The sequence below is a fragment of the Condylostylus longicornis genome, unplaced genomic scaffold, assembly GCF_029603195.1.
Source record: "Condylostylus longicornis isolate FDR11 unplaced genomic scaffold, ASM2960319v2 ptg000039l, whole genome shotgun sequence".
Lineage (NCBI taxonomy): Eukaryota > Metazoa > Arthropoda > Insecta > Diptera > Dolichopodidae > Condylostylus > Condylostylus longicornis.
Genome location: NW_026578008.1, coordinates 1,201,321 through 1,409,079, shown reverse-complemented (window position 1 = coordinate 1,409,079; position 207,759 = coordinate 1,201,321). Strand labels below are relative to the sequence as shown.

General features: G+C 24.1%; 4 protein-coding genes and 1 non-coding gene across 5 annotated transcripts; 3 read left to right on the top strand and 2 right to left on the bottom strand.

Moving 5' to 3' along the window:
* The first annotated feature begins 3,593 nt into the window (after positions 1-3,593).
* On the top strand, positions 3,594-7,266 carry LOC129609457 (glycoprotein-N-acetylgalactosamine 3-beta-galactosyltransferase 1-like). Its single transcript, XM_055521370.1, has 6 exons — positions 3,594-3,677; positions 4,265-4,430; positions 5,623-6,103; positions 6,172-6,265; positions 6,693-6,975; positions 7,118-7,266. Exons 1-6 carry the CDS (start codon positions 3,594-3,596, stop codon positions 7,264-7,266), a joined length of 1,257 nt encoding a protein of 418 aa, XP_055377345.1.
* A 7,938-nt stretch (positions 7,267-15,204) lies between these two features.
* Positions 15,205-16,953, top strand: LOC129609456 (glycoprotein-N-acetylgalactosamine 3-beta-galactosyltransferase 1-like). The gene is made up of 4 exons (XM_055521369.1): positions 15,205-15,536; positions 15,851-15,944; positions 16,388-16,669; positions 16,753-16,953. Exons 1-4 carry the CDS (start codon positions 15,205-15,207, stop codon positions 16,951-16,953), a joined length of 909 nt encoding a protein of 302 aa, XP_055377344.1.
* A 31,098-nt stretch (positions 16,954-48,051) lies between these two features.
* Positions 48,052-127,959, top strand: LOC129609482 (dual oxidase). Its single transcript, XM_055521401.1, has 12 exons — positions 48,052-48,298; positions 117,515-117,595; positions 119,227-119,781; positions 123,070-123,473; positions 123,565-123,842; positions 123,906-125,557; positions 125,623-125,746; positions 125,811-126,061; positions 126,143-126,360; positions 126,428-127,042; positions 127,112-127,240; positions 127,651-127,959. The coding sequence occupies exons 1-12, from the start codon at positions 48,190-48,192 to the stop codon at positions 127,777-127,779; spliced, it is 4,545 nt and encodes a 1,514-aa protein (XP_055377376.1). The 5' UTR covers positions 48,052-48,189; the 3' UTR covers positions 127,780-127,959.
* Positions 121,088-121,159, bottom strand: Trnaq-uug (transfer RNA glutamine (anticodon UUG)). Its single transcript has one exon. It is a non-coding gene; the product is annotated as a tRNA-Gln (tRNA).
* Positions 127,960-133,069: 5,110 nt separating the features above from the next.
* Positions 133,070-205,201, bottom strand: LOC129609429 (dual oxidase maturation factor 1). The gene is made up of 8 exons (XM_055521333.1): positions 205,051-205,201; positions 192,482-193,360; positions 149,112-149,290; positions 147,920-147,977; positions 144,515-144,649; positions 134,260-134,691; positions 133,656-134,193; positions 133,070-133,486 (listed from the first exon to the last, which is right to left on the bottom strand). The coding sequence occupies exons 3-8, from the start codon at positions 149,274-149,276 to the stop codon at positions 133,444-133,446; spliced, it is 1,371 nt and encodes a 456-aa protein (XP_055377308.1). The 5' UTR covers positions 149,277-149,290; positions 192,482-193,360; positions 205,051-205,201; the 3' UTR covers positions 133,070-133,443.
* Between the last annotated feature and the right edge of the window lie 2,558 nt (positions 205,202-207,759).

Sequence of the window (207,759 nt, the reverse complement as noted above, 5' to 3'; positions counted from 1 at the left end):
GAATTTTTTCAAATTTTGTAAATTTAAAAAAGAAAATATTTAATTATAATAATAAAAGAAAAAAATGAAAATTATAACGTGTTATTTTTTATTTATTTTATCCCAGGCTTTTGTTTATTGAACACTATTCTGTAAAACAAAAATATATGAAACGAAAGAAAAGAGCAAATTCTTTAATATAAAATTAAGGTAAAAATAAAAAATTAAAGTAACTTTAATATATCTTACTTTGCTTCAATAAGTGCTTCTAATTATTAAATTAATTTTGCAGTTTTCCCTATTTTATATAAGCAAAATTGGGTAAAATATTAAATTTTTAGGATTTATATTATTGATAGTATGAACAAATGCTAATAAATTTTGCTCGGCATTTAATTTCAATTTAAAATAATAATTATTGGTATTGAAAAAATATTATTTAAAATATAAGAAAGCTTGTTTTGTTTCAATATTTCGCAAATTATTATTAAAGATTTTTTTCTTCTTAAATTTTATTTTAGATCTTAGGATTTTATATTAAATGTATTATTTTTCACTTCAAAATTCAGTTCTAATACAGATCTTAATATGAGATATGTGCGATATATCGAAGCTACAAAAGGTAATTTTCAAAGGTAATTTGTTCAATAAATCTTTCCTACAAAAGTAACATGTTTGAAAATCTTAGCAAGTTGTAAAATACATTTAAAGATTTTTTTTAAAATAAAACAATACTGAACAATACCAATTAATTCCCAGTAGATCTATAATGATGAAAAAATGATATTTTTAAGATTTAAGTTGGAGTCTTATTTTGTAAATAGTAAATACCTACAGTCCTATACACTATACATTATACAATTTTGTTTGTTTAATATCTAGGTATGTGTTGTTTGTTACAATTAATAATTAATTTCTTCGTATTCGCCCAAATTTATGCAATTTTTTTTCCGAAATTTTTGTAATTTATAGAAAATGCATGCATTTTTAGAAAATATTTTTCTTAATTTGAACAAATTTAGCGATAAATAAAATAATTTCGATTTTAATTCGGAAAAAGGACAATAGCTAGTCAGATTAAAATATTTAGCAATTATCTTCATCTATTAATATTGTAATATTTAATTGTATTTTAAAATTTTATTATTGCAGTACACGAAATTCTTAAAAGAAAATAAATTCATTTTTTCTATTATATTTTTACATAAATTTCTTGTTTAATGCTTTTATAATGATATAATCAATTGTCACAAAGTTAAACTACATTAATTTTAAAATATAAATAACTTTTTTTATTTTAATTTTTTTACTTGCTTTGAAATTTTAACTTTAATGAGTCGAATTAAGTAAAAATTTTAAACGTTGCCATTTAATTGAAATGCCATGAATTTAATTACTTTATCATAGGTAATATTGGAACATTAAGTTTTACTTTGAATTGATAATTATTTTTAATTTTTAAAATAAATGAAATATTTTTTGAATTACGAGTTTAGAATTATAAATTAAATATTTAATAATGGGAATATAAATATATAAATATGTTCAAAACTATTTTGCTATTTCAACAAGCAAAAAAATTATTCTTTCTCTAAAAAAAGTAAATATCGTAAACGGTTTCATTTATTTTACAAGTCCTAAATCGTTTTATATAAAGATTTTTTCATAGTAAGGGTTTTTTTTGTTAAAAGGCTTATTTTAGTTATTAATTTTGTGTTTCATAAATCTTCGTGTAAATCAAATTTTGGACCCAAAAAGGAAGATTTATTATTATCGTAAGAATTCATTCACTTTGTGCATTATAATTGCCTTTGATATTACAACAAAAGCTCCTAGAATTGAGCATTTTCTCACTTTGAAAGAGATTTGTTATTATATCGAAAATATCTAAAAGCGTGATGACATTCTCAATTACTTATGCTTAAACTTATGTCATTTTACTGATGTTTTAAATGTATAGATGATTTTTATACCCTGCACCTTTCTTGAAGGGTATATTAACTTTGGTATGGAGTTTGTAACCACTTGCCTCATCTGCGGCATGGACATGTATATATATTCTTGCTTATCAATGAGTAAAATTCTGCATTGATTTAGACATATGTCCATCCATCCGTCCGTCCAATCAACTCAAAAACAAATAATGTAATCGACACCAAACTTTCACAAGTTTACATAAATTTAGAAACATTAAGAAGTAGCAAGTTTGTACAATGGTAGCAGCGAGCCATCTTTCATAATAATGTGTGAAAATTTTAATCACAAACATTTTCTTGTTCTGATTTTTAGCAATTCTTTCTTGCGTTTACTTGTATTCAATAAAGTTTTTTTTCTATGAAATTTGTAATCGAACAGATATTTGTTTCTATACAGTTTGTAAACATTGTTTTTACCTGTATAACAGAACATAACGAACACAAGGTACTTAATTTTAATTGTAATTTTTTTTTTTGGTTTTAATGGGTTAATATCGTTTTTTAATTATTTAATCAATTATTTGAAAATTATTAACACAAAATTATAAATTGAATTATTAAAATTATGATTTTATTTGTGTTTTTTATAAACACAATATACGCGGAAATTTTAATAACACTCTACATTTATGTATATACAATATATGAATGTATGTTAATTTAAATAAATATTAAATTTCGTAAATAATAATGCCAATATACGTTGCTTATAAAAAAATTTTCGAAATTCTCTTCTGTAAATATAAATGATTAATTTATGTACGTAATATGTTTTATTATTTGTTTCAAAATACTGAACAAACAAAGAACATGAATTTAAAAAAAAATTAATGAAAATTTTTTTACTTTTAACATTTTAGTAAATTTTTTCCAAGTTCAAGAAAAGTCGATTTTTAAAAATTTTTTCTTAAATTTTCGTCAACAATAAAATGATTTTAGATGAAGATAAAATTTTTAGAACAATAACTGGTATATATTTATTAATTAATTTAATAATTTTGAAATTTAATTAAATAAATTCTATTTGTATATATACATGTATAGAAAATCGTCATATAAATGTTCAACGATTATTTTTTACATTAATAATTGGATTTATAGCCGGTTTAGCAATTGGTTATTTATTAGTTACAACATCTGATTCAAAATATCAATATATACAATATCGTAAATCATTATTAATTGAAAATGATTTGACATTTGCTGAAAGAAATTATATTGAACATCAACATGAAGAAGAGAATACAACAATGGCTGATTTATTATATAATAAAATTAAAGTATTATGTTGGATAACAATAAAATATGAAAATTATAAAAATCTAGGACAATATATTAAACAAACCTGGGGTAAAAGATGTAATAAATTATTATTTTTTAGTAATGAAAATGATAATGATTTATTAAATGATGACGATAATGATTTTATTAATATAAAATTTGATTTTAATAAAGAAAATGAAAATTGGTCTAAAATAATATTAATATTAAAATATATTTATGAAAATTATATTAATGAATATGATTGGTTTTTAAGAGCAAACGATGATACGTAAGAATTAAAAATTTTTGGAATTTTTTTAAATTAATTTTTATAATTGATTAATATTTTTTGTTTTGTTTTTTAGATATGTTATTATGGAAAATCTTAGATTTATGTTAAATCCACATGATAGTTTAACACCAATTTATTTTGGTAGCAAACAACAATATTTAAATGTGGTAAGTTGAAAAATTTCTATATAATTTTAATTAAATTGACAATGCATGGCAATGCAAAGAAATCGACTAGGAAGCTTATTAGGCTTGAAATAATTTGAAAATGTAAGACAGAAATTCAATTACGTGTGATGGTGCTCATGAAATCACATTCGTTCACTTTAATTTTGTATTATTTTTCAGTAATATTTAATAAATACATTTTTAGAGTAAATTTTAAATAAATAATTTTGAAATTATATAAATGGAATGTCAAATAAATTTTTTGGTACAAATTTTGACATTCAAAATCAATTCTTAATTAATACAAGTATGTGTGCGCGTACATGTAAAAACTCGGTTCGACAAATTTTCTAATTTCTCTATAATGAATTTAATCACTTCTATAATTTTAATATTACGGTTTAACAATGATTAATTTAAAAAATTTTAATAAAATCACGTGGTTTTTAAAAATTTTAATTTGATTTTCCCAAAATTGCTCATTTCAAATATTTTCTTGTTCAATAATTTTTTTTTAAATATAGGCACATAATGACAATTCAATCAAAAATTATTATAAATTATTAAAATTATAAAATTAATTTCAGACTTTTATGGCAAATGATCCCGGTTATGTTTTAAGTAAAGAAGCAATTCAACGTTTTTATGAATTATTATCATCTATATCACCACCAGAAAATTGTAATTTAGATGGTTATGGTAATGAAGATATTGAACTTGGTAAATGTTTACAAACAATTGGTGTTTTACCGGGTGATTCAAGAGATTCAGAATTTAGAACAACATTTCATTCATTAGATCTTGAAAATCATTTATTTTCATTAGATAATGAATTAAAAGAGGAATTTTTTAATAAATCATATTATAGAACTGGTGTAGTAAGTATATAAAATTTGGGTTATAACATACATATGTACATGTATATTAATTTTGTAGGGAATTGATTATAGCTCCGATTATGCAGTATCATTTAGTAGTGTTACACCAGGATCTATGTTCGTTTTAGAATATTTAATTTATCATTTAAGAGCTTATGGTATATGGTCATTTCCAATGGATTTATCAGATATAAAATATACAATAGATGATGAATTAAGAATATTACAAGAAAATGAAAAAGATAGAGTGAATATAATTTGATTTTCAGTTTTACTTGCGTATATTTATTTTGAATAAAATAAAAAAAGATGTAAAAGTGTTAATTTTTTTTTTAAAGAACTTTTTATAAAATTTTTTGAAATATTGAGAAAATTGTAATGGAATCCAAAGTGAATTTAAGGCAATTAATCAAAGTGTTGCAAGCTTATTATGTACTTGAGTCTTGAAGGTAGTCGACCAGGATTTCATAATAAATAAATTAATTGTTGTTGTCCTTAGAATAATCTCTTTATTATAATGAGTAACAGAACAAAATACTAGAAAAATTTAAGACTTCTTTCAAGAAAAATTTCATTTTATTTTTAAACACTAACCAAATGGAGTTTACTTGAACTTAATCGATTTAATGAAATATGTACATATATAGAAAATATTGAAAGCGCGTAATAAATTCGATTTTTTTTTTGGCAAATGTCAAGAACATATTAGAGTAATTCTAAAAATATTGAATTAAATAACAGACTTTTTTTTAAGTAAACAAATTTTTCTCTTTAGCAAATTTGTACACAAAACATTTGTTTTTCCTCAAGAATAACAATCAAATTTCAGCAAACAGCTATGTTGAAAAATTTCAAAATATTGAGATTACAAATTTAGTTTTGGCTCATCATTTAATTGGAAAACATCTGCCACGAAAATTTTATTTTATAAGAAAATTTCAACTACGAGTATAACAGTTTGTCAGAAAAAAAATTCAATATGTCGGATAAAGAGAGTTTAGTAACTGTAGTAACATGTAAGTCAAATACTTCAATCTTCTATAAATTCTAATCAATATTTTCTATAGATAATCGTGTACTATATAGTCAAAGACTGTTTATATCATTAATTATTGGATTTATAGCTGGTTTATCAATTGGTTATTTCCTTGTTATCACATCAGATCCAAATTATCAATATTATTTGTATCATAAATCAATGCAAATTGAAGATTATATTGAAGTTTCATCAAATAATATAATTGAACATGTTCATGAATCAGAAAATACAACAATTGCTGAAACATTATATGACAGGGTGAAAATATTATGTTGGGTTATAACAGAACCACAAAATCATGCAACACGTGCTAAATATGTTAAACAGACATGGGGTAAAAGATGCAATAAATTAATATTTATTAGTACAGAAGATGATGAAGAATTGGGTGCAATTGGTGTAACACCAAAAATCCCACAATATTGGGGAATAACAATTTCAACTTTACAGTACATTTATGAAAATCATTTGAATGAATATGATTGGTTTTTAAAGGCGGATGAAGCAACGTAAGAGCTTCAATTCTCTTTTAGTCAATATGGTGTTGATATTAAATTGAATGATTTTACTTTTTCAGTTATGTTATTGTAGAAAATCTCAGATATATGTTAAATTCACATAATAGTGACGTACCAATATGGTTCGGTAGTAAGCATCAATCACCTGAAGCGGTTGGTATACAAATTTAATATTTATTTAAGAAACAATTTCGTACTAAATCTCTTAACATTGCTATAGCCATTCACAAATTGTGCAATTGTAACTTACAGTATGTAGAATTGTGCAACAATATACCACATTAGAGCAATTTTTAAGTCATTGCCTGTAATATTTTTAATTTTTGGATTTTAATGTGTAATATGCGTTAATTTTTTTAAAATTAAAATTTGAAAAGATTTAGACTCATAGTCTACGATTTGTTAAGACTCTTACCAATATAGTTACTTCAAAAGACCTTACTGATTTGAAAAGTCAATAGATCTTCTTTGAAAATAATAAATTCCTCTTCAGTCTCATATTTTTTTATACCCCATATATTCTTAAATGTTTATAAAAATTCTGTTAACTAAAAATCATGTTTATACAATGTTATTTAAGGATTATAATTCACGTGGTGCCGGTTATGTTTTAAGTAGAGAAGCAGTTCGACAATTTATTGAAAATGTATTGCCATCACCTAAACCCGGTTGTAATATAGAAGGTTATGGTTATGATGATTTTGAATTGGGATTATGTTTTAAAACTATTAATGTTATAAATGGTGATTCACGAGACTCTGAAGGTAGAACAAGATTTTTTCCTTTAGCTCTTGCAGATCATTTGTTATCACAACGTGATGGACCAAAAGATTGGTTTTATGATAGAATTTATTATAAAACTGGTATTGTAAGTAAATATAAATTGAAAATGTCCTAAAAATTTTTAATTATACCCCCAAAATATTTAAAATAATTTTATATTGCAATTTTAGGGAATGGATTTTAATTCTGATTATGCTGTGGCATTTGATTATGTATCACCAGGTTTTATGTTTACAATAGAATTTGTGATTTATCATTTGAGACCATATGGAATATGGTCGATGCCGTTCGATATACCAACAGAAAAATATACATTGGAAGATGAATTAAGATTAGTTAAGGAAGCTGAAAAAGATAGAATCATTGTATAAAAATGAAGGGCTACTTATATTAGGAAAGTGTTTTTGAACAGCTTTATTAAAAATGATTTTCATTCATAAAACTGTAATTATTTGAATAAAATTTTGTAATGATGATTTTCCAATTCCATACTGCGATGCAATTGTTTGGTGTTAAAAACTGCAATAGGGAAGCTTATTTACTTTTATATTTGACAACAGCAATCATAGTTGTTCTGTAAAAAATTTGAAAATATTTATAAGCTATTTGTCATTCTGCTACTATAGGTTCACAAATATATCAAATAGTACATCAATTGCTGATTAGGTACACTAAAATGAGTAAATAATAGGTTGGACTAGTTTGGCAGTATTGGGGTTCATTTGTTTTAAAGTCCACATCTCAAATTCTATTAAGATATTGAAAAAAATGAGACGGTCATTTGTAGTACGAAATTAATTTAACATTAGTATAGTTCTGAATTAAAAAACTTCAAAATTTTGTTTAAATTTCATTAAAATTTATTTTGTCGATAAAATAGGCGTTTTGACATGTTTTTATCAACATTTTAATGTTGATTATCACTTATCAACATTTTTTTAGTAAATTGTATTCCGTTATATGTCTTACATGTCATATGTTATTGTGCCCTTGGTCCGATCCATGTAGCTTTGAGTTCAAAGAAGTTGCAACAAAAAACCGTTTCCATTATTTAACAAAATTAACCCACCTGGCAGTGTGCGTTATTTGTTGGCCACTCTATATATAAATGGGCTTGGCTGTGGCTCTAAGTAAGGCATTCCGATTTTACATGAGACAAATACCAGAGAGATAAAAGAATAAATATTGTAAAACTATTCCGTGAAATTTCATTTAGAGAAATGTGCGAATTTTCTCCAGAGTTGTTGATGTAGTCATTAAAAATTTCGTGGTATATGGCAATTATATTTCATTTGCTGCTTGTGACGAGACAACTCATTTTTATGTAGAAATCGAAAACTTGGCAGGTGAACATTCTGGCAACTTTTGCTATTTGAGCACAGTTTTTTCGATTTTTGAGAATAATTTTATACTTTGCAATTTAAATTCGATTTTTTTTAATTTAAAAAAAAGCATAACAAAAACATCACTATAGATTGACTTTCGAAAATATTTAATCAAGTAACAGACTTTTTTAAATAAACAAATTTTTCTCTTTAACAAATTTTTATAAAATATTTGTTTTTCCTCGCAAATAACAATCAAATTTCAGCAAACAGCCCTGGCAAGAGTAGTGAAACAACAATGTTGAAAAATTTCGAAATATTGAGATTACAAATTTAGTTTTTGCTCATCATTTTATCGGAAAACATCTGCGAGGAAAATTTTATAAGAAAACTTCAGCTATAACAGTTTGTCAGAAAAAAATTCAATATGTCGGATAAAGAGAGTTTAGTAACTGTAGTAACATGTAAGTACCTTAATCTTCTATAAATTCTAATCAATATTTTCTATAGATAATCGTGTACTATATAGTCAAAGACTGTTTATATCATTAAATATTGGATTTATAGCTGGTCTATCAATTGGTTATTTCTTTGTTATCACATCAGATCCAAATTATCAATATTATTTGTATCATAAATCAATGCAAATTGAAGATTATATAGAAGTTTCATCAAATAATATAATTGAACATGTTCATGAATCAGAAAATACAACAATTGCTGAAACATTATATGACAGGGTGAAAATATTATGTTGGGTTAGAACAGAACCACAGAATCATGCAACACGTGCTAAATATGTTAAACAAACATGGGGTAAAAGATGCAATAAATTAATATTTATTAGTACAGAAGATGTCATCATCTTGGGTGCAATTGATGTAACACCAAAAATCCCACAATATTGGGGAATAACAATTTCAACTTACATTTATGAAAATCACTTGAGTACAGTACATTTATGAAAATCACTTGAATGAATATGATTTTTTTTTAAAGGCGGATGAAGTCACGTAAGAATTGCAATTCTCTTTTAGTCAATATGGTATTGAAATTAAATGAGTCTTCTTTTTCAGTTATGTTATTGTAGAAAATCTCAGATATATGTTAAGTCCACATAACAGTGACACACCAATATGGTTCGGTAGTAAACATCAGACAGTGGAAGTGGTTCGTACTCTTCTAGAAGTAAATTGAATAAGTTTTGTAGGAAAGATTTTTCTCGTGTGTTTTTCGAATTTAACTTTTCGAAATTCCATTTGTCGTAGGCCGTACCTGAAATCTATATCTGAATACATCAGAAATGTTTATATTTAAAAATAATCAAAGTAGGTCGACTTTAGAGCTCTACACGTATTTCATCTCTCTACTCTCTTTCATCTTTTTATCGGAATCTAAGTTTTGTTCATATATTGTCGTCACCCATTAAAATGTCGTATAAGCAAAGATTTCTTTCCATAAGACTCGAAGATTTTCAATTAAATTAAAATATTTTTGGCCTTTGTAATTAGCATTGGCTTTCTATAAATCTACGTTAACAGAAAAAATTTAAGCTGGTGATTAAAAGTATATATTTTTTTAGGATTATAATTCAGTAAGTGCTGGTTATGTTGTTAGCAGAGAAGCAATCCGATAGTTTATTGAAATTGTTTTACCATCACCAAAGGGCAATTTGACGAACATGAATTAGCAAAATGTTTTAAAACTATTAATGTTATAAATGGGGATTCACGTGATTCTGAAGGTAGAACAAGATTTTTTCCATTAATTCTTGAAGATCATCTGTTCTCTGAGGAAGGTGACAATACAAAGAATTGGTTTTATGATAGAATTTATTATAAAACCGGCATTGTAAATTAATATTAAAGATAATTATTAACCGCCATATATATAATCCGCCATATTGTAATTTTAGGGAATGGATTACAATTCTGATTATCCTGTGTCATTTAGCCATTTATCTCCAGCATCTATGTTTACTTTAGAGTATTTGGTTTACCATTTGAGACCATATAGTATATGGTCAATTCCATTTTATATATCATCCGAGCAATATACAATTGAAGATGAATTACGAATAGTTAAGGAAGCTGAAAAGGATAGAGTTATTAAATGTAATCGTAATTGACTTAAGGTAATTTTGCAATACAAAGCTGGTTTTCAATATTTTTAGTAAATAAACGGACAAATTCATATTTTACATAAAAGTGTTACAAATTAATATTTTTGTATATGTTTAATGTCAATACAAGTTTCTTACCTTCGTAGTTCTTTTCGATATTCCAATGTTGTACAAAGCTAAATAATTAATAAGTTCTTTTCATATAGGATTTATTAAATTTTTAAACTGCGAAAAATAAGCAATAAACCCTTAGTTCAACAATTAAGACCTTTGCCAGTATACAAAATTATTTCTAGCATTTCTAGCTATTTAAATTAGTCAATTAATTTTACGAATTTCAATCTCAAATAAATATTCGAAAATTCTTCCATTCTATATGAGTTTAATATTAATAAATCAAAAACTTTTTAGAAAAAAATCACCTTAGATTAGAAGAATAATTAGAATATTTACTGCCAAAATCTGTTTGTCTAACAGACTGAGAAGAATTTTTTTGTACAACAAAATTTTTTTTCTATTACTAGTGGAAATTTTTGAAAAGCCAATAAATCTAAATAAAACGCCACCTGTCTTAAAGTTTATATAATGCAATTTTTCGTACTCCTACTTTTTCGACACAATATAAGCTCCATCGAACATCTGAAGAAAGACTGAAAAAATTAATTAGCAACCAAATTTAATTTAAATGCTAAAGTATAAATTTCTCGCAAAATATCATTTTAAGATTCCTCCCAAAATTAAGACTACAATTATTTGCTAATAAGAAAATTATTTCTTATAAAACATTGTAATTATTTAGAACTAAAGTTCCAACTTTCAATTTTTTTTGTTTTATGTATATATAAAAACGGGAAATGTTTTATATATAAAATCGTCTTTATTTTTTAATATTACAATTTATTTTATATTTTAAATGTCCGTGTTCGGTAATTTCTGAGCGCTCTATTAAACTTCTTAAAGCCCATCTTTTAATCGTAAATAACTGTGTTTTATTCTATGGGAACAAAAGAACAATTTCAACATATTGAGCAAAATATATTTCGAAATTTCTCATATCATTCTCTCTTCATTGTGATTGAGAATAAAATTTTTTATCTCATATTCTCATTTATTCACACGCATATATAGGTATACGTAATTAATATATTTATGTACATAAAATATCAGCAATCAGCATGACATATCTATTCTATTTGTCTGCAAAACATGTGTTTTCTCCGGATTTTTCTTCTCTTTTGTTTTTTTGTTTTTTTTTTGTTAATTTTTTTGAATATTAATTTATTAGGAATTTTTTCGATAATAATTTTTTTTTTATTTTAAATAACTTCATTATGAATAAAATTCATAATATAAAAAAAAATTTTTAATTTTATAGATTTTTTTTTTTAATTTTCAAGGACTTGAAATTGGAATATTTTTGCTTGATTTCATATACAAGTGAATTAAATAAACCTCCTACATACATAGCTCGTATAGCAAAATGCTTAAATATTATTTACCAATTTTAATCAATTATAATATTGACAAAAAATTTTGTATAACATGTGAATGTAAGAATGAGATTTGAAAGAGAAAGAAGAAAATAAACAATAATTTGAGTATTTTATCACAAGCTAAAATATGTTTTTCGTTTATCTTCTTTATTATAATGTAGATCTATACGTAAAAGGCACGCTCATATTTTTTTTGCGAAAAATGAAATTTTTGCTTTTTAAATGGATAAGGTGTTATGTTTTACCGTTTATAATATAATTCTAAAAAAATAATGAAATGGACATAAAATTTCTCTTTTATTCCCTAAAGTCATCTCATACGGTAATTTTGGTCGGCCTGGTATATTTGAGATTTTATTAAAAACGAAATAATTTAAAATTTTTCTATTCTTATGAATAACTTATAATTTATCCTACCATGTAGAATGAATAATAGGATCGTAAACTTATGGGCAGACCTAAATTTAAGTACTAGGAATTGTTCCCATCATGCTTCATAATGATTAAGAGGTAGAGAGTATAGGCAAGATTTCGCAATTTCTTCACGAATTGGCGTATATTCAATATGATGAAGGCTTTTATCAAAAACACATAGTTAATAATACCCTTTTCCGACCAATACTTTTTACTGCCTTGAAATATACGACATTTTGTTTGAAACAAAAAATGGAATTTATCTAAAAAAATTGCCTATTTCGTGGCGAAATAATTCAAACGTCATACATTCTGTATGTTATCGTAGAACTTGAAGACGGTAGGGAAGGTATTGTTACGCCATTAAATTTCACATCTCGAATTTTTAACAGTAATACAATTATATGCGTCACATAGAAACAAATAAAAAAAAATATTTTTAGCGAGATATCAGTCTGTTAATCTGTCTCTGCGTGTATCTTAACTACGACGGAACTGATTTTGACTATGTCTGTGGAAACTATAATTAATAAATTACTTGAGATTGGTGATTGCAGGATTTAAGAAACTAACAAAACTCCGAATTTATTAAAATTTATAATAGTCAGAAAATGCACGATGCAATCGATTATGTACAAATCACATAAAATATTTTTTTTCTTTAAACTTTTTAACGGAATATATTTTTATAATAATATAAAAAGCTGTACTCATATATGGCTATAATAAAATTATTTAAAATCCAAAATAATAATTATTATTTTACTATATAATAATAATAATAATAAAACAGAAGATGTCATCGTGCATTATAATTGCGTAAGGTATTCAATATTTCGTTAAAATAAATTTTATATATTTACAATATCGTATTTATGGTTGGTGTTTGTACATTGTATATATATATATATCTTTAGTACATATAGCTAAATGTGTAGCTGCTCCCTACTTTATTAAGTGCTTACAATGAATGCTAAATATATCCTCTCTTATATATTTGTGCTATCTCTTGAATAAATATCAATAAATTTTAAAAATAAAAAAAAAAAATATATAAGAATAAAAAGAGAAAAAAATTAGCATTTCTAGTATGCTGTTAAACCAAGGAAATTTTTCTGTCAGTAAAGTATTCGTTTTTTGTTTTATTTTTTTCTTTTCTTATTTCTTAAATTAAAAATATTAAAAGGTTTTTTGTTCTTTCATTTTTTTTTTAGTTAATAACTAAATGTTTAACTATTAACATCAAAAATTTTTGGTACCATATATTTAACTGTTCTTTATTAATTCAAAAAATTAACGATAAAATCATAGAAAATGTTATACAACGGTAGTGGCAGTATACCATCGGATGAAGAGAATTTAACACCTTCTAGAAATAATGGTAAATATTTGAATTGTATAAGATAAGTTGCTTTACTGGTTTTTTTTTTTGTTTTTTCTTGTGATTTTTTTAAGTTTATGTAAAAAATTATTAGAGTTATGCTTTATGATTAATTATTGAAATGAAAAGTGTTATACTGCTACTATATATTATTTTGATAATTTATAAATAAGAAAATTTCAATTAAATACAAGGACAAATTTTAATAATTTTCAAGGTCAAATCTATTTAATGATGTCCTTAATTAAAAATTAATTTATTAATATATTTTAATACGTCAGCATTTTTATAATTTCGATATAAAAATTACAAAATACAATTGTATAAAAAATTAATGATGCTTTTTGAAATTAAAAATAATCGATAAAAAAAGCAAGAGTATTAAAATGCCAACATTTTTTTATTTATATTTTTTTTTTGTTAAAGTTCAAAAAAATATTTAAATTGTGAATAATAATTGTGAAAAACACATGCCTTTTGTTGAACATTTATTAAAATATAAATTTGTGTGTAAATATACAAAATAAATTGTAGTGTTGCCTCATTTCGATAATATTATAAGTGTAGTAGGCAGGTTGGCAATACTATGATTTTAAATTACGTCAAATTTAAGTACAGTTAGTGCGATCATTGATCCGAAATTAATTTCTGCAAAATTAAAATATTAATTTTATTTGAGCTTATTTGCATTTGAATTTATAGAAAATTATAAAGAGAAAATTGTTAAAAGATTAAATAATTACAATAAGAAGGGGTTAGTAATAAAATTGCTTATAAGTTATTGCAAATGTATGTGTGAGGTTGTTGATTCAATTTAATATGCGACTGTGTAAAAATATTAAAAATAACTCTTAAAACTCAGTGATTTAAACAGAGTATCAGTGGTACATGAAAATATTCTATTTTGCTTCGATTTGCTTGATTGGTTGGTTGACGTTACCAATGCAGCAGATCCATTCTACTCAAATTACTAAAAAGTGCTGCCACTGTGATAATCAGGCCGTTATTTAGCGCGCTATTACCTATATAAACCGGTTTTCTTAAGGAATGTATCAAAGTCCCCGATTCGAATTATTGCTTTAATAAAAAAGGACAAATTAATTTTTTGCAAAAAGTACATACTTACTAATTTTTTACTTCGAAATTTACTTGAGAATTCAAAAAATGTTGTGAAATAAAAAATGAGTCAATTAGCAAAAATTTTATGATAAGATCAAATACAAAGTTATTTAATTCTAATAATAGGACTAAATTCTACTAGAAGTGGTTGTGTGCGGTACAGGGTTAAATATTTAGATTGTATTAAAATTAAAAATTAATTCAAGTTTTAAATAATATTTTTTTTTCTTACTATTTAATAATTAAGATTTTTTTTTCTATTTTTAGGCACAAAAGTATTATCAAGTCAACGTTTATTTTTATCATTAGTTGTTGGATTTTTAATTGGATTTTCATTAGGATATTTTTTAATGATGTTACCAAATTCAAATAATTCATATATAATTTATACACCAATTAGTAGAGCATATCATACACAAAATAAATTACAAAATGAAAATGATTTATTAAATAATATGGATTATTTGAATATAACAGAACATGAGCATATTGGTGAAAATACAACATTAGCTGATAAATTATATGATGAAATAAAGGTTTTATGTTGGGTGATGACAGCACCAGATAATCATAAAACAAAAGCACAACATGTTAAATTAACATGGGGTAAAAGATGTAATAAATTATTATTTATGAGTACAGAATATGATGATGAATTAGGATCAATTGGTTTAAATGTAACTGAAGGACGTGATGGTTTATGGAATAAAACAAGAGAAGCATTCACTTATATATATGAAAATCATTTAGATGAATATGATTGGTTTGTTAAAGCTGATGATGATACGTAAGTATAATTGAAGATACGAGTGAATAAAGGTGTTATATACAATTTTTACGAAAATGGGTTCATTACATAAATAGAAGTTTTATATGTTTATATTTCATATGCAAAAACCGGTTTTTCACAAAACGACTCAGTTTAAGAGATAGCTTCTTTTTAAAAGATGTTGTGTCACAGTTTTGAATTATTTTGCTTTGAAAGAAGGTTAATTAACTCGAAACTTCAAAAACTGTAGTTGACACCTTCATTCACTCGTGTCTTCGGTTGGGATTAAAATTTAATTTGTTATCCTTATTCTCATAATTTTTAAATTCTAGGTATTTTATTATGGAAAATTTAAGATTTATGTTAAGCGAACATAGAACTGATACACCAATTTATTTTGGTAGTAAATTTCAAATGCCAAGTGTGGTAAGGATATTTGGTTTATTACAATTTATATAACAATGGTTGAAGTAAGATCCGGTTTAATAGTTGGAATGTTTTAGCGATTAAATCTGAGAATTTGTATAAAAATTTCCGCTCTTTAGTGAGCCAATTTAGTAGTCTTCACGGTTTTGGTTTTTATGTAGAACCTCTCTAAGATCATTAGTTGAAAGCTGCTAATATTTCATAATTCTTTAAGTGCTTTTGCGATTAGCTAATTGCTTAAACATTTATTTTGATTATTCCTTGATTTTACAACAATTTAAAATTCGTTGTATGAAACACAGTGCCAATCACACCAATATATAATGAACTTCAATGAATTTTTATATGATATTCCTACAACTTTAATTATAAGATTATTGAAGCAGCGAACTTTGATAATTCTATTCTTTTACTTATTTTATATATACCTACAATAATTTCAGGTTTATATGTCTGGTGGAGCTGGTTATGTTTTAAGTAGAGAAGCAGTTAAACGTCTTGTTGAAATTGCATTTAAAAATTCAAGAATTTGTCGTGTTGGAGCATCAGTTGAAGATGTTGAAATTGGTGTATGTTTAAATGCCGTTGGTGTAATTGCTGGTGATACAAGAGATGAAGAAGGAAAATCAAGATTTCATCCATTAAGTTTAGATAATCATTTAGAACCAGATATTATTGGACATGATTTTTGGTTATGGGATTATAGTTATTATAAATTTGGTTCGGTAATACATAAAATATAAATAAAAATTTTATCACCTATTTATCCATTTGTTATATAAATTAATTGTTCTTAATTTTATTTTAGGGATTACGATATGTTTCAGATAAAGCAGTTTCATTTCATTATTTAACAGCCGCTGAAATGTATATATGTGAATATTTAATTTATCATGTTAAACCATATGGTATATGGTCATTACCAGAAAATTTACCAGAGAAACAACTTACATTTGAAGAAGAACTAGAATATATAAGAAATGCTGATAATGATCGTAATTTAGAATAAAAACTAGTTATTTAATTATACTTGTATATATATATATAAATAATTGTGTGTACATTGTAGTGTTATTGTAATAAGGGAGTTATGCTTATAAAATTAATTGAGATTTTTAATATTCTCACATATTTATATATAAAGTGCAGCCCATTATTTATAAAGACCAGTTTGTACAAGGATTTTATTAATTAAATACCGTAGTTGTTGTAAATTATTTAAAATACAAAACAAAACAGAAAAATTCATTTAAATTAACATTTTTTTCTTCATATTAATTGAAAAATTCAGACTCATTTTTTTTAGTATAATTATTTCTTTAAAATGATTTTTATAAAGATGCTGTAAACATAAAGATTATTTAAGGGAATGATAAAGAATAAATGATTTTAAATATCTTTTAATACTATAACCATATTTTAAAACAATTAATATTTTAATTTAAGACGATCACTCCTTAAAAATCGAGAGGCTGTCAACATTAAATTAAATATTGTAGAATTAATTATGAATCTCAATTATGTTCTGATATTTTTGTGCTATAAAATTATAAAAATCTCAAAAATTTGTCTTATAGGTTAGGCTAATATAGTTAGTAAATAATAAAACTAATATTCTAAACCTGGCTAAAACTTAAATACCCGAATGCAGGTTAACCCATTTAATCTTATTTTTAATTAATTGTTCGTAATAAATAAGAATTTACTTTGATCAATTTAATCCCCGTTTGACCATGCAAAATTTTAAATTAAATTAAAAAATCTTATATTTCTGTATTATGAAACCCAAGAAAAACTCAAGTACATACTTTAATTTCTCATTCCCTCTTTATTCAAGTAGTATAGCGGGAATCAGTATTTAATGTCAAAATTCATACTATTAATCGAATTCACATGGATGTAAATTTAATTGTCAATAAGTGTTATGTCAAATTTTTTAATCTTTTGATAATTTTATAACGATGTAATTGTAATTTATTGTAATTTAATAAAATTTACAGCACTGCGCTATAAACTAACGTTATATATGAATAGCTATAAAATTATGTTTAAAAAATAAAATTTGTAACAACCCATTTTCTTAAAACACACATTTAATGAGAAGAACCAATAGAATTTAATTTGTAGTCCAAGTATTCTTAATAAGGCAGTACAGGCTAAACTATTTCTGAAAATTTCTTATGAAAAATAAAGTATATACAAGCACACCAAAATTGTTTATATATTTAATTTAGGCATTCGATTGCATTTCAATTAAATTGGCATTGAATTAAAAATTCTATTCGATTTGTAAATTAATTTAATGCATTGCAGTAATATTTTATAAAATTGAGTACATACACACGTGATTATTTTAATTAGGAATAGATTTTATTCTGAACATTCTGCCAAATTTTTTATTTACACTTCTCTCAAAAATAAATTCTTTATTCAATTTTTTATTTTTCAAATTTCTAATTGTAGGTTTAAACTAGTGGGGTGTAAATATTATTATTCTTTTATTACATAATATTTCCAAAACTTTTAAATATAGGCTGATATTAATATTATTATAATATAATAATATTATGTTGACAGATTTTCATGTCTCAAGTGCTGCTATATACGATTATGACATATGCAACACAATAATAGAAAAATTGTATACAAGTTACCATATTTGGAACCGACACCATATCTCTTTATGGGTGCGTACTCATACACATCATTATCTGTACCTTTCAAATCGACACACAATTGATTGTCATTTACTTTCGTGTACATTATATTATTAAAAATTTTTATTTTATTTTTATTATTAATTTTATTTTAAATAAAAATTGAATAATAATAATAATAAAAATTAATTAATTTGCAAAAAAACGAAACCCCATGAAGTTATAATTTATCAATTGTAAATGTGGTCTATTAAAATTAATTATTTGAGAGTAGGTATAAGAATATTTTACAAGTATTTAATTAACTTGCTTATGGCCAAATATAAAAGCTTAAAAATCACTCAGATCTACATTAATTTTGTAAAGATTAAAATTAATAAAATAATGTAGATGACAGTAAATATCGAGGAATAATGTAAATATCATATTCAAATGTAATTTTTGTCAAACAATCAAATATCGAAAAATTTGACATTTGGAATTTTTAAAAGCTAAAATGTTTTCGGAATTGTAGCTTAAATAAATATTTAAATCTTTTGACATCACAATTAAAAACGATCATAAAAGTTTTAAAATATTAAAATTTGTTTTCAATACCATTGTTAACAAAGTTTGACTGAAGATGTCAGCAGTTCTCTGGAAATACAAAACGAAATCAATCTTCTGTCATATTAAACTCATTATAAATAAAGAAGATGATAAAATTTTCTTAAATTTGGCAAGCAGAGGGAGATTTCTTTATAGTTCTATACTTGATTAAATGTATTTGCTGGTTTTAACTGAAAATAGTATGATTTTAAAGGGTTCGCAATACTTAAACACAGTTATTCTAAACGAAATCTGTGAATTTAAGTGAAAAATATGTCAAAATGTATGTGTGTTCCGTACACAATTGTTTGATGTGTAATGATTTCACTTGTTCAAATTTATTTTTAAATGTAAATATTGGAAAACACATGGTTTCTCTTTCGTAATTTTATGTATTGTATTTGTAATTGTTATACGCATAACGTGTCTAGATTTAAATTAAACATTTGTAAATAAAATTAATATAATACATATTTTATTCTAATAAATATATACATATATATAGAAACATTAAGCTAAAATTTTTAATAAAATATGATGAAATAAAATTTCTTTGATGTTCAAATTCTATTGTTCCCCTAAAAAGCTGTTGGTTCAATACACTATCATCGTTTAATCACTTGTGTTTTACTGAATTAAACAAGACAACAATGACTAATTTTAAGGTTTTTTAAATTCGGTATTGCCATATTTTAATTTTTGACTATGTTCGTGTCAAAAATTTTCGGATAATTGGTTAAAATTCCAGCCTACAATTAATTTAATATCAAATATACCAATTCTTCTATTGCTTGCTATATCAATTTTATTTGATATTTTATAAATAAATTGTTAACTAAAACTACCATTAACAAGAATATATGTATGAGAAAATTTTAATCATAGAGACAAAAAAAAAGTGAAAGCCACTCAAAGCATTAACCTTAATATTTGAGGTTTTCATTGCATACCACACTTTAAAATCATGATTTTTATTGAAATTACTTTATAATAAAGCTTAAAATTCAATTCATTTCAGCTGTAATATAAATCCAGTTAAATGTTTTAATTATAAATTATAAATTTTTAATTAGAAAGACATCAACAAAAAATTTAATTGCAAAAATCTTAAAATTTAAAATGACAAAAAACACAGAAAAAAAAAAATAAAACGAAAAATTCTTTAAAATTTTGTTAATTATTTTAGAATGAATTTTTATTTTCATTGAAAACTGCATTTTTTTAGTGTGGGTTAGGGTTTTTAACGCTATACAAAATATAAACTTTGCTTAATATACGTGAACGTGTATTTTGAAAACATGAGAAGTGACCCTGTATTTTAAATAAATACTAATGATTTCAAATTAATATTTGGTGAATATTGGAAATTCTTTTAGAATTGGTAGAGTTCATACCCAGCTTGTAACTGGGAAAAATTTCCCTAGCAAATTTTTTCAAACATTAATTTGTTCATTATACTCACTTATTAAAGACACAAACCGTACGAAAGATGAAATTTTTATTACTTCTCTCTAGTCTAGGTAGAAAAATTATGATTTTCTCCCACAATGTCATTTATTTTACAACTTTCATACAGATTTTTTTTAATTTTTGAATTTAGTTAGAGCAATAGCATTGGGGAAACTTATGGATTTTATAATTTCAAATGTAATATTATGGATCAATTCAGATATTGAAGAGATTGGAAATTTTTAATAGAGAATGAGGAAAGATTTTCCAAAAACAATTACGAAAACTATAACAAGTTGGGTAATTTAATTCATTAATGAACGTTATTATGCTTTAATAGTTCATATTGTCTCAAATTGTTTACGTAATTGAAATACATGCTGCATTGGTTATTGAAAAGTTCAATACCAAAATAGTTTATTTCCAATCGAAGTACTACGTTTTAGAATATTTGAAAAATGGTAGTTTTTAAAGCAACAAATCTCTCTATCGAGTCATAATAATCACAAGTTCCCCGAACTCTCATATTAGTATTAATGATAGAATGACGAAAATTGACTATGTGTACCAGTCATTCCCACAAATGAAAATGCTTGTGTTTTCATTATATGTAAATATCAATAATTAATTTTGGTAATTATTTTAAAATAAAATTCTATTTATTTCTTGTTTAAATCATATGAAGTTCCAACAGTACCACAACTGATTTAAAAATTGTTTTTTGACTAAAGAAGAGCGTTACGAACCTATTTCTTACGAAGCTTTTTTACGTGAAATAATAACATAATTTTTTAAACTAATTTGTAATCCTTTCCTTGAACTAAATATAATGAAAAATAACCCTAAGTACACATTAAATGTTCATCACATTCATACATATTATTTTTATCTTTTACAATGCTTGTATTTTCCAAAACATAATTTTAAAATTATTTTCATAAGAAAAACATAAGCCTTTATTGAATTAAAGATTAGTACGAATATAGAATAGGAAATATTAAGAATATGGAAATTTATAATAAATTACTTACATAAATGTATTATTTTGTAACAAAATAATTAATTAGAGCGGAACATCAACAATAATACCACAATTTTCATTTAAAAATAAATTACAACAAATAAAATCAAAAATAAATGACGTATAAACATAGACAAACTAAATGTCACATAAGTCAAATGAAGAAAGAGAATAATTATTTAAAAGTAAAGTAAATAAAAAAAAATTTTTTTTTAAATTGAAAGATTTTGAATAGTTAATCAATTTATAAACAAAATTCACCTTCAAAATCTCCCATTAAATTAAAAATTAAATATTAAATAAGCGAAAATGTCATTATGATTATTTGACAGGTATTTAGTGCAAACATGTCACATTATACAGAAATTGATAATTTTTTTTTTTTAATTAAAATGCATATTTAGTTTTTCTCATATATTTTTTTAATAGTTATAGTCCAATATAAAATTAAAGTACCCGCAATAAAATTTGATAACAAAGTGTTAGAATTGATTAAAATCTATTGTCAATCATTTCTTCCCAATATATTCGACACCATCGGGGTTTGAAAGTAAACTAATCGGATGCTGTATAGACATTTTAATTGTTATCAAATTACATTACAAATAAATTACAGGTAAAAGTTTATTTTTATTAACATTTGAAATTGGACAGCAGTTGTAATTAAATCTGAGTAATTTAAGAGAGGATTTTCAACTGGTTTGAGAGTTAATTTGAAGGTACATAAATTTGATTTCTGAGCGAATAAATCATTTCATGTCTCTTTCACATTAAATATAAAGTATTCAAATTTTTTGACATTTAACTGTTAATTTGTCATTTTAACATTATTTGAGTCATTTATTAATACATCGAAGAGCAATTATAACTAACGATTGTCCACATACGATACTTAATTAAAGTTTTGTGTAAAAATTTTGTTAAATTTAAACGATCTATTAAAAATTCAAATTGACCCCAATTTACAGAAAAAAAAATAATAAAAATAAAAATTAAATAAGCAAAATATGATTTAATGATCGAGATTCATGATTTAATATGATTATTAAAATTGAAATATGTTAATAATTTTTTACGATATTATTATTGATTGTATAATATGAAATATTTTTATTGAAGGTTTCCATAATTCAGATTCTGCTTTTTAATAACTATAGAATAAACAAGTTTTTTTAGAAATATGAAAATAGTTGCAAAATATAACTGAGGTTATTTTGAGATTTGATGAGAGAAAAAAAGTAATAAATAAAAATTCCAAAAATTTTTGAGTAAATCAAAATGTTGCAGTTGGCATCAACTATTTTGCAGAATTTACATAACCTGTATACTAATACTGCAAAATAATTTGAGTATATTAATGCTACTATAATTTAAAAAAGTAAAATTGCTCTAATATAGCTATGCAATGTAAGTAATTATATGGCAGCTAAAATGATTAGGAGAAAGTCCTCATTCAGATTTATTATAATATTTGTATTTGAAAGACCTTTGGCATTGCTTTATATTTGGTAAATTAAATTTGCATTTTAGATTTAATTTTTTTTTAAATAGTTGGATGTTTTATTTTGAAAGTAACATCAGATCATTTCCATTTCAATTTAAAAATGAAAAATTGACCTGTTTTGGTAACCAAAATTTGGTTAATTGGTTTGTAGAATATTTATTTTCCTATCTGACAAAATAATTTTCATTTCCAATTATTGACATTATCATTACTTTGGAAATATAAGAATTTTGTAATTGCAAATGGACTAATATGGCTACTTTCAAAAAAGTATCAAGCTAAAATTTTTATTTATAATTTCTGAATTAATTGTTATTAAAACAAAATTTAACAGAAACATTAACAAAATTTTGACAGAATAAGATTTATATAAAATTTACGAATTACATTGCCGACATGCTAATATAATAAGTGGACACGTTCATTGAAGAAATTGAAATACGTTACAGTCAGGAATAAAAAAAATGGATACGACGGCCATATAGTTAATTTCTTAAGCAATTACTTACAAAACAGAGGAAGAGTACAAAAATGTACGACAACAAAGAAATATTTTGACAAGCCACCTTGTAGGTAAAATTTATATATTTTGTATTTTTTGACCATGAACAACTTTCAATAAATTTTATTGTTACTAAGCCAAGTAAATGAACATTCATATAAACATTTGTTTAACAGTGAAACAAAAAAAAAATTTCTACTTAATTAAGTTTCAATTTTTTCATAAAAAGAAAAATTTAATCCTTTTCACAGCTCCTTCGTTTCAATCATTATTCTTTAATCTCACTTACGTAATTAATATACTTATTAGAAAATTTAATTTCGAATTAAATGTCAGTCATGTCACAGTACATTAAAGGTTTAATTTTTTTTTTCCTAAAAAATTTCTTTATATAAATTTTGTTTTTTTCAAATCCCCAACATCCGGTCCTTTTCTCTAATGATTCTATATGAATTATATTGAAATGAATCAAATAATCATTGAGCGTAACAAAATATTATTTGCCTTATAGCTACTTAGTTAGTCACTTGACTAGAAAAGTATTATTGTAATTTTATTTCACTTTCATTTAATATTAAAAAAAAAAAAAACTACAAATCAACACTGAAAAAAAACTCTATTTTTTTTTCTCCTATTAAAATTAATTCTGGTCACTCATTCTTAATACTTACATATGTATGTTAGTAATATTTTGAAAATAAAATTTTTAGATAATGTAAGTTGCGGGGGTTGATTGTACAATTTTGTTCATATGTAATGCTTAAATGGAATTAGAGTACTTAAAAATAAGTAGCAAAACTAACAAAAAATCAACAATTTTTTTTTTTTGTTAAAATGTAAAAATAATCTTCACATGAATTATGAACAAAAAAAAAAAATCGAAATTTAAAGTGGATTACTAAATAAATAAATCGGAATAAATCGGAATATGTAAAATAAATTCCCGTATTGTGAATTGTCAACGAATAACGACGAAATTCGAAATGCTGAAATTTTATAAAAAAAATTGATTTTTGTTAAGAAATTTTTTCTATAGAAGAAAATTTTTATCTGTACTAACCATGACATCTTAAAGCTAAAGAAATATCATTTTTGAAATTTAATAATTATAAGTTAAGTAATAAATAATTTGTTTTTTCCCATTTCAATTCCCCATTTCAATTCCAAGTTATCGTCTCTCTTAAATTAGAAAAAATTGTAATTTTCGGTTTCCTATTTTTCCGAAAATGTTAGCTTTTCCAAATTTCTATTAAAGAAGATTAACAGCAAAATTACTTGCAATTAGAAGATATTATTATTCTATGTTCTAACCCCCATAGCCAGTATCGGTTAGTGAGAACAGATTAATCTGTTTATTATTATTTATGACTATTCTGATTTGACGAATTTTTTTCGGAACAAAAATTCGGAATTATTTTCGGAATATTGTTATTAAAAATAGAATTCGGAATTGATCTTTGAAGGGAGTCTTTTCTTTGAAAGAATATTTTAAAAAATAATTTCTGAATTTTTTTTTGAATTACTTAAATTTGTTCAAAAATTTCTCAGGAAAAAAATTTTTTTCGGAGTTTTTTCTCTTCAGAATAAAAAATTTCAAAAAGTACTTTGTGTTCGGAATCACTTACTACAAAAAAAACTTACTAGCTTTGAATTCGGAGAAAATAAATATTTTTCGAAATTCAGAAAAAATTTAATTTTTCATTCCCAGATACCATCAAAGTTTCTTTACATAAGAAGTTCCTCCTCACATAAGAAGTATTTTTATAGCAAATTGTTTTTTTTTTTGAATAATTGTATGAATTCAAAATACCATATGAATAACCAAGTTTGAAGAAGAAACTTCAATTAATCAAATCAAAAAAGTAATAATTTTGCAAAAAATTTCAACAATTTTAAATTATTGAAAATTAACAGACGTACAGTGCTTTCAAAATTTATTTTATAATTTTATTTTCTTGTTTACATTAAAATCACTTAAAATAAACATGATTTCAATTTGGTTAAAACAAGCTCAATTACCCTTCAAAAATTAACTAACATTTTTGCGTAAGTATTCATGTACTATGCTTACACAAATGTACACTTGTATTTTTATAACATTTATTTTTAGATATTTTAATAAGAAAAAAAAAAGTCATCAAAACTTTAAATGGCATGTAGTTCCGTACATTAAGCATTGTACATCACAAAAGAAAAAAATAAAAGTAAATAACAAAATCTGAGAAATTCTCAATTAGGGGGCAAAAAAACAAAAAAAAAAAAACTATAACAGGCTCATTACGAATTGAAACGTGCTAAAACTAGTTACCCAATTATATTTTAGAATTAAATTGTATGTGATTATTCTTTTCTATCAACACTTCTTAACTTTATATACTCTTACTAAAAATGGAAGAGTTGGTGTTTTATATGAAGTGGTTTGTTATTCACACAAATTACAAGAAATCAAAAGTGTAATTGTTATCGTAATTTTATTATACAAGTGATGGCAATAAATTAAAGACAAAAGCAAATAAAAATAACCTTAAATTACTTAATTTTAATGACGACAATCAAATTAGTTTTAATGACTTGCTTACAAAAGAAAATTTTTCCTCTCTAAAGAAGATTTTTTTTGTGTGTTTTAATGAAAGAATTTTACGATATGTCATAGTCAGCGTATTTCCCCAAATTTTTCAACAACATGATGGGCTAAATCTTGATTGAAGGGATTGAATTTTAAAATTCATAATTTTATAATAAAGTCAAACGAAATATGGCAAAAACTTGCTTTTTATAATATTCATTAAAAAACTACTGAATCAAATATTAAAATAATTTTATGTTTAACATATTCGGTTCAAAATAAATTTTGAAAGTTGATAGAAAAAGAAATTTTCCCAGTAAACAACTCATATTCTCTCTAAAATCAAATCACATCTAAAATTATACAAAAATATTTGTAATATTTGTAAGACTAAATTATAAAGTTTCTCACTTAATTCTTTCATATTTAGAAATTTTTCCATTTTAACCTACCATAAAATTCACATAAATAATTGATTATTAATGTGGATTAGTAAATTATTAAGAATAATAAATGTTGCGTGTCTTTAATTAATTTATTGGTAATAATAAAAGTAATAAGACTCAATAATTGTAACAATAGAAAAAACAAGTAAACCAACAAAGAAGCCAAGCTAAAACCAAATAAGAAGCAAAAGAAAAAAAAACATAAGATTTGTTGTTATAATTTTTCCACCTTCTCAATAAATAATATTATGCTAATTCAATTTAACTGAATTGAAATAATACAATTAATTCCAGGAAGTAATTAGAAATATCCACTTTAATATTATATTTGTATATTTGTTGTATGTAAACATAGTCCAATTAAGGAACTCCTTGATTAGACTATGAGCATATTAAGCATATGATTAAACATATTAGGGCGATGGAAATGGTCATTTCAGCAATGTGTGTAGGTATTATTGACTGATTAATGATTGATTAATGATTGTTCTAATTGTAGCTTAGAAAATATGCAAATACTATATTTGAAAATTTTTTTAAATTAAAATTTTGATTTTAAATAATTAAACAATGTTTTTTGTCTATAAGAACATAATTTTTGCTTTAGTTAATATAGTGCAATCTGTGGACAAAACAAGAGAAATATTTGGCTAATAATGAAATTCCTGTGTGATTTAAATAACACAAAATCAATTTCCTTTTCTTGGACCTGCAATTTCGAAATAATTTGTAATTAATTGAAATAAGTTTGAAAATTTAAAAGAAAATGTATGAAATGCTGAAATAAATCTGGGAAGAAATGGAATCCATTTACCTGCTGCAAAACAAATCTCTTACCCAGTCTTAAATATAAATGATTATTTAAATAAAATTATAGATTTTCACAAGAATCTAAAATTCTAAATATTTTTGGATTACAATTGTATCTAGGCAACACTTAAAAGTAAACAATTCAACATTTTATAAATGTTGTTTTCTAAAGAACCTTACTCAAAATATTATTCTTAAGAAATTTTATTTGATATTAAAACAAGCTTTAAAGAATTTCTTTTTAAACCGACCCATTTCGACTACTCTATCAAAAATAAACGGCGTGATTTATACGCAATGTACTCTCGAAATAAGTCGCAATAAATTACCAGGTCCTTCCTTAAAAGTACCAAGTTACTTAAAAATTAATCCAAATTTTAGATCTCTTTCTCCTGTAGATTGGAGCTTAAAATTTTACTTTTGTTGAATCCTTTTTATTTAATATCTAAACACAATTCTTTTTAACCCACAATATACAAATCATTTGGTCTTAAATAATAAAAACATTACTTCTATTTGACACCAACTTGTGTTCTATATGAAATTTTTTTCAATATTTCTTCTATATTTCTAAAATTTTTATTGAACCATAATTGGAGTTCTTCAAAATTGTAAAGTAATAAATTATTTTTTTTTGTTTTTTTTTTTTATTGTTTAATATTCAAAAATTATTAATTGCATTTGTGAGTTCTTTTGTTTGTTTATGCATAAATATTGCAAAATTTTTTTCTTATTTCATCAGTCCATATAGTGCATAATTTTAATTCACAAAGAAACTTCAATCAAATAATTTTAATAAAAAATAAGAATGTGTTAAAATAATAATCAAAATTATGCGGTTATGGTGATTAAACACAAACACCATTGAAGAGATTTTCAGGAACCATATATGATTACAAGATATAGTGAGACACAATTGCAAATTTTATGCTTCAGAGAATATTTGTTTGCATATACGCATAATGTGTATGTAACGTTTTATTAGAGATTCATTTCAATAGTTCATAGATCAGTTTCTTTATTCGATAATTCATATTTTTAAATGAAAATTTTTTTTTATAAATTCCAAATGAAATTAAAATTAGATCTTCTTGATATAATGACAAAATTAAGTTGAAGCGCACGTATTTGACACAACATTCAGTAGAAACACAAAGCAACACTTATATAACTGAGAAGACGAAGGAGAAAGAGAGGAAATAATTATTGTAAATGATGTAAAATTATCACACACCTTCACTTGTATTTTAGGAGAAGCGAAATATATGAAGTGATCTACTTTAAATAATCACTTATGTTTTAAGTGATTTTCATGAAATTTATTTAATAATAGCTATAATGGACGTTGGTTTACTGAAATAACTTACAGCCTATAGAGATAATCTATGCTTATGTTACGAGCTTGTGCAATAAACAGATATTATTATTTGGAGCGGTTTCTATTAAATTTTTAAATTATTTTAGTTTTTGAATTCCGACTTAATTTTTATATTATTTCTCTTACTTGTAAATAATTCCTTTCATTATGTCCCACATAACCAAAAACTTAATATTTCACAGCAATATCCAAAAAATTACCATTCATATGTAGTAATCTAAATTTATAATACAATTAAATACAATTATATTATTCCAAAAAACAACAACATTATAACATAACAATGCCAATAATAAATGAAATCATGATAATTAAGAAGTTTGATTACTATTAGATTACTAATATTGAGTATAGCAATAAATTAACAAAGCCGGATTTTCTATTCATAAGCTCGTATATGGTGAATTTTAATCATTGTTGTAGTACAAAGTATAAATATTTACAGTATATTGGAAGTTATTCCTATTATGATAATAACTTTTACTTATTGTAGTTAGGTACAATAAGAAAATATTTTCTCAATTTTTCAATTCAAAATATTTGTATTATGCACACACTCATTTACTGTTTCTTATATGTATGTTAATTTAAAACGTGCATAAATTATACAAACATATTTTATTAAACATAAGTACCTGTAATATGTATTGCATTTACGAATGTACAATACAATTGAAATTCATTAAATATTTTGCAATAATTATTTTAAAATACAAGAGAATAATTGTACATATTTAACTTTGTTTGTTAAATTATCTTACCTTAGTATTAGAAGCTTGACAATCAACATAATAACTAAGTTAAGTTTTAAATAAAATTTTCGTATCTACTTATTAGAAGAATAAAATAAAAGAAAAATAAGAAAGCTCTAGTAAAAGAAAATCTACCACTCATACACAACATAATTACAATCATATAAAAAATACAAAAAAAATATATACAATAACAAAAAAAGAAAAGAATAAACTCGTTTGATCAGCTGATGTTTCTTGTACTCTTACTCTTAAATTTTAATAATAAAATTAAAAGAACTCTTAAGTCGGGTAAGAGAGTAAGACACAAAGTATTTCTTTTCCAGAGAGTCTTCACTTTTACTTATTCAAATTTTCAAATGGAAAATTTTAAATCTTTCCGCATCATACAAATCAAGTATTAAATGCGTGAATTGTACTATTAGTAGTTATAGAAGAAAACTGCAATAAAAAAATAATAAAATTTTATTATTACGATATGAGAGAGAAAAATTTTCGGGCTTAAACCATATGTTTTACGTATTAAGAGAATTATGATCAATTATTAAGTCAGGACAAAATCGTGGTGGTGTATTAATTTTCTTAAAAGTGGTGAATTCGATATTAAAATAATTTTAAGCTAACCATTTGCTATATTAAATTCCAAACTCCTATAGTTAAGTGTTTCCAAATAAAGTGTAGATGAGTAGATTTTTACTTTTGCTAAAGTCTAAAAAATTTAACTAAACAAAAATTAGATCAAGCTAAAATTTCAAATTTAAATTATTTAATTAAATTTAATCAACCCTAAAATTTGCTAATCTCCAACATATACAGTTGTTTTCATTAGCCTTATTGTAGACAATATTAATAATTTTAATATACCACTAAAAATAAATAAGTAGACACTTTTTTTATTATTTGTACTGTTAAAAATATTGGTTTAAGAATTTTTAAAATACTAGTGTGGTGAATTTATTATTCTCTGCACAAGATTTTTTTTTGTGCTCTTTATTTTATACATATTTAAAAAATAAATGTGTATGTATAGTTATGTACAACAACAAAACATAATCGTAACAGTAAATAAAATATTCAAATTTTTCTATGGTTTTTTTTTTTTCTTTAAATTCCACATCATCCAAGTTGCAAAAAATGTATTAATTAAATTAATTTAAAACCGAATAAAAGCACAAAAACAATTTTAAAGCAAAAGTTTTGATATTTTGAAAATTGGAAAAAATGTGCTTATTAGTATCACTTTGTCCTATTGTTTATTCTTCCAAACGAAATATGTAATTTTAATATATACACATCATACTGCTTCTGTATAATTCTTCTTTTGTGAAAGTTTTCCAAAATAATTGGTATCGGAACGATAAGAACTTTTCAAAATTCGCAAAAGAAAATTTAATTTTGTCAGAACAAAATATTATTCTTCCTTCTTTCACTACTAGGTTATTGTTTCTCAAAACTAGGAAAATATAAATTTTCGGCAATTTATTTTTCCGAAAATTCTCACATTTTCATATTTCTACAAAAGCCAAGAGTATAACCAAACATTTGTTAAAGCTTCTTTTGATTTTTGTCCAAATCTTAAAACTATGCAATGTTGTTAATTGTATAATTTGCGTATGCAATTTAAATGTAACTTACAAAAATAGATTCACACATACATTCATATTATATTAACAAGAATAATATTAATATAGAAAATCTTTTAAAAAAGAATATTTTCATTGTTTTTCAAAAATGTGCTGCTTATACTTAATTAGATACGAATTTACTTAAATTTGATTTTTTAACAAAGAGTTTATTATAAATTTCATAATAGTTTTATAATTTCAATCTTGTACGCAAAAAACCCGAAATTATATCCAAGTATGTGTAGAAGTAGAATTTGTTAAGAAATTACGAGATTAACTGAGAAACGTACTCATAAGGGTGTGACATTCAAGAGTGAGATAAAAAAAATTTATATTTCATTACTTTCCAACAGCCACAATTTTATGTATTTGATGTACAATATGCGTGCCCGTATTGTTTTTACCGCTAATATTCAGAAATATAAAATGAATTATCCGGTTATGCGGGATTGCAAATTCTTAGTGACACTCGCAATTAGGAAATATTGTGGAATTTGAAACAACTTTAAATTAACAAAAACAAATATTATAAAAGCAATTACATAGCATTACTAACGGTGTATCTTATTGTTGACTTTACAGCTCCCATAAGGTTTATAATATTTTGTACAACATGTTTCTTGTGGTTCTTCTTTATAGCATTAAAAACACAAAAATTTTTCTTATTTTTTTATTTTTTGTTTTTGTATTAGTGTTAAACCAGAATTGCAAGCATACTCAATTCGTTTCGAAACAAAGGCAAAATATTGTGTTATAAAAAATATAGGACGACATTTAGAGAAAAAAGCAAAATAATGGTTTAAAAATTAAAAAAAAAAACCTGTGGTATTTCTCTTCTCTTGAAAAATAGTTAATATTCCATACTTCAACTTCATATAATAATAAAATTTCAAAAATAATATTTAATGGTATAAAAATAATTTTATTTTAAGAATTTTTTACGTACTCGATATTTTTGTAACACAACGCATTTATTAAACTACTGAGATTTAACTAAAGAGAAATTCATAATTAATTTTGGTAATGGTAAGTAAATAATAAGTATAGAAAAATAAGCTAAAAATTACTGTTGTGTTGTGTTAACTGAAAAATGAGAGAATACAATCAATGTCGTATACTGGTATGGTAGCTTAAATTTTTTTTTATGTCGCTTTGTCGTAGCATACGCATAAAATGCTAACAAATAGCATAATTACTATCTCTTCTTCTACTGCCACTCGCAAAAATTATTACTCGTATTCACAAAATATTTTATGCGCTCATTTTCAGTTAAAGAACTATGTAGTAAAGGCAAAGAGAAATTTTAATAGACATTTGAGAGGTACCTCAATTCAATACCTAGCTGTAATTTTTTTTTATTAAATTTATTTGCTTTAAAAGTTTTATGTATTTGATATACGGGTATTATGAAAATTATAAATTTAGTGATCGATAGCCACTCATTGTGAAAGGTTTTGGTGGTACGGTTATTCCGATAAATATTTTTTTTGGAAATAGAAATATTTTTTTTTTGTTTAAATTAGAAAAAAAAGTGAATAAAAAAATTTGTAATTAAAATTAAGTTTTTTTTTCTGTTTTTTTTTTTTTTTTAATACAAGAAAAAAGTTGTGATTGTTAATAGTGTTGCTTTTTTCTTTCTTATAATTGTGTTGGTCATTTCTGTTTTAATTTCATTTTATTTTTTAAGTTTAAATAGCAAAATGTAATTTTTTCTCCAAAATGTTGAAATAAAAAAAGTATTTTATTAAAAAATAATACAAGAGAAAAATTTTAAAATAAAAATTCCAAAAGTGTTTTATTTTCTTACTCTTAAAAGTTGTGTGTTTGGAATAGGAAAAAAAAATTAAAATTAAATTATTGAATAAATTTTCATAAAATTAAAATTATTTTTGCGATACGAAATAAAAAAAAAATTCAAGAGATCACAATGTAGGAAAAAAAAGAATAAAAATTTTTTTATTTTTAACCAAAAAAAAAGTGATTTTTTTATTGTTTTAAGATCAAATTTTTATTAATATGAATAAAAATATGAAAATAATTGAATAAAATTAAAATTTTTAATAAAAATTTAAGGAATTATCGGTCAAAATATTTAAGCAAAAAATTTTGAAAAAAGTTGGCGCTTTTTATTGAATGCATGTACCTGTAGAGTGTTTCACGTCTCCAAACTTATTTTTCTATCTTTAGCTTACAAAATTTCTAATTAAAATCCAAATAATTTTAGCATTTTTTTTTTTCTATCTTACATCAAGTTAAGCGGGATTCTACAATTTCTATTCTTTCATTTATTTTTACAACAAAATAAAAATAAAATTTTTAATTTATTTAAAACAGAAAGAAATTCAAAGTAAATTTAAAAAAAAAAAAACTTTTCTTCAATATGCAGACAATTGGTGATTTTTGAATTTCGATGTGACCGAACATAGCAGATCCGTTCAACAATGCTATCTTTATACATACAAACATAACATAGAAAACATGGCAAATAAAATAAGAAAAAAAATTTAGCAATACAACAATATTTTACTGTTAATCAACATGTGAAAGTTTTTTTTTTATTTTTTCTCTCTTTCTCTGCCCCTCTTACTTTTTCCCCCTCATTTTTTCTTCTTCATTTTTCATATTTATTTCTTTTATAATTTTCAAATAAATCGTGTTATACAGTTAGTTTTTTTTCTCTATTTACATAATATTTTTAAAGTAAAAAATTTTTGGTATGATTTGATTATTTTTAAATTATATTTGAATGCCTTAAAATTTTGCTGTTCATGCATACATGCATAACATAATAAATTATTAAAATTATGTCTGTAAATTAGGTGCATATGTTTAATAATAATGATAATTAAAAATTAAATAATTTTACTTTCATTTTGATAAAATCAAAGGCCGTTTTTGTAAAATACTTAATTGTGCCTGAATTCAAGTGAATTTTGTTAAAGAAGATTTTATTTTTTAATAATAATTTTTTATACCTATAATAAGAAATAATCAATTACGATCAAATATTTGTGGAAATTTTAAAATAAATAAATTTATATAATTTTAAATTTCTAATACATACAAAGTAATTTTAAATTATTTTAAAATTTTCGGTTTCTTATAATAATTGTGTTTCGTATGTTCATAATTAAGTGAATATTTTAATAAATTAAAATTGAAATTAAAATATAATTTTTATCTATTTAATATAAAAAGATTAGCGCCAGAATAAGAATATTGTTTCCAAAAAAAATTTAGATTAAAAACTTTCTTACACAATTTGAAAAAATTGAAATAAATTTGAAAGTTTTCCTTTTTTTTGCAAATGAGGTATGGTATTTGGTAAATGAAACCTATGTAAATGTGCCGTTAAAGGTAAAGTTAATAAGTATGTACGGTAAATTAGAATATTTTCAACTCTTGCTCTTAAAAAATCTTTTAAAAGTGCAAATAATTAAAATTTTTTAAGATTTTTAACTTTGATTTTAAGTTTAAATTAAATGCTTTTTTTAAAGAAAGATTTGCTGAAGTAAATTTGCATAATGAGACCATTGTGTCTGATTTTTGTTTCGTAAGCCATATTAGAGATTATCGAATTTCTAGGCTTTTATATCCAAGTAATGAAAAAGAAAAATTCAGGTTAATTTTATATAGCCACGCATTTTATGAAATTTAAAGCTAATTTTATATAAAACAGCTGAAATATCCGCATTCACACCAATATTCATAACATTAAAGAGCTACATACATACATGTACGTACAAATAATGAAATTGAAAATCTTATCTCCAAAAGAATTCATTTGTGAGTTGGAAGGAGCTGTTAAGTTCTTTTGATTTGAAATTTTAAATAATTAAAAGAATATTTTAAGCCAGAACATGAGTTTGTGATTGATTAAACTAAAATATTTGATTAAAATTTTAAGAATTTACTTTAATTTTTACAACTTAAAAGGTACTTTCCTAATAAAAAAATATATTTTTGATAATTGAACTTTTGACTAAATAACTCCAGACTGCAAGTTGTGATCATAGTTGTTTTAATGAAAGACTGCCTTTTTTTATAAAAACTAAAATTGAATTTTATTAGACGTGTGTTCAAAATTAAAACTGGATATGGGTAATATGAAATGTTTTTATAGTACCTATACATATTTATTGATTTTATAGAAACCGGATATTTCTCTTTAGTGTTTAATTTATAAAGAAAATTTCCTACATACAAAACTAATTTTATTATTCTAATTAAGTAATTGTTAATTGATTTAAGAAATAAAAATTTCAATTCTAAAATAAATTTTTAACTGCAATTTTTTATTTTTTCTATTACTTATTTGAATAGTTACGCATATATTTATACAATTATTTAATACCAATATTGCAGGTCAATAAAACCATAATTATTGTTATTCGTTATTGTTATTAAAAAATCGATTTTATTTGTTTTTCTTTAATAAACTTTTTTATTGTAATTACGTAACTCAATTTTAATATTTAAATATTTTGTTGTTGATGTGGAGGATCGAAGCCTCAATTGGCTCCTCTTATATTAATTTGTTAGAGTTTTGTTGTGATTTTGAAGTGGTAATTTTATTATTGAAATTATATGGATTATACAAAATGAAATTATAGGATTGAATAAAGTTTATGTAAACTACTTAAAATTAAATAAAAATTCAAAAAAAATTAGTTTAAGTTTTTAGTAGAGAATGTGATTGAAACTGCAATTAATCTGGAAAAAAAATTGAATTCTAGCAATAACTATAACAAATATATGTGACATCTGGAATTTGAACTTACAATAGCTTCAATATTTTGTATTAATCAAACAAATTGTTTACTTTATCCTTGCATAAAAGAGGATATGAACTTATGAATTCCTAAGGGATTTTTTTACCTATATGAAATTTTCATATCAAGCATTTCTTAAAACGAAATCTTTGAGTAAATGAACTAATTTTTGAAATTATGTTCTCTAAAAGCTACATATATGTATGTACTTAAATCTCAAAACATACAATATTTAAAATACGTACATAAGTATATCAAATAATTTTTATGCACTCAGAATTTTTATTTTCCACATAAAATTTATATGAAAATATTTAAAATTACAATAATTTGTCTATAAAAATAATTGATGTAATTAAAAAAAATAGTAATAAGTAAATTTTAATTTGAAAAATTTTAAAATTTTGATTGATTTGTAGCCTTAGGAAACACTTATGTTTTATTATCTTGGATATTAAATTTGTCTGTTTAACAAAAACTCCTAAAGTAATTTTATTACTCACAATTATTTAGTATAGAGCCTGCACAATTAACACAGAATATTTAAGCATTTTAAAGGCATTTTTTATTTTGACATGATTACTTCAACTTACACATAGCTTATAAAATTGCAATAAACATGACAATGAAAACACAGCCTATGTGCTATTTCGACCATTAGTGTCAATTTTAACAAGTTCAACAATTCGTACAATCATACAAGCACAATTTGATATTTTCACAATTTAATCAAACTTTCACATGAACAAAATATTTTAAAAATTACAAGATTGATTCTAATATTTTTTTTAATCACTTAAGAATGAAAAATTTCTGATTTATGAAGACAACTTTGTATTTTTCTTTAACATTTAGTTAATTAAATGATCTAGATTTTAAATAAAACTTTTTGTATTTTTGTAAAAAAATTTAATGATTATTAATATGTTTTTTATTGCTAAAACACCCACCTGAAATTTAATAAATAAAAATAAATTTGAAATTTCGTTTTTTAAAACAACCTCTTTTCGTTCTTATATTTGCCTTAAGTGAGCAATAATGGATAACTTTTTTTTAACTATATTGTTATTTGTCTTATTATTTTTGATGTTTTATTCGTGGTTGATTCTTACAGTTAAAATATCAAATCGCTTTCAAATCATCTCAGCTTCATTTGCATTTTGATTATGCGAAGTTGACATTCGAATAACGGCAGCACTTCCTAATTAGTTGAGCTATTTAATTAATATAGGAACGTTTCTAGAGCAAATAATTTTAAATATTGGATCTGCTTATTTGTGGCCGTAATCATGTGATTTGAAGTCTCCAGATTATTTGTTTTGAAGGTAGCTAAAATCTCTTTTCTTTCATTAACTGCTTCGAATAATTCACGGTTTTGGTAAACAATATTGAACGTCTAAATGGTGATAGCCCGACTAAAAAGAAATTTTAATAAAAAGAAATTGGCTTTTGAAATTCATCACTTAAAATTTAATAGTTGCATAACATTATTTTGAAATTATACCTAAAAAATAAATGGCAACGATTGAGTCAATTGAAATTTTGCAATTTTCTTTAAATTTAAAAACCAAATGCTTAAAAAGCCACCCATTAACAATAAAAAAATTAAATATAATAATATAAGCACAAATTTAATAGAATGATTTAATCGTTCGAAACAACAAATAAGTTGGCAATAATAATAACAATAATTTAATATAGCTTATCTATAGAATTGATTTTATTAAAGCTATTTCGAAACAGAGATTAACCAAATTTGATTAAATTTTGTATATATGGATAAATTAAGAAATATTATGAGGGTTATTTTTTTTTATATTTAATTCGCCTTTAGTTGTATGTCAAAAGAATTAAAACTGTATTTGATCTACAAGCTATAGAGATATTTAAATTTTTTATTTAAAAAAAACATTATCCTGTTTCCATTAAAAAAAATATGAAAGAAAAAATTAAACAAATAAATAAATTGAAATTCTTTTACCATTTTTATGGTAAATTATAATTTAATTTAGTCAGTAATAAAAAAAAATCAATTAGTCACATGAGTTAAAAATTCTTTAAAATAAATTTTGCTAAATTTTCAGTAATTAGGGTGGATTTTCTATATTTTTATAATCATTAGAGCAGTAAACTTTAATTAATTAAGAAAAACCTCTTTATATTTTATGATTTAATTGTAATGAAATTAAGATTATAAGAAAGTAATTAATTTTTTTTTTTTTTGGAAAATTAATTTTTAAAATAAATTAAAATTTATTTCTTTTGGACAATAGAAGCTCATTAGTTTAAAAATTTGTTCAAATTCAATAATTAATGAATCTGTGGTCGATATTTTGGTTTCACTATAAAGTTTTGATGAGATTTAAAGAGAAACGACAATTTCTTTTCGAAAATCAATTGAATTTTAATTTTCAAAAGATTTGGGTGATGAATTTTTGTTTAGTTTTGCTTTACATTATTTGATTTAAGATTGCTTTCCACAAATTTACAGTTACAACTGAAAATTATGTATAGGAATTTTAATTAAACCCTGCTTATTTAATTAAACCCTTTAATAAGCACATTGTTAACAATACCTAAATAATTATGCATGATTTTTAAAAAAATTATGCATCATACAGTCATCTGATTAACAATAAATTAAGTTCCCAATAGGAGTAAATAAAAATTAATTTGAAATTCTGTTCTTAAAAAAAAAAATTTAAAAACAAGACGGTAGCTGTGGGAGGGACGACATGCAAAATTCAAAATTTATATATTTAATTCTCACTTACGGTTGTTTAAGAATAAAATTTCAAGTTTTTAATAAATCATTCTTTTTTTGCTTAAGTATATATTACAATTTTTTTCTTATAAATTTTTTCAATTAAAATTTTTAAAGTCCATTTAACAATAATAGATTTTTTTTGTGTATAAAATCGGAGTTCAATTTCTTGTACAAGCATTCTACTAATTTTTATTGATTTTATCAAATATTGTTTAATTTTAATAAAAAAATAATTTTCATTTAACCCAATAATTCTCAGTGTTACCGATATTAATAAATATAATTAAATTGCATCGTATAATTTAGATATGTACTTGTAAATTGTTGAACTAAGTATGAAATGTAATGCAAAGATTCAACACTTTGAATAATGTAAATCGAAATAATTTTAAATTGAGTTCGGTAAATATTAACCCTTTCTTGCCAGTGGGAAAATATTTTAAATTTATGAATGTTGTAATGTGAAAACCGTGTTCGGATGTGTATCTTACTCAAACAACATATTTTCATGCAACATACTGTATGATGTAGAATGTACAACTAAAAACTTGTAAATATTCAATACGGTGATAGTATTCGTTTATATCACTTGGTGTTATGTCATGACTCGTGTCAATTGATTACTTATTGATTAAGTTTTTTTTTTTTAATTTTACAATTAAAATATTAAATATATTTTTTTTTTGTTTTACTTCTTATTCTCATTTTTGCAGCATCTGAAGAGTTAATTGTTTTTAAATTTAGGTGGATCTGATAGGTGGTATTCGAAGACACTCATAAAAATCAAATTAAAAAAAAAAACTTATCACTTAATCATATACAGAATTATTTGGTAGCTTTGATCATGTACTAATTTTTTTTTGTTGTAAGAAGAGAAACGAAGAATAAATTGAGTTTTTTTTTGCGCGAAATTGTAATAAAAAACTCTTAATCAAGGTTACCAGCTTTAAGACATGCTAAAATTATACTTTAATAGTTTTTTGAATATACTTTTTCATTTTCTATATTTTGTTATTTCCTAAATTTTATACTCTTTTTATTTGTAATTTTCTATAATAATATTCAGTAGAGTTCACAAATGTAAAAAAAAAGTAGCAAAATAAAAATTCTGTATTACTTATTTTCTTTAAGTTTAATTTTAAAGCTGCAGAAATTCCCGACATAATTCGAATATTACATTAAATGGTTTTGTGTTCTTATAACCTAGTCAAGTTACTGGTTAATTCTCATGAGTGTTTGAAAATAATTAATTATGGCTTCAAACATTCGTGATGAACATGTTCGATTTCATTGAATAAATACTCGCGCCCTTAATAAACGTGTTTGAATTTAAATCTTTTTTAAAAATTAATATTTTTGAAATAATTAAACACGATAATTTTCTATGAATTTTTTTAATTGTGAAAATTATTACCATCTCTATTCTCTAATTCAATAAAGTTTTTGCAAAAATCATTTCATACATAGTTTGCAGTTTTTCATACTCAACAAAACCAAAAGCATTTAGACAATATTTTGAAAAAGAAAAATTGAATAACAAAGACAAAAAAAGCTAAATAACAAAAGAAAACTAAAAATTCTTGCTCAATACTTCCGAGTGACTAAACTTTTTTATTTTTGTGTTTGCATTATTACTAAAAGTTAAAGTTAAAAGAGAAAAAAAGATATAAGAAATACCAGTCAAGCACATCAAACATTCACATATACTGGTACAATAAAATAAATAAATTTACATTAAAAACACAATATTCGCAATTGTATATTTAAATTTTTGTATGTACATATTTAGCTCTAGTAAATTGCTCAACATGTATATATACATAGCATACGAGTATAAAATACAAAATTTATGTAGATTTTAGTAGTATACTTTTGGAATACAACAAAAGTAGGCATACATGTGTATGTATGTATGTAAATCCGACTTGTTATTTGAATAAAAACGTGATGTTGCATCTCTACAATAACTAGTTTTTTTTCCTGTTTTGTTTTTTCTTTTCTTTTGATTTTTTTTTATATATCAAAAATCAAAGATAATAATAATGAGCTTTATCTGCGCTAGACGATGAAAAAATAAATGAAAAATTAATTTTTTCTGTTTGTATTTGAGTATTTACAATGTCTAGTTTTTGAAAATTTCTAATACACTTAGGGTGTAAAAATGAAAATATTGCTTATAATACTTATAATCAAAATTTAATGTAATAACTATAATAATTAATTACTATTTAATGAACCATGCGCCATTTTAAGAATAGGATCATCTCATTTGATATTTTGAAATCAAAAACAGAGGCTCGTTTTGTGAGTATAGATCTTTTCTTGAGTGTCGTTTTAATTCTTACTTTTCCAAATCTATATTCAACACTAAAAATTGATGAAGTTGAGTGAAATCAATTATCGTTACCTTTTCGATTTTATAGAAACTATGGAAAGGTTTGTACTTAGTTTCGGAAAGATAAGGTGTCGAAAATTAAAATTTTATGAATCGACTGAGTGAAGGTGCAAATAAATTTTTTCCTAATGAAATAAATTACTCATTAGTGTCTAAAAGTTGTTAAAACAATAGACTCCTACTTAAAAATGTTAAAGTAAGCACTTTTTTACCAATTTTTATTGTAAAGATGCTAAAAATGTGTTGTATTGTAGTACGCAATTCGTCTGATACTTATTGGTCTAGTTTACTTCTACTGTGATAAATGCAACACCAACAGTTAGCGTTAAATTCTTGAGAAGCATGAAAGAATTACAAATAACCATGATTAAATAAAATATTGTACAAATAATCAAATATAAAATAGAATAAGAGTGTTTAATAAAATAATACGTAAAATGATGAAGAAGTAACTTTATTGAATGACTATGAGCTTCCAATACGAATTTTTAATAAAGAAAATAATTGTTTTCCAAACCACCAAAAAAAAAATATTAAATTTATATTGATGGTATTCAAAAAATAGTAAAAAATATTCGAAAATAAATACATAAGTATGTGCAATCAGAAATTACAAAATCAATTAATAATAAAAACCGAAAATGTGTTTGAACTTTAGTACAAATGGTGGCACACATACTATTATGTATTATTATATGAGTATATGTATACGTATATGAGTACGTTATGAATAAGCTTATAAAATTATAAACTTACATTAAAAATTACAAATTATTTGGGATGAGGCAATAATTTGAGCAGTTACTTCTTTATTTTTATGTTTCTTTATAGCAATAAGTAGGTACTCGTATGTGGTATACAATTATTTTGATATAAGAAAAGTAGTAAATTTTTGAATGAGTGTTGCTTAGTTTTGAAGCAAAAAACCGATTTTTTTGTATGTAGGTACTATTATTAAATTATAAATAAAATTGTGGACATTTATGGTTTTTCGATATGAAAATTCCTATTGAAATTAAAGGTAATTTTTGAGAATCTTATATGACAATTTTAAATTATTTAATTTAAGAAAAGAATAAATTCGAATTTTGCAATGAAATTCAGTAAAGAACGGTGGTACAGGAATTTTTATCTAGTTTCTTATATCGTAATTGACTTAAGAATAGTGGAAAAATTTGTACTAATTTGGTTTCTTAGCCACCTATACTTTGTATAAATGTCATATTTTACTAATTACGAATGTGAGGAGTATTAAAGAGTTCCGTTTTCTCTCGAAATTGTAAAAATATTTTCCAAAATTTATTATCAACTTCCCAATTTATTATCAAATTCATCACAACAATATTTGAACTTGATATCAAAAACATTTTATTAATTTCAAAAAAATAAAAACATTTCTGAATTTTAAAATCAAATCAATAAACTTGGTTAAAGATGTTTGCTAATAAAAAATAATTAATATTAAGCTCTTTAATTATAAAACAAGAAATTTCGGGGAAAAAAAATTTGACATTTTATTAAAATTTTGAATTTGGTATTTCTCGCAGTATTGAGAGAAAATTTGATATTAATTTTTATATTTGACGGCTTTACTTCTTACTCTTTAAAATTTGATGCTTTTTGGTTTATGAATTCTCGAAAAATCGAAGACATTGTCTCTATTCGAATAAAAATTGTTAAATGACTGCTATACTTCTGTTATTAAGAGTATTAGGGCACCAACTATTTTTCTAACACTCCCATTGTACTGTAAAATTTCAGTAAATTTACTAATATTCAATTGAAATGTTGCAGCAACCATTCATTTTCAATATTAAAATCTAAATCTGAATTGAATTGGATCACATTTTTTATTTGATTTATTAGGGAAAGCAAAAAAAAAACTCAATAAATTTTTTTTTTTTCATAAATTTTTTTTCGCAATTATTAATTATTTATAAAAGCGGAATAAAGTCTATTTTTAATAAAACTGCGTGTCGCCCGATTTCTTTTACCCAAATATATAAAATTATATTTGTAGTGTGGATGTGATCTCCGGATTTATGAAACATATGGTGATGTAGGAATTTACAATACAAAAAATACAAAATATTTTCAAGTTTTGTTTGGCTTGCATTGAAAATATGTACATACATTTAAACATTTTATTTATGTGATCGATTGCGATTTATGAATAAATTTAAATATTCCATTTAAATCAAACGAATCTATGTACATACTTATTGGTTAATTATAAAAAAATTCCATTTCCGTTTATAATATTGTTGGTAGTTAATCATTCAACGTGAGTTAATTTAATAATTTTTAAATATATTTAATGTAACGAATTTAATTATTCATACATGTCTAGAAGATGCTAAAACTTCAAACTTCTAAAGGCTAGGGAAAGAATTATAAGATCACGGTTATTTTATTATTGTACGTTTATCAATATTGTTTCGCATTAAAATAAGTAAGCTGGTATTTTTTCGCTTTTATAGAATTTATATTTCCTATAGGAAGGTTGTGGTTTCGTCAACGTGAAAATAATTCTCGAAAATAGCATTTACAACTTCTAGGAGCACAACTTTCAGAGAAAGGAGATTAGTAAAAATTTTCTTTTCGTGAAATAAATTTCTCAGGTCAAGATCAATTTGTGAGAAAATTTTAGCTTTTTATAATAAAGACAGGAAATTTAATGAACACACGCATGGATAGAACGGACAAAGTGAAAGTAACAAGCAAAATTATTTGCAATTCAGTTGGAAATATGATTAAAATCAGAAAAATATTTTTGATACGCTCTTAAATAAAATCTTCTTTTCTATTCGTAGTACCCATGTGCTGCAACTAATTTATACTATTAAAATAGTATTCTCCGAATTATAAGTAACTAATACTAGAGTTTCCCAGACCAACTATATAGAAAATACATATTTGTTTAATACTAGTTATTGTTTATTTTTTTGTTAGTAAATTTATGGAACAACAAAAATGTAAAGAAAAACTGAACCCTCTCTTGTATCAAAAATAAAGTAGTGGATTCCGTTTTTATACGTCATTTTATTGTAGGAATAAATAAACTTGGAAACTACTTTAACCAAAAATTAAGAAAAAACAAGTAAAAACGGTTCAGTCGGTCTAAACCGATTGAATTATACCCTGCACCTTTCGTTTTTGTGTAGCAATTACTCGAAGCTCTGAAATCATTCTATAGAAACTTCTCAGACATGTCTGACCTATAATTGGACATCCGACTGCCAAGTTTCATGAATCTGACCTTATAATTTTTCCAAATATTTAAAATTAGCTTTTGGAGTTGTATGGTAAGTACCTGAACCTGCCAAGCAATTCCATCAAAACTTCACAAATATATCTGATCTATAATCGGACACACAACTGCCAAGTTTCATGTATCTGACTTTATTATTTTTCCAAATATGTAAAATAAGCTTTTGGAGTTGTATGGCAAGTACCTGAACCTGTCAAGCAATTCCACCAAAACTTCAGAAATATATTTGAGCCATAATTGGACACATGACTGCCAAGTTTCATGAATCTGACTTTATTATTTTTCCAAATATTTAAAATTAGCTTCTGGAGTTGTATGGCAGGCACCCGAACCTGCCAAGCAATTCCACTAAAACTTCACAAATATATCTGATCTATAACCGGACACACAACTGCCAAGTTTTATGAATCTGACTTTATTATTTTGCCGAATATAAAAAATTTGCTATTGGAGTTGTATGGCAGCCACCCGAACCGGTGCAGCTATCCCATTATAATTTTTAGAGCATGTGTAGAATATAATTGGACACATGTATACAAAATTTTATATTTATAGCTTTATTAGTTTTTGAAATATTTAAAATAAACTCTTGGAGTTGTATGGCAGCTACCCGAACCCGTTGTCCGACTTAGTTCAATAACAATAGGGTTCGTCCTTGGCACAAAAGAAAAAACTTGTGAAAGTTTGGTGTCGATTGCATTATTCGTTTTTGAGTTATCGTGCGATCGGACGGACGGACGGACGGACGGACGGACATGTCTAAATCGACGCAGAATTTTACGCTGAGCAAGAATATATATATATGTCCATACCGCAGATGACTCCTTCAAGTAGTTACAAACTCCATACCAAAGTTAATATACCCTTCACGAAGTGCAGGGTATAAAAAAACGAAAAATATACAATCATAAAAAATTTGCTAGTTCAGTTCGGAAAAAAAAATTTTTTTTTTTGCTCATTTCAAATTCTCATTATTTATGGAAATCCGAATTTATGAATGCATATACGTACGTACATATATATTTGATATCAATATTATAATTTATAAATAACATTGGAATTCTGAATTTTAAATATATTTAATATTAAAATATTTCCAATAAATTAGTATATATAATGTACATATACAATTAAATTCACACAATACACAAATACTTTAAATTGGTAAATATGGAAATAATTTAAAGCATTTTGAACACATGTACATATATATTATGTATGTATACACCTAGTATAATAATATCAAAAATTTGACAAATTTGTTTTGAATATAAAACGTGGGTGACTTTAAGTAGAGAAAATAACTTTTTTTATTACCGGGATTACTATAAATAAATAAAAAATATTGAAAATTATATTTTGAGAGAAAATTGGATATTAAGTTAAATGAAAAAATTGATTTTTCTTATTCTTGAAAGTTTAATTTATTTTACAAATTTTATTATTATTGAAGTATCATTAAGGAAATTTATGACTTAGAAATAATAATTTAAAATAACTAATTAACAAAGAATATATGGAGAGAAATAACACATTAAAACAAAAGATATGGTTATTTTCATAAAATTTTACATAATATATAGGAACATTTAATCAGATGGGCCACCAAGAAGGTTCTTTCGAATTAAGTAGAAAGCGAGTACTGAATTTATGAAGTACTTATGCGAATTACGCTTCTTAATTTTTAATCAACTGTTAATGCTAATGTACATACTCTTGAAATATGACCTGTTCTGCTAAATATTGCAAACTAAATTTCTAAATTAATATGTATGTATATATTGCACACCTGTGTACATACGTTACTAGTTACTGAAAACGTGATAGTTTCTATACTTACTCTCAAAAAGCTTCTTTCAGCATAATTTTGTATTGATGCCATTTTATATTGATTCAGTTATAATTCAGTCTTAATTTTGTACTTGCCGAATTAATAATTTTCAAGTTTCTGTTCTTAATTGCTTGATTTTTATACCGGATATTAAATTATATATGGTCATCAGTCTATTTTACTATTTTAATTAAATATTTATTGGGTTGTATTTGATTTGTCTGTTGTCACTTTTTAATACAATTGATATTTTGCGATTCAATCATCTTAAAACTTCATGACGAATAAGTTTATTACCTAAAAGTATAAAATATAATTTATTTCTAATTCATAATATCAAAGCTATTTAATAAAAAATTCAATGGATCCTACAATTTAAAAATTTGAATTTGATATTTATTTATATAGGGAATTTAAAATATTTATGTATTACTTATATAAATTTAAATAAAAAATAAATCCTCCACCTATTCTTACAATGTATTTAAAAAAAAATTGAATTTTAGGGTTTTAAAACACACCCAAAACTTGTTCAATATTAAATAAGTTTATATAGAATTACAAAATCGTGATTTTGTCCCGCCATAAATTTGATTTACTTATAAAATTCTTAGAATTGAAGAATTTAATTAATTACTATGTATAAAGTTTATGTATTCGACTCTAAGATGATCTTAATTTAAAATTTTAATTTAGAATTTAATAAATTCATATTACACGGAAATAAACTAATTAATTAAATTGAAAATTTTTATTGAAAAATTTATGTACGCGTGTCAGAAAAAGTCATATTATGTTCTTCTCAACAATTTGATTGTTAAGTATATATACTTACGAGTATACATATACATACCTTTATTGGTAGAGCAATAAGATCCGACTATCGGTCATACTCGTATAACAAAAACTGCAATAGACAATTCATAGTCATCGATTTTATATAATTATGAAGTATATTAGAATTCAATCACGAATGAAATTATAGTAGAATTATTTGAAATTTTTTAGAAATAATTATTTGGTTCCGTTTTAAATTACAAAGTTGTTTTTATGAAGTGTCCAATTATTTTGATACTTATTTTTGTTAATTTAAAAAAATAATAATTACGAATTTTTGAAATTCGTCTCATGACGTCATTTTTTATTACTCGTTCGACAAATTCTAAAATATTGATACTTATTAATTAAAGGCAAAGTAAACAATAATAATAATTGTTTTCAATTACATAAGCCAGACCAACAATTCTTAAGATAACTCCAATTTAGACCAGAAAAAATTCGTTTTCATTTCAAAAAGCAGTCAGTAAAAAGGCTTTTATCACTTCCGACTCAAACAATTGAATTGAAATTAAGCTGTGTTTAGAACCAAATTGTCAGTTATATTTAAATAAACAAGCATAGCTCATATATTCCGGCCAAAATGTAACATAACCTTAAAATTCTTGCTCAATTGTATTTATTTCAACATTTGAAAATGTCAACGATTACAAGAGTACAAGTTATTACGCTAACTGGGAAGAATATTTTTTTTTACTATAAATAAATAAAGTTTACAAAATAAAGTTTTGGAGTACTAGATCAAATAAAATAATTTAATTTTATATTTGATAAGAAAAACTTTCAAATTCATTTCAATTTTTAAATTTGACGTGATTTTAATAAAAATTTTTTTAATTTCTCTTCAATTTTTTTTTGAATTTCTTTTAAAAATTACTAGTGTGAAAATGAAAATTTTTTAAGAAAAAGTTTATGTAAATTAAAATTAAATTTAAATTATATTGAAAAATAAAATTATAATAATTATTCAAAAGAAAATTTGCTTGTAGTTTTACCGTTTCACAAAATTAAAATTAAATATAATCAAAATTAAGATACATAGAAATATTTAAAAAAAATTTTTTAATATTGAATATGAGTGTCTTAAGTTCACCCCTTAAGGGGTTAAATTGGATTAACCTACTGAAAGCTGGATTCATTTTTTTTGGATTAATTATATTAATATCGAGTGTAAATTCATATGGTAAGTAATGTATATTTTTATTTTAAATACATAAGTAGTAAATAAGTTTAATAAAATATGTTTTTTAGAGAATTATTTAAAATGAAATGCGATTGGGGTATGAAATTTTATTCGAAACTTACACATTACTCTCAAAATCATATATTTATTCTAAATTTAATGTACTTATCTAATAGTATTTGGAGTATAATATTGCATTTCGTTCTAAGAATCGAATCACTGCGAGTATTGTGACGAGTATCGTGAGAATTTTTAACATTTTGTAATAGAAACAAATTATTTGTATTAATTGCTTTATGTTGAATTGACTTTAGGCCAATCGTAATTTGCACGCTTTAAAATTTGAACAACTTTAGAAATTCAAATCGTTAGAATCGTCAAAAGAAGGCGTTTATAATAAGTTCAAAATTATTTATAACTATTTTAGATACTTGCCATACCAATGTAAACCCAAATTTGAATGATGTATTCAGAAACAAAAATTTATGCAAGTTTTTTCCAAGTTTTCCTGTAGGCAAATGTTTCAAATGAGGGAAACCGAATGGGGGCAGTTTTTTTAGAGAAGCTGTCTCAAGTATCTTAGAGTTCCTGTAACTGGAAAAAGCTCAAGAGTAAAAAAAATTTCTAACAATTTTTTGCCTACTCACATCAATCCCATCACTTTCGTTCAAGAATATTAATGAGTTTCCCACACCTTACTTTTTTCGAAAAAAAAAATTAATGGATGTTTTGAATTTCAAATAATAAATTTATTCAAATTCTTCATAACAATTTGAAAGAAATTTTACCCGTAAATATTTTAATTTCTAGAAACATCAGTGTTCTCGTGCGGTCATAAAATCATATTTTTTGTTCCGAATCGCAGTTATCATTTCCTAAAACTGTAAATTTTTTTTATTTTGATTCTTTCAATTTTAATTGGTTTTTAATTTCTTTCTTAATTTTAATGAAGTTGTTGGACTTGTTTTTTGTAAAGTTTTTTTTCATCTCTATTCCCCCATTATTTTGTTACTGGCCATAAAAATCTATAATAATCTATACTTCTTGAAAAATTTACAGTAATTAAAATAATTAATAAGGGCATTTTAATGTCAAAGTTGCCCAAAACAGTGGGAGAAATTTTAAAATTAATAATTCTAGTTTCCCCAGAAATCAAGGAAAACCTGGTTTTTATTCGAATTATTAAATGATCACCATAATAGAGTCTCAATTTTTAATATTTTAGTTAAAAAATTCACAAATCAATGGCAAATATTACTTTTATCCCAAAAATTAAGTTTATAATTAAGAAGGAAATTGGGCGAATTTCTTAAAATTATTAAAAATTTTTAAAAACACAACAGAATTTCCTGCATTACTTACTCATTATTTAGAACTCAATTAATCAAACGCAAATTAATTAATTCTTCAGAAATTAGTGCTTGAAAATTGTTTAGCGGTCTTCCAATAACATACACTCAGTTACACGCTATCCTCCACTCCGTTATCAGATAAAATTATTTTTAACAATTTGATTTTGAATTAAAAAAAAATTTGCTTTTATTTTAACAGTTAAGTTACTTTGACCTTTACTTCAACCAAATATGTTAATCTAAAATTATATGGTTTCATTTAATGCAAAATAATAAAAAAAAACTTATGTATTTGAAATAACATTGAAATGGAAAATATTTTTTTAACAGACCAACTACGGTAATAGTATAATTGTATAAAATGAACTAAATATTCATATTTTTCTAAGTGTGTCATACTTACCACTACAAATGATATTGTATTTAAAAATTTTGTTGTCATTCACGGAAAATATCCTTGAATTATTGCTAAGCCTAAAATTATTTTCAAAATATAATTATCTACATAAGTATTTCATAAATATTTTTTTTATTATTTGCTTACCTTAGCTAAGTTATGATTGTTAAAATCATCGTTATATAAATGTATATAATTAAGTTTAGTGAATATTCAAGTACCTTACAATTACACAAATAATAATTATAAAAAATTAAGTATATGGAACGCGCGGTAACTTTATAAGATGTACGTTTATGGATTACTGAATAAGTAGGTTAAATGCATACAAAATTAAAAATGATAATGAATACGAATTTGATAAAGAAAAGAGCTAATGGCATTTCTTTTTATTATGATTAGATAATTTGCGTATTAGTTTTACTTTGTTCGTCTGTACGGCCATTAACCAAACCCTTAACGCTCTAAGACTAGAAATTTAAATTTTGTGCGCAGATAAATCTGAGCGAAGATATTATTTTTCTTGAGAAAAATTTTTGATATCTCGTTTTAAAAGTCTCGGAATACTTATCTTCCCCAAAGGGGTTTAAGTTTTCAAATTTGTGAAAATTAAAAATTTGCCAATAGAAGCGTGTAAGTTCTTTTACCGTAAATGTGTGAGAAGTTATTTTTTCTGTCACAAAAAAAATTTAGTCATTAATTTGAATTGGTTTTCTGCTTTTCCCATCCGAGTTAATATTATTCTCCTCTCAATTTTCAAAACCTCATTTACTGTTGATTCTATTGAATTGGCTACATAATTGACTACATTTCTCATTATAATCGACGGGAACTTTATTATCGGCGTCTATCAAATTATTTCTTCTCATTTTGCTATAAAAATCAGAATATGAAACACTATTCATGATTCAATCTTCAACACGATATTCCAGTGAAAATAAACTTAAGAATACAAAAGTAGCGAAATAACTATACTAATAAGATGATTTTTTCATTTCATATGTTAAGGATCATTAAACTGTTCTTATGGTCTTTTGAACTAATTTCCATTCAAGGTCATTCTTTTTATTCTTTGTTCATTTTTCAAAAAAAAAAAGCCGCACGTTTTTTCGATCATCTTCCATTTTCTTATATTTTTTTTTCGTTCTGTTTTTAATTTTAAGTTGAAAACGGAATTGAATTCCAAATGCCGAAGAAGAATAAAATTGTAAAGCAAAATGCATATACATAATTGTGTATACGAATGCATTTTTTTTGTAGGTACCATTAATTACACACTTCATTTCGATATGAAAATTTATGTAAACACAGTACAGTGTCTCTAATGTTGGTATTACAATATCGCTGTATGATTAATTTGGTGATTAGTATAATTAGTATAATTTGTTATATTTGTGTATCCATAATAGTGCGTCGCAATCATTCAAATTTCAGGCACCACATTCTGTAAATTCGCTTTTCGCCATGGAAATGCTATACGACGAAACGTCGTCAGATGTTCTTTAAGAATGATGTGAGTTGCTATATGAAGCTGTTAAAAAGGTTTTTATTGGTTTTTTTACAATACTACAAGAGTCCCAATAATAATGTGGCTTATTTTAATGAAACTCTTTTAACACTTCTTAATTTCGCAGTTCTAAACCTTGCCTTAGTCAATGAATTTTACAACTTTTTAATGCTAACTCAAATGAAGTGAAGCCTTTTTTACAACATGACGTACGAGTACATTTGAGAATATCTTTTCTTTTGGTGCTATAATTCTTCCTCGGAACATTTTTTGGAACTTAAGACCTGGAATGGAATGCCCTGTTTTTAAAAAAAACTTTTTTTGTTCAATAGCTTAAATGTGTTTTTAAAACAACTGCAATACAGTACTCGTAGGAAAGCTTGAAGACATTAACTCTTTTTAAAACATTAAGATATTTTGTGTTTCTGCTTTGCTTCCATAACGCAAGATCTTCATATCGCAATATCTTATCATTTAGTAACTTAATACTTATCTAAGAATTGAAACACACTGTGCACAAATGAATACAACCGTTAGTCGTTCATACAATCGCATCTCATATTTTTTTTCTCAATATTCCTACATTTGGAAGAAAAAAAAGCCACACCATCATTCCTACAAGGTAATTAACCACAATATGTAGGTTTCAACTCTTTTCTTCTTGTATTATATGCAAAACCGTACATATTTATTTATTTATAACCAATTGTAAAAATTTTTTTTTTGTATTTTGGAATCATTATTGTGTAAGGTTTTTTTTTCTTGCGTAAATTATTTAAAATATAGGTACGTGTATATAGTTATAAAAGTTTGTTATAAAAATGTAATTATGTTTTTAAATGCTGTAATATTTCGCGGCTTATTAAATTCAAATGCGGATCTCTTCTTTTTAAAATGATTAACATCATCATCATCTCCATCATCACCTTCATCAACATCATCACATTCGATACAAAAGTATTTTTGTTTTTAATTATTCTTAACCATAACTTAATACAGATGTATATAATGTGGTTTTTGAAAGAATTTTATTTAAAACAAAAACTTTGTTTTTTGAATAATTAATTTTAAATGAAAATGATATTTTCTATTCTAATAGACGGTATGGCAGTAACAAAAATTCTAAAATTAGATTTAGTTTTACATAAATTTTGGCAACAAAACAATATTTAGAAGCAAAAAGCAATGTGCTAAATTTTAACATTATAATACACTTAAGTTATCGCGCACAATATAGAATACAAATTGGTAATTTAAAGATTATGAATCATCTTATATACTTATATATGGTAAAAGTACAAAAGATTTAAAGATAACACAAAAAGTTGTTTCGGCAAGCTTTAAGAACCCTATGAATTAAATGCTATTAAAGCAGTGAATTGTTTTAAAACTTTTTTTAAAAAATTTTATTAATTTCTTCGGAATTGTTTAACATAAGAGTATTGTATAAACTATAACAATAAGTACTATCAAAACATATAAAAATAATTGTGGGGTGCAAGAAACTTTCATCAGATCTGCATTAGCTCAATGAAATATCTTTATAACGAGAACGTCGAACTTGTCTCAACTTACTTATTCATTCTTATTTTTACTTGTTATACTCTTATTTTTGTACAATTTAATTTTTAAAGTAAGTCGTACGAGTTGTTTTTCGAAATTTTAAGTTAGTCCAATAAATATTAGGACAAAGTTATAATTTTTGTTCCAATATTTATTTATTTTACGTCCAATGTGATGTGTGCGAATTTTAAGCTGCAAGTTGCTTCGAATTTGGTTTTTTAAAGAAACTTTTAATAAAAATTTTCCAGAAACATTGTTTGGTACACCGTGGATATTTTATAGGTACACCGTTGACTGATACTAAGCTAATTGAATTGGAGTCAAATATTCTTCTTCAACTTAGACCTTTGTTTCAACGTAAATTGCTCAAAATTGCGATTGAAAATTTGTAAGAAATTAATATTCAAGATAAAATGGTTGGAAAACTTAACTTAAATTATAAGTAATACGCATTTCTGATGTTACGTACGTGTGTTATTGCGAATAGAAATTTTTAGAATTTGTTTTTCAGAACAGAATTTCCAGTGTATGATTAATTTTATTAAGTAGCTGAGTTTATAATACCCCTTAACAAAATAATAAACCAAATTATAAAAAAAATCTTTAGAAAAAGCTCATGGGGGTTATGGAAAATAAATCTTCTAGCTGAATAAAACTAAAAGAATTCGCAAGCTATTAAATTTATTTTAATAAATTTTTATTATAAATTGAATATTTATAGTATATACATACGAACATTATACGAACACATATATACTCACAAGCGTAAATTTTTGTTAAATTAAAAAAAGACAATAATAAGAAATTTAAAAACTATTTGTATTTAACTATTAAAGATTTCTATAACTTTAAAAATTTTTTCTAATCGTAGCAATAACATTCGAATTTTAATGGGTACTATAAGATATTATATGAAGAAATGAAAAACAATAACGATCAAAAATGGTAATTTAATAAAAAATCAAAAAATTTTTACTACATTAAGTGAATACTAGAGGAATGAAACGTGCTTTTAGGTTAGCCAAAATATAAGGTTGAGTTTCTAAGGATTAAAAATTGAGTTGCACAAGCTTGCAACTAGTTTGTTTACTTATTATTTCGTTGACGGCAATAATTTTCGAAAACGTTTTCACAAATTGCTACAAATATTTTATTTGCTTTTTTGGGCCTTCTTCTTCTGTCGTATTTAGGACATTCAGAGATGTTGACGCGAATTTTTGAACAGGAAAATATTATAAATTTTTATTCTGCAGGCCAATGTTATTTTGTTTACTTACGACATTTTATGACTTTAGTTGAACTTATATTAATCGTATGTATTGGGTTTGAAAGTGACTTACATAATTGAACCAATTATATTTTTAATATCTTTGAACACATATTGTTATTTACTGTGATTTGGTCTCTTATTTAAAAATGAACACTTTAAACAACATGTAGAACAATTTATTTGTCAATATGAACAGTTTTAAAGACAATTTTATCTGTTTTAATTACAAAATCATTATGAATGTAAATTTAAATATTGAACACGTTTTGTTATTATTTCGACTGCGTTGTAATAAAAAATTTATTTCGAAATTTATTTTTTTATATCCGATTTTACAGATAATTTATTGGAATATTTTTTTGCAATCTTTTTATTACTGATGCTGCTGGTGTTATTGTTTTTGCTTAAAGCAATAATATGGCAAGGAAATTTATCGCTACAATTCTTTTAAAAAAAATTTGATTCACGATTTAAGTTGAATGGTTTGAATATTATTTTTAAAACCAATTTTTATTAAAAAAAGAAATATTTTAGTATTTGCAAAATATAAGTAGAAAATTGTAAATAATTTTCTCTTTGTTTGATTAATATTTTCTAATATATTTGTACACGATTTCTACTTATGTCTAGATATTTCCGAGGTTTTTATACAGAACATGATAACTGCATTTCGGCTAATTTTTTTCTGATCGTAAAATAAAATTGATTTTATTTTTCATGAAACTGTTGATTACAACATAACAGCTAACTTTACTAGCCCATTGTCAATTGTTCAATGCATTAACAACTTTGGACTCCATTTTATAACTCTCTCTACATCAAATCTAAGAGATCTAAAATAAGTATTTCATTCAGTTTCACATTTGTAATAGAATTTGGAGGCGCTTTTATATCAAATTATAGATTTTATTTATAAATTTTTTTATAAAATTTTTGTCTAAGGCCGTTCCATTTTTAAAAAGTCAAATGAATTTTCTCCTATTGTGGAAGGAAAAACACAAATGAAACGAACATTTATGGGGTAACAAGACATTATTCCTGCTTTTCAGTTGTGACAATTAAATCAAACTAAATTGAGAGACGTTTGCTGCCATTTTAAAGTCATGAACTGGGTCAAATTTTTTATAAGAAAAATTAGACCAAAAACAGTTATCAAAATTTATAAAAACACCACAAAAATACCTGTCTTATGAGTTACTCGCTTTTAATTTTTCTCATATGTCTTAAATTTTTGTAGGTTTTCGAAAGCTATAATAAATGATATTTTTGAAATGACACACAAAATTATGTTGTTATACTTATACGAGTATTAAAATATAAAGATATATAATATAGATAAGTAGATTGGTTTTTTTCGGCACATTTAGTGAACACTGAACTTACACAAAACAAAACAAGAAAAAAAAAGAAAAAAAAATTAATGGTAATGGTTATCGTCCCTGGAATTTTTGCACAAAGAAAATTTCAATAGTTGAATCAGATGTGTTAAAATTTGATTTTTATTTCAATATGACCTTTATTTCTCATTTCAAAAACTTCAATATTTATTCTTTTAATTTTGCATACTTTGTTTTGTGAGAATTGTGTGAAAATAATTAATATGTAAATTTAATATTTAAACAATGATTTTAATTAAAATTCTAATTAAAAATATAAAAATCATTTTCATTTTATTTGTTCATAAACTTTAAAATTATTATATTTACATAGTTACAGAAAAATGGGATTGAGGAGCCATTAACCTTATTCGCTCCATCACTAATTATTTCTTTTGGTGAGAATTATAAAAAAAAACTCACTTGTTTGAGCATTTTTCTCTATTTATTACAGTGTGTCAAATTTTCTCTATTTTCTATAGCTTTTGTTGAAAATTTTTCTAAAATAAATAAAATAAAATATTTAATAACGTAAAAATGAAATATAAATAAATAAATCAAGAGTTTTGTAGTTATTGCATTAATTAAGTAGTTTTCTTATTAATCCAAACACAATATGATCGTCAATAGCTATAGATTTGTTGCAATTTGTTTTATGATTCTGATTCATTACCAGGAAATTTTAGATATCTTAGAAGGAAACAAGAAATACAAACATATGTATATATATTAGTTATTGTGGAATATTAAAGTTCCGGCAAATTTTCATTTTTCAACAAAATGAAAGAAAAAACAAAAATATTCTTATTATGATTCAAAACTTAAATATTAGATTCAATTTACAGAGTATTCTAAAAAATTAATAGTTAGATTCTTATGTTGGGAATATTGTTTTAAAAATTATTTAATATTATTTTAAATTATTAATAAAATTAATTTTAAGTATAGACACAATTAGTTCATAGGAAAAATTTAAAAAAAGAGAAGATTCGTAACGTCATCTTTCGTTCTTTTTAATTCATTAATTTAAATTAAAAAAAAAAAACGAAAGATGACGTTACGAGTTTGCAACAAAAAGTTAAACAGAAAACTAAGTTATGACAGTTTACGAGTTCTAACCAAGATTACTCAAGACTCTGAGTCTGGAGACTTTCTGTTATAACACAAAAGAATAAGATAGAAATTGAGGTAAAGTTTTTTTTCGAAAAAAGTTTTGGATATTTGAAGAGTTTATTGGATTTTTTTAACATTATATACTTAGAATACATGAATGTCATGTAGAGAGAAGTTTTTATATACAATCCACTTACATACGATATATTCACATACAGTACACGAGAAAAATAGTTATTGATTTTATCAATAATGAAAGGAGAGGAGCCGTATGGAAATTTATGGATGATTTTTTAACCAATTAGAAGAATATTTTCGAGTTTTACTCAATTTAACTTTAATTTCAGTTACTCATATTATGATGTACTTTCCTGCTTAATATGCTATTAAAAAAAATTTTTTCAGATTTTCTCAATAGTTCTCTAGAAAATGAATAATTTTTTTTTTGAATTTTTAAGAAATATGCCAAAAATTTGTTTTGTTTTCATTTGATTTCAATGGAATTAAAACGTAAACGGAGTATATTAGAACGTCATAATTGTATTTATGGTTACTAGAAAATATTAAAAATTCTTATCTCTTAAATTTTTGTTTGCTTTATTATAGAAAACTGGCTATTAAATTATAATAATAATAAAAATAATAATAATATTATTATTGTTGTTGTTGTTGTTGTTGCTTATTATTTTACTTTGAATATTTGAAAACCTTTTAAACTTTTTAGCTAAAATTTCTGGTTTAAGAATTTTAATATTGTTTGTTTCTGTTTATTTTTTTTTTTGTTCAAATGTTGTGTTGTTTGTTTTTTATTTATTTATTATTTAGATTAATCACTGACTGACTGACTTGCCATGCGTCTGCCCATAATAGCAAGCAATCCAAGAAGAAGTAGAAGAAGAAAAAAATTTTTATTTTTTTAAATTTTTTTAGTTTTTCGGTACTGATCACCCTATCGCACCTCACTTCATCTTACTGATAGATATCGACCGATTCAAATTATTATTGGTCTGGTCTGACTGTTTTAAGATCAACAAGTTTAATGCCCATAAAATTTTTAATGTATGATTTTTGTTGCTATTTTTTTTTTATTGTTGCTGATACTGGTTTTTTTTTGTTTTTTGCTTGTTGAGTTACCCATTTATTATGCTGGAATAAGAGAAAAAATAATTTTTTTAAATGAGATGAAGAGAGTTAGAGAAAAGTTGAGAAAATCTTTTTGTTATTTTGTTTTTTTTTTTTTTGGGAAATATTAAAGTAAAGAAGGTCTTCTTATTTTTATGTTTGTTTTAAGGTCAATGATTTTTTTTGTATTTCTCATTTTTAATTTTTCCAATTCGATTGTGTTTTTTTTTTAACATCTGAAACAGAGAAAAACGAGAAAAAAAAAATTTTTGCAATTTAGCGAAAAATTTAGGTAGGTTGAATAGAAAAAGATTCATTCATTTAATTGGAAATAAAATTCGATAAATAAAAAATCTTCGTAAATGCTGCGTTAAAAATGAATTTATGCCGGATTAATCGAAGTAAACAGTATAAAAACTTATTCTACTGGTATTTGGTTATTCTACATTCTATTTTGTACAAAATGTTTTGTATATATGTATTTGTAACATAATCTAGGAAATGACCTTTATTTTTAGCGAGAAAATTTTCTATTTTCTGTATTTGATGCAAAAATAAAAAAAAAAGTTTATATACATGTTTGACCTACCAAATGATTTGAAATTATAATCGAAAATTTTTGGAAATTAGTCATTTTCCATTAAAGTCCATGTTATGATTTATGGCTTATATCTTTCGACATATTAAAATATTTTATTGTGTTCCTATTAATGAATATCTATATAGTGGGATTGGGCAAATTCCATTTTGATGCTTCTGGAAAAACATGATTTGGCAATCAAAAATAAATAAAAATTTTCTAAAAATAGAAGTTATAAAAATAGAATTTTTAATTGAGAAAAAGTATTTTTTCTATAATATGTGATTTCCCCGTTTGATTTTTATTTATTATTAATAAAACTGTATTAGCTTTGAAAAGCCATTAAAGTAACACGATTTAACGATAATAGATAAATTTGAAGTTTAATAATCTAGGATTTTAGATTAACCTATCTTATAGAATCTATGTACATTTTTGGTCTGCAGATATAAGAAGAGTATTTGAGAATATTCTTAAAAATTATAAAGAAGCAAAAAAATTAGTTTTTTAAAGAAATTTTTCGAAAAAAATGGTAATGTTCTAAAAATTTAAAGACTTAAATGTGTATGGATGTTTTAAAAAAAACAAGTTAAAATCATGTGTTTAATTTAGCAGCTTAATCGTCAAATTAGAATTCGCCTAAAAACGAATTTTTATTGAAAATTCAAAATTAAATTTAGAAATTTAGTTTATTCATTTTGTTGGGATGACTAGAGTAAGACTTAATAAAGTTAAAGCATTATAAAATTTAGAAACTGTAATCTTACAGTAAAACATGAAGGATGAAGTATAATGGTCTAAAAATATTTTTGTCCCAAGATGTTGGGCCTTAACATAAAATTGACGGTATATAGTCAAGACTTTTATAATGTATGCTTTTATTAGAAACACAAAGGATTTGTCATGTCAAGCTTTATATGTCCTAATGTTTGTTACAACATAACGATAAAAAGCACGAAGCTAAATAAAGGCGTGTCTCTGATACAATGAAATCTAAGTTTTTAATTGAGAATTTTTCCCATTGAGAGTCTTTTTTGGGTGGCTAAAATGAAATATTAGATAAAGACAGCCTTTTATAGTGTTTGAAGCAAGACTGGGAAAAATTCTTATAATCAGACAGACAATATTAATGGTGACGTTTTTTGTTTTAAATTTTACAATATCCGCATTCTAACATTCAAGGTACATAAATTTTCTTTAAACGTCTTTTATTTGACACAAATATTTTTTGCGATAACAAAATTTTTTAACTGTGTTACGTATTTTTTTCTTCTTTTTTCTAACTTTATGTATTTGAAAAAACTGTTATATTATGTATGCAAAAATTAAAACCAATAACAAATAATTTATTGGTAATTTTATGTCTTAAAAATGACATCCGTCATAACTGTTAATCTATCTGACATTTAATTTTTATACTTTTCAAATGATAATTTGATTAAGAATCGATTCTTTTAACTTCTATTCTACAAAAAATTGGCTGGCAGTCATATAAAAATTAATTGGCTGGCAGTCATATAAATTACAATTTGGCTGAAAACTAGGTCAAGCCATAAATCTAAATGTGTACACAATACAAGACTCTTTTTATATGTAAAAAATTAAAGAATTAATAGGAATTTGTTTTTAAATTAATTTGAAATTGGTGATTTTAAAATGTAACAATTAATAATATCTTTTATTTATTTTATTTTAGTATAAAAAATTATTCTATTGTTGTTTTGAAATATCATTTTTATCTTTGCTCTTTTGTTAAAATACCATCAAAATTATCTTGTACGTGGTACGAATTAAATATCGCACAGATAAGTAATGTTAAAAGTCAAGGTATTGCCAAATCATTATTTTTTTTTGGGAATAATTGTAGAATTATCTAATTTTTGACTTTGAAATTACCTCCAGGTTTTAAAATACCTTGAAACCTTCAGATTATCTGACTCGAACTTGGTTGGTTCCTTGGTTGGAGTTCAAATCAAACTAGGAGAGCTGAACTCCTCTAGTTTGATTTGAACTCCAAAACCCTCAGTTCAGCTACTCTGATTCTGACCCCTTAGGTTAGATTCCGGCTTCTTACATCGAACTCCGAATATTTAACTCTGACTAAATTTAAAAGTTTGACACCGATAGCTCTAATTCTGATTCCTTGATATCTAAAACTTGTTCTTTTAATTCTAATTCCGATTCCTCAAACCTAGCTTTAATTTCTTGACTCTTACTTTTATTCCGGCTTGTCAACTCTGATTCCTACTCCTCAAGTCTGATCCCAATTTTTGACCAAACACTAGCGGTGACTTCCCGAGTCCAACTGTGAATTATATTCTTGAACTCCGATTCAACTGTTACTCCGCTTTCTCTTTATATGTATATCATTTAATTAAAGATCGAACCCCATATGAATTTTCCTGCTACATACGCCTGCTATGTTCTTGAAAGCTCTTTCCATTCGTTTATGCGGAAATCAAGTCTTGAACCATTAAAATTTATTTTAGGACATTCAGTTTTGAGAAACTTTAACTTATTGGCAAATTTTTTTTCTTGTAACAATTTTAAAATATGCTAAAAAATTTAAAATATTCTTGTACCATTTAATGGTTGTCAAAATTTCTGCCACGATTAAACCACATTTTTTGTGTCATAAATTTTATACCTTCTTTTTCTTATAGATCACAATTTCTAATGAAACAAAAAAAGAAAACTTTATTTTTCTTCTTTTGTTTCTCTTTTTCGTTTTTATTAATAATTAATAATTATCGTACCAGCATGCTGCTTGTTAACTATAATGTCTACAACAGTAACGACTACTATGGTAACGATAAAAGTTACAAGTATTAAAGATTTTTTAATAAAACAACCTAGGTTAACCATAAATGACTGTTTTAAGAATTTTCTTAACTTCTTTTGTTTTCTGTTTGTTTTTTTTTTATAATATTTGTTTAGAAAATAAATTATGATGGTCAGTTATACAAGTCAGTTATAAAATGAGAAAGAAATAATAAAACATTTGATTGTTATGTCAGATTGAAAGATACTTAAGAATATTAATGTAAAAAAATTTTAAAATATTCTAAAAATTCTAATAAAAATTTCTTATAAAAGTTGGTGGTACGGGGTATCACGGTTTTTTTCTCTTGTTGTCTCGCGTTAATGCTTAATTTTTTTTTTTTTTTGTTTTTTTGCGTTTTCTTGTATTCTTTGAGATATTTCGGTTTTTTTTTTGAGAACAAGATTTTTTTTTAGTTTTTACGTTTTAGCTTTTGTTTTAAATTTTAATTTGAGAACGTTGTTAATTGGTAGCTACGTATAACATGAATTGAATTTAAATTTAAGAATGATAGTGATTAACTTTGCAGAACATTTAAAAATTATGTTATGCCGGCAATGTAAGAATTAGTTTTAAAAAATTAATTATATTTCTATGAAAAGTTCTTTACTTAATTAATTATTTAAGATTTTTAAAAATTTCATTCAAAAAATTTTTGATATTAAAGCAGAAAATTTGTGATATTTGTCAATGATTTTAAAATGTTATACAAAGTTTAATGTTCTTCTGGAAAATTTGATTGATTCTTTTTTGAAATTCTTTGAAAAATTCAAGTACAAAAGCTACTCGTTTGTAAGAAATACTCGTACATTGAATTATTAATGAAAGGAATTTAGATAGCACTAATTATTATAAAAATTAAGATATATTCGAGTACTTTGCTGTAAGTAAATACTTACTTATTCAATTTATAATAATATTAATTTGTATTTTATGCTTTATAAAATTTATAACGTCTCATAATTCCGAATAGTTTTAGAATTATCTTTTAAAAAATTATGTGTATTCCAAAATTTATTTATAAATATAACATTTTGTAACTTTTTTATTTAAACAATCCTGAAAATATGCAATTTCTACTGCAAAATTACTTATTGGTCATAGGTACCGGTACAAAGTCACTGAAATAAACCAAATAAACGGCGAATAATGGTTGAACTAAATGAGTAATGAACTCATAAATTTTCATACTTGTTATTTTAAAAGTCTTCATTCCATAAAAATTTCTATATATAGGTAAACGCAGTGTGTTGTTTTTAAAATATTCGATTTGTAGAAAAGAAGGATGCCTCATAACTTTTACGAATTGTTAGTTTCGAACTGTATGAAATTTTAAACTAAATAGTTCTAGGTATTCCGGTTAACCCATAGCAATTTATTCTGTTCTGAATGCGCCTTTAAATCGGTATAAATTAAATTGCAATCATACAAATTTTGTAACACAAATTTAAATATTTTATATATTTTATTTCATAGTATTATAAATAAGTAATTAAGTTAAAAATTTTACATAATATTAATTTATACAATATTAAATCGGTGATTCATTAAAATTTATGATATTGTGTGAAAGTATTGCACTAAGGTATCTAAAATAAATTACTATAGATGCTTAAATGTAAAAAAAGTAATGTAAAAATATAAGAACATTAGATTTATTGTCTTGTTAAGTTTAATTAAATATTCTAAGAAACATAATTTATAAAGTAAAAAGTGCAGTTAACATGCATAATTAAAAATTTTAATCGCTTTATCAGAATTTTAATTTACATTTTATTTTCCTTTAAGCATTAAAATATTTTAAATATTTAATTATTATTTTTATAATAATAAAGATACAAAGTATTTTGTATAGATTCTTTATTTATTTCTTTATTCAAGTGTTTTTGTTTTTTAATTATTCATTATTTTTATATATGTATGTATGAAATTTATATCTGAAATTAAAAGAAATTTTTACAATAAAACACTGTAATTAAAAACATTAATATGCAGCCATTTGTAAATTCAGTGTTTACGTTCTTTGTCTCTTAACTTTAGTGTTAACGTTTTATCTGTCAATAATTCAACAGGAATTTAGAAGAATTTTAAAGGGAAGATTCTTCTCGAAAAATTTACAATACTTCCCGAAAATTTTATATTTACTATGAATCTACTGTTCGAAAAAACTCAAAATCCTTCGTTCGAATAACATTTTGAATGAAAATCTTGAAAAGTGTTACCGTTTTTAATGCAAAGTTGTAGTGAAGATGCGAGCGTGGGATAGCTTGAATTCGTGCGACGTACAATTATTTTATTATCACAATAACTAAATGTTAAAACGATTAAAGTTTTAACAATTTCATTGTTTAAATTTTTTATAAGAGATATACGAGTATGTACAGAATACACATCTGCTTTTGAGGCATTTACAATTTACATTCCAAGCTTCGTATCATTCATATTCATTCAAGATGCCTTCGGTTCAATAAAATTCGTGAGAATTAACGCTTCTGAGAAAACAGTCTGAGAAGTAAAAATTGCTACAATTTCTCTGCAAAGAACTTTAAATTATGTAAGCAACATTGATGTGTTGCACATAATAGAAGTCTAAGCACTTTAACATGGCTTTTGCTTAACAAAAATTTAGAGTCTACGAATTTTAGTGTCGTGAGACTAGTATTAATGTGAGAATGAGATATTTAAAATTCCACATATTTGTTTAATTTTATTTTCAAAATTTTTGGTTCCCATTCAAATAATGCTTGCCTATCCCTGTTTTATTATGTTTTCTTTCGTAATAGAGACATATATAATTACTATATATCTATATGCATAGTACATTTGCACATTATATAACTATTTAAGAAATATTAGGTATTTGAAATATCTTTATGCTTAAAGGAAAATAAAATGTAAATTAAAATTCTGGCGCAATGATTAACATATGTTCAATTATGCATTTTACAACTAAGCACTTGTATATGTATATGTATTATTTTATATTATACATATATGAACGTATACGTCATTGCATTTAGGTGTTTCAAAGAATGTTTGCATATTTTAAATCACCCATTTAAGTGGGCATATACATAGATATCGTAAAAAGAAAATAAATATCGCTTATAAAATCATGTTTTCTTTTCTCTTGTTTTCGCTAAACAACTCATCTTACCGAACGTGGAACGTGACTAAATGATCAGCTTTTATAAAAATATTTTATGTTCAGAGTTAAAACTATTTATGCAGAAATTATACAATAAATTTTTAATATAAAGTTGATAGTGATATTGTTGAAACCCATTAATCAGATGAACTGAAGTCTATGAATATGAATAGAAGAACAAAAAAAAATTAAAGAAAATGTTAATTTCTTTTTGCTTGTGAATAATAAAATTCTCACAATTCTTAAAATAAATTCTCTATGAATCGCGTACATTTTATATTATAATGAAAAGTAAAGTTTTAAAGCAAGAAAATAATTCCCTTACAGTGCTTATATTTTCAATGCATTCAAATCATTTGGTGATTATATTTCCACTTTTCACATTTTCTTCTTCACAAAAGAAGAATTTCAGCGGATTAAAATAAAATTATGATTTTGTTAGTTAAATTGCAATCATAACTTTTAAATTAATTAAAATTGGTTGATCTCTTAACTGTTCTTAATATATTGAAGAAAGCAAGAACTATAAAATTTTTATTGAATATTAAAACAGATTATAAGGAATAAATGGCACTTAATTTCTTTTAATGACTTGAATGACTTGTTTGTCCATGCTGCTTGTCATGTAGAAGAGTGAATAACTCTAGATGAAATATGATTCTATTTATAATTCTTATTAAAAATATTTTAATTCCTATTGAAAAGTTAGGTTTTGCACGAAGGGATTATTATTAAGAAATTACAATTAATAATTTTTTGATTAATCTTTGCAATTAGGCGTAAGACTGGCAAATCAGAAGTAATAGTTGCGAAAATCTTAAATCAGAATGTTCCAAATTATTCCAGATTTGAACACGAAGAATTCAAAAATTTAGTGATTTTAGTGGTAATGCGATTTAAGTAGTTTAATAAGGTTTGTATTTAAACATGTCGAATTTAAACATTTAAAAAGTGAGTAAAATAATCATTACTAAGAAAAAGAGTGGTCAAATTAAAAAAAAATGCGTATATTTTGTCTTGGCCGTTAAAGTGTTAAATTAAGTAAAAACACTAAGGATAGTATAATTAATGAAATATTTAAGAAAATCATTTAACATTTTTTTTCATATTTTTCAACAAAATTTAATGTGAATTTCTTCTTTAAGTGTTCATTGTTTTTAATTTATTGTTCTTTGATAACAATATTAAATTCATTTTAATAAATTACACATAAATAACACCATAATTTTTTTATATTATCATTTTGTTTCAATTTAAATTATTTTATTTGTGAATAATTAATTTTGCATTGTAATTAAATTAAGTTTTAGATTTAATATTCGAAATGAATTCAAGGTTTTATTACTAATGTTTTCAGTTCACAGATAATAATTTTTTAAATTAAATATAAAATTTCTTGACCCAGTGTTTTGTTAATTTAAAATAAAATCTTTAAAATAATTTGTAATTTATAAAATTTCAATAAATTAATGGGTAATTGCATTTGAAATGAGGAGCGATAATGATTTATTACAAAAGTACTAAATCCACACTATATAGCAAATTTGTTTGAATTTTTCTACAATAAAATAAGCAGTTCGCACTAGATTTTTTGTAGAGAAAAATTTTATTAATTTTAATTGGAATTTTGCGGCGTATTTAAGATAAATTAGTGACAACCACAGATTTTATAAAATTTTTCAAGAAAATTTTTAACAGTGTAAGCATAAAATTAATTTTTTTCTTGAATGTACAAAATATTTTCATGACACTCAACTTTTGAATGAATGAATTGAAGGCAAAATATTTTTAATAATTGCATATTTTTCATTCTGATCCATCTGTAGGCGTTTATACTTTAAGAAGAGATTCGGTATGGGCATGTTAAATTCCTTTAATTTTATTGTTCTTTACTCACTTTATGCATAAAAATTAATAAATTAGATCGGACAGTGGTGATAACGGTGATATGACACGAAAAATTTTAATAAAACTAATTTAATTTAAAGTAAAAAAATATTACACCCGAAATTTTCTTTTTTTCATCTTATTGCTCATATGAAATGAATTGAAGAGAAACTCCGGCCTCCAAAAAAATAAAAAATATATTGAGCGAATAAAAAAAAATTACCAACACAAAAATATTGAAAATCAATTTTCAAGAAAAAAAAAAGTAGAAAAAAAAAGCAAAGTATTTTTAGTTCAAAATTAACTATTGGATGGAAGATCTGGTTATTTTTAATAATCGTTATCACAGACTTGAATTTCTGGTTCCCGAGAAGCAATTTAACATATTTTTCGCTGGTTTTTGTTTTTTTTTTATTTTCTTGTATATATTTTTTTTTTGTTTTAATTTTTAGTTTGCGATTCTCTTAAATTATTGTTTTTTTTCATTAATATTTAAAATTTTTGGGTATTTTATTCTCTTAAATTTTTGCTATGGAGAGCAAGTAAAACAATATACAAAGTCTTATTAAAATTTTAGGATTACAATAAAAATTATAATAAAAGTTGTTATATATAGGCATTATGATGATGATTTTTAATAAAGCAGTTATATCAACTTTTTATGGAAAGAAAAATGATGCTAAGCAGTTTGGAAATCTGAGTTTTTTAGATATTTAGAAATCTTAGATTTGCAGAAACGGGGAAATGTAAATGTGAATGGGCAAAGTATAAAATTGTCCAATAAGACGAATTACAAATGTTTTCGCATGTGCAACACTATCGTTCTGAACTAAATTTTGTTACCACACATCTAATGCTTATAGCAGATCATAGGAATACACAATTGAACTGAAATTAGAGGCTAAAATTAATAAAGTTCAAATTTTAATTACAATTAATTTAATTTCGTTTTACTCATGATTCAATTTACTCATGAGCCTGTCTAACTGAAATGGTGAAACCACATTGTAGTTAATTAATTTAGATAATTATTTAATATATTTAAGTTAATATATTTAAGTAATATTATTTAAATATATTACTATATTTCATTCCAACAATTTCATTAAAAAAATATAATAAAATTTAATTCTAAATAAAAATTTGAAATTACTTGCCAATATACCCATCTACGCATGTGTAAACAAAAAAGTACATTGCACCAAAACCAAAAATTCCCTAAAAGTACATAATTTCGTGTCCAGTCTTAATATCAATTTAATAATTAAGTGTCTCTTCAATTAATTGAAGATGCACGAACTTTGTTTACCAATTTTTTTTTTTTATTTGTAATTGCATTCTTTAAGGGTCACTTAAAATATACAGTAAACTGGAATTATTGGTCAACATATTGGATCGCAAATATATTTATTTTACTTAATTCAAAAATTTTAATACACTATAGAGTTTATATTATTATAAAAGCTCTTACAAGTTGATTACTAAATAAATAAAGTACATATTTAGTAGTCATAAAGTACATGAGTATCTATAGATAATACTGGCAATAAAAAAAAAACTTAATATTCATTCATTTAAAAATAAAAATGAAAATCTTGTGAAAAAGTTTACAAGTAATGTGAGATTCATTGGTGATCGCTTAACAATATTCATTAATAAAATTTTTGAAAATTACAATATTTTTCATTTCAAAAAAAAAAACTGATCAGATCAGATCAGATTTAGCTTGATCTGGTTTTTTATAAATTTAAATGAATTTTATTATGATGAAAATTACAAATTTTATTAAGTACTTATAACAATATGGGCTTGTATACATATGTATGAGGAAAAATATTTAAACAAGATTAAAAGAATTCGCAAAATGCAATTTATAAGAACTGCTGCAGATTCTTCAAGGTCATTTTTATGTATATTATGATAATGACTGTATTTAAATATATTAATATAATTTAAATAATAAGTAAGTACTTACATTTTTTTTACCGAATTTTTTTAAATTATCACAATTTAATATGGGCTCATATCAAGCAGGTGAATGCAATGTATTAAAAGATTTTAAAGTATGCTATAATAATTAGTAGAATATTAATAATTTTAATAAATTCAATACGAGAAATATAAATTACTTACTTATACTAAATTATATTGTTATACTTGCACTTACAAACATTTACAAAGCCCAAGAAACTCATTTTTAATAATGGACGACTCAGTACACTTGTATTGTTTATTGTTTATTAAATGATTTAAAAAGTGAGTAGTTTTACTCACTTATTGCTAATTTCGGCATTGAATTTCATTCATTTCTGGCACTGCTATGGAAGTTATACACATACCATACAATCATACACAAACTATAATAATTTTTCGTATGTTGGCAATTAAAAAACTTTCAAGAACGTATAGAATTAAAATTTATGCTCACACTGTTCGTACTTATTCACATCATTTTATTTAATGAATATTTTGGAGACCATGTCAGTAAGTTTATTATAGGAGTTTATTTGTATATGTATGCTATATACAATATATCAATTTAATTAAGGCATTTAAAATGTTAATGAGGTGTAATTTATAAAACAAAAGATTTTCATTGTTGTATTTTTAATTATTTTTTTCTTTAATTTTTGAAAGTTATATAGCTTTAAAGATTACTAGGTCGTTGGGAGTTGTTTTCACTTTATTATACTTACTTATTTTTCTTTGTTAAGTTGATGAATGTGGTCAATAGTGCCGTAATTTTGTATTATGAAAGTGGTATTTATTTTAAATTATTATGATAATGTTTTTAAATTTACATACACTAGGTAAAATGTAAAGGTTATAAAAATAATTTTAAAGTCTTTGAAAATATTATGGTTTAGGCTTACAGCTGGTGATTGCAATATTGCTAAAAATGTGAATTTTTGAAAAAGAAGGCGCATAATTTGAAATATAAAGTGCATAAATGAGTCATACTACATATTTGCAGTCATTTTAAAAAAAAAATTGAATATTTCCTTCGATTTTTGGTATTGTTAAGTCTAAAATAAAATTGTTTAATTTTTTAATATGTATGTTAGTATTATTTTATTATTATGTTACTTTTACCATTAACCCAATAGTGGGCCACACGAGTTTTACTGTAAGAAAGTTAATTCAATAAAAATTTGTGTTTCTAGAGAGACTTGACATGTATTTTAATTAAGCATGCAATATAGTACAACAGTTACGTATTCAATTTACTTCATTATCAACAAAATTATTCTTTACCCTATGATTGCCTCATATCTGCTACAATTTTCATTTATGGTTTAAAAACGATAGCTTTAATTTCTAAAAAGAATTCTTTGTCAGTTTAAATTAATTAAGTCTGCACTTGTAGTTTTGGTAAGTTAAAATAATTAAGAATTAGTTTTTTTTAAAATAATAGAGTTTTCTATTAATCTAAAAATAGTACTAAATTTTGAGCTCTGGAATGTCACAACGTAATTTCTTTATATATACAACAGTGTTACTGCATAGGTGCAATATCCACTGCAAACCACATGCATATAAGTAATTAAAAATTGTGTCAACACCTTAGAACAATAGCGAATTAAAAAGAAAGAAAGAAAAAGAAAAACTAAAACAAAAATTACTTTTTAATAAACAAACAAACAAAAAAAAAATTAAAATAATTTAAAATTTAATTTTAATATAATTATTGTATGGCATACCAATTTATGTGATTTTATTTTTCTGTTTTTAACTATAACAAAGTAATTTTAATTTAACTATTAGTTTCCATATAGTAAAAAAAAAAAGAAACCTTGATCCAATAATTCAATAAAAATGCGAAGAATAAAAAAATCACACACACATATACGAATACATACTATGTTTAATAAGAAAAGTTATGCAATTAAAGTTGAAAATGAAAAAAAAAAATTAAAATCAAAACAAAAAAGATAAAAAATTTTATTGGATTCAATGCAGAAAAAAAAAAAATTTTTAAAAGTATAACAGAAGATTTGAAACAACACGACATTCGAATTTTTAATAAATTTTATCAATCCAGTGACACACTGTATGGGAGGTATTGTTTTCTTATTTAATTTGACACGTAGAAATTTTTACGATTTTGACCCAAAAAAATTGGTTATCTTCTCGGTCTGTCCTAAATTTCAGCTTCACGTGAATTTCTGTGTGCTGCCAATAAAATCTGAAATTAAATTCAGCAGATCCTCATTTGGTTTTATTGTTGGTTGTCGTTTACGACAATATTTCTTAAGTTCGGATTGCTTTTATTATTAAAAATTTTCGACTCAATTTTTCACAATTTTCAGACCAACTTTAATTATTTCGATTCATCTCTTTACTTTTTTTTTGTTAGAATAAGTTGCCTGAGTAAATTAATTAGTCTTTATTGGAAAATATTAATTTGAAAATTTATTAGATGATCGATCGGTCATATGCTGTGTCACATCATTTTTAGTTTTTTTTTTTATTAATTTTGATACATGAGTTTTTTGAATGATTGCATTTTTACTTTTTTTTCAACTATCTTTTAAATCGTGTAACTATTTTAATTTTGATTTTTCATTTCGCACCCCTGGACAAAATGTACGGTAAAATGTGCGATTTAATTTGAGTCTGATGAAAATCATATATGTAAAACCTGTTTGACATAAAACTTTGTCTGACGGCAAATATTAGAAATTACTCTATTCTCATCAGATTTTTTAATATAAAATGGTGGCAATTAAGTTTTGATCAGCTGATAAGCTGATTTTTATTTTGGTTACAATTTTTGAACCCTTTTTTATTAAATTTTAACTTAAAGTCTAACATAATGTAGAATTAATTTTAAATTTCGTCGTACTTATACGAGTATATCTAAACAGTACCTTAGAGTTAAATAAAATATATTGATTGATGTATTGAGCGAAATCTCCTAAGATAATACACTCTTGTAACCGAGGTGCGATTTGTATTTTTTTTCTGATCAATATTAATTTTTTTTTTGTATTAACCATTAAGTAATTTTTTTTTAATTGTATTTTGTGTAACACTATTTGTCTGCCACTCTGTATGGGGTTATTGAAAGAACATACATATTTACTTAAATTAGGTTAATTGGACGATTTGAAGATCTTTTGAAGTTATTTTGTATCAATTATAATAATTATATAACACAAATACTATGTATAAGAGAGTGTGCATAGTATTGCTAGCGACATCAAATCAAATTGCAGTCATATTTAAAATTACAACATTTTTGCAAAATTTTAATAACAGTTTTTTATTAGATGAATGTTTCATCCTTCTTGTAAATGTTTTGGAAAATATTTTAATTGCCTACATATGATAATAAATTCTTGTTCTCATAAAATGATGAGCTGTTGATCATCAGCAATATTTCGATGACATGAAATTTATTTGCTTCTTTCGATGACATGAAATATCGCTTCTTAATAGATAGATACGGAAAAAACTCATATGCTTGGTACATTTTAGACTCCTTTAGTTTCTATTAAAATTAATGTTAATTATGAATAAATTCTAAAGCTCCCACATATAATGCTGAAATACTTATATATTTTTGTTCATATTCAAGTACGTCACAGTTTATGGTTTACTTAAATTTACAAGAAAACCGCACATGAAAGTTATGTAGAAACGAGAAAAAATAGAGTTGACCGAGTCATCTCTGTGATACCCGTACGAATTTGTTATCCCATGTGCGAATAATTCGAACATACGTTCGTACTGGTATAAAAATTCATTTATAAAACGAAATGATTATGAAACGGTTATGAAACGAAATGATGACGTAGTCAGGCTACGTTCAGAATACCAAAAAGGATTGCAAATTCTTCAAAGAAGTTAAGTATTTCTGAAAATTCTACACACTGCCAACATAAAGAAGAAGTACTCTATATTGAAGGACATTTTTTTGACTCTAGAAAATCAACATTGCCTGTATATTATTATGTGAGCGGTTGTCACTAACTAACATTTATAAAGTGCGAATGAATAGTGTGTTGAATGTTTTAGATTTAAATGTTTCATCTTCACCTTATTGTAATGATTGTGAAAATTTTAAATCTTTAATTTTGTAATTATTGCTGTTGTATACATAGAAAAAAATTAATATTACACTTAAATTTATTACTATACAACTATAACTTTTAATTAACTTCCAAAAAGCTTCCCATTTTAATGAAAATATCAATTGAATCGGAATTGATCAAAAGAATATTTTAGATTTCATAAAAAATTTTTTTAATAAGCATCCTTAAAAAATTTTCTGTACTTACTTAAAAAGGAATTCATAAATTTACTGTACGAATTTAAATAACATTTTTGTGTTAACTTGTGAGCGTGATCAACAACTTTTATAAATTATAGCAGATTTTCTTTAAAAATTTTGAGATACTAATACAATAATCGCATTTAAAATAATGATTTATAAAATTTTAAAAACTTGAAGAATTCATAGCGTTCATTTTTTAAGTTTTGAACATTTTTTTTATTCGATATTGTCAATTTATAAAATTCGATATGTTTAGATATTTTATCTGATTATCTCATACAACGATTTATGAAATGGTTGTAACTGTAGCACTATCTATGTATGGAGTTTTTAGCAATAATATGAAATGGATTTGAACTAAATTCCATAATGAGTTTATTTTGTAATAATTTTTTTTTTAATTAAGTAATATTTTGATATTTTGTTAATATTATACGAGTACAGAGTGTTGTGCAAACTATTGTCATATTCAAATATCAGTGTGCAGATCTGTTTCTTAGAAAAACAATTATATTATTAATCGCCTCTACAGTTTCAGAAGTAAGAACTCTTAAACACAAAACTTTTTTGATTGTCTTTATAGAAAGTAGGCTTTATCGTTAATGACCTTAGCTTGACCGTATATGGGACACCTTGCGAAAAATAATTTATTTTAAATTTTAATTCAAGTCTTATTAAAATCATATTATTGAGAAACATATTATACATAGATGGATGATCTATAATACATATAATGGACAAAAATTTTTGATTTGAGACTAATTTTAGTGAACATTTGTCATTAAAACAAATGAATATTCTTTTGTAACCATTAAAAATTTGCAACATTAATTTAGAATTTGTAATAATATTGCTTTAAGTTTACAAAAATTCAATAATTTAATATAAAGTCAGGGAGAATCTAGAATAAAGCTTGTGGTGGGAATTTTCATTCCCATGGAAAAAGAAAAATATGAGTAAAAAGCACAATAACAGCGACAGAGAAGATTTGTTAGAGTGATGGCCATGGGACGGGGATTTAAGGGCTATTCCTCACAATTAGTCTAAAAGAGAGATCGAAAGGGAGATCATTATCATGAGATGCGATGTGGTAATCAAATAGTTGCTTAATTTACAACCTATACAAGGCTAAAATATGTTTAAACAGTTTGTTTATGGTATACATTGAGCTCTTTCGGTATTTCAGTTAATTCTTCATGTACAAATAAAAGTACTTGGAGCTTTTAATTTAATTAAGTAATTTTAGCTGTTTTGAATATCCTTTACAGTTTTTTAAACTAGTTTCTTTATCATGTTGTTCTTATACTCATGTTATTCTTTTTCATGTTGTTCTTCTTATAGTTGATATTCATTCACAATTTCTTATACTACGTGACACTCTGATCGTGTACCAAAATCTTATGCATTTTCAATAAAATAAGTAATTAAAAATTTTTTGAATATTTTTTAATTTAAAAATAAAAAACAAGAAAGAATTCTGTTTTCTTAGAAAGAGATAGCAACCTTAACAACATTAAAATATTTGACAATTTTTTTTTTCTTTTCAATAAGTCAAATTTTGACGTTCTTTTTTTTTTTGGTTTTTCTTTTAATATTCTTGTTGTATAGCGAAATGACATGCAATATTTTTATAACCCCAAAAAAATAAATAAAAAATTTTTGTGATAATTTAAAATTTATATCAAGGTTTTTGAAAGTTGAAAATTTTTGCCAATACACTCAGCAAGATTATCGATAAACATGTTTGTAAACCTAATGTACATTATACCATATATGACTTAAATTAGGCGCGAGATTATAAAAAATTAAAATTTCAAATCTAATTTATATTTTATTTGATTAAAATTCAGAATTTTATTTTTTTTTAAATTTTTTTTTTTTTTTGGAACATATTTGAATAACCCTAACACCATTTTTATGGTGTTTTTTATGGTGTGTACAATTTAAAGTACCTACTACTACATTAAATATAATGACATGTAATGCAAAAGTGTGGAGGACTTATTTATCACGAAAATTATTTTTTTTTTCTGATGTTTTTTAATTTGAATTTAATGCAAATATGGAATTGAATTAAATTTTATTTCATAATAATTTTTATTTTAGAGTTTTAGAGTGAATAATTTTCATTTTAGATATTTTTTTTTTGTAAATAATATATTTGTATAAGTATAATAATATTAAATTCATGTTTATTCTAGAGAAATTGACATTAATTGCTTGTTCGAGATCTTTTTATTCAATTTTATTTAAAAAGAATATTTTATTTTATATTCAAAATTTAAAAAACGTGCAATAAAATTTAAACTGAAATTGTAATTTAAGAGTACTAAGTATTCAGAAATTTTATATATGCAAATAGGCACTTGTAGTAATTCCAAATGAGCATTATACATAATATGCATAATGTTTTTAAAAATTGAAATGTATTAAATTTAATATTTTGTAAAATGCTTTTAATATTTGTCAAGTATCAATAAAATGCACTTCAAGTAAAACAAAATATTCATGAATAATTGTATGTTAACTCTTAAATTATATTGAACTAAAATTGGAATAAATTATTATAGAATAGGCTTTTCTATATACATACATAGATAGTTTGTGTTGGAGAATGCATATAATGTAAGGAGGCACAAAGAAATAATTTTGTTTTATTAAACAGTAGAAGTTTTATTAAACATAACAATCCTAATAATATCATTGTTCCTGAAAAATTTTAATATTATAGCTTTTATGGTTTTTGAGACATAATATAGTTAATTAGCTTTCAAAGTTCTATGGTAGCTATTTGATCCACTGCTTTGATCACATCTCATCTCTTTTATGAGTAATGAATGGAACGAACAGCCAGACATGGCTAAATAAATTCCGAATTTGATGTTGATTAATAAAATATACTTGAACTCTGTATCTTAGACAGTTATTTCTAAATGTTACAAACGGAGTGTCAAATTTATAATACCCTTCGAACATATTTCAGTACGGGTATGAAGAAACTCCGAAATATTTCACTTATATTGAGTACTCTAAATGGAATCGTACGCATACAAATTACGTATTTCTTAAAAAGTATTTCAAATATGCTAAAATAGGATTAAACTGTTAGGATTTTTTCAGGAAATAAAAGTCAATAAAGGGACGTTGAATTTTAAGTACTAATCCACGAATAAATTAACGCAGACACGATAGACAGAAGTTTCTAGAAGTTTGAGATATTTAAAATTTGTTTCTAAAATTAGAATAATATTCGGAGAGTACGAACAATTTTCGTAAATTTTATAATTGCAAATTTTGTAAAAATGTAAAAATATTTTGATCTACTATTAACTCGATCTTCTATAAATCGAACATAATCTTAAGTAAATAATTATATATACTTAGGCGTATTTGTTACGAATATTTCCTTGTTTATCATCAAAATAGTTTATCGATACTATTTTGAAAATAGTTAATCGATTTTATTTTAATAATACACAAACAAAACTTCCTACTTTATCATTGAAAATTTAATTAAATTTTGCTAAATGTACCCGCATATTTAAGCTCATATCATCAAAATTTAACTAAAATTAATTAAGTGCTGCTTTCAAAACTATTCTTATATATGTCAGCATCAATAATTTGCAACAAAACCATGCATGGCTCATCAATAATTTTTGAATGAATCATTTTGATTGTTATTCATTAATAAGTTTTCGTTAAATAGTTTTTTTTTATTATTACAAAAAACAACAACCGAGTAATAAATATAGGCGGATCTAAAGCTATTAGAAAGCTATTATACTATGTTCATATATAAATATAACAGATAATAATCAGTTCTTTTATGAATACTATGAAAATAAAGTATGAACTAAAGGTGAATACAAATAGAAGGGTAGAAATTAAAAAGTTCTTACCTTAGGGTCCTAATTAAATTCAATTAAGTTTATAGCTGCTTATGTTGTAGAACAATATAAGGATAAAGAACTTTCTGACTGTATTTCAACTGTAAAGGTAATAATTTTTTAAAAAAATAAACAAAAAAAAAATATTTTGTTTAATATTACAAAATCCGGGTAATAATTTTAGAGAGAAAATTATGAATATGTATAATTATAGCGTATATATGTCTATAATTATATTATAGTTTATAATTATTATACATACATGTGCGTCTGTAAATAAGAAGAAAATTAATTTTTGGTGTAGGTCAATAATAATGTTAGAAAAAGCATATAGAAAACTAACTGTCTTTGTTAAAGTTCAATAGACATTTATAAATTAGTCATATTCAAAATATTTTAATTAATATTTCAAAAGTTATGTTTTACAAAATATTTTTATTTACTTAAGATATTTAAGCATTCTATAGACTTGTGGAATATTTAGGTTAATTAGTATTATTAATAATTTTTTTTTAATTAAGGCTGTTATTGTTTTACTCGTATTGTTAAAGGCAAATTATAAAAGGTTTCGCACCTGTAGAGTAATACCGATATGTACGCTAAACAAGACGAAAATGTTATACCAAGTATGTGTTTTAATAAAGGTAGTGCGGATGATTTACTGACAATATTTGTAGATTTTGGTAGGTAAATCATTTAATTTCAATTTCAGTTCATAAAAATTTACTCTATTTAAATAATGAATTTTTAAAATGTCATTTAAAACAACGCATGCACATAGCATTTGAATAATTACTTCAAAATACATTATTAATTGGGAGTGGTTGTTATGCTCGTTTTTTTCGTTGTCATTAGGCTTTTTTTGTTTTTTCTTGTCAACTTTATAAGTGGTCTGCTACTTTTTTTTTCGTTATTATTTCTACTACGTTTAACAACAAAGTATATTAGACTATAATAGTCGTATTAGACACCTATTATACTGCTACATTGTGGTTGTGCTCTATAATCAATCCAAAACAAGTTGAATTTTTATCTATAAGATGCAATTGTATTGAGTTTTTTTTTAATAAATCAGAGCCATTTATCTTATTATATAAATTGCGTTTGTTATACTTTTATTTTCATGGTAAAAAAAAAAATTATAGTATTTTGAGTGTTTTTTTTTCTTTCTTTATCTAGATTATCGAAAACTAGAAAATGCTTTCAAGCCTATACACGAAACAAAAAACTATTAAAGAAATTTTTTTTTGTTTTTGAAATTAGAAGTTATTCAAGTCAATTGTGGGGTACTTTTTATGATTGTTGCCTTAAAACTTTTAATATTTTTGAAAATTTTTATAAAAACTTGCGGAGAAGTATTATTCTTTCTTTTCATTTAATTAGCAAATGACAGATTTGCCAGAATAAGAAAATGACAGCATTGTTTTTACCAAATAATGAGATAGGGTAAACTTTTTTCATCCCAATATTATTGTTTTTCTATTTGTGATTTAGAGAAATGTTATTTTCGAATATTTATTAAATTAAGAAATAATTTTAAAATGTCACAGATAATGTATTGCAGCGTAATTCAGCAATTACAGCTTATTACTTATTACTGCAATTTTGAAGTAAGAGAAGATTCTATATCAGACTGTATAGGTGATACAGTCTGATGATTGGTGCAACTCAACGTAAGAATTTGGTAAAATATATATTCAGTGACATGAACAAGTGTGAAATTATGTTAGTAGATACCATAATATGGATCTTCTATAAATTAGACTACAATGTTTGTTTAAAAGCTGTTTTCAAAATGACAATTCTATGAAGGGGGGATCGGAGCTCTCTTGGCCCTTCCCACTTCAACCCATATAACTTTTTTGATTTGCTGCATGAGTATGAGTATTTTGTGATCCAGATTGATAGGTCCCTGAAAAATATCAGTATTACGCCCACCTCCGAAGGGATCAAAAAGTCCGAAGTTATAGTTCCCCCCGAAGAAGGAGTCAACTTTCCAAAGCACTTGAGGCTTAGCCGTATCACAGCATCACAGCTCACTCTCCACGACGACTGTGATAACATCGAGAGGAGCCTCGACGCATTCCTTCATTATATTTAATATACAACAGAACTACTGTCTAACAGAATATAGATCCTGCTTCTTTTGAATCCTTTTAATTCACTCACGAGCACATTGTTCAATTAAATTATATTAGCTTAATATGTGTTAGGAAAAATGTCAAAGTTTTGATATAGTATTCACAGAAAATATAAAATTACTTGAACAAAATTTAAGTGTAATTATTATACTCAACTCTTTTGTATGTATGTAATGGCGTTTTGAAGTGTTATACGCTTGCTATACGTATCACGAACGGAATATTAAATTTCGAATGTTTTTATAATTTTTCTTAAGTTTCATAATTAGATTTTTAAATTACTTTTAAATTACTTTTAATTTTCATAAGTGTGTGTGTGTGTGTGTGTAAATTTTTTAAACTGTTGTTGATCTAAATTTCGATTTTAATACTTTTAAATTGCTTTTATACTGTCAATAGATAAATTTATCAACTTTTGATTTATTTTTAATAAATCAAAATCTATGTCTTGTATACTTACATATACTCGTATTTAAGTATCATATGAATAAAATCATACACAATATTTACTTATAAAAATATATATATTAATATGCGTAAATTCTTTAGGAAGGTTACCAGACGTAATATTTTAAAAGTTATTAGTAAATTAACGCTTAATAACATGTAATTGAATAAGTGACATTTGTTCATTTTCACGCAAAACTATCATTAATTATAAATAAGTATATGAACGTTAATAGAGATTAAACTAATAAGCGGATAAAAATTCTTTACTTTAATACAAAATGTATTAATGGGTAATTAACACTCACTATTATATATAGAAAGGTTAAGGATGAAATTAATAAATCAATTTTTTTAAATTGAACTATATTTGTAATTTTGTGAACAATTAGTTATTCGGAATTTGTTTTAGCTCATGTGAATAACTATAAATAAAGGCTAAAACCTATAAACGCATTCGAGATACATAGCATGCCGTTGCCAAAAAAAAATTATTTGTATTTATATTTTGCATCTCGAATTAATTTTTCAAGATTTTATTGCATTAATAAGCAATTTTTAATTAAATTTGTAAACTAAATTAAATTTTTTCACTAATTAAAATACAAAATTATTTAGGACCTATAATATTTATGAAAAAATTCCTATATTTTGGAGTAATGTTCAAATGATAAATAATCAATTGAAGTACTGAGATTAAAAATTATTATAGTGGTTATTGTGGTCAACAAAACATGTATAAATCAGCTAGGATACGCAATTTTGAACAATTTTTATCTGAAATGTGATAATATCATAAGTATTATGATATTAAAGGCAATATCATAACTCTCGTGTACTCTAAATATATTTGATATATTTTATAACACTTTCAGGAATTTGTATGGAACAAATACGTGAACTAGTATGAATTTTCAAAAATTTAATAGCGTAATTGGTCATGTGAAAAATTCATTACTTATTTAACTACTTAATTTTCAAATACAAATCTCAAGTCTTAATGAATTTAAAAGTTAAAAATTAAAATTGAAAAATATTTAATAAAATGAAACTTAAAAAATGCCCTCTATTAATTCAAAAGAACAACAAAAAATTGAAAAAAAAAAATCATTAATGTGTCACTTTATTCTCAATCATATAAAAAAACAAAACAAACATAACAACTCTTTAATGCTACTATACTGGACTGGAAGTATGTCATAAAAATGAAATATAGTTGCTCATACCCAATATCGCAGTCAATCTAAGTCGAGACTATTAATTCATTTCATTTTTGTTTTTTTATAAGAACATAAGAGACCTGCGTTAAATTATGCGTTATCAAATATTTTTTTCCACATTTATTTTGTAAAAATTATTTGATTTTTTTTTTCTGTTGTTGTTTTTTAGCAATAATCATCTAAATTCGATTTGATTTATAACCCAATTAATTTAAAATTAATTCAAAAACATAAATTTTTATAAAAATCAATAAAAATAATAAGAAAAGTAAATAGAAATCATAAAAGTTGGTTTTGTTACTAGATTTTTCTTGAATTTTAGCACTTTTTCAAAAAAAAATTTGAAAAAAAAAAAATGTTTATTACCGTCCGTCCGTCTGTCTGTCTCTGTTAAATTCGTCCGTCTGTTTTTACCTGTCTTTAATAAATGTTAGATACTAATAAGTAATTTATTGCATTAGAAGAATAATTTTTCCATCTCCATCTCCTCTCAAGTTACGGCCTCTGCTTCCGAAACTGCAAGATTTTCCAAATTTTTATAAAATCGAAAATGTAACGGTAAATGCCATGCAATCAAAAATATAATTATTTGTCTTAACTCAAGCAATTAACACATGGTTTCGATCATTATGTTGTTATCACCTCTTTCGATTTTTTTTTAATTTCGTCCTAAATGTATGCAATCATTTTTTGACATATGATTGAAAGTAATCCGAGCAATATTGTAGATTACAAAAAAGTAAAATTAAAAATATTAAAATTGTAAACTAACGTAATATTAAGTTAATAACATAAGTATTAAGATAAATTAATTTTCTAAGCCCATAATGGCCCTGGCAGCCGAGGGTGTTGATAATATTATTATAATTTATTATATAATGTTATAAGTATAAAATAAATAAATAAATAAATAAAATATTGTAGATTGTTTTTAAAAGCGATATTTTCACTTTTCTAAGGGGAAACGCAGCGTCCTTATCATTAGTTTGACCCCACGTTATTTTTTGTTAAATACTCAACTACAATTACTTATATTTTAAAATTTGTTGTAACTAGGTGTACTTTAACTTAATAAATTCAAATACTAATAGCAAAAAAAGTAATAAGTAGTCAATATTAAGATTTTCAATGGTAAAATAAAAATACATTTATGATTTTTATAATTACATTGGTTTAAAATTTATAAAATGCATAATTCAAAAGAATATTAATATGTAATCAATAAAATTTAATTAGGTTTATAAGTAGTATTAAATATATTTGTCTCCGGTATTATTCGTCTATGTTATACTTGATAGAATATACTTTCACATAGAATTCAAATATTTTCAATAGAGTTTTCGAATATTTTGCCTTAGCCTGGATTAATTCGTAGCTTTAACAGTTTGATTTTGGATAAGTCATTAAAATTCTGGAAAAGTCAAATTAATCAATATTTTCTCATACACAATTACGCTCTCATACACAATTTAAGTGCTTTTTTTTTATTAAGTGTAGCCCAAGCTAATAATTAATAATTATTTTGATTACATGATTATAAAGTGCAAGAGTTTAGAGATTTCGTAATGCAATTCATTTTCATATTAATAGCATTCCTATACCAATATTTTTTTAGATATTGTGCTCGAATATTTGACAAAACGTAATTTGGACAATTAACAACATAAAATTTACGCTCTCTTTGATTTTTATGTATATTTTTTCCGTTTTCTTAGGCTTAGGGTTTTGATTTACCTACCTTCTTACCAAAAGTATGCCATAATATACTTATAAATGTTATAAAAATTCTTCAAAAGAAAACACTGGAAATTATTAAACCGGGCGTTATAGTTAACCGACTTTCCTTCTTTTTTGTTTTCATTAATTAAATAAAATAATTATTTAAAAATAAATAAAATGTAAAGAATTTGTGGAAAATTTGCTACTTTTAATTGAGATTCCACCACGTCTATGTAAAATTAAAGTTGAAAATATTCACGATAGCCAAATTTAAAACAACGTGCGATTTATTTTATAAATAAAATATTACAATGCCTAAAATAATAACATTTTTAGTTTTACATTTTGCATCCTATTAAGAGTACTTATGTGATTAAAACATAGATGTCACATTTCTTAATAATTTACAAATATTGAATAATTATAATTACAAATTTAACTTCTATTTTAAATAAGTAAATGTTAAAAATTTTGACAAAATTCGTTAACGCAAATTAATTGTCAATTTATTACCGACCGTATTGTGTAAACAATAGGTAGGTTATGTGATGGCAACAAATTTTGCATATCGAGTTTTCGGTGGGAATGCACTTCTCCATAGTAGGGAAGTGTAAATAAACTATTTTTAGCAACCTGTCGGTCTGTCGGTCTGTCGGTCTGTCGGTCTGTCCGTCTGTCGGTCTGTGTGTGCACGCGTGTATCTCAAGTTCGGCTGAACCGATTTTGATGAAATTTTATATGTAAGTTTGTTTCTACCATGGCACGGATCGATCAACTTTTGGTATATATCAGGCCTCGGGAACTGCACTTTTTAGCGGGCCTGTTTTACATTTTTGAACATTTTGAAGAAAGTATTCAACCGATTTACTTGAAATTTTATATATAAGCTTAGCTCGACCGTCCGCAAAAATTCGTATGTTTTGGAAGAAATCAGGCAGCAGCAACTGGACGTTTACTACGGGCCCAATATACATTTTTGTGTATATAAAGAGAAATAATCAACCGATTTAATTGAAATTTAATATATGAACTCCTCGTATTAAAACAATGAACATATAAATTTTTTGGAAAGATCAGGGCTCGAAAACGGATTTGCGGGCCGATTTTACATTTTTCACCATTTTGAAGAAAGTATTCAACCGATTTACTTGAAATTTCATATATAAGCTTTTCTCGATCATACGCAAAAATTCCTAACTTTTGGAAGAAATCAGGCACCAGCAACTGGGCGTTTACTACGGGCCAAATATACATTTTTGTGTATATAAAGAGAAATAATTAACCGATTTCATTGAAATTTAATATATAAATTCCTCATATTAAAGCAATGAACATATAACTTTTTTGGAAAGATCAGGTCTCGAGAACAGATTTGCGGGCCGATTTTACATTTTTCACCATATCCACAGAACAAATTGATGGAATTTCTTGAAATTTGATATTTGAGTTCTGGTTGTTAGCCAAACTAACTGGCGAGCATTTCAGGGAATTCGGGTGGCACAAAGCGAAACTCTACTAAGAGCCAAATTTACATTTTTCTAAGTATGTTAACTATAAGCTTACTAATGTCCTAAAAATTGAAAAGAAGTATTTGACAGACATTTTTATAATATTCTGTAACACTTTCATTTAACTAGACAATACACAATGCGGTCGGTTATGTGCTGACCACATCAGATTTTTTTTATTTAACAATCATAACTAATCAATTATTTAGTTAATTGAATATAAAGTTCAAATGATTGTGAATTCATGCATATTCAAATTTTTGCCTTTGTTTGTCTCATAATATGAAATGGATGTGCTTAATAAAATATATGCTTGCAAATCTAAATAAATGTTGCATATACGTACGTATGTGTATTTGAATAAAATCTTAAAATTACAAAATTAAATTAAATTTCAATTTAAATTAAATAAATTGTCAATTTTTACGGTGTATTTAATACGTTTATATTAGAGTCATTTAATAAATTGATTTTACTAATTGAATTCATTTTATGCTCTTCACATATTCTCGCATTTAGCGTGCGATTTTTACATTACTCTTAGCTTCGCATATTAATCAATATCGAATATAATTTAAAGTATTAATAAAAATCGATGATTCTTTGCATACTTGAACTGACTATCAATAAAAATAATAATAATAAATTCTAAATAATTAAATTATTATTGATTTAGTGTAAAAATTTAATTAAACTTTTTGTTTTAAAAAACGACATCTGTTGTTTTTAATTAAAACTATAATGATTAATAATATGGAATAAACGATGTTTTTTCACTGTTAATTTCGCATTGTGATTAAATTTGATTTGTTGATTTTTTTTTTTTTTTTTGCTTTGAATAATTTTCATATTTATCTTCATTATTAAGATTCATTTTTAAATTTATTTATTATAGCAGTAATTTTTAAGAAATATTTTAGAATAAAATTTTAAAATTTATTTGACACATCTAATGATATATGTATAATATTTAATGTATGCTGCTATGTAATGAACTGGAATCTTAAAATTATTTACATTTTTATTGGTTTCGGAAAATAATAATAAAAAACCGAAGATTTATATAGTTATAAATTTGTTGCATAACTCTTTTTTTTTTTTTTTTGATGTTGTGTGTTAATGGTGTCGAAATTTTAAAATCCTTTAAATATAAACTGATTAAATTAATATTAAATGATCTATAAAAGTTTTATAATAAATTATCTGTTTTAGAAAATTTTGAAACATTAAATTGTATAAGTCAAAAATCCTCATTTTATGAAAAAACAAATACTAAATTTGAATTCGAAGCTTGGAAAAATTTGTAATTTCCTGAAAAATTCATTTGTATGCTAATGAACAAACTTCTAGTGGTTTGTGTAACTTCGAGTAATTTCCAATAAGATTTTTCAATAATTAAGTAAAATTATTTTTCGTTTTAACCATGTACTTTTCTACAATATTGAGAATTGGAATCAAAATTCAGTGTTTTCAATGCAATAAGTGGTTCTCTGTACATACATGCAAATCTGAATTTTGCATAAATAAATTCAAACAACTTTCAATTAATTTTGTTAGATTTTTCATTCATCTGATTTATTGCCTAATTGTGTGCCTAAATGTAAAATTAAAAAATGTTATCCCACCATGACTCTGGTGTCTTTAACAGAAATTAGTAATTCCATTACGCTTTTGGCAGATTTCATTGTTATTATTATGTACAAGTTTGGATAAATTATGAAATTTCAAATTGAAAAAAAAAGAAACATCTGGCCGGAAAACATTGCTAGGCCTGCGTTCGTCAACTAATAGCAATATAAGCTTTAAGGTTGTATGGTGATTTGGTTTGTTCGTTGAATCTCATCCCGATAATTAAATCTATATATTTAGCTTACGTATAATTCAAATAGTTCTAATGACTTCTAGAACTATTTAATTTCCAAATAATTTCAGTGTTTTTGATTCTATTTTTAATTTAAAAATTTATAGAACCGGATCTTCAAATCACAAAGGCTGAGGAGGTGGTTAGGATATGTTATTAGAATGCCTGATTCTAGAGTGACTAAAAGAGTTTTTCTCTATAGAATGAAAGAAAAAAAAAGAAGAGGAAGACCGAAAAGAAAGTAGATAGATTCTGTAGAGAATGACTTAAGATCGATGAATATTACTAACTATAGAAGAGCGCGGCGATTATTCGAAATGTGTGGAAGAGAATTATAGCGGAAGCTCAAATTCATCAAGGACTGTAAAGCAGTAAAAGAATAAGGATCTTGTAATTTCTTAAAAATATTATAATTAAATATGGCTACAATTTTTATTAGCCAGTCAACATTCATTTTCTATTTGAAAATTTCCGATTAAAAATACATAAGCAATATTTCTTATATTTTATTCAATTTTTTTAAAAAAAATCTTATACTACTATGTAAAAATTATAATAAAATTTTAATTACAAACAGTCACCTTATAATTATTAATTAAAACTTGTATAAGAAGTAAGCCATATTCATATATAAACCTTATTTTAATTTTTCAAACATAAATTTCTGTATGTCCATAATTAAAATAAGGAAAATTTTCATTAACCAATCAAAATATAACCATTACTTCTAAAACAATTCATTATGAGCAGCTGTTGTGCATGACAAATGTCAGTTAAATTCAATCAAAGTTGTTTTTTTATAGCCAACACATAATTTTTTGATTTTAATTATTTTTAAGTCTCCTGAAAATTAAATTAAAATATTAGTTAGTCGCTTGTCCTATTAATTTAATTATACTGCCGCGGTCAGTATCTTATTTTTGTAAAATATAACTTACATTTTTTTATAGTGAAATTTCTACTTTTGCACACATACTTTTGTACATATATACATTCGCAAAAGCGTGCATAAATCGAATTCTAGTTTTTAAATACTCGAATATTTTAATAAAGTGATAACAATATTTTATGTAAAATTATATATTTTTTTTATTATTATTATTTTTATTATATAATTATGGTAATTTTAAATAATAAATTAAGAAATTTATAACATTTTATTGATTTTAAATAATTTCAACATGTTGTGAAATTAAAAAGTTACTTAAGTAAATTTAGTTTTTCTATTTTATTTAAGAGTTATTAGAGTAATCAACGTTATCAACAATATGTCGATATTTAAACAGGATTAAAATTGTAATAAATATTTAATTCCGTTTTACTATAGGAATTCAAAATTGAAAATATAAATTATATACTTAAATGATTTAGTAAATTTGTTGATACAATTTTAATTCATTGTTAATTTTAATTGCATATTGTGCCAAGCAGTTGGCTAATGGATTTCATTTTTATTTATGTGAAATATATCTTGATACGAGCTGCATAATTTAATAAAATTTTTAATGAATGTGTGCAGAGGGAAATTGATTTCTTACATCAAGTCTATGTTATTTAAATGTAGGCTAAATGATAAAAATATAAATTAGATTGGATTTAAATTGAAATATTAATGAAAAAAGTATGTAAAACAGCGCATTTCCTTTCAACAGTTAAAAATATTTTTGTTTTTTCGTGTTTTGTTTAAGAAAATAAGGGAAAAGATTGTAATGTTTTATAGTGAACTAAATTATTAATTATTGTTTGCATAAACTGTTAAAATTTAAAATTTTTGTATGTATAAAATGCCGCTTAAGAGTATGTATAAAATGCAAAGCGTTAAAAAAATAAATTCTTATAATGACATTGTTTGGGCTATTTTATAATGTAAAAAGTATACTGATCTCTTCCTGTCGTAGCTCTAGAGCGGTAGAGAATTTGGATAAACTTGAGGCAGACAGAATAAAACTAATATACTAATTATTTTATAGTTTCTTGGAAGAGACGTACAATTTTTTTAAATCTGTGTTAAAAAATAAAATGTTAATACAAAAATTACTTGTAAGTACTGATTTTTACTATACTTAAGGGATAGCAGGTTGAATTTGTAAAACGTTAATGAAACACTTAAATTGAAAACATTACAAATGAAAAAGCACTTATAGCTTAAATCGAAAAGAACATAATTTTGTAGAAATTTATCTTGTTATTCAAAACTGCGTAACTCAAATTTAATTGTTTTCTAGTTTATTAGAAATTCAATATTTTTTTAAATGGATTTGTTCCAAAGTTGTGTGTAAAATTCTAAAATGTCACTCTTTTTCCAATTAGAAGCATAATTTCCTAATTAGAGACTTCATGTCTAATTTGGAATTCTTTTTGAAAAATCTATTTACTTAAGTTAAAGTTTCTAACAATTTTTTATTTTTATATTGTGTCAACATTTTAATAAATGTACCTCTCTTAATTCTGAAGTTATGAATATAGTATGATAAATAAGATGCAATTTTGTTTTGAAATTTACTTTGAACTTTGAATTTAAGTTACCCGAAACAGATTTTGTTTTACTTTCATCATATTTCTCTTAAAACAGATACATTACGATTAAGTAAACATTACAGTTTTATTCAACATCTTCCGAATAACAAAAATACTGAAGTATTTTAAGGTCAAATATGTTTTTATAATTATTTATACGAAAATATTTAGTTTAGGGTTTCTTTCTTATTTATTTATCAAAATCCTATTATCGGATTATTTATTAGAAATAACATACATACATAAAACAGGAACATACCGATATTTTACGATCAAAATTCATTTATTATTGTCAATTCGTACCTTATAATTTATAAGAGGATATTATAGATATTATGATATTGAATTCGAACTAAAATATTCTGTTTCAAATTTCATATTTGCCATTAAAAGAATTTATTTACCTACAATACTTTATAAGAGACGTAAAACTATTAATTTCCGTAACATCTTATATAATACACTTAACTTAATATCTAGTGTCATTATAAAACACATACAGTAGAAAAATTAATAAATTCATACCTTACATATAATTTATTGTAGTGAACGGATCAAATTTCGTCACACAATTACGACGGTGCTGCAATAAATCTGTCAAAGCATTTTAAATTTTTATTTTATTTTTATTTTTCAATGATAAAATTATGTACTTAAATTTTAAGTATATATGTTTATTATGTGGTATATATATACCGGTATAATAAATTTATTTATTTAAACTTTTTCGATACCAAAATCAGAAGTGACAAAGTATAACATATATAGATCTAGAATTATGCTAGATTATTTGAACAATGAAATTTTTCAAATATTTTTAAGAATTTAAGCCTTAAAATTCTGTTCACATACAACATTCGTATATATATATAGATTATTTCTTCTAAGTTTGTATTCATTAATTAATTAAATATTGTTAATGATAAGTAGAACTTGTTAAAAAAAAAAAGTTTTTTAATATTTGAAATTTACACACTGAAAGTGTATAGAATTAAAATGAAAGAGCTTTTTACAAAATAATTTATTATAGATCCTAGAATGATTGAATAGAATTTAATTAAAAGAAATGTTACCGAGAAGTAATGTAATTTTTTGAAATTAAAAGTTGAAAAAAAAAACTCAACGTCCTTGTTGCACAGCAGGGGAGCTTGTTATTTTGCACACAAATAAAAAGCAAAAATAGAGAAAAAAAATTAAAGTAAATTAAAAAATAAATAAAATCTAAAATTATATTGACATTTTGAGTAGTCAAAATATGTTTGATATTTTTTACTACAATTTTTACAAACATGTTAAAAACAAATTTTAAGTCTCCAGGGTTTTGTTTGTTGTACTCAATATTTAGCTTATTATCTGCGGCACTTATAAGATCATTAATATTAAAAACACAAAATTATAAAAAACGAATTGTTCTATTTAAAATTAAGGTTATTTTATGAGTGAGAATTTTTTGAATAGCATTAAATTTTTTCTAAAAAAATGTGAACTTAATTGATGTGTGCAGAGTGCCCAAGACTCGCCATTATTCCCGGAATAAGATCACAAAATAGAACGCAAAATTCCGTATTTCTTCTCGAGTAATGCCGAATGAATGTCCTAACTAAGTAAATTTTTGAAATTGGGCAAAACAAATTCATTCCTTTCATCATTCTTAATCGTGTTGCATTAAAATATATTATATCGTGGCCACTCGCGAATCGTTCAATTTTTGCCATAATTTTGCAAATTAAATTTATATACTGAAATTTTGAGATTTATTAAAGTATACTCTATAACTATCCCATTTTAAATTCAAAATGAAATTAACACTTATTATCGAAACTCCATACAAACAGTACAATTTTTTCTCTTTCAAATAAAATTGCTAGAAAATTTTCAAATTTTCATGCGGTGTCTTTGTCTAATTTTATTTAATTGCAAAATTCGAAATACATATATATAAATAACTACATACCATTAATAATATTAATGATAAATTTCAATTAAATTTAATTTAATAATAAAAATTTTTAATTCAATTTTTTTTTCTGCATTTTACTCTTATCAGTCACATACTTACACACTATAATGACGTTCCAAAATTCATAAATCGTATGTGATTTATTAATTTTTTGAGACAACGTCATTGAAACCGATTTCGTAAATTCGCATTATTTGAATATTTTATTCAGGTAGGTATATGTATGTACTATACGGTCATATAATTTATAAAATTTATTTAACCGTTATTTCTTTAAAAAATCTTAACGTTTAAGGTTAAAAATATAAGTGAATGGTGAACAAAAAGAAAAACAAAAACAATTCGCGCATATTTGACTTTTCGCACTCTTGAAGTAAAAAGAAAATACCGTTTTTTCTTAGACGTTCATATACATGACATACGGTCTCATATACGTACGTCTAAGTCTAAAATAATTGTGCAATTTGTATTTTTAATCTTCTATTTTGGTAGTTTACAGAGTGTAACATTTTCAATTTTGTTGGTATTTTTAGCACTTTTCCAAAAAATTTTTGAAAAAAAGTGTTTATTAGTTTCACTCTGTCCGTCCTTCCGTTCGTGGACACTTTTTTGTTTATAAAACTTTTACACCCTTGAAGATAGAAAGCTGGAATTTTATATGTACATAGATCTTTACTAGAAACTTATTTCCGTAGAACAAAATTTTTACCTAACTCTCCCATATTTCCGAAACCGCAAGCTTTTTCAAATTTCTATAAACGCAAAAAGTTAACGGTAAATTCCATGACATTAAAAAATATAATTATTTTTCTTAACTGACACAATTAAACCTTAAAATCGAGCATTATGTTAACCCCACTTTATATTAATTTTTGCTTTATTTCAAAGACTGCATGAATGCATCATCCTAAATATATGCAATCCTAGAAATAGTTTTGTATATGAATGAAAGTAATTTTAATAGTGTGATAGGTATACATAGACTGTATTTAAAAGCAGAACTTTCACTTGTTGAAGGGAAAAGTGCTACAATACAAACCAATGGTTTGACCCAACTTTATTTAAAATTATTTTGACAACCAAATCTATTTAATTATTACTACTACCTACTTCCTTTTCGATTTCTGAATTTTTACCAAGTAGGTTTAATTCTCTCCTTCATTTTCTCCAAATTTGCATAATACTAAGATGCAAAAAAAAATCTACGTTGTTTTCGTCTACTTGGTTTCACCATTTTTTGAATAGTTCAAAATCTTGAAGATTCTATATAGGGGTATTTTTCAGAAACAATAGTTAAAAAATCAAAGCGGACAAAATCTAAAACAGTAATTCTCAACGATAGCGGCATCAGAAAGTTTTTGTTTTTAAATATTGCATCAGTATATATACACATTGCATGCCGAACTGCCAAATAATTTAAATATTTCTCGTATCAACTTTATACTTGAATTCATTTGGTCTTTTTCATATTCTATTGTCATACTTATAATTAAAATTGAGGTTAAAGTTGTTCAGTGTTTTGCTACACCTTGTATCTACTACATTATGCATCTTTATAAAATTATTTATTCAATAAAACTATTCATGTATAATTGAAGCAGCAAAATATTAAGAAACTTAGCATGTGATCTTTGAAAATTTTGGACATATTCATAGATGATGCCGTTATCAATACAATACAAGTATATTTTTCTAATTATTGGAAATGAATTTCAAATCTATTGAAAATTTATATACCTACTTATTTGTTTATATATGTACATATGTACAAAAAAGGTAATTCAATACGGTGTACACACATTTAAATTTTTTTTTTTTTTTGGAACCGGATTGAATTTAAGCAATTTTTTTTTCTCTACCATAATTTCAAATTCTTAAGCGTGTATGTTATTTATTTTAATTTTTTTTTTTTCGATTTTTATAACTAGATTTTTAAAATTTAATTGGATATCTGTATATGTATATATATAATTGTTATACAATTTAATATAAAAGTTAAAAAAAATATAGGTACAAGATCAAATTAGTTTAACCATTCCTGGTGAGTTATAAAAATAACAAAAGAATAAAAAAAAAATCTATTATATTTTATAAGTTAAGTGTTATAATAACCTGTCATAGAATTAACATGCGTTCAGGACACTGAACTTAGATGATATTAGATTTTTTTAGCATATTTATATGAGAATTGTAAATCAAACGTCCTTCCGTGCAACTAGTTTACAAAACTTCTTGACCACTTGATATAGAATGCCGCCATTTTATATAAAATCTGAAGCTTCCATAAAACTTATTTTTGTAAAAGAAAAGTTTTTATTTACCAAGTTCGTTGTAAAAGAAATTTTTAAAATTCAGCAAACATAAAGAAATAGAATCATAATTTTTTACGAAATGGCCTTTCTGAAATACTTTCCGTCTTAGACAATGAGTTGAAGAAGTTTAAGATTTCAAAGATTTTGTGTTAACAAAATGTTGTTCCTCCTAATTTTTCTTGCAGCCATGTTATCATCTCACAATGTAAAGAAAATTTCGATTTGTAATTCCGAAACTGTAAACTTTCGCAAATTTGAAAGTGTACCGGATATATTTTCTAATAACATAAAAGATCTAATGTATTTCTCTTTTCTCACCGAATTAACCGAATTAATGTTTGTTCTTATCCCAAAAGTATACAATAATTTTGTTTACTGGATGGTATAATTTTCGGACAAAAATGAGGTTAACTAATAATAGAAGAAATTGTCTTTTAAAAATTGTATACGCACTTGTGTTAAGGAAAATGTGCTGGTTTTACAAATACTTATTTGAGCTGAATTTATTTATTTTAGTATAGAAAAATTAATTTGCTATGTAACGATTTAATCATTGTTCTTAAGTCTATACAAAATTTACAATAGAATAATGATTGACACCTAAATTGCTATCAAAAATGTTAAAAATTTTTTCGACTAATTTTTCAAATAACTACCATCAAATATTGTAAAATAATAACAGGTCATTTAATAATAAGTTGTCAATACCTCAGAAATAATTGAACCCAAAAATTCTCCAAATTTTATTCAACTAAGTTCATGGCTTCTATTTGCTCGAGTTCTTAATTTTCTTCCGTATAATTATTCTATTGCATATCGTATAATTTTAAAAGCCTCAAGCTAATAACCAACACCACAATTTATAAATCAAATTATAGCCTAAAGATATATACAGTTATAATGAAACAGGTGTGAACTGTAACACAATTAAGCTTCGTAAACTAGTTATTTAATCAAAAGTTAATTATAATTTAAAAAACAAATTATTCTGATTTTTTTTTTACTTTTGAATTGATATGAAAGAAAATCCGATTTAGTTCCAAACAAAAATTCAAACTCAATCAAAAAAGTTATTCATCTCAGTTACTTTGTTTCTTTTTATTTAAAGTGAAAAATCTAAAATATTTTTATTTCTTATTTTGCCTCAAATTTTTAAATAAAAGCAATTTGATGTGGTCAACATGTAACTGATCCCGTTGACCAATATTTTTAGAAAAATTTTTACAAATTTTCAGAAATAGTTTTCCAAGCAGAATGAGGATTGTGTTGGTTTAGCTAAAAGAAAAAGAGATCAGCTGGAGACATCTGTTAAAGTTCTAACTTTTCCTATATTGAATATTCAATTTCAAGTTCCCGGACTTTCAAGTTCCCCAAGAATCTTATGACTTTATTTTATTCAAAAGGAAAATCCTGAAATTCCTGAATGCATGACTATTTCAAAATGTTCACAGAAATGGGCATTTTGGTACGATTACAATACGTCCCCTATTGAAATTTAATGCAATGCACTAGTAAAATTTTAAGAAGCTGAATTTCATTCTTCTACTGTACACAATTTTGTTGCTTTTTTTGTTAACATAATATTCTGTTGTTGTAAGAATACAAAAATAATATGCTACCTGTATTTAACACTTATATTTGGCATTAAATTCAATAAAAACAATTATTTGAATATTATTCCATTACTCCTTAGTGATCAATAAAGTTTTTAATTATAGCGTAACATAACAAGTTTCTAATATTCGGCAATTTTTTAATTATCTGCATATGCGTTTTGCTTTAAATTACATTTGTCTAGAACTCTCGAATATATCCCGAGAATATATCTGGGATGTATTTGAGAATATATTGTTACAAGGCTTAATAATTTCGCTCTGTGAAGCTTTAAAAAATATTGAATACAATTAATATTAACTGTTCTTTCAAAATTATAATTGCATATTTCTAGGGATATAGCAAAAATATCGCATTTCGAATAAATTTTCTGCCATACCTTTGTATATCTTTTAAATAATTCATTTTCATAATATATGTATGTGCAATTTGACCTCACCTGCAATAAATATTAAATTTTTAAAATATTAAATATTATTTGAAATAATATTCGCCCAGCTTGATTATTTGATTACAAAAGCTTAACAGAGTCACAGCAACATAATAAATTTAATTCAAAACTGGATAGTATCGCTTAAATTATCACTATATGCGTTTGAAATTAATGATATCCAATAAATTAGAAATTTAAATGATTTTTTTTTAAAAAGTTATTCTTATAAGAATATGAGGAGCATTTAAAGAACCAACTTTATCTTATATATAGAAATTAAATGTGAAAAATACATTTATGTTAACATTACATTAAACTTAATGTACCAAAGAGGAAATATTCATTAGCATTTATGTAATTACTTTAAAGATAATTATGAAAATTATAATAATAAGCGTTTGCACATAATTTATATTTTTATGCTGATTTTCATGCTTCTTAATGCTCATTAATTTCATAGACTATAAGGCTGATGTTGATTATTTAATTCATAAATCACTTATAATATTTAATTTTCAATGATCACATACGACTCTTATTCATATGGGTGATGTAGAGTACATAATTATTTACGTATTATGAGTTAAGAATGTTAAAAGGTTCTCATGGATATTTTAATTTTCACCTTTTGTAAATTGTACTTCAGATTGTCGTGAAAGACCCCCCTTGAAGATTTATTATTTATCATGTATAAGATTGGTAAAACTTCATATGCAATTTAAAAAAAAATTATTATATATTTAATCTTCTTCATAATGAGTCAAAGAGCTAAAAATTTTTATTATAAATAAATTTTGTATAATCAGAAGTAAATTTAATTTTTTTTTTGAAAAAGATCTGAGAACAATCAAATGCGTTTAATGCCCTTCATGTTGCACTTGTTCAATATTTTTTTTCGTAATTGAAATTATTAATAAGTTGTTATTCAGACAAAATGAATTATAAATATTATAGGTCTTATCATATTCGGGGAAGCGAATGACATTTTTGAATTTTTGATGCTATACAAATAGCGAATTCACCTAAATTTCAAGGGAATGACTGTCGAATGAAAATTAAGACGATTTACAAAATGAAAGCTAAATCATCAAGAGGTAAAAATCAAAACCTAGTGAATTAAATCATTGTCCGATCATTATTTGATATTTTTCTGAATTCGACGAGGTCGGCTGCACTCATTGCCTCAAAATACTTTGCTCTTTTCGAAAACTAATTCATTTTTATCATATTATGGAGGATTTTCGTATAATTCTCAATATCACACATAATTTTCGTTAATGTGTTTACATTTTTTAAATCTCGAATATGAAAAATCTCGAATTCTTAAATGTTTCATAATGCAATATCAAAATAATACCTAATGTTTAATTTTAAACGGCAACAATATTTTTATTTGTCACATAAAATCACCATGTATAGAGAATTCCAGCATTTATAACAATGTTGATTTGCAATTCAAATAAGATTTTAAATAAAAAATGTGCAATAATTTCTTAACCAAATGAAATCTTGATATTTCAGCATGTTCTGTTTTTGTTTTTTCTAACATAAAGTGGATGAAATGATTAAACATCTTGTCAATCTAAGAATAATAATACTCGTATATTACAATAGTGAACTTTTTATTGAAAAATCATGAAATTAAAATTAAATTCATTCACATGTTTCATCAATGTGTGGACATTTTTTGTATGACAAGAATTTTTTTCCTACAAAACTTACATATAGAAAAATAATATAAAAGAAATCAATTAGGGTAGTAGACGTCTGCGATATTTGACATACATAAATAACAAATAAATTTTCAACACGAGTAATTTTTTTCATTTGTTTTATTTTCTATGCAAATAAAGAATATTCGACATTTTAGCAAATTACATGCTTAACAACTTGGAACTCTTCCTTTAAGAGTGTTTCTATGGAGATTACTGTTTGATAAAGAAGATGTTTAAATGCTATAGTTCACACATGTCAATTACTGTTACGGGCAATAATCAATGTTACTGTTATGGCAATAATCAATGTGTTTTAAAGAATCAATTTGAATAGTGCCATACAAATTGATTAATTGAATGGTAGTACCATACAATTGCACCTTACAATTTTTTCTAATACAAAAATCGTTTCACGAGAATTGAATTACATAGTAAGGGTCCAGGTTTAATGCACATACATATACCGGCTGAAAATAATAAAGCGAATTACAAAAAATGTTATTAAAAGGAATTCAAACTAAGTAAAGAATTTAAAGTGAAAATTAAAGATTATCGTTGTATTGAAAATAAAAATGACACAAGATTCAAAATCCTTCTCTCTAATATTATTAAAGTGTTAATATGGAAAACAAATTATATAATTTTTATTTTAATATTTCAACTTGAACTCAATGAACCGAATGCCAATTTTATGACATTCTGTCATTTCAATTGTATTCGTACACAAATATTTGAATATTGTCCGTGTTTATTAATTTTTACTTTTTTGTTTTTTTTTTCTGAATTATGATTAATGATATTTAATAATTAAGAATCATGTACATGATTATAATAGCATTAAAGAATTGTTAAAATTCTTAACATAGAAATAATTGTTACCAGGTGATGAAAACTACCATAATACATTTATGAAAGCTTAAGCACACAATTGAAAAAATAATAATGAAAATCCTAATAAAAAACAGCATGACTGAAAAAAAAATTTAATTATTTTATAAGTAACGTTTTATTCTCTATATGTATGATGAAATCATGTATATATATGTGATTATACAGTGAAGTTCCGGTAATTATACTCTAATATTATTTTAAATTAACATTTAAAATCCTGTGGCTATATGGCCGGTAAATAGAAATTAGTCGTCATAGTTAAAAGAATTTTTCCTATTTGATTAAAACTCAACTGTAAAATTTAATGAAGATTGACCCGCCATCTCTAGTTCAGCTACATAAAATACTAAATTCAAGTTACTTACGATGTTGCACACATTACTCGTATAGATCAAATTAACTTAACGTGCTAGATTATGGACACGACAAATATCATTTTTTCCTCATCAGTAAGAGAGGCGAACTGGCAGTTGGCCAATCGTATGCTGTTCCACACCTACAATGTCAATTTTCTGATTGCAAATATATTTTTGTAAATAAGAACAATTGAAGAATTGAAAAATGTAAATAAATTTTTGACACATCTACAACTTTTATCATTTAATCATATTTTATTGAATTAAATTTTCATGTTAAATTTGACTCAACTGTATATCCATTGTATACCAGTATCATGAGTATCAAATGATACTGGTATACAATATATACATAGATTATCAAATCTTCAATATAGATTTTATGACTTTGTATCGTGGGAATTATTTATTGTTAAATAAAAATAAATATTATAATAAATATGATGAAATGATAAATCAATTTATATGATTTTGAATACCAATAAAATTGACATCTATTCTTTTATTATCATTTCTAGATAATCTAAATTGTAATGTTTATATAAGTCTAGGAGATGTAGAAATGCCAAGCGTATTTAAATGAATTTATAAGCATGTTGTGAATTAAGATAGATTTAAAAGATAAATGCACACGTATAGGTCAATACATTTTTAAATATCATACAAAATATTAAGAATCTATTTAAGATCGTGTGACTGAAATTTATATACGCTTTTGTACTCATATTGTATAGGTGTAGACGTGAATATAAAAGTATAACCTATAAGCAAATATTTTGAGTAAGTTTGAATGTAAGATTAAAATAATAAAGATCAATTCCCTATCTATTTCTATATACTTAACTTTTATATTATATTTTAGTCTGTTTCGAAATTCTATTGTAATCGAATAATATATAGGATTGGCTGCAGTTAGATAATATCAAGATATTTGAATGTAACAAAAACATATAAATTATCAGATTTTCAGCCATATTTTCAATAATTTTGCATAAAAATACTCTTATTGTTAGATTCACTATTTCCGTCCGTCCATCTGTTTTGTATCTTTAAATAAACTTCGACACTCTTAAAGATAAAAAAATGAAATTTTATATATAAGCCATCAATGGAATTTTGTAAGAAACGTATTCTTTTAAATCTTAAAATTTAGAAGATAAGGTTTGCCTACCTACTCCTATGGCCGGTCTTTAAAAACTATTGACCATAAAAACGCGAAAATTGATAATTATTGCCGGGTTTTATTGAATTATTGAATTGTGCATATGGCAATTACAAAGAATTTCCAAACGAATATTGAATGACAAAGTAACGAAGGTTTACCATTTATTTGAGCCCGTTACCGTTTGAAATTTTAGTACCTTGCAGTCGTTGATAAATTTCGAACTTTGTACAGTTTATATTTCGGCTATATACTTCTTTGAAACTATTGGTTTGAACATTGAAACTTTAAATTTTTACACATACAAGTTGTTTAGAGACTAAGGAAACAGATCATTAATAGCCGTTTCTCAGTTATTGAAGTATGATTGCCTTTAATATTTCTAAATTGTGAGAACTTTCAAGTGTTAAATGTTAGAAAACGTATTTGTTTTTCAAAAATTCTTATAGTTTTAAAGTTAATAAATTTAATTGTAGAATTTTTTGTCTCCTTTTAAAGATTTTTTTAAAATTAGTTAATAATTATTAATTATTATTGTGGAAAATAGGCGCCATTCTCTTGAGTGTCTAACTGTATTTGAACAAATAGAAGAGAGAGTCATTTTAATAAAACAGAATATTTAATTATTCAATTGAGTGTTACTTTCATTATTAAATGGCTTTTGACATAATAAAAAATTTAGTATACTTGCACTTTTTAAACACCCTGTAAACTACTCTCTCCAATAATGTATGGTATTTTCATAAGCTCAAACATACATTTAAGCACTCTTTTACTTTAAAGAAGTAAAAGAGAAAAAATTAAGGTAGGTTGGTTTGTTTGATTTGCTAATTTAATGCTACTAGTTAAAGTTTTAAATCTATACGGTTGATTTTATTGTCATTATTACATGGTTAAGTGAATTTTATCAATAATATCGAAAAAGAAAAACAAAAAAAAAATTATTTTATTGTATTGTTGCTTTTTTTTTTATAATACGCTTGAGTTTTTGATGCTTTCGTGCTCTTTTTTTTTTGCAATTTTGTTAAAAAAATTTATGCTGGGCACGCATGTAATTTTTTGACATGAATGATGTTACAAATACATATATTAAATGCATGTGTACATTCTACAAATGCACATACACACTACTTAACATGAATTATTAACAGAAATTATCAAAATATTAAAAAATTATGTTGAAATTTTTAAAACCCCGATAGGAGTTTAAAATATGAATTAAAAGACTACATTGGTAGATTCCAATGGAATCGAATTAGGACATAATCTCCGGGCCACCACCTCCATTAGAGGCTAGAACTAGAAGCTAATGCCGAATATTGAATTATTATTCAAAAATTTTCTCACATCCTCTCTCCACTGTCTGTCCGTTTGTCTCTCGGTCGGTCTCTATTACTTATTTTCTGTTAATTGGAAATTATTCTGTGAAGTATTCGGAAATCGGTTTTTAAACTGCAACAAATTTGGAAAAATCTGCAAAAATAATCTTGTTTTAGGGGTGCGATATATAAAAAATAAATAATGCGCGCAAATACTTAAATATATTATTAAATTGTGAATGGGAATACATTATGCGAGTATATGAAACCACCAATGCACAAAGACCTACATAATTTAACTTTTCAACTAATGTTTGTACGTATAAGTATGCGATTATACTTCTTGCAATAATCACTTATTGTTTCATTATACAAACTTATTACATATGTGAAGATAATTTTAAAATTTTGAATTGAATAAGTAAAAAAAAAAAATGAGTAGCAAAATGGACAAGCCATTATGAATACAGGTAGCAAATAGCCGTATCAAAGCATAAAATAAGCGCGCCACAGACATGAACGTCTATATGTGCTCACATAGCTGCATATTATGTAGGTACGCATTAAATTACGTGGTGACATTAAAAAAAAAAATAATTATATAATTTTCCAATTTTACTTTATTTTTCGTTCTTTTCTCTTTACTGTTTGATTCATTGAATTTCTCATATGAAATATTTTTAGTGTACATGGAGATGAATGAATAAATTTTTCAATTGAATTTAAAAAAAAAAAGTTAAAATTCATTCAACAGTAAATTCCAATCACTTGTATATGATTACAAAATTTATTTATTTGACGATTCTCATTCACTTGTGCTCTCTTTTTGTGTGGCAGTTATGTCTCATATGAAAAAGAATGACATGTCACTAAACAATCACTTTCAAACATGAAGATTTGTTCAATAGCAAATCAATAGCAATAGGAAAATGAAGAAAGTGGTTATAAGATCGAGAATATTAGAAAACTTGAAAATATTTTTGATTGGAAACTTTGATTTTTCAAATATTACCAAAAAATTTTAATTTGCAATCGATCACAAAATCGTCTGTTGAATCAACTTAATTATTGCAAAACCACAAAATATTCTGTAATACTACTATTTATTCGTAACTATGCCGTAATAAATTAACTTAAAACTTTTTGCCATATGGAATGAAGTAAATTATCTAATGTGCTCATATGTGTATATATGTAAAAATACCTGTATAGCATAGTGCACAAGTATATCTACATATAGATTTCTTTAAGGTCAAAATTAAAATTTGGATGGACAATATAATAATAAAATTTATTGTACATTCTATATGCATACAAGTATAAAAATAGATATGAAAGCATAATAATGTTCCATTATGTCATATAAGATAGTAAAATGTGTGACTAATCGGATTTCACAGGGTATAATTTGAAATTTTTTTACTAATATTATGATATTAATTACAATAAATAATAGGATATTTTTCAGAAATTGTTAAAATTTTTCAATATAAATTATAGCTATAGTTCTTTTTTTCAATTCTAGTGAATGTAAGATGAAATTTAGTTTAATGATCTTTAGGTTTACATTTCTCACAATTCAAATTTTTTAATTAAATTTCTGACGGTGGGTAAAGAATTTTTTGAAGAGTCATCTTTTGTTTTTTTTTTTTTCAAAATTCTTCCGATTTCTTCGAAACAAAGAAAATGTATTGGATAGTTTTTAATTTAAAAGAAATATTTTATGACATCTTGAAATTTTTTAATCTATTCTCATCTTCCGTTTTCAGTTCCGTTTCAGTTTAATAATTCGATTGAGTAGAATGACTAATTTTTATGGAATAAAATCATCAAAAATGATATTTAGAAATTCTAAAGAAACGTTTTCAAAAAGAATAAAAATTGCATAAAATTTGGCGTTTCTATTGTTCAAATGTTTAAAAGAAACAATTTACGTGTTATTTTTGTGATTTTGAACATTTTATATTAAAAATGATTATTTAGATCTTAAATTAAACTCTTAACATACTATAACTTTGAACTTTTACCTGAACCTTATATTTTTTAATAGGTGACCTTGCATCTTAAAAGTTACTGAATTCTACTTAATAAAATCTTGATTGAAGAAATAATTCAAAAATTTTTCCATATTTTATTCAAAAAATTTACATTACCCCTGAGTGTTTGAAGAATTTTTATAATTTCTAATTTTAAAAAAAAATTCTTTAAAAATTTTTTAACACTTTATTATTCAGGATGCTCATCCGGAATACCTTACAAATATACACAAACTTATGTTGTATATGCTTGTTTTTTATAAACTTCTAAATTCCTTTAGTTTCCAAATTTATAGAGAGCAAAAAAAAATTGATACAGTAGGGAAAAAAATTTAGATTTTATCCAAAACATGACATGAAAATTTTTTCAATTATTCAATTTTTTTTTTTTATTTTTTTTCATGTAGAATTTAAAATTGAAAACTCATTAATCCTATTTAAAAATTAGTTAATTGTCAACACTTTAATTTATTAAGAATATTTTTTTTTTTCGTCTTAAGCATATATGATGTGGGGTCACATTGTCTGGTTTTAATGTTATGTACCTTTATAGTTGCTTACAATGCTTTATAATCTTTAAGTACAATTATCATGTTGTGTACCTTTATTAAATTTATTTAATTTATTAAAATTTTTTTAAATAATAATCGATTATTAATGGTTCAATAATGTATATAATAATAAGAGTAAAATAATTAAAATTCCCAATAAGTCTTTAACATATTGTTCCAATACATATAGGTACCATATTTGAAATTATGTTTGTAGAAGAATTTCTCCAATGATTACCTTATTTAGCTAAAATTTAATAAAAGTAAGAGTATTCCTTAATGGAAATGATGACAATTATGTACCATCACTATGACTATATGATATAGCCGCTGTTTGGTTTATTCTTAAATGAAATTTTGATCAAAATTTCTATATTTTGTATATTACGTACTAATTCGATTGTCCCGAACTTTATTAATGTGTTACGTTCATTTTTGACATGATAAAAATAATTCAAAAAAACCTATCATTGTGAAGACTATAGTCCGAAATTTTTTTTAAAAACTTGACAAATATTGTCATATGGTGTTTTCATTAGAAATAGCAATCATTAAAATGTGCTAATTAAAACTGTCATGTCAAACCCTTAACTCAATCTCAACGACATACCTCAACATTTATATAGTGTCCGGTGCTTCATGGCATAGTTCCTTATTTCCCCACTTACTTTAGTTGAGACCCAGATATCTATAAATGTCACAATTGCGTACATAACAGGGAGTATTCATCATATTACGAAGGACCTTGTTCTGGAAAGTTTGTATTTGTTTGATGTGTGTTTGGTTGTCACAGCCCCATAGCTGCAAGCCATATAGGCTTTATCATTTGATTATAATATCAACGCTTTGTTGTATCTTGTCAATCTAGACCTATGTGCTAGGAGGTAATAGTTTTTTCTATAATTTTCTAATAGATTTTTCTAATTCTATCCTTTTCTTCTTTACATTTTCTTTCCATTTGAGTTTGAAATCCAAAGTCATAACTAGGTATTTCATAGTGTTTTGAATCTATGCTCTAACACCATTCAAATTCAATTCGGAGGGGTTTACTAAATTTTTGTTTATTTCATTTAGCTTTATTCTTCATTTATTTTTCCATTTACTTATATTGTTCGTATTCTTTTTTGTCGATTTTTTTATATTAGATCCTACCGTCAATATTGCTGTATCGTCGACAAATTTAGCCACAATTACATTCCCTAAATGTGGAAAATCATTTGAATTTAAAGCACGTAAATCATTAATATTTATAAAATATAAGCATTAGATTATGAATAGGTTGCAGGCGAAATGTTATGAAATTTATATACCAAGTCATCAGAAACACTATGGGAGGCCATTTACAGTACGTTTATAGTATAGAAACATAAAACATGGAGCAATTCTAACTCGTATTATTCAATTTTTTTTTTGTTTTACATATAAAGCTAAAATAAAATTTTAATAAAATAAAAGTGTTCAATTATTTTAATTATTTTTAAATTAAAATTTATTGATTTTGGGTACCAAGGTACCAAGCTTAGGTACCAAGCACATTTAAAATTAAATTTTAATTTATGAATTAAAAAAACCAATTCTTTATTCTGTAAATGCCATAAGAACTTTTTAATAAATTAATAAAAAAAATTTTCAATTTATACTGGTATTAGCCCGTACTGTTTTGTTGCTTCAACTAAATTTGGTAATATGACCATTGTAGTAATGAAATTTAATACCTCTATATATAAGTAGTTACATAATATAGATTTTAAAACATATACTAAATTTAATTATATATACGAGTATATATAAATTAAATAGTTATGATACGATCATAATTAACTTGATGTAAGTGAAACTATTTAAACTCTTTAAATAGTTTAAATTGCCATTTTTTTCGCTTTTAATACACAACATTTTTAAAACAAAATCAAAAATTGTTCAAATATAACATTAAAGTTTTAGATATTTTATTAAAATATTCTAAATACGCGTTTAGTTACAAAAAAAAAAATTAAATTGAAAATATGACGAAACTATAAACAGCATTTTACTTTTGAATCAAATTAAACTTTGATATTAAATATAGTAAGTGTCGTCATTAAAAACTAAATATTTAGTATAAGACTTATGAGATATTGTCAATTTAAAAAAAAACTTTATTTAAGAAACAAAATTAGTAATGTGATCTTTATCAAAAAGAACAAAAATAGTAAATCAAGCCGAAAGAAAAAAAAAACTAAAAAATCTGTCTATAAAAAATGTCAAACTTAGCCATTTACAGATTATAGGAGTGTATAAGACGAGCAAAAAAAAAAAAAAATACTTACATAAATGACTAAAATTTAGTCACTATAGATGTTTGTTTTATGTCAGGAGAATTTCAATTTTTTTTTTTTTTTTTGCTAAAATAACATTTATGGGATTATGAACTTTTTTTTTTAAAAATTTAAATTTAAATTATCATAAAACATGTTGTACGCGTGTTTCTAAATATACAGGGTTATTAAAGTCTTGAACTTTGAATTTCATATATTAAACATTCAAAATTGATGGTTATATTTTGGATGAATGTTTTAAAACAGTTTAGCATGATTTATTTAATTGACTTCATAAAAATTAAAGAAAAGCTTGAAATAAAAGGTTAGCTCACTATATATTAAAGAGCATAGGTTTTCTTGATTCTTAATTGTGCGATAACATTCAATAACCCTTAAAATTATTAAGTATGAGCTATAAATGTAATTATATGTATATATAAACTATAATTGATATTAAAATTATTTTTGATAATTAAGTATATTCAAATTTTAATAATATTGAAGTTTTCTTAGTAAGCTTTCTTACTACTTAATTCATTATCTTCTTTGCTAGTTGATTTGACGCCAAACTTTTGAAGGCATTCAATCATTTTTAATTTTTTTATTTTATTCTTGGGCAACTTGTTGAAAATCTACACGAATCTTTTAAACTTTGATTTTTATCTTGTAATCCTTTTATATAATGGTTGCTGCCAGGAAGTCCCCAATTATTTCTACAGTAATATAGGTAATACTCAGCAACATATTTAATATTTCTTATCACATAACTCTCGGCTATTTACCCTTCTTAAGCTTGAAAATTAAAACCAATGTATTAAAATTTGACTAAACGTTTTTGACATTAATTAAATCTAAATCTCCCATTATATACTTATCTTCTATAGGTGTCTTGTTAATATTTACTTTTAAAATAACTCACATAGTTGTAACACTTGCAGTCACTCCAATTTTTGTCTGATTCAGTAAATATGAAGATTTTTTTCAGTTCTACCACCAAAAATGGAATGATTTTTACAGCAAACTATAAAAACGTGCTGCCATCGCAGATTTTTGTTAAAACTGCAAACGCAAATTCAATTTAGAGCCTCATATACATAGTTGGAATGTACACATTGTTAAAATTTTTATGAAGAAAATAATTCAGACCATAATAAAAATATTCAAAAAAAAGCGATGAGATTTTGTAGACTTCCTAAAAAACAAAAGAAAAAAAAGAATAATTTCAATTTTTTGGTTCTCATTAACCAGTTTTTTCCATACTAGAACACATTTCTTAAAAATCCATGAAAAAAAAAGGGTTTGTTGTCGAACTTAATATTTCGTTGTTATTAATTTATTGAAAATAATTATTTCAATAGAAAATTATTGGATCACCCTGTATAAAATAATTATGTAAGCATAATACAGTCATACAATGATTGCAAATATGAAATCATATGCGATCTTATGCACGTATACAATATATATGTATAATATCTTTCATTCTCTTATACTGACATGCCTACATACACACATATTCACAAATTTATAACATCAATCAGTTTTGCACTATAAAAATTTCTGCTTAAACTTTGATTTTGAATTTTTTTTTTAAGAGCTTGTCAATTTAATCATATAAGGTTTTACATACTACATGCTACTTGTTAAATACATTTATTTTACTAACATATATACAAAATACATATTTAACAGTATATAATTATTCACAATATGGACACAACCATTTAGTCATTCAAAAATATTTAGTTTGTGATTTCTTGTCAAAAATATTAGTTTAATTTTAGTTGATGTTTTAATTAACCAAAAAACAAAAAATTGAATAATTAAACGTTTAGATTTAATTACATTAGTTTAAAAGCAAGATTTTATCTTAATATAAGGAAAAAAATTTAAAAATAAATTTGAAAAAAAAAAAATTATTGTTAATTTTTTAAAATGGTGTTATTATATTGACACTTTCTTTCCAAAATTGGATCCGGTCCAAAAAGACAACAAGGTACATGATAAGTTTATAAAAATGAATTCAGTAGAGAATTTTTTTTCTATTTATTGAAAATTAAAATGCCCCATAAGTTTAATGTCGCAAATGAATTAAAAATTCTGATTAGTAAGGTGTGATTGGTAACTCCCAAAATATTTGTAAGATTAAAGTGTAACTTGTTTTTTATGTAAAAGAAAATCAAATGGAATAATTAACTAGTTTTAAGTTCTCATATTATGAGCTAGTTTTGTACTATGAGCAAGCGGTAATAGTAATACAAGTAGATTTAGTAGAGAAATAGCATTTAATAATATGCCAAGATGCTGAAACGATGTTCGACGGAAAAATATTCTCAAGAAAATCCTCAAAAGCTTAAAAATGTCTGCAATTTCATAATTTTCACAAAAATTTATAGAACATTAAATTTTTATGTAAACAGATATGTTAGACATAATCAGAATATCAAATTAGATACGTATAAACTCTGCCGCTTTTGGAATGATGCGAAACAATAGAAGAGTCTGTCTCTATATAGTTGTCTCGTCCTCAACATGACAAAATCTATACAAATGGCTTGAAGCTGTATATGAAAATGTCGTAACACAGTTCGTAGTGTCAAATGTGAAGCATAATAACAATCCTATGGTATCTTTCCTAGTGCTCTACTTCTCTTCAATAGGTCAATAAATAATGATACTTATTAAATTATGTATGTTTTGATCCTGCTTGCTATATAACAATCACTTATCTTAAAAGAACATTAAGTATAACAGAAAAGGTTAAGAACACTTTATGACATTATTATGACTTTCTAAAAGATATGCACGAACATTGAATTCATATCCGCTTTATTGATCATTTATTACTTTTTTTTTTTCTTTTTCCAAAACAAATTTAGTAAATTTTAAAAAGTTTTAAAATAACATTTTTTCATAATAGCTATATTTATAATAAAATTATAAAAATAAAAATAATAATAATAAAAATTAAATTAGAAAATTTAAGGAAAAATACTCGTATAAGAGGTTTGACGTTCATACTATAGGATCTTTGTTAAATTTAAAGTATTTTTGAAAACGGGTATGAAATTTTAAACAATGTTTGCATTTATTTAAAATTTACTGGCATATGATTGTCTGTATAAGGTTAAAAAGGCCCTGCCTCTCCAACTTTTTAAATTATATTTTATAAACTGCTTACAGAATATTTAGATTTTATTTGTCTTTCAATATTATATTAGGTTAGGTTATGTTGTCGCGGCCCCCGGAATGGTACACTAGCCGAATTTCTCTCTTTCCGTAGTTTATTATATTACTTAATTCAAATATTGATTATAGCTTCATTATGAACTGTTAAAATATTAAAATACAAAGATTTCGAAAAATATTTTCAAAATAAATTTAAAATTACCAAAGGAGTTCAAAATTTAACGTTATAAAATAACAATCGATTATTCAAATTTTATCGATTTTAACAATCGATTTTATAATATTCAAAACCAATTGAATTATAAAAATTTGCTATAAATCTTATATACAAAACCCGCTATAAATTAGTAATTATGCGCATGTATATTGTATATACTTAATGAATTCATGCTTTCAAAAATTAATTATTAGAATGTGTAAGAATGCATTTGAAAACTTCTTCAACTAAAATACTCTGAAATATATTAACTGTTATATTAAACTGTTATATTAAATTTTAATATGTACTTGAAAATTGTTTAATTCTTTTAAATAAAAGCCGTAATATCTGACTGAAAGCCGACTGAATTTTTTGCCATCACATTCTAACATTATGCAAATTAAATTCTAAACTTTAACAAAAATTTATGATACCATTTAAATAATAATTTTTGTATTAAGTATAAAAATTTAGTCACATTTTGTATAACAATTACTAAAATCAAAAAAATAAAACTCATATAAAAATTTTCTTCTATTATTTAAAAAACAAAATTTCAATTAACACTTAAATATTATTATTCAGAAATCTTAACACAATATTCAGAAAAATCACTCATCCATCATGAGCAGAACGACAGAGAGAGGAACAGAGAGAATGACTTATGGTTGACACGTTCGCTAAACAATTCAACACATAATTCTAAAGCTGTCAGATTAGAATAATAATTTTTTGTTATTTAATTTTTTTATAATATTTTCCATTTAATTTTTATGATTATTACACGGATGATTTGATTTAACTGAAAAGAAACAACAATAATAACAACAATTGCGGGGGCGAATTTGTTTGACGAATTTTTTTTTTTTTTTAGCACAATTAATCGAATCGTATTTTTCATTTTATTGTTGTTGTTTTTTGAATGTGTCAAAAATTTATAAAAAATAATGATTTTTAATATTTTTGCTGTCTTATTTTTTGTTTTCATGCTTAAATTATTGTAAATTGCTATTTTGGTTATGAAAACAAAATTAACAGCAGGAATCAACGATTTATTTTAGAAAAATTGGTAGACCGCCCGCGTTTTATTTGACAAAATAAATTTAAAAACATAAAAGATTTTGTTTTTATTGTTTTAGAATCTTTTGTTCTAAAATTTTTTTTATTAAAGTCGGATTTTGCCGTAACAATAAAGAGGGAATAACAAATTTAAACTAAATCGGATGTAATATTTAATTTTATAAAAATTAATTGTTTTAATTTTTATAAATCATCATTCAATTATTCTTTTGTATATAGAAATGCCCATTTATGTATGTTGAAATCATTATGTATGTATGTATGTAAATGTTGATGGTAATAAATTTAATTCTTATTAAAAATATTGGAATTAATTTATAGAATTTTAAATAATTCCAATAAAAATTTATTAAATTTTGCTTTTGTTCCCTAAATTTGGGTATAAAGGCGAGATTATAGTGTTGAGTTGTTAAAAGTAATTTTCATTTTTACACACATTACAGATTTTTTATTTATAAAATTAATTTTTAAACTTGTTAAAATAAATAAATAAAATTCAGAGTTCTTTGAACTCACTATATTGTTTGTAATATCAATTTGGTTTGTGTTATTTCTTAAGCACGATTAATATAAAAATTATGAGCAAATAAAAAAAAAAATTTAAAATAAATATTTAAAATTAAAGTAATTGCAAAGACAGTGAAATCATTCTAAATGGAACCAGTTGTAATAAATAATTTGATTTGAATATATTCAAAATTTGGTAATTAAAAGAAATTTAAATATTTTGACAAAAACGTTGAAGGTCTATTGCTGGCATGGTGTCACTTTTGCTATAATCATCTCCACGAAAATTCGACTGGCATTTTTTCAACCTTAAGCCATTCTTTTGTAATTGTTTCCCATGAATTGGTTTTGCTGGCTTTTATGTTAAGAATGCACAAAAAATAACATAAAGGCCCACAAATATATGGGTCATGCCTGTACATTCACATAATATTCTTTAAATTTCAGGGACTGGAGTTTATACTAATATTTCTAATGTACGTGAAGATATTATATAGTTTGTACTTAATTTGTTCAAAAATAATAAAGCATTACAAACCTATTCCAGGTGACATAATAATTTTTTAAAAACAAAATATAATATATAACAAATTTAAATTTTGATTTTATATATTAATACATACATAAATAATTAAAAAACGATAAAATAGATATATAAATTTTATTGTTTTTATCTTTTAATTATTATTCACAATGAGTAAATATTTAAGTTGTTCACAATAAGTTTTATTATTATGTAGAAATATTTAAAATATTTAAATGTCATTATGAATGTTAAAATTTTTTAATTATTAAATTTTAAATGGTTAGTAAAATAACTAGATTATAATATATGAATTGTATTAGAATAACACTGACGCAATACTTAATATCGTAAAATTGAATTAAAAACACAAATGATGAGTCGTAACCCAAAAATCATGCATTTTCATCTGTTTTTTGTTGAGTTGTTTGGGTACATTTTACGATAATATTTGTAAATTTTACGATATCGCTTTAATTGAACACTCTAATTCAAATTGAGCAAAAGTAAAAAAAAAAAAAATTAAGATCCTTTAAGACATTGCAAGTGATTCAAATTTTTTGAGAAGTTTAGATTCATTTCGGCGTTGTCGTATAAGATCCCATTATTATTATACATTTTAAAATATAACTGTTTCCCCTTTTCTATGCGCAATAATGTAAAATTTTAATATATAGAAAGGCAGGCAGTTTATTTTCCTATAGAACGATCATATTACAAATATTGTTTTTCAACTACTGAGATTTTTAGGAAGTTGAATTGCCAAAAGGGTTGCAAATAGGGCAATTGGAGCAAAATCGTAATTTTTTAAAAATGTTATTACAAGAATTGTAATTTATTAAAAATGTATTGGCATGTATTTTAATATCGTAAAAATTTTGGTTAAGTAATATCGTAAAAATTTTGGTTAATATTTTTAACATGTGACAGTCTTATTCTACAGGTGTGATATAAATATAGATTTTGTTATACGAATAATTTGTTGTTATCATAAAATTATATATACAAGTTTATTTGTATATCATTCCTGTCTGTCTATTCTTATTAGAATAGTTAATTTGATGATTAAGAATAAAAATTAAATTTTCATTTTTTTTTTATTATTAAAGAATTTTAATTAATAAAATCTTTTAATTTTTGAATGCTTGTTCGGTGTCATTTGTTTTATGTGTAAATTTTTTTTTTTTCGTCTTGCAATCCGTATATATCCGTATAATAGTTATGTTATATTGTATAGGTATTTAAATTTGTTATGAGAAATTTATTTAAATCATATGATTGAATATTCTATAAAGCTAAAAATTTGTATAACATGATTGAGAATAGAATATAGGAGATAGAAAATGTGAGGGTGTATGAAATTAAATTTAAAACAAGAAAATAAAAAGGAGAAAACAGTTTTTATGTATTAATTTTTTTTTTAAATAAAAAGTCGAACCAGCGGATTTAAATTTGATTATGTGCGCATAATTATAGGTAAAATATTTTTGTATATATATAAAATAATTATTTTGTATAAGTAGTTGTTAATTATAGTAATAAATTAAGTATTTATAGAATTATTTAAGTTTTACGATTGTTAATGAAAGTTAAAACCTTATCATAATTTGATAATCGGGCATGTTATACTCGAAACGAGAAATATTTAACACGTCATAAATTAAAATTGTTGAATTTTTAATAATTTTTTATTTAAAACAGAAGTCAATCAAGTAATTTAAAAAAAAAAAAAAATAATTTGTGTAAATTAAAAAATTTTATTTTTGTTGTTAGTGAGTTTACTCTATAATGATTAATAAAATCAATTCTAAGCGTCTGTTAAATATTAGAAAAAAACAAAAATTTTTGAACTATTCGATAAGTACTTGTGTATTACTTGTACACAATAAATTTCCCCCTTCCAAAAAACCCAAGGAGCATGAAAATTTAAATGACTATATCACAGTAGCTAATAATTTACAACAAACGTTAATTGATAATTCATGGACCAGGAGCTAGAGTCTATTAAAATAAATTTATGTATAAATTACATTTTAAATATTTTTGATCTACAGGCACAGAAATAACATTTTCATAAAATAGTGTTGCAAATCTCAATAAAAGAAAGCAAAATAAAAGCAAATAATACAGACTTAGGCGGCTGTTCTCCAATCCAAATGTCATTTCGAGTGATATTGAAATAGCAGTCGTCTTATTCTAACATACTTATAGTCACAAATAATGTCATATTGTTAAAACATTTCATATATTTCGGCTTGAATTCACTTTTGAGAATAGAAAAATTTTTACTTTACATAAAAATTCACCATACGTAATATGACAATCAAATCATCTAACTGTGTATAGGAATAAAATGATATAAATCATAAGGCATCCAAAAGAGCATTTTTGTCTAATTTTAAGTGATTGCCTAAATAAACCCAAGAATTTTAATTAGGGCTATATAAATTCAAATAAATACAGAAAAGCGATTCATATGAAGCCAATTTTAAAATTAAAAATAGGTTTAATTGGGGCCATTCATTACTGTATATACAATACGAAATTTATTCAAGGAGACATGTACATAAAAGGGAACATATAAATATCTAAGTCAGAAGAATGCTTTTTATATTAAGTATCTCAATTTTATGCCAAAATATGCAAGTTTAACTTCTTAGTTTTTTAGATTTTCAAATCATATTTAAAAAAAAAAAAAAATTTAAATGATTCATGATTTAGTTACGAGTATTTCGATACTATGATAAAATGAAAAATCTATACAATTCAAGAAAGAGCATTTTACTAAGAAATAGAGAGAAACTCTAATTTGGAAGGTGACTAAATATGTGACATATAACACAATGTTCTATTCTTTTTATTTTAGTAAATAATTTTAAGTCATTCAAAATTTCATTGGAAAATACCAACATCCGGTTAATTTATTTTTACGATATAAATATTAGTATATAAATGAAATTCGAATTTATTTTCCTTCATTAATATATATACAAGGTTTGAGTACGCGTTTACATGCTAAATTTTACCATAATATTATAAAAAAAAAATTTTTTACATGTTAAACATTTAATTTTTGAAATTCCAAATAATTGAACTTGACACAATGGTTCAATATCACTGCAATTAATATCACTACATTTCATACTACAAAAATTATTATGAAAAATCTGCGCTATTTTGGCAGTGTTGTTGAAATTTTACACCATTTTGGAAACAAAATGTAACTTTAATCTAATTATTATTTTAAAATAAAAATCCCAATTCCAATTAGTTTTTAACTAAAATGGATAAAAATTTTGTATTTCATATATATACGAGTACTTATTTATTGTGTTCTAATTTTTATATTTTATCCAATATAGTTGCGATCATTAAGCAAGAATATAAAAAAAAAAAATAAAATATTTTTTATAATGTTTACTATTAATTATTTTTTACAAATTTGTTCTTAATTAAATAAAATGAACATATATGGGATTTTATAGATTTAATTTCGATTACTTATACATAAAAAAAAAACACATATTATTATTAAATCCTTTCAAAAAATTTAAATTATATACAGAAAATACAAATTAAATTGATTAAATATAATTAGAATGAACTTCAATAAATAAGAAAAAAATTTTCGTTTCTCAATAATAATTATTATAAATGCAAGTATAAAGAGTATATTGTTATATTATACTTGTGTATACTAATTTAGTATAACAATAATAATTGATATTCCTATTATTTAACAAACATAATTAATACAATATGAAAACCATAATTGAAAATTTTAATTTATTTTTATATATTTTAATAATTAATTTATTAATTAGTAATTTAGATTACATAAAAGTGCATAATATGTTGCATGTAGTAAAGTGACTGCTATTTTAATTGGGTTTTAACCTAAAACAAAAAACATATGTTTGTTTTCCAAAAATTTGACATATTTGAAATGAATTTTTTAACATGTTCCAAAAGAAAATATTAATTAGGGTGTGTATTGCTCATTCTCACATTTTTTTATTAAAATATTTATTTAAGAAAATTATAAAATTTCGAAATAAATTTTGTGAGAAAACGTGTAATATGTGATTTTTTTTTTTTTTGTGGTGATTTCGAAGAGTTTGTAAATCGAACGCTAGGTTTTGCAATGAAAATTTTGGTAAGACAAACTAACCTATGAATGCAAATATTAATGATACTCTCTTATTTTTCATATGGAAATGTTAAAATCGTCATCTGCCGGAATAAATGTGCGTAACTATAATCTTAGAGAGAATAACTTAAATTGTGTTATTATACAAAGGGCTCTCACGGCACATTATTGTTATTTTTATATTATTATTGAGCCTAGAGTTTTCAATAGTTCAACTAATTTTATTAGATCTAACAGATGTTTTACTTCTTTTTTTCGTAATTCTAAATCTTGGTTATTTGGATTTGATTACTCACAAATTGTGTCTTTAACTAATGTCATTCAGTAATGCGTTTGACTCTTTATATATTGTGATGTTTTTAATTTTTTATTCTTTATTTTATTTCTGATTTTATGAATTTTTTGTGATTTCACAAAACATTACATAGAATTTTTAAATCCTTTGTTAAAACTTACGGAAATAAATGAAATTACAAATCTAAATCTATTTCTCTCAGTCATAATATAGGGAACTTTACCCTCTACATATAGGCAGGAGTGTATGTAGTCAGAAGTTGTCAATACATAAATTGTTGTATGTTTTGTGTCTTATAAATTCAAATAGATAAATGCTTATTAATGGAGCGCTCTAAATATTTTTATATAATTTTTATCTTGAATTTAGTGCAGTTTAAATGTACAATATAAAATTATAGAAAAATGTTTGTATTACACTTAATTATTTAGGCAGTGTTTTGCTGGTATAGTGGGTAAATATTAATTTTGTATGAAAATTGAATATTTGAGGGAATTTTGAATGCAAAAATGGAAATTCCTCCCTCATAAAATTTCGTTTTTTTAAGAAAATCTTAAATATTCAGTTCAGTTACATAATAGTGTAGTGTAAGAAAACTATACATATAAGAGAGCGACAAATTAATCAAATAATTCGATGTTCTACTCGAATTTTCGAACACTCGAACTAAACACACAAACTAAATATCTTTGAAAAATATTTCCATTGATTTATGGTTTGATTTTTTTTTTTCATTAATTTTCATTGTTTCATTTTAATTCTAGTTCTTCGGATTAATTAAAATTTAAAAAAAAAAAAAACAAACACACACAAAAAATTTAAAATAAAAGCACCGGAATAAAAACAAATTTTGAAATTCCATAAGAACTTTTAAGAATTTGACTCTCAGCTAAGATTAACTAGAACACTTAAAAATATCACTAGCTGCTATCAACATTAAAGCTGTTATTTGGGTTGGCTTTTATTAGCTTATAAGGTGTTTTAACTATTTTTTTGTTGTTGATTGTTGAAAAATTTTTATTGATGAAAAATTATTCAATAGTGATAACGTGACAGAAACTATATGTGGATATTTATAAATGATTGATTAATGTACAGGGTGTTAAGAAATTATATATGCAAAATAGAAAATAATAACAGTTGATATAATAACTCCCAGATTGCTAAAGAATCAAAGTTAAATGTGACCTTGTTAAATATGTGTTCGCGCTAAATGAACTGCAATTTGAATTTTTGCACACAGGTTCGCATCATTAACAATTCATAATTCTCTTCATTAACAAAATATATTGTTCGAATAGGTTAAAAAAATGGGTATATAAATTATTAAAATTGGCCTGAATTCCTTACATCGAATGTAGAACAATTATTATAATTATGTATCTGTCACTTCGAATTCCTTTCATCTAGGTTCAACCGGATGTGAATGGTTATGAAAAAGAATATTAATTGTAAGTCAGTTTTTACATTTTTTTATGCTAGTTTGCGGTTTTAGTTGTTAATCATTACGAAGAAGATTTGTGCTTTTTGTTTTTCAACATCTTATACCACAATTCTTTGGTTGTACTGACCTAACGCAAAAAAAAAACTTAGTAATGAACAAAAATAAATTCTTGTTATATAGAAAATATTTTGTTTTGTGGTTAGTTTTGTGAGTTAATTAAGATGTGTTTGACACTGTAACGGAAAAATCAAAACAAAAACGACAAATTGCATCTGTAAAGTTCCTAAAGATAAAAATTATTTAATATGTTTTTTTTAAATATTATTTGATGTAATAATTTTTAATGTGATTTTATGCTATACTCATCTTCTGTTCTTTACATAATTTACAATAAACCTAACCATAACTACGAATATATTTTTACTTACCACATTGCGTACAATAAGAAAGGTATTGTGGTGGTACCAAGTTTCGCATATCAAATATAAGGAAACGATTTTGGCGAGATTTTGATTCTGTTCGTCTGCTTTATATTAATATTTGTTGAACAGATTTAAAAATGTACAAGTAAAAATGTTTGAGTCAATCTTAAACAGCTGAATTAAACCTTGACAATCTGAACATAAAAACTGTAACAGCTACCCGAACCCATTGTTCAAATTGATCAAATTTCATTTCCAGTCTTAATTCCGACAGAAAAGCAACAGTTTGTAAGGCTTTGGTGATATTTGTTTTATGTTCAATAGTTCCATCAGACAGATAAATTAACGCAGAATTTTACACTCAGCCGATTTTATTATTGGGCGTTAGTAATTAGACCATCATTCAAAGGGCCTCTTTTGCATACGGCAAAAAATATTGCCTCTTTTGCATATTTTTACCCTATATCTTTCGCAATAATAATAAATTTTCTTGAGTTCTTATACCTCAGATGTATTCGTTTGAAGACTCATATTGTGAAAGAGTTATAAGAAAAATTAACTATCATCTTGGAGATTCAAATGATTAGAGTCGATCATGAGCTGTGCACATCAAAAATTTTATTGCCTGTGTTACAAAAAATGTTATAGCCTTGAAAATGGCTTAAAATTTAGGTTTAAAAAAAAAATATTGTTGGTTTTTTCATTATTATTCTCGATTCTACTCTCATAAACCGCATATTTTAACTTAAGGTGTTTAATGGTTTGCGGTATGGTGCCGTATGAAAAACGACTGATGAGAGAAAAAATTCTTATTATGTTTTTCAACATTTTTATTTTAATTAATTCACTTGAAAAAAATTTTTTGTTTACGTTTAGTAATTTTTTTTCGCGTATAAAATGTAAAATTATATTTTAAATATTTTAAATCTAAATTCACATATATATATATATATATATACGTATATATGTATGTACGCGTATATTTTAATAAATTACTAAATAAATAATTTTATATCTTTAAATCTTCTTTTTTTTTCAGAAAAAATCTTAAGTCATATAGAAAAACAAAGATATGATGGATGGTATAATAATCTGGCACATCCCGATTGGGGATCAGTTGGTAAGTTTTACATTTATACATATGTATACTTAAATATATTGACGTCTTTAGTATGATATTCAACATTAAGACTAGTATTGTAGTAAATTACTACAATCAGAAAAAACAAAATATGATTTTCAAATAAATTTCAATTTAATTACTTTTAATAGATAAAAATAATATAAGTGAACTAGTAGGTGTATTTTAAGGTATACCTACTTTGTAGGTGTAACTTATGTTGGTAATTAATAAGTAATTTAATTTTTTTTTGGTGAATAAAATAAAGAAGAGATTAGTAGTTAAAATGTTAATAATTATGTAAGCTAGTTATTTATCGCCTATAAGCAATAAGCATATCCTATATAAGTAAGTTATTAAAAGAAACTAGTGCGTGTCGTTTTCGCATTATTACAGATATGTGCTACAATAAAAACACAATCACATTTATTGTAAATTACACTTGTAGCACTCAAATTCGGAAATATTACGAATTTCATATTATGAATTTAAAAGTAGTACAATTGTATTCCGAAATTCGTAATAGAATAATTATGAATCGTACTCGTAATGAAAACCAAATGTCAAAATTCTACCAATGAAATTTTCAAACGTATAGAAAGCCAGTAATCAAGAGTGGTCGGTTAGTTTTTTTAAGTTTTTGCTTATTTGTTAATTTTTTTTTATGTAAAATAGGAAAATGCAAGTATTCAAATCAAAATTTCTTTAAAGGGCTTTTCTTGAAGGTTTTCTTGAAGGAAAACGAACTCAATTTAATTAAACTTTTTTTTTGATTATCTATTGTTTTTGAAATATGTATTATTTTTTTTTAAATATCTACTATGAAATTTGAAAAATTTAAATGTTGACACTAGTTGACAGCTGTAATAAAATAGCGATTTTGACATTCCGAAAAATAATGTTGTCATTGCGGATTCATAATATTTACGAGTGAGATTTATAATTACTCAAAAGTCTACGTGTGTAGAATTCTACGAGTGAAATTCACAATAACCTTCCTTAATCAAATAACAAGCAAGTTAAGAAGCTTCGTAATTTATTTTAAATAATAGATACGAAATTTTTTAAATTATATTTACAATGGAACTTCCATAACTTGAAATAATTTTAACGGTTTCATCTGGTATATTCATTTGTTTAGGAATGTTTGCTGTTACCTAATTTGTAAATTAGAATTCAGTTGTAATTAGACAATATTAATTCATTTCCTAATTAAATTTCTCTTTAAATTTTTAAATTTTTCAAAGTAGTTGAATTTTACAAGTAATTTCTCACTTTTTCAAACGCTCTTATCACTTAAAAACTACGTGAGAACAAAAATGTGAAACACAGAATAAGAATGACACCGCAAAATGTCAAAAATAAATTTGAAACTGAGAAAATTCGTGTATAAAAGACGCCGTTTAAGGTAATTTTCGAGAACGTCATTAATCAGATAATCGTGCCAGTATCTTTTTTTAACAAATGACAGTCATATGCTTTTAAAGCTATCATTTTTCAAAATTCTTCTTACAAGACAAGATTTAACTACCACAATATTTATTGACTACTTTCACATATAGATTTTTTTTTCAAATAACTTAAAATTTTTACACTCTTATTTATTGTCGTTTCTTTTTTTTATTTTTTAGATAGTCATCTAGTTCGTAAAGCACCACCAGCCTATTCAGATGGAGTATATGCAATTGCTGGTTTAAATCGGCCATCAACAAGACGTTTAAGTCGTTTATTTATGCGTGGTGTTGATGGTTTAGGTTCAAAATATAATCGTACAGCAATGTTAGCATTTTTTGGACAAGTTGTTGCTAATGAAATTGTAATGGCATCAGAATCTGGTTGTCCAATTGAAATGCATCGTATTGAAATTGAAAAATGTGATGAAATGTATGATAAAGAATGCCGGGGTGATCGTTATATACCATTTCATAGAGCAGCATATGATCAAAATACTGGTAAAAGTCCAAATGCACCAAGAGAACAAATAAATCAAATGACAGCATGGATTGATGGTAGTTTTATATATAGTACATCAGAGGCATGGTTAAATGCAATGAGATCATTTCAAAATGGTAGTTTATTAACAGATAAAGATGGTAGAATGCCAGTTAGAAATACAATGCGTGTACCATTATTTAATAATCCAGTACCGCATGTTATGAGAATGTTAAGTCCAGAAAGATTATTTTGTAAGTTTTCAAATTTGTATTTTTTTTTTACATTACTTTAAAGTTTAAACGATATTTTAAGTTTTGAGAGGGTAATTTTAAATATTCCAACATTTAGAATTCCCAAAATTCTTAATTTTCAATATATGTATGTGTTATACGATAGAATTTTTCAAGCTAACCTCATCGGATTTTTCCAAAATAAAATTTTTATATCATGCACTATTTACTTACATTATAGCTAGTTATTCAAATTGAGAAGAAATAAAGTTATTAGGTTGCAGTCAATCTCAAATTGTTCAGTTATCCTATTATATCAACAAGATATGCGAAAGGTTTCCACCTATTCTTCTAGGGATATTTTTGAGTAACTCAATTTATATACATTAATATTATTTTTAACACAATTAGAAATATTTTAAGAGTCCTACCTGACTTTTCTATACTCTATGCCTTTTTCTTCAGTAAGTAGTCTTTTATCTTCCCTTTAATTTGTTACAGCATATTATAACACTAATTTCTAACTCCCTGGTGCATTCAATTAATATGAGTAATTGAAATTTATGTTTATTAATAGCTTTTCTGTTACATATGTGTTTTTCTTAAATAATTCCTGCTTGCATTAACATACATACATACATGCATATGTACATACATACGAAAATGTATGACAACAAGAAAAAGTTCATTCAATAGTCGACGTACAATGTACATACATGCTTATATTATGATATTGTGCATATATTCACAAGAACATTTATATTATACCATAAAATAATGTCAACAACACGTTTACTCAGTTCCGCTATTTTAAATTACATTCAATAATAATAATAATAATAAAAATAATAATAATAATAATAAAAATAATAAATAATAATAATAATTATAGTAAACAAAATTAAATCAATTCACGCTTATTTATTTATTGTATCGCTGCATTCACAATATTACACACTTAGTATATGATTACAATATTCTCAGTCACCGCATATTAATAATTAATAATCATGTATAACAGTATAACGTTATTCTTATTAAATATTCAACTGGCATATTATTGTCATTCTGTCTGATTTTTTTACATAACTATGTACCATTTCTATATACATACATAGATTTCTACGGTATTTACATTGTACTTACCCATGCAAATCAAAAGTTTAATACGGTAGTAAGCTTTTTTAATTAACAACTAAATAATATTAGTAAACAAGAACTATGTATATAAGTAAGTAAATATTAAAATAATGTCTATACAAATTTTATTAAGTAAGAAGAAGACAAAAAAAAAACATAAAGAACAGTTTTTATTTTCTTTATTTGAAGGTTCTACCGAGATTTGAACTCGGATCGCTGGATTCAAAGTCCAGAGTGCTAACCATTACACCATAGAACCATATAACGGTCAAATAGTCAATTATGACCAAAGCTTTTTTCTCTATATGTTTTCTATTTTTTATTTTTTTTATTTTTTTCCCCCGAAATACACGATTTACCAAAAAGTAAAAACTAAAAATATTCATGTAATATGAGTGTTGGTTTGTACAAATGTTTACAAACATATTTATGTATGTGTGTTTGTTTTATGCTCATCATTTTTATAATAGAATAGAATTCAAAATTTACTATAGAAACTAACGGAAATCAAAATATTTACAAAAAAAAAAAAGAATAGAGAAAAAAAAAAACAAAATTTTAAAAAAGCTTTTCTATTAATAATTTTTTACTATCGCGATATTGCCGCTATCACACTGTACTGTTTTTGCTGATCAATACATACAAAGTTTACCGTATATTTACATATTAGTGTTGTATCGTGTACGGGATGAAATAAAAGCTTTTTTTTTTTAATTTTTGTTTATTTTTTAGCTTAACGGTTTATTTTTAATAATAAAATAATCTCGAAATTAGAATAGAAAAATCTTTTTCACTATATTTTAATGAGTAGAGTAGATAAGGTAAATAAAATAAAATATTGTATGTACTAGTATGTATGTATAATTAGTGTATGTATACATGTGTGTTGTAAATAAATAAAATTTGTTATTTAAATTATGACGTAGGTATTCCAATATTGTTCTACTTGTTGATTTTTTTGATTTTTCTATTTTATTTTTGTGTTTATCTAGTGCTTTTTGAGTTGTTTACAATATTTTTCGTTAGACAACAAAGGGAATTCCTAATACTATTAAAAATTTTTTATAAATGAAGATTATTAACTATGTTTGTATGTACATATTTAACAGATGCTTTACGTTCTAGTCTAGTCTATTTTAATAGAAAATGTGGAAAATATTTGAATAAAATTATCATTTCCTATATTGTTACTAATTTAATTGTAATAAAATTCTAGAAAAAATTTGGTGATTATTTTACATTATAAACGAAGTTTCCTTTTTGTACATTATAGAGCAAATTCAGGTCAGTCAAATAATAGGTTTGTGCTAGTTATTTTACTTCAACTTATTCAGAGCTTACAATTCGTGCTCTTTTTTACGATTATTCTCAGATTGCGTTCTACGTGCGCGAAATTTTTTTTTTTGAAATTTCAGAGAGCTATTCTTTAACTATTTTGAGACTTCAAATTTAAGAAATTGTTAAATGACTGCATAAGTATGCAGTAATAGCTGTAGATCTGATCAGATTCGACCTCTGAGCTAAGAAAACGAAAACTCTCTATTTAGAAATGTGAACTGTAGCTAATATATAAGGCATCACCGCATGTTAATCAAAGAAAGTCTTACAGAATTAAAGTAATTTACTTTAAATGTAATGTAAATTTGCAATCTTCTCTATTAAATAATTAGATTTTTTGTTGTTAATGAATCAAGAAGAAGTTTAACTCACATTTTAAAATGAAATCTGAATTATGCTTATTGTGATGTGTGTGTTTACATTTTAAACACTAAGGTATAAATCAATATTTTTTCTTCTAAATGCGAATATTTCTACTTTTGGCACAAAGTCCAATTAGAATTTGCTCATTTACGAGCCTACATAACACAATTTTCTGATTTTTTTAATTGATGTAATTTAAACCACGATATTTTAAAATATGCCAATTAATTTTCCTTTTAAATATATGAAATAATAAAAAAAAAAATATTAAGATTTGAAATCAGTGATTTCATCCAAAATGTATGCAAAATTTTAGAGTAATTCTTTGAATATAAAAATTTTCACCATAGTGGATCCTAAATATATGCAATATATTCTTTTAAATAATTTTATTTAAATTTTTTTTTTGTTATGACAGAATGAAATTAGAAAATTCTATTTAATTAATAAAACTTATTTTAATTTTAGTACTTGGAGATCCAAGAACAAATCAAAATCCGGCTGTACTTTCATTTGCAATATTATTTTTAAGATGGCATAATGAAATAGCAAGACGTGTTAAAATAAAGCATCCAGCTTGGAGTGATGAAGATATTTTTCAAAGAACACGACGTTTTGTTATTGCAAGCTTACAAAATGTTATTTTATATGAATATTTACCAGCTTTTCTTGGTTCTGAAATTCCACCATATGAAGGTTATAAACAAGATGTTCATCCTGGTGTAGGACATATATTTCAAGCAGCTGCATTTAGATTCGGTCATACTTTAATACCACCTGGTATTTATAGACGAGATGCAAAATGTAATTATAGAACTACACCTATGGGTTATCCTGCCGTACGATTATGTTCAACATGGTGGGATTCAAATGTAAGATTTGGTTTTTTCTTTTTTTTTGTTTTCTTGTAATTGGTTAATAATATAAAAATAATTTAATAAACACAATGTATATATTTTTTAGGACTTTTTTGAAGTTTCATCTGTTGAAGAGGTGCTAATGGGTATGGCTTCACAAATTTCTGAACGTGAAGATCCAGTTCTTTGTTCAGATGTTCGAGATAAATTATTTGGGCCTATGGAATTTACTCGTCGTGATTTAGGTGCTTTAAATATTATGCGAGGTCGTGATAATGGTTTACCAGATTATAATACAGCAAGAGAAGCTTTTGGTTTACCCAGACGAAAAGAATGGAAAGAAATAAATCCTGAATTATTTGCTGCACAACCTGATCTCCTAAAGTAATAATTTGTTATAGTTATACAATCTAGAAATTTTTTAATAATTAATTTTTTTATTTTTAGGCAACTTGTCTCTGCTTACAATAATCGTTTGGATAATGTTGATGTTTATATTGGCGGTATGCTTGAATCATTTGGAAAACCAGGAGAACTTTTTACAGCTGTAATTAAGGAACAATTTACAAGAGTTCGTGATGCAGATCGTTTCTGGTTTGAAAATGAAAAAAATGGTGTCTTTACCAAGGAGGAAATCGAAGAAATACAAAAAATTACACTATGGGACATTATTATAAATAGTACGGACATAAATCCGGGTGATATTCAAAAAGATGTTTTTATGTGGCACGAAGGAGATCCTTGCCCACAACCAATGCAATTAAATGCTACTAAATTAGAACCATGCAGCTATTTGCAAGGATACGATTATTTTTCTGGATCTGAATTTATGTTTATTTATGCTTGTGTTTTCCTAGGATTTATTCCGATTTTGTGTGCAGCTGCTGGTTATTGTGTTGTAAAATTGCAAAACAGTAAAAGAAGAAAATTGAAAATCAAACAAGAAGCCTTAAGAACTGCTCCAAATCATAAAGGTTCTGTTGATAAAATGTTGGCACGAGAATGGTTACACGCAAATCATAAACGTTTAGTTACTGTTAAATTTGGACCAGAAGCTGCAATTTACACAGTAGATAGAAAAGGTGAAAAATTAAGAACATTCAATTTGAAAAATGTTGATATGGTAACAGTCGAAGAATCACAAGCAAATCATATTAAAAAGAAACCATATATACTATTAAGACATCCAACAGATCATGATTTAGTTCTTGAATTAGAGTCATATGGTGCTAGAAGAAAATTTGTAAAAAAACTAGAAGATTTCTTGGAATTGCATAAAAAAGAAATGTCATTAGTTGAAATTAATCGTGATATGATGTTAGCTAGAGCTGAAACCAGAGAACGTCGTCAAAAACGTCTTGAATATTTCTTCCGTGAAGCGTATGCGCTAACATTTGGTTTAAAACCAGGAGAACGACGTCGAAGATCAGATGCTTCAACCGATGGTGAAGTTATGACCGTAATGAGAACAAGTTTATCAAAATCAGAATTTGCTGCTGCTTTAGGAATGAAACCAGATGATATGTTTGTAAGAAAAATGTTTAATATTGTAGATAAAGATCAGGATGGTAGAATTTCATTTCAAGAATTCCTTGAAACTGTTGTATTATTTTCACGTGGTAAAACTGAAGATAAATTACGTATTATATTTGATATGTGTGATAATGATCGTAATGGTGTGATCGATAAAGGTGAATTAAGTGAAATGATGAGATCATTAGTTGAAATTGCTAGAACAACAAGTTTAGGTGATGATCAAGTAACTGAATTAATTGATGGTATGTTCCAAGATGTTGGTTTAGAACATAAAAATCATCTGACATATCAAGATTTCAAATTAATGATGAAAGAATATAAAGGAGATTTTGTTGCAATCGGTTTAGATTGTAAAGGTGCTAAACAAAATTTCTTGGACACATCGACAAATGTTGCTCGTATGACATCATTTCATATTGAACCAATGATGGATTCACCGAAACGTTGGTATCAAGAGAAATGGGATTGCTATACAACATTTTTAGAAGAGAATCGACAAAATATTTTTTATTTATTTCTGTTTTATGTTATAACAATTGTATTGTTTGTTGAAAGATTCATACGTAAGTAAAATTTTAATATTAGTAATAGATTACACATTTACTTACATACTTATGTAATTTTTTAGATTACTCTTTTATGGCTGAACATACAGATTTAAGGCATATAATGGGTGTTGGAATTGCGATAACAAGAGGATCAGCTGCTTCATTATCATTTTGTTATTCGTTACTCCTTTTAACGATGTCAAGGTAAATAATATCAATTAGAGTCGAAATACTCTATTAAAATGCGATATAATTATTTTCATTGTAGAAATCTTTTAACAAAATTAAAAGAATTCCCGATACAGCAATATATTCCTCTTGATTCACATATTCAATTTCATAAAATTGTGGCTTGCACTGCGCTATTTTTTTCACTTCTACATACAGTCGGTCATATTGTAAATTTCTATCATGTTTCGACTCAATCGCATGAGAATTTAGGATGTCTTACAAGAGAAGTTCATTTTGCTTCTGATTATAAACCAGATATAACGTTTTGGTTATTCCAAACTGTAACAGGTATGACATTTGAACATATTTTATAATTTTGAAGCTAACAAATGTATTTCATATAAACTAAAAATTTTCTAATAATTTTAGGAACAACTGGTGTAATGCTGTTTACAGTCATGTGCATTATTTTTGTATTCGCTCATCCAACAATTAGAAAGAAAGCTTATAATTATTTCTGGAATATGCACTCATTATATATTTTACTATATTTGTTATCGTTAATACATGGTTTAGCAAGATTAACTGGCCCACCTAGATTTTGGATGTTCTTTATAATTCCTGGAATTATTTATACATTGGACAAGGTATGATAACTCGACTAAATCAAAACTCAATTTTATTACTTAATATTTCTTCTTTCATATTTTGTAGATTGTATCATTACGTACAAAATATATGGCACTTGATGTTATTGAAACAGAACTTTTACCATCGGATGTTATTAAAATAAAATTCTATCGTCCACCAAATTTAAAATATTTATCTGGGCAATGGGTACGTTTATCATGTACAGCATTTCGTCCATCTGAAATGCATAGTTTTACATTAACATCAGCACCACATGAAAATTTCTTAAGTTGTCATATTAAAGCACAAGGTCCATGGACATGGAAATTAAGAAATTATTTTGATCCATGTAATTATAATCCAGAAGATCAACCAAAAATTCGTATTGAAGGACCATTCGGTGGTGGTAATCAAGATTGGTATAAATTTGAGGTTGCTGTTATGGTTGGAGGTGGTATCGGTGTAACACCATATGCATCAATATTAAATGATTTAGTTTTTGGTACAAGTACAAATCGTTATTCTGGTGTTGCTTGTAAAAAAGTTTACTTTTTATGGATCTGCCCATCACATAAACATTTTGAATGGTTTATTGATGTATTAAGGGATGTAGAAAAGAAAGATGTTACAAATGTATTAGAAATTCATATTTTTATAACACAATTTTTCCATAAATTTGATTTAAGAACAACAATGTTGGTAAGTTTTCGAAATATTTTTTTAAAATTTTAATGCAACATACTTTAATACATTATGTTTTTTTTTTAGTATATATGTGAAAATCATTTTCAACGATTATCAAAAACATCAATATTTACTGGTCTCAAAGCTGTTAATCATTTTGGTCGTCCAGATATGTCAAGCTTTTTAAAGTTTGTTCAAAAGAAACACTCATATGTAAGTGAAATATTGAATCGTTGCAACCATTTTTTGTTTTCAATTAATTTGAATGCAAGCCTAATTTTCTTAATTTATAGAAAAAGGAAGTAAATACCCCCTTTGCTTTTCACATTTTATAATAAATGTACATAAAAACGCTTTTAAAAATTTACTCTATATTAATATTTAAATTGAAATTTATTTTTCGTAATATCATTGCCTAAAAACCAAAGATTTTAATTTTTAACATCTTTGCTAAAACACAATTAGGCTTTACTTTCCTAAAACGCGTTCTTAAATAGCAATTTGTGTTAATATTATCTGGCCGGATACCTCGCAGTATTCGGAAACTTCTACTAAATTTTTACTATGTTTATTTCTGAATTTTATTTACTTTTTTTATTTTTTTTTTTATAATTTCATTTTAGGTATCAAAAATAGGAGTGTTTTCATGTGGTCCAAGACCATTAACAAAAAGTGTTATGTCTGCATGTGATGAAGTTAATAAAACCCGAAAGTTACCATATTTTATTCATCATTTCGAAAATTTTGGTTAATTAAATTGTCACTTAGTAATTTTTTTTTTTTTTTTTTCATTTTAGTAATTTTCATTAAATTAAATATTATTATTATATAATTTTATACCATATTATTATGTAAAATAAAAGATTAAAATAAAAAATGTGTTATTATTATTTTTTAAATTTGTAAGAAAAATTCAACAAAACATGTAAAAACACAAAAAACAAAAAAAAAAACAAAGATATCATGTAAAAAATTAAAATTATTATATTTTAAAAATAATTTATTTATTATTTTCTTTTTAAATTAATTTTAAAAACTATTTTTGTTGTAAAATTTCTTATTTAAAAATGTTTTATTATTTCTTTAATATAATTTTTAATTCTCTTTTAAAATTTTTAAATTTATTGTAAAAATTATTGTTTAAAAGTTATGATTATTTGCTGGATATGTCGACAATATCACCACTGTTGTTTGGTGAAAAAGAGTATTTCTTTTAGAAAAAAAAATTGTATAATTTTAATTTAATTATTTGTAATTTCTCAATAATTTCGTCTTTTCATTATTAATTTTCAAACTATTTTAAATGTTTATTAAAAATAATATTTAAAGTGTAAACACTTAATTAATGTTTCTTGTCCCTTTCGAAGTATTTACTCTTAATGTCACAACAGCTACCGATAACCTTCCTTTCTAATAATTGTAATAGCTACCGAAAACCTTCCTTTACAATTATTTTTTAATTAAATTTATTTCTTAAATTTTTTTTATTTTTGTTTATTTTAATGCCGAATTTTTAAAATTTACTTCTCAGCATCTTTTGAAATTTATTGTAAAATTAAATACGACATAAACATTAAATTAAATAAAAAATTTAAAGCAAATAATCATAATTTAAAATAAATAAAAAAATTTTAATTTTAATTTAAAAAAAAAAACATAAAACTATTGTTAACTTTAGTAATTAAATTTTCTATTATAAAAACAATATTCTATAATTGTATATTTATAAAAAATTTAGATTTTATAATTTAATTATTAGCAAATTCAGTAATTGAATCACAAAAAAAAAAAAAGTGATTCAATTAATATTGAATCACTTTTAAAACAAAATCTAATGTGACTTTTTATGAAAAAAAAAAACAAATATTATAAATTTATTACTTCATCTAAATTACATGCTATACCAAAATATTCATCTTTCATTTTCATATAATAAGAGACCGTACATAAAATCAATTTTTTCCAATTTTAAAATTTTATATTTAGTTTTGTTTAATATGTTGAATTCACTGTTGTTATGTCTATAAATTCTGTATATTTTGACAAAATGATTTTAAAAAATATTCAATGGAAATCAGAAAAAATTTTGTGTAAAATATAAAAATTAATAATTAATTTTTAAAAATTGTAATTAAATATTAAAAAAATTCCAGAAATTATAAAAAAAAATTGTATGAAATGTTATTTTAATAAAAAAAAAAACGATTTTAGAGATCATACATCTCTCAATTTAATATTAATTTTTGAAATAGAATTTTCGGTGCAATCATAAAATAATTAAAAATAAAGTCGAATGAAATATTTATCACTAAAATTATGTTTGTAATTTGTCAAGCTAGCAAAACTGAACTCCTCTTCTTTTTTTTATTTAAATTAAATATTTTGCGTAATAACTATTATTTAAAATTGTCCGATATAATAAAAAATTTTTATTAAACTGCTTCAAATTTTAATTACACCTTTAAAATTGTAGTAATTAGGGAAACTACTAAAATGCGGAACTAAGAATACTTTTTTAATTACTGAAATAGTCAATTTGCATTTTGGAAGAAGCAATTAATTTTAATTAATTGATTCATTTGTATGGTTATATAATTATTATTGAATTAATTCAAAAGTAAAAAATTCAATTCTTAAAACTCAAAGACATTCAAAATGAAACTCGAGCAGAAAACTCATTTAAATTACTTACATGTTCTCATTGCATATAAACTTTATAATTATATTATAATAAAATAAAAGTGATAGGTAAATTATAAAATAAAATAAATAAAATTAATTTTTTTTTTTTTTTCATTATTTTGTTAATAAATTTTTAAACAAATTGTAATTATTAGCTAAAAAAAAAAATATGTTTTTTTTTTTTTGATTATGCATACATTAAGTTTAGTCAAATCTATATAAAATTAGTGTTTATGAAACAAAAGAAAAAATTAAATTATGATAATAAATTAAACTCAAAGATTTATACATTAAAATATATTAATGAAATTTATTATAAAAATAAAACAAAAAAAAAAAACATGTGTAGAATAATTTTAATAAATAATTATTTTTTAAGAAAATATAAATTTAATTTTTTTTTTCCTATCTGCCAATTGTAGTATTTATCACTTTTATTCATACTTATATAAAACAAAATACAATTTTAAGTTGAAAGTAAAATTTTTTAAAAGAAGTGAAAAAAAAGGAATGAAAACAAGATAAGATAAAAAAAAAACAATATCCATGATAGAAATAAAATTTTAATTTTAATTTTAAAAATATAAAATATGCGTTTTTTTTTAAATTTATATCTGATTTGAACGTAATTTATACAGAAAATTGGTCAAATTCAAATTATAGAAAACAATTAGGAAGATGTATGAAAAACAGACTTCAATCAAAATAGGTGGGTGTCTACAAAAATTCAGATCTAATATCAATTTGCATTATTTAGTAAAAATGAAATTGTATTGCTAAATAAATCAAATTGACGTTATTTCTACAATTTGGTAAATGTGTTGTGTCGATCTTGAAAACTTACTGCTTGAATAACATGTAACAAATAATGAAAGCTACACAAATTTAGCATTGACCTATTTTGAATACAATTTCATCATACATGGCCAACAACAAATCATACATGGCCTGCAAATTCATTGGCAATTTGTATTATTTACTTGGAATTCAATTCATATAAAAAAAAATTTAAAAATTAACCTCTAAATAGCTGATTTTATGATATTAAATAAATGTCTATCTACAACTCAAATTATATACTGAAAGAAGTCACAAATTTTTCTGTTTATAAATAAAAAGTACATTACAAAATGTTGGAAGCAAATGAAATATATACAAACTGGAGTTGATGGAATATTATTTAAAAAGTATTCAGTGTTTTAGAGTAGAATTTCAAATTTCATATTAGTTATTCATCTGAAAGAATATGGTTGAAAAAATTGCTGTGCATACTTACATTCTTTATCGCATCCTTATTATATATAAGTATTTAAAATTTTTATTTTATTAACTTAACAAAAATTAAATTTCATTATATTTACAAGTTTTATTTTATAATTTATTTTTTTGTTTTCTATTCGTTGCCTATATTTATACATAATTTATATTACAATTCACTTATAATTAATATCCGTTTCTTTTGTTTTAATTAATTTATTACAAATTTCGTTGCTTTTTTATTGTTATTTTTAATAAAATTGCTTTAATATTGAATTAATGGAAAAAATATTTTTTAAATTTTAATTTTTCGATATTTTACTACCTTTATTTTATATTTTTAAAATTATAATTTTATAATTTACAGAGAGAAATTTCACAATTAAAAAAAAAAACAAATCTCCTTAATTAAAAATTAAGAAAATTATTTGAAAACATTTTGATAACTAGTTTTTTTTTTTTTCTTTTCATCTTTAAAATCTTAACGAACGACTACATGCAAAGTAAAACTAAAATCTATATTAAAACACAATATTATTAAATAAAATTAATTAATTAAAATTAAAAATTAAAATATTCTTAAAATTTTCGTTTCAAAATCAATAAATAGTTGTTTTTTTTTTTCTTTTTCTTACAATTAAATTTAAAAATCAAAAAAAAAAAAATTTACACATGTACGACTAAAATTTAAATAATTATGTTTAGTCTTAGGCAGTTGTCAGATGACTGAATAAAACAAAAAAAAACTTTTTATAAAACCAAAAAAAAATTAATCGATTTAGTGTGTAGTTTGCGTATCGAATTAAATCGAAATTTTTTAAGATTATTATTAATTTAAAATTGATATTGACTTTTTTTAAAAAAAATTTCGATTAAAAATCGATACATGTCGATATTTCTCAATTGATTTAAAATTCATTTAATTATGTATTTGGCAACATCCATATACACTAAACATAATTTTTTTTTATACTTGAAAAATTTTGTTATAAAATTACTAAAATTAATTAAATCGCTTATTTTAAAAGTGTATTTAATCATGTAAATGAATTTCTCGAAATTCTAATAATACAAAATAGCTTTCTGGTTTAAAATTGAATAGTAATCGTAATAATTTTTGAAAATATGGTAAACAGGGGACTGTTCTAAGGCTCTCCTATTATTTTAAAGAAATTAATGTAATAGGGAAATTAATATAATAAATATAATAAGAAATTTTGAAGTATATACTTAAATTTCTATGCTTAAATCTAAAAACACTATCTTGTAATTAATATAAAAGAAAATATTCGGAACAATAGTAAGAAAAAAATTAATTAAAAATTTAAGAACGGGAACTTTAATTTTAAATGACAATTTGATATCAAAATATTTTATTTACTGGGTTATTGTAGTTTTAGTTTTCTGTACAATATTAATCACAGATTTGTTAATACACTCAGAACAAAAGCTAATTGTCAAAATAAACGATTCAATAATTAATATACATACATATAAGTGTTATAATATTCTATTTTATGACATTTGTGAAATAGTGAGTTTATTGTCACCAATTTTAAAAATTTACCATTTTTCGGAAAATATTTTCATTTTTACATTTATCTTATATTAAAACTTAACCTAAATCGCAAAAATTACTTTTATATTATTTTTTAAGTATTTAAATTTTTTTTTTTTAAGATTTCAAGTGACAAAATATATATCATTAATTTTTTATATTATTGTTTAAAAAAAATCTATTAAATATGGCGGTATATGATTAAATTTATGTGATTTTAAGTAATTTTATTATTTCTTTTCGTCTTTACAGATTATTCTTTTCTTTATAAATAAGTCAATTTAATTACAAGAAAAAACTATAGTATCACTACAAATTCATTGTCAAAAATTATTTGAAAATCTATTAAATTGAAATTTAATTTTTTTTTAATTTTATATTAAATAAAAAAAAATTAATTTTAAAGTATTAAAATAATAATTACAATTTCTTTTAACATAACCTCATTGTTTTTAATAAAGAGGTGTTTATTTTTTTAGGATGTTCTCTAACATCGGAATTGCAAAAATACTATATTGATGTACAATTCAGCAATAAGTTTTTATAAGCTGAATTGTGTATTAATAAAGTATTTCTATAATTTCGATATTATGGTTTGTTAGTAAATTTATTACAATGTTTTTTTTTTATTTCTTTAATTTTATAATTTTCATAGTATTTTATATCTTATATAATTATCACAATTGCTTTTAATCACTCGTTAAGATATTCATATTACATTTATAATATTTAAAAAAAAAAAAAAACAAAATAAAAAAAAAATATACATCAAAGGTATTTTAATTTAATTCCTAAACTTATATTTGCTTGTGTGTGTGTGCGCATTTCATAAATAATTTTGATTTCTATCATGATATATATAAAACTCTATCGGTTGGGGATTATAATAATTATAGTAATAATAATAATAAGGTATATGTCACCAATGTACCATATCTCTTGTACGTTCAAGTGGAGGTTTTCTAAAAAGTATAAAAGAAACATTTTTTATTATTAATGTTACTTAAAGAAATTTTCTTATTTAATTGTCCTTGCATTTCAAATTTGCAGTAATATGGTATTAATAAAAGCTGGTAAATGTATTAATACTTGTTTCACTTCAATTTTGAAATTATAGTAGGGTATACTTACGGTAATACTCTTGATAAAGCTTGTTTATGCATTGGTGATATTTGTACATTAGCTGAATGTATACTAGATGCACTATCTTGTGATATTGTTCTTTTTAAATTTCTATTTGATGGCGGTAAAATTTGTTGTGCTCTTCTAAATGGATATCTCCATGGAGATTTAGGAACATCACCTTGAAATGCTTTATTTTCAAAGCCTGTACTACTTGAACGAACACCACCACCACCATGACCAGTATTATTACTACTTCCGCTACTTGATGCTGTATTACGATTATCTAAACTAGTACTTGGGCCAGCCATATTATTATCTTTATTTTTTGATGATAATCTACGTAATATACGTGAACCAAGACCACCATGTGGATCTTCTAAACTTTTGCTATTACGTTTACGATAACGAACATCACGTGATTCTTCTAAAATAACATGACGATCATATGGTGTATCATAATAGACTTCTAATACTGTTGAAAATGTATGCGGCCATACTAAATCAACAACTGATATTATAATACCAACAGAAAAGCATAGAATGCCTAAAATATAAAATATTTTAGAATTAAAAATTATTAATAATTTAAATAATATAAATGTGTACTGACCTGCAACTAATAGTAACCAATAACACCAACCCAAACGAAATTCCAATTTACCACCTTCTAGATAAATGGTTAATGGACGTTTTGGTAATAACAAATAATAACCGATATTTGTGCATACAATTAAAAAACCAGTTAATGCTTTCATATATGCACCATAACGTGGTACAGCTACTAATAATAAATTCATTAGTAACCATGATGCAACCGATGCCCATAATAATATACTAGCAAAATAACCAGCAGCTCTATATTGTCCACCCCATGAGAAACCTTCACGTCCTAAACTAAAATATTCAGCTACCGTTAATATTGGATATGGTAAACCACGTTTTAATGCTTCATGATAATTTGCTTTCATATCGGTAGCACCTTCCCAACCAAAACGTTCATTATAATCGATATCAGGTACAGTCCAATTACCAATTTGTAAAGCTAAAAAGAGAATTTATGAAAAAGAAAAATCATTAGTAAATTTTATATTTTTATTTATGAAAAGGTTATTATTTTGTTAAAAAATTTTAGACCATAAATAGTAACACAAGTTTAATGATGGAATAATATTGATTCTCAATCATATTCAGCTTAGGTATAAGTCCCTAAATTCAGTTTCTAAGTAAATTTCTGAATTTATTTAAAAACTAGCAAAGTTCAAATTTACATGAATGTATAGAACAAATTGATTTGTGTCATAAGAATAGGAATATTTTTCCAAAAAAAAATTTGACCTTAAAATTGTAGTAATACGATATTAATACACAATTCAGCAATTATAACTCATAAGCCGAATTGCATTTTAATACAATATTATTACAATACCTAAATCAGGCATAAACAATCCTCTTTTCCTAAATTTCATTTTAATTGGAATTTTAAATTTGCCATACATACGAGCTGATGCTGTTTTTAAAAATGGCTACTCTTTTAAAATAATAATTCATGAGTTTTTCCCTTTTAATATTAATTAGTGTTATAAAGGGAGAAACTCATATTACATAAGTATTTCACTAATTTATATGTATAAGTTATATAGATACCGTAGTAAAGCAGACGAATCTTGTACTATTCTTTTAGATTAACGAGCTTGAACTTAATATAAATAGAAATTTAAAATTTGAGAATGGAAACTGATCTTAAGAATTTTTCGTAATATCATACATTGTAACCTCGAACCAAAAAGAGAATTATATGCTGGCCATGGTTAGTTATTTAAGAGTTTAATCAAAGAAAAACAAATAAAAATATTAGAACTAAACACTTTAAAAAAAATATTATAAATCAATTAATTTTTCTTTTTTTTTTTTATTATCGCACCAATTGTAATTAAATCAATAATTTTAGTTCTATAGAAAAAAATTATTTAAGAAAAAACCACCCTTCAAGGTTTTTTCTTTATTCTAATCATTTAATCGCATACACATTTGACCTTAACACAAAATTTAGTAAGACACTAGCTACGTTATAAGAAGTTTCTCTTTCTATGATAATATTAATTTGTTCTGTACAAGTACAAGTAATTATTGTGGTAGTATAATGTTAGTATAGTCAATAGTGGCATGATACTTTATTAATGCTGTTATTAAATACACAATCATACAAATGAAACCAAAATATTTCCTTGAACTGTTTATCAAATCACAAAATATAATTTTATTTAAATATACTTAAGTATAATTATCTTATTTTTATATTTTAATAAAACATGAAATTTAAGATTCTTAAATATTCTATTTTGAATTGAATTTCCGACATAATCAAGTTTATTTTAATTGTTAAATAAATTTCTAAGCATAGCAATATACAAAAATGTAAAGAAATACAAAATTAACCAAGAACAACAACTATTCTTTTAAATTTTTATAATATAACCTCAACATAAATTTTAAATTGAAAATAACAAGAAAAAAAAAATGGCAAAAAAAAAATAAATTCAATTATAAATAATTAAACCGACATTATCACACCAAATTAAATATTTATCGTAATTTGATAATTAAATAAGTTTTAAGTAGCTACGATATGTAGCTTAAAATCCAAGCGATATGTAGCTTAAAATATCTCTAGAAAAGAATTTAAACTGCAAATGTCAAAAATTTTTTCAGTTCAGTTTAATCATGTTTGACAATTTATTTTTGTAGAATTTTAACGACTCTTGTCAAGCCATTTCTCATGAAGACTGTTTTATTTCCTCTCTGCGTTTCCCTATTCTGCGCTTTCTTTATTTCATATTTAATTAGTGGTTTTAATTTTTAATTTTGTAATTATTAATGATTGTTCAATTTGCCCTGCTTGCTGATTTATTGTTATCAACTAAGCTATTCCGTCAATACAAATTGTTGCATCAGCTAAAAGTTGCAATCAACTTGTAAAAAAATTGTTTGGTTGTTTGATTACAGATGCAATTATGTGCAATTTCATGTGTGCGCACGTTACTAATATAAACTAAATGGGACAAATATGAGCTATTAAACAACATGAAAAAATGAAAACTGCAACTATCCGTCAAATTTAATATGGAAGCTTGTCACATTCTATGACGTAAATGTTTAATTAAATCAATCACTTGCATGCAAATAAACTTTTACTTTTCTTGTAAATGAAAAACTGAAATTTATTCATACACTTTATTGAAATTTGTAACAATATATTAAAACCAGAAAGGCATTTATTGTGCACGCACCTTAAGCGGAAAAAACGCAAAATTGAAAAATTAATAAAATCAAAACGTAAAAATAATTGCAAAAGTATGCCATAATTGATAAAATTCTAAAAAAAAAAAACCTAAAATAAAAAATTTTTCTAGGTTATATAACGGTACTTTACACCAAAAATAATAATAATGAAATAATCAGAAAAAAAAACACAAAGAGGAAAAAATAAAAAGCGCACATATGATTTTAACCTTCAACAGGAGACAAGGTTACAATATTTTTATTTATGTATGTTATGCGAAACAAAATCACAAGTATTTCAAAAGTGTTACCAGAATGTCATTAAAAGGGGGGTGATAAAAAAAATTGCAAAAAAATAAAATATTTTGCAGGTTAGAAAAAAATTTAATTTTTTCTTTTTTTTATTTCGCTATAAAAGCGCGTAATACTAGATAAGCTTATATAAAACTGCAAAAATTTACAAAAATAAAAAAATATGAGAAACACTCAGAAAAAAAAAAAATCAGAACAATATGAAGGACAACTAGTACAGTGCAATTTTATGTTTTTTTTTCTTCTGTTTCGATCATTGCAATTTAAGTGGTATGCAACATTATGCGCTTTTATACAAACAAACATTGTATGAGGTATGAGCTGTCAAAAGCTATGCAACATTGTCTATGTACATATACAATAAATCTAGCTATAATCCATAAACTTTTTATAAAAAAATATTGCAAATAGAAAAAAAAAAATCATTTTAAGAATTTGATATTCGCGGTAAGAGAAAAATAAAATAGAAACGAAAAAAAAATGAAGTCATTCAAAAAAATTGTTTTTTATTTTTTGCAAAATTTTTCAATGTGAACGTCAAGTCGCTATAAAATTTTTTTTTTTTTATGAAATCAAATCCATATTTTGATTGTTTTTGTGCTAAGTAATAAAAAAAAATGGCAATGCGATGACAATTTAAGTGAGCTTATAGTTTATACACAGCACTTTATATCTTTCTATACATACACATAATTTATGTATGTATGTAAAATTATTTAGTATGTTTCTCTATATATATGAGAATGCGGCGGTAATTATGCGTGAATAAAATTCATTTTAATTTTCATATTTTTTTGTTTTAAGCTTAATGATTTCAAAAAATTTTTAAAATATTTTTTTATTTTTTTTATTTTTAAAATTTAAAATTCATGTAATATGTTACAAATTATTACCGTTGTCAAAATAAATTAACGCTCTTTTTTTTTTTTTGAAGTATAAAAAAAAAATATATTAATGCAATATGTTTTTTTTTTTTGTTTTTGATTTAGGTTACGATTTATAATTTCTAGTTTTTAATTATAAAATTAAGAAAATAATATTTTAATAAAAATATTAAGAAATAATTAGAGCGACACAATGATAATATTGTGTTAAGGTGTAGGTTTTTTAAGAAAATGTTAATGAAAATTAAAATGAACGCTAAAATTGGATTAGTAAACGTTTACACATTAAACATTATTCGTGCATTTATTTGATGAGAATTAGATAGTCTTGTATCTTTCCCATCAAACTAAATTCGCGAACGTTTATATATCGAACTTTTATCAATATTTCATCAGATCAAACCGAATCCGTGGACAATGTTTTTTGTGTAAACGCTCCCCTATGTATAAAGGACATAGAGTAAAAGATTGAGATTAAATTAAATTTCTTGTGTTGCATTGTCAAAACAAATTAAAGTCTCTGCGTGTAACCAACCAATCTAATGAAAATTATTGGATATATTCTATTCAACTTAAAGTCTCTATATTGTCAACTTTGTCGTAAATTAGATTTCAAGAAAATTTCTCTAGGGCCCCGAGAATGAATAATTTTGCATTTTCGACAATATCTTAAAGAATTTACTAAATTTGACCCGAACTTTCACAAATGGCATATTTTACACTTTTGCAGTTATTTTGAGCTAGTGAGAAGTACCTTGTAAGCTTTCTAGGAAAAATAGATTTAATGCATTATGCTAATTTTGAAATAGGTGAGAGTATATCGTAAATCCTGGAATATCGTAATAAGAATTTGCAAATGAATTTATTAATTATTGAGAATTTGACGTTTATTTTCCATATAAAAAGGTTAAGCCACCTATCGGAAAAAATGTGTCTAATAGTCTAGTCTTACATATATATTTATTGTGGTGTAATTAAGAAAGAAACTGATCCATGACTCTATTCTTTAATACGCTACACATCTACTTATATTTATTAAAATTCAAATAACTCAATCAATAAAATATTAATTAGTATAAAATGAACCGTTATTAAAATATGTAATTTTCAAAATTATGCAATTATTTACTTGTCATTTTTATTTTTACATGCGATTTATGTATATACGTGGATTGCGGATATTCCAATAAAAATATGCAAAAGTTTAGTAAATTTTTTTTTCGTTTATAATTCTATGGGATCGGGTTAACTACACATAATTCAAATTTGTGAAAAAAAAAACAAAAAAAAAAATAATAATAAAAATTTGACATGTTTAGGTGCGCATATTGCAACCGGCACATTATTTAAATATGAAAAATCGTGTTAAAAATGTATGAATAAAAAAATAAAAATTTGTTTTTAATTTTTTTTTATGTAAATTAGGTGCGGTCCCCATGTTAAAAAGTTTAATTGAAATTTGCGCGCCTGATTTATATTAAAATTTAAAAACAATGTTTTTATGGAAAAGTGAAACAAAAAAAAAAACACAGAACACACCAACAAAAGTTGGTGTACAAAAGCGTTAGCAAACAATTATGCATTTTTTTTTTCTCTTGTTTGAATGCGTTAAAATCACCTCTCAATAGCACTTAAAATAAAAATATTTTTTGTTTTTATGTTTTAATAAAACAGGGGTTCGTTTGAGGAAACATGTATAACAATTTGAAGAAAAAATCAAAATTGAAAGTGGGTTTGACTTTTTCCACATAATAAAAAATTTTAGATGAGAAAAAGATTATTTACGAGTAGAAGAAATTTATCACTTCTTTATTCCGTGTGTAACATTGGTGTAATTAAAATTTCAACAATTTTAAATATTTATTGTTAGATTTTGGTTTGTGCAGAAATTTTCATTTGTAATATCAAGGTGGCGTGGTATATAAGGAAATCATGCAAAAATTTGACATGTCGCTAAAAATTTTAATTGAAGTTGCTCTTATTAAAAGTAAATTCAGGAATACAAATTTTTCTTAGTTAAGTTACAAACAGTCCGGCAGGGTTGTAAGAGACACAACTGACGAGCTATAAATCCAAGGAGAAATTAATATATTTATAATTAGAAGGAAAAAATCCGATTAAATTAGAGTGAAAAAAAGTTGCGCTCTGAAGAGTTAATTAAAATGAATACCATAAGTGCAGGATATTTTTCATGAGTTAAGAACTAAATATTTCAAAAAATATTATTAAAGTAAGTTTAATAAAAATTTAAAATATTGCCATGTTATCAACGACATTAATCAATTATGCTTGACAAAGTATTGGTTTATTCACAGTTAACAACAGTAACACTATTACATTAAATAATAACTCTATAGCACTATTAATTCAACACTGAACTGATAGTTCTAGAATTTTAATATTGCAAAAATTTAATAAAAACAAAATAAAAAAAAAAAAATAATTTTTTCAAGGACTTTTTGTTAACAAGTTGATTTTATTTTTTTTTTGGTTAAAAATTTTTGTTAAAGAATTAGAATTTTTTGTTTCCTTAATGAATTCAATAAAATGTTGCATGTACTAATATAAATAATTTACAACAATAACAGTAAAAGATCTTATTAGCACAAAAAATAATTGTGAGAGCAACGACTCCATATTAATCTTATTTTTCTAATTTATTTTCCCTTAAGAACAGGGATAGTTTCATGTTTATAGTGATTATCTCTTTCTGTAAATAACTCGAACGAAATGCAATAAGAGAGGGAGACAGAGAGAGCACTTTTTTATGATATTGAATGTTTTTGTATAAAATATTGAAGAGAAGTTTAGCAATTTTTTAAGTGTACAGTTGCTATTAAATGATTTGACATTTCGGCACCGCATTAATTAATTGGACATAGTGATTCAAGATTAATGACAAACATTGTGTATAGCGCCTTTATTTCTAATATATGAAGTCTACGAATTTGCTTTTCAACCTAGTGTTATTGATTGAGGTTTTAAGGAAAATTTAGAAGAAATATAAATTTAAAACATATTTTCAATGTGTCCCTTACAGTTAATCATTTAATACATTACGAACGATAGAGCTGGGCAGAATTTTACTAATATATTTTAGTAGATTTATTAGAGTTCGCTCTCAGTATAAATAATTTTGTAATGCAGAATTAAAAGTTTTGCACTTTAAACTTAAATATTTAGATTTTAATCAAAATTACAGAAATAATAGTTAAAAATTTTTACAAAAAATACGAATTTAATTGATTATAGTTAAACAATATAAGGGGATTCTAGACCAATTATTTCGTTTCTTGAATTCAACAACTACGGATAATTACAAGAACATAACACAAAAGTAAATTATTAGTTTTTAATGATCTTGTATAATGTTATGACAAAATTACAGTATATTAAGAGAACACTGCACCATTGTAGATTATACAATACATGTACTTCGTTACAGAAACTCCTTATTTATTACTTTCATATTCTGAATTACAATTTTGAATTTTTATACTGAAATGAATATTGTACTTATATAAATTGAAAATTCATTCATGTACCCATTAAGTTGGGCACATGTAAGTAAAAACAGAAAATAAATGCTATTAATATTCTTAAAATGTTGGCAACATTTAGTTTAAATTGAACATAAATTTGTTTGTAATTTATAGAATGCGGAACGACTATATTTTTATACCCTGTGTATTTTCTTTTAGGAAATTAAACAATGTTCAAGAAAATTTATAATATATGGTTTAAATGTGTTGTCTACAAAATGTGTTCTTTAGTTTAAAATCAGAAAAAAAAATTACTTTGAAAAAATGAAAGCTTTACGCTCTACCGCACGATTTGAGTACAATTGAAGAAGTAATTGGACAAAGGATCTAAATAATATTTTGACGAAAATCGAGCTTTTCGGATAGGACATCATTAAATGTCATATATTTTCAATTGTAATTACTCTTGTAGCTAGAAACTTAATAGAAGACGAGATTGACAGTGCACATAGGAGTTAGGTAACTATTAGTTTTACAATTTGTTAATAAAAAAATGTGTTGAGACGCAAATGTAAATTAACCCCTTTTGTCCACTTAATGCTTCATTTGAAAAGTATAGCAAATTACGAAGAATATAATTTAGAACCTTTCATTTAAAACAAAAGCAGAATGGCAAGGCGGTAAGAAGAAGCCGTCATTCTAATGTAAGAACAAATACACCGTGGCATGATGGATATTTGAGATAAATTCACCAAAAAATTAATTTCCAGTTTTACAATATTAAAAATTTTCAGTTCCGTAAAATATTATGCTGACCTACCGGGACACAAAAATAAAATTTTACACTAAAATATGCAAAAAACAAAAGATAATTTCTCTTTTTAGTGTGAGCACAAAAGGGGAATTTTAGTACTTTGAAGAATAATATTTAAGTCAAAGGAAATGTGAACACATTATGGAATTTTTCAATAGAATCTTTCACTTTTCCTCCCTAATATCAACCCCATCCAATGTTTAAAGTAAATATTTTAGTGTATAATTAAAAAAAAAACCCATACACTTAATCTATGTATGTAATTAAATACAAAATTTTTTATAACACGATCAAATTTTATTGTTCTACCGGCAAAAGGCAAAAAGTACACAAATATGGTGTAGCTTATTTTCCTTTCCTTTTTAAGTTTGCCGCTCATTTATTAGTGATTCAGAAGCGTTTTATAAATAAAAAAATTGAAAAAAAAAATAATATCAGATTATAAAACAAGTGTTACCACCCAAAAATTTCAAAAAAAAAAATTAAAGTCGGTTTTCTTTGTCAAACATTATTTTTTTTTGTAGTGTGGTATGTTTTACAGGCAAAAAATAACAATAGATTTTTATTATAAAAGCAAAAAGAGAAGGCAATAAAGAAACGCTTACATTTCAATTTTAATCAAAGTTTGCAGTTGCAACAGTTGAGACAAAAAAAAACTGCTTTTTTTTTACACAGAGAAAAAAAAATCTCAAACATTTTTAATTTATTAATTTTTTTTTTTATGTTTTTCTTTGTTTTAATTTCAATTGTGTAGGTTTTTTGTGTTTTTCATTATCCTGATTGGCATCGCAAAAATTTACAACAAATTTTAAGAAAAAAAACAAAAAAACTTTTAATCTTTTTTTTTCATTTATTTTAGTAATTACTTTTTAGAGATAAGCAGGCACGTTGTAATCGAGCATTACAAAATATTAATAAAAAAATTTATTTTGTTTGCCTGGTTAATATTTTGAAATATGAAATTGTGTTTAGAAACACACATTAACCCCTCGTTGCCGGAGAATAGAAATAGACGAAATCTGTTACTAAATTGTTTTCTTTTTTGTTTCTCTATTTTTCTTATAAATGGAAGCTATAGTTTCTTAGAAAACAAAATTTTTTGAATTCGGGTGCTAGATCTGAGTTTAGGGACCCGAAGTATCGTCAGTTCCCTACGAATATAATAGAAATCAATGAAAGAATAATTGCGAAAAAGTGAAGTTAGAATATATCGTGAGGTTAATTCTACAACTAAATAACAGATCGGTTAGACTTAAACTCACAGTAAGACTGTCAAAATTGAATGACATCACAATATGACACAAAAAATCGCCATCAAATGTGCGAGATAATGAAATACTTTAAAGTATCAACTTAAAACTTAAATTTGATGTGTATTAACGATTTTGAAGCGATTTAAAGTTGGGGATGCCTGAGAATAGTATACAAAGGGTTAAAATTGAAATTAAGGAAACAAAAAATTTTTTTATACAATACTGAAATTAAAACATATGTAACTTGAAATTTGGCAGACTAGAACGTTATTCTTCCCATATTAAACAAGGTGGTTATATTTTCAATATAAAATGGAGAACAAAACTAGCAATTAATTTGCGATTTCTTATCAATTTTAGCAAAATTTAATATAAAAAACTTCATGTTTGATCAAAATAAATTAAACTTTACTAAACTTTATGGTATAAACAAATTCTCTTCAAATTTCCTAATATTATTACAGAAATCTGCATTTCTTTGACATTATGTATATGGCATTCTCTATAGCTTCTACTCCCTCGTACAAATAAAGGAATAAAATGTTATTGGGAATATTTATTTCAATAACTATAAATGACTTTAATATTTTCACAATGTTTTTATTAACAATATACAAAATCATCATCATTAAAAAAAAAGAGTGGCCCCCTGATTTTTCTCTTAAATTTCACTTGTAATTTATAACGTCGGTTAGCCTTTTTTACTCTTTTTATTTCGTTTTATTACGATAATTTCCAAAATCATATTTTCAAACTAAATTATAAATAAGAAGTTGTAATTTAATTTAAATATTTTAAATTACTTAAAATTTCTAAATCTCTTCAAAAATTATAAATTTACCTGATAATGTTACATTGACATGCATTAATCCTATATGTGTACCGATTCGTGCTGCAATTTTTTCTCTTGAAAATGCTTTATATGGTGCAACAATTGTTGTAGATGCCACATGCCATGAAGATCCTAATCTTGTTACTATTTATATATATATTAATGTATATAAAATAGAAAACAAAAAAAAAAATATCAATTAATTAACATCAATATGTTAAAAAATATTTAATATTTAAAAATTCATAAATTAAAGATAATAATCTCATAATATGATTAACAAATTTTATTTATATTTGTGTATACAATAATATATGAACATAATGATGCTGTGATGTAAATTTGTCACAATGAATAAAGATTAGTTATAAAAATATTAATAATATTTAATATGAACGAAAATTTTTTCAAAAAGGAAGATGAAAAATTATGAAGAAACATAAATTATACCAAATATTTTGTTATGATTACAAAATGATAATCCCATATGTTAAACTGATTAAACCTACATATATGTAAAACAAACACTGAACTCTGCACAGGATTTAAATATACAACATGTGTTTGATAATTATGGCATATTTGGAAACCGATATTAAATAAAGAAGTTAATTTTGCCCTACTTGTAATAGTAACGCTATTGAAATTGAAAATTTGCGCTCATAAAACGGCGTATTAATTTTCAGAATTTATCAGTATATAGGACAGAAACTAAAACGAATAATCTTCTCAATAGAAATATTTTTTGTTAGTTATAAAGCAATTGATAATTTTATAGGAGACATCAAATGAAAACTCATTATTTTTAAACTCATTTCACAAATAAAATGCTATTTAGTAATTCAATTCTAAAACTTACTTATAAGACTCTTCATATTTTCTTCACATAAATTGTTTAAGAATTGGTTAATTTAAAAATTATGATATAAACACTTTCTAATAATTCTTTGTTGTTAAATTATTCAAAATATTTCTAGTTTTAGATAACCTAAGGCAATATTCTACATGATATTCTAAAATACGGGAAAGTATGCTTCACAGTTATAACTACCTTTTAAGGGGGGGGGGGTCCTTTTTTTTTTACTTCACTCAAATTTACCACTATAATCACTAAAGAACTCAGCTACCTAACTAAGGGAACATTTTCGTGAAAAATTTTCTCACAGTAAGCAAAAAATAATTTGTCTGATTCGAGTAAGAACTCGAATACCCTTTCAAATTCTATGAACGGAAAATTTAATTTTTATTTTTCAGTTTCTTCAATTTCAACATTTTATTATAGCTTTTTTAAGAAATCGCAGCATATAACAATAGATTATAGATCTCAAGAATCTTGAGATCGGAAATAAATCTTAAGAAATTCGAATATAAGTATGTGTGCTTGTTAAAACTTGTGATGCATAAACCGTCTAATGTAATATTTTATAAAAAATCATTCAATTGAAACGTTTAACGAAAATTATACGAGTATTATTCTTGAACAACGCAAAAAAAAAAAAAAAAAAACTTCAATTGGACCTTTAATTATTAGGTGTAAAATAGGCCCTATTTATTTTTTTTTATATACATACGAGTATATAAGAAAAATAAAATCAAATCCAACTTAATATTTTGACATTGACTTTGATCTCTATTTAAAATTCAAACCTATTATCGTTCGTTCATTCATTCGTTCATTCATAATAATTGTACATTATTGTACGTATAAGATCCGTCTATGCACATTCCTTAATCGGTTCACTGATTCATTCATCCGTTTATTTTAATATTTTTATGGATGAGTGATTTTTTCCAATGTAATTAAATGATTGTTGTTGTTTATTAAATAGTTTTGCTTTAATTTTAATTTTAAGTTAAAAGTAATTTTTTGTTTTTATTTTTTAAATAAAATTTAAAATTATGGGAAATTGTCGGTAATCATATCATTATCGTCGATTCGATACCCTTATTAAAAAAAAAAAAAAATCAAAATTAGTTTAGTAAAATTTTTTTTTGATCGTTTGTTTTTTTTTTCCCTATTATTCAGTGACCTTGATATATTTTTCATTTTTATTATATTTTTAGTCGTAAATCATTTGAACTTGAATTAAGAACTTGTACTTTAATTTTAAAATTTGAGAAATGAAGTCTTTGTATAAGTAAATTGGGTTCTTTTATTAAATTTAAAAATTTATGAGAAAATTTTAATTTAGTTTTTAAAAATTGTGTGGACGAATTATAAGAATATTGAAAAGTTTTTCTTTTATATTTGAATTTTACTTAAATAATTTTAAAAAATTTCAATTAAAATTTATGAATGAAATTCTATACTATTTGAATTTTTATTTATTAGAAAATTAAAATTTCGAAATGTACCATCCGGAGTACATCAGTTTTTTTAATTTGTTTTTGCAGTCGTAATAGACCCTAGAGTTCTAATTATTGTTCCTTTTCATTTGTTTTAATTTTATTATTTTATGACATTAAACTCATGACTGACCTTATTATTTAAAAATATACTGTCAGGCCATTACTTGTACGTAATTAATTTGCCCAAAAATTTATTAAAAAAAAAAAAAAGAAAATTTTGTAAGAATTCGTAAGAATTTTTAATAAATTCTGTATGAAAAATGTTCTATAAGAAATTAACAAAATAAAAAGAAAGCTTCGGTTGTGTTATCCAGACAACGTTATTATTTTTTTTACTAAAATTATTAATTATTGTGAATATGTTTTAAAATCACAGACTTAATTGATTAATTATGATTTTGAAAATGGAATGTAAATGACTTGCGTTCATCCTGTTTTTATCTTTTGTTCTATGATTAATAAATTATGATAGTTTTTAAGAGAGAATTTAAACTAAGTAAGAAAAATATTTTTTAAAAATCAAAATTGTATACCGAATTTAGTTCTATATTGGTAAAAATATTTGACATAATTAGTTTTCAATTCCGATTTATTAAATAATAAGTGGTTTTCATACAATTTCTCATGTTAGTCGCATTTATTCAAAAATTGAAAATTTTATGCCTCATTATATTCAATATTTAAAATATTATTTAAAGTAGATTTATTTCCGTAAAATAAATCACAACAGAATATTAAAATTAGAAACTGTCATATTTTAATTATAATCAAAAATTATCCAAATTAAATTAATAATGTTGTTTTTATAAACGTTTAAGAGTTGAAATTCAACAATAATAATCATCCAATAAATCAAAATCAATAAATATAATCCAAAAAAAAAAAATCAGATTTGATAATACGAAAAAAAATTCACAAGGTTAAATTTTGCTCTGTTTTTCTTTAATCATCCGACTGCAATATTGCTATCAATAGATGAAATTAAAAAAAACAAAAACAGAAACATATCAAAATTATAATAATAAAAACACAAAAAAACAAATAATTAAATTTTTATATACTCACTAAATATGACTAGCCCAACAAAAAGACTCAAAGTCACGGTCGAAAATGTTGTGAATCTCTGCAAAATAAAGTAAGTTGTGATACATATAAGTATGTACATAAGTATGTGTTTGTAAACATTAAAATGTTCACATTCACATTTTATAAATATAATAAAAATATACTCGTCATTAAATTAAAAATTTTAAATATTTAAAAATATGGCATAACAGTATAATGCATAACAGTAAAATATTCATATTATTATGATTGCATATGGTCCAAATCACTGTTGCAGAAAAATTCTTTTTCAATATTATATATAGTGAGTAATGTTTCTCGTAAAACACTGAAGAAAGAAATCAATTTTATCGAAAGCATTTTTAATTGTTATTATTAGAAAAAGATCTAAGCGTTTTATAAAATAATTAGGCTTCAGCAAGAACATTACAATGGAATATTTTTCAAGAATCTAAGAATTTTTACATTCGACCTCATGAGAAATATACTAACATAGATTATTTGATTATGGTCTAACTATGTGAATATATCAGTGTATATATTTATTATTTTTGCTATACACGCTTAGCTCAGAATGCCTTGATATACAGATCGGCTTAGAAATTAGCCCATTCACCGATTAGCACTGTTTTTACAAAGTAGTGGATGCGTTATACTTCCCATTTCGCAGCCCACAATTCGAAATAAATTTAGAGCTATAAATTTTAAAAGAGAGAAAGAGAAGCAGGAAGGTTTTAAGTAAAGTTTAAAATATATTGATTTAATTGAAAAATTCAAATTCCAAAATTTTTATCGTAAAGTAACAATATTATAATAAAAGTTAGGTACTTCCAAAAGTTATAATAAGTTCACCTATTATTAAAGTACACCATATAACACACAACCATTTGTAATATAAAATTATCTAAACCGATATACTTAGTATATAGATTCCGGTTTTGACATATATGGTAATTGTGTGTTAAGTACACGACATTTACATTCTGTTTTACACTTATATATTTTAAAATAAAATTAAAGAAATCCGGTATATTACTTGAGTACAATTGAAATAGGCAAAATTTGTAAAAAAAAAAAAACAAGAATAAAATTCATATAAAAATTAATTTTAAAAAATAATTTTATATCCGCATTAATATACATTTACATACATACTGTATGTAAACATGATTTCATACAAAATTTAAATTACCTGTTTTCTTACACCTGGAAATATTACTAAAAATGCTAAATAAATAGTTGCAAATAGGACAGACACAGCTACAATTGATACATCACCAGTTACTGGCGTTCGATTTGAAAATGAATATAGTGTAGGTCCACCATCGTCTCGAAAAGCGTCGAACCAACCCTTCATTTTTAAGTTAAGCTCTGCAAAAAAAAAAAAATTAAAATATTGTTTTAGTCGTTTGTTTTTGTTTAAATTTTTATAAATTTTTATTTAAAATTTCAAAATTGGTTCTATAAAAATAATGAATTTCAAAAAGATTCAGAATAATAAATTGTTATACTTAGAGAAATATTTTTTGTGTATAATTTTAAGGATTTTTAAACTGTGGTGCCTAAAATTGCAACTATAAATTTATTATACACATAAAAATTAAATTAGTTTTGTTAATAAAATAAAGGTTTTTTTTCATACCCATATATGAAAGATACTAAAATAATAAATCAGAAAACTTGCTTAACTTGAAAACCTTGCATTTATATTCTAAGTAGTTGAAATCAAGAAGTATAAAGGTAAAAACAAAACTTATAATTTTTTTTTCTTTATATAGGAACTATTTTGAAAATAAGTATATATAATTATTTAGTCATGGAATACAGAGGGTTCCAGTTGTTCAATTCAATTACGAAAGCCGCATGAGCAAAGCAGCCAAATCTCACTTGTAAATGCAATTTTTGCTCCAACATTGTACTTATTAATATTATCCTGCCTATTTATCAGAGAGTTGCTTCATGTGTAGACACAAGCTTCAGATAAGTATAGTTAAAATTTTGAAATTTCATAAGCAATGAGATTTTTTGCTTAGATTTTCTCTAGAATAAGATTAATTTCTAGTTATTTAATCTAATTATTTCTCTAGAATAAAATTTTTATCCATCCACATTTTAAAGTCTATAACCTAAAGTCAAAATCGTAAAAAATGTCAATTTTTAATAGTTAATTTTCTAGAATTCATAGAGAATTTATAAGCTCGATGCTATACTTTAGACATTTTTGGTTCTCACCTATTTTTTTAACGTCTAAACTCCGAGTAAATAATTATATGTCAACATAACGTCAATTTGATTTTTCTAGAACTTGACATTTAATTTGCACTTGCGTAAATGTCTATTAAAATCTTGCAATTTGAATTAGACCTTTAATACAATTTCAATTATTTCAATTAAGAATATCAACGATTCTCGTACACTTTGTGCGTTCATAAAATAAAAATGCTTGTTGCATTAAAAATGCTTTATAATCTTACATTAAATTCTGTTATTGTTGGTGCTGCACCCTACAAAATAAAAATTGTTACTATGCGGCTATTATTACAATTTAAATTTTAATAATAGTAATAATTTTTCTTTTTAGATTTTTAATAGTTAATAACTTAAAAAAAAAAACAGTTAAAAACTAAATGAAAGGTAAATAAATTTTAAGTGTATTGTTGGGCAAAAATTCTTTTCGAATGGTTCGAAGTAAAATTGTTTTTTTTTTTTTTTAAGATTTGTTGTAGCAATAGATCGAGATTAATGGTCAATATGTTTTCCTCTTACATAAAGAAAAAAATATTTTTATGCACTTCACTTAACAATTTTTTTTTCTTGTTTTAATTTGAAAATTTTTTTAATGTTTTGTAAATATCTTAAAATAAATCTTTAAGACAAAACAAAATTTTTTTGGTTTAAATTTCATCGGGTAGGTGGTATAAATTTAATTATAAATTATTACACGAACAATGAATTTTAAAATTATTACATGTAATGTTATAGGCGCATATATATACACAGTCGGTGTATAATAAATGAATAAAATAATTAAATATTGCGAAAAACTAATTTGTGATTTAAAAATAGAAAATTAATTAAAAAAAAAAATAACAATAAATATACACGTGTAACTGACATATAATTACACAGTGGAATGCCTTGTTGAAAGAGTTCTCAATAAGGTGTATAACAGTTAGTGAATAAAAATTATATATATTAATTAAAATTAATTAAAATTAATAGAAAAATTAGTTTGGATATAAAAAAAAACCCCCGGTTTGGCGCTGTCATCGCATTGAGTCATTTAAAATTCCTTTCAGATTTGCTCATAAGGTTCAAATGGAGGAATTTTGCAAAGTCCTTTTATAGCTGAAGTGACTTGGTTCAATAGTTTATTTCTGCCAAAATGAAATTTTTAATTTATTTACGCCGCTCATACAATATTGTCAGTTGTTGGTAAAAACAGATAATTCGAGAAAGCAAAATATTAGAAATTGCAAGTCAACAAAAAACTGGGATGCAAATTTCAAATAATTAAAAAGAATTTAGTTATTTTGGAAATTGGTGTACTTCGGTTAAACGTGATTTAAATAATATTCTCCTGGAGCAAATAAATTATAAATTTCGGAATTCTCTTCAAGAATAGGTAAGTTATATATCTCTAAGTTTTCATACAAGTCTTTGGTGCTCCTCTTCAATTAAATTTAATAAAATTTTCAATACTGTTGAAATAGAATCAAATTTTGAATTACTTGTTTATCGAAAATTTCGGATGGAAATTTCCATTTAAAATATTTAAAAATAATTGAAAATTATGAAGAAATATTCCATTATGAAATTCATTGTAAATTAGAATGAAAAAATTTATTTTTTTTAAATTTAAATTAAATATGGAAATATGGGGGAATGTGAGGAGTTTTAGAAAACAAACATTAAATTCTTCAGGAACGATAAAATTCAAGGAAATTTTTTATAATAAAAAATTACAATTCAAAAATTTGGAATAACCAACTAAAGAAACTAAATTTAATGTTCAATGCAATGTTGATGTTTCCTACATTTGTATAACACTTTTTACTATAATAATAAACATAATAAATTTCATATAAAACCTTAAAATCATGCTACTTAAATATTCTACAGACATTCTCCCATAAATCTCATTACAACAACACAAAAAATTCTATCAAAAATTATCACGTTTCCATAATAAAATCATGTTTAAAATTAAAAATATTTTTATTTATTTTGAAATCCGAATTTTGAATATAAAAAGGGAAGATTCTTGAAGAATACGAGGGTCACTATTTATATTTCGGGTCCTGGCAATACTAGTGCTGCCAGGTGCAATCTGACACTTCCATTGGAAAGTTTGACATTTTTTAGCACAACTTCACTCAGAACGTTTTGTCATTCGAGCGCGAATTGCTTTGTTTACAGTGACTTGAAAAATTCATCTCGGTCAAAAAATGGAATTGTCGCATGAAAATTTTCGTGCGATGATTTTTTACGATTTTCGGCGCGGATTATCGAGACAAGAGTGTCTCGATCAACTTGTTTCGACTTTTGGTGATGAAGCACCATCAAAAACCACTGTAAATCGCTGGTACCAAGAGTTTGGTTTCGGACGCCGTTCGCTCCAGGATGAATTTCGTGAAGGTCGGCCAATTTCGGTCGTTTTGCCGGAAACCATCGATGCTGTGCGCGAAATGATAATGATGGACCGGCATGTGACATACTGTGAGATTGAGGCATCCTTGGGCATTAGTTCCACCAGCGTACATAAGATATTGCATGAACATCTTGCCGTGAAAAAGGTGTGTTGTCGATGGATCCCAAAAAATTTGACGATTGCACAAAAGAAGGCTCGTGTCGATTGGAGCAAAGAAATGTTGAAAAAATTCAATCGCGGTACGTCAAAAGACGTTTATAAGATAGTCACAGGTGATGAATCATGGATCTATGCATATGAGCCCGAAACGAAACAGCAATCGACCGTATGGGTGTTCCAAGACGAGCCAAATCCAACAAAAGTTGTTCGTGGAAGAAGCACATCGAAGCAAATGATCGCGTTTTTTTTTTGGTATAACCGGTCATGTGGCCACAGTACCTTTAGTGGAACGTAGGACGGTCAATTCTGAATGGTACACCACCATCTGTTTGCCGAAAGTTTTCGAAGAAATAAGGAAAACAAACAAGCGCCGGCGAATCATTCTTCATCATGACAATGCAAGCTCTCACAAATCAGCTGAAACAATGGACTATTTGAGCACTAAAAATGTCGAATTGATGGGTCATCCGCCGTACAGTCCTGATTTAGCACCCAATGACTTCTTCTTATTCCCTCACATCAAAAAAAAAAATGCGTGGACAACGATTTTCAACACCTGAAGAAGCAGTCGATGCGTTCAAAAACCATGTTTTGGAGGTGTCTCAATCGGAGTGGAAAAAGTGCTACGAAAATTGGTTTCAGCGCATGCAAAAGTGTATTGATCTTCATGGGGAATATTTTGAAAAACAATAAAACCATTTCCAATGATAAATGTTTGTTTTTTATTGCTAGACCCGAAATATAAATAGTGACCCTCGTATTTGAATAAAAACTATTTTGTTCAAGTTTCGTCAATTATCACAAAAAGAAAAACCACTATTTCACGTTTACATTTACTGATTTTTTGGTTTCCCACCTTCACACGCCTACTTCTATATAATTTTCTGCATTGTTGTGCATATTATACAATGTTTTTACAAACTACTTATATTTTATATTACATATAAAATATAAGTAGTTTGTAGTTGGTGTTAACGTCTGAGAATCTGTGTAGAACAATTAAATTTTTAATTTTTCATTAAAACATTCTAATCGTTGAATGAGTTTAGTAATAAAAATTAAAAATATTTAAATCTAATTTAATTACATTTAAATTAGATTTAAATATTTTAAATTAATTAAAAAAAATTTAAATCCATAAAAATTGTATAATGAATTATAAATATATAAAAAAACAACAAGTTTCTCGCTAAAGTCTTTTGTTTTTGTTCGGGAAAAATTCGATGTTTCGCCTAATTAAAAACGATGAATACTTAAGTATATGAATTGAAAAAAAAAGCGTTTTAACAAGATTTTAATTGTTCGGAAGGAATTGTTATCCGGTATTAATTATAAGATATCACGAACTGTACCACCCTATTCACCATCCAGGATTTCTTACGAACTCAAGGGGTAAACAAAAAACGACTTAAACAAATTCACAAAGTCAAAATGTCAAATTTACATTTTGTTGCTTTCATTTTAAGAACTCATCAAAATATTTTCCCATTTCGTATTCTTCTGTAATCAACGACAACAAAAACAAAAAAAAAATATTGACAAAGAATTAAAATGTCAATTTTCTTCTGTCATGAATTTTAATCGATTTTTTTTTCAACTACTCAATTTAAAATTAAAAAAAAAAAGAACCGAAAATTCTGGTTTTCGACAATTTTTGTTTTTTTTTTTCTTAATTTGGAAGTCTTTTTCTTTTATTTTTTTTTAATAAAAAAAATGCATGAATATTTGACCGGTCAAATTCAGGGCCGGCAACTCTATAATAATTACAACCAAAATATTAAAAAAAATGATTTAATAATAATTTTATTAAGTATAAGGCAAATTAAAACAAAAATGATAATCAGTTTCGGCAAAACAGCAACTCAAGAATCAAAATATCATCTGATTGTTTTATTCTTTTCAAGAGAATTTAATTTAGTTTTTTCATCTTTTTTGTTTCTCATATGAAAAAAAATTTTTAATTAAGACAAAATAATTACAATACCAAAATAAATAAACAAAAAATATTTTGTTCCTTATACTAATTATTCATTTCACATAGATAAGATGGTCAAACATACAGAGTGTTATAAAAATAAAAATTTTCGAAATTAAATCCATTTAAAGACAAATTTCCAACAAATATTACTGACACCTACAGCTTATTGGTATTACACTCATACAAGAAATTTAGCTATGTTGAAACAATAATTTACATATCAAACATTGCGTATATATTTTGTATGGTTTGATCATACAAAATATGATTTGTTTGATAGAACAAATACAGCTCGTTAGAGCATCAAACAAAATCGATATGAGCAATTTGATGATCAAATAAAATTTCACTTACATATAAAGTAGTCTTTCAAATATTGTTCAACCACTCAATTATTACTTATGAATTAAATAAGTTTCAAACTTTAAAATCTTCAATTATTCACTTATTAAACAAAAAATATGTGTTCCTATTTTAGACAACATATTGACTGAAATATTTCTTAAAATCATTTTCAAATTTATAGTCAAAAAATGCAGGTAATCATAATAAAGGGCTAATAAAATTCTAATTTTTCATTACATTAGATTTCATACGAAATTTAATTTTCTAATAAAGTAATAATATATTGAAATATTTGAACGCGGGATAAAGTAATAATATTGAAATGTGCTCTTTTACCTGCTTAAAAATTTGTTTGTTCCAACAAAAATTGATTTCAGTTTACGTGTTTACCTTAATTATCGCGCGTTCAAAGATCTTAAACTTAATTGTGACTTATGTAGGTACATACTCATGTGTTCTATTCGTATATATTAGCATAATTAATATAACATCATTTTAAATATCTTATGGAATATTGCATTAAATTCTATTTTAGAAAGTATTCTTTTCTAAAAATTGAAATATATGTATGTGCAGAATCGACATCGAATTTAGTATGCTAAATGCTGTAACCCTAAAATAGTTTATGTTTTCGATAAAATTAATTTTTATGTTTAAATAGACACCTTACTAAATTTGGTAGGAACAAAATAAACAAAATAATTAGTTGAACTTAATTCGACTCGATTAATTTTAGTACTTATTAATTCGGCCCATAGTCTTGTAAAACATTAATGTTAGTCTGTTTCAAACTGTCAATTGCAATTTGATAATTCTTAAAATTAGCAAAAATTAAATTTTGTTCCAAAATGCGGGACACCCCAACATATTATGAAACAAATTTTTCTGTACCCTGTAATTTTTCATAAGCTTATTTTTATTTAAAAAAAAAAATTAATTAAAATTTATTTAAAACACAGAACTAAGTATACAATTTGTTTGCACTCTCAATTTATAAAAGAATTTGTGCACACACACACACAAAAAAGTACTTGATTTCATACACATACCATGTAGCCATTTATGTACAGTGCAGAAGCATAAAAATAAAAAAACACCAAGACAAAATTTAAGATTTTGTTTTTTTTTTTCAATTTTATTTTTGGAAGTTTTAAACATTTTGTTTTTCGTTTTTTTTGTTCTTAGTTTTTGTTTTATCGGAATTAAAAACTAAACAACTTTTGTTTTCATTTTGGGGAAAAATAAAAGTTAAGTTCAGGGGCGGACATTACCTACCTTTTTTAATAAAATCATATTTTTGTTTTCCTTTTCCTCTTTCTGTTTTTTTCTTTTACTTCCATAACAGTATTGTTGTTGTTACTTTAAATAGTAATAAAAATAATGTAAATAATATTTAATGTTAAATAAACAGAAGAAAAAAACAACAACAAACAAAATAATATTAATAAAATCGTAACAGTTAATCGTAAGAGCAGAGACAACAATTCATATACACTTCGTAAAAATTAAACTGTTCGACGAATATAGCAAAGGAATATTGAGAGTAAAACAATATTCATACTCAGTACGGTATGCAGTAATTACCCAAAACTTGTACATAAATAATATGAAACTGGATTTCAATTTATTGAAATAAAATCATAATGCAAAAAAATATTAAGAAAAAAAAAAACTATAAAAATTGCATGGAAATTTTTTTTTTTTTTTGTGACCGGAGGGAATTTAAAGGTCACATGAGAATTTAACTGGCCATTTAACTGTAATAAATTTAAATTAATTGACAAAAATATTCAATAATATTTTATTTCATTACAAACTTTTATGATTACAGCAAAAAAAAATATCAGAAGAAAAAAATTGGAAAAGTGAAACATGACTTTTGTAGAATGTGAGGGAATGAAAAAATAATGAAAATGTTTTTTTTTTTTGTATGCAATGTGATTCGAATCATTGTACTATTGTACATTAAATTAAAATATTGTGTAGTTTTTTTCGTGCTCAATGCAGTGACCATTTGCATATAAAATAAATGCATGGTAAATATATCTTATTTGCTTTTCATTTATTTGAAATTCAGTAAACTAAGCTTCAGCTTAGAATTTGGCCTTTGGCAATATAAATTCGGACCTCATTATAAATTAACTTAGAGGAAAATCAAACAATTTTTCAAAAAAATATCTTACATTGCACGAAACAGACATAAATTTTATGAAAAAAATATTATTTTTCAAGGTTTCAACTTTAATTGGTTAAAAAGAGAAGTTTGATAAAATATTTATGTGTTATTATTATTACTACAATTTAATATTATTAAAACAATTCAGTTTGGGCGAAAACCGGTTCAAATATTTAATTTTGAATATAATTTATCAACTACAATTAGATAAAAAACTTTACTAAAAAATTTAATCATGCTAAGATTACCAGAATTCAAGATAATTTTAGTGTACAGCAACTCCGTGAAAGGAAATCTTCGTCATAATTTGAGATGAAACCCAAAAAAAAGTCTTTTACTCTTCTTCTTTTTAGTGGGAGTGTCTCTAACTCTAAAAGAATGTACAGTTATTAAATGTTTGCAATTTCTATTAAATTATTGGGTCGTTTAAGGTCACTTAAAGTTCAAATATTATTTCTGTCAAAAATACCGTTATTAAAATATTTTTTACTTTAAGTTTAACATTTATAATTATAACTTTTCATTCTATTGATCTTTATTCATTCAATTTCAATATTGATTTAATATACACTTCACATTGAAATTTAACACTTGTACCTACATATATTATAAACAAATGGTCACATTATTGATATTAAAATTTTTATATAGCAATAAATTAAGTTTTAACATTAAAATTTATTATACATACAAAATTTTGTTCACATATTGTATAATAATATCTGAAATTGAATACGAAATATAATAATGTAATTTCAGAATTGTAAAATTTATATTATTCCAATTAAAACTGACAAAATCTTGACTACTGGCATTTCAAAGTGCATTCAAGATGAAAAAAAAAATTTACTTATCAATCAATTTCATACACAATTGATTTGTAAATAAAAAAAATCAAAGTGTAACCCATAAGAATAAAAGTGATAATTTTAATTTTTAGTATGTCGTATAACACACAAAAAACACACAAACAACATAGAATTATGTTTGAAATAATTTTTGCATTCCATTTGAACGTGCATAATATTCTCAATTACGAGTACATCTACCTAAAACTAAAAAGAAGTAATTGAGAAAAGTAATTCAGAGATGTTCGTAACTAACATTTATTCCGGTAGATGGCCTTATAGAGAAAAAACGTAAAATCCTCAATTTTCAAAATTATAAGCTCGTTTTCATTACTCCGAAATAGTTCGGAGTAAAATATTTTTCTAAAAGGAACTCATTAACTATAAAATATATTTTACTACCTTGTTAAATGAAAAACCAAAAAAGCAGAAATTTATGAGTTCATACTTAAAATTCAACAAGTTTAAAAGTTTCGCAAAAGTTTTAATATAAAAAAAAAATTTGCATTTAATTTTGAATTCAAAAATTGTTTTTTTCGACTATTTTTTGAATTACATACATACACTACCATGCACACTACATTTGAATTGTTTGCATATGTTTACCAACACATGCTCATAACTGTACAAAATTTTGTTGTTGTTGTTACCATGTGAAAAAATCATTTTCAATGTCATGGATTTGGTGGCGATAAACGAGTAGTTTTTTTTTGTTTTTGTGCAAATAGCTAATACATACACATGTATGTACATGGAATATTTTAAATTTTGACTGATAGTTAATCACCAATTATTGGTAAATGCTTTGATTTTGATTTAATAATGCGTAACTTGTATGTATGGAATAGAAAATTGTTTTACCATATTTGCATTTTGTTGACTACACAAAAACATGATATACTTGAATAGATTCGATTAAAATACGCATATAATAATGTACATACATATATATACACACATTTATGTACCTGTACCATGTACAACAATATTATGGACTTTGCCTTTCTTCTTTCCAAGTTATTGCATTAAAACTGTTAATGTCAAAGCAGGTGGCCATTTAATTACTTGTGATTGTGATAAAGTTTAAAATAAAATTAATTTTGCTTCTCTTTGAAAAAAATTTGTTTATTATGTACACATGTGTATGTATGTATGTACATATTTGCATTGTGAACTAATTTGATTATAGCTTCCGTAATATTAAAAATTAAATATGGAATAGGAAAAGTGAAATATGTAAGCACGTGAGATTTTAAAAAAAAAAGTTATGTAAAATTTAAGAGTATGAAAAAAAAGCTATGAAATTTAGTGCTATTTACATACATACACAAACACACACGTATGGTTTAATTTAAATATGATAAACGTATTTTGTATTTTGTTTCGACTAAATAAAAATTCAGTTTTGAAATAAAGCCATAAACGAATGAGTATGTGAAGAAAGCAAAAGTTAGATTTGGCGATTGGCATTTTTATTATATTTTTTTGAATAATAACATTTTCCACTATAATACATAAAAATTTTTTTGACAAGTATATAGGTAAATATTTAATGAGACAAACAATTATGAAACTTCTATAAATTAGATGAATAATTTTTTATATATGGATCAAACAAATTTTTGCAGATTACAAAAAAGTATAGAACAGTAAAGTCGTAGATTAAATTGTAGATAAAGGCTGATGAATGTTTACATATCATGACTGATATTATCTGATGGCGCTCAGACTTTACGTCATAACAAAAGTCAATGGATCGCTGCTTCAAAATTCCACAAAAAATTCATTGCCGCCATTTTACTTTTAAAAAGTCTGACAAAAAATCTGTTGGGAATACAGTAACTTCTATTTTTTTTTTGTTTTAAGTAACTCGTCTAAATTTTATAAAACAATAAAAAATTTAAAAAACCTATAAAATTTAATTATTAAATAATATACTTTAAAAAATTGGGTTAACCCCTTATTTCAGAATATTATTCAGAAATTATAATATAAGTAAGGTCTTTTAAAATTCGCGCCTAGATGTTGTTCTAAAATAAAACATATACAAAATTCTATTTCTCAATAACTCCTAAACCAGAATAGGAAGGAAGAAATTTTAAAATTTAAAATTTTAAATTTTTCGAACTTTAAGGTTATGTAATTCCGAAATCTGAACTGATTATGACTAATGTAGATATTCGATAGAAATACGTCTATCTAGGATAGGCAAAGGGTTATACCTCAAATTTCAAAAAATAAATTATTAGTTGAAAGAGATTTTAAGTCACTGTAGCTCCGAACCTGTTGTCAACATTGTCCTCATACAAAAATTTTCTCAATTTATGAGAGTCATACTGTATACATCTAGCCAACGAATGGAATTTCGTTTTCTTGTTAGAAAATATTTTTATGCAACTTTTTTGTTCTTAAAAGATTGTTGGTACAATTCTTGTTCTTACACCCAATACATAATCTATTAAAAGAGTTTAATTAAAAAAGAAGGAAAAACCTCAATTCCTTGGGATTCATTTTATACGGGTTAGATCGTATTTAGAATGTAGTTTAAAAAATTTTGTTTGAACTAACGGAGATTTTTACTTTTATGTGTCTTATATACAAGTAAAAACCTCTGTTAATTCAAACAACCTTTTTTTTTAATTTTTAATAAATTTTTAAACAATTTAGCATGGTTTTTGTAAATGTTCTTATAATTTATTCATGTTATAAATTCTCTAAGTGCAAACACAATTTATACACAATCAACTCGTTATATACATAATATGATTATGTGGTTACATCGGACATATTATAGCTTATACTTTCATAAAATAAATCATAAAACCGTAAGGTGATAAAAATTTTCACTTCAATCAAACACAATATTAAATTTATAAAGACCTTCAATTATATTTAAATTATTTTAATAATAATCCTATACAAATCTACAATTGAATAATGTAGGTACATATATGTATACATAAGTATAATTTGACGTGAACATTAATTATCAAGTTTGAATTGAATGCAAAATTATAATTACGATCTCTTAATTAACATATAATGAACTCGAAATGTGTGTACATTTTGCCTACTTATCAAGTCAACTTTATACATCTTATGAATTAAAAATTGAACAAAAGCGCCTAAAAGCCGTACCATATTCATTTTCATATATACACATATCTACTTACTTAAATATACATATCTAGTTGCTTACTACTAGTAACTATAACAATATTTAGAGCGTGAAGAGATCATGTGTATAAGAAAGAAAACTAAGAAAGATGCTTTTGAAAAAATATAGGTGTCGACTTTGATGGTGCGTAATAATATTAAAATTTTAATGTTAAAACATCATCAAATGGTTCGTCAAGTCTAAAAGTAGATATAGAGCGCAATGTAGAGCATTTTTTTTTTCTGTTTTATTATTTAGCAGTTTCATTTCACTTTTTATTTTCAATCTGTTTTTTTTCTTATATTGTAATGTTGTTATGTAATGTTGTTCGTGTATATGTATGTGTTTCAATAGTTTTATTTATGTGATGCGTGCTCAATAAGAATATTGTTGTCTAACATTTTGACTTCATCATTATATTTACTTTTTTTTTTCATGAATGAAAAAAAAAAATATGAAAAATAAGAAAACAGAATGGAGAAGAAAAACGATCAGAAAAATTGGGTTAAAGAAGTTCTCATATTATGTAATTCCGCAGCTATAGAGTAATGTGAATTTTTTTATTTTTCAATTCAATAGTAATAAAAATAGCCATTTTTTAATGTTGCAGCATGCATATTTTTCACAACAACACTAGAAAAAATAAATGAAAAAAAAAACAATGCAATTTTATTTATAACTCGAATAGAGTTTAAAAAAATATATATATATAAATCTTTATGTATGTATGTATGTATGGATATGTATGTACATATACAAACATAAATTTACATTTATTATTTGATCTTCAATTTGAAATCAAAAGAACATTTTAAAACTTCTAGACATGCAATTCGAAAAAAGAAAAAATTTTTTAAAAAGATGAAGGCAATTATTTAACATGCAATCTTCGAAAAAAAAAATATTAAAATAACAGATTTGAGGATATGCTCGGTCTTAACGATTATACAACACAATTAATTATCTGTTATAATTGTAAGGATTTATAATAGTTATAGGGTCGGTGAATTCAAAAATAAAATTCATTGCCTTGAAATTCATAATTCAAAAATTCATGTCCGATTAAAGAAAAATTTTATAAAATTATCATTTATTATTCAGCCAATTTAAAATAAATGTAATAGTTTGAAAATCTGAAATACTTGAATATTTTTTAATTTGTGACTCCTTTCAGCTGAAAACCATAATAAATTTCGTGTTTATTTTAAATAGAACCATTTGAAATTAGTAATTTTCATTTCAGACGCAAGTAAACGTAAGTATAGAATTATTCAAGTAAAACGTAAAAAACCTCATAGTTTTTTTATAAAACAATATATAGAAAAGTCTCAACAGCTCTTTTGTAAAAAAAAATTCTAAATGATTCCTTCTCTTAATTTGTAATCATTAATTTATTCACAATAATTTTCGAAAATTTGTACTCATTAATTTATTCACAATAAAAATGAATTACCATAACAAATATTTGACTCGAACTACTATAGCAATATAACTAAACAAATTATGCTTAACATGAAGTTAATATTATTAAATGCAATGAAGAACCTGCATCTAAATTAAGTAGGTAAATATATATGTACATATGAATGTATATTTTTAAAGGTAATGTTAAGATTTCATTTAATAAGATTTTTTTTCAGCTTTTATTATACATAATAGTGCATATAATTCCACTATACTTACTATATTAACATACTTATAAGAACTAGTAATAACACTGGGTAATAATAAAGCTGCTTGTATAATAAATTGTTTAAAATAAATACCATTACGTGATATATGATGGTTATTTTATTACAATAACGATGCTTATTTTAATAACAATTCTATAATATCATTAATACAATTTTAAAATAATAGAAAAAAAAAACAGACATGTATGTAATATCTATATGTACTATACATTATAATGTATAATAAATATCATCCATTGGAAAGAACTGTGTTATAACTCGAAAAAACTGATTTTTCCAGAATATCTGAAATTATTCCGAAATTTTGACGGAAAATTCTCATTCGCGTGATGTTTTTAATTCCGAAAGAAAAGCTTGCTTAATTTTTTCGATACCCCATTTACTGTTATTTTACGTACCCACTACGTATAAAACGCATTGAGGAAAAGTGTACAATGTCAAGAGCTTTTAATACTAAACTTTTTGGAATGTGATACTCTGTAAAGTTTAAGTCGTAAGCGCATTATTGAAGTCACGGAATTATAGAGACTTAGGTCGCTCTTAAAATTATAGAAAATTAAAAAATTTAATATCTTTAATTTATTTTATACAATATGTATGTAGATATTGCATTAAATTGCATAAGTTTGTCTTATAAATCAGCTTAAAGTTTAAAATTAAGTACATACATATACGAAAAGAGAGTAAAAAATAAAGTAGTAAGAGAACAAAAACAGTAGTTTGGATGTGCCGTCGTGTTGCAAATGAATTTTCTTTGTTTTTCATTATTCTCTTGTATTTTGTTGCTTCTTTTTTTCTTTTGAATGAATTAATCATGTTACGTAATATTTTCGTTATTCTTCAGACAATTTGTGTATATTTAAAGTGCATATTAGGTATGTATGTGTATATGCCTCATGTATTGTTCTTTTAAGTATTTACCATAAAATTTATTGTTTTCCTAAGGCTCTTAATTTTTAAAAAAGAAAATATTAGAAAAACTTTATTTGATTTTTCAATAAGGTTTTCTTATGAAAAAGAATTCTTAACTATTGCTCAAATGTTTATGTTTTTTTAGAATTGTGCTATAACATGTGATTTGATACGTTAAATATGTAAGAATTAGTAATAGAAAATATCAGTGATCCACCCCTTCTATATAGACAATTTTGTTTAATAATGCAAACACACTGCAAATAATCAATTATTTATTGTGTCAGAGAAGCTAGAGAAGTACTTATACTTTATCTTACTTTTCTACTGATATCGTATGAGAATCGCATGAGAAGAAAATAAGAAAGAGCTAGGAGAGAGTAAAATGTTTTAAACAATCAAATATTTCGCTTTTTTGTTCTAAGGTTTGAGTTTAAAATTGTAAATTTTATTGGCAATTCTAATTTGGAATTTTACCTAATTCAGTTCTTAAGTTATAAATTTTTTATATTTAGGAAGTTGCAATATGTTGAATCATGCATCATTCCCGATATCATTCAATGTTATTGAACATTTAAAATATTTATTATTTTAATCTTTAAGATGATGGTCATAATTTAAACTTAAAATAAATATGCAACTTTACTTAGTTAATTTAATGGGGATATTGCATGACAGTACTCATATTGCATGACAGTACGACATATTGCATGATTGCCATTTTTTTTAATTTCAATAAAGATTTATTAAACTTTATCGACTTTATAGCCTTATGTGCAAATAAAAATTTAAATTCGATCTTTAGAAAAAAAAATCACTTGAAGTTTATATATTCTCATCATTGGATATAATCCTATAACGTCACTCAAAATTAAGATTTAATTAATAGAATTAATCATTGATTTTGATGCAAATTTTACTTTTTTATTTTTGTTTGATTTTAAATTTTTGTCAAGTATTACCTAATCAATGAAGATTTATAAATTGGAAGGTGTGTCGCCCGAATAAATGGCATTCTTTAATATAAAATCAGTTTTGCATATTATGTCTTATAGAGAGAGTAAATTGACTAATTTAAAATTACTTAGTGAGCAGGGAGGTAAGTACTTTAAATGTAATGTGAGCAATATATGAAGTAATTACGAAAATAGAAAAAAAAATCTTAAATTGAGGCAACACTCGTTTTATTCGCTTTAACCTGATTAACTTTACAATTACTTTTATTTTTTTAATAATTCATATGTGTGCAAATTTGAGCTCAAGACTACCGATTTGAGCTTTCTATTGAATCCAAAAATTAAATTATTTTTTTTTAAGTTAACTACATTTTCGTTTACTTTCTTTAACAACGCAATCATGAAAGGAAGTTTGCACAAAAATTTCTAATGATTGTCTTTATTTAGTTCAGTTGTATAAGCAATTACCTTGTAGTACCTTCAACAATTAGCATGTATAACTAATAATTTCCCGATCCCTTATTTGAATATCATACTTAAAAACGCATATTTTGCAACACATTTCCTTCAATTATGTAGGCATATCATATTTAGTATACAACCTCAATTATACACAACATTTTTTTTTGTACATATGCGACATTATCGTATAAGTAACTTCATCACATACGTTTCTAAAAATAAATCAGTAAATAATATAACAAGAAATATTTTCTTGAACTTGGCCTAAAATTGAAAAAACAACAAAAAAATTATTATATTTAACAATTATTCAACCATAACTGTTTTATAATAATACCTTAATCCATAAAAGGAAAACTAATTGCTAAATTTTTCAACATAACGAGCATAAAACTATAAGTACATTTAACGTAGGTACTGACTTGTTGTTACTGTAATAAAAATAATAAAAATTGCATAATATTTATAAGCATGTAGCAAAAGACGAAAAAGTCAAAAAAAAAAAATTCCCGCCTTCGAAAAAATTTAAAATCACCTTTCAACTTAACTTCTTTTACATTTATGATATTACATACAAACATACATAAATGTATATATACACTAAATTATAATTATTTTGTAACTTTAATAAGGAATTGACAAATAATGTTTTACCAAATAAAAAAAAAAAATTAAAATAAAACAGGCCAACATGTGAACATATTTCAAAAAAAAAAAAACAGATTACACGCTATAGGCATTTGTGAATGCGTTAGTTACTGATCCAAAAATACACTTTATACACACATTTCATGTATTTCAAATAGAAAGCACTCAATTTCAATTTCAATTCAATATTTTGATATTGGGCGTTTTCGTTAATCTTCAAATTTAGCATGACTATGGATTCTTATAGGTCGCATTATGCTTTATAGTCGCATTAAAAAAAATGAATTTTTGTTTCTTTCTGTTTTATTGTTAAAAAACTTCCTACTCAATATCTACTACAATGCAATATATTTTTTGACAGAAATTAAAAATATACTTGAGTAATGTGACAAAAATGTTGGGATAATGTGATAATAGCTTGAGTATATCCGTATGATAATTATGATATATAATAGATGTTCCGCACATAATGATTATAAAGAAGACTATGCATAAATAATAAGATGTCATCATCATCATCATCATCTTTTGGTTCTATAGCTCCGGGTGAGCCTTGACCTTGTTCACAATTTTCCGCCAAACTCCAATTGGGGTCCTCCAGTCATGGACCCCAATTCTTCTACAATCAGTCTCTATACCATCGAGCCATCTAGATCTAGGCCTGCCTCTTGCCCTTGTGTTGTATGGTCTTGCGTCAAGAATTCTGTTCTGCGCTCGATGCTCTGGCATTCGAGATACGTGTCCTGCTCATCTTAGTTTAACGATATTTTTGCCATCAATTAGTTATTCTAGCTCTCGATTTGATCTCATTTAATATTCCCCATTTTCATTTAATTTTGGACCAAATATTTTTCGGAGTATAGTCTTCTTTCAAATATTTTTAACATTTCCTCGTCACTTGTTGTCATGGTCCATGTTTCGCAGCTATATGTCAGTACTGGTTGAATTAACGTCTTGTACATTCTAATTTTTATTGACCTGTCTATTAGCCTGGATTTGAGAAGCCGTTTGTATGTAAAATAGCATTTTTGTGCCGGTATTAGCATTTTTTTTTATAATAATAAATGAAAATAATATAATAATAAGAAATCTATTTAAATTGTGACTGAGGCAGTCGTTCGGCATAATCATCGTTTTGGTTATGGAGTGTAGAATTGGCATTGGAAATATAAAAATGCTATATAAATACATAGTTCGTAAAATTTTTTGAACTGTTACCTTCTCAGCTATTCGAATATTCTTAAAGAAATTGTGTATCGCAAAAACTCAAAGAACGACATTCTATTTTATCACATTTAAAATTGTACGACAATTTTGTCATACTTCTTGTAATTTAACGAAACCCAAATAAATATTTGGCTACACATTACTTGTACTACAAATATTTTACTTATATTGCATGTCTCTGCACAAGTACAATTAAATATTTAAAATAATAAAACGACATTTCAATTTTAATTGAAGCTTCTGTTATAAAAAGAAACCACAATCGCCTATTATAATTTTTTTTCTAATTTTAGAGTTTTTTTATATTTTTATTTTAATTCTTTAAATTTTTATTTTCGACATTTATTATCATTTATTGAAAAATAAATATTGATTTTAATTATAATTTTAGATTTAAGAAAAAACAAAAATATTGAGTTACTATTTAGTAAAATTATATGGTTTCGAGCGCATAAATTAAATGTCAAAATCGACGATTCAATTAAATTATAGCTGTTCAAAAATAAAGACTAGATATATATGAAAATCATTAAACATTTAAAATAATTTGTGGTTTTGAAATTTCAATTGCTTAAAGGTAAGATTTATAGTGTCGTTTTTGATTTTATAAAAAATATTTTAATTTTATTTAATTTGACCTCACTTTATTCTTTCTTAAATATATCTTTACTTTAAGAATATCATACAAAAACCAAAATTAGTATGCATATGTGTATGACTGTGTATTTCTTTGGTATTAAGCTATAGCATAGACATATCATAAATGCGTCCATTGTACACAGGCAATTTAGCCGGCTTGGCCTTCAATTAATAATAATTTCTTTAAACAATTTGAAAATCTAAATAAAAAGAAATAATTACAAAAATTATATTTTAATTGAGGTGTTTTTAAATTGGGTTAAAATATTTGTTTGAATTATGACTTAATTATGTCAAATTATAATTTTTCACACTATCAATAGTACGAAGATTGTGTACAGAATATGTTAGACACATGAGAACAATAATACGAAAATAAAATATTACAAAAATAGTAGAAAAAAAATGAAATTGAAAGAAGGAGCCATTTTTAGTGCAATCCTTGCTTATGTTGTTTTACTACTCTATCATAGTTTTTATTATAATAAGTAATTCGAATTAAAATCGATGTGGGTCTTAAAATCCTTAAAATATTGAAATATCGCGATAATGAATTATGTTAATAGATGTCTTGCTGGTTCAATGTTCAAGTAATTGAATTGAATATTATTCTGAAATAATGTAAGTACTATATTCTAATCTAGTAGGTATAACAGCTAGATCTTTCTTATTCTAGTTTATACAATTTTAAGCCTCTTCTTTTGATTATGTAAGCTGTTGCATTTATTCAATTGAAAAGTAAATTCTATTACATATTTTTTTTAATACTTGCATATATACACATGAATTAGTTGTTATTTGTTACCTGGTATATTTGTTACTTAATTGGCAATCTATTCTTTAATACAGAATTTTTAATAATTCAGCATGTATAACAATTTTAATAATCTTATTATAAAAATGATTTACAACAAGAATTTCCAATATATTTTACATATCAATAGAATTTTTTTTTTCATTATTCCAAAAAGATTATTAACACTTTAAGTTAAAATTTAACAAAATCCATTTTTTTTTCTATGGATAATTATTTTGTCTCTTTTTAAAAGACATAAGTATAATGTGAATTTTCCCGAATAATAAAAACCCAATTCCAAATTTTTTTTATAAAAAAATGATAAGTTATTCAAAGAATACAACAAAAAAAATTCCCAGACAAGACGAGGAAAGAAATAAAAAAACTTTTGAATTTCGTAATGTTAGAGAGGAAAAAAATTAAAAAAAAAATCGCCATAGGAGTCCTAATGATCAGCCCAATGTGTTTCAAGTTGACATTTTATTGCTGTTCTTTTGTATTTTAATGATTTTGTCTGGATCTTGTTTTTTTTTTTTTGTTTTTTCTTATATCACTTAAAATCTATACAATTTTATAATTTTTATTAAAAATTCGATAATAAGATATTAGACTAGACATATTTAAAATAGCATGTTGTTAAGTATTGTTCCTTTTTGCAAAATTTTCTTTAATTTTTTTGTGTAACTTTCTGTCAATTCGTATAGAAGTACACAATTAATTCCGGAATAAAAGAGAAAAAAGTTTACCATATCGTAAATTAAAGGAAGAAATTTTTAAATTAAATTTGAAAGAAAATAAAAGAATTCGTAGCTTGAAAAATGCTTAAGAGCAGTAGAAGTTTTTCAAATACAATTAAAAAGGAAGATGCCTTTTGGAAAACGTAATCACTGAGTGATTACGTATGATAACAGGAACTGCCGTAAGAATTTGTAAATATTGTTACTGAAAACATAAACCAAGACAGGATTTGTGTCTACAATGAACTTATAGTGATTTACATTTCAAGGCTAAGGAAAATAACAGGTACAATTATTTCAGGTTCAAACCATGAAGTTCCGAGTGCAAACGAAAATGATTGAAACTTACAGCAGAAAAATTTTAATCAGTTAAATTTAATGATTTATTCTTCTATATCTAGACATTTTATTTTCTTTAATATTTTAACTTAAATTAAAAAAAAATTATCATAATTATAAAATTAAATTCAATCCAATATTTAAAATTCTCAAAGTAAATATTTAAATTTATTGCAACGGCAACTCTATTTATACAAAATTTTTAAGGTAATTTACCAAAAGTAATGGTAATATTGAAAACAGCTGTGGGTTGACAAAATAACAAGAAATGTTTATTATTATGTTCATTTATCTTGTTTTCAATAAATATGTCTGCCAGTTAATAGGACAGCAACAACGTGTGAGTTTTAGTTTCTCCTTTTGTTGTTCATTTTTTTTTTATTAATTTTCTTTTTGGATTTTATAAAATTCAACAGTTGCAAATTGAATACAGTTGAACTCAATGAGACCGTAAGTACACGATTATATTTTACTTGCTTTTTGTCTAGCGGATTAGGAAAAAATTATACAAAAAACCACCTTCAATTTAATAGCAAAATAAAAAATAAAATTAATTTTAACAATAATTTCGAAAATTATTGTCAACATATGAAATGTAGACACACATATATGTAATAGTTATACATAAATGTATATATGTACGAGCATTTATTATGCAGTACTCTTAATCGTCTTAAAAGTTATAGCCACAATATATTGTAGTATACAAATGCTGCCATATAAATAGTAAATTTTTACAAAAGAGTGTAACATTCTGTTAAATAATTTTTACAATTTAACTTGTATATTCAATTTTTATAAATATAATTGGAATAATGTCATAATGGTGAATTATTTAACTTGATTTATATTAAAAAACCGTAGATTTATTGTATGACCACACTGAATTAAGCAGTTATACTATTAAGAAAAAACAAAATAAAATTGAATTACAATTACTTTAACTACATATTATAACAAGGGTATATTCATATGTAAATATATGCAGTATTTTGTAAAAGCACATATAAGTAATTATTTTTTAACAATATATTTTACATGTTCAATTCATTTTAATTTAACATAAGTAAATTATTTTTTTTTTAAATTAATACTGCAACCCCATTGCAAGCACTCAATGTAGACACATCTCTTATCTTTAACTTGAGTATTTAAAGTATGTATATGTATTTGTAATTATCAATTCTAAATTAATGAAATTTAAGGTAGACTAATTCTTTAAAATTTTGTGCCTTTTCAGTATAAGAATTTAAATTAGTTCCATACTAGTACCGGAAATATTTTCAGCAGCAAATTTACCGGAAAAATGTAACAGCAGTAAAAGCAGGCTAGTTTAACCCTTGTTTGTACAGAAGGTAATTTTTGAAATTACACAACAAGTTTTGAGTGGGGCTAAGTAAATATTAAATTTTTCGATTTAAAACAGCGCCGTTCAAAAAGTATAGTTCAATTGTGTAAACTGTAAACAATTGTTTAACTAAGAAAAATCAGTTTTACTTATATTTTAAGCACAATATCCTAAAGGAGAGAGTCGGTTAATTACATTTTAACATTATTTGGTAAGCAATGAGGTAAGTAATTTAAGCGTGACAGTATTTACTTAGTCACTTAAAGTTCTAATGCTTTTCTCACTGAAGAAAACTAATATGTATAATTTATTACCCTTTTGCTTACATTTTCTAATAATCATTATGCTCATTAAGAATTTAGTAATGATTAATGTCATTAGAAGTAAGAACATAGTTCATTAATTACTAATCTAATATACACTTTTAGATTTCGTAATAAGTTTCTAGATTATTCAATTTTTAATTCATCAATCTAATTTTAAAAAATTATTATTTTCCCTCTCTCTGCTAAATCTTAATTATGAGTTAGCTGTGACAGGATGTCCGTATTAATTTCACTTTCAAAACTTCAATCAATATTCAAAGAAATACATTGTAACAAAATAACTATACTTAATGTAATTAAACCAATATGCATTTATTAAATAAATAAACTTTCAGAATAAATTAACTTATATATAATGTTAGAACGTATAACATCACACCTGTCACATATATGTTATCTGAACGTCTAAGTTTACTTTTTAATTAAATATTCAATTTTTATATTACGTTTCTTGTACTCTTTAACAATTTAATTAACATAATTCAAATTGAATATTTTTATATTTCAAATTAGATTAGTTTTTATTTTAAGATTTATAGAGGCATAAAAAGCTTAATGAATTTAACTTTAAAAACACATGTGGGCAAGTGTATAATCGCATTTACCGTACACACCTATATGTACATTACATGTCAAATATCTATTCTCATTCAAAATGTAATAAGATAATAAGAAATGTTCCGAGTTTTAAACATCTGTGCAAATGATATTCGTGTAAATACTTAAAAATTACATATAATTTAAAAAAAAACAAACAATTTGCTAGCAATTAGAATAAAATTGAATTAATGGAGAATGACTTTGAACTTTTTTTTTCCTTTGTTTTACAGCCTGGCGTTTACTGTACGAACACAACCACATAAAATTGTATGTATGCACATATATGGTGCAAGTGTTATTGCTGTAAGATATTTTAATTATTTTAATTCTAATAAAATAAAAAAAAATGGAAAGAAACAAATTTAGAATTTTTATTTTTAAATTTGATTACAATAACCAATTTACATATTCCGGACAATACTTTTAAAATAAAAAAATTCCCAAGATCATATGTTTTTTATTGCAATGAATATTCAATTAAGTATAATGGTGGACAAATCATAGCGCAATTTAGAGAACATTTCGTCAGCAATTTCTTCATGCCTCTGTAGCTCAGTTGGTAGAGCGTTCGCCTAGAAAGCGGTAGGTCACTGGTTCGAGTCCAGTTCGAAGAGAAAAATTTTTTAATTAATTTTTCTGCCTTTAACTCGTTCCTTTGATTACGTCATCCATCTGTTCTGCAGTTGCATGAAGAAATTTCCATTAAGTTAAATTATTAGTGTACTGTGTAATAAGCACATTACTTATTAATTTCACAACTATGATGTTGTATTAGTAAAATTCATAAGTTAACAAGTAGTTATGCAATTTTAATAACTTTTATCAAGCCCTCATAATATATAAGTTCGTCTGAAATATGGCTGCATTGATTTTTAAGTAGTATCGAAGCTGCTCAAGCCGATAAAATCCCATTTAAATAGGGTTCTGGCATTTACTATAAGTAATAAACCATTTGCAAAAATTTTGTAATCTTAATTCAAATAGCTTTTAAGTTATTATTAGAACGGACGGACGGACGGACAATCCTAATTATATGACAGTAATACATGCGGCGGATTATAACCTTTTCTTCTTTTTTATTAATTTGACCACCACTGTACTGAAAAATTGAAATTAGTAATTGATATCGTCAAATAGGTAGGTACACTACCCAGTTTTGCTTTTTCTTGTTTTTTTTTTTCATTTCTAAAACAAAGTTATTTAATTAAAGCTTTTTATGGAATTTTTGTGTCGTTTTTATAAATAGGATAAGGAATACTCAATGTATATAGAATTTTATTAGGAAATGCCATGAGGAATTTCAATAATTTTATATTTTTTTATTATAAAGCATTATGTACAGGCACAGACAATACAGACACTGCATATAGATATATTCAAGTCTTATTACACACCTGTTTCATCTATTTTATCTACATATGAACTTAATATATATTCACATACTGCTATGAGTGTATATTGGTTATTTTGCTTTCACTTGACCTTGCCGTTACAGTAGCAATTAATCTGAGTCAATTCTCATTTCAATCATTCACAAACGAAACTTAAAGATTAACTATTATTGTTTTTTTTTTTTTGTAATTATTATTATTGTTATTATTTTCATTATTATATACCTTCACGTTTGTAGCTTGTTCTGACTATTATTGCGATCTTTATGTATAGCGATAGTTAATGTCGTGTTGCGTATACATGTTAGTGTCAGGTGAAATAGGAGAAGAAATAATAATATGTAAATAAATATAAAAATAAAAATGTAAGTGACTTTAGAGTATTATGAATGCTTTAAGAATTAATTTGTATAATTATAATTATAATCGTTATAATAATGAATACCCATACTATCCCAAATGATTTATAGAATTAACATAATTATACTAGTTTTTTTTCTACTTCTTATTTATTTATGATTATTTATTATAATTATTTTATTAATTTTCCAATATTTTAAGAGCTTAGTATGAGTACATGACTGTAAAAATATATAAGAAATATAGGTAAATATATATGTGTATAGTTGTAATTAAGTATATATATATTTATCGAGTTTATTCATAAGGTATAGCAGGTGAGATTTATAAATAAAATAATAAAATATCAAAATTTCATAATTACTTAATTATTTAAATTTTGCATTTGGTGAAATAAAATAATTAAAATTTGTATTTAGAAATTATTTGTTATAAATTACGTAATTAATGGGTATCAAATGTATGTAATAATATGATTTTAATTATTTTCTGTAATTTAACATTATACTAATTATTTATAAAAAGCGCACAACAATTCCTCACACTGTATTTTCTTAAGAAATTCTTTTAAATTTATAGAAGTATAATAAGCATTTACGATTTAAGAAGAACGAGTTCCCCACCACGCTATCTTGTAAAGAACCCCCAAACCGAACAGTTCAGCGTGACCACTTTAAGAGAAAAATTAATTTAATATTAAGGAATTAAAAACAAATTAAGTGCGAAAGTGTTTTCTGCATTGGTAAGCTACGCAGCCCATAAAATGTAACAGTAAATAAAAGCCCCCCTGCTAAAAGGTGTATGAAAAATGTGCATATATTCAAGAACTCTATTACTGTATCACTGAACTCAAATATAACTTTGAACAAGGTTCAACGTTTATTCGATCTAACGTAAAGAAGACATAAGTAATATGTTCACAAATAACTTCCATCCGTAAAATTCAATTTTAAAATTTTTCTACAAAATATTTATTTTAATTTAGCAACTTAGCGGTTTATTTTAAAGTCGGATATCTACTCTATATTATAAAGAATCTCAAAGTTATTCCCTAGCTGGAATAACATTCCAAATATGAATTTCAATTAAACTTAACTATTATGAATATAAATGCATTGTCTGACACTGCCGCATTTGAAATATATATATATATATATATATATAGATATATATATATATATTTAAATATCTTTTAAATAGTAAGATATTTGATATTAATTATATATTAAATTTTAAGAATAAATTTTCATTGAATCTCAGAGTATAACAGGAAATCCAATAAAAATAAGTTCAATTCATATTTTATTAAAGGTGAGTAAGTGTATATTTGTATAAGCATTTCCTTAATAATTTCCTTTGATTTTCAAAAGTGTTACACACAAATAGTGAAAATGTCAAAAATAATTATGATTTTCCGTTTATGTTATAACAATTAACTCTCACTGTTGCTAGCTCTGTATTTAACAATTTTCAAAATGAATCGTGATGTTTAAGTATTGTTTTATTTCTAAAATATTCATATGAAATTAAAATAAATTTAGCTAAAAAATATTCTAAAACGTGGTGGATTTTTTTGTTTTATCATCTTTTTAGAATCCAATTAATTTACTATGATGTAATCAAGCAGACGATAAAGTAAAAATAAGCTAAACGTTTGAAAAAAAAAAAAAATTTTTTTTCTGTTTTTTGTTTAAAGTAAAAAATTCATAGTTAATCCCGTCAAATTGGGGTTTAAAATTTTAAAAAGCGTTTAAAATTTGTGGAAGTCTATATAACGTTTACATAGAAAAAACCTATGGTTATTTATAATTTCCAAAAACATTGCCAAGAACTATATGAGAATCTTACAAAATTTTTAGAAAAAACTTCGAAAAACATAACCTCATATGTAAAACTCAAAGTAAGTATATGCATAGCCCGTATAGATCAGAAAAGAACTACACTAAATCGATTAAGCTGAAATTTGGTATCAAAAAACTTTTTTAAAAAATCTGCCATTTCGAAAGTTTGACTTGAAAGCTAAAGTCAAAGTGAGTATTTTCAAAATATGTGACAAATTAGGGTCAAGATCATAAGTGAAGATCAGCAAGTGAATTGCTATAACGCTCCAAAATAAGGTAGACAGTTACATGTTATTGAATGGGCATAATTTAATAGGTTTTGAAAAACCCTGCAATATTTGTTCAAAGACATTTTTTAAAACCTATCATAAATCTGTTACCTAAATAGACGCGACTGTAAGGACGCGAATTTTTCAAAATGCGATATAAATTTAATATTAGAAATAAACGAAATTTTAAAGAAATCTAGAAGGCGAAGGCGTTTAAAGGTAACTATTAGATCTTCTTTTCAAAATAAGTAAGACAAGAGATTTTCTTCTAGTTTTCTCTTTGACTATTACTCAATTGCCAACCTCAACATATTTACGATGCGCAAAGTTAATATGATATATTATATAAGCAATTTACAAATTAGAATGCGGAACACCGAAAAGCATTCATATATTATAAGCCACTAATATTACAAACGAAATATCGAATACGAATTATAATAACAAGTTTTACTGTGTGACTATTGCAATAAAATAAGCATATAAAAGCATATAATAGCACATAAAACTATCAAAGCTATATACTAATTAGTATAATATTAAAAAATTTTTTACCTTGAAGAATTCCGGCAATCACAACAATTTTTATTTTTACGATATTCACAAATATACGATGTACAAATGTGTTTGTATTTGAATTGTTTATTTATTTGAATTTTAATCTATAGTAACCAAAGTAAATAGCAAAATATTCGCATAATTCTAATTAATAGAAAAAAAAAATTAATACTAAAAGCTTTTAAGTCTACTTTTTTTTATATACCTAAGCACAGTACAAACGTGTCTATTTAAAATCAAACTTAAGGTATTATAATTGTTATTTTAAAGAAAAATTCTCACATTGTTTTGATATTGAAATATTTTTGTATTTAATTTGAGCCAAATTCTAATGTAAGAATGAAAAGATGGTAGTTAAAAATGACAACAATTATAAATGAAGATAGTCACGTTAAAAGTAGGATCAAGATTATATGATTCTCATTAACTAACTGCCTACATATAAATTAAGAGTATAGAAAATTGTTCTTGTTTTCCTCCATAAATTTTAATTTTAATATTTTTTATTAGAAACGTTCTATACTATAAGCAATTATTGTTTGTCATTCATTTGGTTCACGTTCGCACTTCAAATTAAAAATTAAAATCTAAAAAATTTAATTTTAGTTTTTCTTGATGTTTAATTATTGTTTTGATTTAAAAATGCGGAAATATTCTATTTGTTATATAATTTCTATTTTTAAAATAATTATACATACTTACATAATATATTTAATATTTAATTTAATAAACCCACTGTTAATTACGTTTTAAAAGAATATTCAAAAAATTATTCGGTATTTAATTTTTTGTAATTTGTTTGGTTAAGCTTTAATGCTTCAATTATTTTTCATTCCAATTTTAATTATTATTAATATAATTTGGTAAATACCAGAAATAAAGTTGTTTTAATTTCGAATATTTAAAGAAGCTTTTATGTAAATTTTATAGTTTCTAATTTAGTCACAATTAAGTTGGTTAATCTATAATTGCATTTTCCAATTCAATTAGCTTGTTTATCATCAAATTAACGATCGGATTTGATTAGTTCTGTATAAGACTGCAAATATTTCTGGTAAAACATTAGGAAAAAAGAATATTGTTGTGTTCTAAGCAGACGCGTCCAACCATTGTCTGGTTATATAATGCTTAAATTGTAAGTATAATTCCTGAAATAAGTTGAAATGAATTATAGGAAATGTGTTAAAAGAGTTTCAGAGATATGAAAACAAGATTGTATGAATTGGAGAATATTAACTTTTGAGTTCGAAAAGAAATTAAAAATTTTATTATAAAAAATCTAAGCACTTATTTTTTTCACTAATCAAATTGTTCTTAAGTTTATCTTTAATTTTTTTTGGAATTATTTTGGAGCACAACAATATATTGAAATAATTTCGCAAGCCGCTTCATATATGTACATAAATAAGTGAACCGGATTTAACTCAGAGATTTTTATTGTTTCAGTCTTCAATGAATATAAGGGCTCTGAATTCTACAGTAAACAGCTTAGAAGGACTAAATTGATTTACACATCCTTTAAAATGGTGCCTTTTATCTTATAACAATAATATCAAAAATTAAATATTTAATATAGAAATAAATTGCATATTTTAAGGTGCAAGAACTTAATAGTGTAATAATATGTAGCTTAGGCATTCAAATTACTTATTTGTTATTTATTATTATTAATTTTTGTGAACTAAATTCGTAGCAACAGTAACAGAAAAATATGCTGATTTTAATTCAACTTATTTCATTTGTGCCAATACGACACATACCAAAAATATTTATTGTTCTTATCAGTTACACATTAAAATATTTTCAGAAAAAAAAAAAAGATTTATTTTTCATGAATTTCATTACAATTTTTGTCTTATGGCAACGACCTAAAAAATATTTTTAAATTTCATTAAATAGCTAGTCAATACAAAAAAAGTTTACTTATTTCGTAATTTCCAATCAATAATTTTTTATCTTTTATACAGAAAATCTTAAAAAATTTTCAATGCCATCTATTGATCAATAATAATATGAAAAATTATTTCATATCATGTTGATTTTATTATCAACACTCCAATTTATTATTATTTGTTTGTTTGTTTATTATTGAATACCTTTTCTCTATTTTAAACCTTTTGTATGTTTTAACTGTATTGCTCCTCTGGTACTATTGATTACTTGTATAAAAAACCGGCAACTACATAAATATTATAAAGGGTACTCGTATAAATTTTCACATTTTCATTAACACCTTCAAGCAAAATATTGATTTTAATATTGATAAAATAATGAAGCATATAACAATATGTTTTATATGTATGAGCATAAATCATTTATAAAATTATTTATATACTTATGGAATAAATTACAAGTCATATATATATAGGTAAGTAATTTGAGATTATAGGTGTAAACGAAATATTACAAATATTGCCTAAATTTATGCAATAATTAGATCTATATAATTGTTAATATTTGATTTATTAAATAAGCAACTTAAGTTCTTGTTATAATTATTATATTTTGGCTGTAGTTCAAAATTGTAAAATTCTTAGCTTGTTAATTTTTTTTATTGAATATTAGGTGAAAGTAAATGACTTGGTTTCATTTTGAATTGAATTTTCGTTTTAATTGGTTTGTTGAGTTGAATAGTCTAGTATATGCAGAGTTTCTATTCTACAGTAGGGTTGACTTGATGATTTTCTATCTAATTAATTTGAGGATTACCGATGAGCGTAATTGCTTTTCTAATATTAAATGCAGATTGGGTGATCTGGTGGTGTCTTATACAACTGACTTAGAATAGTCAACTGACTATTTTTTTTTCGTATACGAGTAGTAAATCTACCCAAATCTACCCAAATTAGTTATACATTTTTCCTCCTTTTACAAATTCGTCTTTGTAATTAGAAATTTTAAAATATATTTGAAACATTTTAGGTTATTTAAAGACAAATTGTAAAATCTTACTTACTTTCCCTTTGTCAAATTTATGATTTTTTCAATTTCAGACGATTTGGCTTTTAACCGTAGATATTTAAATTTAGTACAAAACTGCATATTTTACTAAATGGCACTATGGCCCAATGCACTTAAAGAGTTCGTCTTAGTTTATTAAATAAATGAGTGTTATTCAGTTAATATTCGATTAGAAAGTAAGTTTCTTAATTGAGATCGTAATAAGTTAACAAATGCTCCTCTCAAGCGCTTCAAAAAGCTTTAAATTTTTGTATTTCTGTTTTGTTTTTGACACTCTTATAGTAATTATTTAACAAAAGTGGCGTTTATATTTTTATTGGAATAAAAAAAAATTATAAAAGAATTCTTATTATTCGATTCAGTCTTTTCTTTAATTATAATGTTAACAATCTAGTAAAAAATCGAGTTAATTTGTAGTTTGATCCAATTTTATAACAAATAACACTTTGAAACCGTCAAGCATTTTGAATATTCTTGTGTATAAGCACAATATAAACTTACAACACAATAATAGTATATAGATTTGCAAGCTTACACACATAAAAACCCGCCATTTATGAAGATTTATTATACATACATACTTGAATTGAATGGTTATGTTTTTTTTTCAAGCTTCTCAATAATGACAGCGCCATTATTAGAAGCGATTCCAATTTAATACATTCGCACAATTTTTTTTTTTTGCAAATCTTAAATCTTTTGTATAACTAAAATTAAAACGAAATGGAAAAAAAAACCAACTTCTTTTGATAGCTATGATTTTGCTAGTTTTTAAAATTATACTACAATTTTTTGTTTCTTTTCTGAAATTTCGAATTGTATAGTAGCGCATAACAAATAATTACTAAGTATACTATAAAGCTTTTGCTGACTTGCAAAAGTAATTAATGCGCATGAACTGCAAAATATAAAGAAGCCATTAAAATTTCATTCTTTTATTATATATTTTTCGCGTTTTTTTCACTAACTTACTTTCAAAAGTAAAAAGAATATAAAAACGAGAATATATATATATAGAGTTGGCCGTATCAACTCCCTGGTATCAGTGTGAATTGTTATAGTTATATGGGAGTTGCATTAAAACTGGTGTTGAACTACTACAATCCAGGCTTCAGTTTTTCCTAATAAATGTGATCTTGATTTAAAATATAGCTCATGGGAAATTTCACAAATCCAGCGTGAATATTTTTTGACAAATGCAGGGTGAATATTTTTGATAGATATTGCAGCGTATATCATTTCAGAGATGCAATGATATTATTTTTAAAGTTATAATGAGAAAAGTTGCCATAACGACATGCCTAACCTTGACTTACAATTAATGCAAAATTCATGTGGAACTTAGGAAATTCATGTACTATTGCTGTAATGGTTTCTGAGATATGTTCCGCTTACTTTTAAAATTATTTAGCGGCTATCGTTCGAATCTTACCTTAATTAACTAAAATTCTTGTATTATCACTGAGACAAACGGGTGGACCAACCAACAGACATAAATACGCTGGACAGTGTGCCTGTAGTGCACTAGATCATTATCTAGTGTCTCTTACGGTTACAAACAGAATTGTAAATTTCTAATACCTTGTGAATATAGCTCGTACGGGGAATATTACTTTATAATTTATTTCGCTACTAACTATGTATATGAATTTTGCTTAAATTTTACTTCTTACTATTCAAATGAAAAGCATATCTACAACATTTAATTTTACAAATTTTTAAAGAGATTTAAAAAAAATCTTACGTAATCAATCGAATTTTTGAATATTGCTAAGATGTTAAAGCATTATTTTGTGTAAAGAGGAATTTAATTTTTTTAAAGTCATCTAATTTTCTTTGAGAAAAAATTTAAATTCTAAAAATTAAACTTCAATACACACCTTTGAAAAATTCGACTGATGATATTAAAATTTTTTTTATTAAGGGTACGGCTTACAATACTATTACATGTGGACAATGTTTTAACATAAAAGATTAAATTAACTATGAAGAACTGTGAAACGTCATTGAAAATAAAAGTCCTTCAATTTGAATAGGTTTGAATGTAAATGCTAAGATTTTTGTTGAGCAAAATTCAAAAATCATCTTTGAAATTCTTATAAGACGATGAATCTTTTGTATTTGAATGAAAATTAATGAATGATGATTCTAAAATATAGTGAAAATGCAGATAATCATTACTTAAAATAAATTTAAATGTGAACATTTTTCAAATTTTCTCTTAATTGATTATTTGATAAAGTTCAGCATGGAACACGAAACTCTTTAGAATTTTAGAAATTAATCACGTTAGTTTCCAATAATAACTTGAAGAAAATTCGCAAATCCCTCAAAATATAATTGATTACAAATTTTATTCTTTCCAAAACGGAAATTTAAATTATCTAAGTGTATTCTTTCCACTTCTTTTACCCTCTAGCAATAAAAAAAATATTAATTTTGAACTCATTAATTTGGAACAACTCATCAAAATTCGCAAATCTCAAAAAAAAACATAAAATTACTTTGATAAACTTATCATCACTAACTTCTGTTTTGAAACTATATGTAATTATGATAATTATAAAGCGATCCATCAAATAAATTTCGGAACAAAAAAGTATCGAATACAAAAAAAGGCGATATTTCATATCAATTATAATTCAATCAGATCGGAAACAATAAAAATTGATTATACCAGTTGCGAATCGGTTCCTATATAATTTTAAAAATCTCATAAGATCACAAATCAAAACTCCCAGTTTTTTTTCCCTCATCATCTTATCTTAACATTTTAAGGTAGCTTTCTTCTATCATTTTTAAAATATTTTCTAAAAAAGAAAAAAAATTCTAATGATAGAAAGTTAAAAATTTTTTTTTGTACTCCAATAATATAGGCGATCTTTCTGCTTTGTGAGTCTATATAGGTCCAAATTCTTTAAATTAAGGAAAAGAGAATTTTGAATTTCTACATACTTAGTTTTGATTTTTAAAATAAACAACTGCTTAAAAAATTAATGAATAAGAAAAATTGAAAAAAAAAAATTTGTAATTTTCCCGGTAATTCAGTCTTTTACATTAGTTCTGATTCGTTAACCGCTTTATTCATTAAGATATAAGCATAATTTTTCCATAGAATCAAATTATAAGCCAATATTGTCATCACTATTCATCTATTGCTAAAATGTACTTTTAAGAACGGGAAAAGTAAAGTGTAAAACTTGGCTTACTGCAATGGATATCACTTATTTGTAAGGACAGAAAAAGTTATATTTCGATATATCTCTACATAAATCTCGTAAAGTGTCACAAACTTTATTCCAGGAGCTTTTCTGAGAAAAAAAAAGTCCATAAAGAAATATTGACAAAGATCATAAAAGTGATCAAATCGCATATTATAGGAAAAATCTTTAAAAGCTTCCAGTGAAATGTTTAAAAATCGTTTTCTAATTGACAAAACCGTTCCCGAATTCACAATTCGATAGTTATAGTAAAACTACACTAAAATTTGATATTTTTTTATCTCATCTTCCGTTTTTATGCTCGGGAATGCAAAATCATCAAATTCTGATCATGTATTCTTAGAATGAATAAAACATCATGTTAAATTTTTTTTTTCATTAAATTCGAATATCGATTTCACATATCGATTTATGGCCACATTTCATTCACATACACACATATGACTTTATAAAGAGATTAAGTATAAGATTTTTGTTTATGGCAATATTAAATTTATTAATATTTATTAGTGTTACTGTTTGTGTTTTTGCACAACTATACATACACTCATGCTTTCAATAAAATTTTTAAGTTCCGGCTTTATAACTGGTTAAAGTTCTTTATAGAACAAAGAGTAATCAGAATCATTAAAAAAAAAATTTGAAAAGAAGAAGTTAAAAGGCGTTGAAAAGTATATTGTAAATTTTTTTTTTTTGTAATAAAAAGGTAAATTGGCGCAACGAGATCGCAGTCTGACACCAAAAACCAAAAAAAAAAAAATAAATTACTTTGTTCTTCCTTCATTTTATTTAATTTGTTCCTTTTGTTCTTGATTTTAGATAAAATGAAACAAATCACTAATAAAATAAGATTTATTATTACACAAAATAATGGCGAAGAACATGCAACTAATTTTCTTTTTACGTATATTTCTTAAATATACACATTATACATACTGGCAGAGACAGAAGATCCTGCCAAGAAAATTCTTAATAATAAGCGGATCTTAATATTTTAAACAGAAAAGGTTGAATGCACATACAGGAATTTTATCGCAAATCCTGATTATTTTTTACTTTTAGTTTTTCTTCGGTTTCTTTTAATTTCCTCGATAATTTTGACCTTGAATGAATCACTGTGGTTTGCTCAAACTCAGAAAAAACTCAATATTTTTTCTTTGAATGAATATAGAATTATTATAATTACATAAATATAAAGAATATAAGGTTTAAATATAAAAGTATGGAACAAAATATAAGTTGTATGTCACGCAAAGAATTATTAAGCTCTTAGTAATTTTAATTTATGTCTCAGTAAGATTAAGAAAAACCAAAAATGGGTTGATTGTTTTTTTTTTATGAAAATTAAAATTATAATAATTAATTTGAATAAGAATTATTGGTTTACTTATTTGTTTTAGAAAAGAACTTCTTAAATCGTGATTTCTGTCTTAAAAAGCTTTGCTTTGCTTATATGCAAAAATTATTTATAAAAAAAGGTTTAATAAATTTATTTCAAAAAATGTGATGGATAATAATAAATTAATGTCAAGTTTACAACTATTAACACTGTAACTAATAATTGAGAACACTATTAATTAATTTTTATTAAGTATAAACGTGCTTGGAAATAAGTTGTTAAAGAATATTTTGCAAATTGCGTAGATAAGTGTGTATGTGCGCGTGTAAATAACGTAGTGTAACATACATTTATTCAATAATTGAGTCTGTTTTGAAAACTGTCCATTAAAATATTAAGTTCTGGCCGCCCGAAATCTTTATGACATCAAAAATTTCCGAAAAATCATATTCTGCCCGCCAGGAACATGCTTAAATAGGAAAACCTTATAATCCTACCTCTAAAATACTTTAAAATAATTAATTATTAAATGATATCACTGCCCCAAAATTGACCAATTACTTTTAACTACTCTATAAAACTATTGTATAATAAGTATTATGAAAAATATAATTTTAATTATAACATAGAATAAAAATTTAAAATCGTGTGACAATTTTGAATTTATTAAACCATTTTAGATTAATAATTATTTATGCTTGGTATTTAAATATAAAATCACGACTTCTTATATAAAGTCTTTGAACTATTATTCATTGTATTTAAATTTATTTTCCTTTTATTTATTTACTTATTTGTTTTTCAGCTAAAATATTTCCTTAAATTTAAAATATTAAATATTAGTCACAAAAATATGAGAACATTAATAATTATTTTGTATTTATTTGTGACCATGTAATCGGGCAATCACATTATAGTATGAAACAATGTTATTAATTTTTTTAATATTAATGCCTATAAGTATAATTTTTCCATGTAGATTGTCACATATTTAAAAATACGATTTTAATGCACATATTCATGAAATTTATTGAATTTAGCATTAATTATTATATATAATGCGAAATATTGAACATTATTAACTCTTTCAAAAGAGGAACAACTGCTAACATGAAAATTGAATTGTTAGTTTTAAACATTTAATTCCCTTAAAGTTCTTATTCAAAAACAGGTTAGCGATAATTTTCAGATCATCACAAATAAAATGTACGAGTATAAAAATAAGTAAAAAAGTTTGAGAAACTAAATGAAATAGAAGAATATAAAAAAATCTGTAAAGCAAGTATTTTTTTAATTTCTTTGTTCAATCCGGTAAGGGATGAGGAATTTCCACATCGTCACTATGTTTTGTATCGTAATTTTTGCCAATATTACTTACGGCATGGAGTTTTTCTGAAACAAATCTTTTACCAAATGCTATCAGAAACAGTAAATTTTACAAATATCAAAAATTATTAATCTAAAATTAAATTCCAAATTATTTCAAAATTTAAAATTAAAAAATTTTAAAGTTGAGGTGTTACAGTTTAATAATATTTTCTCAACTGAAATACTAATTATAGACTCCTCTATACACTAAGATAAACCCATAATTTATTTTTTCTTTTTTGACTCTTTTTAATTCACCACATTATCAAAAAATGTTATGACTTACTACATAATAATTTTTAAAATAAACTCTTAATTCCCTAGCCTGTATACAATTATTCAATAATTTTTTTAAAATTATTAATTGTACATTTTATTGAGGTTGAAATAAATAAAATATTTTTTTTTTTGTATTTCTTTAAATTTTGGTAAAGACACAAAAAATTATTGCTTAACATGTGTACCAAAAGTAAGAAAAAGTTGAATTTCTAAGGAATAATAAAATTTATTATGCAAAAATCTGAATGACTGTCATAAATAAATTATTTTTATATACGTTAATATTGTATAAAACCTATTTTACTAGAAATACGGAAATAAATATCAAAAAATTGTTGGTATTTAGCCTATTTTAAGTTAATTACAAATGGAGGGACAAACTTATTATACTCTGCAGTTCTTATGATAATTTAAGTTGAACTAATTTCAATTATCAGAACAGTTACTACTATATTTACAATCGTATGAAATCATTAAAACCTACATATATGTATAAACAGACCTTCAATAATAACAGTAAAAACCGTAAAATTAAATTGCTTTGGGCTCGATTTAATCGAAACCCATAATTAAGAATTATTGTAAGTAATATTTGGAGCTTTATTGTCTTAAAAAATAATCGATTATATTTAAATAGTTTAAAACAGTAAAATTTCTAGCAACAGAAATGAATAATAAAACGGAAATGTAAATGTTTTATAAGTGTAGCTTATTAATGCATTCACATACAAACATACACAATTTATGTATGTGTCTTACTTTAGTTTTAATGACGTTCAATAAAGAAATAAATCGATTTTAGTTTTTTCTCTTTTTTTTTTCAAAAATATCTAATAAATTTAAAATGATTTTACAATGAATGAATTAATCACAGCATGATTCGATTATTCTTATAACTTTTTTTGCTATTTTTTATATTTATTTTTTTGCAATTCAATTTCTGTTCATTAACTTTAAAATTTTTAGTTTTTATAAAAAAAAAAAAATAATTTTTTAAAGCTTAAATTAAAATTATAATGGAATTTGACTTTGAATAAATTCAATATTTTTGTTTAAAATTAAATAGCTTTCATATGGTTTCAGTGTTTTTAGAAAATATCAGTAGCAGTTTGGTCAAAAATGTACTCATTACTTTCAATTTAACCGTTCCACTGGCCTGTGGGAATGCGCTAGTTAAAATAATTATTGCACTTTTAAGATGCTTTTAAGGTACACATAAAACTTTTCGAGAAATTTTTTAAATTTTTGGGAACAAAAATTGTTTTCTCCTCTCAACAATTTCAAAAAATTTTGTCTCGTTCGGTCAAAATCCGAAAAATGCAAAATTTGAACAAATGTATTATAAGTAGTCTTATGTATATCTATGCAACAAAAAAAAAATTTCGTAAATAATTAAATAAAATAAAAATTTCTTTATACAAGTGCCGAACAGAGAAATGATATGAGCAAATGAACTAGTCAAGGCAGGAAATTTAAGAATTTTTTTCTTAAAACTGGACACTGGTTCGGATTGGACAATTTTTTACACTTATAATAAAAGTATGCAAAGTGATCATTATTACAAAGAAACGTGCTGCTTTAGAAATCGCGTCTTAATTTGATCAGAATTAAATTTTGTTTTTTTTTTCTTTCTCAAATAAATCCATAAATTATTATAATTCTTTTCACAAAAAAATCGTTTACAAAAAAATTTAAAATTATTTAATTTTTTTTCTAACCGATTTAACTGATTGTAAACAATTTTAATTCTACTGCATTAAAAATATTAAGTAGCCACATAAAGTATATTTTGAGACAAATTTTTTTTTTGTTATACACATTTATAATTCTTATGATAATTATCAATAATAATTTATTTAAAAAATATATACAAATTATTTCAATAAAAAAATATTTTGCAAGTAATATTTTTTATAAATTAAAAAGAAAAAAAATCAAGTGTCATAAATTATGACACTTATATTAATGTTAAAAAATATTGATTATTGTCGGTAAGAAATTCGATATATAAATAAAATTTTGATTAAGAATCGATTAATAAGTAATTGACATGTTAACGAAATTAAGAATATGTTTCGAAAGAATTACACAAGATGACAGAAGGCATTTTTTTTAATATAAATGCGTTTTGTCAAAAATATTATTTTTAATATATACATATATATATACTTTAAATTTAAAAATATCATAAACTTCAAAGTCACTTAATATTTGTCAAATAATGATTAAATTTCTCTTGATTATATGATACGCCTATATCTTTTATATACCATTATAGACTGCGGTGGCGTTACATAGGGGGAACTAATTTCTGTTAGTATATTAAAAGGGTTTAAAAACTTACGTGCTTAAATGTGTACTTATAAAATTTTATTATGATTTAGAGAATGAAGCTTTCAATTGAATTTCAAATTAGGAAATATTCGTAATTTTTCCAGTAAATTTTAGCACTTGTCTAACTTAGTAGATTACATTCAGTAAGAATTGAAATAAAAATTATAGAATTTCCGGAGTGACTCTGAAAAGTATTGCACACATTTTATTTAAAATCATAATCCTGAACCTATGTTTATATCAAATTTAACTTACTTATACTACTTTAAATTTAAATTTGAAAAGAAATGCACATATATATTAACAGACTGATAAATATGTTTTATTAAAATGTAGACCTTGTCATATGATACCTATATATATATATCCGGAAATAAATAAATAAAAAAATTTTTAAATTTGGATTTTCCAAATTGCTTCTGCAAAGAAAAAAATCAATCAGATTTCAATTACTTTTAAACTGGCAGACTTGTTTAAATAGGCCGATTAAATTTTTAATCCACCTATTTAAATAACTTATATAATGCCTAACTAATAATGTTTAAGCGCATCTCAATATAATAACAATTTATAATTATTAATTAGTTACTTAATTCTTATAATTTTCAGTCTTAGAGAATTATTATAGTCTTAGACAAATATTTAAGGCTTAGAGAATCAGACATATTAGCAATCATAGGCAAGTAACATTAAAACATAAACCGGATATTATTCCGGATTCCGGAACTTTATTATTATATTTTTTATTTTAAAAATTGAAGAAAATATAAACAAAACGAAAGAGTCTTTCATAAGAACGAACTTTAATTCTTTTTCTTTTAATAATAATTAATCATGCTTATAATAAATTCGTTATTACAATAAGACGTATAAAAGATTAAAACGTTAAAAATATAAATGAATAATATATAAAAGCAGTATAAAGCATAACAAATCGATTATTAACACTTCAAATTGCTATTCAATGAAGCGAATAATTTACAAAAACAAATCAAGTATACATACACTTAAATAGTCTTGAAAAAATAAAAATGAAAAATATAGACTTAAAAATTAATACGATAAAATAATATGATTTTTAATATGCATTTTTTATAAAATTTTTAGTAAAATAAATATCCAGTTTAATAGTATGCATTACTAAACATATTTTCTGTATGCTGTAATACTTTAACTTATATTGAACACGAAAAAGCGGCAACACTTGAATATATTTTTTATTTAAAACATTAGCAAAAAACGAGTTTAAATTAACTGTTAATTTAAACAGTCAATTTGGTAGCTTGAACATTTCATTTTTGTCATAGCAGAATTTTCACGACTTTAACTAGAAATAGCTCTTGATTAGTTTGTGAAGAGCTATTATTAACATGGTTTCATTATTATCTTGAATGGTTCTTAAAATATTAATAAATAGAAAGACAGAGAGAGTGAAACTAATAAGCATAACGTAGACAAAAGGCGGAGTCAAGGCAAAAACAACTTTCTCCTCGAACTGAACTCAAACCAATTCTAGACGAACGCTCTATCGACTCAGTTCCAGAGGTATGAATACATTACCAGCCAATTCGACAGCAATCAGCTGTTGACAGTTCTCAAAATCATGCAAAAAACATGCAAAATCTTCTGATATTTTTATACTCCACTGGTTTTACTCCTAGGTTTTTCAAGAATAAGGAATTAATTGATTCCATCATAATATTGTCCCTATCAAAACATTATAAATGTTTCTTCATTGGATGAGTTATTCATTTATTGTACTACACTACAATTTCATATTGTTATAATCCGATTTTATCATAAACTCCTTGTGAATTACAATGCATCGCGTCATCCAATAAAATTGAAAAAAACAAAATAAAACTAATCTACAATTCGTGAAGTAATAATTCACTTTTTTTTGTACCTGTATATGCTCTCTGCAAATAAACACACTCTTCAATTTTAATAAGTGTTTGTGTTGTGAACTTTTGATTTATGACGTAATTCGTGTATATTTTTTCCTATTTCTTCTTCTTCTTCTTTTATGGCTGTTTTCCTCTTATTTTAAGATATTTTAGTAGTTTTTTTTTTTTAATTTTTTAGGTTAATATAAAATTAAGTTTTAAAACTGACAAAAAAGAAGCAAAGAAATTTGAAATTGCGATGAAATAACTATGAAGAAAATAAAAGAAGAAATCATAGACACTACAAAAAAGAAGAGATTTGAGGAGGAGAGAAGAAAAGCTAGAGGCTAGAGGGACTAAAATGTAAATTATTTTTATTTTAAATTTTTTTTATCATTCACGGTAAATCTAGCGTTTTTATGTGTGTATTGCTGTTTTTAAATTTATTTTATTTCTTTATTTTACATAAGAGACACTTTTTATGGCACAAAATAAAAAAAAAAATGAATAAAATTATTAGGTAGTTTTGGAATCTTTTGATATTTCTGCTTAATTTTTTTTTTTCTGTTTTTTGTGTGCCTACCTAATCCAACCAGACATTTGGGCTCAGTTTAAGATAATACACTATTATCTTAATGTTTTTGTACACATAATACACAATAAAATTGAGAAGTTTGTATATAGTAACAAGTGATTTTTTATGATTAATTTAAATAAAAGATGATCTTCTCACAAATAAATAAGATAAAATTAAAAAAATAGAAAATACTTCATGTTCCACATAAATTAATTTAGTCGATCGGTAATTTTTGTTTTATCTTTGACAAAAAATACAAAAAAATACTTATTAAAACTAAAACAAAAATTCCGGAAGAAAATTAAATTAAGAAAATAAAATGAAATTGTGGAAAAAAATTCATTAAGTTTGTCTGTCAGACTCCTGAACTTTGATTCGGATTCTATAATTTAGATATAAATATAGGCCATAAGTACAATTGATCGAGAATGCTTAACTATATTTAAGAATAGGTAAATGTTCTCAATCAACGGCTTAATCAACTTTCTTCTGCCCTTAATTAAGTATTGTTTAAAAAAATTCTAAAATTTTTGATAATATTCTTACACTCTCGTTCCACTAAAATATGAAATTTTAAAAATATAATAAATAAATTATTCAAATTTTATTTTATTCATATAAAAATTAATACAAAATTATAAATGAAATTAAATGTTGGCACAACAAGAATTTCTGAGAAAAATTTCAAAAATTAAACCTTGGGAAATTATAAATTTTTAAAAAACCGAATGTTAATAACTTACTGGTTAACTACAGCAGCTGTAACGGTGTATATAACAAAATTTCAGAAAAAAAAAATATTTATTTAAATATTTTTTATGAATTTTATTCGCGGAATATTTCTGTAGAACATTTTTATGGTATTCTTAAAACAAATTCTGTGCTATAAAATTTATTCAATAATATTATGTGAGTAACAATTATGCTCATTTCCAATAAAATATTTTTAATAATTAGCTACTTGCTTTAAGTATTAAAATCTAATTGGTTTTCCTGGAAATTCAAAATTGTAAGCTATTAAATATAAATTGCTTAAAAATCTCATTAGCAAATTGTAAATATTAATACCAAAATAAAAAATTAAAATGTAAATTCTGCCATCAATTAATGATGAACTGCAGCAATCTTGTTCTAAATCTTGTATTTCAACTCTGAAACTGTTGTTGCAACATAAATACTAGTACGATATACAAATCTGTTAAGTTCTTTTAGAAACTAGACTAATTTAAAAGATAATTGAAATTCAGAGACACATTATAATAAATTTTAAGAAGTAAACGGACGAATTGTTTCGAACGCATGTTTTTAGGTTCCTTATATTCCTATATATGAGTATCAATATTTAAAATTGCAAATTACACATAAAAAATACCATACAAAGTGAATCACAAAATATGAACGAGGTGAATAGTTCTGAGTCATTTTTTAATAGAAAATTTATTTATTAATGTTATAGCTGACAATGAACTCTCAAGTATATTTCCAAAAACTATATGAATATTTTATAAAAATAGTAATAATATGCATTGGAAGGTTTTTTACTTTGCTAATTTTGGAATTATTTATGAAATATTCCGATCAAATATAAGCAGAAAAAACTTAATTAAATAAAATAAGTATTATGGACTTGTTAAATACAAAATTTTAAGTAGTTGATAAGAACAATGTTTATAGAAACATTACCAGCAAAAATAAACAATAAATATCTGCGTCAGTCTAGTTGCCACTCAGTTAGACTTAATGATTTGTGAAATTAAAGCCTGACTATAAAAAATTCAACTGCAAGGTCCTAGTAATTAAAGAAAAATATATGTAATAGAATAGACTATTAAAGTTTGGAAACACATTCGAGTTATACAGTTTAGGAAGAAACTGAGTTCAAAAATTAACATCAGAATGGGAATGTTCGATTTTCAATGGTTACCATAGATGTTACAAGTTTTTTTTCCTCCATGGCACATACGAGTAAAATTTTCATGATTTTGAAGAACTCTAATTTGAAGAAGTTGAGGAGACGAACATTTTTGTTTTAAAAAAATACTTAATGCTTTTCGCAAAGTTTAGACAAAGACTTATTTGTATAGAAATTTAGTTAAAGTATAAAAATTATTTATAAAAAAATTTGCTTTATTTAAATAAATTTCATAAAATTATAAAATAAAACTATACAATAAACTTACCAAACTTGTCAGGGGAGTGCTATTGTAATAATAATCAAAATTTTTTTTTTGTTTGGAAGAAAATCGAAGTTATTCTCTTATTATTTTCTATTTATCTCTCGGAAATTTTCGTATAAAACGAATATAAAATTCTTTTGAAATTTTTATTTTAAATTCTTGTTTAGCAGGGTTGCGTTGAACTTTACACTTTCATGAAAGCAAAAGTTTTCCTTTTTTTTTTCTATTTTTTTTTTTTTTAGATTTTTTAAAAGACGTTAACAATTATATAACTTTTATAATTAAAAATTATTATTATTATTATTTTTTCTCTTTTTCTCTTTTTTTTTTAACTAACACATAATTTTTTTTATATATTTCTTTCTCTTTCTTTTTTTTTATACTCTTTTTTCGCGTTTTCTTTTCTTTTTTTCTTTCACACACTCACTATGCTTTGATATTTTAAATTTAAAAAAAAAAATAAAACCAAACTTTGTACAATTTGTCACATTTGCATAAATTATGTAAAAATAATAATGAAGAAAAAAACAATAAAAACAAACAAACAAATACAAAATCGCTTTGATAAAAAATTTTAAATTAAAAAAAAAAAACTACGGGTTAAACCTGCTCTTCTCTTTTGATTAATTATTGCAAAACTGGAAATTATTTTTTATTTAATTAAAAAAAAAAAAAATTTTTTTTTTCTCTCTCTTCTTCTTTTTTGTATTTCACTTCTCTTTTTTTTACAAATTATTTTAATTTTAGCAACTATTTTTTAACAATTTTTTTTTTTTTTTTGATAATTTTTTTTTTTTTTTAGAATTAAACTTTTATTTTTTCACTTTTTTCTTTTATTTTTAAGGTGCTTTTGATAAAAACATTTAAAGATTAGGAATTAAACTGGAAAGAGAAAAAAACAAAATAAAAATTAAAATGAGGAAGAGTACAGAAAATTAGTCTTAATTTTTTTGTTTATTTTGAATTTTAATTAATTCATTATAATTGTATAAAATTAAAACTAGTTTTAAAATTCGGAAAAAATAAAACGACAAAAAAAATTTTAAAATAAATTCACAATTTTTAAATTAATGGAAGATGGATTTTATTTTGTTAGTTTTTGTAATCAAGAAAAAATGCGAGGAAATGTGAGTTTAAAAATTCTATATATTGCGCTTTGATATATATGCAAATTAAATTGGGTAAATAAAAGTTGAACTAACATATTACAAATTTTTTCTATAACTTGTTCTAATTTATTTGTATCAAATTTCATAGATGCTTAATTGGAATCTATTCATAAGCCAAATTGTTCATTTCAAGACAAATTGATATATTATCAATTTAATTTTAGAAATATTTTTTTCTTAAAATTTATTAACAATATATAGAAGTATACAATTTAAAATTTCCGCAATTTTCAATGCCAATATTTTTAAGAACAATTTTTTTTAATTTGCTCTAATTAAATAATAACCTACATATTTAATTTTTTATCATTTACATTATTGTGGTAATAAAATATGAATTCTATTTTGGACAATACTATTTCATCGGCACAAGTAATTTACTTGATCCTATTGAAGAACACCAAATTACAAAACTAATAAAGCTAAATATTATTTAATCATTAAATTTTAATGAAAAATTAATTTAAAAGGAAATTCAAAAATATTTATTGCATTAATAATGCTTTCCTGTGTCCAAAATATACTGTTACGCGGTTTTAAATTCGATAACATGTTCAGAATGTCTACCAGTCTCTTTTCGTTTGTGTTGTTGAACATGGAATGATATTTCTGAATATTTGACAAAATTGTAAGGCAGAAAATTTTATTTGCCTGTTTGCTTTATCTTAACATATTATAGTTTTTACTTAAATTACTAATATAACAACAACGTAAAAAACGTAAAAAAATGCAAAAATTTTAGAATTAACTTTGAGCTGCAAAAAAAAATTTACTTAAATAGAAATATTTGCAAACAATTGCTTAATTATTAAATTTTCTTAGGAATAACATACAACTGGAGGTTACTTAAAAATATATTCCATTTTGTAGAGGTAACATAAGTCACAAAATTTTATATTGGACATTGGTTACTGCATACATACATTCCTCATACTACTGAAACACGTGATTTTTCCTGGCGCAAGCAAAACAAAGAAGGATATACGTAATAAGCAGATTCAACCAAAAAAAAATTATATAACAGTACATAAAATTTAACATCAACAATTAGTATAAGAAAAAAATAAATGCGTATAACATTTTATACCGGTTTGATTATAATTGAAAAATTTCATGACATCATGAAAATGAAAATATTAAACCACTTTCATAATATTTCTCTTCAACTTTTTTTATGTTTGTACAAAAAGGAAAAATATAATAGCAAGTTTTATATTTACATTCATCATTGTCTGTAAACTCTTAAATTATTGTAAACCTAAAATTAACAAAAAAAATCAATTAAAAAATTTTTATTATCTTTTAGTAGTTTACTAAAATTTTCTTCTTTCATTTTAATTTTATAACTTTAAAATTATTTCATATTTCAAATACTAAGTAGTTGGCTTTTATCATATACTTTGATTAACTAATTTCGAGTGCATAATAAAATTGTTGCTTCAATTATAATGCAGAAAATTTGTATGGTAATAACGCAAAACTGCTTAAGTTCATTAAGTATAAAACGTATTTAAATATAACAATATTTGAATTCTCCATATTTAAGTCTATAATCAAAATGGAATATTACCCTGATAAAAGTTTCTAAATAAAATAAAAGTTGTGGAATCAAAATTATAAATTTGCTTACTATCTTTAATCAAGAGCTTTAAAAACTCGCTTACTTAAACCTTTTAAGTTTATCCCAAAATTGCTTTAATTCTTTAAATTTAATTTAGCCAAACTTTTTAATTCTTTATAAAACAGTTTTGATTGAAAACAGTTTCACTCCGCCCTTAAGATGTGCAACAATGTAGCAAATAGGTAAAGCCAGTAAATTATGCGACACTCATTTTAACAAATCATTAACACTACACTATAAATTTTAAGTTTATCCCAAGGATACGAAAACAGTTATAAACGGGAAATGTGCTTTTTTGTGTACCTTTTATTTATTTCAACCACTTACAAAATTTTCTTATATTTCATTAATTGTCTTCTAGAGCTTTTCCTTAACTTTATTAAATTTTTTTCTTTTAACTCTATAACTTATTGAACATAACCTCAGTTAATTGCATACTTTACTTAATTACGATTTATTTAAAAAAAATTTCATTTTTAAATTAACTACTAAAAAGAAACCATACTATTAGGCATTTTAAGTTGATAATATAATTTTAACATCGCAGTAACGCCAAAAAATATATCTTAAGTTAACCAAATAATAATTTAACTTCCCCCAAAAAAAAAACCTCATCTCTCAAAAATGGTCAGTTATGTAGGGATAATAATAATTCATGATTTCATCATTAATACTCACAAATCACAATACATAAGCATAAGTCATAATAAAACATCCAACAATACCAAAAAAAAAAAACAATAAAACAAAATAAATGTTACACTAAATAAAAGTAACACTAACAATACCAGATGTAATCGTAAAGCTTGATTGTACCTACACACAGTTGTGTACATAAATATTTAACCGGCCTCGCCAACTATTACACAATATTTTGGTTTTTCAGCTTTTTTTTTTTGCTGTTTTTTGATTTACTACTTACCTATACCAAGAAGAGTACACTAAATAAAAAAAAATCGAGAGAGGAAAAAACAAACAAAATACGCAGAGAAATGAGAATATTACGTTACGACAAGCACTAACAACAACAAGAAAAAACAAAAAGCTATTTTGTTTTCATTTTATTTTCGACCTCAAAAAGAAAGTGAAATTTTGGCGTGTACTTCCCGTACTTGAAGTTGAAGTTTAACATGAAAATAAAAGTGAAATACGAGTATGCATTAAGAAAACGGCAAAAATAATAAAAAAACAAACACAAAGACCAAAAATATTAAAAAAATGAAAAATGTTTAAAAATGCTTTACATATATGTAGGTGTAAAAGATTATAAAAAGAGTTCCAATCAGACATGCTAGATAAACAAGATGTTCGTTAAAAAAAAAAGAAACTCGTACGGAGAGGAAACAACAAACTAAATAAAAAATGCAAAATAATGCAATTTGAAAGAAATATAAGCTATTTAAGTGTTAAAACAGAACCAAAGCGGTGAACGGCGGACGATAACACGAAACAGCAGCAAAGCGAAACAGTCAGTTGCTCAATACACACATGGAAACGAAAAAAAGCGCCAGCGGTACGATTTTAGGCTCCATTACAGTCGTCGAATTTTGCTTCACTCTACAGGCAGTCCCATTAATTTATGAATTTTGACATTTCGCCGCGAAAAATCGCACTTGTTTGGTTTTCACCTCAAAGCGAATCTTAACGAAAAGTTACGGATGCTTATAGCCTCAACACTTAAACGACACTCTCATAAATCCCTTTCTTATAGGGTAGAGATAATTTCTTTTTTATCTAATTGTTATAAAATACAAATTTTAAATTCAATTTCATTCAAAAGACTTTATTTACGAAACCAATCATTTGGCTGATTCAATATAAGCTGTCTCTGTAGGCAAATTCTCAAATCACTACATCCTCTTCATTGATGGCAAGCATATTGACTTTTAATTATTTGACAGTAAAAATCAAGTTGCTAAGTTTAATCTAAATTGTAATTAAACAACCCAAGTTAAGCAGAAAACTTAGTACAAATTTTCAATACAAATAATATTTTTTCTTCGCAAAATGTCTGTTCAAAACCTGCTTAAAAAATAATATAAAACAAGAAAAAATAAATATTTAATCGGTTTAACTGGACTTTCTCAATAAAATTAAATTTAATGCAATTTGCTGTTTCCTTACAGCAATTAACTTAAAACAGATTCAAGTATCTGGTATTGGTACTTGTAATATTCAAACAAGAATAATACAATATTTAAAAATAGTTAAACCGATTCAATAATTTCAGTTTTTCTCAACAATCCAAAAAAGAAGATGTACAGGAATAAAAAAAACACAAAAAAAACCTATCTTTTGTAAGGTTTGTGAACTCTTTTAACCCTTCAGTTCGTCATGGCATTAGTTAATGAGAATTTAATTTCAGATACCCTTAGGGTTAAAGTATTATGAAAAATTTTATGAATTAAAAATTTTTTTTTGCAAAATCATAAAAAAAAATTATTGCTAATATTGGCAATTACTTATGTATGTATTTTAGATTTTTTTTTTGTAAATTCTTGCTCAATTAAATTGTATTATTTGCGAAAATTGATGAAATAATTAATTGTAATATGCTGGTACAGAAATAAATGCCCTGTAACGTTTTACATTAAGGTGATTTAATAATATAGGTAAGTATCCAGAATTCATTCAACTTTTAATAATTAAAGAAATATTTTTAAATTATAGGTTTTTATAATAGATTTTTTTTGGAACAGGGTAGTCTAATTAGAATATTAGCATTATTTATATAGTTTATAGTGCTATACAGAAGACAATTTTTGTGATAACACAACAAACTGTTCCAACAAACTGTTTCAGGGGCGCAAGCAAGTATTAAGTCTTTTAATTTAAAATATCGCCACTCAAAAATTTTCTTCTGTATAGCACTATAAACCAATATACACAATGATATTAGTTAATATTAGTGTGCTTTTTTCTACATTGGCGGAGCTGCTTTCTTGAAAAAACAATACACATTGGGACTAAAAATATAACAGCATCTTTAAAATATTAATTAAAAATGTTTTTAAAAAAGCAAGTCGAGTCCCTCGTTATCTGTTACTTTAAAATTACAGAACTGGCGGTATGTGAGGCTAAAATCTCACTACAAAGAGTTGGTAACAATTCTTATATTAATAATTTTACACTTTTGTGTTAGTTTTAAATTAATAAATAAAATTTATACGAAAATTTGAGAATATTCTTAGATTATTTTACAAATCTGTCTCAAATATTCTCGTTTCATCTTAAAACCAGTTTTTCTAAAATTAAATTTAAATTTATTACTTATATAATACATTATAAATATATTACTTATATGTACTTAAAAAAAATTTATCTCAATTATGTTTTTTTTTTGTGTTACAGTAGACAAGCTTTTTACAATTTGGAAATATTTTATTTACACGTTACATTCCTAAATTAGACATTTTTAAAAATTTAATTATGGCACGTGTCTAATTAATTCTTTAACAAAAAAAGCTAATGATACAAATAGTTTAATACTTTGATTGGCACCTTAATTTTTTTTTTTAAATCTTCCCGTAATGATTTGAAGTATTATGTAACACGTAGTATAATTAAAAATTTAATATTAGTTTTATTGAATTTCTTCCAATGATAAGTCTTAACTTTAATTTTAGTAGAATTTTTGAAATTTTGACAATTTACAATTAAATAGCTTTTATTACATTGTAATTTTAATTTATCAACCCCACAATTTACAATTTATCTCTTTTAACATTTTAATTATATATTCTGAAACCAAACCCATTTTCTAATAAATTATTATTAAAAAATTACTGATTAATTCCACAATTTTCACGACATTTCAGCTATAGAAACTAAAAAAGTATATACAAATCAATAATAAAGTTATTAATCATATATTTCCAAATTAAATTTTATTCATTACAGAATTTATTTTTAAAACTAATAGAAAAAAAAATCTTAAATAGACGAAAAAATATTAATAAGAAAATATAAAAGTTCAAAGATTTCGAAGAAAAAGAAAAATTGCCGCAATTAATAACTATTTAAAAGAAGTTGGAAAAACAACATGAAATCAAGCCAAATATTAACCGCAAAACTCACCCATATCGATTAAAATGTTTTTCGCGTAAATTTTATACAATTTCCTGGAAGCTAAAAATATTTTACTTAAAATAGGCAAAGAGTGTGTCTTAAATAACAGAAATATTTTTCTATACGCAAACAGAAAGTACGTAATAAAATTTGTTTTGATCATTAAAATGCAGATTGAAATTTCTGTAGGGATTTCATATAATAGGCATTTAAATTGCTAGCCGACAAAAGTTTTAAATAAATTAAGATATTTAGACGACTAATTATCGAAACAGATCATATTGAATATCGCAGATCACTCAAAGCAATTTGATATTCGATTCAATTACACCAATCGTCACTTAAAGCAACAGTTATCTTAATATTGAAAATTATTATTTTAAACACAAACCAATATTGGTTCATGTCTATAATATTTGTTTTTAATTCTTTAACACAATTAATAAAACATTGGTCAGATTTTCAGGGCAAGAATGACAGAGGTATTCAATTAAGGTGCTTATTTGTCATAGTAAGCTTAGTTTTCCGATAGATAATTGAATGTTCATTTTATATTTTCCGATAAACAAAAAAATTTTAAATTTCAACTGTCATTGCATTGTCAAAATTAATCCAATGAAATGCGATCAAATCTAGAACAAAGCAAAATATCATTGTGTACTATGAAATTGGTTTCAACCCAGATGTTTCCATGTGAATTAAGTGCATTCGTGATATGAAGATCATGTAAGGATTTATTTTGGCGCATCATCACCTTCATTCAATAATAAAACTAGAATAATTATTGAAATTTTAAAAAATAATTCACAATATGACTTATAAATTTTTAAATCTCTCAATTCCTATAATAATTTTGCAATTGAAATATACTATAAAGATGAGACAACAATGTTATTGTTCATTATTTTCATTAACTATAATTAAATTATATACATATTGCATAACTTCACTCATGATAACAATACAAATTCATTACAAAGAATCTTATATAATATTTAATTATTTATTCACAATAATACATGTAATTCAAAATCAAAAATTAAAAAAAAAAAAATTAATTCATCTTTAGTAACATAATCATGATGGTTGGCATTCATTTATCATTTTTCATTACATACATTACGTAATAATTGAATATTTTAGAATTAAAAAGAGAGAAGCGTTGAAAAAAAATAATAAAAATCCATTGACACTATTCATAAAAAGTGAAGAAGAAGAAAATAAATGAATATCATCAGTTATTAATGGGTTAATGATAAATTAAACCGCCTTTTTTCTTACTTCATTACATTTATTTTCCTTTATAAAAATATTTTCTCGTATTTTAACTACATGTGGCATGACAGTGGTCTACGTACATATATGGTGGATATTTTTTATATAGGAACGAATAATATGCATAATATTTCTACGGATTGGGAGTATTTTAACTGTTGTGTATTTTAACTGTGTGAATATATGTTTGTATTTACCTATACCATATTTAGTGCTATATCTATGAATTTAATGTGTGTATTGTCAGTGTTGTGTCATGTGTGTGCTATATTTATGGCTATAAAAATTTTTTATATAAATGAATCGTCAAATGAAAGTGAAATTTTTTAACATTTATTTTCAGACGTACATAATATGTCAGTATGTACTCCTTGATTTTTTCTTGGCTCCAAAAGCAATATGGTTAGGTTAGGTTGCCTGTGTAGTAAAATATATTGATAATAATTATTTTGTGATTCTTTTTGATTGTTTTCTCACCATCGCCGCCGTCTCAATCTATTTGCACAGGTAAGATTTGTTTTGGTTTTGGTATTATAAAAAGTATAAGTAAAATAAAAAAACAAGAGAAAAATAATTTTTAAATATACATACGTGCATACCACAATATTTTATTAAAATAAATATGACGAAGAAGACGACGACGAAGACGAAGACGAAGGCGACGACGACAATGATGATGACGACGAAGTAAGACGTTACTACTATTGTGTAGTAACGTCTGTGTACTGTAAGTCTGTGTAGTGTAAGTATTGCTATTATAATATTGAATTAAAAGTTACCGCACCTTCAAAGACTTCATAACATAATAAATGCTGTGTTGCTTTAATTTTTCAATTTTTTTTTTTGATAGTGAAGATTTAATTTTTTTTTTATTTCTGTTTTGGTTGGCCTTTTTTTATTGGAATTTCGTCACGTTTTCTCAGTTAATGATTTTTTTTTTCTTTTTTTTTTCGCGGTTATTTAAATATACATGGTAGTCAATTATACATCTGCATACCTTTTATATTAAAAAAACAAGAACATCGAATTATGTATGTGTATGAAAAAAGCATATAATAGAAAATCGCAGTTAAAAAAGGTAGTTAAAAACTATGTTTATATAAATATTTAAGATATTGTGTACTGTAATGTTATCATAACAGAAAATTGTTAAAATACAAAAAAAAAAATTTTATTTTTTCAAAAAATTTACAAGAAAAAAAAAAAAGAATAGAGGAGGAATAATTTTTATTTAATCGTTAAGTTTATAATGCATTATGCAAAAATATAGCAAATGTTTGATTGCAGTACAAAACGCAGAGTACTTTGAATAACGGTATTTGTGTGACGTATAATACATAAAACAATTCCAGAACATACTAGAGCTTATAATTTCAATTTCACTTATTTGATCATAAAACATAAATGTTATAAGCACATTTTCAATAAAATTAGAAAAATTTGCGAATTAGTCACACTCTCCCCGTTTGCTTATCAGAATGTCCGACCACGTGTCACTTCTACATCTGCCCAAAAATCTTCTACAACTTAGCTAAAATTTTATACACAAACGTGTTAAGACTGAAATATTTTTCTTTCTTTATAGTATTTTGACAATTTATTGTGTCAAAACTATCAAAATTTTTTTAAATTTGTGAATCTAGCAGCGGGGACAATATTTTTGCAAGATGAATAAATATTTTAGATAACTTAATTACCAGCATAATTTTTCATGTCTCTTCAAATTTGGTTCACCCCTAAAGTATGCAATATTTGTTCCTAAAAGTATGCAAATGTTTGAAGATTTATTACAAACATTACAAACCATTGGTATGACGCGAATTTATTTTTTTGTCAATATTGTTTTCAACATTTTATTACTATTTGTAATGTCAACAATTAGCTTTTTTAACAATAAATATTTTCCTATTTTGGAAACTAGTGTCCGTACCAATTATATACAATCAAATTTACATGGATCGAAGTAAATTTTAGGAATCGGAATAAAACTACCTCATTAAAGCATTATTTAATTGAATTACTTTTAATATTTAAAAAAATTCAAAATTTTATTTATAGTATTTTAATTGCACTTTACATCCGTTTAATGTAATGTCAGTACCCTTAAATTAACCGAAACAACTATACACAATTTATCTCAGCAATATTGGCAATTATAATAAATACAAAAAACATAAATTGTGAAAATATTTTTTTTTAAATTTTGTTTTTTTGTCGTTTTTTTTTTTGTAATATGTCAACAATTTGAATAATTTATTAGTTAATAATATGTAATTATTATAGAACGTTTTTTTTTTTCTTTTTATTTAAACCTTAATATTAGCATTTAACGAAAATTTTAATGAACAAAAAACTTAACATCTTGTGAATTACTATTATAATAGTAACTGACATAACATTATTATTATTACAATTTTTCATATGTTATTAAATGATGTATTGGTGTTACAAGCATTAAATAATGTTAGTTATTAAATAAATATAATTAATTTTTTTGTTTTAGAATAATTTTTTACAGTATATTTTTTCACTATATAATTACTTACAACAAACCATTTACTTATAATAAAATTATTTTCAATCTGTTAAGACAATAATTACAGCATTCTTTTACATTATTAAAAAACTACAATATAATAATTTAAAATAGTAACCCTATAATTAAACTTATTCTTTTTGGAACTTATAACATTTGAGTATTTTTAAAATTGAATTTATTAAATAATAAATATTTTTGTAATTGTACCATTTAAGGTTATAAAAAAACTATTTATAGTTTCTTATTGAAATCAATTACATAATTATTATTTAAACATTAATACAAAGATAGGTAAATATTCATTGAGAAATTTGGCAAAATTAAAATTAATAAAAAATAAATAATAGAATTTTGAGTTTAAGAGACTTAGAACATATAAAATTTTTAAAATTTCATAAGCAGAAAATGTTAATTTTGTTAAAAATACGAATTTTTTAATAAGCACACAACTATAAATGCACTGGCTATAAGAAAGGAATTATTTGGATTACCAAAAAAAATTCTCTTTCACAATGAACAACTACTTAGAACTAATACCTTCTTGAATAGCCTCTAATAAACTTTTATCGAAAGTGTTAAGCTTTAAAGAACATTGGGAAAATTCCTGAACAATTATGAAATGAGAGCTTTATTAGCATTTGTTTGGAGCCTTATATTAACTTTTCATTTTGAAATTAATATAAAAATTGTAAGTACATGATGTTAACATTTAGCTAATAATTTGAAATAAATGTAATTATATTATTCTAAATTCAATAAATGCAATTATATTTTTCTAAATAGAATATAAGAAAAGAATCGATATAAAATTTGAACATCCCTTATATTATAAGTATAAATACATTGTATGTGTAAATGTGAAAACACTTTGGTATTTTAATCTTTATATTATTATACAGTCACTTTTTAATGTTTTCTTACTCTTAACGGATGTTTTCATATTTTATTACAGTTTCAAAAATTATTATAATTGCAATTTTCGAATTTTTACCAAATTTCATTAGAATTAAATTTACTCAATTTCTTAATACTTCATTTGCCAAATAATAAGCACATTAGAATTATATGTACATAAATTAGTTTAAGATTTTATAAAATCATTTAATTTTAACAAATTGCAATTAATAATTTAATTGTTGCACTTTAATTTTCAATTTAAATTTTAAGTATACCACTTCATATTTATTTGAGTAAAACAAGATGAGTTTTATCATTTGATTTTTAATTTTAATTCTTATTTTTGCAAAAAACCTATTTACAATTAACTACAACAGTAATCAAAATGAAATTATTCAAAAAAAAATGTTTAATTTAATTTTTCAAAATACAAAACACACACATACATACATATAATAAATCATTATCAGAAAGTTTGAAAAAAGATATTGAAATTTTCGAAAATTACATAAATTGTTATACCGTTATCATTTCATATTATCAACATTATACATATATCATTTATAAATTAATAACTACATATATTTCTATCTCTCTTACATAATCACTGTTAAATTAATAGAAAAAGACAAAAAAAAAAAATTTATATCAATTTTTGTTTCAAAATCAAATTGAGAAGAAATCGCCATATTTGAAATTTTGAATTTTTTTTTTTTGTTTCAATTAAGTAATTTGTTTTAAATATTTTTTAGAAAAATCAACACTAAATTATAATTTTCGAAAACAAAACACATTTAATACATAATTCTCTACATGATTTCTTACAAAAATAAATTAATTTTAATTTTAATAAAAACTTAAATTTTGAATTTTTTTTTTAATTAAAAAAAAAATTTTTATAATTAACCAAAAACATGCACAAAAAATAAAATTAAATAAAATAAACATGCATAACCCAAAATTTAATTAAATAATTAAATCTAATTTTTTTTTCGTCTCTTACTTAATAAAAAGAAAAAGAAAAAAACGCGGAACCGTTTACGTGCTTAAAAAGAGTTAAAAAAAAATGATTTAATGTACTGCAAAATTTTTTTCTTTTTTAACAAACAAAAATTTAATTATGAAATTTTTGTTTTAAAAACATACACAACCGAATCGATCAGTCGTTTATAACAAACTAAACAAAAGACTTGATTTTGCGTCCGCATAGCAAAATTTTCCTTTTCTTCTTCTTTTTCTTGTTTTCTTACATACATAATATTTTTTTTCGTTTTTCTCTTTTTTTGTATTATCCAAAAAGCTTGCGAATCGGGGAAGTGATTCATCAAACTAAACGACCTACCACTAGCATAATATTAAAATAAAAAAAAAATATATGTACATAGAGGCAAGTCAGCTGTTTTAAATTATTTTTTGCTTTTTATTTTAATTCTTAAATAAAAAAATATTTAAATAAGAAAAACATTAAATTTATTCACATAAGTCTCTTAAAGCACATACATTGTTATAAAATACAAACAAACATAAAAAACTGCATATGAGCCGCACCGCAACATATAACATAAATTTTAAATAAACTCAAAAATAAAACGAAAACTATAAGAAAACAAATAAAGACAATAAAAATTAAGCCGCCGCCAACCGACTTTTGCATGTTGTAATAAAATATTTTTGTTACCTCATTTTATCTGTTTTTGAGAAGAAAATTGCAAAAAAAAAAAAACAAAAAACACATACAAAAATAGAATTAAAATAAAAATTCACCACACCAATCTTGAACTTGGCATAATATCATACCACATCACACCACATAATGATTTTTGTACGAAATCATAATGTAAAAATTCCATTCCATTGTAAAAAAAAACACTTGTGTACACTTGTGTGCAAAGAAGAGAAAAATAAAAACATAAAAATTAAAAAGGGAACATAAATGAGAATTTTTTTTTTTGAAAACTAATTTTAAGTCGACTTGAAAAAAAATTAAGTTTTTAATTTAAGGCTTACAAATATAAACATAAGCTACGCTATATTAAGTAATACTACTGTAAGAAAAAAAAAATTTTGTGGTGAATAAGCATTTCATACATTAATCTGTTTATTATGCAGTGAATATGGGAATAAATTTTTACTAGCGTTTGCAGTCTTAGTTTTATATGGAGTTTTAAAAGTATGTACAATAAAATATTAACATAATATGTACATACATATATAATAGTACACCTGGTTCTATTTTTACACGTTATTTATTTAAAAAAAATTTTAATTTAAATTCATTAATTTTTAATTTTTTTTTTTTTTGAATATGCAACTCTATAAACTATTTAGCAATTTAGATTTTAAGCAGGCTAAGAAACCGCATAGCTTAAGGCAAAACCAGATGTCTCACCACGTATTATTACATTCTACAATATCAGGATGACGACGAGCATCAAGGCGTTATTCTTAGACGGGAAGCGGATTTTATTAGTTTAAGTAAAAGAATTATCATAATATCGTTTCATAAACCTCAAAAAGTTCAAATATTCAGAAGTTTCCGAAAAGAAATACTACTGAACCAGTACTTATGTGAAGTTTTTGAATAAAACTCAATTTTGGCTCGTTGGATGACTTTTATATCAGTTTGCGTTCAATATTTAAGCTTTTTATAATCCTAAAAATTCACCACTATGTGATATATATTCATTGTACTAATTAATATACATACTATCTTGAAAAACCAATGTATGAAAGAAACGAAATTAATTGCATAAACGTCTGGCCGCATGGGATAACAAATATTATTTAATAATCTTCTCCGATAGATATTGTGTTGTTTATATTGATCAAATTAAAATACACCATAATATTATGATTATTTATGCAAAATTACTTATGTACAGGTTGTTATGTATATATGTATATACATATATATATATATATATATATATATATATATATATATATATATATTTATGATTACATTTTCTTTATATGCATAAATTTATATGCATGAATTAGACATAAGCTTTTTATACTTATATTCAATACACTTAACATTTATACCTATATAATATATTAATATGTGTGTATGTATATGAATATGAATAATAAAAAACCAATACATAATAATAATAATTGTTACTCGCACATGTTATAGCTATTGTATAATACACGATTATTGAATAAATTATAAAAAGAAAAAATTAAGTAACTTATAGCAAAAAGAAGATGAGCTTCAAATTTGGTATGATATTATAAATCAAATATTTCCTTATTATTTAAAATGTAAATGAGGAACACTTTCAATATAAAAATGTTAGATGCCATTATAAAGTTCAGAATTATTTGACTAACATTTTTAGAGTTTAACGAGATTCAATTATTAAAACTTGATATAAGCCTCGCTTTTGTCAAAAAGTTTAAATTATTTAAAAATTTTTAGTTTTCGTGGAAATATCCTAGAGTTAGTTGGCATAAACCCACGCATAGTTTTCGATGTTTTCTTTGCTTTTAAGATGTTTACAAAGTTTTTCAAATTATTTTAAATTTTTTATTATACACATATATATATATGTATTTATTTATTTATATTTTTTTATTTGCTTATTAAATAATTTTCTACCGATTATTTGTAAAATTTATGTAGGATGTTTTACTTTTTTTCCTGTGTTTTTTTTTTTTGTTATTTCTATGAATTTCAATTATACTTGGTCTTTTATGTTGTTATGGC

What these genes read in the sequence shown, in the direction of transcription:
- LOC129609429 (XM_055521333.1), bottom strand. Translation starts at nt 149,276, where the DNA reads ATGAAGGGTTGGTTCGACGCTTTTCGAGACGATGGTGGACCTACACTA. An exon ending in TGTTGGGCTAGTCATATTTA is followed by an intron (nt 144,650 to 147,919) that starts GTGAGTATATAA and finishes ATATATAAATAG; the next exon opens with TAACAAGATTAGGATCTTCA. An exon ending in GCTTTATCAAGAGTATTACC is followed by an intron (nt 133,487 to 133,655) that starts GTAAGTATACCC and finishes TATACTTTTTAG; the next exon opens with AAAACCTCCACTTGAACGTA.
- LOC129609456 (XM_055521369.1), top strand. Translation starts at nt 15,205, where the DNA reads ATGGATTATTTGAATATAACAGAACATGAGCATATTGGTGAAAATACA. An exon ending in AATTTCAAATGCCAAGTGTG is followed by an intron (nt 15,945 to 16,387) that starts GTAAGGATATTT and finishes CAATAATTTCAG; the next exon opens with GTTTATATGTCTGGTGGAGC. An exon ending in GTTATTATAAATTTGGTTCG is followed by an intron (nt 16,670 to 16,752) that starts GTAATACATAAA and finishes ATTTTATTTTAG; the next exon opens with GGATTACGATATGTTTCAGA.
- LOC129609482 (XM_055521401.1), top strand. Translation starts at nt 48,190, where the DNA reads ATGAGTGTCTTAAGTTCACCCCTTAAGGGGTTAAATTGGATTAACCTA. An exon ending in TCCCGATTGGGGATCAGTTG is followed by an intron (nt 117,596 to 119,226) that starts GTAAGTTTTACA and finishes TTTATTTTTTAG; the next exon opens with ATAGTCATCTAGTTCGTAAA. An exon ending in TTATTTATACATTGGACAAG is followed by an intron (nt 126,361 to 126,427) that starts GTATGATAACTC and finishes CATATTTTGTAG; the next exon opens with ATTGTATCATTACGTACAAA.
- LOC129609457 (XM_055521370.1), top strand. Translation starts at nt 3,594, where the DNA reads ATGGAAAATCTTAGATTTATGTTAAATCCACATGATAGTTTAACACCA. An exon ending in AACAATTGGTGTTTTACCGG is followed by an intron (nt 4,431 to 5,622) that starts GTGATTCAAGAG and finishes TATTTTCTATAG; the next exon opens with ATAATCGTGTACTATATAGT. An exon ending in TTAAAGGCGGATGAAGCAAC is followed by an intron (nt 6,104 to 6,171) that starts GTAAGAGCTTCA and finishes TTACTTTTTCAG; the next exon opens with TTATGTTATTGTAGAAAATC.